The following is a 288,358-nucleotide window of genomic DNA, read 5'->3' as shown; positions in this document are numbered from 1 at the left end:
AGCCAGAGATGTGGAGAGCAAACCTATTGAAGACCTTTTCTGAAGGAAGTTTCCTTCTCTGTCAATAGATGACAGCAAGTTTAATGACAATTAACACACTGGTGGGAGGTACACCTGCAGTTAATCTCAGATCATTTCCTGTGGCCAAACTTGTACACAGCAGCACATTTTCTGCAAGCCACCCGTCCTTACAGTTGAGCATGAGCCAAGTACCAGTAACTACATGTTGATATATGCCGACACTATTTGAGGAAAGGCTACACTCTGGTTGTAATTCATCTCATGTTGACATGAATCAGCCACAAAATTCAACTCTTGAAGCACCGTCTCCTCCTACTCGTTTTTTCTTGCTAATGAGAGGGACATATTGGGTCTGTGTTGATTTCTTGTGGGATCCAGAATTACTTATTTCTCCCAAATTGACCTAAGAACAACAGTAACATTTACTGGGTATATTTCGTCAGTCGAACCACGAGTGCAAGACCACAAACAAAACTAAGTGTTATTGGAAAGCACTGCAGACAAACTATACCCTGTCTCTCAGGTCCTTAAAATCAAGCGCTTACAGTCTCTATACACAGTATGGGTGTGTGTGAGTGCGTTTGGGTGTGGTTGTATGTGTGTGCATTCGAGTGTGGGTCTCTGTCAACCTACAGTGTACATAGTGTCTACCTATGTGTATATGTCACATACACATGTTATGCTGGAAAAATGGAAAAAGCACTTTCTTTCAGCCAGAGAATAATTGGTCTCTAGAGCCGCTATGAGTGGCTCACGCATGTGAGGTAAGAGGGACTGACCTACACAAGCAAATACTAAGTGCCTCTATTATTGATGATCTACACACAGAAAAAAAAATACTGGATTATTTTCAGCCATTGCTAACTTTTCCTGGTGTTAAAAAATGTAACACCCTATCTCATAATTGATGTAATTTCTTAAGTCACTGGAATCTTTTCTAAAACATAAATCCTTGTGATTATGGCTGCTTTCATGTCACAATTAAAGTTTAAGTATGCATTTATATCTTTCCCCAAATTAAAAATTAACAGTACAATGCACAATTCAAATATTTTGACAGTCCTCAATTTGCTTGCTGCAGTATGTGTATTTTATCACTTTATACATACAGTATATTTTCATTGTCGGCCCCTAAGACGCATGTTTTTCTGGTACTTCAGCATTCATCTTGGAAGATTTATAAGAATGTCAATCGTCTCAACTCTTTTTTCCATTAATCCCTCAGTTGCGTTGGAGTTTGGCTGATTACTTTGTCGATGCAGGCCTTGGAAGTAAGATGCAACTTCCCTGGGTGAGCTGCAGCACATGTGATTTACACTATCGATCCGACATCCTGATTAGAATTTTTAATTAATGAAGGAGGCTAATTGCCTAGAGAGAGGAATCCGCCCGACCCTGAACAAGCCTGATGATTTGCGTTGCGGCACTGAGCCTAAGTTAATTGCCAGGCTGATTTGACTCGGCTTGCCAGAGATAATATGCTATGCCACATTTGAGAAATTGACCTCACTCTTTTCCGTTTTAAAGATCATAGGAGCCTATGGCAATGAGGGAGTGAATAACAAGGCGCCCCGTGGTGTGAAGTTACGTACATGTGAATTAGTGCCATAAACAAAGCATAAAACACACACCAGATTTTACCGAGCATGTGTGCCAAATGTAGCCAGTGTTTTTCTTATTTAGGTAATGGAAGTAAGATTCAGAGGGTTGGGAAATGGAAGGGGAGGGGTTGCTTTGCGACAAAGTCTGATACCTTGACAATAATCCTTGCTTTTCCCAGAGCAGGGATAAGGGCCACTAGGGGTATTTCCGAAGCCTAAAGGCCTTCCATTAACTATTAATCTTCTCCTGGAGAGCAGTGGGGGAACTGTGGAGTCACAGCTGCCATCACACTGCTTCTTTATTTATTTTTTTCTTCCCCCCTTCTCCCCCCTGTTCCACTGTTTCCATTGGCAAACAATCCACTGCTATGAGTCGGGCTAATTAATTTTAAATAAAATACATTGGTTATGCATAATTTATTCTTAAAGCCCAGAGCCACCGGTGTTAGACAAATACACAAACTCCATACTGAATTACCAGCCACTTGAGCTGGGAGGAAGAGTGCTGGTCCTTGGCAAGTTATCAATGTCCACCGCTTGCATATTTTTTGTTACAGTTATCCAAACCAAACAAACAATGTTGAATTTCAGTTGAAGAACAAGCATTAAAAGTGGTTGATGTTTTCATAATGGGCAAGTTATATATCGGAGTCAATCGGAGAGAAATTCCTGTATTATATATCTGGTCAAAGGTTATCCACTGTAACTCTAATGCAATGAGTACGGGTGGCCAACAAGCTGGGCTTGAAGTTTAGAAATCTTAAGCTGTGTTCATAAAACTATAGTTAGTGTGAACACATAGCTCTATTGCACACAAACTCTGCTCTCCAGTAGTCATTACCTCTAAGCGGGGTTGCACAACGTGAAAGACAGCCTGTGACCTTGAATCTTGCCAAAATACAGGTTGCTGCTAGAACATTTTAGCATTAGGGGCGAGAGTACAAAAGTAACCCAAACCAAGCCTAAAAACTACCCAACCTCAAACAGCTTAGAACAAATGTAGCAACATATAGAGGTAACCCACCAGGACTATAAAGAACAAGGCAGAAGTTTGGTTTTGGTCAAAGCATATGAGCAAGCAGTGAGGGCAAAGTGACAGAGCACACCAATAATGTTCTTGCTTTGTTGAATTCAGGGCAACAAAATGAATCTAAATGTATCTGTACATTTGGTTGGCAATTGGAGCCGTGTTGTATTTCCATGCATTTAAAAAAAGAAAGTTCTGCTGATACAGACAACAGTTCAGAGTGGGACTGTACAGTCGGCGAGTGGTTTGTGGCCGCCTTTATTCTTCATTTTTACTTTATTTTTTGACAGCATCCTTGTCGTTAGCGATAGCCACATCCCGGGACCTGCAATACCTTTGTATCTGTATAATACAATTTATCAGGCACATGATCTACAGCATTTTCACTCTTGGCTCTTTTTGCTATTCTAGGTTGATTATTCTTATGTGCCTGTGCTCCATTGAAGAGATGGTATTAAGGCCTTAGGGTTTCTGAAAAAACAGAAATCTAAAATATTTTGACCATGGAGTAAAGGATAGTATTTTCCAGTGCAGCTGACAAATGTTTACCAGACAATGAGAAAGTTAATGCAGTTTGGTTTTAAAATATGCTCTGTAAAGGCCACAGGCTTATAAAGCTGTCACTGGCCGTTGTCAGTGCTTTTGTTGGTTTAAGCCTCTGGCTGCCAGTGGTTTTGCCTCAGTTGTACCTGTTGACCTTCTTGAGAAAGCAGCCAAGGACTTTGCTGAGGCTTGTGCCCAGGCTTAGTAGAATATCCCCGAAACATAAGAAACTTCCGCCTCTTTCCCAGCCTTCTCCTCCAGCTATTGGCATCCGAGTTGCACTCTACACAGGGCCGAGATTTATGGCCAACTGGAGCGAGTAGACGGGGAAAGCACTCATTTCAGCAAGGAATAAAAACACTTTTCAGGTGGTTATTGTACAAAAACCAAGAAAAATACAAGACAACTTTTACAGAGCCACAGACCAGACTGCATAAATAGCAGTATACATCACTCAAGTAATAACTACAGCCTTGGCATGTGCTATTTTGGTTAAGCAAATTCTTTTTCATTTCACTTTGAGGTGTCTTTTCTAGCAGCTGTTTTATCTTGCAGACAGGACCACAGCGATCTAACTGATGTCCTATTGTGGACAAGCAAGAGAGGATCAGTTTTTATGAATTGGCCCACCAAAGGACGGAAACAAACTTATGATTCTACATTATGTTGATTTGAGACATGAAGAATGACCATCTTCCAGGGAACTGTGGGCCGAGAAGCAGCTAGACAGACAGAAAAGGAGAAAGGGGCAGCAGGGGAGAAAAATGGAGGAGGATGAAAAAGGAAGAAACATTCCCAAGCTGGCCTGGTTAATTGCACAGGATTGGAAGCAGATGCACAGCCGCAGTGACGTTATCAGAGTAGACCTTGAAAGTCCTTCTGGTTTGAGGGGAAGGGGGTTTGGAAGACTTGAGGAGGACGGCGATAGACAGGAGGGATGACAAAGACAGAAAATAGGGAAGATTGAATGGTGCTGTGGCATGAGAGTAGGCAAAGGAGCAAAGTAACAGATAATGAGGGGCAGGGCTAGTATTTGAGGCTTTGATGGGGGGAAAGAGATAACTACAAGAAAGCACAGACATCAAGGAAATTGACTCAAAGTGGACTAGGTTTCGTTGGCATTGCACAGAACGCAGAGAGAGCAATGTGTTGATTAATATGCATTTTTTATTTATGTGCATTTTCGCCCCATCTCTGAGTTGGTGCATCGAGATATTACCACTCCACATGTCTAGTACATTGTTCCTCGTTAATTAATTAAAATGGCTCCCTAATAATGTCAAAGCAGCAAATTGAGTTGTAACTTTATTACACAATAATTTTCACTGTAGACTCTCTTATACTATGACTATGAAAAACTTGAGTCTTGCTTTAGGAAAGGAACCTTTTTCTTTTTATTTGCCTGGCCTGGGAGAGAAGCCAGAAAATGTAGCTTCAGACAGAGCATGGAATAAAATGAAATTGTGTAATTGAATAAAAAAAATATATACATAAACCCATGCGGGTTGGGCTCCTTAAATGCATAAAATAAGATAAAATGCATTCCACAATAAAAATAAGTTTGTCACTTTTATTTAAATCAGTTTGATAATCCAAGTTACCACTTTCAGACCCATTTCACCATGTAGTGTTTCTTTTGAGTTTAGCTGTAATTTTAAATGAGTTTAATGAATGTCCAGCTGAGCATTCACTAAATGTACTTAAGTTATTGGAATTAACTTTCTCTACCACACACATACAGTCGCATCACACACACAAACACAACTTGACTTCCAAGTTACCTTTTATTTTGACCTTTATCCAGTAAAAGGTTTTTGGTTCAGTTTCTGAGGAAAGCCACCTCCTGTGCCAGGGTTGTGTGATTTGTGATTAGTGGGTGGATCTTAGAGCAACGGGGCCCCAGGGCCCTCACTCTTATAATTACACTCCATCCCTGGGGAGGGACCCTAGAGTGACAGCAATGTAGCTCCCATTTTTACCAGGTCAGATTCGGCGATTGAGCACATCCTGTACCCTGCCAATGGCCCTTTCCTTTTAAAGAGTGATTCCCTAGGACCTTGGGACACAGGGACTAGCTCCACATTACCAGCAGGCACCTGTTCTCCAACCTACTTTAAGGCTGTGAGGCCATCACGTTCAGGCTGTTACTCCTGCTTTTAAATACCATAAAATATTTGAGATTCCTGAGGCATTTTTTTAAGCATTCTTTTCCCAATTCTTAGAGAATAAGACACTACCAAGCCTTTCTTTATCATTTAACAATACAGGCAATGTGTTTCATATTTTACAAGCCAAATGTTTGCTGTTCTGGTGATATGCCTAAACCTGAAACATTCTGTGGAAGCAGGACAAAGGAAATGTAGAGCACAATAAATCTTGCAGAAATGTTAAACAGATGTGTTCAAATTTCTTCAGCACTTGAGGTTTCGGTAATCCATTGGAAAACATACTGTCTCACTGTGGAGGATGTGTAAACAGTGATTACAACTGGAGGTATTATTTATAGATGATAAGATAATGCTTAAGTAACAGTAAAATGATCCCTCAGAACAGCGTTAAATGTTTTACATAAATAGTTCCGGCAATGCAAACTGCCAAGAGGACAAATCTATCCTGAGGTTAAGTTACGCTCTATATCGTTCAAGATCTACTAGATCTGCTACATTTAAACTATATCTTTACATACTTTACAAATAGTTGTTTGCCGCTATATAAATGTTCAGAATGTTAAATACAGCTGCTTTAAGAGTATTGCTAATAAAAGAGTAATGCAGTGTATAAAACCCACACATGGTATGCAAGTCTCCCTTGGCTTCTATTTATATTTGAAGGATCTGTTTTAATTTCAATTTATGTTATATTACACAGCACATCAGCTGGGGTTTGAACTGCATTTTCATTGAAAAATCATTACATTTGGCCCATCTAAGGGGGCGCACGGTAATTGCTACAAAACTGCTCTCAAGTGGAGGTCCTTGGGAGAGAGCCTCTCTTTGTAAGCTGCGTGTTTTTCATGTCAGTTTAATTAATCACAGATATTCAGTTCTTAATCCCTTTCATGTAACAATACAAGGAAATATAAGATATAAGATTGATTTTGGAAAAAGCACTCACTTTAGGTCTAAATGGTCAAACAAAATCAAATTTGACAATTTGACAATTTTCCTATAGAGAAATCTAATTTCCTGTAAATAGGTTCCCTTTACATCTCAACCTTCAGTGTTTAAGTGTTTTTCTCACAAATTGCAAAATGTTTTTATTTATCCCATATTACATTATGTATTGTAGCTGACATATTTGTCATTGGATAAATCAGTAGACTAAATCAGTATCTTAAAAAAATACCAACAGATTCTGCAGTATTACGCAGATGCTGGCAAAGTTAAGAAGCCTTTTGAAAAAAAAAATCTTTAATCAGCTTTCAAAGAAAAACTTTTCTCCCTCAGTCCAACACTATGTACATAAGTTTGAATTGCTGGTACTTGCATCTCACAAGAAAACTTGACAGTGATCAAAGGAACATGAATTGAATTCTTGAGTCTCTGTAGTTGGATGTGTGGAACAAGGGCAAGATCAAGATGTCCTTAACCACAGCATCACACCGCTTCATTTTCCTCAATTAAGATATCTTCTCCCTTTCCTTTTTATTCCTTATCAAGATCAAATGTGTCATTTGTACAGAATGCATTGTCTTTCATTTTTAAGACAGTCTGTGCTACATCTGATACTCTCCTTTTCTTTAAACATTAAACACAAGTGTAAGGCTCCCCTATACTCCGCTGGTCCCAGAAGGGCCTTTTTGACTGTGTGTGCAGCCTGGGAGACAAAGTGTGGCTTCATCGCCATCATTTGTCTCCCGAATGCCCAAGCATGTTGACAACATAGACTTAACCTCAGGAGCTGGTGTCAAGCTGATGCTATTCATTTATGTCCAAGAGGAAGCTTCTTTGTCACTGATAGCAGTAGCTATCTGTCTTCTGTTGACATTCAGAGGCAGGAGCTGCTGATTTGGACAAAGCAGTTCTGGACGACACTTCTTTTATAGATTGTTCATGATGCTACAAACAGTGTATTGACAGCATCATGAATTTAAAAAATAACAACAAAAAGTGTGTCTGTGTGTAAGTACTAGGCTTGGGCAATAAAACAAGATTATGGTTCAATACGATATTGGTTGGCCATGGATAATGGTCCTGACATGTCCTCGATGACGGAATATATTCAATGATAAAACGCCTGTTAGGAATTTTGCGCTACATTCAGTATCTCTCTTTTTCTCTTGCTTTCTCTAAATGCTTCATGCATTAATAACGATTAATAATGAATACAACTAATTAGAATGTCCACCGAATTAATGAAGCTTCAAATTATTCAGTACAGCCCAACGTTGCCCTTACTCCAACATTAAAGATATCCACTCACATTAGCAAAAATAATGCCAATACAGCTATTTGACGACCAAAAAAGGAGAGCCCGAGATCACAAACTAAGTTATTCGTAGGCTGTGTGATAAACAATTCGGGACTGAAGATGGAATCACCACATATCTTTGCTCACACCTTAAAACTCACCATCCAATAGAATACGCAAGTCTGACCAAAACTCCTACCGCTGTGAGCAATCAAACCTCAATCATCTGGGCTTTTGCAAAGGCAACAAAATAAAGCTGATAGTCAACATGGCGAGACAGTACGAATGTGGTTACTACCAAGTTCAAATGATTTATTGATCTCAGCATGGCCTTCTTTTTATTTTTTTACAATCATTATTGTAACATTTTGTCTTGTTTTTCTCAAAGCAATATCATTAGAAGCGGAAAATAAATATTGCCCAACCCTAGTAAGTGTTATTATTATATTAGGAAAGGGATGCTCAGAATATATGTCCCAAGTTTATCATGAAACTTACCCAAAATCAATAGTGGCCTACATTGTATGCTGTATAGAAAAAAATGATAGTTTCAGGACATGTTGTAAGTTACAGCCACAGACACCAATTTTGGAGCGTACAATATTTATATCGATTTTTTAATGTTGGTGCAGGCGGTTTTGCCAACTTTCATTCCACATGAATATGTTTGCTGGGAGGTAAGCAGAACAGAAGGATCCACAGATTACAGTTTCCTTGCAGTTAGTATGCTGAGATGCAAGATGCTTTAAATATTCAAAGGCAGATGCTTGCATTTTAGCCCTTAAGAACAGACTGACTCAAAAATCTTCCAGCCTCTCACTTGGCAGATGTTTAGAGCACTTGATGTTTCATGACTCCACTGTTCAGCAATTGACTGCAGCATATAACCTTATTTTCTCCTCACTATTCAAAGGCCATTTGCAAGGTAACAAAGTAAAGCAGAAATTGAGGTGGTGTATAAATCACTGCATGGGCTTTCAACAATAGAGAAAGAATATATTCTCTAAAGTGTTTTGTGTATTGACTATACACAATATTCTTATAATTGACAAACACTGCATGATTATTATTTTACTTTTATCATTTATATTTCTGTGTGCATTCGTCTCCAATTGTTTCACTGTTGATTTACATTAATCCAGTGTGAAATGGGCAGTGCCCCAGCACAACTCCTGTCAATTACTAATCAGAACCTGCACTAGAGCAGTTTGGATATGGGTGCCTTGTGCAAGAACATCCCGAGCAACTATATATTCTCATAGTGGACTCATAGGACTCCTTCATGTATTTAACCCAGATGTTCCCAGCTGACATTAGAATTTGCACCGGCAATGCTTATGTCTAACTTTTATTCATTAAAGTCTGCTGTTTTCTCTGGTGCAGAATTTGCCTCCAGTATCCCCTCTGCAAACATCACACTGTGCCCGAAATAGTGTTTTTCTCACCAGGGGATTCAAATCTCATCATTAAACTCTTGTATTTATCCTTCACTAAGCTTCTATATACCTTAGTCTTTCATATGAGTTCCCATTGGGTACCAGCAACATCTGTTTCCTCTCTTTACCACTGTTTCCCACCAGACACTCTCTGAACTAGAAGAACTCACCACCTAGAACACATCTCAAACACTCGTTTCTTTTCACGCAGTGAGCCGTTAATCTTGTTGCCCGCATACTTTCACAAACTTGAGCTCACTTTTTAGCTAAAGTGTCTTCATTATGAGGCCTGGGAGAAATCTAGCATCTCTGCCCCATCGCTATTGCCTCTCATACGCTATATTGCGAACTCCGACTGCATGTCGACATCACGTCTCCCTGGCAGAGAATCGGCCTTATTTTTTCCAAACTGGAGAGAAAAAAAAAAGAGAACCTTGGAGTGAAGGAGAGCAAAAACACACGGTAGTAGGTCAGAGGTTGTCTAGGAGTGATGAATGAGCAAATAAATATGTGTCCGGGATCTGGGCCTCATGGAGCAGCATTCCGTTCCACATTCCGCTATTGGAGATCATGCCCACGAAACGGTTCCTATAGTAACATCGCACAAGACTTTGGCAAAGGTTTACCCTGAAATTGGAGCAGTTCTATCGAATATAGGAGGTGAAAATACATGACATGCTCTGCTGTAATTCTATGCTATGTGTATCACACTGTCCAAAAAGCAGTTCACTCCTGTCCTACACAAACCAGAGCTAGCGCGGCGCCTCTTTATGCTCATCTCATGTGTCTCACGGGATTCAGGTTTGACATCTTGTACGCCGTTTGAGTTTCAGTGTACACTTACAGTAGCTATCGGTTATTTGTGGCCTGTTACAGCATGGATGCAGTTTTGCAGCAGCTCATCTGTCATGATATGTTTCTGCTCTGTACAACGTCTCAAATTCCACCTGTTGTCAGATCAACTTTAGGAGATGGCGCCCTCTGTTGAAAACGCTGACACTTATTCATTAATTTATCTACATAAATATTATTGGGATTGAAGAGCTTATCATTCTGGCATGTATTGTAACTCAAGGTGAAATAAAACGACAGCAAATTGTGCTTAAAAAACTGTTATAGACTGTATCCCCATAAGTATTTATGAAGGTAAATATGACCAACGTATGACCAACTGAAACTGCAACAGCAATATGTAATTTGTTCTGTTCATTAGACTAAATTTAGTTGGCATTGTCAACTTGATCAAGACGTTTCAATTCCCCTGCAGGGAAGGGCTAAATACTGCCTTTTTGTTTATTGCATCTTCTATCGCTGCAAATCACACACTCGCACTTAAGGAAGCAACTTACAGCAGGATGGGATACCAAGTAGGAGACCATCTTTAAACATAAAACCCAGGTTAAAGCTGTCATGATGAAAAACACCCACCAAGGTGGCCTTCAGCCCATTACTGAATCCCTATAAGCTCCAGGGAGGCTGTTCAGTAGTTAGCCTTGACCTCTGACCTCCCTGTAGAGGGGGGTCACCCAGGAAGGTAATTTCTCCACTATAGCGCAGTAGAACTAGTACTGCAAAACACAGCAAGCCACACAATTATATTTTCATAGTGTTACCTCCCTTATGACACTGGTTTCAAATGTAGCATCTTTGCCAAGACAGAGATCTGGCAACTCCTGTTGATTACCAGCGTGGAGTCTCTGTACCATTAAACATGCCTGGGTGGACTAAGCTCTTACTCCTGTGCCAGATACCACATGCAGATTAAGAGCTTTGATGGCTTCATCGCCACCCTGCATAATAGATGGGGAGGGGGTATGAGAGCAAGTTCCTCAAGTGGCCACAGCCGGCTTGTTTGCTTATCGGTTTAAGTTCCTTTAACTAATCAGTTGTTGGAAAAAAGCAAAAGGAAAATTTCCTTCTGCCTAGTAAGTGTCCAGTCAATACTAACCTGGCACTAGCTCATCTAGTAAAATCCTGCCAGAGTACCCATGAGTGCTAATGTAGGTGAGGAGGTGCCTAAGGAGGACTGGGCATAAGAACCTGCCAAGAGATTATCGGTTCATCTGAAGCGCTTTACAGATTCATAGAGGTGAGAAAAGTGGGTGGCATCTATCCATGTGGTGAGAAACAGAGACTGTGCAACCAGCCTGTGCAGGCTGTTACAGCGGTCTAGCTACCTCCGAATGACAACTCAGACATCAATGAAGTTTTATATAAGAATACATATTCAATCTGACAATTTTGCAAGAATTTTGATGACATATAAACCTCCTAAGGAGTCATGTCCTTTTGTATTTTGGGCCAAAAAGAAGAAGGCCCAGCTACGCCGCATGTCAAGAAGCCACTTTCGTAAAGGTGCCGAAAAAGGGATCTTGACACTTGAAAGAAATGAAAATTTGAAGTTCAAATAAACTGTGACAGCTCTCAGCAGTTAACTTACTGGAAGAGAAAGCGAGAAATTGAGGAGGATATCCATAACATAGGTCCCTTTGTTGAAATAAGTCTTAAAACCTATTTCTTTTACATATCCAGCCAAGATTACCCCCCAGGATAAACGTTCAAGTCAGCCCATGATGTTTTGCTCTCTGAGGGAAAAGTTTTTTTAAACTAAGTGCAAACTAAGATTTAATTTGCATTTTATAAAATCAACGCCTTCACAAAGTTTCAGAGTCTGTCCAGCATTTTCAGCCATTACAGTCGTAAAACACACACATAATTTCTTCTTTTCAGGGGACTTTCATTATTATATTCAGTCATTTCAACAACACACAAATTTCTGTTCTTTAACGTTAATGTCCATTTCACAGTCAGGGTACATTAGCGATTTGTAAGTAACTCTTACCAAATGCTCATGATGAATTATTGAGAATCACTTACCAGGAATTACTTTGTCAGTTTAGCTGTCACCTTTTCACTCAGTGCATATCTCATATCTGACTGAAGCGCTCCTCAGAGGAATGTTACAACACTTTGCAAACTTCTGCAATGTCAAATGCAGCTCCAATTGAACTTTACAGATGAAGATGCTGTCTAAGATGTTTGATAGATATCATTATTTAAACATGGTGCATGAGAAAATTGCAGAGTCAAACATTTCCACATCAGCAGATTACTCATAACTGATAACGTCAGAGAAAGTTTTTCTATGTTCAGGGAACGGAGTAACCTGAAAGAGGAGGAAAGCAAACTGGAAGGACATGAAAGAATTCCTTTGACTTTCAAATAATTGAGATATATCAAACATGTAGTCCTTTTTTATTTAAGACAGTGCCAGTGCTATGTTAAATAGTCCTCTCACTATCCAGTAAAGCCCTGGCCAGAAATATGATTTGCTTGGAACCCCTTTTCTCTACCCATTCTCTTCAAAAAATATAATCCTGAATGCTTAAATATGCTATCAATTTGTTGCGGGTTAGTTCCAGAATGTGTTTTTGGCAACGTTTTTTGTGGGTGGCAGAAAGACAAGTTAGAGAGAAAAAATGAGGTAAAAACTGAGTATTTCGGTCTTGGACAGCAGAGCAGTAGTTGGGAAGTAGCTACGAGAAGCCGACTCTCCCTCAATAATGAACACGGTCTCTTTTTTTCTTTTGCTGGGGAGCTTTTGTTGCCAATTTGGTGGTGCCTGTGGGAGCCAGTTTTTTTTCCCTCTTCTATTTTTCTTCTCTCCATCTCAAAGTAAAATCACCTGGGATGTAATTAATTAATTAGAATCAGTGTGCCAAGCTGGGGGGGTGGGTGTGCTGGGCACATGTGTTTTACGTGGTGCGCTGTGGTCGATGTGTTCCGGGTGATTGGGATTAATAACAGGGGGCCAATTTGAAGTGGGAATCAGTGCGCTTAATAGACATTGGGGGATGTATGTGGGAAGTGGAGGAGGGCTCAAGGGTGCACAGACCCCCCAACCGCTTGAACAACGGGACCTTTGTAAGGGAGGTACATTACAGTATGCATTTAACTTTAGGACATCAGAACCCAATCGTGGCTGCGGTAATCATACAACTTAATCCAAGGCAGCAGTTTTTATTTTTTTGGATACACTACCTAAATACTAAATAGACTATCACTAGTACTCAGAGGGTGCACAGAATGTGGAGTTCATTATTTCCATTATGAAAAAATGTGGGATCTTTCCCTATATTTGACTGTAAAAAAAGCCACCTGAAACTACTGAATTCTCCATCACCCCCCCTCACCCTTCAAAACCAAAGTGAGAAGAGGTGGAAACTGCTCTGGGCTACAGTACGTTATCAAAATGCTAATACACTTTATCACAGCCCTACTGCAACATGACCTACAAGTTTGGATTTTTCCAAATCCTTTCATAAGAGGATCTTCCCTCCAGGAAGTGATTTGACGCACACCAAACATCTGGTTTAAGACCACTCAATCAATTGCTCTGAAATCCTGAAATTGCTACTCTTGGCTCCGCAATCAGAGCATGTGGTCAGTGGGTTGATGGTACAACGATGTAATAAGCTCTCGCTAAGATCTGGCTTTGACGATGTCACTAGTGTGGAGACATCGATAGGGAAAAAAGTGTTTTCACACTTGGGCCAAATCGAGTTTTTTCTCTGGATCAAAGGACACTTATCCTTAGAGTTCAGTATACATTCATGAAAGCTGCTACCAAACTCTGGTGTGGTCCAGAAAAGAGCTTTTTTATTTTGAGTTTAGGCTTAGCTTCATAAAAACACAGTTTGACAAGACATGTGCACTCTTGGGTGTGTAGTATATACTAAGAACACAGTACAAAATGCACAGCCTGGATTGGTATGAACATTCTATGATAAGAAATGCAGAATGCATCTGAGTTTCTCTCTGTTTACGAAACAGTGTAATGCTTCAGAAAGGATTCTCCTGTGCACAAACTAACCTATGCTAATGACTATTTCTTCCAAACAACTGAAACAAGTTTTTCATACTATGGCTGATGGACTTCCTCTTTGGGAAAATTACTGCAAAGCACAGCATACTCCAAGTGCTCTGTTCATTAAAATCTACAGGTGCACTTTCAAAATAAACGTTGAACTTGTGTTTCTGTTCCCCTTATCTCTCTTAATACGAGGGGAAAAAAGTCGTTTGTGCTGAATTTGCAATGAGTTGAGGGAGGAAATGGCAAATTTATTCTATTCTAGTAAAAGAAAACAGTCCAAAGGCAAAAATGGAAAAAGAATAACACAGAACAGGAATTAAAGCATTCACCACTTTATGATGGCATTGCCCAAATCAGTCACAGTGACAACCTATATATAAACCAAATGGAAATGAAAACACTGAACCAAAGGAAAATTCCTTGTAACCTCCTTCCACCTGGCATTTCATAACGAATGCCCAACGCAACACGTCCGTCGTCCTGACCCAGAGCCTCATATAGGAGCGTTAAGTGTTGCTGTGCTAAAACTTAACCCAGTTAAAATGAATGACAGCGGATCTACGCAACAGTGACTCAGTCCAATGATGGCTACATAGCCTGATTCAGATAAAATAACAGCATTACATTGTCATAAATTTAACAAACACGAGATTCAGGCTCTTAGTGCTGATTGAATCCCACAAAGCAAGCTGTTCCATGTTTTTTGCAGTGAAAATGTAGCAAGACAGCACAACATCAATGGATAGCTCTAAGTAGTCTCGAACATCATCACTTGACATGACATCAGAGAAAATTTCACCCTGCAGTACTGTTGAAAACAACTGTCTATGCCGCTGTGTGCTGACCTCAAACTATCTCGCAACACGTGTTTAAATGTGATCGGAAATATGAGGCCATGGCCGACCAGCTGAAAAAGGGGCCGGTTTTCTGATCGGCTGCCGATTGATCCACTGGTTAGGAGCCACATGTCTTTAGAGAGCAGTCACTGTAACATGTAAAAGTGAAACGTGTATTACTGCTTCACTCTTCTGCTCGCATTTATCTCCCACACATCAACCTTGCTGCCTTAGTAGGAAAGTGAATTTGAAGGGCTCTTCATCTTTACTCTGTGTTGGTATATGCATACAAGAGTCCTAAGCGATTTGCTGTGGATGGCACTTCCTCCCTCTGCTGACATCACTAAGATTTTAATGTGGTGTGCATGAGATTGCTTTAAGGTTGTAAAAGAGATCAAAGCCCAGAAGAGCATATGAACCCGGGCTGCTGTGCATTGTTACCGGTCGAGTGTGGGAAGCATAGAGTCCAGCATAATAGCTCCCCTACAGACATGCCCTGTGATGGATGCATCATAAAACGTCCACACAACCTGCAATAGCTTTTAAACGTTCAAACTATTAGCAATTTAGAGCAAATTCCCATTTGTGTACATAACCATCAGAAACACACTGAAGTACATTTCATCAGAGTAAAAATTCTGTTTACTGTCTTGCTCAAGGACATTTTTGTTGTGCCCTTACCCAGTCACAACGGTTTATGAAATGAGTGCAAACTCTGAAACACGGATGTTGTAGAATGATGCAAAAATGAATAAGCATCTGTTCTCTTCACCACAAAGAGGTTATGGGACAATGGAAAGGTTACATTTAATTGCCACTTTTCTTATCATCATCTATTGTTATAGTTTAATAATGAAATTGCTGTCCAAAACAATCAAAACTTCATTCATCAGAGTTGAGGGCAAACATACTCTCTACCCGGACCATGATATCCTTACCTGCTACATCACTATTTCAACATCAAACTCCATCTTGTTTACATCTACAGTACATTGCATTCAGTTATGTTTCCTTCATGTAATCTATGTGGGTGATGAAATTCCTGTCGTTTTATTTTGCAATACAATATTTGTACTTTAAGACAACTTGCTACACAAGCCAATGAAGGTATACTGAAAGAATAGACATGCTGCTCTTTCTTTTTAATGTTAGTTACAGTCAATAAAGGCCGAACCAGCTTCACAGAAACAATGTCGTTCCTTCATTTTCATAGGTTTACCTCTGCACTGTGACCTGTAGGCTTTAGCCTCTGTATTCATCTTTTTAATCTCTTTTCCTTCCACGCATGCACCGCATATTGTAATTTTGTAATTTTCCAAAAATGTGAGGAAATGTTCAGGGAGTGCAGTAAGCAACAATGTGGGCTCCATGTAACTCTGACAGTTAGACTAGCAGTGGGGGGCAGGGCTCTGCAAAGTGCCAATTGCATGCTACTGTAAAACCACTGGCACAAATTACTTGATTATAATATAGATATGACTTTGCTTTAAATACTCGAGGTCACATTCTGGCAAGTCATCCTGATGTTGCTGTGTAGTGGCTACATGCTATGTTTCCAGGCATGAGAACTGCACCTCTGCAGTGGAAGTGTTTTTGTTTCCTTGCAGCAGAATCTCAAGGGAGATAGTTTGTTTGTTGGAGCTGTAGCACTTGACAGACACAACTGTGAAGAGAAGCAGATTAACCTTCGCAGACCCCCCCAATTCAACACTCACTGTTTGTCTGACTCTCCTTCTGCTTACTTCTCTTTCCTTTCTCCATCATCCTTGCTTTGATTTCTACTGTTTAATTTCTTTCTTTCATTTTGTTTTTTATTTCCACTCCTGCTGTCATCCCAAAGTACCTTCTTCTCGCTCATTGTGCGCGTGCCCCAGTCGATTCCTCGGGTCTCACCCTGTCATACCTCACCACAAATGAGCAGTCTGGATGTGCACCCAGCCAACGAATAAGGAACCCACATGGGAACTCCTGCGCCTTGCACTACAACGCAGTCCTAATTAGCCTAGAAACTACCAACTTCAGTTGAGCGTCTGCACAGCTCGCCTTCCCAATTCCCTGTCCAACACTGTTTGTCTGGATGACTATAGGTTAATTACATCTAGTTCACCCATTGCTCTCTTACCTTCCCTTGTTTTTTTTCCAGAAAAAGTTTATTATTGGTGTGCTTCTGCCGCAAAGTGTCTCTCATGTGCATACACTTTCTGATGGACACAAACCTTGCCTCACATGCGCTGCCTGTCTCACATACTTCAAAGTCAAACTGAGATTCAGTCATTTTAATTGGGTACTTTAGAATCCAGCGTTGCTTTGCTTGTGATATTAAAATTATTAACTAATGACTCAATAGTTAGACTGTGTCATGACAGCTAAAGCCAGATATTGAGAATAAATTAAAATAGACTCCAGGAGTTGGAAGCAGAATTTTGAAAATAATTGTCTTGTGGTCGAACACACAAAAACTAGTCTTGCAGAGTTCAACACTTTCAAGAATAACATCTGAAAAAAGAAAGAGGTCAAAGATATCTACTATCAGCATTAAGGTTTTTTTATTTTCTTAAAAAAACGTGAGGACAATTAAAGTTGTTTTCTTACCCTGCATTGTCAAGCTGGTATAATGTTCTTTGCAAAACAGGGCCTAAAGACCATGAAGCCCATCATACAGAAGGCTATCCTTCCTTCTTTCCTTCCTTTCTTCCTTACGGAAGGGTTCTCTGTGATTTTTTATTGGGAGAAGAGAGAATATGACATTTAAGAGAAATACAGCATCTTCTTCCTCACATTTTGATGACGCTTTAAACGATTAACTATTCTTCTGGTCTTTTCCTGTTGGATTGTGTCCCTTTCTAGCAGAGTCAATATGGTGTCTTATGAAGAATGTATGCATGCAAATACAAATACAAATTCCATCACTGCAGCAGATGTGTAAGAGGCACAGTCGGAGGCACACAAAGGGAGAAGAGAAAAGAGGAGACTGCACTGTGTAACAATGGTTAGCAAACATTGAATGGATGATAAAAAATGTTCATTCCCAATTCAAGCTAATATGGCGGAGTGTCTGTTAATTATCTTTGTATAGAGTCAGGCCACATGGGAGGACCTCTATTGAGTTGAAAGCTTTTTAAATGAGGCATTTAGGATATGCCATAAAGAAGCTATTAACTGATTTGTTCTCTATAATACGGTTTTCCATCCTCGCCAGGAAAGCGTACAACTTGGAAGGTAGAGCATATTATTGGCCACAAAGGTTGGCCTCTCTGTAGTTTAAATAGTTGTGGCTTTGATGGATAGAATTTCTCAACCTTTTCAAAACTAATTTTAATTGTCATGCGTAATTAAGGTAATCTTTAGTGCACATATTGGTGAACGATTTGCATTCCACATTAACACAAACCTGCCGTCTGAGAACTAGCAACGGATGTTTTACTGTATCCATGCAAATGCTCAAAATATCTTCCAGAACATGTTGAATAAACACACACTTACTCTTGTTTCATAGTTGCTCAACAAGGATTCAGTTGAAATTCTTCATTTGTATCTGACAAGATTAAGAGAGAAAGATTCTAACTGGTTATTGTAGGGATGTTGCCCAATGAGAGAAGGGGATGCATGTGGAAAACACAGAAAGTGACTTTTGTCTCACAGAATTTGTGAGAAATTTTGGGAGAATTATGCAAGGTTACTGTTCATTCAGCAGTCTGTGGCTTTCATCGTGTTTGATTCAGCAGGAGCAGCGGAGTTGTGACACTCAATATTTCAGAATGTTACAAGGGAAAACCTCTTGACATGCTTGAAATTTACCAGAAAATGGTATTAAAATGAAATGTGGAGAGTTATGTCCCCCACCAACGTGGCCCAACAAGGCATCTTTTTGAGTTATTGTGTAGCCAGTCCCTTCATTAAGAAGTTATGAGTGTATGGAATTAAGGAGGATGGGAGGGGGGAGAGTGGGCTAACACTCAGGCAGTGTTGGCTATGAGAAAGGCCAGATCGCCTGCCTGGTCATGCATGCATGTTTATATGTACGCATGTTCACAGACATGCATGAAAGAAAGAACAATCTTTCGTCCATGTGAGCCTGCACATCACCTGCTGTGTTTGTGTGTGTTTGTGTGTATTTTAGAGCATATTAGTTATAGATATCATTAAACTGTGAAAGGCTGGAGGTACGGTTTTATGGAACAACAGGCCTTCAGCTGTCAACATTGCTGTCTGACCACCGACACAGCTGCTTAAATGTAGGGAACACCAAACAAACGGTACACTAAAGCCCTGTATGCTACGTGTAGACAAACTATGTGTGTGTGTGTGTGTGTGTGTGTGTGTGTGTGTGTGTGTGTGTGTGTGTGTGTGTGAGAGAGAGTCAAATTAAAAGCCTGTGCACTGATGTACATGCACGTGTGTATGTGAGTAGTCCTTATATATCATTTTGGGTGGTAGTGTTAGCAGCCCCGGTGGTAAGGTTGACGAGGGTTAAACCTAGCTTGTTTGAAACGGGATTAACCCCCCGGCTCTCATGTGGACTCTGTGTGTGAGGGCGGCTCACATTTTGGCCTTCCCCTCACGTTCGCTCCACAAAGAGGCTGAAGGCTGCCAGCGGACAGCTGAAACCTGAGAGGGTTTCCTTGCTCCCCCAAATGTGCTTGGCCAGAACCAGTCTCTGCTTCTTTTTTTTTCTAAGAAACATTCATTCCAGACATGAGCTGAGTTAAGTTTCTAATGCGTCAAGCTTTTTTAGCTGCTTTTCCATCTGAAAGGCATGAATTTATACATATGTGTGTGTGTGTGTAAAGTCTGCAGGGTCTTGTGTTTGAAGAACTGAATGGTATCAAGCTTACGAGAAGCCACACCAGAATTTCAGACATCTCCATGAGGATGTTTTGCTGCCAAGCAAAATGATGGACGAGGCTTATGTCACGTCTGAAAGGTGTGTTCGGGCAACATCATGGTATACCTTTGCAAGTTCTCTCGGGTCACAGTGTGCATGTGGGATATTTCCATTCTTTCCTGCAGTGTGTCTAGTCTAGCAGGTGTTGTTGGCCAGGAAGTAATCCAGGCTATGACAGGCTCTGAGTTATAGAGACTGGCAGAAGGCTGCACTGAGAGAAACAGGATACAGTGTTCTTGAATACAAAGATTGAGTATAATAGCACTTTGACTTGAGTGCAGATTAGTTCATTAGCTTCCTAATAGTTCCTTAAAGACCACATTAGGTAAAAAGGGTAGAAGCATTAAACACTCAAGTTCACAATTTCTGGGCAAACTTTAGGATGGTAAAATTGTTTAAATAGTATTTTATCACCAAGTCACTATTAGAATGTGTTACCACCAAGATAGGGTAAGACAAGTTGGGTTTATGATATCATTGTATTTGAAATAGCATGATTTATAAAGTAACTTTTCACAAAAAGATAAAGTTTCAAAAATGTCAAATTTCATTGCTCTTGCCCTTTAGGTACAATTGTGTTATCCAGACAATCTCATATTCCAGCTATAGTAAATTCCAGTGGATTGAAATATATAGTTATCTAAGACTGATTTGCAATGCTGCAGGTTCGCAGAGTGGCAGGCAGAAAGTCTGTAGAGCATCCAGAAACTGCAGTTTTTCTTTGCATGACACATAAACATGCTAATCTCTATTTGTTCCCTTGTCTTTTTTCATTTCCTCTTGGGTTTGCTTGATACTATAATTTCCCATATGGTGTTGACACAGAGATGCCGCTATGACCACATCCACACAATAGTACATTATTTTCTAAAAAGGACTGTTGACAACTCATGCTTTCTGCTGTTTTTGTTTATGTCATTGATTTTCCTCCATTCTGATCATGATTGCTGTCCGTTTCCTCAGATTCTCTCTCTCTCTCTCTCTCTCTCTCTCTCTCTCTCTCTCCCCCTACCCTCTGCTCCAATTGTGTTCCCTCCCTGCTTCTGCTTGATGTGGTGGAAAAAGGGGGTTGGGGAGTAGGGGGGTTCAGACGGAGTAGAAAACACATAAATAAAGCAAGAAAAGGGAAATAAATGAGAGCAAAGTGATCCCCAAAAGGAAATAAGTGTGTTTACTGTGTTTACGTCTGTGCACAGGCCCATGCATGTTTATGTGCCTACCTGTGCTGTGTTTATCTGTCTGGGATGACAAATTAAGAGAGAAATTCCCTCAAAAGCCTGTTTGACAGTGCTAATGGGAGAGAGATGTCAATGAGATGTTGACTGTGGATTCAGGATGCTGATGGTGTAAACGTCCTCCCCCCTGTCAGGGGATCCTGCAAAAGGAACACAGCCAGCGGACAGAAGCTTCAGAGGGGCACCACAGATCTAGTTTAGATATTTCTTTTCTTTGGAGTACATGCTTCTTGTCTCTTGGGATACAACTGAATAGATTTTGTGAGTTGATTTACACATTGCCTTGTGAGGGTTCTGTCTATGAGCGTTTTTGACCCGTCGGCCAGGCCATCATATTAAACATAAAGCATTGTATCTTTCACAGTCAGTAAAGTCGATGTAATGGAAAACACTGTTTGAGATTTTCTTGAAATATTCACCTAACAGAGATGCCTGGTATGGACGCTGACCAGGTATTTAACCAAAGCAGCATTCCCTCCATGGGCTGTAATATCACTCAGGCCCTGAATCATCTCCACCGTGTTGCTCGAGCTGGACTTGTCATCATATTGTCGCAACTCTGATTGATATTCTTGTGGAAAAGCTGCCAGACAGCTCGGCTGCATTCTGCAGAAGCTTACTGGTATAGTGTGCATAATTCACCATGCTCACTGTAAGCCATCCACTGCACTTCAACATGATTAGCCATGAAAATGTGCTGCACGCATTCTCCAGAGTTTTGGGCACTGTGCATCCCGCAGATTCTCTAGTCGTTTTTTTCTGAATCTTTCCAGAGCCTTTCCCAGGGCTTTACGTTTTTGGGGTCCTCTGCTCAAGGGGAGACAAATACCCAGCTGGAATGTGAAAGATGCTGTATGTGAGGAGAAGAAAATGAGCCTGGAGACATTAATAACTTGCTCCTTGGAACACATAAAGTCATGCTAACACAGTCAAGGCAAGCAGTGTGATGAAGCCTGTTGTGATGACACTGATTCAGAACAGTTAGGGGTAAAATAATCAAATTGAAAATCATTACACTTGTTACAATATATGTACTAGAATTGTTTACATGAAAGGCAGCAAGAACAAGATATTTCACACCTGCTGCATAATGCTATCATACAGCTCTCATAAACACTAACTTGTTCTATACATGATTAAGGCAGCTCACAGTAGGAACACTGTAGCTGAGAAGGAGCCAAAGGGATGAAGTACAAGGATTTTTACTATATTATCTGTCAACTCGTGCCACATTATTGGCAATGTTACACAGCAAGCATGCCAACACTAAGTTGTACTGCCAGGGAGCCTTTATTAGCTTCACTAAATGGATGTGAATCAATATTACAAAGCCTAAAGGCCAAAAAATGAACTTAGCTGAAACTAAACAGACAGTAGACACTATCTCACCCAACAATTCAAGCTAGCGCTCACAGACCAGGTATGCTCCATGTTTTATTGAAACCAGAGGGAGCTGCTTAGTGTGGTCAGTCACAGGTGCAAGGAAATGGCAGCATGGTGCTGGGCCGTGACAACTGTCAAAAGGCGAGATGAAGGCTCAGGCAGCCGTCGCATCAGGAAGGAAATGTACATTTCTTTCCTCTGCCCTTTCAGATGAAGGATGAGCAGGAAAACAGCACACTGGTGATGGCTACAGGGGCAGCCCCTAGTCAACCCCACATCTTCAGCCAGTCACACTTAGTGGACCGTGGCTCTCTCACCCAATCCCTCAGTGTCCCTGAGGAGCCAGTTGACAGCTCCTCCACCAGGCCATGCCGCTATCGAGAGTCAGCAACAGGTGCCACAGGCTTTCTTTGAGTGTGGTTGTTAAGCATTACCCAAGGAACTTCAGCCCGGTGTGTTTCTTTATCCTCTTAGAGAAACATGAATGTGTTGAAGGAGGAAGAAAGAGTAGATGTGAAATGGTTGCTGACAAGAAACTACAATATGACCCTGACATGGTTGCGTTTGGATCTTTGAGATGCCATAGAGCTCATTAACAGTGACACGATGACCTGAGACCTAAATACATGTCCATAAATGGTACTTTTACTATAGTTGTTTGGCTAATCTATTTCAGGGCGGAACATAAAAACAACGTTTTTGGCGATTCAATAAACCTTAAATGCCTGCGCTTTGATGTATGAATGGTTCCCTTGTTATCATTCCTGCATGTGGATGTGTGTCCTGTCTGATCTGGCTGATCTTCCATGAGTAACACCACACATAAAGATGAAAAGGGCACTGTTACTACCACCACATGTTTCTCGACAACCCCCCTTCTGAAAATCTTTTTTGTCTCAGATGGATCTGGACTGAGTAGGTGCAAGTAGCTGCATAAAGTCACTTTTCCATTGAAGAAGGTCTGAGTTGAATTTCAGATATGGCTGGGAAAAATGTTTTAATAAACTATTGTTCTCTTTTAGTTAATTTTGTTTCTGATTTTAAATAATACATGTGCAAATATTGTATATGACTGCTCCTAATACTAGAATGAGAACACTAAAGCTGCATTTCATTGTGTGCTGTGTGCATGTGTGACAATATTGAGAATATATTTTAATTTTTGTTTGTTGTTAGCTTCTAAACCAAATGGAGGACCATCAAATCAAGCTCTTGCACGAGGGAATAAAGGAAACAACCATAAGTTCCATACTTTTAGTGCAAATAAAGTTGCTTTTCAGATTGACGTTAAAATCATGAACCCACTGGACTGGAGAGACCCTAACATCAGTGTCAGGGATTTGTAGTGTAACAAAAACTGGGCTGAACACCAATGCTAGTAAATACCATTAAACTGCCACTGAATGTGGAAACAGTTTACACTTTTTGTTGAAGTAGTAACAAAAGAGATCTGCAAGCCAGAATTTGAAAAATAGATTTATATCTCTCCATCAAAGAATGACTTCTAAACTGCTCTCATTGATGGATTGTACTGGTATCTAACTTAAAGAGCACTCTTATTCAATAAAATGTGCTTTACAGTAGAGAAGCTCACTCTCACCAAGTGGATGTCAAATGATAAATAAGTCAAACTCAGATCACATGCCAGTCACGCTTGCTCAGAAACTTGACGTAGCTTTTAGAAACCACAACAGCTCCACGATTGAGCTACCAGTCATGTCGCTAACAACATGTGCTGTGGAGTTACTGTGGGAAGGTGCCTTGGCGGCTGCAGGCTCTGGTTATTGTTGATGTGTGTGAACGTGTGTGTGCGTCCGTGTATAGCAGAGCTGTGGCCGTTGGCCCACACACGTTGCTGACTTTGCAAACGCCTGTGTCAGGATCAAAAGCCTGGCTACCCGCAGACATACTTGATAGGTGAAGGTCAGCTCACAATGGCTGCCGGACAGATGGACCTCTTTTTCTGTCTTAATGCTGTAAATACTGTGGGGAATAAATGTGTTTTACTTGGCATCGTGTCAGCAGTCTTGTAAAACGAGTTGCAGAACCAGTTTAGTTTATGAGCAGGTTTTTCTTTTCCAAGTCCCTGAATTCTTTATCAGCAGTATCGGTATTGTAGCGAATTTGATTATTAGAGTTTTGATTTTAACTACAAAGTATCTTTCCAGTGTGGCAATTTTATTCAATCTTGTCTTTTTCAATCACTTCTTCTCCACATCGGCACCCTTCAGCACTGGCCGGACACACTTTCTATTGTTATCGTAAGTCCTTGGTTTTGTTTCTTAATGCTTCATTTGAAAAGCAATTAGTTTCTCTCTTGGATTCAATTACCAAAGTGAAAGGCTAGTGCTATCTTGCCTCTGCAATAATAACTAAATAATTGTGTTCACGCACAGCCCCACCCCCAAGCTCGCCTTTGCCGCACTGCTCTTTCAACCAGCATCTGATCCCCCTCCTTTGGCCTTGGCTGCATGCTATGTGAGTTGATTCAAAGTCTGAACGATCGTAACATTCGCCGATGAACAAAACACGACTGTTGGCTCGGTTCGTCTTTTAAAAATCAATGAGGTCGGGAACATATGAAATGGATGGAAATGGACGTTGAGCGTCTTGAAAATGGGCTCCATATTTCCACTGCTGCTGGCACAGCTTGACATGGGTGTCTGCGTGGATGTGTGTCTGTGTGGGCTGAACTATGTGTGTACAAAATTAGTGTACACGTGTGACAGTAAAGGGTCTGAGTTTGTGGTCTTGTGATTATGTGCGAGTGTCTGCGTGTGTGTCAGCAGTCATAATCTGGAAAGCATCACTGCTCACCACCATCGTTGACGATGTGTGTGCACAACACTGGCTCTACCCTGAAATGTTCTCAGACAGCAGTGAATATGCTTGTAATGAGGTTGAAACTGTGGAAAATGTATGTGTTCAGACATTATAATTGTGGGTGCCTTGATTGCTTCACCACCGCAACTCCATCATATATTCAACTTTACCAACATTTGCTGCAATATTATTTTTCTAGGAAAGGTGAGCGGTTATTTTTTTAAATACCAAATAGTTAAATGTCTCCCCAACCTCCATTTTTTTTCACGAAAGCGTATTAAATGCACACTAAAACATTTCATTGCTTCTCTCGCTGTACAAAATAAGAATTAGAGTCAAATTTTTCAGACACAAGGTTGGCAGTCCAAAATGTTTTCGTCTGCATTTGTGTTTTAAAACCTTCTTTTAGAATATTCCACATTTATTCTTTCATAGGTGATGAAAACGCACAGTATTTTATTTGCTCACTTGCAAGGCCATGGACCACCAGCTAAGCTCTGTAAAGTGTAACACACCGTTGTGAACTGCCGCTATTGTGGGTGTTGTGATTATATTTAATTGGCCCTCCCTCAGAAACATTCACACACACACACTTCACACCAGCCCCTCACATGGATTTCATAAGTCTAGTGGGTGCCTCGTGGCTTGCTGACCTCAAAACAGTATTCACTTCCTGTATGGGTTGAAGTCGTCTTGACCAGCGTAAATCACCCTTACCCGAGCTTCCATGCTCTGCTTCTGTCATCGGTCTCCCCCCAAACAATTTCAAAGCTAATTGCTTCCAACATAAACATGCAGTTACCGTATTGATATGTGGTTTGGAGAGTTAGATTATGCACAAGCGTCACTTAAAGCTGCACTTGAACCTGAGAAAATGAGTTTCAACTGGTGGGACTGGGAACGGGAAATACCTTAAATGCTTCTGAATGTGTGCAAGAACACAGAACATCAGCCCACATCTGCTTCATTATAATTATTATGTTATCTGTGATCCGTAAGAATTAGGTCAACAGCGCGGTGGAAATCGAGTAGCGCTGGTTTTATGAATATGCAGATTTTCATGTCACATTTGCATAACCGAACAGCATTCAAAAAAGTTCATGCAAGAAACATCTGTTCATCATTGTGCAAAACACACCTTGAGTGTATTTGGAATTTGAAACGTCAACTTTAACCTTAGAGAAATTGTTTGCAACATTCAGTATTTAGAGATACTGATTGCATTTTAAATTCAAAATGAATAAGAATTGCAAATGTAGTCCATGGTGAATAATGCAATATTGTCTGGAGCGCAATCCCCATGGACTAATATGATGTTGACAAGGGATTGAAAATACAGAAGTACGGCGGGATTACTTCAACGAATTAATGGAACCTCTCTCTAATGTGCCCAGTGCTTATCCTGGCCCTGGAATAATAGTCCAACTCAGTCCTAGCAGCACAAACGTTACATGCCACATCAGCCATGGTGATGATTAACTTATGTAAACAGTTTGGAGTGGCTCAGTGATTCCGCGTTGCTGTGCTGCAAATGTTCGTCTCAAAGATGTGCTGAAACATACGCTGTATGTATTCCCAAGGGACGGGCAAAAATCAACAAGAAAAATCATCAGCGTTGAGGGGTATAAAAGCAAGCATTCGTCTTTATTAAAGTCCCTGGTTTATGTTAGAGCACTTCAATCCTCCTCGGATTGTACTCTGGTCTTGAAAATAAACAGCTGTTGGAAAGGAATAAAACAAGTCCAAAATGAATCACTGGAACGTCCATATATATCTCTCTCTCACACACGCTGCATGCATTTAAATGCTGAGAATAATCCATACTTACACAAACACATACTGTTTGCAGAGAAATTCAGATGTGCCCAGTTTCTTTGTGGATAATGACTAAACTACATTCAGGTTTTTAAGTTGTTTTTTTTCTTTACGTAAAATAAAGTGTACCCACTTTTAGCAACTAAATATAATGACACAGATCTGTTGTGTACAAAGCGTTAAATAAATTATAATTTCTTATTGACAGAGTCTTGATTTTGGATGGAAGTCATTGCGGGTCCACCATTTTATTGAGAACTACAGCACATGGTGCACTGAAACTCCGAAAATGACGAAAACACACACATGCTCACACAACCACACATGTGCAGGCACTCAATAAGTGTTTGATCCTTTGATAAAGAGAGTGAAAAAGATCCCGAAGCCCGTCGTCATTAAATCTGTGTTGGTTTATTTGTGTAAGACACTGGGGCTCAGGAGGAGAGCTAGGGAGAGTCGGGGTGGTCCACAGTCCATTTGTTCACTGTTCGCTCGCTGCTGATCTCTGGAATTCACTCTCTGCACGGCGACGGAAAGGTTGGCGGTTGCACAAAGTGACTACAGAAATTCTGAGCGTATGAGTATAAGTGAGGAAAACTACTTTGTGAGGATAGTGTTGAGTTTGCGGTGTGTTTGTGTGCCCAAAAAGTGCGGTGTATCAAGGAGTCTGTTGATGATATGTCATAGAAGAAACCAGCGTCTCTAAACTTTATAAACCAGTCAGGCAACTAGTTTCTGTGTAGAAGGGGGTGGTAGGGAGGTTGTAAAGCAGCAGGGCTTGTCGGGGGCACACAGGGCACCGTCTCCAGGGCTTACTATGGGGGAACATTTAGAAGCAGCTGTTTTTTTGGCTGCCCTAAATGGAGACGTTGTCCTGAGCGGCGCTGCACTTTGGATTCTTAACCCCCCTTTCCCTTACCAATACTTCCCCAAATCTGCTTCGCTTTCCCTCCCCATGCGCAGCAGAAAGGAGGGAGGAAGGGGGGTGGCCGTCTTAACTGAAGCCATCATCAGCCACTCTCCCTTGCCCCCACATACCGACCTCCCCGCTACCCTTTCCTGCCTGATGTGGCCCTAGACAGGATCTCATCTCGCACAACTGGCCTGGGCTCCCTCTAAAGTGTCAAAGCGGGTCTTAATTTAAAAGCCCCTGGGCCCATTGCAAACTATGCAGCTATGCTTACCACTCAATTATCTTCCTGTCCCTTTTTTCCGCCTCCAAAGCCCCCTCTGAAAACATTTAAGAGCGCTTTGTGGTGGGTCAGCCACGGTTTCAGTTTCCCAGTGCCCTTGTCCTTCAAGACAAAAATACCGAACTTCTGTTGCAAAAGACTTATTTTACAGAGGGGATAGTCTATGTGACAGATCAAGCAATGCTCCTGCTTCCTTGGATGCTAAAGCGATGTCAGTGCTCTTTGACTCCCTGCTTCTCACAGTATTTGAAAGCCCCTCTGGTAGCCATTAGTTTGGTTAAGGATTGCCCCTTTCTCTTTTAATGGTCAGTCTGAAACAAATAATGTGCTTGCCCTCCAGTGTTTGCCGAAAAAAAGCCCTGCGAGACCTTGAGGCTTGGAAACGTTTACGAACACTCAGAACCACAGGAAACATCCAGAGGAAAACGTCCCCTTCTCTCTCCAACTCCACCTCCCCCCCCAATCTCCCCTCCTCTGCTCCTCACCGGCAGTAGATGTGGGACCAGTGAGCTTGAGAAAGGTCAAAGGTGAATGAGAGAGAAGCACAGATGACTCTCCGATGGATTAGCGCTAAGTGAACCAGACTCTCCCACACAATCACGACACCTAAGAGGTCATTTTCACGAGGCATCTAATATCAGTCAGTTTTAGCAATTTTAACCACCAGCCAGAAACATGGCACACTTTTAGCTTAGTCTGAACCAATATACTGTACGAGACAGAAAGCCTCCCACATTTCTGGGAATAGAAATAGATAGTAAAAAGTTTCTATTATTATTATTATTATTATTATAAGAAGTAGCTGGGTTAGCACTGCAAGTTGGACTATGAATATTACATGCAGTTACTAATTCAAACGTCTGAAAAACAGCATCAGTAAATGAGTGAAGCGTTTAGTCGTTGATAAATTACAAATCCTCACGCAGAGGTGGGCGAGCTATCATTAATCTTGACGTACATGTGAAAATAGAGCCAGGTGGCTTAGCACTCTTGAACCTAAATTAACTGTGATCTATCATCTTGAGTATATCTCATTCTTCCAGGAAAAAGGACATGATAAGAGAGAGACTGCTTATCAAAACCCAAACACTGTACTCATTTGTATCTTTTAAAAAATGACCAAGCAAAGGCTTAACTTCCTGATACTTGGATCTCTCTCACGGTGGATAAAACGCTCTCTCTGTGGCCAGCTGTAATGTATGACTCTGACATACTATCTACTGTATTAGCATGAGAAACTATTACTGTTGATACTTTGTGATACCAGGAGAATGTATGTATAAGCCTTAAAGCGCATTGTGAAAAAAAGGCCCTTCTACTCCCTTTACTGTTCCTGTCATCTACATTTGTAGTGCATTATTTCCTGCCATGTCGCATCTCTGTTCACACCATGCAGGTCTTATAATCATTTTATGATGATAATAGACATTTTTGGATGGGGTGAGCAGTTTTCTAGTTCTAAGAACCCCTATCTTTATTGTGTCCACCGCGTTAACAACATCAAACACAAATAACAGCTTGTAGTAAAGCAAATGGAAGAAAACACGGACAAATGTACCAACAGTGAAGACCAGAAGTTAACTAATTTATGAGCGCACACCCACTGAGCCAGAGAACGAACCTAATTAATACAGGTGCTTTCGCAAAAACTATTCAGCTTGTGTTAAGATGACTGCGTCAAGTTATTTTTATATTACAAAAGAGTTTTTATGGAGATCAGTTTAAAGTTATGAAACTTTAAAAGAAAACAAATTCGAATCACCAGTCTTAAGGATATGCCTGCTGTAGTGAAGAAATGCTAATTGGAACCACTCATCTCAGCTACATTTCACAACCGCCTCAAATGGCACACAACCCCTCAGTCACTGCTCGTGCTATCTTATTAATGCCTGGAGATTTTCCAAGCAGCCAAAGTGCATTGTACTTCTTTCTTTCACTACCTGTGCACTGAGAGTTTAATGGCCTTGTACAGAATTATAATCTGCACTAATTCTTCATGTATTGATATAAGAGAGTAGTGCATTCTTCTTTCAGAAGTATTAGAACTGATCTGCACAGCACACAGGGTGCATTCTTCAAATTCGGTAATCTAACATAACAAAACCCAGCTAAATATGTCACTGAGTTTTGTCACTGATACAGTGCACCAACATGGTGATGCACTCCTTTTCTCTGGCAAGGGCTTCAATATACAATTTTTGTCGTTGCTGGTTAATCTGCAGATCATCTTCTCGATTGATTGTTTAGTCGTTAGAATAAGAACAATTGTGAAAATATACCATCACAATTTGTCATACCCAAGATCATCTTGGGTATTGAATGGCAATTTTTCAATCTATGATAATATATGGGAAAGAAAAGCACCAAATTAAATTATTTGAAAAGTTGGTATCAGCAAATGTTTGGCATTTCTTAGAAAAAGAAAAGATGATCAATGTCGATTGACAAATCAATTAATTGACTTTTGCTCTATCTGGGGCACTCAGGTTTTTCTACACACTTTTCTTGTTATGATACTGTCGAAGTGAATTGTTTAGCCTGGAACGTGTTCGTCTTTTGAGCTGTATCAAACAGCGATTTTTGTTTGGTATTCACTTTTCTTTGCCAGGCTTTCCCAGCTTTAAAGTGGACTTCCTGCAGCTTCTTCTCCATTGCTGCCTGAGGAAGAGTACTGACTCGTGACACATTGCAGTGTGTGCATTAAGACAGAATTCTTATACAGCTTTCTAATTTCTCCCTCCTATAGCTGAAAAGAAAACATCAGATCTGTCTGGGACGGGAAAAAAAGGGGGATCAAAACTAGGGCACTTTGAGCTGCAGTGTGAATATTTCCTCAGCTATAGTCCTCCAGCTCCCCCTTTCTCCTGTCGAGCACTTTTCCTCTCTCTCGCTTTTTTCGACACTCTCACTCTTCTCAGACTTCCCCTCTTACACGCCCACTTTTTCTACCTCTCACCCCCCATACTTTTCTTCCTCCTCTCCCAAATCTTTCCCTCCTGTCGCTCTCCACCCGCTTCGCTAATGAGACACACACATACACTAGTATCTCTCTAAAACCAATCCCCCTTTATCTCTTCATCAGGCACTCTTCCCTTTCCTCATTGTTCTCCATCCTGTGTTTTTCTCCCATGTATGTCCTCTCTTAGCTTCTCTCTAAAGCTCTCACATGTGGATTTAATTATTGAAGCTAACGCAGCACATACAGCTAAAGGCTGCAGGGTAGGGTGTCAGGGAATGTTTGATACAAATCATTTGCGTCATCTCATTTTCTCAGCATTTCTCAGCGTTCGGCAAACAAGACAAACTCTGCTCTCCGTTTTCCCCTTACAATACTCTTTTGTATTTTTGTATTCATTTAAGGATGTAATCGAATTCATTAGATGGAGTAGTTTGATCAGAATTGGGCTTGATCAAAACACTGAGTTCAATCAGTGTGGCTTTCGTTTTACACTTTTTTGAAATGATTGTCTGTCAAGAAAATATTTGACAAAATATTAAAATATTTCTTCTTGACAAATTCAGTGAGTGAATAAATCACATTTTAGGGAAGTTTATGTGAATGCAAATCAGGTCGAGTCAGGTAGCGGCATGCTAAAAAATAAGAATCAACTAGTCGTAAATTGTGTGTTGTTCTGAGTTTCTTCACAGTAGTCCAGGTGTGGAATAAGTACTCTCATCCTTTACTTAAAGAAAAGTAACAATAAAACAGTGTGAAAATACTCCATCACAAGTCAATATTCTGCATTAAAATGTTTAAAATGTCTTACTGTAAGTAAAAGCACTCAATAAGCACAATAGTCCCCATTTTAATAACACATTGTTTTAATAATTCAATTCAATTCATTTTGTATAGCCTAGAATCACAATTCACAAATCTGTACACAGTACACATACGACTTCCTCTGTCCCAGCACCCTCACATCAGGCTTGGACTTTGAACCAGGAGACCTTTGTGGTCTTATGAGGACTTGTTGCCACAGAAGGGATTATGCAGTATATAGCTGTGAGGCTATACAACTGTATTGCTCATTAAATGAGTAAACCATTTGGGGGGAAAAAAAGATAATTATGAGCCGATCATTTGCTCTACAGTAGTAACAGAAAGAGAGGGATCCTGGTGATATCTCTAAAGGGAGTTGAGTTGTGCAACTAAGTGTGTTTTAACAGAGCACTCAGGATTCACTTCAATTAAAAGTGAGAAGTGATATAGTGTCCACTTCACTGAAATTACACTAAATGTAATTATCAACACAGCACACATCATCTCATGAAGCAATTAAAACGTGCTTTCAGCTTTCTTCACAGGCAGAGGAATTCAGAAATATCTTTCACAGACAGAAGTTTTCAAAGGTTCAAATCTTCATCTCATCAAATAAAAGGGAAGAAATAATAGACTGTGGAATGAAAGTTCAGAGTTGATCAGAGGTGAAGCATTTGCTGCAGCAGATAAATGAGAAGCAGCAAAATAAGTGTGCACTATTGGAGCGCTTCTCTCTCTCCCTTTCTTTGCTTTTGTTCTTCAGTGGAATCTTTTCTGAAGGGAAGAAAAGCTAATCACTCAGTTTGGGCCATGAGCAGAATTGTTTGCAGGGAGTTTTCCCACACCACAAAATACTGCAAGATGTTTTACATTGTCATCACCTTAGGATGGCACTTCCAAACCCCAATTTATTTTCCATGTGATATTAATTAGGACTACTTGTGCTAATCTCACTTCAAGTAACTGGAATGATTTAAGCCCAAAATGTTGCCCACTTTGACCAAATTCCCCGGACGTCTTGCCAGGAAAGACTGGCTCGCATCTACAGCGCTCTCAAGTCACTATCACACTGTCAACCATGTCCGTCGCCCAGCTGACACATCACATAAAACGTGCTCCTCTTTTCTTCCCTTCATTTCTGCAAATATTGCAAAGAACATTTTTTTTTCATAACAAACATTTCCCTTTGCTTGAAGAAATGATTTGTTTCACTGAAAGGCCTATTTAGGATGCGGGAGTGACGGGGGACCTTTGGGTGATCTGAGCAGGATGTGGTTGGCTGTTCGCTGGCTCAGGTAAGCCATTGAGTCCCATTAGTGCTGATGGTGGAATGATACTTTATTTTTCATGTACCTGACATGGCTGCTAGATGTAAGTCTGTAGCGCTCTTCAACTACAACTCTGACACCAGAGTCAAAGGCATAGCTCAGAGTCTGGAAAACAGCCGCTAATTGGCTGAGTTCACTAGCATTTGTTTCGGATGCATTTCTTACGTCTTCAGGAAGGCAGAAGTGACTTATCTGGTGAAAAGCATGACTTTGTCAGCCTTTGTGTACTTCCAATGCTGAGGGTGAGTCGTCTGGATGAGGACACTAATCCCTTGAGCGTTTGCTTATGCAGGGCAGAGGCCTGCATCACTTCCTGTTAGACCAGTGGACATACTCAGGTTTCAATTTGGGAATCGTGAAAACAACATAAATATAAATGCACATTCACGTAAATTATGATTTGTAAAGAAAAAGAAGTAAAACTACAGTAACAAGACCGGTTAGCCACATAATGATTCATTTCTCAGAGGCAGTTTAGTGTTGTTGTTATTGTTGTTCCTCATACTGGAAACTTGTAAAGTGACAGATAAGTTTTAAGATCAGATACTTAAACTTCCCTCAGATTTTAATTAATTTTGTGTTTATATGGGTGTTTACGCCAGCGTTGAGTCATTGCAGCCACGCTACATCTTGTGGATGTACTCATGCAGATGGAGCTGCTTTCCAGTATTGTCTGGCTCCAAAATTCTCTCAACATGTGCCTTACACATTTTACTTTTTTAATCCAAATGCTGTTGTGTCCTGCACACTATAACTGCACCAAAAGCAATTAGCTCATCTCCACAAGGGAAATAACAACTGGCAAGACTTTAAAGTGCCCTGGTGATATGCAAGCCCTTAAATGCATTGCGTCCCATTTAGGGAAAAAAAAAAGGAGAAAATAATCACCTAAAGATGTGCGTCGAACCAGCGAAACCTTAAAGACTGTCTTCTATTACTGCATTAAGGGAAAAACAGAGGTTAAGATTGAGATGAAAAGAAGGAATATGATGGTGCTGCTCTATGATTGCACAGTCCTCTCGTTTAGTGTGTGCCTGGACGTCATTGGGGCTGGACATGCAGAGATAGCGGATCCAACTGTCAAGTGGGGGACAGAGAGGGGATGAGTGGGATTGATTACACCATAACATCAGATACAACAAACCACTAATCTGATGGTCCATCTGCAGTCGTACATCTTCATCTATCATCCACCCTCCTGTCCATCACCGCCGTGGCTCAGGGGCAGTCCAGGAGCCAGACAGGGTAAACTCCTTTCGGCACATCCATGACTCAGTGCCTGTGCATCAATCAACCTGTCTATCTCCGCATCACTGCCCTACAAACGTGACTGTCGGCTCTTCTATGAAGTAGGTTCTGTTGATGAAGACTTGGATGTCTTGGATGATACGTTAACCTTAAAGACAAGAGATAAGGCAGAACCATTCTGGCTTTCAAGCTGGATCAAATTACGTCCCTGCAAACATATGTTTCCTTCTTTGTGGACATTTTTGGGCTTTTTGCTACTCTGCCAGCATATGCTTTGTATCACAATGTATGTGACCCAATTCATAAGCCGGTATTTTGTCCCATTATCTGGTTTGCTAATTACCTCAATCTTGTCACTTAAATGTAATTATGGACATCACGTTATGTTTTCGATTGAAATACATTTGATACTGTACAGAAGGCTGGGAGGGATCCTTCGGCCTGGCAAAGCTTCCATCGGCGAAAAACAAAAACATACACTAAAAATGGATGGCAGAGTATCTTGTGTTTTTGATCACAACAAGGACAAGGATTTTGACATCTGTATTAAGCAAAAATATAAATATAACAGGCCACATACTGTAACTATGCACCATAAGTGCTGCTAAAAGGTGCATGATGGAAAGCTTGAAGCTTTATCCCCCAAGTGGAAATGAAAACCAGAGTTCTGTGGGGCTGAGTAACGGAGGCTTTATTTCCTTAGCAGATGGCTACTTCTATACCACCAACGTTAATGTGTTCTTGAAAAGGGTTTTGTGGTGGTCAGGGGTGAGGAGGACTTCTAGCTGTTATCGCAAGCTGCAGTGAGACATCATGTGCTTTAAAGACACTGGTCCATCAAATCCTGAGGCAATTACGCTGAGAGTACAAAGGTCAGATAGTAGGGGAGGCACGAATGAGCCTGCCGGATCAGTTTATCGGATGGCCAGAAACCCAGAAACAGCTGAGGAAACTAGTGGCACTTTTCTCAGAAGTCAAGAGAGTTGAGTGTGGCGAGGGGGAGCAAAGGTCACAAATTTGAGTTTTATTTCACATATCTCTTTATCAGGGATCTTTTACATTTTGCAAGCCAACCCAGACAAGTCAGGAGGGTGTGAGAGGATTGGAATAATTTTAAACCTGTACCTGCTGCATTAAGATTAATCAGCAGAGGCTTTTTCAACGACTCCTTTTGTAATATGTATGATTTTTTTTGGGATAGTTTGATGGATACTTTTGTACTTTAGAAAGGTACAAAAAAACACAAAAGAGGACATGCGGTGGTGATACACTTCTGTTGAAATGTGGTTCAGCAAACAGTGAAACGGAATATCACGTTAAGGCTTGCTGACAAATGTCTTCACTGGGTTTAATAATACATGAGTAATGGCTCATAGCAAGAGCAACCCCTCTAAAAAGGCAGTCCCATGAAGGAAATATTTTATGAATGTCAAAGCTCAACTCTGCTTTTGTAGTTACTCACATGCATACAGACGAATAACTCTGGATGTCTTGAAGCTTTGAACCTTCACTACAGGTCACTGAAAGCTTTCATCCATCTCTCTCTGGGTTTATCATCGTTGCCATTTGGTCTTTGCTCATGAGCAGCAAATTTGGGTTCATTGTCAACTGCATAGTTTTGCAGGAGTATGGTGCTACAAGTAAGGTTCAGGAGTTTAACGAGAACGGTCTACAGAGTGCCTTGACTAATAAACTACCAGCTGGTCGCCTTAGGATGGCCGTCACAGACAAAGTCCAAATGGCCTAATGGGGTCCTGCTTTTCATTGGGACAGTGTACGGCACAGTGGAAACGCAGCCAGTGAAACGCTCAAGACCACCACATCACCTGAGCAGCAAGACCCATGACATGTTCCTCTTCAGCATGGCTCATATCTCCTTCATTCATCATCGTAAACAAAAAATGTAAATGTCTATTTTTACAGCGCTAGATTCTTTTGCTCTTCGAACGTGAAAGATGATTCGAAACATGTCATTCTCGTAAAAGCGCTCTGCATCCAACCAAAGTGTACTGCTGTCCCTTTTCAAGATATGATCCTCTCCATCTGTTACCAACTCATTCTGAAAGTCTGTCTTCACCCATTCACTTTGTCTGCAGTTGATAATGCCAGAAGAGAGATCGAGACTCAGAGTCTAAACAAGCTTTGTAAATATCTTGCCAGCACGTAATGCGTGCAATGATCTCCATCTTCTAAATGTGCACATTTATCCTGCTAAAATGGCCAAAAATGCAGCGGCCTGTACTCATTAACAGCAATGTGTGCGAATGCTAAAGGGAAGGAGACTGTGTTTATTTTGACTCAAGCAAAACAATCTCCATCTCCATTCCGTTCTCCTGCCAGATTAATTGGGGTAATTGACTTGTGTTTGTAACACAAGGTAGAGGGCAGACTCCCTGACACCGCCAGCCTGGCAGCCAGGAGCAATTGGAGCGCCACATAGCAGTTGCGATGACGAGACATCGCGGCGAGCACTCTGGGTAATTTAATACAGTTTAGAAGGTTAACGTGTCTGATAAAATCAGTTGTAGCATCGTAGAATTTTTACTTTAGTGCATAACTTTAAAGAACTTGGCATAAAGCACACCAGAGATTGAAAAAAATAAAAAATCTAACATCGTTGCCTTCGTTGCTCAGCTGTGGACATTTTCGTTGGGAAGATATGTCAGCTATGTGGCAGCGTTTGCGTCAATGACTCAGCACTTCCTTTAAAATGATTTCTCTGCAAGAGTGCGATCTATCACCAAAGTGTATGGTTTACAGGACTCCTGATGACATATATGTGACACCCAAGAGAATCCTCAGGCCATTTCTGACTTATGACCTCACCCCTCCGAGTTCTTTCATTGGCTCACACAAGCCCTGACCCCAGCTGCCCGGGCATACTAGCATACACTCCCTAGGAAGTGGAAATTACCTCTTAATACTGTCAATGCTTCAACACTTTCACAAAAGGCTGTGAAGAAAAAACACCTTCACCTCCATTACTCTGCATATTAAGAAGACAAAGAAGTTATGATGGCAGTTGAGAAGGTTTTACCTCACCCAATGGGGCACTTTACCAAACAGAAATTATACAATGTATTAAAATATTAGCTGCAGAACAATGGTGGTAACTCACTGATGGATACGTTATTATTCAAAGCACATTAATACTCCGACTTTAAAAGACTTCAAGCTTGCGTCTGTCATGTTCTGTTATTTCTTTCAATAAATCATTTGCCCATCTGAAGTACCTGATGGCACTCTTCACTGCTCTTAAACTCTCACATTAGAATATGTTGTATGGGAATACACCCTTTGTGGTATTAAGTACATCAGAGCTTGAGTAAAATTTAGAGAAAATGCTTTGAGTAAATCAAGTTCCCTCACTATATCTTCTCTTAGCCATCTGGTAGTTATTGAACGCTGTTTTGAATACTCTGAAAAAGAGCCCATAGCTTTCTCATTTTACAACAAAACAGTGACATTCCCTCATGCTTGCCCCCCCCCTTTCTTTCTGACTGTGTCTTATCCTCTCTCCTTCTGCCTGTCTCTCTCTCACCAGACCAATCAGTTAAGGAGACACATTACTTAACGAGGTAATTGGTCTAATGTCTCTGGGGTACAATGAGAAATTCCATAGTACAGCATGCTATTGTGGTTAGGTTTCATCCCAAAATCACATTATGCTATGAGGCATTGTTGGATGTCATGGATTTTGTCATACACTTTCAGCTTCCTCGCTTTTTGTACTTCTCTCCAAATCAAAAAGAAAGGACAAATGTAGCAATGTCTTGCAAAAGGTGAGTTTATGGCACTATGAATGTCGAGGGTGGCATTTGCCAGCGGGAGCCAATAAAGCATTTTTAACTGGCCGATTTCCATGATTATGAGTAAACTGAAAGCACTAAAATGTGCTGCCATTGAAACAAAATGCTCGTTCAACTGTGAGGGATCCTGATTTCTGGTATGCGACCTTGTGGTTGACACGGAACCACAAAAGTAGTGATTCCTTTCCATTCCTCTACAATGTTCCATCCAGCTCCATTTGTTTTTCATTCGGAGAAACACAACTTTTCACCCTTTTCCTCCTGTAAAAACATGGCATCCCAGAAGGCTTTGCGGGAAGTATCAATCACTGAAATGGTTGTATTGTGATTACCTCAACACACCGTATCAGACCTGCTCTCTAAAAAGAAAACACCGGACACCAGAGTTATGGCACCAGAGATAACACGCTATGGTGTGTACTGTTGCTCAAACTAAAAACCTTATCTGTGACAGGATAGTGAGCATACATATTTGTGCAGCTACAGTATATCCGACATAGCTAGTACACGGCTTTGGGTAGATGAGCGAGGGTAGTGCAGAGGACCATGCCGGCAGATACAGTACCTCTGAATGAAACATGAGCCTTTTTGTCTCAGGAAACACAGAGTGAAAACACTGTCAGTGTGTGAATCAGCCACGGAGCATGTGGGAGAATGAAATCATTGGTTTGGAGAAAGGACTCTTTTTGTTCTAGTAGAGACAATGTTTCCATATATAATGACCTCTTTCTTTTTTTCTCATTAGCAACCACGAAAAGAAAAGAAAAAACTAAGTTTAGGAGACTGCAAAAGCAATTATGATAAATATTGCAACTACTTAGGCTAGTCATATATTTCTTAAAGCTATTTTAATGTTGTAGGATGTAAGAATTTGGACAGACAAGAAAAGGCCTTTTTACAAATCATACCATTAATTTCATGTTATAAGTATAGTCTGCTAAAGTCCTCAATGAGACAGGAACATTGTGATTACAGATGTTAAATAATTGAATTTCTTTCTGATCATGGTGACTCTGGTAACTCCATCGGACTGCTTCTATTAAACTGATGACAGAAAATGAACTCCTATTCTCACAGACTCGTCTGCGAATGGCATGCATGTACAATGAATTAAAGTAAATTGCAGAAAAGTATGTAATCATTCCAACCATTATGGGATGGAGCGAACTCTCCATTACCGGCGGTTTAAGTTGACAACGTATTACATTCTTTTGTTTCAGTCGTTTAAGCAGTAGATTCATTAAGACTAAACCGAGAGGACTTTTTCAGGTGAGCCTGATTAGATTTCAGGCAGACACGTTTATTATGTCCACAACCCAAGTCTACCCTCTGACCCTCAGATCAGAGGATTTCAAAGTAGATCACAATCAGTTATTCTTGTTTGTTGTCGTTCATGGAAAGCAATGGATAACCATAACATTAAAAGAGGGATGAATTGCTCACTAAAAAGTTGAATTCATGAAAAAAAGTGTGGTAATTGAGAAGAAAATAAAGGATTGGAAAATTACATATTCCATTTTGCCAGGGGGAAATATATTATCAGTTTGTCAATCATTATTTTCCTTCTGTGTGTTTAACTCCATTTGTTTTACAAAGTTCGAATTAAGGTTGTCTCAAATCATTGTTCTTTTTCCTTTTAAATGACTAGCTGACATGGTGTGTTTGACAAAGCTGGAATTCCCTCAATAAACAGCAGCAGGTTTATGTACAAAGATAATAATACAACTGCCAAAAATGAAGCTATTACTCGCCATGTTATCTCTTCATCTTTCTGAAACTGTCATGGAGCTAACCACAGAAAACAAAGTCAGATAGGTGTCCATAGAAGTGTAGCTTTTTTTGAGGTATCGCTCCATTCAAGCCAGCTCAGACGTCAGCACTGTTTGTTGTGCTATTTGAGGCAAACGGATGGTACACAACACTACCTGAATCAAATACAAATGATTGGTTGCAAGCACTATTTTTTTCCAATGACAAACATATTTTATTCTTATTCTTTTAGGATCAACAGGTACAAAATCATACTGTGTGCACTGTGCATGTGTCCATAATACTTTTTATTCAATTATTAGAATTTACGAAGTTGATTTAACATGTACATGTTGTATACTGTATGTACATACATAAATTAACTACTGTATACATAATATATTGTATATTCATATTTGTATTGGCTAGTGTTGTACTGACCAAAAGCATCAAAGGGTGTTCTACTAGAGTCTAGCAGAATGTAATAGTTTATTAACTATTCAGAATATTGGCTAGGCTATTGAGAGATGTATACAAATGTAAATAAGGATACAGCACTGTGTGCTGGTACTAACCGAGTCACAGACACCGATCCCAGCCTCGCATTTTATTCTTGTCTCTCCTGCAGCACTGCCATGCATTCCTACCAAACCTTTTAACACTTTGCTATCACCAACTTCCTCATTCTGTCACAAGTTGTCAAGAGAGGGGAGAAAATTAGCTGCAATGAGGGGAATTTCCTGTTGATGTCTCCGATATTTCCCTCTTTTCCCTTTCATGACATGTCTCATCCATTACCATAATAGCAGCGGTCTGCCACAACAAACTAAAATGACCTGTTTCAGTGTCCTAAAGGGTGGAACAAGGACAAAAAGGTTAGGTTTATTTAAACTCAATGGAAATCTTGCTGCTTTACTTGCAAAGAGCAGTTCACATTCATGTCAAATTGTACAACAACAAGTTAACTGCTGACCGGGTACATTTCCCCTCCTAAGTAGAGAGCATTGTTACAGTCTTACAAGTTTCTTCCATTTATACAGCTGTGGATTTACAAGAAAAATACAGGCTACATTAACTCTGTAACAGCTTAATGTAGCACCTAGGAATTCAATCATGATCCCCTGGTTCTCTGTAAATGTCAAGTCACTAACTAGTGAAACTTTGAATTTTCTTTGCTTTAAATGTATCAGAAAAGCGTAGGGTCTCCTGTAGCTATACTGCACATATGTTACACTTGTTCTCCACCTGTGAGTGTGAGGTCCTGCTTAGGGTTAAATCATCAAAAGGATCATTTTGAACCGTTCACAATTTTTTGCTTTAATTTATTTTATTTGAAAAGCATTATTTATTTAAAGGCAGTATTGTACACCAGAGTTTTCAACTGTAGTGGGTCACAATTGCAATTCTATGTATGATAAAGTTTAGACTGAAATATTTACAACAGATACTTTAGGCTTTAAAAGTTCATATAAACCAGACTCATCCATTATTTTATCATGTGCACACTATTGTAATTTATACATTTTTACATCAAGGATACCACCTGTCGTACTTAATGATGACATTTGTGAATCCTAGTTTCAGTGGTCAACTTTAGCAAACACGTGCATGTTCTTGTTTTCACTCGTCTCTTGCCACCTTTCTGGCTCTGTGTCCCTCTGTTTATCTGCCTCCGTCTCCGTCACTTGGTCACAGAGTGACACTGACGGAGGTGACGCCTGCAGTAGCTGAGATACGGCAGAGCTAATGGATTTGTCTCAGGCATCTGAGAGACATCAGTGCTCAGCCTCAGAGGGGATGAAATACAAAGGCAAAGAGTTTAAATGCGTTTCTCTTTCATCTTCATTTGGCCTCAAAAGAGACAAAAAAGAAAAGTGACTGAACAACGTCTCACATCTCACCTCATCTACACCACAGCACCCATCCATCATCTGTGGCAGTCTAAATCCCCATCCTTTCATTCCCCTAAAGGAGGGCAGTTTGTAATGGGGAGGGTTTGTTAAAGAAAAAAATCTATTTTCATTTTGTCTCCAAGGAAAAAGCTTTAAGGCGACTTGCTACATTCCATTTAAAGTACATAATTTATCTAATTTTCTATGAAAACTCAAACAGCCTTTGTGACACATAACCATGTGTTCCATTTAGCCTACATGCACCAAGCTGCTGTTTGAAGTACTGATCCAGCTCAGTGATGAGATTTATAAACACATGACGGCCAACGCACAACCAACGCACAACCTCGGATTCAAGTCAGCTTTCAGAACCAGGGTCACTCACAAGGTGGAGAATAAATGTAGTCTTTCAACTTCTAAAAAAATCTTTAAAAAAATAAATGGACAAAAGTCAATAAACACAGACACAACCCAGACTCTTGGGCACATTTTGCTGCAACTATAGATGTGCTTAAAGACGTCAGATCGGCACATCGGGGGAGGGAGGTGGCCGGTTGAAAACCAGATGCCCAGCAAGTATTTCTACACGTTTTTACAGGGGGTTTATTACGTGCCCATTACTAGACCAACTTCTTGTCTTGAACCGCCATCAAAATCTGCCTCTTGTTTTGTATCATTGCAGTACATTTGTTGTTGTGCTGAGTTCATTGAAGTTCAAATATGTGTTGTAAAGTTGCCAAAACTACAACAAGTGTGCCAAGAGATACAGTATGCTGTATTTGCTCGAGCTATGAACGGTAACATTTCCGTGGTGCCAAGGCTCTACGCATACGAGATGTGTCATAGATTGCCAGACTGGAAATCCTTGAGATTTAAATGTATTCTATCCACTGTAGTACAATATTGAGCCATACGTGACCTTTCATTTCAAAATCAAAGTAGGTCAGCGTGGTTAACTATGTTCTAACACATAAATAAAGTGGATTAGGGTGCCGTTATTGCTTATTGAATAATGAGTTGCACAAGTGTAATGCATTCCTGAGCAGGCATTATTGATTTACTGTTAGTCTCAAATCCATCCATAATTCATATTTAAGCTGCAGGCTCTTCCTTGATAGCTCAGAAAATCCCTTTAAGGCACGAGCAGGGAGACCTCAGGAGACTCGTGAAGCTGTAAGTGAAAACTGAAGCGACAGGAAATGAAAAGGGGAGCGAAGTAGCCAATCACCCAACATTCCTACCAAACGTGTACCAGGGGGTCGCAAGGTTAAAGGTGAGGGGTTTCTGGACGGGGAGCACAGCTGTGTGCCATGAGGGGCACACAAAGACGCCCCAGCGTGACCCCCAAAGTCACAACTTCCACCAGGAGTCACCCATAATAACACATCTGGGCCTGATTCCCCCTAGCAAGCAGGTATCATGGCAGAACAGAGGGCCTCCTTCTCTCTTGTTTGTTTGTCATTTATTAACCTCATCCCAACCTCGCCGTACCCTTCTCATTAGAGCTGTGATTGACAACTCAAAATGCCAAACTCACCCTGAGATCCTTTACCAAATAAGTGCACTGCTAAACCTTTGTTTTCAAAATGAGAAAAAAAATGGATTCAAAGATATAATGATAGGATTTTATATAATTAATTATAAGGATCTATGTTGGGTAACTACTGTTTGTTGGACTATTAAAGTCAGCCTACACTTTAACCTGTAAATGCAGCCTACAAAGTAAAGTCATCTGTCTGTTTGCTTTTGCATTGTCCCTTTCAATGTACTGAATATGTCATCTTGCTCGTACTGCACCACAATGCTGGACTGTGGTATTCATCATCCTGTCGTGACAAATCTGCACCAATGCCACTGAGCAGAAAGATATTGTGTTTGTAGTTGATTCTTGATTATTGCTATAATGTGAAACCGTTACCAATTTGATGAACCAATCAAATCAGCTCTGCGAGAAACGATACAAAAGACTGATAACATCTGACAAGAGATCAAACGCATGATGAATTGCAAGGCTCTCATTTTTCAGATGAGATGCCCTCCGGTCTAATGGCTTTTGACCTCGGGTCACCTCTCGGATTTTGTGTGTTTGCGTGTGTGCATTTTTGAGAAAGGTTGAAGTGTTTTGCTGTGCTGCCTGTGTATTTTTTTTTTTTGCATGTGTCCAAATGTGTGTCTCTGTATGTGTCTGCATGCCTGCATGTGTAACAGATCTGAAGACTTTGGTTTAATCTACCCCCCACCATCACTTCCCTCCGTCCTCATTAAATACACATTTCTCATTTGGCTTGATGGTAGAGTGCCTGTCCAACTCCGGTCCAGGACAAGAAGTAGGGTTTGAGAAAGGTAATGGGATATGCTCTGAGAAGATGCTATAGTCCATCTGCCTGCACCAGTCAAACCAGTATTGGCGTTTTTCCTGCCAGCCCATCAACATTTCAGTTCATTTGCATACATATTCAGGAATAAGCATGTTTCAATATGTATTCTGACACGTATGCAAATGCTTTTACTGTAGGAGCATAAACACATGCACATATTTACGTGGGGGAATGTTTCAGAGTATTTACGTTTTTAGTACATGTGCCGGTATGTAATTGTGTGGGTGTCTCCAGCATCCACCTCCTCAAACCCCGTCTTTTCTCTGGCTGTGAATGCAGAGCAAGCCAGTTTACCAAAGTCACAAATCTGCTTTTCCTCAGTGGCATTACCATGATATGTTTTATTTATCAAACGTTCTGCCATGCATGTTCTCTCACACCACCTGTTAGCGATGCACTCTCCATGCCACTGAATGCAAACGAGACCTTGGCCCTACATGTAATTGAGCAATGCGATGCATCTTCAAAGTACGTGCAGCAGATGTTTCTCATCTCCCGAGACTTTATTTGAGAGGAATGGATAAATAAGACATAGGCGTAGAAATACAGATGGAGGTGGTGGTGCTGAGGAGAGGAAGAAAGGGGAACAGGAAGGAAGGGATGATGCTGATCCTTTCCTGTCAGGCTGGGATAAGAAAGGGCAAGAGGAAACGATGTGACTCACACAATGTGTATGTGTGCGTGTCTTTTTTGTGTGTGTTTGAGAGTGACATAGAGTGAGAAACGGAAAGATCGTGATCGAGTGGTTGTAAATATATGCAACAGGTCCCAAATTACACTGGACTAAACACCCTATATGGATTAGCTTTAAAATGAGGACCTTCAATAGTTGTTATTTTGTCCATGTTCAATTAAACGTTGGAATCTTCTCTCCAACGTGTCTAAAGCAAATTACGATCCCACGGTGCGTAGGTAACGTGAGCCGAAAATTCACTTTGTGTTTGGTTTGACACAGCATAAAGTGTGAGTTATGTCTGATACAAAGTAGCTTGTATAACATGTTGTCTGACCACGAAGGAAGGCTGAAGTGTTTTTACCTGAATAATGGCCACACTCAAAGGCAGAATGAAACTTGTGATTTTCACAGTCTCTCCCGGGAGGCATTCATACATTTTCACTCAATTGTTGACATGGAAAGAGACAGAAATAGATTGTGAAAAGAATAATGAGAGCTAGTGGGAGAACTTCAAATACTCCTTTATTTCTCACCTCGTCACAGCTGGCCTTTGGGGTGAAAAAAAAAAGGGTGTGAATGTTGGATTTTCTTAAAGTTACAGGGATACAGCTCCCTTAATTCCAAAGTCAGAAAAGCGTGGGGGGAGAAGTAACCAAAACTATCAACCATCCGACAAGCAGTTCTGATGAAGCATAGTGGCAGCTTGATTGGAAGATGCTTGACTTGCAGTTTGAATCCAGTGGAGTTTGGTCTGCTCTCAGCTGGAGTTCATATATGAGGGTTACAAAAAGATTGCACAGCTTTGAATAAAGTCTACTGACACAATCTTTCTTGTGGTTTCAATTCATTGACAATGTTGCCCTTCATCACTCAAAACTTGGTCTGCTTTTGTAAATCTAGCCCTTTCTCGATGACCGTATTACATCACAGTATTTTAAAATGAAAAGGGAAACTCAAAACATGATTCTACAAATGTCACTGTGCAGACAATGTAAGGGAACATATCATTCAAAAACAAAAAACAAATGTGTTATCCAAGATATATCCAAATGAGAATAAATATGAGGTATTGACCTACATTGAATATTAATATTTACTTGCAGCAGTTCAGCAGAAGCTAATGCGAGTTGTGTGGCTGCTAATACTTAATGAACGGCGGTACCCTATATACCTAACCATATTCATCACGGTAAAGGTGGTATTGCGAAACCTTGTCGTGGGCGAACAGTGATGATGATGAAACTGGTATACCGTCCCCCCCTACTTTATTACCAGTATCTTAAAAATATTCAATCATAATGGTTTAATTACATCAAGTCAGTTTTGTCCATAGATCATTGCATTTGTTGGCTTATGAACCCCTTAATTCAAAAGTAAGACATTTGTTTCAAGGTTTTGCCCAAGTCTACTTATTTGTCGTGGCAAATGCAAAACTTTTAATGAGTATCTGATAAAGACTGAATAATAATATGTATTTCTGTCTTCTTTTGGGAGTTATGTCTTCAGTATTTACTTTGTTTGATCCAACTTGTGGATCTTATTTTTTTCTGAAGTAAATATCATCGTCTACCCTACGCTTCTCTCTGTTGCTTTGAAGAGATATGAAGGGCACGGTTATTCTGAGTGGTGCGTCTCGACAGCATCTTGGAAACTTGCTGGGTGTATGTCTGTGTGTGTGTGTGTGTGTGTGTGTGTGTGTGGTGTGGGGGGTAAATGAGCAATTATAAGGCCGGTTCACATCTTCTGAGCACGCATGAAGTCAGCAAATTCCTGCCGTCTTCTGCTGCCTCATTAATGTTCAGCCGTGGAGATGGGCACGGACAGAGAGTCTGGGGGTCTCCGTGGTTACCCTGGGTGAGAATCTAATCAATGACATGCTTTCTCTCTGGATGGTGACGAGGTATTAATGAGCTTCCAATGCCAATGAGAGCTAATTATCAGCCTTCTGGAGGTTGAGAAGAGAGAAAAAAAACAAATGGAGGGGAAATTGCAGAAGCAGCCAGAGAGAGTGGTGTTTTTGCACAGATATGCAAAGATCCAAAAATATCATTGCTTCCAGATCGATATTTTCATAAACCCGAGCGGCGGAATGCAAAGAGCAGCCAGCAGGAGTCAAACCGTTGTCAATTAGCTGTCAGCGAAAGTGTGGAAGATCATTAAACTAATGAATACACACTTTTTTCATTTTAAACATGCTGGGAGGTGTTGACACGTCTTCTCCTGTCAACACCCCATTCAACCTCAGGTTAGATGAATGCTGCACATTATGTAAACTCAGAACACTTGCAATCTGTTCTATTAAAACTTTCCTATGAAATATTTTGCATATATTTAAACCTGTTTTATTGTCAGGGTTGTGCTTACTCTGATAGATCAATCAAAAAGTCAATGGTGTAGTATAGATAAATAACGAAGATGACCAAAATGTCCTGCCTACTTTAACAGCAATTTAAAAAGTAACTGGACTGGCTGCCCACAAACTTGTCTCCATTCCTTTGGTCAGCAGAACAGAGCGCAGCGGCACACAGATACATCTTCAATGACACACAACTGGGCCGGTGGAAATTGCTTTCAGTACCGCCATGAAAGTGAATGGAGTCACTTGGCTTTGAACGCAAAGTTTGGGTTAAAGGCATATAAATATAAACATGAAGGAAAGTTTGGAACTGCTCTCTGAGAGGATTAAAGCAATCATTAGCTCACAGTTTTTTTTCTAAGCACTCAGTTCGGTTGGCAATCACACTCCACTAATAAATTAGCCAATTGCACAGTGGTAAGAAGGGTGTGGGATTACCGGTCATTAGTAAGCACTGCAAGCACTTTCTGATGCTGAGACAAAAGCTAAGCCAAACCCCACCCTTAAGCATGTCACTCTAAACAAAGGCTTATAATAATGACTTAACTGACTGATAGTAGGCCAGGCTGAGGCCTTTGTGGCTTCTGACAGCATCCATTCTCTTCATTTAATATAAAAACCACAATCAGAGCAAGACCAAATGCACTTGCGGTCTGTACAATGGTAATGGCTGGCCACATTAAAGCACGCCAACATGGCTGTGGCTGTAGCGCCCGCACTTGTGGGTGTTGGAGGAGGAATCTAGACACACAACAATGCTTTAGATGAGCCTGAAAATGTCCCACAAACCACAGTGATAATACCAAGGGCACCATTGGTCTTTGTCCTTTCATTCTTTAGCACTTTAACCCCTACCCCACAGAGCTGGTTCCATGTGTATGCTATCAGAGTAGGGTGTTTTTGGAAACCGTGTGATAAAACAGCAGAAAGCTCAGCAGCTACACTACTTGTTCTGCAATTCTGACTTAAAGCCAGTTATTTATGGAATACATTGTCAGTGGTTGTGCTTAGCCTGAGAAACCTGAGACTCAGTCATGAAACAATGTGAGAAGCTGGTTACATCAGAGACGGTTTGTGCAGGAGGAGGATGTTTTCAAATCCATCGCGGATAATAAGAGGATTCCACAAATCATAACAAGCATGGGTATGGAGCTTGACAAAGTGACAGAAAAAAAAACAACCAACAGATGTTTGATGAGTGTCGAAGTGAACTCTCAATGCCCTCTAGGTTCCCCTTTCTACTCATTATAGCAGCTTTGTCTGTGTGCTTTTACTCTAGTTTTAAAACTGAAAATGTTTACGACAAGCTTGTGTGCTCTTTTTTTGCAATGATGTGCCTCAAATAGACACTTTCACAATCGGAGGCTGGACCAACAACGGTGCAGAAAAGATACATCGGGTGCATTTAAGATATCATTTGAAAGATTGAGATATTTTCAGAACAGGGAGGCAATTATGTATTTATTAGATGATGTGAAAATCCACTCATTCAAACATCCTGACAACATAATCCCCCCTTCCACTAGCATCCCACAAGTTATAATGAAAAGGGCCTGCCCAGTATTTATCAATTTACAAGTCAAATGACTTAGAAGGAAACCCTTAATTAGACTTGTAGATGCAGTAGCATGATAGCACCTCAATATCCTTTGTAGAACAAACACAAGCTATTTAGAAGAAGCTTTTAACCAAGGGGCCCTACATGGAACATGAGTGCATACCCTCTCCTGAAACCCTAGTGTTTCACTTGCTCACCTTACTTGAACTACATCCCCATTGTTTTATGGGTGCACTTACCTGCACGTAAACAGGCCAAGAGACATTTACTGTCCCCTTTACAGAGTCTTATACCCAGGAAGGGGTCTTTTCTGAGGGGAAAGAAGCTGAATGGTTGCCGTGTCTCCATTTCCCCCCATGGAGCCAGCCTACTGCACTCTCGGGTGGGGTCATGTTCTTAGCAGACAGTACAAGATGTTACTTAATACTCAAAGCCCCACACAACATCACTGGCTCTCAGAAACGAGTGGATAAAGCCAGGACACAGCAGAGCACATTAGCAAAGGCCATAATAAGAATATGTTAATTATTGGTGGAGGTAGAATTTCAAGCATTGCTTTTCATGGCACTTCTCCTTTATTAGGTTCTGGATGAAAATGAGATGACAGATGAAAAAAGGTCACGTGCCCGATCCAAACTCCATCACTCTTTAAAGCCGTCACTGAACTGAACCAGGGGATTATTTCATTTAAATCATATTATGCAAAATGGTGCACATATGAACTAAAAATGTATCCTCATACAACAGTTTATATGATATCTTACAAAAAGTCCTTATCTTACGAATGTCCAACAACACAAGCGACCAGTGCGCCTGCACAAGCCCCTGCAGTGCAGAACCTGTTTAGGCAACAAAACAACTTGTTTAAGTTTCGGAAAAGTTTAAAAACATTTGAGTCGGAATCTGAATTTTATATCGATGTAGCAGTATCTAAAAGTCTCGTATCGATTATCCGACATGTATTGGTTCATCTTTACACCCCTAGAATACACTCATGCACACGTGCAAAGATGAAAGCACACATTGATCCTGGTTCCTGACATTTGGGGAAAACATTTGGACTAAGTAAAGCAGCCGAGTCAGATGACCATGTTATGGTTCCCTGTGGAGTAGAGGCCCCACACGTCCATGTCATAGCAGACAAATCAACATCAGTCCAGCATCGGACCTAAAACTCTGCTAAAACTAAAATACTGTAAATTTAAAAAAAATGCTGTGCTTTATACAGTAATCATGTCAGCCCTCTGGCAAGAAACCCAGATTCAAATAGACAGCCAAATTCATAATTTACTTATTATTTCAAAGTATAAAGTTTATAAAATAGTGAAAGTTTCATTTTTCGGGCTGCCTCATCGATTAGTTGACAAATCGGTCGTCTTAGTCAACTATGATGTCTTAAGTCAAGTCATTTTTTATGCTTTTTTCATGTTGAATGATTTATTTCCAACTTATGAGCACATCTCTGGTAAACATAAGATATAAAGTCAACTAAGAATTGCTTTGGTCGGGAGCAGCCCTAGTTTTGTGTCCATCACTCTCAAAATGTAAGATATAATATGTTTCCTGAGTCTGAAATGTTTACTTTCAACACAGCAGACACATCAGTGGGTTTAGTAAATGTAAGAATTCAGTGGAAAGATTGCAGCAAACTAGACAGACGGAGGCAATGCCGTCTCCCATCATAGAATTCCATCATCATTTTAATCTAGGTACACAACCCTGTTGCCAGAAAAATTGTTGGTATTGTACTTTTTTGCACACCGCGAGATACGTTCAATGTTGACATTTCTGAACCACAAACATTTAATATAAACTTTTCATATCAGCCATGTATTACGTTTGCAAAAAAATGGACAATGACATGTGGTTAACGTTGTGAAATGATCATGGTTCTTGTTCAAATTAATAACATTACAAAGTAATGAACTTAACCACCATAATTAAACAACAGCCCGAATTTCTCACGTAGCGTTAAGTTACAAGCTTAACAATGGTACATTACAAGTGTAAAGTACTTTTTTTTTTTACACAGAACATGAACAGTGGTCTCCTTGGTAAAAGTCCTGTTTGTTTGACCCATTCACCACGCTTTCTACCTGCCTTAATTGGACTTTCTTAATCGTTATACTTGTTATTATACCATGTAATGTTCATAACACATAACTTTATATAATGGTTACTTGATATACTATGTTGCTTGCTCTGCAAGCTCACTGAAATCATCACTTGCTCTGACGGAATCCAACAACGTCCACATTCACTGTATCCGTGGTTTTCAGAAATGTACAATTGCCAACATTTTCCCTTAGAAAATGGACTGAGATGCAGGGATGTTAACTGCTTGAAACCTGTTGCATGCTATGTAATATTTCAGCGGCTGCTGTAGCTATTTACCTTTGTAGTCTGCTGTGTTTAATGTTATTAGCGTTGACTCACTTGTTAATTAAAGACATGTGCACGTTGCCTGTGAACTCTCACTGGATGATTTTAAAAATGGGTGATGATTTTGTTCTTCTTTAATAAGAAGAAACATTGTTCCCACAATAATCCTCTTCTGAAGTATCTTATACTCGGGGTGCTACTTGGAAACGCAATTGAAAGTAAAAGGCTAGACTAGAGTTTCTACAGTTTTTCTTTACAGCCTTTACCAGATGTTAAATATGCTGTTGTATTTTCTCAGTCATACATAATGAGCAGCTAAAACAGACAACAGCACTGTTTTGTTTTCTGTGGTATCAAACACAATATGTTAATTCTGCTATGCTTTGAGCATCTAGAGTCTGTTTACAAAGAACAAATTGCTGATTAGTTCAACACCTGAGCTTTACAGTTTCATTTCAGCAAGGCTGTGTCAAATATTGAAAAGCCCACAGTGAATATGCTCAAAAAACAAAATCATTCTTACCATACCTCTCCTGTATTGTAGTGAATGGGTGATTTGCATGGGTACCTTTGAGGCTTTGTTTAGTTGTATCATGCATTGCCTCATTATTGACCTGTAGCTTATCCATGCTTTAATGCTACACTGGTTACAGAAAGTAAGATGAACATCAGACTGCCTCACTCTCTGCCACTACAGCTTCATCCACTTTCTTACCGGCAAAGCTGTGACCACACGTTATGGCCCACTGACTTATATTGAACTCATATTGAAAGATCTAGACTAGATTAAATAATTGACTGCTTGTTTCTGCATCTGCAGTCTCCTAACTGGATTTACATTTGTTTGTATACAGTATACACAATTTCTTTGTCAGTCTTCACATTGGAAACACAGATAGTAAAGACAGTGTGCCGTTGCTAACTTAAAGTCTTTAGTGCTCAAATACAATCATCATTTATAACATGAATTCCCAATACTTTAAGGTTTCAACACTGACCCACGCATGCTTTTCTCCCCTTTATAAGTGGAAATATATCGTAGTTTCATCCTTCAAATCAGCAATTTTCTAAATGTGGCCACTCAAGACAGGGCCAACAATCACACAGATCTCCTCCATCCCATCATGCCTTGCTACAAATAGAGAATCCCAATTGTTAGAGTCATTACAACTCAGTCATTGTGACCCACATAGGCAACCCATATTTGTAAAGCTTTTCTGCCTCTCCCTCCTTTCTTGTCTGATATGGCCAATGAATTACCTGTCAGCAACTGCTCCTGAATGTTTAGGTTGCTCTGAAAAGGAAGCTAGTTATTGGCTTGACGTTTGTATGTACGTTTCTCTGGGGTCAAAGGTCAGGGTCGGCACCTCTCACTGCATTTGTGTTTAACCACCTTAGTCACATAAATGCATGGGATGGGGGAAAGCTGATAGGGGCATTTGACATGACAGAGTAACGAATAAAAGTCTGAATGTGACCCCTGAACATGGGGTCATAAACACTTTATGCTTTCTGTGCATGTAAGAGAGAGCTGGGGAAAGGATTGGTGGTAACAGTGAAGCGTATGCCTTCCACATGAAAGATTTTTTGTGCTCTTGGGAATAGCCTCGGTCAAGGCCACCTCAATTCTGACTTAAGTCGCTGTGATGAAATGTGTGCTTTTTGAGTGCTTGACTGCCAAGCAGAATCAGGAGGTCTTTGATGAGTTTCCCATTTGTAGCCTTTAACAACATACAATCTTAACACACTCTATGTGTGACCCAGTGCAATGCTTAGACTTGAAGTACAGTATTTATTTCTTCACTGAGAGTGCGTGCTCATAGCATCTCACATGGGAAAATGTTTGTTGAAGTGGATGAATTTGCTGTAAGTCTCCTTAAAACACAGAGCTTGGATTTTCCCGAAAAAGTGAAGTTGAGAAATGAGTCTTACCCGTACGTCATAAAAAAAGTGCATTACTCAGGCATGTAGGCATGCAACCTTGTACTGTAAGCCTTTCCCATGTATAACTATGAGCTTTGATAAGACTAAGCTCAACACTGGAAAAGCAAGATAAGAGCAGCTATAGTTACACAGCATAAAAAAAAGTGTTTTAAAGTCAAAAAGTACAGCAGAAACTAGCCAGACTGCATCTCTGAAACTCCTGAAACAACCTCTAGTGTTGCCAATCAAATAGTAAACTAAAGTAATTCATGAATCAAAAAGATGCTCATACAGAAAATTAGACGCAGAATCACCTTTATCAGCAAAGTATGTTTGCACATGTTTTTTGCATTTCTCTCGAACCAGAAAGACAATAAAGCTGGTGCAAAGGCCCAACAATGACCAGAGGATATTTCCATGTGACTCTTAAAGCACTTTGCAAACAAATCCCCAAAATGAGGAAAAAGGGCAGAAATCAAATCAAGCACTGCACAGGAGAGTTTATAATTGAAGTTAATCACACATCTCCAACTAAGAACAAAGTAGCAACTAAAGTTGCTCTCCCATGCATTAAATTGCTAAACTCAACCTCTACTACCACTTTTTTAAGAAAAGACCCACATTACCAAAATTAATAGAATTTCACTGAATTGAATGTTTTTAGCTTTAAAGCAAAATAAGTCACACTCATGTTCTCCCTGAAACACAAAGACAATGGATGTTGAATGTACCTGTCTTTTAAAAGATACTGTTAAAAAGTCTAAAGTCTTGCATGTTATGCACTTTTCCTGTGCATCACTGCATAAAGTATTGACAAAATCGGGTAAATGCATTGTACTTGATTCAAGTTATTACAATTCAAATTTAGAAGTTAAGAAGTAAAGTCAGTCATACTGTTTTTACTACAAGAAGATAAATGTTTCTCTCTTGAGAAAGTTTAATTACTTTGTGTTGCTGGAATAAAGTAAAGTCTCAACTCTTAGCCTGTTATAGTGAACAGTAATTCATTTGAACAATAATTCATTTGAACAATAATTCATTTGATGGTATTAAAAAACTTTAGATTATTCATCACGTCTATATCTCTTAGCTGTGTAATACAACTACAAAATGGCTGGCTGACTATGCAGACCCATATTTTTAAAATATTCCATAATGGTGAATCTACTTATTACAGTATCAACACTGTCATGGGAGCCATGATTAATGTGTTAGGTTCCAGCCCACTAATCTTTTTTTTTTTTTTTTTCAAATAACATTGACTGGTGTCTGTTCATTAATCATTTATATATCATTTAAGTGGGTGCCACAGAGGCCCCCAGAGAAGCAGGTGCTGCTGGGTAATAACCAAGCTGACTTCCTCGGCCCACACGGAGCTGGAGGACAGTATGAGCTCTCTTTATGTTCCTACAATCATATGATCAAAGCATACGCTGTAACTTCCAGGCGACAGTTAGGTGTTAGTTAACCGAAGTGTGCCTGCGTGTGTGTTTGTGTGTATGTGAGTTGTGTGTTTGTAATCTGAAACATTGCAGAAGCTGAGCCTTGCCCATGCCCGGTCCTTTTCTTAGCTCTATTTCTGTTCTTCTCCCTCTCCGTGTCTCTGTTTTGACAGTAAGTTCTGCAATTACTCGGGCAGCAGTCTGTTGACTGGGACTTTGCCTTCAGCGTTTCGCTAGCCACGGATAACGACTTCAGCACCAAGAGCAAACAAAAACACACCAGAATGCAGTAGTTTGATTTAGTTTACTTTAGCATATTGTGGGGAAGAGAGCAGAATATTTAAATCAATGAATTCTGTGACTAATACAAACTCATTTCTTTTTAAGTGTGTTCATTTTTTTTCTTTTTTTTTACAAATAGTGGGCCTAGCTGTTCAGGTGAATTTAATAGATTAGAACATTTCACATTTTAAATCACATTTGTTAGCCAGCAAACATTTTCTAACTACATTTAGTTTCAGCTATGAGTCACAAGGCACCATCAACTACTGGCTAGCTCAGGTCAACAATAACTAACTGGGCTGTCACACAACAAACACCAATTTTAGAGTGATGTCTAGACAACGTTTTTTTTATGAGATGTTGCACAACTGATAGTTAACTCAGTAAGTTCAATATGTTTTGAGGATGTTTGCATGTCTAAAAACATCTTAAAATGTGTCTTCTAATTATATTAGAGGTACTGGTCATGAATTCAACAACATGACTCATTAATATATTTATGCTAATGTTGTTGTTAAATAACACCATGTCAACCTGTAACTGTACCAACCAAAATATATGTTTCATGATGCACAGAATGGGTTTTGGGACAATGTCAGAGCCTCAGAGCTTAGAGCGTCCTTATACTATTACCTGTCAATCATAGCCCCCCCCCCCCCCCCAACACACACACACACACAACTTGATCACCCACTATACCTGTGACTTCAATTGCCTGCCTTGAAAAGGCAAGGTGTCAAAATATTGATTCCGTTAATGTCGCACTCCAAACTTGACACGCCTGAAAAGTTATGGCCTTAAGGATGAAGGACTAATAAGGAAGCAGTAATCAAAGGGTAGCAGTGATGAAGTGGATGACATTTGGGACTTGTAAGGAGGAAGTCTGCAGGAGGACGTCTACAAGTTCATAAGGATCCAAATGAAGGATAGCCCTCAAAGTCTGGATCAGCAGCGTCATCCATCTCCCTTTATTGATTGCTTCAGCTACAGCTGGCCTTTTAGCTGGAAGATGTCACTTGATATTTCCTGCTTCTGGGACAATAAGTGTCATATATACAAAAGGAAAATCGAGCCAAGTAATGAGAAAAAACTAAAGACAAAATACAAAAGATGTTTTGGTCCTCCCCAAAATGAAAGAACTACAACTAAAAGAGATAATATTTCCATTTTCTCTCCTCATTATTGCCATTCAAGCAGCTCTAACCGCATCAAGTTGCACAAAGAAAGAACAAAAAATTGTTCATTTGGCTGTTGATACCTCTTGCTGCAGTTTGTGTAACCAGCTGTGGATCCTCTTCATCATTATCACTGTCTGAGATGGCCTTGGAACAGCTGAATACCCAAGGTCCAGTGTTCAGAAAGTGGATTAAGTTTCCAAGATTAACCTATTCCCTCTCCTGTCCCCAGAATAGTGTGCAATTAATCACTGCATTCAACACCTTATGGAGGTTAAAATGGAGGATTTCATAGAATTTTGACTCTGTTGGAATAGCGTTTGTCTCTCTTGTAACAAAGCTCCATTCTTTCACTACCGACTGGTGTAACCACAACACTGAAACAACGTTTGCCAGTAAAAGGTGTGCTCTTATCTTCAAGGCATCTGCTGACTAGCCATGTGCGGTGACACGGTCCTTCAAACAAAACAGCAACATATTTAAACATTTACTGGCAGTGGAAAAGGGGGGTGGGGGGGGGCTGGGTTGGGGTGGAAGCCAAACGCTGCAATAGCTGTTTCATGCCAGAATAGTTTCAGGGCGCCAGCGGCTGAATTGGTTTCGGAGTTCATGCATTAGAAACACACTAATGAAAAGATAATCAAAAACACAGGGCTAACTCGGCATGCCAGTGAGGCGACATATACATTTAGAAAAGAGCCGATAAGAGGGAAAAGGAGGCCAGGAGGGCAAGTTGCAGACAAATAATCGTCGAATTGTTGAGGGACACTGAATAATTTAGGCCAGACGGCCCAATTATATAGCACTTGTAATAAAAGACACAGGGCTTACAGGTCAGGAATGGTCTACTATGATTTTCCTGTTGTGGTGTTGGAGGAAGTGAGCCAAAGACTCGTCTGGCTCTGGACCGTCTCAATCTAAGCCTCCGGGCAGGTGTTTTATAGGTAGTGTGCGTTTGGTGTATGCGTGCGTGTCCAACAGTGTGCAGGGTTTTCTTGCACTCTTAGAGTGAGAAAATGAAAGCTAGGTTATTCATTGTCCAGGGCTTAAACATTTCTTATTCACAAACACACACACACACACATTATTTGCAGTTCTTGTTTTTTTGCAGCTACAGTTTCTACAGTTCAAACCAGTGTTTATGCTGGCAGAATAAAGATCTCAGCCCAAACAGAAGAGTTCAGATTTTAAAACAATGAGGGAAAGTGTTATTAGCCTTCTGGTATCATGCAGAGACGTAGGACGTACTGCAATGTCTTTCAAGATGTGACAAGAAAAAGTGAAGCTTCTTTTTCCCAGAATTACAGAACAGACTTCAACTCGAGTACTCTTTCTATTACTGGAATGTGTATACAGCCATTTGAACCCTGCTCAAAACAACCTGCTGTGTGCAAAAATTATTTACTCCTTTTAAATATAGCCGGAGACCTCAATTAAGTCTGCTCGCCACCTTTCTGTTGGGGCTAAATGGATTGACTTCTTCCAACGAATTGCTTCTCCAGCAGTGCGCTGGAGGACAGTCATTGTGAATAGTTGTACGTTTACCCCTTTCCTGGTGTTTCTGGGAAAGCAACAAGCAACCCACATATTTCTTTTGGAGGTTGAATAGATTTTTTTAAGAGCTTCATCTCAAGCCCAGCTTGGTGTGATAGCCACTTCTTTTAAAATTGCCAACGTGAGAAAAAGCGGCTAAATCGGACACTTTTTTCCTTCATTTTTTAAAACAAATAACTAACTCATCACGCCTTATTTCAGTCATTTCAGGCAAATAATTACTTCGTTTGTCAAAGCATATCCACACACTAACAACATATGCCATTTATGAGGGCATGAATACATATAATTGAGCTCACATTTCAGATTGTCTCTATGCCAAGCCTGCGAACCACTGCTGCACTGTTGTTTTAGCAGCTGTTACAGGCAAATCCAACACTGCAGCAAAAGTATTCTTTTCTCCAACAAAGTCAACTATTCTCTTTGCAGCACAGCTTTAGATAAATTATTGCTGGCACTTTATAGAGGAAATGTGCAACTATTACACAGTATGTAGCTTATTTCAATGTCTGCATGTGTCTGAAAATGAAATGGGATAGCTCACAAGCTCAGGGAATCAGGACCACATATTAAACATGCTGCAAAGAAAACTCCAGCCAGTAGAGAGAAAGGAGTGGCATTCTTACTTCTATGGTGGAGTAGCGTGATTCAAAACATAATTTCAATCTGAACCCTACTTTTGGATAACAACCAATCAATACCAGTTAATTCTGAGCAAAAGCTGGTTAATTATCATCGTTCATTATAGAGATACGTATGCATTGCTCTCTGGGCTGCTAGATTTTTCAAATTAAGTCCTAATGCGCCAAGTATGCTGTATCCCCTTCTTTTTCGAAGCACATCTTTTTAATGATATTTGTCAGTCAGTTTGTGATGTCATCTCACGTTGTTTATTTTAACCTCTTACATCAAAGCAACCACAAACTAGAGGCATAGTCATCTTGGCATCAACACTATTTACATCTTGGAAATATGGTTTAATCACTAAAATAGCCAGAAGAAATGTTTCTCTTAAGTACACAGAAAACCCTTAAATACTGTAAATATAGGTATTTCTGCAGACCTAATTTTTCGGACAAACCACTGAGTAGTCAAATGTTTAATAAATGGACTTAGAAATATCTTTAACATGATCCAGGTCAGAAATAACCAGAGCTCTGCTTTAAAGTGGTGAATTTATGTCATATAATGTCATACAGTAAATGTGATTTTTACAATCAGAGCTTTAAAATCACATTGTAAGGACGAGTGGAACTCTAGTTTAACATTATCTTTGGCCAAAACCAGAGAAATACAGACCATCTCTCTGCCACTTTATATTTTTCATATCGATTGGCTTCTTTCTCCCTCTCCCTCTCCTTCCACATCTACAATTCTGATTCCACCTCTGTGCAGTCAAGTGTGTCTATTCCAATATCTGACAGGCCCACTGGACGTGCACAGGTAACCTCTCTGAGCTGCAGAGAGTGACGGATGGCCAACATACCACACTGGTCGGGCTGCTCATGTTTAATTCTGAATGCAACCTTCTTTTTTTTCCCCGTCATCCAGCTTCTCAGCTCAGGTCCCAGTCTGCAGCACCCAGGGGAGCTGGAGAGGGCTGTGGTTCTGAGCAGGGGCCCTCACTGTCCATCACCTTCAACATTTGCCTCAGCGGAACATTCAATTTATTTTATAGCACCACTCCACTTGATAGCACTGACCTCCCAGATCCCTTTGAGAGTAATGAGATGGCTACGTTGATGTCAGTCTCAGTGTTGACTGGAAAGACTAACCACCCAGTGGGGATTTTCAGGAGAGGGGCCTTGCAATAAAAAAAACAGGGAGTAGGGAGAAAAGGGGATTCATTTCACTGGAGTCGTGTTCTGATTACAAAGGAGGCTCTTCTCAACCCCCGCTGTGTCCGATTTTAGCACTGTCCCTTCACTGATGGGCATGTGTGATTGGTTTGTCACGGATTGGGATTCATCATGAAATCTAAATACAAGGAAGGGGTTGCGAAGAGACAGTGAGGGTTTCACATGATGCTCCAGAATTGACTCAAAATGCCACAGCAGAGAGCAGAACTGTCACAGGTCACATTTCAATTTGAAGAGTGCCATGCTGTGTCCAGAACAAGGAAATACATCTTGACTTTGAGCTGCTTCTTAGAAAGCACCCTTTGTCTGTGGGGGGTTTAAGAGTGATCAGCATACATTATCATCCAGTGACCCCAACAGGCTACAGTTCCTGTGCCAACACTGTTAAAACCACATTAAAACCTCCAAATCTGTCTGTCACATCTGCAATACAGTATCATTCCTTTCTCCAGTGCCCATGGTCTTCATTATGACTGTCCATCATGAAACCAATGAGAGATTTGATCAAAGAAACGATTGTCACAATTTGAAGAGGCACAATATTATCTCTCAAAGAGTTCAACAGCAGATTCTAGCATCTTTTCAAAAAAGAAAATGTGGCAGTTGGAGACATTGGTGGACAAAATGAACACTTGCACATCTGCTTTCTCAGGAACAAAATTCAGGAAGTTATATTATTACAAAGGGCTACATAACGTGTTCAATTTAAAATCTCCGCTTCTTTCTAATTCCACCAGCAAGGCCCAGACAACAGATGTAAGAGTAATCATGACGAATCAGCTTGATGCTAATTTTCATTTCGTATTTCCACTCCAGATGTGGCATAACAGACCCAGTCAGACACCAGTAGTGTTGTTTCAGAAGCTTTTCCACTTTTCAAAATGAGAAGAGTAGGAAAAGTACAATATTTTGTACAACACCCATGATGACATGTATCTGATATTATCAGTTGTGTCACTTTGTAATACAGATAGCTGCCCACCATTAGCTTGATATTCATCATCTTTTGTTACTTTTAATTTGGCAGAAGGCCTCATGTGGCACATCAACACTGATGAGGAAACTTAGGTTAAAAGGACTGGGTCAGTATCGTCTCTTTCTACTGAATCCAGAGGCACGGTACACCCCAGAGACACCAGTCAATTAGAGGGCGACCAATTAGGGCATTTGTTATGAATTAATAGAGAAAATATTTTTTTATCTTTAATGCTATCAGGTTGTTTTCTTTTGTTGCCGACGGCACTTAGACAGACAACTCAGCTGTCTCCTGTGAGGGAATCAGGCCAATATAATCACCTGAACATCGACCCATCACTGAGGTCATATATTGAAAATAAATAAAACAAAGTTCCTCAGAATTATACACACCCTTGAGAGGAAACTTTAAAATGATAAATATGAGACTTGTATTAGTTAGAAATGGTTAAATGATGGTGAAGTACCATTTAATTACCTGTCCTACATATACACACGCGCCTAATACTGCAGAAAGATATAAACTCAGTCTTTTAATATGTTGAGATAGATGTAACTGCTCTCTCCCTCTCTTTCCACTCCTCTTTCACTCGCACACCCACAGCTAAATTCCTTCCTGTCCCACTGATTAACTCAAACATTAATCAGACCTTCGTGTGATTGCTATAAACAGAAAAGGTAGTGCATGTGGCCTTGGTGTCAACGTCTCTCCCCGTGTTTATGTGTAAGATGCCCATGCGTCTATCTACACCACCTGCTAATTAGCATCTCACCAGGAGGACGGCGAGGAGGGAAAGTTCGGAGGCAGAAAGAGAAGAAGTGGTTAGTGTGAGAGATACTTGGAACCTGAAAGAGAGGAAGTGAAATAGGAAACTGGAGAGAGGAAATTAAGGCAGTGACAGAGAAAGTAAAAGAGTTCTGCAAGAGGAAGTGGCTGGGAGAGTGGAAGATGGGGAGGAAGAGAAATTTGGCAGAACCAGGAGTCCTTGAAAGTGAGAAACTGAGAGTATGACAGCCGGGGAGGGTGAGGACAGCTGTGTCTTTTTGATGGCACACGCTAACATTTGGATCCTGTCTATCTTGAATGAATACCGTGCATTTTCCTCCTGTGAATTTCCAAATAACTTTCCCTCTTCGACAGCCTCTGGTGAGAAAGGTAGCCTTCCCCAGGGATAGGATAAGAGAGTGACAGTTGGGGTGTTTTTTGGAAGAAAGGAGAAAAATTAAATGACAAACTCAGTTGGTCTGTTGAATCTCAATGATTCTCTTTGGCTCTCTCAAACGTTACTTCTTGACAGCAATGAGTCCCAGGCAGTCCTTCAGCCTTACTGCACAGGAATGCAGAGCAGAAGGACTGATGCAGTCATAAATAGCTCATCCTCTCCTACACTTGTGGCAATTAAACACCATTTGGAGTCTTTCAAGTCGACGCACAAGAGCCAGCAGAATAATCTTCTTTTATCAACGTGATACTGTTTTGGGTCCCCTCACAGTTTCCACAGATGTAGCCCCGGCAGCGTTTGTCCTGATTTTCTGCAGCACGGGCCAGAGCCCGCATGATAGGGATCATGCTCATTGAGACGATTTAATGCTATTTCTCGGGAATTTTTCTCCTCAGATTGATCCCTTTGAACTGGTTAAATTAGCACGGAAACACTATTTTCCACTCCATTCCCCAAAATAAATGAATAAATACATACAACTTGCCCCGTCTGTGGATGATAAAAGCACCATATGGAGGACTGGAAAGATGTCTCAGGGAGAGAAGCCTCCAAATAAGGACTTAGTGTAATGAAGCAAAGGGAAAATCAGGGTTTCCATTATTCATGATTTGATGACTGATAAACACTAAGCACCATCAACAGCAGTTGTGTTGTATTCCTTTTAACATATATTATAATCTTATTTTTTAACATGAAGAACACACATTGGGGTGTGTGCCTTGTCTTTTCACACCCAGTAATTCCCTGTAACCGAGGTGGTCTGGGCGTCTTAACAAAATGTCTGCTGGACCGCCGCAAGGGCTCTGATTTACGTAGATATGCTAATATTATTCCCCACCTTCCAGGCTTCTCCTGTGCTGCCCACTCTTATTATTAGATTAGTTCCTTTCTATTCCCTAAAAACACATTGAAGACGGCATCTGGAAGCCATAGCTGTGGCTACCAAGAGCTTTAAAAACCAGGGCGGGGACTGCAGCAGGGATATTGTCCCGTCGGGGCATTTACGTGGCTTGTAGCGCAGGAAGCTGCCACTGTGGGCAAACTTGAGAACTCAGTGTCTCTTTTGGAAAAAGCTTGGCAGAGTTCACCAGATGTGTTCCAATTTTAACATTTTATTCATTCTTGCCTTTTTGATTAATTCTTTTACCTACCTGATAAAGAAAGCAATAGTAAGTCAATATTAGTTATGTTATCAGACTGTTTTCGTGTGACCTTGCCTTGTGCACTTTTCAAAATCATTACTTTTGATTTAATTGTAATAGACACTTTACCTTGGATGTGCTGTTTACATGGGCTTTATCCCATTTCCTAGTTCTATTATTCAGGTAATTGTTACTGCTGTGAATCTCTTTGTCAACTTGTGTAAAAAAACTCAACATCTTAAGGCTTTTGATCTTTGGACCAAAATAATCGGCGCTCCTTTTTCTTTTCCTGTGGTCCAACTGTCCTCGCTAACGTTGGTTTGGAAAGCAGCCAGTGTATGAGCAGCAAGAGATAAATACGTGTCTTACACATACTTTCCCTAAACGAGCTCTTAAAGCCACAGTGTAAACACACCGTGATCTCCATCCCATGAGTTATACTAATTACAGATAAGGCCGGAGTGGCTCATAGTTAATACCAGGTGGATAAGATGGTTTTATTGGTCCTCACACAGCTTGAATAGCAGTTGAGTAAGCAAAGATGACTAAAGAGCACTGACGTTAGCCAAAATGTATTAGGGGAAGAGTGGAAACAAACATGTACAACATAATGCCATGCAGGTTATTAAGTAGCGTACTGGATAATGTAATCATATTTGAGCTGTTTATTTGCTCAGCTTTGCTTTAATAAACTTAACTGTCATTAGTTCCTGAACAGAGGCAAGTGCAAAAACACGGCAGTAATGAGAGGCTGAGAGGAGGAAAGCCAAAACGAGAAGTTTTCAGGCCTTAAAGTTGGAAAGGAACTTGAGTGCAGACTGTAAGAAAATTGCTCCACCTCGATCAAAGTGGTGAGATAAGCAAGGCAGATTAATACTTAAGGGAGCAGAGCTTAATACTCTACAACCGTGAACAAGTCCATTTCCCGTACACATCAGCCACTCCAGTATTTTGCTCACTAATGGAGTGTTTTCAATGAGTGCAGAAAAAAAAGCTGAGTTTAGTTTATAGTGTGTCAGATTACACACACCCTCCTTTTCTTTTGCCTCAAAACCGACTGCATCAAAGATGTCTGAGACTAAGTGCCAGAAAATGCGCCTCTGCAATGTGCATTGTAGGCAAGGTCTGTTCAGAATTTGCAACTAGAACAAAGAGGATCGATCCATAAGTTGGTGAATGTTAGCAGGCTGAATTGCCCAACAGTCACTCAAATGTAGATTTCTTTTGATCAGCCATAAACATGTCCTGCACATTGAAATCCTATCCCTTGAAACATGTTACTTACAGATTACAGCAAGGCAGGAAACCATTGAAACACTAGTTCGAGTCTGCGTGGTTTTTATACCACAGCCATGTCTGTAAATGCTCAATATGTATAGTGTGTATCTGGTCAAATGAAAAAAAGAAGCAAAAGTCAAGGTCAGTGACTGAACAGTTTGGAATGATAATGCAGAAAATGCCATCAATGGCATCTTTTTGAAAATCACCCATGAAGCTCTTTTGGGATCATAGCATCTGGCTAATTTGCAACACCTCGACATATGGCTGACATCAGTTTGATCCTCACAAAGCCACTGGGTCATCACATATGTGTCGGGGGAACATTATCATCCTGGAAGATGCAGCTCACTACAGGAATGAAATTCACAGACATGAACACGTGTACAGAGAACTCCAGCTCTTCTTTGCACCTTGTTTGTGTCTTTGTAGTGTCGCCAAAATCCTGCAGTCAACTCCAGGTTATCCGCTGTTTTATTGTAACTCAAAGCAATCTCTCATTGAAAATTCCTGTTATTGGTCTTTGTGCAAAAAGTGAAAACATGGAGTTGAAAGCTTCGTAAAGGTGAAAACTTTTGAAAAGGTTTTTCTTAACGAAGCTGAACAGCTGCTATTTCGTTAGCATAAACAAATATGATACAAACTGACCAGCTCTGGGACACATCCACGCTGACTTCTAATGTCATTTGTTTCAACTTTATAATTTATAATATGCCCATTGGCCTTTTAAAGAGCGTCACTTAAACACATTTGTTAAAACTGCTCTATAAACTAGTTCACTTTATATTTACTGTGCCTCAATTTCTTTTCTTGTACTACTATCTGTAGTACCTCAGATCCTACTACTACAGTACTACCAATATAAATGCTATGTGTATTAATATAACATGCAGGTGCTTCCAATATTAGTACCAGCTTGGGTGCTAGCCCTACCATAATTACCAATAAATGCTATTGCATCATTTCTACCACCAATAATACTACTGGTAATCAGTGGGGGAACAACCGGGTCAGTTGTTGCAGGCCCTGGGTCAAGGGGTGCCCAAAAGAGCCAGTATAGCAAATGAAAGCTTTGACACTTGCATTCATAAGTGGAGCGACCGCTAGAAGTGATAAGTTACCTGGTGTCCATGAAACGCAACAGACACATTATTAATGGTTAAAACAAAAAGAAACTGTAAAAAAATGATAATTCTCACTCCACCATGTTCTGAACAGACACAATTAAGATCATCTTGTCCTGAGCACGAGCAAAACACACAGCTGGCCTGCTGGTGGTGTTACTACAACGCTCATTGTTCCTTTGTCTTGAATTTAATGGCTTTTTTAAATGGGTTAGATGCCTTAAGGTCTGTGGTTAACACGACCTTAAGATACCTTAACGTTTGTTTCGATGATTTACAATACGTTTGATACTCCTCTTGTATTTTATTATCGGCAGTAATCCAAAATACAATGAAAAAATCCCATTGGCTTTTTGTTAAGGGAGCCAGTGCAATGCCAACCTTGCACCAGTCTATTGCTTCTGTAACTGCTACTGTTAGGGCTGTGTACCGCATAACAAATTCACTACGTCCTTTAGGCCTACATTATTGTATTTCTTTTTTAATTAATTGTCTATTTTGTTCTACAGCTTATTTGACAAAAAGTTTACCAGCGAACCAGTTTCAGGAAGTTTGTCATGTCTTGTCATTCATCTCTCAGCCTCCTCTTAAAACAACCTTTCTTTCACCCCCTCCTTTCTCTGTTCTCTGTTGTCCCATTAATTCACACTGCAAAGCCGGCAAATTAATGCGTAACATGAGAAAATAAGCGTTTATTGATGTGTCGCTCCATAAAAAAAAATTTGAAGACTGAATGGGCGAATAGGTTCTGAAGGACCGTCTTTAAAGGCTTGTTTGTTGATATTGTGTGCATTCTGCTTGGTTCTTACCAGTTTGCTGAAAAGCAGACACCAGAGAAGTCTTACATACAGCTACATGAAGACTGAGCCATTCTTTTTTAAAGATGATATATACTGCTCTGGCCATGTATGAGAACAATGAAAGCTGTGCACGACGTGAATAGAAACAAAAGCATGCAAGTATTACTAAATATTAATTAAAATGTCTATATATTCACAATCCTCAACAATAGCGGTAAGTAGTTGAAAATTCCAGTTTTGTTTCCTTTGATTGATTGCAGTGTTTGAAGTCAATATTGAAAGCAGGCAACATTTAATTGCACAGGTTTTCATTAAAACAAAATAAGACTAAATACATGTTTGATACACTTGCTAGGAGGAACAATTCCCAGTGTGTTTGTGGAATTAGAAATAGCATGACAGCTAATTATTGTCTTTCCTTTGTAATCCCCTCTTGAATAGTAATTGTGTTGTAAAAAAATAAAGGATACTGGGTTTCCTCGAATTGCATGGTTTGCATCACCGGTGTGCGCTGAGCCAAATGGACTGTGGGATTGATGGTCAGGAAATGAACACACATGCTGAAATCAACCGGCCATTCACCGCTCTCCCACGATTAAAGCTATTCAGTTTCTCTTTTGGAGCGGCGCCTGACGAGTGCTGAGGACTGTCTGCCTGTGCATGTTGAGCTACTGCAGACTGTATGTATGTTTGTGTGTTAGGTGTGTGTGTTACCGCATTCGTGCACAACTCTCCATAAGAACATGAGTGGGCTTGTTAGTGGCGTACATGGCCATACTGGCTCTGAGCGGCTGAGCAGCCCTCATACTCCACTGGGGTGCCCTTGAGTGTTAATGGTCTCCTGCTGGCTTCTGGGCATCCTGTGATTAGCTCTGCACACAGGATGATGAGGTGTGACTGCTAATCCAGTGACACAGACAGCTGCAGCCCAGCTGATAGGCCGCGGCTGACCACCCCTTACCACATTGTTTGGATGTGTGTATGATATTTGCATGAGGATCAGCACACTCTGCTTCTCTGCTTCCAGTACATACAGTAGCACGAATAGCCTCCCAAAGGCATGCGGGCATCAGATCAGAGAACGCTGATATGGGTCATTTTTAGGCCAATTGCATTCGATGTGTTAGGTCTTCTGGTTTGGAGGACTTGTTGACAGAAGCTGACACAGACAAATCAAAAACTCGGCTTCAATGGTTGATACAGTTAAGCTGAATGTGAAAGAAATATGATTATGTCCTGCAGTGATTCCACTGATTAATAAATGCTATTAGTTCTGGGTCATTAGCCTATCCAATACATCCACAGTTGTGTGCATTGCCACTGGGAACTGCCCAGTACAACCATAGCCCTTTACTTGCTCCTTCTGACTGGATATTCCATGTGATACCTTGCTAAAAGGAATCCACAAACCCACTATTCTAATTAATAAAAACCCACCAAAGAACAAATTAGCCTGCAGGACTGAGACCTTTCTCTCCGACAAAGTTTCATCTCATTCGACATTTGCATCTACAAACTCCTTTAACAAGAGGTCTGGAGCAGATCTGAAAAATGAATGTAACATGTACAGGAAAGCAGTGACAGAGCTCTGAAGTCTTGAGTTACTCGTGGTCAAGCTGTAAGGTCTCTGCAGTCCTGGGAGCCATTGTTGTTTTATTTTAGTTGGAACGGCATCCCTGGCTGGGGCTTTAATAACATTAACGCAGTCAGGGTAGCGCATCATTACAGGGTTACAAGACTGGGAGAGAGCGGTGGGAGGGTGGGGGCCTCGAACCTGCCTCAGGAAACACAGTCTAACCTTCTGTCCACAATATTTAACTCGACTCTAACTGTACATTCGCTTCATCTCGACCCCTCCGTTCACATCTCTTTCTGTTCCTTCCTTTCCCGCATCTTCCCTCCTTCCTGAGTTTCCTCTTTCCCTCACCCATGAGACCTAGTGGTGATTTTTAGACAGAGCAACGGACCTCGGGTATGTTTACAGGCAAGATCTCAGGAAGTCAACATCAGATAAGCGGATTCCTTGGATACACAAGACGAGCAGATACATTTCCAGTAAGACGGCTCCACGAAGGATATGGTATAAATGGTATTACCCAGGGAAGGATGTGAGTTGAGAGTTCAAGGGTAATGAATGTACGAGTGTGGGTGTGTGTGCTGTCTGAAATTTAGCACCGTTTCCAAGATGACTGCATCTTTGGAAATTGTCTACACCACCTTTCTAGCGAGAAAGCCAAAGACAAGTTGCCATCAACAAAAACGTACCTTCTTGCCTCACAGCATTACATGTTTTTCTTCCTGTTCCAGATTTCCTAATTGTCCCTTTATGCTCTTGATCATGAAACCATCTTTTGGCCAAATTCTCAACTAGCCGTGGACACCAGCTCCCCTCTTCTTTGTGCTGCATTGCACAAACACAATAGAATGTAGTCTAAATGGATAGCAGGTGTTTCCATACAGTGCTGCTCTTATCCTTTCAAGCTTTACTGTAAAGACAGCGAGGGAAGAGCCTGGCAGGAACATGTATGCTGTGGTTTGTCACAGCCTGTGTTTCCCTACCAAGCTGTGTCCTTAACTTAAAGGAATAGTTTGACTTGTTGGGAAATACACTTAATCTCTTGCTGGCGAAGAGTTCGATGAGAAGTTTGATACCACCCTCTTGTTTATACTGCAAACATGAATTTATGGCCAGCAGCTGGTTAGCTTAGCTTATTGTTGAGACTTCAGGAGGACACAGCTGTAAAAACTATAACACATTTGTCGTTTTGCAGGGGTTCTACACAAGATTAATTCTTGGATCTGAGCAGTTGACAGGCAACCAGCGGAAGTTCCAGCCCCAAAAAAATCAGGGACATAACCACCTGTAAGATTTCGATAAATATTTTTATTCTTCTCAAATTGTAGATATAATGTGATAAGTAATCTTTTAAGGTGCTGGAAGACGGCTTTTGTTACCGTTGCCGGGCTGTGCCTCAAAAGGCTGTGGCCTGCGAAAGCCTAACCAACACAAAAGATATACATGGGGGCCAAGCGTGAAAATGAAAGTTTGGACGGGGAGAGCTAAGCAGCGAAAGCAGATGTTGTGGAACCCTAAAAATGAGAAGGTTATTAAAATCAGAACAAAAGAAAGAAATGCATTCAGATTCCTGTTGATTTTCTGTCACTGGTAATACCTGCTTATTTAGGACAATGTGGGCTGAACAGAGGGAAAATCACTGGGTCAATAAAACAAGGCCGATTGCATTGTTTAGTCTCAGCCATAGGGTCACACATCACCAGCAATGGGAAATGCTGAGAAACAAAGCCAGAAAGACCCTTCTGCACATCTGTCATACTTTCCAAGTTGGTAGCAAGTGGCGGAGAGCTGTTATAATGAGGTTTCTTAAACTTGCTATTTCATGTCCTCGGTTTATCTCTTCTTCCTTGTTTTATCCTGTCTGCCTTTCAAAGTAGCACCGTATGGTTCACTTTATGTGCACTGCTCTAATTTACGGTTTCATTTAATTCATCTCATTTCACGACTCCAAAGTCAAAATCTGAATAATTTAACCAAGCCGGACAACACAAAAGAATGACCACTGACACATCTGTAGATTGTTAATGATTCATTAGTTCTTTATGCATTTCATTTTGTAATCGTTTTAATTAAAATGACCATTTTAATACCATCCTGCTCTATTGGACAGAAAGGAACCGACTTTCTGACCTGAGGGCCTTTTGGTCTTGTAGTAGAGTTTCACACACATGCACTGTTGCACTATAGCCTATTACCTTATATAGTGGTGCACACTGCAGTGGATGATAATTAGGTGCTTTCACTGAGTAATCTGTAGAAGCAGACCAGGATTGTTTCTGATTTTTTGAGCCACCAGAGTTGATGAAGTGGATCATCCTGTGTTGGGACGTTTGATTAAATTCTCGGATGATTTGCGGGATGTTTTGTAGGAATTCAAACAGCTTTGTCAGATCTGTGAGTTCCTAAAGAAATGTATCCTCGACTACAAGATGAATTCCATTCATATCATGTGTGGCCCACCAAAAACCACACACTGCCCTACCCTTCCTCTTGTCAGTTTAAACCTGCAACATGACACATCACATCCTATCTCATGAATGTATTTATTGTTGAAAATGATGGTCCTATATTTGTACAGTCAGCCTTCCACCATCCAACCCTGCACTTTGTCCCAGCCGAACGCTCTGCTTCAGCCTGACCTACGATGAAATGTTGTTCCCTTGTGACCATGATTTCTCACAGTGAAGGAGTGATGAGCCACAGACTAATCCTGCTCCAGAGAACCACAGTCTCATACAAACTCATCATCGCTTTGTTAGCAACTGCGTGGGGGAGATTTGTGTGGTGAGACAACCGGCCGTTTCCTGCTGTGTTCTTCCATCTTATCTCTATTTTCATAGCAAACTCTCCCCTCTAATGCATACTGCTTTGCTTTGTTCTTGTACTCCCTGATTTTGTAGCTTGCACCTTATTAACGTTTGCCTCTCAGGGTCTACATGTAACATGGGTGTTTCTCCCATTCAGCTAACAAAATACCAACTTTGAAACAGAGAAAGAAAACCTTATCTAGTGTACCTTACTTCCCCCAAGGTTTTTTTTTTCTTCCTGGAATTATAAGGGCTTCCAGCTAAATAAATACAAGCTAATTAATGTGCACCTTTTCTTTCACAGGAGGAAAGAAATGGTCTGCCACAACTGATTTGCAAGCTGTTCCATTTTAGGTAATGAAGAGGAAAGCTTCGCAATTGAAGGTTGACTCCTTCAAACGGTTAGCGTGCATGATTAAACTTAAGAAATAGTTAAGACTGCTCCTTTAACCTTTTAAGTCATATTCTATTTTCAGTCTGCTGGCAGAGTCAGACACGCGTGCACACACACACACTCTGCATAATGAAACTTTTAGTTTGGCACGCTCAGCAGCAAACATGTAAATTACACTATTACACGCACAGAACAAAATCAACCAAAAACATGAATTTAATGTTGAATTTACATCTCCTATTAGCTTTTCAGATATTTTATTTTCACACAGGGAAAAGTCTCTATTTGTACCATTTAACAGCATCAAAGTGCTTTTTGTAACAACATCAGTGATGTGAATGGGTTTGCAGAGCAGCTAATATAGTCTAATGTTTTTTTAATGTCAGTGATTTTCTTGACTGGTTTTGACAGCAGTAGCATTGCCTGGAAAGACAGAGGAGAACATCTACACTGTCTTGAGCTGTCTTATGGTGAGAAGCTGAGTTCTAAACATTGACATTGTAGGGCAAATGCACACTGAACATGGTTGAATCCCAGGGAGTGTGAGCTACGTTAATGGACAGTGTTCATCTGCAGACGGCAGGCTCAAAGCCTGCAGTATGTCTATATTTGCTAAGCTCTTGCTCTGTGTGTTTCTTATTCTGAGTTTTTTGAGGTGAGATCGGCATTCTGATGAATGACTTCTAAATCCAAAGGTCCAGCATAAGTGGTCGAGAGATGCCTGTTGGCCATTTCCTGAATAACAAGTTTTATTTCAAAATTGTATCCCGAATACAGGACTGTAGATTGAATAGTATCAGGTAAACAGACATTTTCTCATGTCTCAATAGGGCTCTTTTTTGGGGGGGGATGTTTGAGTATGCATCTCTATCACATACGCAGCTATTTTGCGGTTAAAGCTTAGGTTGCAATGTATTCAACTGCATGTTAAATTTCCAAGTAAAATCCTTATAAATTAAATAAATACGCTTGAAAATAAAGATTGGAACAACCTTAAAGGTCCTGAAAATAATATCATAAGTACTGATTATATAAATATGATTAAATTAATTACATTTTTTTTTTTTAGATTGGACAGGCAATTTTGCTTTTGGATTCTGATGGATTTTTCTGACCAAAGCAATGCATCATTTATTCATAATATACAATGTTCAGAAAAGCGATCCCAGGTTTGGCTGACCCTTCTTTTCCACAACATTTAACATATGTGCTTGGGACTCTCCCACCATTCAAAACCTTCCACAGCTCAGTAAAAACTGAAAATGTGGTCCTGAGGCAGTTATCCGAGTTCCCAGAGCAGATATTCAATTCTTGCAGAGAAACCCAAGTTAAGTTTCCCTCTCTGGAGTGCAGTGTCTCAAAACGTGTTTACAGACACTGTTCCCCTGATGGCCAACGTGCTAACTTTTTACCCCATTCAACAGGGTCCTGGTTTTCATCAAAACTGAGCCTGTCCAGAGACGGGCTTGGAGCAAGTTCGTTTTAGAATTTGAGGGCAGCCAAGGATAAAAAGGCCTACGGTGGTATGGTGTGGAAATATATGTATATGCGTACACAGAGCCCCTGCAGAGGGAAGGAGCTAAGCGATTCATTGCGTGTCTTGGTATGATGTGCTATAAAGACAGGTGGGCGGATAAATCTCTCCTCTACTAATGGAAGACCACAGAAGCGCTGAATGTCCTGTTGGTGGGGTGGGAGTTGGTCGGGTAGGGGGGCTGGAGTGGATGAGTGTGTTGGAGGGAATGCGTCCCAGGGATTAGGTGGACCCCTAAGTCTCTTTAGGAGGCTGAACAAGGCCCAAACCAAATAAAGACTTCAACATTAGTTATATGTCAGAGCTTCTGGTTTCCCCACTTTAACTTCCACTGTGATAGTAAAGCTACAGTGAATAGGAAGGAGTGGAGCATCTTCCTCACTTTGCCGGAGGCTGCTAAACCTTTTAACATTAAAATTACAGTACAAGAATCCTGAAATATGAGCACACATTAAGGTAAAGTAGTTATGACATAGTATTGTAGAGCTGTATTTTCATTTTATAATCATGGTTATGTTGGTGTTTTATGTATTCATCAGTCTCCCTGATGTTATGCACACATAACACACAGGCCTTCAAATATGTGCTTGTTTTTCTTCCTCCTTTGTGGTCATCAAAGAGGTTAGCTAATCACTATTCTGTTTCAACTATGCACAGTATTATTGTATCCGTCGTCCCGTCCAACCTGCATATTCTCTCCAAGGAACTCAAAAAGACACGACTCCACCAGAGAGAAGGCATTTGAAATGAATGCTTTGGTTGTGTCTTCTGTAAGCCAGCTTGAATAAATGACCACATACAGATCCTCATGAATGCATGAGACGCCAGAAACCTTGACTGAGCCGCTAATGGGCCTCGTAGTGTATTCTGGCTGTCCATATTTTAACTAGTTTCTGTCCTTGTGATTCCCTAACAGGGATTGTAAAATATGTTCTCCTGCTCTAAAGAATGACACCTAGCCTTTCGTTATTTTTACAGCCCTCATTTAGATTTTCAACCGTTCTTCTGGTAAGTAACACTGCTGTCATTTTAAAATCCTCCCTGAGTTTGTCAATCCCTTGCGGGGGCAACATCCGGGAAGTATTGCATTTAGATTTTATGGAGTAAAGTTGAGGCTCACATAGTGAACCTGATTTAAGTCCCACTCTTTGGACTACTTTAAAGAAACCTAAACCATGCTTTATTGTTTGTTTGTGGCATATCTTAATAGACCTTCCTGATGCCCCTTTTTCTTGAACTATGCACTGAAGAAACGTACATGTGACAAAGAAATGGTCACTGTGTATTTCATTTCATTGCCATGAGGGATTGCTTGATTTAGTCTTGAGTTCTGTAAGGTATAAAAAGTATCTAAAACATTTGTGGACTGGATGTGATGCAGATTTCAGAAATCCATAATTGAGGCACGTGCCTTTATTCTGAAGACAGAAAGTCTTCTGGGTTGTTTTACTCAGCACCCACAATTCAATGGTGGATTATGCATGAGTGGATGCAATGTGCGTTATGCTCGGTTGCTACCAAACAAACAGAGACATGTCTTTAGGGTTGTATTTTCTCTCTTTACTGACTGAATCTATTATGACTCTACTATCCTTTGTTCTCCCAGCACAAATACAGCACTGCATTATTCTCTCCAATATTGGTTTCACAGTTCTTTCCACTGCTAACAGGAAACCATGATTTTACCCACATGGTCAATTGCTTCCCCCCCCCCCCCCCCCCCCGTTTGTGAAGTAGCAATTCACATTGTTGCAGTTGTAGCCCTTTTTCACATTGCCTCAGTTTCCGTTTTCTTGGTGTTTTGTAGAGAGGCTGGCACTGCGGGGAGTCAATTTAGCATCCTCTGTGATCATTTCCTTCAGTGAAAAAAGTAGTGTTGTGTGACGTGTTAATTGGCCACAAGTCCACGGTCCCTCTGCAGGCATCTAAATGCTTGCACACTGTGGGACCTCTGTATATGGGAAAACAAATGAAAGGGTAGAGGGGTTCTGCACAGCCTGATGACCTAAAGGAAGCCGAGGGAGATGAGGTCATTCTTGTCTGATTTCCAAATAAAACAGAGGACAACAGCCGAGAGAGCAATGATCCATTCGGCCTCACTTAACCACCCACCAGTGTGTCCGATTCACATGAGGACAAGCATATGCTGTCGGTTAACTTCCTAAGGAGCGATGAAAGCGTTTAAGATTGAGAGTCTTGCAAAGTGATGAACCAGTGATCAGAGGAGAATTGTCATCACTCACCAATTTTACAAATGGCTGGTTTCTTTTCAAAGACCCAAAAAAACCTTTTCATCTCATGAAGCTTTACTGAATGCTTCCAAATTATAGTTTTCTGGAAAGTTAAACTAAAGCATACAGAAGGCAGGCAATGTAGCTTACAAACCACCGACTCCAACCTGGTCCATTCTCACAGACATAAAAATCGCAGATGATGAAATTGTTCTTTTGGGGGAAAAGGGAAGGATCAAAATACACCAAGACCGAGCGCTGTGTTTTGTCAAAGTTCTCAATTTGTAATAACATCTGACAAGCACTGAACAAATCCCAGGGATACCGCAAAGATGAGATATCCCTTGAAAGTTATAAAACATCTCGAAATAAAGGAACGCTGCCCCACACCTGACATTCAAACATGTGTTTCCATTACAGAAATGCTCCCCAAGACTGTCATTTGTGAAGCCGCGTGTGTGCCTCACAATACAAACACCTACTATGTAGGAGCAGTTCATTTGTTAGTTAGTATTGATTACTACTACTGTTGGAATATCAATAGACAAAATACCTTCTCTCCTGTGACATCCACTTGTTAAGCTGTGAACTTTAAATGTAGCCGTCAATAAAATCCTTTAAACTTAAGTTCAGCACTGTGAAACCTTCAAAACTTAAAGGTGCTTTATACGAGATTAGGAGCATCTCAATTGCCGCTCAACTGCTCTCAACATGGTGCCAGCTGAGTAAGCGGCTTGCTGCTAACGGTGCTAACGGTGCTAACGGCATCAGCAGTGCAAGCTACAGCGAAAGTGCTGACAGAGCTAACGATGTCTACCGAAGAGGGAACCTGAGGTTGGGTTCTACGATTCCGCGATGAATGATCATGATCAAAATGATAAGGTGTCTTATTATGCCTTATGAGAGCTGTGCAGAGCAGTGGCCGTAAGCTGGCCTTTAGGGAACGCGTACATGCATGAACATGCACTAAAAGCATATGCAAGATCAGATAACCACACACACAGAGGAACAGCAACTTCATTTTCTGCTAAGGTAGACATTACTCCATATCTTTACATAGCAAGTAGTTGTTTGCCGCAATATTACCGAGTCTCGTATATTGCATCTTTCAGGAAGTGTAACCTGCATAAAGATCTCTGTCAGCATGTTTTGCCTACAATCAGAAAGAACCAGTGCTTTTCAGGGGTTGTTTCATGTGTTTGCCTGCTGTTGCTGGCTGAAGAGAAGAGGACACGGGGACATAAAGTGGAAACTCCTCAGGAATGGTGATTACTGGCCACTGAATTGAAACCAGCCAAGGAGAAACCAGATCTGAGACCTGTGAGAAGTATTATGGTAGTTACATTGAATAAAAGCCTCGGCTCACCCCATCACTCCTTTTTTCCCAATGCCTCCCCCGACCAACACTGCACATTAAAGAGGAGATGGATCAGGAGTCTGTAAAACAGAGACATAAGCCTTTGAACCATTAGCGGTGGACAGATTAAAAGGAGGGGATAGAGAAAGAGAAGCTCAGGTAGGAGGGAATGGATTTGGAAAATGAAACGCTTTTTATCACAGAGAGTGACCTGGCTGAAGTAGAGATGCAGGCGGATGGCTACCAGGGGCTGCTAAAGAGAAAACAGTATCCAAGGACTCTCCTCTGTGACTCCCTACCCGCTGACCAATCACAGTCCAGGTGCCTCACTCCTCTGAGCTTGCATTATTAAATTAAAGGCCAAGATGTATACCCCAGTGCCAAAGCAACGGCTTTAGTCAGATTTGGAATCATTTATCCCATCAGAGGGTCGGCCAGTGTGTGGTTTGATTGATAGAGCCAGGGCAGTGGGGGGAATATACGGTTACACACTGCTGTTACAAGCCAGAGCTCCTGCATCTTAAACTCAGCAGTGTACCGCCTTAAAGAGTCCAGACGTAGCAACATTAGCGCAGGTAAACAATTCCCCTGGCAACAATGAACAGAGATGGCAATGGGGATGGAGACATAATAAGTATGCCAGTTAAAGACCGGAATGCAGACTACAGTAGATTGTTACATAATGTACTTTTGGAGTTGTGTAGACAGCAGGGCAGCAGTCTGTGTTATACATCCCCACTACCCCTTTAACAGACCTCCCTTATGCCTCATCTGGCATTTAGATAGTTGCACACATGTTCAAATAATAGCATTAGTGAAACCGATGTTACTACTACTACTGATAAAGTACATGTTGTAAGAATGGAGTTGGAAAGAGTTGCCGCATCAGATTATATTTTTTTACATCCATTTATATCACACCTTGATCCAAAGCGCTTTATAATTTGCCTCTTATTCCCCATTGACACACTTTGTCAAACCTCATATGATATTATCATAAGTCACGATATGATCTTATTGAAAGTTGTAAACATGTTTGCGATAGGCTGAGTATTGCAATAACTTATATTACATTTTTCCACTGCAACATTATACAGTTTTTCAACATCTCTTTTATCTCGTAAGATAATATTTTCGCTGGGATCATCTCACGCAAAATGGGTTTGTCAGTCGAGCACACAGACCAACACTGTGTTGATCTCACGTTCAACATCATGACCACAACAGAAAAAAACATCTAGTAGACTGAAAAAGCAACAAGGTTTCATTTTGTATACAAGACTGATACTTGGCGTCCGTGTATCGATACATTATTCCCAAGCAAAACATTGTGATACAGATTGTACAGATTTTTTTCCTTCACCCCCAGCGAGCTATATGCAAGGCAGTGGCCTCACCATTGGGAGCAATTGGGGTTCAGTTATTGGCGGTGTTGCTTTGTAAGAAACCAGGGATCATGTCTTTCAGTGAGGGATCATGTCTTTCTCACTGCATTAGTGACTCCCTCTGGTTTCCTAGAAATTTGCTAGAAACAGATGTAAATGTTTGGGAATATATGGCTCTGTGTTGGTACATTTCAATCAAAAACAGAAACCTGAAACAGGATCTTAGCACTATGGTGGCAGAAAAACAGGATGCTGGCTATATTACCTGATGTTTCTATTTTCTGAGTTCCTGTAGGGATGCTGCAATAGCTGTGGAAAATCATCAAAGGACCACAGCAACACGTGCATGTGAAGGTGAAGGTTTAAGTTGCCCCCAGGCTTCATTTCAAAATTTTGAACACTTGAAGGCCCATTATTTTCATAAATAGAGGAACCAAAATCCTCAATGAAAGGTGCAGGCACAATTAGATGATTGAAATGGGAGCTGTCTGAATTTGAAACATATGATCTCAAAGAATTTAACTTAATGCTGTTAAGAAACTGTAATGGATCATATTGAGCCATGTTGACTATCTGTAAAGTGTGCGTTGAATTACAGTGGGCCTCTCTGATGCACTCAGTGGCCTCTGCACCTGGTTTCAACGTTGTGACATCACCAGTGGAAATGGGAATGTTTAGATTCTCTCAACTGCATCAGAGAAGTCAATCAATCTTCATCCTTCACGGATATCCACTATCACAACAGCACCTAATCAAGAGATAAAAGGAGACTCCTAATTTGTCCAGATTTTGCGGTAAAAGAAGAAAAAAAAGGGCATGAGGCCGGGGCTGTATGAGAAGAAAATTGCAGATAAAATTAGTGTGGAAAACTGTCATTGAAAATATGGAGAAATATTTGAGGTTTGCCGCAGTGACCAGATGGATATGATGGTTTCACATGACACAGATTTTCAAAGTGCTGGTGGCAATGAGGTTGGGTTTAAACAAGAAAAGAGAAGAAAAAAAAAAAGAAGTCTGTCCCTCAGGAAGTCAAGCACATAATTATGGATAATCTATCATTTCAGATTTTCTGAAGAAATGTAAAATTAGAAATGGACACAAAATGTCACTTTATTGATAAGAGTCTCCATTTGCTCCAGTTTGGTACAGCCTTTGACGCGCCTATGTATGATATTATTAAATGTTGAAAACACGACAAATAAGACCAACTCATTTAAGGTCTATACTATGCACACATTGGGTACTGTAGTATACATGCCATGTATTTATGAGAGTAAGATTAAAAGTTGCTACATGTTGATTGATAGGTCAATATCTGGCAGCAAGCCGATCAGGTCTCCACCTGCTCTGTATCAGCCATAAGATGAAGCAGCTGTGGTGACGGCATGGGGTCGAGGTGACACGTGATATGTGGCATTTCAAGTCATCTTCATGACACACTGCTTGATAAAATAACCAGGTTAAGATGACAAAGAGCTGGTTGTTTAGTCTGATACTGTGTCAAAAAATCAAATTTAAGCACATGAGAAGACGGAGAAAATACATCTTTGTCAACCTTAGGTTGACTTATTCCTTAGTGATGTTTGCAACATTAACATTATCTTTTGTATGGTAATCTACTGGCAGAGTTAGTGTGCGGGTTACCTGCATTAATACCAATTTAGTGAAATTCACAGGGTTTTTATTACTGTATTTTTTATATATTTCATTCAATTATATTACTTGGTCTGCAATGATCCCACAGTATCAATCACATTTCAGCGTGTTTCCTTAGTTTCATCATGCAATATATAACTTTTAACAATAATTTGTATCAACTTTCATTAGATGCTTTTGGAGATGGTTGGTGAATTTTTGGGAAGGCAATTATTCTTCAAACAAGTTTTTCATCTGCAGTTTGTTGATAGCTTCCAGAAAACCAGTAAATATATCAGAGTTTCAGGAAAACATCTGGTGGACACTTGGTGTTCCAACAGTATCCACTTAAAGTACAGGGCTGAAGTAGGATTTTTTTCCCCTTCAGATATCCTGCTCTAATATTTCCGTGGTTTTGACACTGTCCTGTGCTTTCATGGTGGTTGTAGAAGCAGCAGGTTTGTGTCAGGCGATAAGTTGAGCTGTTGGTGTTGACACGGTGACAAAAGAAGCTGGTTGGAACCCCCGTTGGTTTCCTGAAATAATTTATTTTTGGCATTGCAGAGGCCGGTTGAAAGGACTGCAGGTGCAAGCGAGGACTGCATTGTGAAACATCACATCTGTTTCAAAACAACTGTTGTAAGTGCAAAGATGTAAGACGTCGAACAACCTCGATGTGTCAATTATGGATGTGACTTCAAGTCCTGCTTTTTTTGCGTGGAGCCACATTGTTATGTTTCACGGTGAAATGCTACGTTTGATCCCAAACGTCCAAACTAAACTGAGACAAAGACTTTTTCAAGTGCTTTTATTTTCCTAATTTAATGGCGTGCCTCCAAAGAATGAGTGAGACCGGCAGCTTAGCGGGCACCTGACACGCCGCTAAGTGGAGGTTGTAGTAGCATAAAGAGGCCAGCAGAGGGACAGCGGGGAAAAAAACAACACAAAGAGGCAGCGTGTTTCACATCTAACTCTGTGAATTAATGAGTTTTGAGTTTGAATGAAGTGTGTTTTAAAATGAAACTTGAATTTAGAAGGTTTACTGTTTATTATGATTTTCTGTTTACTAAAACTGATTTAGTTTATTTATTAGACTAAACCAGCTAAGACAGAGCTTTACATTCATAGCCACTCGCCGCTTGAGCAACACACGCCTGCACAATTATATCGGCATTTGCTGATTGGAGCAGGGTTGGACATTTTGTAAATATCGCCGAACCCTAATATGCACACCACGTTTCATTTGTGTCCACAAGCTTTCATCAATTCTTTCTATATTCAATCCTAGTAGACGATATCTGGTACCCCAGTTCTCATCTCAGTGACGGCTCAGGCATTGTTCAACAGTTACATGATGCTCTGAAGCCAGTTTTGGTTCTTTTGAATGCTTTTCATTTAAGGTAGAATATCCCAGAGCATGTGGTAGGAACTGGACTGTTTGAAGGCAGATGTAGTTCCTGGCTGCATTCTTTCAACAAAACTACCTCGTGGTGATTGGCCATTATTCTAGAACTGAGAGGCGGGCTGTCCAGAGGGCAACTACACTTGTCTGGAAGCAATCATGAAGTTGGCAGGCTGGCAGCCTTGTCATTTGGAGATGCCTCTCCTGCTGGGTGTGTCTTCTCCGCTAAGGATGAACTCTGACAAAAGAAAATGTTTGACATCGAAAATATAATTATGGAGGCTTCATCACAATCAACTCATAAATGCACATCTAGAAAAAAGAAAAGTGGTAACTTGTCATCAATGTCCTTTATGGATGATGTTTTTTGTTGAGTATTTTTGGTGGAAAGATTCCCCCGTGTTCCTAAAAATGATGTATGATAGAAACTATTTTAATGAAATAACTTAAGAAATATACTGTGGTTGGATAAAAGGATATAGATATTCAATCTTTACAAAAAATATACAATCTATTCAAAACTCAAAGTTCATTGTCCCTTGTGCTTCAGCTATCACCACCACCACATACTAAAAAGCAGATTTAAACTTTGTGGAATATTTACGCAGCCTAGCGATGTGTTGCCCTGTGAAGTCATATTAGGTGACCTTCAACAAGTGACTCCATAATTACAGGCGAGCACGCAAGGTATGCCAAGTGACCTTCCTTCAACTGCGACCAGACCTAAACATCACAGAGGGAAAATAATAATAACAACTGACACGTCTACCTCTGGCGCAGACTGGCAACTGGATCCAGATGGAAGGAGCATATCATTACCGTTTTATTGGGAGATATCTAAACAGAAAGGCACATTCCAGGAACCCGTCACTCTCCTGCAGATTGTTGCTCTTGAAATGAAAAATTAAAGTTGATATTGTTTGTCGGTTCTCTTAGTACTCAGTGAGTGCTCAAGATGGACGCAGGGCAGTGCGGGTAAAGCACTAAGGTGTTGAGAGAAGGGAAAAAAAGAGCAAAGAGCAGGGCTACCCAGGCCGAGGCAGGAGCTTTGGGTTAAGAGAAAAACCAAAATTCACTCAAAGACACACTCCCTCAACGCTCTGCACCTGTGGCCTGCAGGAATACACGGCCAAAGCAAGACCTACAGCGTGCTCGCCCAGCTTCTTTAATTAAAACAGATGACTGGAGGCAGCGCCCCCCCCCCTCCTTCTTCCTCCCTCCTGCTTTGAATTTTGCTGCAAACATCATGCTGACTCATATCTTAGACTTGAGGCAGCGCGTGAATACCCGACAACTCAGTTGGATTTCAGCATTGCCACCCTTTCATCCTTGAAAGCCAAGTCTCCTTCTTTTCAGGTCAAGCTCTCGCTGTGTGCAACCAGGGAGACTTTCAGAAACCCCTCCAGCCCTCCTCCCCCTTTCCTTTCACCCCCTCTGACATCCTGGACCCCCTCTTTGATGGCCTCTGCCTGTATTTCAATCTTGCTTATTTATTTGTATACCTGAGGATGTTTAGTTATGCATATTTCTACCGGTCCGTCCTCGCTGCCGCCTCCGCACACACAGAAAAATATGCACTCAGACACACGCACTTTTGTTTTCTTCCTCAAAGAAATCACCGCAGGGTGCAGACATCCCTTGTCCTCTTCCCAGCGTGTCACAGCCAGTGTTGAGTTGCAGTTTTCATCAGGGAACTGTACAATATACGTGCTGGCACTGAAACCCACCGTTGCGCCCCAGAGTCAGCATTAGCCTGATTAGATCACTGCCGGGGTAGGAGGGTGGTGGTGCGGCTCCAAAAACAAGCGTACCCAAGTTCTGGGAGAGAGGAGACGGTTCCGTGTTTCCCACTTTGATCCGATGTCAGGAAGTATTTGGAGGCCGCTCCTGAAGGAAGCTTGAAGACAAGGCAAGAGAGATGAGAGGAAAGGTGACCTCACCGCCACCTGGCCCCAGGGGCCACAGAGCCTCTGTGCCTGTCAATTTTCTCACATGCATAATATGAATGGGCAGGATGACTATTAATGTTGGGAGTATAAATTTCATAAAGGAAGGATATCCCTGAGTACGAGCAGGAAGTTGGCAGTTAGGTGAAGAAACAAACTTACAGTATAGATACAAATCTAGGAATGCTGCAAGTCTTTAAGTTTCAGTCAAAATTCAAGTCAAAAGCATTTTTAAATGTACAGTATGTCCTTGAGTGCAAGGCTATGGAGGTGTGTGTGATAGAAGAAGCCACATCGGGGTGCACGCATCGTTGTCCTCTATGGCATTTATGTAAATGAGGCAATCTGTAAAGTAAAGCTTTCTAGAAATACAGATTGATGTTTGCTTTCATTAGCAGTACGCATCAGTATGAACATGAAATAAAAATGACAAATACTAAATAGAGAAATTCACAACTCCTTAAAGACATTCTGGAAATATATGAAGTAATATCTCCTCAAAATGGCTGTGTCATTGCTGAGATTTAATTAGTAAAGCCATTATTAGGACACATACATTTTGCACATGTTTTACTATTTTTTTACTCCGCCTGATCCGGTCACAGTTTGCAGATGACGGCACACTATCACGTTAACTCCATGGCATCACAGTTTTAATGTCCTACAGAAGGCATTTTGATGGTGTTTTGGTTCAGTCATTTTAAATGTGTTCTTATTCTTATAGTCAACTAAAAAGCTCCATACGGACTACAGATATGGGTGATAATTGTTTGTGAGTTTGTCACTACGATCATCCCCTTTCACAATATTCATAGTTAATTCCATTATCCATTGTTAATATTAGATTATTGAATAAAGCAGCTTTTTTCTAGCAATTATGTAGCACTGTAGCACCTGTTTATCTCCACCCTGCTGTGGGGTTTGGTTTCATGCTGCACAGCTCACTGAGGATTCCCAACTGCCCTTCATTTATGGCAATTCTCTCCACATAATGTCCACAGGGTGACATCACCTTCATCTATTCATCTATTTTGCCAAAGTAAACGGCACACTTCGGCCCCCGGGGCCTGTTGAGGAAAGAGACAAGGGTGTCCTGAGGAGCAGACAGCATTCTGGCCCTGGGCCCATGTCAATATTCATGCTGGGAACCCTAGACCCAGAATGAAGTGATATCATTGGACTTTTACTTTTTGGGGATTTTTACAGCCCAGCAGGGCCAAACACTATAAATCATAACTTCAGACACATGTAAGGTTTATGACGAATGGATTCACCACCAATTCTGATGAGACTGAGTAAAAATTACAAAAATGTGGTGGTGTTTCTCGTACAAGCTACATTGGCATTTATGAAACCATTTCCAAAAAATATCAAGTTGTTATATTATTTGAATTGAACAATCTTATCTGCTTCCTATGTGGACTTGACTCAATAGCCTTTAAATCTTTTGTCTTTTCATACAGTTTAATGTGTTTGTTTGTTTTTTTAAACCTGCAATTTCCTTTTTGGGATAAAAATTCTAACTGCAGTGTGTGTGCACAAGTCAATATGGCAGACCACAATGGTTCATGAAAGCACTAAAAAAGTGACAGTGCACAGACAAAGCTGAACCGTGGAAATCAAGAAATTGTGCGCTGGACAGAATCCAACAGCTATAAACAGGTTAGACCACACCATACAGAGCGTCCATCTCCATCCCTGCATTCCTCTTCCTCTTTGGCCCGTGGAAATGTGGGGCAAAATCCTTATGCTGATGTTTTTACCTGTTTCAGTAAGACATCTGATGAGTTGCTCTCGCTGCAGAAACTGTCAAACGTTTCTCTGTCTGTTTACAAAACCCACTTCTAACTGGAGGGAAAAAATGTGACTGTTGGTTTAACGTCCAAGAAAAATACTGAAGTTCTGGTTGTTCACGTGCTTTCTGTCCAGTCGATTTTCGGAGAGCTGTAGGCCATGTTGCACTGGGCCTATTAACTTACAGTAACACACCAAGTGAAAAGAGGAAAAACCTGTGAAATAGAAGTACAGGATGGTGTAAACTGATGAAGTGATGGAGGGCTTCATGCTGTTATGAGTCCCCACTTAGGATGTGGCTTTGATTGACAACTATCGAGGCGATCAAGATTTATAGCTGCATGGGATTCTGTGCTGTAGCAGACATCTGGTTTGACCAATGTTCATGGGGCATTGCAGAGCAGTGAAGAACTTTCTGTGAGTCCGAAGATGAAAAGTCAGAAAAGAGAAAGAAGAGTTATGCTGTAGGTTTATCACGTCTGTGTTGGCTGTAAAACTTTTGTAGCTGTAAGCTATATTTTACAGCAGAAAGTTAGAGTCCCACTCAGTCATTAAAGTCCCCCTCCTCTCGAAAATGGGTTTTGCTCATATTGGGTCTTCACTTAGATCGAATGTGTGGCCTTCAATGTGCACAATGATGCTTGTGCAGAGTTTGACACTCAAAGGTGTTTTTACAAAGAGGAATGTTTCTCTGAGCTTACCTTACATCTGCATTTAGCACATTTATCTACGAGCATGATTTGCAACTTCACAGCTTGTTTGGAAGCCAATCCAGGTTTAAGTGAAGTAGGAGACGTCTTGTGTCCAGCAGTTTAACTTTTTTAAATGAACAATATTTGCATATTCATGCAGCCCGTATTTTTTTAATGAGGGAAAAGGAGGAGGTACTATTATTCAAAGCGGAATTTCATGCCTTGTGTCTGGAGGGGATCTTTCAAGGATTAGATAGACATTTAGGGAAAGACGCTTATTTACTTTCTAGTGGAGCGTTATATCAAAAGATTGACAACACTCATACAGTCTGTAGCCGGTTAACTTCACACGAAAGACACATCACACAAAGACTGGAAACAGGGCGTAACAGCTAGCCTGGCTCTGTCCAGTTGTTACAAGATCCTACAATAACAACATAAACACTATCCAAATGACCACACAATAACTACAACACCAAACCTGGAATCAGAGAAAACATGTATAATCTCCAGCAACGTTCCCTGCCTAATTTCTTCTGTCTTGAACTACATTTTCTATTCTAATTCACAGTCTTGGCCCCTCTTTTAAATGCCCTGCCGGGCCCAAGACAGTGCATGTGCACTGTGCACAGGGCACACACACACAAAGGTTCAGGGCCACAGTCCGGTGAGCAGCTTGTTTGCTGAATTGTGATCAGCAGCTACAGGACACATTTACCACCCAATGCGTGTTTCCAGCAACATTTAGGGCCAAGCGTTTGTCTTCATTTGAGCTTTGACTGTTAAATATGCCTTGGGGATGGCCACTTGACCCCAGGAACTATTGTATGCAGCCACAGAAAATGCCTCTTCCTCTTCTCATTTATTGCACCTCTAATGGAGAGAGAGAGCGACGAGGGCGAGCGGTGTGGTTACCAAAAGTGGAGAGGAAGGGGCATTCATATGAATTTTAGATAGAAATGCTCTCTGTGGTCCAGACGGACAGATAGGTACATTTAAGGATGTGTGTGTGTGTGTGTGTGTGTATGTGAGTTGTATACATTATGTCCTAATGATTTTGACACTCTAAAGTAGCCGGTTGATGCTGTCATCACATCTGAGGCAGTTCAAAGATGTCCAACATCAGGTCTACGCAGAAACCTCACATGACAGACTTCAAACCACCCAGTGTGATACAGTGTGCACACAAACACAAATAAATAGAAAAGTAAACACATACTGGCTCACTCTTCTATACACACACACACACGAAACATCATGCTTTCACATCCCAGTACATGTTTACAGTGACTCACATATTACTCAACAGAGCAACCCCACAGTGACACCCCTTCAGGGGATCCACCGTAACCCCGCCTCACCCGCACATCGGCTCACAGGCCCACAGGCGTCACCCGGACATGGCTTCCACTGGCCCCATGCAATCTGTCAGGGGGCCCAGCGATGTCTCACTTATCAATAGGCGAGGCATATTGTTTCAGGGGGCTTCCTCTTTCCTGTAAAGGACAGTCCTGATGGGGGGGGGGGGGGGGGGGGGGGGGGTCACCATGGGGACTATGAAAGGTGTATATGGTTGAACTGAAGAGCTGAACTTTCCCTGCCTGTTAGCGTGTCTTGTGGCAACGTGACAGGAGTTATTTTTTTTCCACTTCAGCACTGCACTGACTTCATCAGATGTTGATTATTTTCTTTCTTTGTTTGCTTTTGTCAATAATAAGCTGTGCATGGTTTGAGTTGTATTGTTTTTTCTCTGCAGTGGAAATAAAGGTGAATGTGCGGTCAGGTTGTGTTTTCCATGGTAAGACATTGAGATGCTCTATAGGAACAGGTAATTAAAATCATCTTGCAGATCTAAAAATTGTCAAGCTTGAGTTTATCAGTAAATTATCGTGGGTTAAAATTATGATTAACGTAATTAGGCATGAAGGGAAAATTAGGAACTTTAATTTGGATAATACCTCCTGAGTCTTGCTAAATTCAGTCTCACATCAGTAATATTTGAGAATTATATTTCCATATGCTGTCAGAAGACTCTCAAAGCTGTGCGAGATATACAAATGGATTATTGTGGAGGTTCACCATCTCAAAAAAGGCCCCGTTCATTCTCTTTCAATCTGTGTAGCTGAACATAGGAGGGGATATTTCTCTCTCTTTGCTGTTGGCACAGACTTGGATTGAGACGACCACTGGGCAAGCAAGGGGTGTTTGCTCAAGTGGAGCCAATTACTCAAAATAAATTGGGTCTTCCTCTCCATTCCCTTCTTTGCTCTTCCTCCCTCTCTACCCCCATCCTCTCATCTCTCTGGTATGGGTTGTCATTTGAAAACCGGGTCAGATCCACGGTGAGTCCCTCCTTCCAAATAAACAGGCTAGTAATGGATGTTTACCCAGAGTACAACAGCCATTATGAGCAAGGAAGTTAAACATCCCTGACAGGCAAAATGGCCGCAGACAAATCACTGTTGCCCTTTCTTGAGGGATTGATTGGAAAAATGCTGATTTTTTCCTAACTGTTACCAGCAGCCGCATACGCTTGTGATGGCTTTTCAAAAGGCATACCAACTGGATGGTGTAAGGATTCAAATCAAAAACCTGTTGTTTGTCTGCAATTACACTACAGAGGGTGCGGATGACCTCGCCTGAGATGGATTTCATCACATTGGTTGCTTGGGAGCCACAGGCTTCAAAAATCGCAAAGTACCCTTTGTACTTCAGGAGAACATCACAGCCCACTTTTCCTCACAAGATCTGGACAGCGTAATGTGGCAATACGGAGGACGCGGAAAATGAAAGTGCATTCATTATGTACCGTAAGGCAAATTTTAATGAGCTTAACGTCATTCTGTGGAGTCATTATAAGATCAAAAATGAAGTCAGAAAATAATTTGAAGTGAAAGGCACTGTTCTGTGACTTAGTGTTTAATTGGAAATGAAGTGGTAGGGTAAACAGAACAATGCATTTGTGGTCATACATGTGTGAAGAATGGACTGCATTAAATCACAGTCTGCTAACTAGGCCATAATGAAACTTAACATAATGGGTGCCAACTGAGTGATTTACCGTCAGGCATGAATTTTTGTCTTTGAAGGTCGGCGTGTGTTAGGAGACTCTACATACTGCACCATGCACTTCAACATAACACTTGGTGTAACAAGCTATTTTTAGAGGCTCGGTGGTTTTGTAAGATCACTCATTTGTCCCCTGCTATATTCACATGTAGTGACATTAGGTGCAGCTTCTCATGTGTGAGGGTTTTGTGTTTTTCTTTCATGCAATAGTTGGTCAGACAAAAAGAGCATTTTTAAGATGTTGGCCTTCAGGACATTGCGATGGCAAGTGTCACTATTTTGTTATATTTCATGACTCAAACTATTAATTGATCGATAAAGAAAATAATGGTCAGAAAAGTGGATAATAAAAATAGCAATTGCGGCCCTTCTCACTGAAGAAACACTGTGAATTATCCTCTTTGATTTAACCTTTAATCTAGAACTGGTTTTGCAAAGGTTAGAAATAAAGAAATAAAAAAATATTATTTCGACTTTTAGCTTATTGTTGTTTTTCTTATAAAATACTGAATAATTGACATGCCAAAGGTTTTGAAAAACATGAAGTATAAGAAATTAGAAATTGAAATAACCCTTATGAGGGCCAAAGAGACCCGCGTAGAGAAGAAAACATAAGGAACGATGCGGAAGATGAACATCTTATAAACAGGGGATTTTGACATTCTAAGATGGCGACAACTTTAAAAACAACAACGTGATGTGAAGCTGGTTGCACTTATAGCCACAGTCATATTCTTTTCAGATGGGGCCAGAGGCACTGCTCTGGGCCTTCGGGTTATTCCTCACAGAGTTGAGCTGTGAGAGAATGTACAATGGGCCGAGGCACATTGTTGTAATTGGCTCGCAACAGAACAGTCTGCTGCTCCTGCGATGTGGGGCTAACTTCAAATGGGTGTTGCCTGAGCTTTGATTTGGCCAATCATAATGGCTCGAATCACAGACTCAGAGGAAAGTTGCACAGTGTTGAGCCATAAACCCTGGCAGAACACCCAACAGGAACATTTCTGTCTCATGCATTTTAATGGTTGACAGGATAATGCAGCGGCATCCGGCGGAAACAACATGGGACATCACTGCATGTGTGAGTGTACAGGCGTCTTGCATGTGTGTTCTCCTGTAGGTTATGCTCGTGCATGTAGCCGCGTACTATATCTCTGTGCAAATCAAAGCGTATACTCTCTATTTCCCTTCAGCTGTCAGAGTGCCAGGCAGCATTCAACACCTGGATCAGCAGGTCTCTCCCTCATGCACATCTACTCTTACACACTCCACTGATCTCCGTCCCCCTGCAGAGGGAGAGGCTACACAGCTGCGAACTTTCCCAAGACTTTGCATACAGTCACATACAGTGTTGAGCTACTGCAACCGATTCCCGGCAAAGTTTCACCACGTCCAACAATCCGCTGATTCTGTGCTCGGGTCTAGAGTTGCATTATATCTGGCTTGTATTGTTTTACTTTACTTTTCATGTTGTATAATGTACAGTGACAGCGTAGACTTTATTCTGTAGGATTAGATTTCTCCACATAGGTTGTTGACAGATGCTCGGTGTCCTGTTGTTGCTGGGTCAGTAGTAAGGCAACACCCTCAGGGCTTGCTTTGTTAATTGTGCCAGTAATCTGTTTAAAGTATACTGCGTGGAAGATGTAGGGAATTATCATTTGGGTATTTGTATTCCTCTCTACAAGCCTTTGTTCAATAATGTGTTCCTGATGTTGGCGTTACAATAAAAGCTGCTTCACTGTGGACTATGTGGCCACAGGATCTGGCAAGGTGTGTGTTTTCAGTTTGGCCTCCTGGTCCCCGGAGAACTGGGCATAAATAATCATAACATCGCACAATTTGTACTTGTTTAGCAAGCTTGGTTTAGTTCAACCTGAGCCCAAAGTCACTGTGAACAATCACCAGGATCCCTACAAACCACTCCAACAACTCCCAAGTGGCCTATTACAATTCTGTATTCAAACATGAAATCCCGTTGGCACCCAATCAAAAGGCTGCTTTCCACCCACATCCCTTGGCACGTACCCTGTGGGTCAATTTTCGGTGGTGTCCTACCACAACACGGCTGTCGTGAAAAAAGACACACATGCAAAACAATCTGTCCCTTGGTAGAAACTGGCAAACCCACTGTGCTTCGGAAGGAAGGGCATTGCCCTGCTTCCTGACTACACGGTGGTGACTTCATCATGTATGCCAGGTGCAATGGTCTGCTGAAGGCCAAGTGAATGGCTGAGATATCAAATATTTCCTGGAAGAGCCCTAGAGGGAGTGGATGACAGCTTCATGCTGAATCTCACACCCAGAGAGACAGAAAATGTGTCTAAGGAAGTCTTGATCACTGATAAATTGTTAACTTTTAATGAATGTGGTCATCATTATGCAGCTGAACCTCCCTTAGAAACCTGGAGTGCTGTGATCTGCTTCCTCACTAACTAAGAGGGGTCTTGCTGTACTGAGTGCAAGGAAAGGCTGGTGACGTCTTGCTGCTTGCAGATAAAGGGCTTCATTGAAAACAGTACAGCTGATCTGTCCTGATGGGATACTGTCATTAAACAGAAGCTTACACTAAACAATGAGTTCAATGTTGTTCCTTCTAAAATCTCCTTCAAAGAATGCAGTGCTAGCCTTCAAATTGAATTATTATACAGCAATCCACATATTAAATGCGGATGTATGGGTGAAAATCATATAAATTAAATTATACCAAAATAAAGGATACAATATTGTGATTGGGTGATATAAAAAAACAAAAACGTGTTATGTGTTATTCCTTATAAAAGTTCTCTGGAGTTTCAGGCAGCAACACAAACTTGTATTGAAACTTGCTTTCTCACTAAGTACCACATTTCTGTTCTAAGCATGCACTTATACTGAAACGTATGTTCATTAGAGAGCATAAGGTCTGCAGTAGCATATCAGGCGAGCCCCTAAAAATAGCCTCTATGCCATCCTCCAGCCCTTTGAGGATCAGAGTCGAGCGAGGCAGCTGAACGGTGCCGGAGTAAAGCCGCGGCCCGTGGACAGATGTTTCTGAGAACAGGTGGCTGGGGTTGTCCCCTGGATTTGCATGGCTATGACAGACACAGCAGACCTCACAGACTTCAAAGGGCAGGAGCATGACTGCTAATGATCTGTGGAGAGAGGAAAGAGGAGTGGCTAGCTAGCGAGTTAGCTTCACAGGCGCCATGCAGACAAGGACTTCCAGTTCAAAGTCCACGGGGAACTTTACTCTGCTACGGAATGTTTGCTATAATGAGGTCATGGTTTCTGCTACTGTTGGAGGGTCATTTGATACTTTAAGATATACAGTAGCATCAAGTCTGCAAAGAATGCAAAAGGTTTGATTTGAAGATAATTAATACAGGCTAATTTACAGTTGTGTTAAATTAAATTGATACTGGCCCACAGCCCAAGAGACTAGAGTACCATTGTTGGTTTGATAAGATTTTTGATCAATACCAGTGACTCAGTAGTTATAGAAGTAGAAGTATATGTGACCCCAGTTTAATCGTCAAACTTGTCTTGATAAGCCTTTAACTTTCAGAAACAAGACATGTATTAATAAGGATCCTGGATAAAACAATACAATTACTCGAGGCTAAATATATGTGAAAATTCTCCACCAGACTTTGAAACTAAGCATGAACTCTTTAAAATCTGACTTGATGAGATTTCTTCTTGCAAGGCAGCAATTAAGTCAGACAAACTGAACGTCTTCGTCTACCCCCTCCCTTTTATCTGTCATATTTTCAGCTTTGATCTCCTCTAACCCCATTCATTAAGCAAATACAACACACTGCCACTTAAAGTTCGCAATGGAGCCCTTAACATTTAATAAATAATGCATTCACCCCGGGAAAATATGAGATGAGCACCAGGCAAAAAGGGTGAACACGTGGTTGGCTCAGACAGCTGGATGTACGCTGAATAGAATAGGAAATAGACACAGTAGTCTAGCATTGGATTAATAGGCGTGATTATGGATGCAGTTGTTTCCTCCTATCAATCTGAGACACAGGGCGGTGAGGGTGAAATGTAACACTGGATAGCAATATTAACACCGCATTTTAAGTAGTATGTTGTCCTGAGAGGGAAGAATGAAAAATGGGAGAAGAATACACTTCATCGGAACTGGTTAAAATGAGACTATTATAACAAGGCCATTTTGTCACATCATTAATCATAGTACTGGTCTGTATTAGGGGAGAATCTTTCCAAAATGTTGGGAAAAAAATCCTCACTGAGTAGAGGATCTCGTACTTTAGATGCTCAGTGTCATCTTACTTACTACCTAAAGTAGCATCTACAGGTTTTTAAATGTAAAATGACCGCAAAGATTAATTTCTATTGGTCACTTGTTTTACGACGATCAGCGAAGTAAAAATACTGTTGTCCGTAGTGTTGTACTGTAGTCTGGTGACTTTGAGAAAAGCATATTTATTGAATGTTTTGTACTTTAATAAACTGTAATAATACTCCAATTCCCTGTAAATTGCTATTTATTATTTATTTAATTGTTTTCTGCGTCACTGAGCATCGGGCAGAATAAGGGAAGAAAATTAACGTGTCCAGAAAGGGACTTAAGGCAGAACTTACTGTATATGGTTTCACATGTTCACCATCAAAGTTTGGAGTGTTAGCATGCTAACATTTGCTAACACTAAACACAAAGTTGAGATCTTTAGTTTTGCAGGTATTGGGTCATAAACCAATGTATTGGACAATAGAAATGATATAAAAGATGACCAGCACTAGACAAAAAGTCACCAGTAGCTTTGTGTCACCAAAACAATTAATCCTGAGGGGATATGAATGTCTGTATTGAATTTTGTGGCAATCAATTTTATAGTTGTTGAGATATTTAACTCGAAACCACACATCTCGTGATGGCTGGAGGAAAAGTCACCAAAGTTCATGAGATTTATCAGACCCAGAATTGTGCTAATTCATGTTGAAAATAAGTGTTTGTTGACCTGCTGGTGGTGCTAGAGGAAAAGTCAGGCGGGAGTCTACAAAATTGCATGACAATCCATCCAATGGTTGCTGAGATACTTCAGTCCGGCCCAAAGTAGTGGACCGACTGACAGACCAACATCGCCATCTATAGAGCCCAGCTGCTAGCATGGGAAAAAAACTCAATGATTGGTGTATGTTTTTTGGCATAAATTGTTCTGATAGAGTAGCTTTATAAAAATACTACTTATTATACAACCAACCTCTCTGTGAATAGTGATTAATACAATAATATACCCCTTCATTTAAACTACATACATACGTATTGTGGCAGGCCAGTTACTCCTGTGTGTGTGTGAATAGACAAACAGTGTCCTCCCATTTCAGTTCTGGGGGCCTTACTGAGGTAATGCGACATGAGTCAGCAGGGGGGCTTTGACTACATCTTGACTTTATTACTCCCCACCCTTAAATCACACAGTGACCTCCTTCTCTTCTGTGCCATGTTCAAATAAACATCAAGAAAAAACTATTATTCCTCCCTCTGTCCACTAATGTTCTCTGGGGTCCCTCCTCATCTTTCTCTCTTTCTGTTTGTTTTCCCTTTCTTCATCCTCTGATGGGAGACACGCCATGACCTGATGGGAGCCATGCCACGACCTTTGCCAACCAAAGCCAAACCTACCACACACACACGTATAGAAACAACTCGGTTTGGTTTGGCAGTGGGATTAAGGTCTGTGTTGACTTTCTGTCCCATGGGAGGTGACTGTGCTGCTGTATATTCATGATCTACCCCTAAAGCCTTTGAATGGAGGCTTAAAAGAGGATTTTGTTTATACTTTGTTTATACTTTGTCCTAAAAGTAGAGATCCTGGACTCGTTCATGTAGAATAAAGAATACTTTACAAACACGAACATGAAATGGCTCTGTCAAATGGCCATACACACTGAGATCTACAGTAAAACCTCAGCAAGGTTTCAATCTCAAGGCGTCAAGAACTCTCTACGAAACTTTGAAAATCCGGTAAATGTTATACTATCCGTACCGCCCTACCACTCACACATGACCAATAAGAAATCCCATTTAGTCGCAAGGAGGCCTTAATAATGTGAGCCTTTGTAAATGGTCATATTTTGGTCCCAGCTCCCTTTCCTCTTGTGTTTTTCGTAATTGGAATATTGTCTCTAGGCTTTCAGTTAAAAAGGACCCTCCGAGGTAATCTCCACCATCTTGCCGAAATGTAAACAAAGCCAAGTCTCTCATGAGAAGCCGCCAACTCTGAGTGGTTCGTCCCCTGTAATAACATATTTTATTAAAGCAGGGTGAAAACAATTAGGGGTGTGTGAGTTCTGCATTCTGCATCTGCTGAGGGAGGGCCTCTGACTGTGGCACAAGCAGTATTGCCTAATAACGAAATGGGGGGACACCTTAAGGGACGGCGGAGTAATTCATTTAGAAGTTATATGGGCCAAAACTCCCCCGAAATTGCTGTCTAACTCCCTTTTACTGAGAGGACGAATGTCAAATGCTCCTGAAGTCTATCCAGAAAAATGCATCTGAACACAGCGACAAACAACTATTTGCGATGTAAAGAAATGGTAATGTCTACGTGAGCAGAGAATGAAGTCATTCAATCCTCTGTGTGTGTTGTTATCAGAGCTTCTCCTTGCTTTGTGTGTTTCGCTTGCTGCGCATGCTTGTTGTGCTTGTGACGCTGCCTTTCACTGAGCTCATATGGCGGTAACGGACAATAATGCTGTCCCGACCGACAGCGTTGTCGTGGAAGCGTAGTACCCACCCTCCGATTCCCCCTCGGGTAAACACTGTTTGCTCCGTCAGCACTTTTGCCATAGTTTGCACACTGTTAGCCCTGTTAGCACCGTTAGCTATAAGCCGTCGGCTCGAACTTATACTTATAGAGAGTCGTTGAGAGGCAATTGAAATGCTTAAAATCCGGGATCTTGCACCTTTTAGGAAGTCCAACAGACTAGGAAGAGAATAAGTATAAGAATTGTTTTTGACAAGGTGTTTCCTTCAGCAATTCTGTATAAGTATATTTTTTAGTGAGTGGAAGTTTACCATTCATTAAAAAAATCAATTCTTCTAGGTCTTGCTATGCAAAAAACAAAACTGAAATTGTAAGTTGAGGAAGGATTTCCTGCCTCATATCCTATAGAAAGCTATTAAAATACAACCGGATCAGTACAGCTGAATTAACTGGTAGTAAGATAATGTTCCAGCCTCAGAAATTAAATCACTTTGTATTGATTTCAATAAATCTTCAATTAAAAAAAAAAACATCAAGCTTTGTTTATCATTATCCCTTCACCTTCTACCTCTGTGGGACACTGATGTGTTCCCTCAAAGTGGGTTTTTGAGCTGATTCTCTGTAGCTTCACTACCTCACCGCGAGGTGCGGCTGCAAAAAGCATCTCAATCTAATTAATAAAATCCCAAGACCGTAGACTCGCAGCCATAGAGACATTCATCCACTCCCACTCAAAGTAGTTCCACCACAGGGATGCACTACAGTTGCAATTTCTGCCTGTGTGAGGCTGCTGCAGCCACTGGCTTTCATAGAGAACTTTGTGAGACTCATCAGATATTCTGTTTGTTTTGCTAGCAGGGATTTAAATGAGATTCCTGGAATAATTTTAAGATAGATGTAATACCTTTAAACTGAAGCTCATACACATGAGATGCCTTTCGAAAAGATTATGTTGTATAGGTATGCAGATAAAATCATAATTTGTTGCAACATACAATTTATTTACCCTTCAGTTCTCTGCATATTCCATCCAAACTGGGGAGCAAACAAAGACAATTTTGGCTCACGCAAAGGTTTTTCTATCAACCGACTCATTTGCATTCTGCAAGCCCATACATTTCACAAACTCGATTTCATCTTCATTTTACACCAGACTGGGAATGTTTTTCCAGGCACAGTGCGATTTGAATAACTATTGACATACTAAAAATATCTCTGAATCCAAATGTGGCGTTTTAAATGCATGAAGAATAAGTGGGATCAATTGGAAAGAGAGGGAGAAGTATTTGCATGCAAATAAATCTCTCTGTGGACATTACTATCCTCAGAGTAACTGACTGGGAGGCACGTGGACTTTCTAAACACTATATTGATTAAAAAGCTTAATGAGGAAAATTAACAAGTTAATTTTTGTCAAGAATTAAAGCTGAAATGTGTTTTTTACATGTCAACTTCAGCTTCATGTGCCATTTTCCATGAAATCTAGACAGACTTGGACAGCATCGGACATAATATGTTCAAATGAACATTTTAAAAAGAGCATCCCCGTTTCACATGCAAGTTTGACATTGCTGCATTGCTTATTGAGTTGATGTCAACGACTGCATCTTTTTAACGCAACACAGCTCTCCAGCTCATTGCTTTGAGTGTGATCAAACAATGGAGAACAAAACAAAATGACCAGAGGGAATGAAAGGGATATGTTTGAAGTGCGAGGCCTATCTCAACACATCTGACCATGGAAACGTTATCAAATTTGTCAAACTTTGAGATGATTATGGCTTGTCTAATTCGAATGGACGGACAGATGGCGGGGTGCAGCGGCCTGTGAAATCCAAGCCCTCTTTAAAAGTCGACTGGTTTTAAGCTCTTCGGAGTAAATATGAAAACCCAACCCGCTCTGTAAAGCGAACATGCCTCCTCTCATTCCCAGTTGTGCACCGTGACACATGTCAAGCTTTCGGGCTCCATTAGTTACAATAAACTGTAAAATAACCTTTAATTAATACACCTTTTGAAAAACTATGGAGTTACCAGTCTGAATAAAAAGGTGCCGGAATTCCTGCCGGTGCAGATCATTTCAGGATGGAGGTTTTCGAAAAGGGAACATACGAGTGAGAAAGAGGGAGACCCTTCTTTGTCTCTGGTTTGAATCAAAGGCTTAGGGAAATATGTCTTGATAGAAGTAAACCGTTCTCAATTGGAAACATGTGACTCTCGGAGTGGCACGGTGTTCTGAGGAGCCGAGAGCTACCCTCTTTACTCGTGAGAGTAACAAAATTTGCAAGGTGCCTCTTTTTGTTTGTATTACAAATGGCCCCGCGTAGGTTGAGGGGTCAAAGCGATAATAACACATGTAAACACACCTCTCCTCCTGAGCAGGACTTTTGGAGAGCCTCCAGCTTGACCCTTCTGTTTCTGGCAGGTAAATGTTTGCAATGCATCAACATACAGGAGTAGATGCGTGAGTAGAGCTCTGCACACTGCAGTGTTTATTGGGTCCAGTCTTTCAAACAAAGAAAAGCTGAGGCAAAATAATTGTACATAGTACATTCTCACGGGCCCACATGTGCAAGCACGCACGCACACCCACACACACACACACACAAAAAACAGCTCTCTAATTAATAGCTCCTCTACCTCCTGAGTCTGTGAGGCAAGTCCACCCTAATCCCTTGGCACTTAGTTCAGAGTAATCAGCGCACAGCAAAGTCTGCTTTAGGAACACTAATTAGCATCATTGATTTTCTCCTCAGACTGACATGCAAATAGCCCAAAAAGAAGTCACTTTTTTCAGAGCCCTGTACCAGTCAAAAAATGACTGTACTTCATTGTTTTAGCTGTGCCAGCTCAGATAGACACGCTCTTGAAATGTGGGCTGAAAACAGAAAAAGAGAATGTTTCATTGAGTGTGACAGGGCATAATTAAAGCTTGTGTTTGCTGACAAATTAGCATATGGTGTTGATTGATAATCATAAAATCCAAGTACTTCCACAAATAAAAACAAACAAACTCCAAGGCATTTTGAACATGTGGCATTTACAAAGACCATAATTTGCAGTGTTTACGGGGGGGGGGTATTGGCTAATGTTGCAAAAATTATCTTAAAGCGCAACTGGCTAAAAGTATGTTTACACTGATACACTAATTAACTTATCTCTCTGATGATTACTTAGCCAGTCAGTTTAACAACTTCTCTCTCTGGTAAACTGCAAAGCCTGCAGCTCAAAACAAGCAAGCGTGTGAGGTAACTTCAATAAGAATTGCCAGTGTCCACATGCCGCTGGGAGAAGTAAATTGCAAGTAATGGACTCTGAGAGAGCTGAGATGTTTATCAGACTAAATGAACGGAACCACACTGGAGGGATGCGGGCCGCTGTATGTGACAACATGCCAGACAGAGTCCGGATTCGAAATGATGGCTGCCATGAATTTATGTATTAATAGTTGGAGTGAAACTATGGCTTATCATTTGGGGCAATCTTTTTCAATACACTCCAAATGTATGTCAGTCGAGCATGCTCCTCTCATTCGTCCCTGCTGCTCTCACTGTGAAAACAGATCCTCTTAAAAAAAACACACTACACATGACAAGCACTACTAAGTTATTGTTTCCTATCATTCAAAACAACGACGGGATTGTGCTATTTTTGTGCTTAGTTGCTACTGGCCATGTCCAAAAAGTGGAATCAAAGTGACCGCAATCATCCCTCGCCTTCTTAACAAGAGCGGGTGAGGAAACCACTGGCTTGACTTAACCAAAACCCTCCACTGGCAAATCCATAAAGGGAAGGAAGAACAAGGAATTAGGGAGATTTTCTGTCTTCCAAACACACAAGTCAGATGCCAATTTATCGCTCTTCTCTTATTCTCTCTCTCTCTCTCTCTCTCTCGGTTTCTTAGTTTCCCCTCCCTCCCTCTTTCTTTCAATTCCTTTCCTCCTCTTATAATTTTTCTCGTTCCCTCTCTCTTACTCTGCGTGATTGCATCCATATGCTCTCCAGGGATAGATGGGGTCAACACCCTACTTACTCACGCCACAGTGAGGCACTGACACTTGTGAGAAAACCCTTGCTCAGACTCACACGCACACACACACACACAGAGAAATGCACACGTGCACTACCAGTGTGATTGTCTCCATGCAGCTGGCCCAGACTGTGTAGCTTCAGTGCTTAGCAGAGAGGATGGGCTCTGAGATTTCCATGCCAATGCTTAATTCCGCATCATGAACGTATGGAGTATGTTACCCTGCAGTGATCCACCACCTCCTCCTGATACATTTAGGATTGGCCCCTCAGAAGATCTGGCATCAATTAAGTGGCGCTCGGAGGAACTGGGCTTGACGGGGCCCAGTGGATCCTTCTGCCTTCAATCCCCTCTTTTGTTCAGCAAAGCCAGGAGAGGTCATAAATTTGAACATGAAGACAGCGCGCAAATTGCAGTCACACTTGCGAGCTAAGGGAATCAAGGCCAGGAGAGGGAGAAGGAATTAGGCTGCCCTCCACCAGTGGTCCAAATCCGTTCCTCTTTCCATCTCAGGAAACACAGCACACATATGCAACCAGCACGTTGTTAACCACACGGCTGTGGCTGTCTGCCCAGTACGCAGAGCAAAGAAGCAGAGGAACACACCTACAACCAAACACGCAAAGGCAAGCAGAAGAAGCACGCATATTTTGATCCAACAAGGAAACATCGTTGCCGTAAACACAAGCAGTTCAGACAGTTCACTATCCACATACTGTGGTGTTTTTTCATGTTTATTTCTGTGTTGCTCCTTCTGTGCTCACTCAATGTCCCTGCTTTTATTTAACACACACACACAGACACACACATACACACAAACATGATTGAAGGACATCGATAAAATCTGCTATAATGAACCCCTGCCCTAGACCTTGGCAGTGACCTTTGGGAATCCGATTTACTCTGCCACATCTCTTATCATACCTCTGCTGTCAATCATAAATTATGGATATAGGACAATGGATGATGCATCTACCAAGACCTCCACTGACACTGTGTATATTCAGCCACCCACTCCACTCCTGTTTATCTGCATGTTGGAAGAAAGACGAGAACCCTTGTATGAAATTGCATGATCATGGCAGTGACATATTGCTGGGGAATTAGCTTTAAAGGTAAATGGGAATAAGACTGTTTTAATTCCATGTTTAAAAAAAATTTAGAAGATTACAGTCTATGCTCACAACAGATATTTATTCTTCCATAATGGCTGCAATCCACTTCCAGTAGATGTATGCTCTGATAATGTTCACGCTTGCTCACTGGCACACCTAAATGGAGCAGAGCCATCACTGAGAGGCGCACAGGTGGCTTACAGGTTGAATTCTCGCTCACTTGTGCAGGACAATGTTCCATTTCCTCTACCTTTTGCGTGGTCATGCATGTTCATAGGTGGAACACCCTGCAAGGGATCACTACGCTAGTGAATCCTACTGATTAACTTGGGTATTTCCAGTGTTAGGATCTGAGGGGAACAGAGTGAGCCTTCAGCGTGTTACACCCTCCCAGTGAAGCTGCCATGCTGGCAGGGGAAAGGAAGCGGCTGGCAACACCATGTGTTATGGAGGTAGCACATGTTACATTTTAGCTCTGTCTACACTCGCCGCAGGCCAACTTGACATGAACCACAGTGCAGGGGAAATAGTCATCTCAAATTAGGAGAACATGGGTAAAAACGAATGCCTTCTGTCCAGTTATTGGTTGCAGGTGCTTTTTCTGCAGGTAAAATGTAAAGTAGTTGTTGATCACAGGTAATATGCTGCTAAATATGCTCTTTATTGACGTTTCATAGAAGACAATGTACACAATCTGTTTTCTATCATGTTCTGGAAGCTTACATTCTACAATCATTATTATTTTGCAATTAAGAAGACTTAAAGCTACCGATATATACCAATAGATTTATAGTTTAGTAACTTTAAAGTGAGTATATAGTGATTATGTAAGTGCTTTATCTGGTAAATGGTAAATGGACCTGTACTTGTAGAGCGTTTTTCTAGTCTTCCGACCACTCAAAGCTCTTTAACACTTCATGTCGTTCACCCATTGACACCCATTCATACACTGATGGCAGGGGCTACCATGCAATCACCTGCACATCAGAACTTATGATCAACATTCATACCCATTCATACAGTGAAATGTCTTGCCCAAGGAGAGTCAGGGATTGAACCACCGATCCTTTGATGGATGCCCCGCTCTACCACTGAGCCATAGTTTTAATCTAGATCAAAATAATACAACACTGCAACACATATAATCAAGGAAATACAGATGAATTCAAATTAAATATAAAACAGATTAGGGATGTTAATTTTTTCAGTATTTTTCTGATCGATAGTGGACCCAAATTTACCGACAGGATTAGTGCCGCATGCTGGGGTGCTGGGGTTGAAATTACTAAAAATATAAAACATCCAGCTGCACAGATAACCAATGCACAGGTTAAATCCATCATTTAATGCCAGCAGCAGTGTATGCTGTGTTTCTTTAACCGTTTAACTGGTCAAACAGTTAAAATACTTATTGTCGGTTAACTGTTAAATGGTTAATTATAAACAACCCTATAACAGATATTATAACTACAAAAAACTTTGGGTGTTCATTAATGAAAATTTGTACTGTTGTATTATTCCACATAACTTGTCAGCAGTTAGTTTTTGAAGTTTAAAAGTAACACTCAAAGCAGACCACTAGACACAATATCAACCTTTCAAATCATTATATCGTAGAACCGTGATGAGATGTATTGATGCTGTGGCTCTCTTCTGAACTTTGTTGTGCATCAACTATCGATAGTTTTTATGATTTATTAGTTTTGTGTTACTTGCAGTAAACGCAGTATACTGTTTTGGCAATGCCCTCTCTCTCATATTTAATGATTTCAGAATAAGATATAAAAATATAAAAGCAAATGATTCAAAGTTGTGTTTCGACAATGTATTATATTCACTTATCCAAAAGGTTATATTGCCTCATTGTATCACAATGTATTCAGTAGATATTAATGAAGATATACAATTTGCATTATGGGTATTATTCCAGTACTTCTGAAGAACCACGTGCAACCCAACGGAGCAATACTTTTTATCTGGAGTGGTGGTTTGCACAAGGGATCGAAGGGTTAAACTTATTTTTTCCAGGGGCAATTCAGTGGCTCGCTACCTCGACCCCAAAACTGTGGTCACGAGATCACAGAGGGAGCTTTCAGATTAGCACGTCATCCGTTTTGAAAAATAAGTAGGTTGTTCTGCACTCTTAATCCTGTGAGAGAAAGACCTCAATCAAGCCCATGACCTTGCAAACCACAGACTTAACAGAGAACTTTGATTTGTCAACGGTGACCACAACAAAGCTGGCCACACTGCTGGCTGTCAAGGCCGAGGCGGCTGCTGTCTTACACGTCATGCGGGTCATGTGACACCGAGGTCACAGGGGATTTAAGATGTTTTCATGGGCTTCAAGTAGTAATAACAGAAACTTTTACATTGGTGGGATTACTAGGGTTATACATTTCCTTACTAGGGTATTCCCACCAATTAATTGACCACTATATAAAATGGTTATGCAGTTAGCTTTGGCAGGAGAGGCTCTCCCGTTTGAGTGCGCTCTCAAGAATTCAAGCAGCGACCAGAGCCAAATCCCCTTAAATACTGACACAAACATTGACAATAAATGAAATCAACAATATGAAATGCCATATAAAAGATGAAGTTAGGGTGGTGGAGGGAGCAACGATGGCATGAGTATAATCAGCAGAGCAACTGTAACAAGTGTCAGGATACATAATGTCCACCTTGTACACCTGTGTTATTATCATTGGACGTTATATAGCTACCATTATGAAACAAACAGCCAATCAGCCAATACATGCCTGACTTTTGAGCTCTGCGAACCAAACACATTAGCAATAAGCAGGAGTTCAGTTATGCATTTCCTTAACATATGAACAACCTTATACCAAGTTTGAATAAAGCATTCCGCTATGATCAGCAAAAGAGCATGCTTGAGCTAAACCCACCAACTTCAAACTGCCAGGGGAGAATACGTCCACACAGTCATTTTGGGCGTTAGCAGCAAGGCAAGCACATGCAAGACAACACCACAACAACTTAGTTCAACAGTATGCAGCTTGCTCATAGGCATTGCCAAGCAGACCTGTACTAGCCAAAACATGCAGTGTCATTGGCAATGAAGGAAAGCACAATCAGCACAGCAGCAGGTAGTGAACAGGTCCGTGGCAGAGAGTTTGCGGTCCAACAGCAAACACAGGATAACTCAGCTCCTCTCGTGGCTCATCTGAAGTGATGGATTTCTGACAACCAGTGAATCACTTAATCGCGTAGTCCAAAACTAAAAAGCAAGGACTGTGGCAGTTCAGCTGTGGCAGCAAATGGCGCTGGCGTGAGCACAATTATCAGAGTAACGTCGATAAGAGTCAATATATAATATCCGCTCTGTACACCTGCATGCATATGAATGGACGTTGCTCGTCAGTTGTGGTGAGCCACTCATTGTTAGGCACACTGAAAACAGTTGATGCCAATCAACCAATACAAGTGCAACTTGGATGCTCTGCCTGAGCTAACTATGATTCATTTATACGTATTTAATCTATTATCAATAATATAATTCTTGTTTCATACTGTAGTAGGCTATATGTTATCAATTGGTTATTACCCTTTGCTTTTGTACATATTTAAGACCAAATGCAGAAGAGAAAACGTATCTCACTGCTTGGTATAACTATAAATTACGTCATTTTAAAAAGGATTTTATTCACTCCTCAGCCATAATGTTTCAATAGAATTTGTGAGTTGCCGGTTTATGACCTGAAGATATCCATAAACACCATATTCCACACACATTTCTATCAGTGAACCTGTCTACATGCTTAAATCTTTCTTTCTGTTTAGGAGCACAAGTCATTAGTCCGTGATCAGCTCTGGGAAGTCAGTGCAACAACAGCAGAACAAACGTTCAGTGAAGCTAAAAACCCTGGAGATAATTGTTATTTTATTGCTGATATTCTGCATTTGCTGTCGGCTCATTCAGTGTGGTGGTTTTGGATGTGTTTCTCTCAGCCTCAGGCTACATGCAGTTTCATGGTAGTTGGTTCATCAATATGAGTGGCAGGTGTTGGGGAGGGAACTTGACCAACTGGAGTAGAAGAGTTAGCACACTTTGCCACTTCAAGGAAATTATTGCTTAACATTTTTAAATAAAGATGAAGAAAATGAAACTTTTTTGGTAAATGGACTTGCATTTATATAGCGCCGTTCTATTCTTCTGAGCGCTGTACACCATATGTCAACATTCACACGCACGTTCAGACACTGATGGCAGAGGCTGCCATTTAAGGTGCCAACCTCTCAGTCAGGATCTTAACTAAATATAATCTTATCTTGGGGTTCAGTGTACACTTCGACCTTGGGACACTTCCGCCGCTTTTGCCATCTAAGGAAGTAAAGGGTTGGTTGGAAAGTGAAACTGAAAGCACCCTCTCTGGTCCCCCTGCTCTTGTAAAACCCCTTGATAAACAAAGGGAGAAGTAGTCATTTTCCCACATGTGTGAGGCCCACCACATCTTTCGTCCGACAGCATGTTGAAAGCACAGGCCAAAGTGCAGTTTTGTTTGTTGTTTCATAACCTACTCATGCTTTATTGGTGTTGACTTAAAGGCTCCAACATCCACTGTATGACACTGATGGTCAGAGGTTGAGAGCAGCGGTGAACGGCATTCCTTTTATAATGTACCATTGACCGTATGAAATGTAAGGCCACAGGCTGAACAGCATGCTTCGCACACACTTTCATTTAACAAAATCCAGACCAATTTTTACAGCATATCAATGTAAAAAAAGGTCAAGGGAAGATGTTAAATGTCCAAAATAAATGTAGGAGTATAATAATTGAATGAGGTCATACGTTGATGTGAAGCATTTTTAAATCAGGCTGTTGACTTGCAACATTTGTCAAGCACATCCTCCATATCAGACTTTTACAGTAAAACAACTGAATCATCTTTGTTAAGAAATAATGGGCAACCCTTTACCGGCATGAACTTGAATAGAAAACACATACACACACACACACACACATATACCTTCTTTCCAGCTCTGCACAAGACTGATGGAAACCATAACATGGCGCTGAAGTCCTCTGGGGGATTGAGGAACGCCACACACTAACACGGCTCCAGTTACCCTGTAACCAAAGACACAAAACTGGGGAGACAGAGAGACTCACACAGCGAGAGACACAGAGGGAGAGAAAGAGAGAGCGAGCATGTGTCCGGAGGTAGTGAGAGTGACACCACACGCCAGCATGTGGAGCTAGATCAAATACTTTATTTGCAAATAACTGTCAACATTTATTTCAACCGCCTTACGGTACCAGATGGACAGGATTTAGACCATCATGACATGTCCCAAAGTATCTTATGAAACAGTGAAGTCTATGAAATGTATTTATAGGTAATGTATCACCATTTTTGACATCTATACAGGCTTAAGTGGGAATTCAAGTTGTACCACTAAACAAAACAAAGTCCTCCCACTCCATTAACCCTCAAGCGTAATACCCCCCTGCGCTTTATGCTGTAGTGATGGTACAGTAGCCTGGGTGTGCCTATCAGGGGAGTGAATATATGTAAAATTGCTGCTATTCTAAAGAGTTGGCTTGCATCAACACTGAGAAAATGGACAGTGGCTATCCCAGTTGAGCCCTGATTTGAAGTGCATCATATATTGATTGTATGTGTTGCATCAGGATTAGTAAGCGACATGAATATGCATATTTTGCAGTTGATAATTTTAACATTGTCATATAGAAAAAAATTGAGATTTGACACCAATCGTAGCAGTACTTCACTAGTAATTTCATGGTGCCTTAACTTTCTGACAGACACTGTATTGGCTTTAATGAAAAAAGATGTGTTTCGTCTGGTAGCTTCCAATATATCTGACAATTATTTGTACGTAACTTGATCCGAGTCTGCATGCCTGGAGAATCTAAATGTGAATTGCTCTGAGACAAACACTAATAAGAAAAATGAGCATCTTGGATATCGAGTTTATTTAAGAAACATGCATCATCAGGGGAGCTATTTGGAGAGAGAAGAAAAGACAGGGTTGAAAATAAAGATTTGAAGCACATCTTCATTAGGTGAGGTAAGACTCTGGGAATGTGTGAGAGGAATATGAAGAGAGAGCAAAAGAGTCAAGGAGTGAGAGAAGTTAATAAAGTAGATCAAATCTGCTTCACTTATTAATCAACATGCATGCCAAGAGCAAGAAAAAGCATCGTCCGGATTCTCTTCAAGTGCTGGATAAATCCCTAGTATTAGTACACCTTGTATTTAGTTACATTATCTCACTGTTTGTTAATAGGTGGTCAGGAAGGAAGAAGGACAAACACCAGAGGGAGAAGCAAAGAGCAAATGAGGCCGACACAGTCTAATGGTGATTGGCTAAGCCCGCGGAGCACAAACAACACAGCAGAATAGAATACTCTGCCCGTGAACCCGTAGCATTTTTATCTTTCTAATGAAATGACCCCTTTTAACCTCCTCATAACATTTGAAAAGGTTGGGTAAAAGTTAGAGAAGAAGAAGCACGTAATTCTTACAGCCAAGGACAAAACAAATCAACACTTTCAGTTAGAAGATATCGGGCCACTGCTCTAACAATACATATGACACTGTTCCTTCCTACTAACAACAGCTAAATTCCTGCAAAAGTCAATGTGGTCATGAACATCCACATGTCTTATTCCAGTATCCTTGAGCAAGACACCAAGGCCCTAATTCACCGTGGATTATTATGCAGCAGCTGAATGCCTTAAATGGGAATGTTTGTATGATCGAAGGCCACCATTTTCTTTCTTGCAGCTTCTTCTTTAACATGTAAACACAAACAAGACTGTGTGTTTCCCAGACTTCCCACCTCCGACCCCTCCATTTTTACGCCAGGGACCACTGCTCCCTAGTGATGACGCCATGCTCCTGCTTCTGCTCGACTCTGAGTTACGTTCATTGATATGACATGCTTATGACGGGCTCCAACACCGTCAAGGAAGCTGAGGAAATGCAGAGCCAATGAGTCCCAAGTTTCCTTCTGGGAGCTAGCTTGGGGTCTGGTGTCTGTTTGAACTCCATGGCCCCCTGGCTTTTGGAGCCCTCCAAAATGTTAGTATACAGGAGTGCAAAGGGCTTATCCCCACAGGTTTTCACAGACCGGGAGTTGAGTGTGAATAGGGCAGTTTGCATAATGCACTTAAAAAATAAATCCCTAAATCTCAGAAATGTTCAATTTAACTTTTTCTGAAAGATAAGACAACTAGGATTGTTACAGGAAACACATTAATGGCACCATTATTACAAAATACAGTTGTTCTGCTTTGTATAAAATCACTTATTTTGGAAAATGGATACTTCATGCACATGTACGTTTTTATTTGACAATCAACACTGTGATTATATGTTGAACACATGGCTTCATCTCAGTATATAGCCTTTCACAGTAACGCCAGAAACAGACAAGCTTTGGCACTGGCAATATATTTCAGGATGAACTTTTCAGACTTCCATCTATTTAGACAGAATAATCAATTTGAACCATCTGCCTGGCGCCTTCACCTATTTTCCAACAGCCTATCGAAATGCAAATTGTGCAGGCGGATTAAAGTAAAAGTACATTCCCAACTAATAAGCCAGCATGAGCCCCTTTGACTAGAGGTTTGTATTGCTGGTATGAGTTGCTAAGAGATAGTTGCTCTCTCATTTTAGGGGTCACAAATGTAATGCTCCTAATTTGGGTGGGAGAGCGCATCCATGTAATTACAATAATCTTGTGCTTTCCAGAGTTAAATGGAGATGTTGCGTCATGGACTTAACATGCAGAATAGCAAAGAGAGAAGTGGGGTATGTACAAATTCAAGCATATAGAATAAAGATAGTTGGTGGATTTTCTACAAAAGTAATTGTGTTACACACGTGTATTGCTGATGTGTATTTGCAATTAATTCCAGCTCAGGAGTGTAATTGTTATCAGCTGTGCATTATGTGCATCCACATGTGCATCATTTAACTTTCAGCACCAAGTATTTACAGTTTGGCAAAAACCATTGACAAACATAACCGGAGGCCTCATCAAGCTGATTGCCAAATAATACATTCCACAGGCCTACGGAGACCTGCTCATCTTCCTCAAACGTTTTCTACTCAAATTCACATCCCTAACATGTTTTCACTGCTCCAGACCAAATACAAAAACAGAGTTCTACCGTGGGCCATTGTGAATATCATTTGCATTTTAAGCATCAGCTCTTATCCAAAGCAGCGATCAGTAAGAGGGCACGCAGGGATTCACAGATTGCTTCGACATGTAATACGGTCTACTAGAATTTTGTAACGTCAGAATACTCTTCCTAATCACGCCACAGCTCAAGATCTGCAGTGTGCGTTTATCCACAATGAAGGGACCACATGGAGGATAATAGAAGCATACAGTTGTCTGATACTGAGTCATAAAGTTTTCGGGACATGTTTATATTTGTTTTCCCTGACATCCCAACAACTTAACTCCAAATCCGGTCATGCTCAGACATTTTTTTTGTCGGGGGACAGATAAACAGATTACTGTAAGTTTTCCAATGCATTTATTTGTCCTGGGAGGACGCTTTCATAAAACTATTATACTCCAGATTTCTGGGGGGTTCTTTTTTACCATCATTCTACAGTCAGAATTTGACAGGAAAGGGGGAAAGAGATAGGACGACATGCAGCAAAGAGGTCGGATTCGAAGCCGGGCTGCTGCATTCAGTAAAACCAATGACGATTACTCAGCAAGTCAACTACAATTCTAACGTTATTTAAAATGTGCCACTTGCAAACAGGTACCGATACAAAAGTGTCTTTAACGTTCCACCTTCAAATTTCAATAAACAACATTCAGAACCATTATCTCACAAACAACAAATGTTTATCTCTACATAACATATAAGCTAGTTGAAAGCCATACTGTTGTGTAGGAGCCTTCCATTTAAATATATTCTCATTAGAGAAATAGACCTTACTGATGCATATGTGACAGAGCTAAAGTTCAAAACTTCAAAGGAGCCAGTGAAGATAGCGGACTCGCTTGAAATAATTGCTTTTTAGTTGTGAACTACACATCTGAATGCAGTCAAGTTGAAATACTTTGGGTTAAAAAGGTTATCCTGAGCAGCAAAGATCATGTTTAGCATCTTTTTCCTCAATTTTAATGGGCCCACTTCCTACAGTGGGCAATTTAAGATAGGTGTCACAATCAAATAGCTGAGTAATCTTCCCACCATCTTCTTTGTTCACTAGCAGTAGTAACCAAAAGCTGCCAGTGTTGTAAATGATGGTTTACATGATCAGTACATTCTCAACAACTGAATATAGTATTCTATGTATGTATGGGTTGTCAAAACATTGTATACCGTAGCCTATCGCTAGTATGTGCTTGTAATTTTTACCAGCAGTGTTAGACACTTAAAGCAACCCCAGCGAATTAGCTTTTATTATAGTACTGGTCATAGTGTCAAATGCTTTATGGTTCCTGTTGGCAATGTTGTTTCTGAATTATATTTGAGCTTGCAGTAAGAGGCACCTCAAGGCACCTCTCGTCTGGGTGGTAAAAACTGACCTGACAGGCAGCAGCTCTTACTGGAACAATCTTTTTTAGCCAATGATAGTAGCCAACAATATCAAATCACTTGAAGAATAGACTAAGGACGTTTATTATTTGTCAGACTCTCTTGGTGACAGCAGTGACTGGTGTTGGTGTATGTACCTTTTTCATACAAGAGAAAGATGGAACCGGTGTCAACAGAGACGTGAAACACAATATAATATTATATGTTACATATATGTTACAATATGTGTTTTGCAATAGAATAGAAAATTCTGATATATAGGGTAACTGTGGCTAGTTCAACTTTTGTTATTGTTTGTCAGTTGGCAGAACTAATATGGCCTTTGTTTCAAATATTCCTTCCCACTAAATGAATAGCTTGACTTTTGGGAAGTTCTCTGTCTTACCAAGGCTTAGATGACAAGATTGATACCACTTTCATTTCTGTGCGGAAGTATGGAGCTGGAGCCAGGAGCACATTACTGTAGCTTAGCATAAAAACTGGCAACAGGGGAAAACAACTAGCCTGGCTCCATCCAAGGCAGAAGTATATGCATAATAACACTTCATATCTAATCTGTCAACACAATACAGTATACAATATATTCACACAATGCCTACAATCAGCTAGTCTGTGCTTATTTTATGAATTTTATTTTAGATTCCCACAAGGAATAAACGTGTTTTTTTTTTATGGGATGGTCCCCCCCCCCACACACCCCACTACCATTGAAGTGTCAATTGTCCCTGTATGACCACCGGTGTCACAGCAGGTTGCCACAGGACCTAAAAGATTTGGCCAGAGCTTTGCCTGTGAGTAATTACTCTCCTCTATCTAGGGAACCTCAGAGAAGACATGCATCACTCATTTACTAAAGAAGAAAAAAAATCTAAATGGCTTACAATGGCACCCAGGAGCAGTGTGCAATTAATTGATAAACGCCAGGACGTGATGTCCCGTCAGATAGTATGGAAGTGCTGCAAAAGAGTGCACTGGGGCATGAATCAAAGACTGAAAAATGCATTAAGAGAAAGTTAGTGAAATGCCATTAACCTACCAAAGCCCTCAACTGATAGTGGAGGGCAATAGCATGAGTTTTAAATTGCACCAACCCCTCGAGATTATGGCAAAGTCTGTAAGTCTTCCATGAAAGGCTGCAAACCCATTTTGATTGCCTCTGACACAGGCACATGAAGTTCCATCAGCAAGACTTTGAATCTGAAAACCATCATTAGGGATGCGGTAAATGTGTTTTGACCGAGTGATTATTGTATATACACATGTGCTGATTTATAATCAGATTGAAATTTAAGGGGAAAATATCATACTTTGCTTTGGTTGGTCGTACTGTAAATACTGCGTGCATGCCAGGATGACTACATGTTTCCCATAATAACGTTAGTATTAGTCTCTTCCCAAAGGGCACCATCAATAAAGTTAGGGGTTGAATTCCTTTTCTAGGCGGTGGAACACAAATCAACAGACTTGGCAAAGACTAGAAGCGCTCCCTTTATACAGGAATTTGGTGCACACACAAAAACGTATGTTTAAAAAAGTACTCATCCTCCCACAAATAAACACATACAAAGAGACTCACCTCCCTCCTCGTATTGCTGTGGAGATTCCCCTGGTCTTGATTAATCTCCATCTTGTGTTTGGGTCTCAACAGGCAGGTTGCCCACTCCACATCTGGAAGCTCTAGCACAGCCATCTCCAGACACACACACAGACACACTCTAAAAAGCTGCTGCCGCCAACACACAAATCCCCCAAAAGCTCTCTCCCACCATACACCTTCCGAACATTTGCTACCTTTGTTTTCTCCTCTGTAACCAATTATTACTGGGGTTCAAACTTTCTTTAGATGTTTATTTATTAAGTCCTTTTTCTCCTGAAACTATCTATTGGAATTCATTGAGGCAGCGTGTGTCTAATATATTGCAGAGTCTAGTATATTAAGATGGTATTGATGATTCCTTTGTTAAAGATAGGGCATAGTCTAAATGAAAGGCAAGGCAAGTTTATTTGTATAGCACATTTCAACAACAAGGCAATTCAAAGCGCTTCACATAAAACCATTAAAAACATCAAAACATAAGGAAAAAGAAAATGAGATTTAAAAACAATTAAGAACATTGATTGAAACATTAAAAACAGTCATTAAAACACGAAAAAGCAGTGTAAGAAATAAAATACAGTAGTATAGTAAAATGCAGAAATTGATTCGAATCCTTGAATCTGGTCCAATTAAAGGGAGCAGCAAACAGAAAAGTCTTCAATCTTGAAGTATAAATGTATGTATGTATTAAATGTATTATAATTGTATTATAAAGTGCTGGAACACCTTATATTCCTTGTTGTCTGGTATATTTTTGTTTCCAGTGAATAAGTGACTACAGTAGACACTGTGATGGTCTACGGAAGTATTTTCAGCTGCTTATTTAGAGTTTTATGATAGAAAATTGTCATTTATCTCGAACATCAACACAAAATGGCAGGTTTTGGTGTCAGAGTCTGATATGGACAGAGCTTTTTTTTGTGGAGCTGCCACTCACAACAACAACAATCACACAGGAAGGATCCATTGTAGCACAGAAAAAGAAAACAAACTGACAGGCTACAGTGACACAGCCATAATTACTTGACATGTCAGCGTGTTTACCTTCGACCACACCTTTGGACCAGATTACCAGGGGTTGTGGAAGTCATTCTGGGAAATATGTTTGCACAATTCATGAGTCTATTATGAAAGCGTTGTTCACTGATACTGCAGTATTTATATTCAGTTGACCTGTGCATAAATGCAACTATTCAATTGTTATCATTGAAACATGCTGCATATTTAAGCGTGTAGATGCAATAATGACAAACAAAACTTTGGAAAAGCTAACATTTGCTTATTATTCTTACATCCTTAAAAAAATTCAACCACAAAAATGAGGAAAGACATATAGGCAAGGTAATCAGACAGTGGTTTTAGTAGTTTAAAAAGTGTCTTCCATCCATTGTGCTTGGGTATAAAGACATTGACTATGGTGAAAGGCAAATGCTATGCAAACATCTTTGTATTAGCTTAGTTTATATTTTTCATATTGAATTGATAATGTACAATTATCTATCATCCATTTCTGTAACAATGCAAAATAAAATACTTTACTGCTGTAGTACTTTGTAGAAGCCTTGTGCCGACTCTAAACACATGTAACATTCATGGTTAGATGCCCAACCCTGAGAGACCTTGTATCCAAAGCTAAGACAATAACTTTCCCTGAAAGCAATGTCCTCAATGCAATAAATCATAGTGTAAACGCAGCCAGTAGTCTCGTAGCAGTGTTTCAACACCACACTGTATTTACGGATTGGACCTTTAAGGAGTTAACAGGAATCTGTCTGAACTGAATATATACAGTATGTGGTGTGTAGGTCTGCCAGGAACAGGCTTACTCCTCTATTCTTCATAAATGAAAGCCAAGTGAACTCAGATAGACTGTAGGAGATGAGTGTGTGCTGAATGAAATCAGAGTATGCAGTGAAATAAAGCAAGAGTGGACATTCTTATATTGGAGCACTTGCTTTTAAAACACTTTCAAAACCACACTACTGCCCTTGTTTACTTTCAGACGATGTGGAATTTAATCAATTGCCATGGCTTTGGCTGTGAGGACTGGCAGTATACATGAGACGTTTACAGGTATTGTGGAGGTTTGCTCACATATGTGGTACTTGTCTGAAAGATAGTGAACATTTAGTGAGCACTTTTAATCGATTTAAAACCTAAAATCAGACAATTGATCAAAAGTTTCCATTATTAAATAAGAATGAAGAATTTGAGGATTTATTGATAAAAACAGAATGCGTGTGTTGCAATCCTATGAGTTGTAATGGGGCAAATAAAATATTAAAGAAAACAAGAAATATTGTAATGTGCTCAGTGTTTTAACATCTAAACATCTGTGCTGGCCATTATTTTGAATAAGGATGTGTCTTTTGTTTCAATAGTCTGCTTCATTTTGAATTGTCCCTCTTTGAATGTTCATATGACATCCCAGAGTAAGAGAGCGAATGTGTGACACAATGGTTCAGAGACTGGCCTGTTCTGGCTGCTCCACTTTGACCTTTCTTGTGAGACAGGCCACCTTTCATTCCCAGACACTTCGTTAAGTCAACTTCCTCTCTCCCCTCAGACCAGATTGTTATTGTAAAGTGTCACTCGGTACTGTCAGAGACAGAAAAGATTGTTCTGTTACGGCATGTGTGTGTGTCTGTGCATGCCTGCTTTTAATGTGTGTGGGGGGGTGTTTGTGTGTGTGTGTGTGTGGGTGTGTGTGTGTGTGTGTGTGTGTGTGTGTGTGTGTATGTGTCCCAGTGTCCCACATTCTGTTCATATATATTTCCAGCTGGTTTGTAAGAAATTTTGTTCTGCAGTGTGTATAAGTGTGTTTGTGTGGCTGTATAAGGCGCCTGTTTGAATCTTAGCTGTGACATGACACTGCCACTCAGTGGACTGATGCCAGAATGCAACATGAATAGATTGATGCCTTCTCCACTGAAACTCATCACAACTCAACATGCTTATAAACGTCTGTTACAAATACGTACTGCTTTGTAAATTGTGTCAAGTAAACTATATGGCAAGGAACAGTAATAACACTGATTCACAGCTTACATTGACCTGCAATAGATTGATACATTTTTGTTAAATGCTCTATTGATGCGCATTGAAAAAAAATGTAACATGTCATATCTTGTCTGTTTAAACCATATAAAACTGATGTGCAAGAAGACGTAAAAGGGGAGTTGTGCAGGACAGCACATTCTCACGCAAATGCATTAAATACTGCTGCTTGGTCAGTGCTTCTAAGCTTCAAGTTACAACGCTCTACGTGTCCCTCTAGCGACAGCTTTACACGAGTGACGGCATATCAACACGCTAAACGTGTGTCAGATGCCGAGGGGCACTGGCCAAGCTGCGTTGTTGGATGCGCTGGGCGTGAGAGCGGGTTGTGCGGGGCAATGTTTAGGCCGGGTCACAATGACCAGCGCAGGCTCCAGGTGCCAGTATTCATATTTCGTTAGCTTCACAAAGAGCCGAGGCTACCTGTTTCCAATCTTCAGCGAAGTTGCTGCTGGGGATAGTTTCACATCGACAAATATGTGTATGTTCAAAATGTCAAACTATTCCTTTAATTTAACTACTAATCATTGTTTTTAAATAAAAGAAACAGACATGAACACTGTGTTTTTTCGAATACCTAGCCTATACATTAATCTATTTTTGCTGTTTAAATTAACTGGGCTCTTTTAAGACAGAGGATATCTGGTGTCGTTACAGCAGTGGAATTTTGATAACACTCCACTTATCACAAAGTGCTGCAGCTATTATCAGAGCATGACACCACCGAGGACATTTTTTTGAAGATAGTTGCCACTGCTGAGTAAACTTGGCTTTGAACTTTTGAGCATGCTTTTCACCATGAATTCCCCCTGATTTGTCCCCTGGGTGCTTGGGGTGGAGAAGGTTATGAGAGCGGACGGATTTGTGGACAAATGAAGGTGATGACACAGACGGACCGAGCGAGCGCGAGAGACAGTCGGAGAGAGGGGAAACAATGTAGTAAAAGAGATGACAATGACGATAAAGTGAAATTGGAGATCAAGCCAACAGATGGTGGAGCAAAGAATGTGACCTGCCAAGTTACTTGTGGTACTCCAGGCACGGATAGACGGATACATACAGTCGGGAGATAAAAAAAAGGGAGGGAGAGTGGAAATGACAGATGCTCAGCGGGGAAGAGCAATGGAGAGGGGGCGGGGGGGGGGGGGGGGGGGGGGGGGGGAGTGACAGAGAGAGCTTAAGGGGGTGATATCTGTGAAATCAAAATATTAGAGTGAATGGAGATAGAGGGCGATGGTGAAAACGAGCGAGGAATTAAGAGAGGGAGTTCAGGAGAACCAGGCGCTGCAGTGAAAGAGGGACGCAAGAGAGCAGGGGAGAGGCCACAGCTTGCCTTCCTCCAATTCAGATGTGGAACAATAGCTGCCTATCAGTCTGTCAGCACCTAAAGGCGCAGAGGGAGTGAAAAGGTAGGAGTGACACGGCCCTAGCGTCAATGAGCTATTGTCTGTGCATGAGTCTCCAGCAAACCAAATCTCACTTGGTTTCCTATTAAAAGTTCTAACACTATGAGTAACGGCTGGAACTCGGCGAGACTGTTCTCTCTTAAAGCCTGTAAACAGAGAGATTGTGCAGATGCATGTAAACTGTGCGTTTGTTGCAACGTGACAGAGGCCCACACAGTGCAATGCATTTTTTAAGAGTTATTACAGATGCACACACAAAAGCAGCCACATCCACATAAATATTGAACAATGATGTCCTTTAATGATTTCCATTACCTTCCTCCAAGCAAAGGCTCTGTTTCTATTTCAACTTTTATCGTTTTTTGACAACATGCATTAAACAACTGAGAGTGGAGGATTGGAATGCAATGCACTGTTAACATACACAATTGGACGTGATGCACAAAGGAAATCAGTGTTCCCTGCACCAGTCACAGATACAAACCAAGATTCATAAACTGCATACTGTACATATAACATCTATGTGATATACTGTATAGTTATCTCCACAGAAACCGGTGGATTATGCTGGTAAAGCATAACTTCTCACTGCCTGTTGACTGTTGTTGATCCAACTTTTGACCTAATTGAGGAAGGAAACATGGCTGTAGTAGACTACACAATGAAATTAGAATCCCAAAGGGAACATCTAATGGTCACAGGGACTGATCCATTTATAAAAAGGCCACACGTCCGAGCAGCCAATCCAGCTAACCCTACCTATTCACTTCTTTTAATTTGGTAAACATAACATTGTGACCCAAACCTACTTACTGTAATTCTATTTTAATCTACTCTACTAAAGGACTGTACGGTCAGATGACTCTTTTAGTAAAGCATGCCAAATGTCATCAATTGTTGTGTGTGCATGTGCATAGTTTGCTGTTTCTTTAAGGAGAAACCATCTGAATTAATGATCTCTATTTGCAACCGCGAAGTACAATGTTGATAGATCGTGTCTCTCCTTACATTGTTATACATTTGAGACTTACAAACAGTGAACATATTTAAACAAAAGTTACACCAGAGCTGTGATCTTATAGAAACATCTCAAAGGATGAGCCAATTTGTTGTGTTTTAACATACAATAATGCTGCTGCTTTCCATTTAGAAAGTAATCTTTTCATGTCTTGTATGTGAAATGCCTTGGAATGCCAGTCACACAGCTTATTGACTATATTCAGCAAAGTATGTAGTCTTTCTGCTTGTGTTAAATGAGATGGCTGGATTCTTGAGCTTGTGAACCTCTGCTGTATGAACTCAATGTGAACTATATTTATTTCCTCAAAGTAAGCTTTGACAGCTACGAAGTCTCATGTGAGTTAATGGTTAAATCAGTGGAATTGATCAACAACCCAATCAAAGTACCACAGATGTATTTTCATCATTTGGATCTTTGATGGCTGTATAAATCTTACTTATTTCAGCTTTAAGCTGTTCTTGTTACAATATCCTGTTTCATATATTTTCTTTTTCTCAGTGCAGAAGACTGGTGGATGGTAGCTGGAGGAAATGCATATATTTGCATTGGAAACATTTGTGGTCTATCAAATTAACCACAAACATTCAGGTAATTGCAGTTAACTTACAACATATTGAGAATGAAGGCGCAATTCTCAACGCAGACCCTCTTGTAGTTTCATCAGTGACTGGATGAATACACTCCCCAAGTCATTTTGACAAGGTAATCATTCTGGTATTAATGAAGGCAAGCCTTTAGTTTATTTGACTTCAACCCACAACATGTAAAAACATGGCTTTTCTGTGACCTGTTAATATGGTACAGTTATTAGTTTGGCTTTAGCCCAATTTTGCATGCACCCACTCAGTTAATTTCTACACGTAGATCTGCTCTTGGTGTGTTGCTGTGTTCAAAGGCAGGATCAATGTGGTTCTGGTTAGGAGGGAAAACTGGGAGACAAAAAAGCAAGAGGAAAGAGAGCTGCCTATGTAAATGTTCTCTTGAATCAACATGTTGGAGCACATTTTCCCCGACGATTTTGGCGCACAGAACTATAAACAGTTTAAAATATATATCTGAAAACGATAAAGGAGCTTTTTGGGGTTTATCAGTCGTGTGTGAGCGTGAAGAGTTGAGTGAGAAGAGTGCTTGCTAAGTATGTTTATGATGTGTATATGTATGTAAATGTCTATATGTGTGTTGTAATGGAAATGCAATTTGGAAGACTAAAGAATATAGGCATATGTTTGTTTGCCATGCAGCCATGCGTCTACTAGGGGTGTGGTGGTGGGGGAGGGGAGGGGTAAGTGACGGCGGTTTCTTGGGCGTCTTTTTAGGACTTGTGTGTATAAATATCCATGAAAAGCCACATTTAGAGAGCCAGCCAACCAGCTAACCAACCGGCCAACCAGTCACACAGTGCCAGACATTCCACAACCCTCATTCCCCCATACATTTCCTCTATTTTCTCCCTTACAAGTAACAGTAACTCACTTTGATTCCATTTTAGTTAACTTGTTATCTGCCCTGTTTTACAAGCAAATGGGAAATATTACAAGCTCTAGTTGCTGGGTCTCCATTACTTATGCTCTTTGAAGTGCATGTTTTCTCAAAAAACAACATCCTTCTCACAGAATCATAAAATCTTCTTTTTACTTGAACAAATTAATTCCCCTGCAGATCAACATATTCCAAATAATATTATTTTCGGTATTCTTAGGTTGTTGTTTTTGTTATTGGAAATCAACACTTTTATTTAAATTAGCAAGCCACGCTATACTACCTGACAGCTACAGGGAAATGTAGTTAATAGTGTCACGGTATGCGGGCCCACTACTTCCCACACTGGCTACTGTCCGTCAGATCCACTGTGTGGAGGATCAGAACATTTCTGACTTTGACGCCCCACAGTGGTGGTTATCAAAAATACAGTTGCAGACAGCAATACATGCCAATACACCTCTCTCCCCTTTGGATCCAACTCAAGGACAATGACAATTAAGTCCTGAAAGCAACACATGTAGTGACTAATTTATTTACTTAAAAAGATGAAATTACGTTTAATAAATTAATTATGGATTTACCAAGTGATGGTGTAATGCAATCTTCATAAAGTAAATACATTGTACTTTGTAAAGGGTACATATATGTTGAACAGAATAGACCATATAATAGAAAAACAGAAGTAGATACATTTGCATACACGTTTCTGTAGTTCACTGGTGTAAAATCTGCTTGCAGCCCACATTCTCATATTTTGAGTTAGAGAGCAGACCAAGCACACAAGTCAGTCAACTGTTCTGCTGTGCCCTGCGGACTTTCCATCTCCACATTCTCCGCTATCTGACTGACATGCTGTGGAGCAGGAAGTGTATGGTGTGCGTTCAAGAGCAACGATGGTTTTCACGGTCACAGACCACTGCACAGGACCCTATAAATGTCATTCTGCCTGGTGAGAGGAGGGGACGAAGCTGGATCACCCCATCGATAATGTGTTCCACAGCTGCTGCACTGTAACCACCTGCAGGTTTAAATCAAATTTCCCCATTCCTTACCCGAACAGTGGTATCAGCGACAGATTGGACTGCAAATGTCTGGTCTGGCCCTCAAAACCCAACATGCCCTCACGCTCACAGTGTGTTCCAGTAAGTTGGGGATGTTTGGGAGTGGGGAAAGGAATGCCTTGTGTTGGGGTTACTTCCAAGGCTCAGAAGGAGTACAGTTCAAAACCACATCGGTGTCGCACAACCATCTTGTGGAGCGCCTGATCCTGGTTAGTGTTGGACATAATTACAGCTAGCAGCAATCGCACAGAACAGGAAACCTCAGTGAGATAACCCGGCATAGTGCTGGTATTGGAGGAATTGGGGTTTTCCTTTGGAGACTTCAAGGGTAGATCGTGTTTCTGTTTGAAGAGCAACACAGCGGGTGGAGGGAAATCAGAACTCCTATATCTGATTTATGGCCACTTTGAATCTGTTTGGCATGGACAAGCAATTAGGGGCTTCAGGCATCATGATAGTCGAAGTAGTTGAGAATATCCAGAGTATTTTAATCTGCTTTATCAAAAGAAATATGCTTTGAGATCAATTATTTTTCTAAATAAACTGAGTGACATTGTGCAGTGACATAGTGGTTGAAATTGGCTGGTAGAGCTAACAAAGACATGTCAGACTAGTTGCCCAGAAAGCTTCACTCATGTGTGCATACATGCATCTGCTACTAGTGTGTCTTTATGTTTATTTATCTACAACTCAGCCTGCCGCTGAGCATTAAACCGCAGCGATAATAATCAGAGGTGCTAATGGCTACTGATAGTACACAGTTCTTTTAGCACCCTGCTCCTACCCACACAAAAACAAACACATCAAGAAACAGGCACACACACACCAAGTCTGGCAGGGCTAATCCAAACAGCAGGGCTTCTCACTATAGGCTTCCTCAGGTGATGCCGGTGTCTGTGGCCTGCTGCCCCGAGGGCACCAGCCCATCATTCTGCCTGCAGGGCCTGACCGGACCTCTAAGCCCCGAGGGCAGACGCTCCTCTCCTCCATACCCAACTATCGGCCTCTCTCTGCTGCATTATTGATGAGATCTTCTGCCTTGCGGAGCTCTCTGATAGCCTTTGCACTACGGATGGATCCTACTGTAGCAGAGTGTGCAGCTCGAAAAAAAAGTAGGAATACAGTAGTAGTGGAGGGATGTATATGCAGAATGTATGGATGGATAGACGGATGGACAAACAAGCAAGTCTGATTGAGAATGCATGATTGTTCTTTGGCTTCTGCGCTCTGCCTAGGAGGCCATTAGTGTAGAAAGTGTCCGTAAAGTGTAAAATCAGACTTTGGGTCATGGATGGAAAAATGTTGATATGCAGACTGACTCATTTTCTAACTCCACTCATTTGGACTCAAAGACTTAAAGAGAACCTAAGCTCAATATCACCATCATAGCCAGTGCATTCTTCTGGAGTGTACAGGTACTTTAAGTTGGTCTGGGAAAGTGTACTTGTGAATGCACTGTACTGTGTGGGAAGATGACAAGTAATGGTCTTTTCTGAGAGAAAGTAAGCTTCCAACCAAAAAAACTGCAACCCTGGGAGCCTTTAACTGGCAGGGATGCCATAAACCCTCCTGTTTAAAAGCCATAAATCAACGAGAGTAGACTGTACTTTTCAAATAAATACCGGATTCGGGAGAAGGGGGAGCAGGATGGGGGGATAAGGGGTTGGATTTGGGCAGTTAAGTGCTGGCAGAGGATTGGGACTGTGATGACATCATGGTAGGGAGTTTATTAAGAACCACCCACACAATGATAGTTGTTTGTTACACCAATCATGTGACCTTGTTGAACACTAAATGCTCAAGCTAACTGCAACTAGTTGAATGTGTACATACTCTAGTCAACAGCATGCACTTGTATAAAAGGTATTAAATGGTAGCCTTTGATAAACTCTACAGGTTACCATTTATTAAGTGTCAAAACTTGGATTTTACACCATTTTTTCCTAGTGATCTGAGTTTTAGGAGGAGTTGGTCCTTGTCAGGGGGCAGCTTTATACATTGCTTACTGGCTAGTACAAAGCATTGTATAGTACCAATGATATGTGTGTACTTTTAAATAGGAAAGCATAACACAATGTTAGTAATTTGAAACAGCTTTTTAAGTGTGCGTTGCTGGTTACCCGGCTGTCTTCGATCCCAAAATCATTCAACTATTGGATTCCATTCTTTTTGCAATATTGTGTTTGAGGTTGGATTTGTTTGTTATCAGCTGTATTTTTCTTTATAATAGTGTATTTTCTACTGCCTCGGGCTGCATACATCTTGGGTTTCAGATAAAAAAAACTACTCCATTCCTTTCTCTGGTGTCATATTGATACATAAAGTATAAATCTACTGGTACCAAGTTTTGTTTTGTGTATTGACACTACATCAATATTATCAATACTAAATACAAAAAAAATGGATGGTCTCATTTGAGATCACGTTCTGGGCATCTTCTCTGTGTAAGCTCTTTGTTTCTCTGCTGCTTGTGTATGTAGCTGTGTAGTGATTATCTTGTTACTTCTCCTTTTGATTCACACAACAATTTAGTCATTAGCATGAAATAGTAAAAAGAAACACTCAGTGGCAATGAAAATGTATTCAAACGCGTATTAATATTGCATTAAACTCATCACATTATTCGCTTTTAAGTATCAATATTGGTAACTAATAAGCCCTGCATGGAATTACTTGTCATCAGATCCGAACCAAATGTTGGGGTACGGCCCCTACTTCTCGTGCTATGAACCCTGCAATATTAAAACTCCATAGGTGGACAGTAGTTATGTATGTGACCAATTGCCAACTCAATCAAGCACGAAGAGTGTTAAGCAAAGAAAGGAACTCCGAATTACTTTACCTAATTTACTAAATATATTTGACCTTTTTTACATTTTATAACAATTCATTTCAGGGCATTTGGTCTCTTTGCCTATCTTGATTTCGGAGCAATCCCTACTTGATATATATTAGTATAAGTATGAGTCGAAATGATTACCTTTATGCTTTATTTAAAATCCTAACTGTCTGGATGAGGGAATGCGCAGACTCTTCGCAAAAGTCTTCGCTCTAGAGCCCACTACACTCTCAGATTTCCATAACAAGCAGTATTACAGAGGTTTCCCTTTTGAAATGAGTAATAGCTTATCAGTTAAGATCAGAGGTAAATGGGCAGCAAGCAGAAGAAGCAAAATAAAGAAGAAGCAAATCAGAAAGAACATGAGAGAAAAACAAAAGAAACGTCAGGGAGGAGGATTAAATACCAGAAGAAGAGGAAATAAAAGTAAGAAGACAAGAGAGACTCTTACTGTAATACATTCCTTTGTTGTTTTGCTTCTTACAGTCTGTGAGATTATGTTAAAATGATGACAGCAGCAGAACTTGTGCTCGGCAACAAATGAACACATGAATAAACACAAACCTGATTTAAAGGAAAAGGGAGAGGATTTCTCCTGGGCAGCAAGCACATGTTTGCATACTCCAGTTAGCTTCAGCCAAGCCCAACTAATGCTGTCTGTCTTTCGGATTCCCTCTCTGTTTGTGGGCAGAGAGCCTGGAGACTTGAGCTGTCAGGGCCTTGCCTGAGACGCCAGGCTCTCTCACCCACCCGCAATTTCCCTGGCTCTCTCCATCCCCTCCACCTCCACCAGAACCCCTTCCTCTGCCTCAGCATCCCCAGTCAGCAGGCCAGCACAGCTCCTCCAACCGCTGTTTTGACAAGTGCGTTAGACATAATGTCACAAGGAACCCCCTGGCCCGCCAAAAATGCTAACTAGCCATAACACTAATTAGCGGGAGAATGGGGTTGGAAATGGTAGCTTGAACAGTGAGTGGTGCTGGTTGTGGCCATTGTGGGGGGAGACTTGGACCCCATCCTGATTGACTGATGGAAACGAGGCCGAAAAGAGAGAGGGGAAGGTAGATCGAGGTCCAGAGTAGAATTCCAGAGACTCGATTACCCGGATTCAGGGACGTCAGGGTGAACAGCAGGGCTTTTAGGGGGTGGGTTGAGTTTTGCGTGGTCCATCCCTGGTGTGTTCCCCTCCCACTATATCTCCGATACCATCAGTGTCAGCGGGGTTACGTTTCCCACAGGCATTTAATGGTTTCATTGCCCTTTTTAACAATTTACAAGACAAGTAAAGTCCTTTTTCTTGTTACTCAGAGGTTTCTTTTTTCCTGTGGGTGTTGACTCAGTAAGACCTTTTGGCAAAAATGTTAGAGCTGCCAAAGAAGATGGATACAGTCTTAACATTATCAAATCGTATGCATATTGTTGATAAATTACCATTTGTTTATGTCAGTTGGATGGCTTTTAGTCCCACAGATGGTAAAAGTATTATTGTCAGATGTTTAAAGAGAGAAATTAGGTTAAATACACCAAGAATCATGCAAATCATACTTTTTTCCTGTATGGTACGTTCAAAAAGCAGCGAATCTGTCCAGCTCTTACATAACTTAAAGAAAAACAGCAATTGTATTGTACTTACTTATATAAAACATGTGGGTAGAAGAGGAGTCAAGGAGAGCGTCCTTCAATTGCTTTTAGAACAGCAAACACATGCAGTAATGACAGTCTGCTTGGCCCCTCTCAGCCACATGAGGAGGACAGTGGAACGACTGACCCCGTCTCTAAGCAGTTAAATGATGTCTTCAAGCTCTCAAAAAGCCATGTGGCTTGCCAGCAGAATGTTCCCCTCCAAAGTCATCTTCATGAGCACACTGAGCTATTTGCTTGGATGTGCTCGGTGCAGTGACTGAGGGAATGGAGACAGGGGACACTGCAGTCAATGAACTTATATTTGTCTCATAATGTGCCAAAAATAAACCAAAATTTGAAAATATATTAAATAGCTGTAAAAATACATACAGATCAATGAATTCCAACGCCATATTTACAAACAAAAGACTTTGCATCCAACATTTCACAAACCTCAGTCGTAGTCATGGTTTCTTGTAACACTTTATTCATCAAATTCAACTTCATAGAGAAAACGTGATCGTGCCAGGAATATGATGTGTTTAATGTTCAAAGCTGTGGGAGATTTCTTCTTGTGGGAGTTATTTTGTTAAATATCATGGAACCTCTCTACCCGAGTTTATTGGTATTGGCAACAGTTTTTTTTTCCAAAATGAGCCACAGCTCCATCCTGGTAGTCATCCAATGGGTTCTTCGGTGTCTCTTCCTGACCGTGAATTTTGAATATCAGAACCTTGACATAAACTGTTGCAATCAAAGGCGCCTGAGCCATTTGTGAATGGAGTAGAAACAGTGTTGGTTTTGGTTGGAGAATAAAAAGACACTGGAGAGCTGATTCACCATTAACTGAGATTGGGTCATTAATCAAACATGAATACACTTATACATTCTGTACTCACAGGAACACATTGACATACATTATTACCCATCTAAAGCTCATGTTACTTTTCTCCCACACATTAATTATGTTACTCTGCAAACTATGATGGAGGCCATCTAGTTTCTGTAGTTAAACAATGAGATTTTTTTTTTAAATGCAGAAACTAATATGAGACCACATTTTCGTGCACTGATGTGGAGCATTGAAGCAAAAGATGTTCTTATTCTCAGTATAGCCATTCCCTCAATCCCTGGGATGGAGTCTTTGCTGTAGAAAAGCAAAAATATGGTGATTTAGAAATGATGGGCTTTGACATAAATAACATTTTCAAAACAGGAACACGCTTTTTATTACGAGCTTTGGTAAGCAGAGTAAGAATGTGTTTGGCAAGGCTGAGTGAAACCCTGAAACACCCGTCACCACCACCTATCAACATGCACTCATGCAACATCCAAGAATGAATGCATAAAGGCAAATATATTTTATCAAGCAAGTGATATCAAGCTCATGTGTGATGTTCTTGGACTTTGGACTATAACCCAAGATGGTATGCTGAATGCTGATTACTTATCAGTGTTATTTGTGCATTTATCAAGGGTTTCAACTGAGTGGTAAACTAAGGTTCATCGCTCCCTGTATCAGTTTACAACGTGATGTGAAATGGAAAACTGATGATATTGATGCTGTGAGTCCGGGTTCTTTTTTTTTCTTATCCTTGAGAGAAAATAATATTTTACTAAAGCAATGCATACATACAGTATTACTTTTTCTATCACTAACAAGTTAAATGAGATACAATACATAAACAATACAATAAAATCATAAACCTCTAGAGTACCAGCAAGGTGTAAAGCAGTTGTGACTTGACTTCACTGATGTTGTTGTCGCTAATTGATTATGTAGTCGTGCATGCAAACGGGCTGAAGCTTAGAGGCATACTAGAAATCACAAATTAGTGTTGAACAAAATATAAACTGTATCTTGTATATATATATATATATATATATTGTAAATGTCTACAAGTTAGCTAGCCCTTGAAAATGGCATTGTTAAATTGCTGTTATTTTTTACATTTTTTTAAAGAGCCAGTCCACTACTGTCTCTTTCTCAACACATGAAAGTTTATTTTTATTTTATTTTTTATTTTTAAGTCATTTTTGTGTCTTATTTTCCAGGAAACAGCTGCCCCATGAACCTGCTCCATAAAGACGTTTGGGGGAAAATGTAAAAGGAGAGAGGCTGGATGAAAACCACTGAAAGCTGAGTTTCTCTGGAATTATACAGTTAGTCAGAGTCTGAATGGCCACACGAACAAACACAACGACATGGCCAATGCATCCGTTTCTAGTTAGCTTACAGCTAACTTATGTTAACGCCTTTGACTGTTTGGGGCAAATAAACAAACGACCCAGCGGTCAAATTCCACCCGAATAATATTAATAAAATAATGAAATTGTGATAATAAACACAATGCTCACAATATGCATGAGATTGCACTGTTTGAGAAACAAATTTATTTATAACAAAGCTGATAACAGCTAAATGGCCTATGTGTGCCATCACTTGTTTCGTGCTGCATACTTATGTAAGTAACTTTACAGACTTCATACATGATTCTGTTGATATATTTTCTCTTGCTTGAATATGGTTTGTTAATATAATCAATTTCTATGTGTGTAACATGTTCAGCATCAATTTTAAAGGAGGTCTAGCATAAGATCCGTCAGGAAGGCTATTCGTTTACATGCTTAGGCCTGTAGTTTAATCCTCATACATCTGCCATTCAGTCCCCTCACGCATGCTCGCTCATAATTTCCTATCTGTCATTGTTTAGGACTGTCAATCATCATTTTGCGCACAACAATGATTTTTTTGCGATTAATCACGATAACAAATTGTAATCGTTGCCCAGCACTAGTTTAAATGTAGATTTTCTAATCTCTCCTCAGAGGCTATTGACATAAACAAAAACGTCAGTCATGGGGGTTGCTGCTCCATAGAATCACAAGAGAGGTACAACTACTGCAGAGTCTCTGACAAACCGCTTTCCTAATTTTAAGCTACCACTGGCCAGCCCAGCACATTTTTTGAGGTCATGTCTTCCACAACGCGGACTGCAGGCATCACTTCCTTTTGAGCTGAGAAACAACTCACCATTTGGTTTTCTCTGTAATTTGGGCCACATGAGAATGCAACTGAAGGATCAAACCTATGGCCAAGGGTCATCCCCACAGTGCCTTATTAGTGGGAAAAGATCAATAGTGCAACAAAGAAAATCTTTAGTGTCAGTAAAAGAAACTCAAAAAGAGGCTCGGAGTGTGGAGCAAAGTTACATCACTGGACAGATTTAAAGCATTAAGACTGGATTATTTATCAAGGAATGCAAGGTGTCTCTCAATACATCATCTGGTCTGAGTGTGGACCAATAAGCCATTCCCAGCAAACCAAAAGTAAATTGCCTCTAAATGGGTCCAGCCTCTCATTCACAGGGTGTCAAATGCCGTTGTTTTGACATGCTCTATGGCAACTGATAACGACGCATAAGGCATCCTTTAGCGTTCATATGAGATGCACTGGGCTTTCAAGTAACTACATAGTAAACACATCTGCGTCATGATTAGAGGCTCAAAGAAAATACTCAAGGAGTTTGATGACGTTTAAAAAACACAAAGGTTGGGTGGGAAGGATGGTCAAACAAACAGATCTTGCATCCAAAAGACCACCGTTTGTGTACAGTGTGATTTATGAGGCATAAATGACGTTCATTCCCACAGTTCTCTCCTCCTCGGTCTATCAGCAGACGCTGAATAGAGAATCTTTTAAACATTTGATGCAAAAACTTTTTTGATTTTATGAGTACCACAACACAAAGAGAGCCAGAAAGTTTAGACGAGTTCAAGATCATTTATAATGCATTTTTAACTGTTAAATTACCAGACACAATCTTAAGTGTCCTGAGGCGGTAAATTATATACATCTCAGAAAAGGCCAGCTCACAAGATAACATGGAAGGAGTCTGAAAGGAAGACCGGGGCCGGATTCGGAAGGGATACAGGGTTGGTCTGAGAAACAGAAAAGAATCTCGGGAACAAACAAAGTCAGAAGTAGAAACAGGCAATGACTTAAAAACAGAAATGGGTTCCAAGTGAGCTTGAAACATTTTAATCTTAAGACTTCGATGGAGAGTGTGGTTACTGACAACAGAAATAGGGGACTTAATGCTGACATCGAGACCCAACTAGTACTGCAAAAGGGAGTTCAGATGTCAAATAAACTGGGTTACAGTGGGCAGGAAGATAAGCAAATACACTCCTAGATAAGCAGGCAGTGTACGTAGTATATATTTCTACTTACCTATTATATATTTCGACTCAGTATATTGTATTCATGCATAATTTTGCCCTGAACTTTGTTGAACTTCACCGTGTCTCTGTTGTGCAAAAGAAGAGTTCTCCCTTGCCTGTTCACAAAGATAACTAACTGTGTTGTATGAGAATGTTCCAGCACCAAGGCCTTCGGGCCGCTTCTTTTGGTTGCTGGCCGTTTGTTTTTGATTGTTGTTCCCATCAGTCTGAGACCAAAATGTCTGTAACATTGACCATCGGCCCCCACCTTTGCTCACTGTGTATAAAGAAAGCGCGTCCACTTTTTTTCTTGGTTCCTCCTCACTGAGACTGTACGCATTCTGTTGTGATGATTGAACCTTTTCTGCGCAGAAAATAAATGCACAATAGAGAACCTCTGGTTTTTGGTATTCTTTATTTCAGCATCAAAAGATTTTTCCACCACAGTAGGTAAGACATTAGCAACAGGTAATCCTGCTAAACCAAGTACTAGCAGGAAACAGGAATTGGTTTGAATCTGGCCCCTATATACTGGGATTACATGTATTGTTTGACAATTTACATCATTCACAAAAATGTACCATTGGACTTATTTGCATTATTTGTCTTTTATTACAGAGAAACCATTAGTGGCGATATGAGTACATTTACATTTCTTCCTAATTGCTTTGATTTGGGAAGGAGCAGCAAACGCCAACAACCCACCTGAAATTAAAATGTTTTTAAATGATCATGTATCTGTGGGGTATCTTTGGGAATTTGACAGTCTTGGACTAGTGCAGCTTTACAGACTTTTTTTTCTGGCAGCGGCTCTGGCTCAGTGCGTTGGGCGGGATTTAATCACAAGGATGAGCCACACTCAATCCCCAAGTCCTCCTTTCTGCATATCGGCATCTACTTAAGTGATATATTGAACTCTACGTTGCACTCCAGGCGCTTTACAGCAGTCCACTGCTCCTAAAATACTGAATGGGTTACATGCAGAGATCGATTCAAATAAAGTTGAAACGTTTTTTATGTTATCTTCTACTTTTGTCGAGGTGAACTCTTGACTCTTGACATGACGTTATCTAGCTCCATGTGTGTTCACTTATTGTAAAAGAAAACAAGTTAAAATAATACAATATCAAATATCTTGCTTTGACGGACACCATTTGTAGTTTAGAGGGTGATGTGGAGCCAAGGTTGACTCATCTGGGCTACAGTTTGCAGGATAGCCTCTCGGGTACGCAGTGTTTTCTGATGTTGGCTGAACAGCAAAGTGATGGAGGCCAACAATAGACCTCAGAGGGATTTTGCATCATGTAGATGGGTGTGAAGGGTCATCAGGGGTCATGCATATCCCTTCACTACTTCCCTGTGATTCACAGTTTAAATATCCGCACCTCCCACTCACTTCTTTTTCACCTCATCTTTTGCCATATTTTCCCCACAGGGGGGCGGATTATTTCCATCTCTGTCTCCAGTGCCATTTACTCTCAGACTATCTGTAAACACATGCACACATATGTGTCGACAGTTTCACACAGCCGAACATAACTGAATCACAACAAGACTCACGTGTCCTGGGTGGAGATTCCTTAGATCCTCAAATCGTTACAGAAAATAATCTAAATATTATGTTCTCTATTATGAGGGCTGAAAAACTAATGAACAAGAACAAAAATTAAATCTTGCCAACAGCTGGGAAACAAATCAACCCAGTCACCTCAATTTCTCCACTCGAAGAGTGAGGAGATTTAGCAGAATTACTGGAAATTACATGTTGAATTAAAAGGCCATTTTATCTGAAAGCAGAGGGCCCGTGACAGAGACAAGCTATTATACAGAGCTGGCAAAAGCTCTCTGTTGGCTTGACTGCTCCTGCCATCCTGCACAATTTCACATTACTTTATTGTTTCAGTAGAAAAGCTTTTTCCCCCTCAGCTTTTCTCTTACTCTCAACTTTTCTTTTAATGGATGTCACTTGTCTGAAGGGAGCGAGATAAACACACTTTCAGCTATGGGATTTGAAAAAGGGGGAAGACACTGGCTTTTTTTTTTCTCCCCCAGAACTTTTTGGATTAGAGTTGTTAACTCTTCTATTTTCACAGAATGATTATTAATTCCAGTTTCTCTACAACGAATCTCCCAATGAAGCTCTCGGGCTGCCGTCCAAAATGACAGTCTGTACATCTAACTGTCCACCCTGCACTCGTGCAGTAGTCACACACACACACAAAAACTGACTCCATCATACTGTGCATGCTGACCCATCTGCACTGACAGTGAGCCATATTCATACACACTCATACTACACATGCTGACCCACCCACACAGCCACCCACCATACCTACACACGCACACACACACACACACACACACACACTTTATGTTGAGCACGATGCTTGACTTGTGCAATCTCATCTCATTTTGCAGTCAATTATGAGTTCACCGAATAACAAAGTGTGTTTACATTCACTCTGATGCAGTCATAACCTCAGTAAGGTGATACGAAGATTAAGCGTCATGTCAACACCTTAAACAAGTTAGATTGTGTTTAAGATGACTAGATAAAGAGCTAGGCTTTTTTGAAATACGTTTGATTATTTAATTTGGCTGCCGTGTGTTGTTTTGATTCTGCATACTCAACGCATAAAGGTGGTGCGTTTAATAAAAAACACGGAATGGCTCGAGCTGGAGGAAAAGTAAAGGTTGCTTTTTGTGGTGACAGAGAAACAGCTGTTACAACACAACAGCAACATAATAGAGCTCAAATTCACAAATTAGACCAACAAACACCAACAAAGTCCCCTTCATTTCTTTATGTACTGTATTATTAGCCTGCTGGCCTGCATACACTCTCAAACTTACACTGGAAGTACTTGTGGAAAGTAACCAAAAACATGTTCTCAATTTATTCACTTCTACTCCACTACATTTCAGAAGAAAATATTAAACTTTTAACTACATTTGAGAGTTAGTTACCCAAATAACTTTTTGCAGGTTAAGATTTTATATACAAAACATACATTCATCCTTCAAAATACAATAATTTGTCATGGACTGTTGCGCCCAATAGTTAGTTATTCACCTATTATTCTTAAAATCTATACAACTTATATAATGCTTCTGCACATTTTCTTCAATAAAAATCCAAGACATTTACTTGTGACACAGTCAATTTGCACTGTAGTGTTGTGACACGGGGATTCTCAATGCACAAGACCCAGAATAAAATGGAGCCAGAGACTACTATACCGAAAATATAGATTTTATTGACAATGCGTGGATTGGAAGACTATGGATTGGAAGACTTGTCTCTACTCAACAAGTGAGTTTCAATAGAAGGCCTAAATGCAGGTCATAATAAAGGAGGGATGGGCTGAATTATACAATAAATACATAAAGCAAATCAATAAATGAACACGCAAAGAAAATAAACAATGTGGGGCTAAACTGCACCATCAGGGAGGTCAGTGTATATCTGCAGTGTGATCTGCAGTACAACTCTGCACAAGCAGAAATGTAGCGAGTTAAGGCTTCTCTCCTCTTACATAGTCTGGCTAAAACCGCCTAATACAAGCTGGTTAATGACCTGAAATTCTGAAGGGTCCAGGCTGGACCGTCTTTCACTTTCCAACTTTCTCTCTCTCTCTCTCCTGTCCTACTTTTGCCCTTGTATGTATCGGATGTGTGTCTCTTCCAATCTCCCATTTTCTAAACATTTTGGATGCGTCCAGCTTTGGGTCACTGCCCGTGGCACTCGAACATGTTAGCTTGAGCTGTGCTATGCATAGTGTCAGCGTCAGACAGAGAGAAAAATTCGTAGTGCTTGGAGGGAAATGTAAGCAGCCCCTCACTGTACAGGGTGTGTTTGTCTGCAGCAAAGTTCGCTTACACTCTGCCCTTAACCACTGATCTCTGACCAAATAACTTGGAAAAAAGAGACAGTTAATGAGGGAAGGAGCGAACAGAATCTGGCCAGTTTTCAACAAAGAAAGTAATAAATAACATTTTGTCATTGAGCCTTGCCTGAAAATGTGCTGTAGATGCATCTAAGATATCTTGATGAAAATCAAGTCTGATGCTTCTCTGAATGTGATGTCTGGAGAACACTTGTGCATCACTGCAGCATGGTGAGAAGTTAAACTGTCAGAGGCCAGAAAAAAATATGTTCCGCTTTTGTTAATTAAGTTGTTTTAGAACAATAAAGTACAAACTTGAAAATGAATAGTTCTAAATATTTTGTAATAATAAATATTTCTTTATTCCCATTCTTTTTCAAAGGGCTGTTGGCTTTTTATCAGCAAGAACCTCCCCAAGAATCAGAAAATGTCTCTTGATGTCAGATCTTAGTCAATAATGTTATCAAAAATGTCTATAAGTTTGTATTACTGCAGTCTGGAGTACCACAGTGCCGCAGTAAGAGTTGAATTTTCTATGACATATGGAGTTGACAAGAGTTGACTGGAGAGTTGTGTCCACTAAATGGCTGTGGGGCATGTGGGGGTGTTTGAAACTATCCTGAAGTGCAATACTTTTTATACTTTGAGTTGAGCTATATATTTGCTGTGTGGGTGGATCAGGTTCACAACACCAACAAGTCAGACGGTGTCAAGATTGTGAATCACAGAAAAAGTTGAGAGTATAAAGTTCCCAGTTATATCATTGGAAACTATTGTATATTGTATGTTTTACCTTCCTGTTGGATGAATGATAAGTTGTTGCTGAAGATGTTTTTTGTCATGAAATTGTTTAATTTTAAATACTGTTGTGGTAATTTTTCCTTTTTTCTCATGTTTGGTAGTGAATGTGAGGACAGTGATAGACGAGAAAACATGAATTGTTTCCAACTTGTGTAGTGCTGAAAAGCTCCAAATTGGCTCCAGCAACCCTGTTTGCTACAGTAGTTTCTATCCATCCTGCTTTTTGCCATAGCATGTGAGTGAATTGTGTGATCTCATGGCATAAAAGTCATATGAAATCAATATGTTTTAACTAATTCGTAAATGAAAACACCCATCTGTAGTATATTTAAATCTTTAAAGATCTTCTGTTCTTCCAGAATGTTGCTCATATTTCGAGATTATATGTATTTCTTACTTTCGTAATAATTCTGGTAGTCATGTTTCTCAGTGGAATCAGACACCTTCCTCTGCCTCAGACACACACACGCACACATTACTTCCTACTTTGCCTCCGTATTCACCCTGTGACTCAGTCGTCTCAGTAATTCCAGTCCGTCCAATCGATTAGCCACCCCTCTCTCAGTGCCTCCCTAATGTCGGAGCTCTGAGAACCCACCGTGCTTCCCACCTGTTCCGTGCAGATAGGCCGCCATGACGCGTCTTACAGCGAATGCAGTGATGTCCACTGAAAAGCAATGTGATAATAAGCAGAACGTTTTTTAATGAAGTCACGTTAATGGCTTTCTTTTGCTCTCCCATTGGTGAGTTTTGAAGGTCTGATGGGGAACAGTTCATGATAGAAGGCTGAGGCTAGCGTCTGTCTGTAAATACCAGCAACTCTGAAACAAACGGATAAGACTGAGCCACTGAGCTACCGCAACAGCTTACTAATTGAGGCCTGTGTCTCCTCCTTTACTTTTACCAATTGTGAGGAGCCTCCCTTTTGATTATGCATGATTTTAGTGGCTGGATGCTGTTGTGATTAAGCCTCTGTTAGAAAGTGGTCACACTTTAGAGGTGACTTTTGGAGCTTTCTTGTGAATAGAAATGACGGTACTAAGTTGAAAGAGAATAGAGCATTTCTCAATACTGAGAAGATAAAGAAAATCATTTGTAATATATAATAATTTGTTTGTTGCTTGAGGGTAATAATCAGCATCTAAGTAAGCAAAGCTATTCAATGAATGGTATTTAACTGCATGCACAAAATGCTACTATAATTAAGTAATGGACACATTCTTTGTGTAAGACCTGGTAGTTCAAGACCTTGCCAAACTGCCAATTAACATAACAGATGAGAAACATCTTTGTTAACACAGAGAGAGAAAAAGACCCATTAGCCTTGTATCAAACCCTGATCTTGGCTACTATAGATAGTCTGGGCATAAAGCTAATATGCATTACACAAGAGTCTGTCAGGGATCCATGAAGTGAATTAGTCCTAACAGGTCGGCTTGGCAGCTGCGAAGGCCTGGCAAGACAGCCAAGAGCTGTGCGTCTGATGTATCTGAAGATGGAGACGAGTGGAACAGTGGAACTTTGGTCGGTGCTGCGTATATTTGGCATGTCTAGAATCGCAGCCTAAGGATAAGAATTATTATTGGTCGTCATGTTAATCTGTTATCAAATATACAATTTACTGTAAGCTAGAATGAATTAAACGGCAGTAAAGTTTAGAAGAGCAATCTATCGTTAACTGTATGGTTCATGCCATCTGACAACAGAAACAGAAAACTACATCATGACATTGTTTGCATTAAACACAGAACAAGTGATCACAGCTAAAAGAAAGACAAACAATTGGCAGCAGGAGCCACATAAACATTAGTCGTAACAGCAGAGGCAAGGCTCCATTCCAAAAATGAGGACGTTTGCAAGTATATGCTGTATATAGGTGAACTTGCTTTACAGCTGTTGCCTTTGTTTTCTGTCATTATCGTCAGTATCTCACTGTACTGCACTTTGACTTTTGTCTGAAAATCACAGACAGAATATTTACATATATGATATGTAAAATAAAGAAACAACAAATCCTTCAGGAGGCCCGACAATGGGTGCAGCACATTTGTACAATAAATTCTGACTTTAAAAGCTTTCGGATTGGTGGTCTTTGGAGTGTCAATCACATTTTTGGTATTTAAAAAAAAAGGTGCAGTGTATACCCAGCTGTCTGTTTTGAAATGCCAAGAGGATTAATGGCACTGATAAGTGGGATTGGTGTATTACGCTAAGTCCTTTGAGTATGCCATTTCTGTTTCGGCTATAATTTATGGAACATGGATTTAAAGTATAACAAAGAGAAAAGGCGAGAGAGAGGACTGTGACTTAAGGAAAACTGTGCAACGGTTCAGATGCCTCTTTGGGCTCGCTCTGCTCAAATGCTGGTAAACTGCAGTGAAACAGACGGAGAACAAACGTGAACACAGGCAGACATTCACAGACGCACACTGTGACTTTTTCTGCATGACTGGAGGTACATATTGCGAGTTGCAGCGGGGGCAGAGGGCAGATGGTGCCTTTGAGGTGGGAGGTTGAAATGTAGAAATGTTGAAAGGTAGACGAGGTGTGTGCGTGTGTGTTCACATAAGGCTCTGACTAAGGGCATATTTTCACACGTTTGAAGAGGTTTGCCTTAGCTCACAAGCTTTCCATACACAACAATTGTTCTAATGTCAACAGAGGATACTGTATGAAGTCCCTACATATACCTCACAGGACTGAGGGAATGATTGAAGTTTGCCCAAATTAGGATTCAAAGGTTTTTTAAGCTGAATGTGACCCTGAAAGACTCATTCAGAAGAAGGGCATGTGGGATAAATGAGATGATGTCTCCATCTAGTGTTCATCTAGTGATCAGTGTTTTAGCACCACAGCTTTCTGAAAGTCAACAGCAAATGTTCAAAGAGAAGTCAGTTGTTGTGTGTTATCATTATCATCAGTTTGTTGAATACCCAGTTTGTGCCTGGAAAGTAATAATTCAGACATTTCATTTAAATGTGGGAGCAAACAGCAATGGCATGCAGTCTACATACTATTTGTTCTTTTTTTATGCAAAATGAATTTTTGTATATGTTTTTAAGGTGGAAAACTGTTTATTTGGCCAATTTGTGTTTAAGTCCATCTTAAATAATGTCCACAGTCTAATAACAGAAGGTGGATACAAAAACAGGAAGATTTTTAGTTTACTATAGCGTCATAACTCTGCACGGTCTGGTTTAGAACTTGAAAGATCATGTAAAACTATTTAATAATGGAAAAAATAATTGCTGGAGTTTTCTCTTGGACAATTCACACTGGGCAGAGCTGGTGATGTTGGTTTTATAAAATCATTGCTAGTATAACTAATAAATTAAATTATTTAAACAATCAGAATAGTTTCCAATTAATTTTATGGCAATCAACTAATCAATTCAACTACACTATATTTTCATATGTTTCATAGGCCAAAATCTTCACTTCAAGCTGTCAGATAAATGTATTGAAGAAAGAAAGAGAAATATTCTCCTGTGAAATTAACGCGAGAAGAAAATACTCAAGTATTCCAAATTTTCTTTTGCCCTACCCTGATCTTTCCAGCATTCCTTACTTATTGTTTGTTGCTGCCTGCCTGAAACTGGATCAACGATTTTTTAATTACACTTTACATGCCGTTTCATGCTGTGCCTTTGGGTTTTTGTTGTTCTGCGTAGCCAGCATTGCAACAAACTTTATTCAATTCTATTCATTTTGTATAGCCCAAAATCACAAATTTGCCTCAGAGGGCTTTGCAATCTGTACACGCGTGTCATCCTTTGTCCCAGGACTCTCACATCGGTACAGGAAAAACTCCCCCAAAAAACCCTTTGACAGCGAGAAAAATAGGAAGAAACCTTAGAGAGAGCAACAGAGGAGGGATCCCTCTGGACAGAAGTGCAATAGATGTCATGTGTACAGAATGAACATCATAACAGAGTGACAACACATTAAATGCATATGAGAGCACTTGAGAACATTATTTTCTATTTAGATGTCATAATGCATTAGGGTACCAAATATTATGATCAATATTCGTTGTAGCGGGTGTTAGAAAATTCATCAACTAAATGAGAATATTTGAGTTTTTAATGGGTTTTATTTTCCAGTAATTTAACAGATATGTGCACTTACCCATTGTCCGTCTCTCAGCAGATAATGTGAAGAAGTGAAGGGGAAAGGGAGTCATACAAGCCTCGAACAAGCTTGAACAGGTTTATCATGTATCTTATTGGCATCAGTCAAACAGGCTCAAACCAGTTTACACCTGTGTCACCGGCGGAAACAAACAAATCAGGAAATTTCCTGATAAAGGCTAAAAACATATAATTTGGTTTACAGAATATCTTAACTTTAAATCCAAGTTCCCTGCTGTGAAAAATCGTGAAACAATGAGGTTTGACAGAGACCACTGTTGTCTGCAGTGAAGTAGTATCTGATACTTTATGAAACTGGCAAGACGGCAGCCAGAATGGACTAAATCCTACGAGAGGTAAAATAATAACATACCTGTGAAAATCTGGAGATAATTTACTTTGTAATACCATCAATTGTCATTATCATAGCGTCAGTGGAACAACTGTAGGAGCCTCACGCAACATAACCAGTTTCCTCCCTACTGTGAAGACATGTCCTCAATACAGGTGAAGCATTACGACTACTATTTATGACATACTGTATCGAGAAGCTTTGGGAAAGGGTTCTTTGAAGATGCAATTCTGTTAAATTCATTACTTTATTTCAAGGGTCACATTTTTCAAAAGCTTTCTGCAATGTATTATATTTTTTAAATCCAGCCCTTATTGTACTTGAAGAGAGAAGAACATAAATGTATTATTAGAGTATGTATTATTTATAAATCATCCAGCTCAATTTGAAATCTGACAATAAATATTGTTGGGATATTATTCAATTGAACGTTCTTTATTTGATTTGACAGTCAGTTGTTGCCTACATACAGACTGACTACTTCAATATATGTGGCACTAAATCATAGCACAAATCAGACATTATTGTGATGTTCCAGACCTTTGCATGAGGAAATTCTCTCTAATTGGACATCGCTGAATTTTAATTGAATACCCCTGGAATGGAGAGATAGGCTTTGGGTGTGGCGTGTCTTTGACATTTTTGGTGGATACCGCAACAGTGCTTTGAACATTTTTGAATGGCTTTCCTCACACATTTCTCACAATTTGTCCCTAAATTGAGCTGCACTCTGAAACCATGCCTTCTCCACCTGCTCCTTTCCGAGCTCCCAGAGTTGACGGAGAGTGTGGACGCCCCTCCTGGATGAAATCAGCAGATACTCCGCATTTTCCGGATGCAAAGTCACAGAGTAACGAGCTAAAACCAATGACTGGCACAAGCGGGACAGCACAAGCACGTAGAGGCAATCTTTCTCTGTCTCATTGAGGGGAAGGACACTTTCCCAGCCAGCGAGGACAGGTCCACCCACCTCTATAGGTTTAGGGTGCTCCGTCATCATGTACATGATGGCGATGGCTAGCTCATGGATGTAGTAGCCACTGTTCATGTCCCCGAAGTCGAGGACGCCAGAAATCCTGTGGCCGTCACTCTCATCAGGTTGTACAAGCACATTGAGGTCATTGAAGTCACCATGGTTAATGCCTTAGAAAAAGAAGAGATACAATGTTGTTAATGGGAACCAACATGTTATCACTCATGTATTCAGTGACATCCGATCCCTTCTGTCAGTATACAAGGTGCTAATGAGTTGTGTCAAGGGAAGTGAGCAGAAGAGTGTTTACCAGCTCCCTTATTCCAATGTTTAAAGTAACTATCATACTCACACCTGCGGAAATTGGAGCGTTTAGGGATCACAGAGGTCTTGTACTGATGAATGACCGACTTCACAACCTCTTCAAGAGGATCTCCCTCTAATACATTGATGTATGCTTCCAGGAGGGGAACATTGGACAGACTCCATATGAACTTCTCTCTCTGCAGCGTGCCAAGATGAGGGTGCTCCATCTGGAAAAAAAACAATAATAATACAGAGAAGCGTCATGCTTAATGAGCAGTGAGGGGCTGGTGCCTTATTATATAGATTATCTGAATTAGATTCCAAAATAACACAAACATGAGCAACAATGAAGTAGCATAACTGTGGTTGTTAAATTCATGACAAAAGAACTCCAATTCAAAACATAACCAGTAGTGGCAGATGTTGTCACTCAAGACAGTTTTAGAAAATAATCTTGTAGTTTTGTCTTGAGACAATAAACTTGCATATAGTGCAGCACTTTGTTGTCATAATAATTGATGGTATTAAAAAACTAAATAAATGATGTAAGAGTTTCACAGGTATGTTACTATTTTACCTCTTGTAGGATTTGGTCCATTCTGGCTGCCGTCTTGCCAGTTTCATAAAGTAACTGTGGCGTTAAAGGAACCTTGGAAATAGTGGTTCCAGGCAAATAAGTCAGCAGCCTCACCATGTACTTCTGACAGCCATAGCCACAATCTGCCAAAGGTAAAGACAGGATTAGTGTTACGATCGTTCCCATCGCTCTCAATCCTCCTAAAGCAGGTAGGTTTGCGGCATGGCATGTTAGCGTACCTCCTAGAGCATAGCTAAACCTGCTAAAGAATTTATCTCAGGGCCGATTCCAACTACTCAGCATGTACGTACACACACGCTCACAGACATACAGACAGATGATGTATAACATGGAGAATCCTGTAGATTTATTGTTGTCAAATGTTAAATTGAATTCAGACTTACAGGTCTCTTTATGAACATTAGGAATATGGTTGTTGCAATTCCATGTTTGATTTAATAATGTAGGCAGTTAAATGCATGCAGCTGCAGTGAGTACTGAAAATGTTATACTGTATAATATCTTGTTGCACTCTTTGGCTTTGATTGAGGGAGACACATTGTACCCTCATATGTGGGTGTGCTGGAGCTTTAGTCCGTTTGATGGAAAATAAGAAATTAGCCCCAGCCTGAGCAGTCAAATGTATATTTAATGGTATTAAAATCTCATTAAAAAAAACTCATCTAGAGCATGTGGGAAGGAAGTCGTAAGAGAAGTAGCATAATATGTACCTGCAGTAAACAACTATACTTAGCTGCTTCTTCTACTTCTGGTATTTAATCTGGTGTTAAGCCTTCAGTGTTAGCATGCATACATCCTTGATTGAGCTTACTTCTAAGGTCTGACCTGTGGGACTGGTCTCATACCTGCTTCTTCCAGGCTCATGAGCTGTCCTGAAGCAGTGGGCAGGGCTGTTTGAGCAGGAAGTCCATTCTGGTGCAGGAAGGACATGGCGTACGTCTGCATCTCAATCAGGGAGGAGTTCTTACTGTCCTCCGAGTTCATTATCTTCAGGACGTACTCGCCACCCTCGATGGGCGCCACGTAGAAGTTCTGGTCATCGTAGCTCGGCAGAGAGCGGATTTCTGATGCCGTCAGCCTGAAGAGTCTCTTCACCATCTCAACCACCTGAGCGTGGCTGAAGTTGGGCTTGACATGCTCTGCTGACATTATTGCTGAATGAAAACAACATGCTGTCACAAAAATAGGATTTTGTTGCAGACATTTACAAAACAAATGCATCATAGTAACCCATCGTAAATTTATAATAATTTGAAACACATAATTTAGTATGAAATTGCCAAAGGGTGCATTACGGCATGCTGCATGCCTCGGTAGAAATCAAATTAAATATTTTTGCCACTATGTGATTTTTTTAATATATGAAGTTACATTTTGAATGTTAAATAGAAACTGTGACATACGGAGTCTGAATAAATAGCAAATTAGTTGTAAGAGTTAATCCGTGAGTATTGCTGTTTTAACACGGTTAAGCCTTTTCCTGTGTTATTGTCGCATTGAATGAACACTTGCAATGCAATTTATTAAGGATCAGTTATTCATTATTTAGGCAATTTGTTTATTTATTTAATGTAGCTCTTCTTAAATTGATCGGTGGAGCAAACGCGTTTAAAAACTTTTACTTTGAAGGCGAGCTTTCTGTTTCCGGGTCTAGACTTCCTCGAATCAATTTTCATTATTAAAGTTAGATGACGCAACAAGCACATGTTTGTGTGCGAGGAATTGTATTGCGCCTGTTCGTTCAATGCGACAATAATACAGGCAAAGGGTTAACCAGTTAGGCAGCATCAGTAGGCCAATGAAATTAGGCAATATCCCTAAAATGACATTGTTCATTACACAACGTGAACAATGGCAGATAAATTATGCACGGACCCTAGCCAACGTTACATTAAATAAGAGCCATAGCGGCTGATAACAAGAGACTCGCAAGTCGGTAAATCTACCTCACGTTGAGTGGGAGAACAGGAGAACAAGTAGTAAAAAGTAGCGAAGCGTCACGCCCAGTCCTTACTGACTGTTATCGACGCTTACGTCTCACTTTTATCATGGAAAAAATAGCTACATCCGGTGGGATTTTTAAAAAATGTACACAGTAACGCACATGTGTTTTTTCTTCGCAAACGTCGTTATTACATTGTAAAACCATTGGCTAGTAAGAATTAAAATGATGAGGATTTTGACAATACATTTAAATTTAAACATTATTTATTCTAGTAGGCAACAGTTTTAACTGAACTAACTGTGAAATTTAGTTTTGTAACTTACAAAATACATCCTAAATCATTTATTATTCTAATTTATAATCTGAATCTCTCTCAAACTCCTCTGAGGCTGTGGATATTGTCCTGAACACAGTCTCAATTTTTACTTAAAAGGGTTTATGAGTAAGAAATACTTCATTTGTAAATCAGTACATGACTGACCTACCCTTAATTGAGGATCATCATACAGTATGTTATAAAAAACATTAACGTTTTCACGTCATTTTTCTGATTCTCATCTTGCACAGTGTCTAGTACCTGAACTGTAAGCTTACTCCTTTCCTGGTACGTTTCTTTGATGTGATATAAAAGGTGTATTATTTTTTTTAATCATAAATATATCCTGTATAGTGGACTGTGGTGATACACTAAAAACAATGCATTGACTGTTATTCAGAAATGTTGGTTTGTTGGGTCTCACCTGTCTGGTTAAGTTCATTCGTTTATTGTGTGCTTATCACTTTAACAAATGTCAATCATTTGTGTTCGAGTTACCAGCTGGGATGATGACATTTTCACCACACATTAATAAAAACTCCAACATGCAGAGGGTTGTGAACGGCAACTTCAAAATGCACTTCCTAAAGTTTAAAGTTAGTGTTAAAAAACAAAAGGGATGTAGATCAAACTAGCATTGGGTTCTTTAGATGCACACAGCTAAGCAAAAAAACAACAAAGTGTAAGGACATGTGTTTCTTCATATCTGTTTTCTGTTGTTTTTTTTGTTTTGTTTTTCAAATAAATACAAACAACACATTTTCTAATATTTACTTATTATAATAGTAAGTGAGGCATTTGATAACAGATATTCAGTATTTTAAAAGGACTTGCTATACAGGACTGTCTCAGAAAATTAGAATATTGTGATAAAGTTCTTTATTTTGTGTAATGCAATTAAAAAAACAAAAATGTCATGCATTCTGGATTCATTACAAATCAACTGAAATATTGCAAGCCTTTTATTCTTTTAATATTGCTGATTATGGCTTACAGCTTAAGAAAACTCAAATATCCTATCTCTAAATATTAGAATATCATGAAAAAGTATACTAGTAGGGTATTCAACTAATCACTTGAATCGTCTAATTAACTCGAAACACCTGCAAGGGTTTCCTGAGCCTTGAAAAACACTCAGCTTGGTTCAGTAAACTAAATCACACGTATGGGGATTATCACAATATTCTAATTTTCTGAGACAGTCCTGTACATGGGCCTGGAACCTGGCCTGACCTGGAATGCCAACCAATGAAGCAGTTTTAAGCTCACAAAGAGCAAATTAGCAAGACAGAAGTAACTTGGACAGGTGCTTGTCACATGTCACATGGCTTCAATCAGTGAAGCCATGTGATCCTGTGACAATGACGACTGGCAGTATTCTCCAAAGAAAAATTAGCTTGTTGACAAAAGACAAAAGGACAAACTGATCTAAACAAGGCGCATCAGTTTGCTCAGGCCAGCCAAACCGTGACATTTCCACTTAAAAATCCTATCCAATCGAACTAGAAACATGCAACCCAATCGTCTTTTGCATGTTTCTAGTTTATGTCTCAGTAGTTCCATCTTGCCACTAACTATAAAGCAAGGACTCTGTATATCTGTCTGCTTTGTCGAGTTTGGTGCAATTTGGAGACATGACACATTAACTATGAATAAACTTTGAATTAACAAGCAAACAGCGCTCTGTGTAGCAGCAGGGTGGGTCCAGAGTCCAGCATGTCAACCAAACAATGAGCTGAAGGAAAAAGCTCCATGGAGCAAAGTGGACACTGCAAGTGACAACTTTTACTCTATACATAGTCATTTGACCCATTGTTAATATGAACATATTTATTGCAGCAGCTTTCAATATAGACAGCTCATGCTTTGTGAGGTTCAGTTCACCGTCATTGTCCCGCTAGGTTTGATTAGGTTTGCAGCCACGTTTCACCAAGCAGTCAACTTAATTAACAACAAAACACAACAATACAAATCAGACAGTACAAGATCTCGTTTGAAGAACTTCTCACCAGTAAGAGATGATAGCTTATGATGAGTGAGTTCAGCACACCAATGGCTGCTGGAACAAAGAAAACCTTTAATCTCTTAGTCATTATTGCAGACATGTAGAAACGGTGTAGAATGGTGTAGAATGGTGGCACCATGGAAGGTGCCACCATCCATCAGGGCTAGTTGACCATTCACACACCGATGGCACAGCCTTCGGGAGCAATTTGGGGTTAAGCGTCTTGCCCGAGTTCACGAACATGGACTAAAGGAGCCGGGGATCGAAGCGGCGACATTCTACCTCTGAGCCACAGCCGCCCAGTAAAGAAGGGGAGGCATACAACAACCTTGAGGAGAACCAGGAGTGTGCATTTGCATTGATGTTGAGTGCTTTCCAGTGATTGAAATGTCTTATCCCAGCTCCTATGGTGCTGCTTACATGTGCAGCTGAAGCCTGAAGTGGACACAAAGGAGTCGGCAGTCATCTTAGACACCTGTCACAAAGCACGCACAAAGCTGACAGGAGAGGCAAAGAAAATATGTCAGCTGGTCAACTAATACTGGAGAAGCTATTAGAAGCGTATTATTGGCTGTCTAGCAGCAACATGTGGATGCAGTCTATCATAGCTACTGTAAAGTGGTGGATTCCATGGTACTGCATGCCACAGAGCAACTCTTTATTAAAAAGTATATTTACAACTAAAAGACTCAACGAGAAGAACTCAAACTTGGGGGGAAAAATGGAAAGTTAAAGAATTAGTTAGTCTTCAGGGATATCCCCAATACAGGAAGTTAAGATGATAGGACTGACTCCTGTGGGCAATATGCAGCTGATCATGTCCATACAGCAATAAACATGGCCTTATGGCAGGGCATGAATTGTAAGCATTTATTGATTTTGATTTCACATTGTGCTCTAAATTTTATCCTAAAAGTTGTCATTTTGAGTATACGGGTATGTAATTGCAACCTTTTCTGGAAAGTATTTTTGGTTCATTTATCGTCAAAGCAACAATGACAGAACCATGAAATTGCTACTAAACAACAACAAAGATAAACAGATGTTGATATTGGTGTATACAATTTATTGTTTATGTCTATCAGAGCTGCAGCATCATTCTTGATAAAGGTTAAGTGTACTCAGCTGTCCGCTGGATTTTGGAGCTCACTTATCGTTATGAACCCACAGAGAATTATTACTCGGCCCCAGACCTGACGGCAGACGTGAATCCGTGGGCGGGCATTTGATTTCCGTAAGCGGGCCCATTGTAAACAAAACGGATGTCGCGCAAGAGTATTGATCAGGCAGATTATACAATTATCAGCAACATCCTCCCTATATATACGTAGCATATGTGTCTGAATTTTCACTGATCTGGGAAAAAACATAGACAGTTCATACATACTGCAGCCTAACGATCGGAATGCAGCATTTTTATGGTGTGCAGCCAAGATATGGCCATGATGTCGGACCAGCGATGCAAGTAAACATGACATAGACATTGGGGCTGAGCCGGCTGTAGGGGATTTTTGATAAAGAAGTTCTATTTTGATGCTGTTTGTGCACTCTGGCACGTCTCAATCATTTGAAAAATGTGAAATGTGTGAGCTACCTGAAAAAAACTTTTCAGATTATTTATAAATTGTGATGTAAAAAATGTGTACCATGGCGGTGCCGTCCAAAGTACTGAAAGACAGGGAGATTAATTGACAGACAGACACAGCCTGCTTGCTTTTCGTAGTTGTAAGTAGAATTTTCAGCCCTATATTATAAGGGAAGAGACAGGGAAAGTGAATGGGACAGTCAACAACAGAGACAGAGAGAGACTTGCAAACATCTCTTTCAGCGTTTTTTTAGTTCTACGCGCCTCCCCCTGCGGATTTTGACAGTTAGTATCTTTCTTAAATAAAAAATTAAGCGCACTATCTTAGTAGGCTTTGCTTTGGTTTACAGTGTATAGAGCACGGGATCAAACACCGCAAGCTCCTGACTCTATGGTGGTGTACGGCAGCTCTGTGGGCGGGCAAGGCCCCTGGGGGCCTGCTCAGCCCCCTTCAGCTCTTAAGAGCAATTTGGCATCAGCTTATTGTTTTGATTTTACTCTTTGATTTTACTCACAGCAACACTACAGTATTTTCAGAGAGCTGCAGTGAAAATGTTGTTATAATTTTACTGCAGACCTGCCCAGCACCAAACGGCTGACAAAGTCAGCGCTAATATGTCAGAGTCAGCATGTTACGCTGGGGCATACAAATATATTGCTGTAATAGAGCTTAGAATCTAAAATAGGGAGGGAAACATCACCTGCATTCCCTTGTAAACAACAGGTCCTCACAGGGGGATAAGGGGAAACATTAAAATGCATTGTGTTTGTAGCCTCCATCTGCCATCCTGCTCATATTTATGATATGGCCTTTAGCTTGTCCGGTCATGACACAATCTGCCCTCACTTATGACTTAAGACAATCCCACGAGCTTCACGTGTCTGACATGGTAGCTGTGAAACAGACACTGTTGACAGTCAGCATTAGAACTGTACATGAATATCCACGCCCATATCCATATCCAATAACGTTGACATGCCAAAATATATATTGCTATTTACCAATCAAGGCAGGGAATAAGAAGACTGCTGCTTCTGAACACTGATGTAAACAATGCTTAATTTGAAAAACTGAGAAATGTGGTTTTGCAAATGTTTTATAAAATGTATTGAACATGTTTTTTAGACCTTAAAGGACCAGTGTTGAGAATTGAGTGGCATTTAGAGGTAAGGTTGCATATTGCTATCAACTGAATACACCCTTGTGTGTTGAGTCTTGGATCAGCTGAATGGATCTGAATGGAAATGGCCTGAGAAAGTGGGCTGCATGATAAAGAACGTGTCTCCTTTGTAGGCTGAATAAAACTTGCTGATGGTATTCCATGTTGAAAGTGTAGGTGGGCTGCCAGTTAGTGTTGGCTTTAATCAGAGGGTCGGCGGGTCGATCGCCGCCTCTGGCTCCACTAAATTGTGCCTACGGCGTATGAATGTGATAGAATCTGAATTGTAAGTTGCTTTGGATAAAAGCGTCTGCTTAATGACTGTAATGTAATGCAGCAAGAGTGGCTAGATTAACACGAAGCTTTGTTCATGTTCATTCATGGTCTACAGAGAATGAAGCCTGTGACATTTTTGTTTTGTGTGAAACGTCTACTTGATGAATTGCCCTGGTACAGACATCCATTGTGCCCTCATAATGATTTTGGTGATCCCCTGACTTTCCATCTACATCATCAGGTCAACATTTTACTTTGTCCAATACTTGGATTGTGATCAAATACCTGCAAACCTTGTTTTTATTGGTTGTTAGTGAATATTGGCACGCTAACACGCTAAACTGAGATGATGAACATGGTAAACCTTAAACCTCAGCATGCCGATGTTAGCATACAGCTTAATCCACTGCATTAGTGATGCTTCACAGAGACGCTAGCATGTGCTGTGTAGTCAATTAACTCTCAATTTACCTGAGAAAGAAAGAAAGAAAGAAAGAACTATGTTTATTTGTTGACATGTCCCACCCTGTTGTCAATTGTATTGCTCCATTATTTGGAGAACTACAGTAAAACAAATAAGTCATTGACATCAACAATTGCTCTCTGTGGCTTTAACTTAAGCTTTAGGAAAGGCTCATCTCATGGTATACCGTAGAAACCTAAAAACAGTGCATAGCAAGCATTAAGGTTGGTGGAGTCATTTGAGAAATATGCAAAGATTGCTACTTGCCATCCATCTAATTTTCCTGCGTAGTTAAAGTTCAAGCTTGACAGCACAAGGCTCTACTGTGCTCTCATGATTGACAGAGGCTGTAGAACTTTACCTACAAATACTGGCCCAGAGCAAAACATTATCAGGTACATCATGTTTTGTGTCACATCCTTATGCTTTTACCAACAACTATGATTAATACTATTACTAATAATAATGGTGGTGGTTACAATTTGATAATAAGGTCACTTATAAGCATTATCATCATTACTAAAAGGAAAAGAACTGCTGTAAACTAAAAGTGTTTTTTATGTTTATATTTGAGGTGTTTTAATTAGCTGCCATATTCACAAAATAAGTTTCATAAGAAATCATTTGGAGTAAAGACATTGTTTTACCTTACTGAGTGGACAGTCTATTTATTTACACTATAAGTAGCACTTTCCTATACACAATGACTCGTAAAAAGGTCCCTAATATTCTCATCTGATGGGTCTTTTTAATGGAATTCACAGGCATACAAACATACACACATATAAAGCATGTGTACAGTTGCTTTTGGTGATTGTTTATCAAAACATCATGCAGCGTTAAAATACCATATCCATGCATGAGTATTTATTTTTATTTTTTTTAATGGTACACATTCCTCATAATAGACATATTGAATTAGGACATTTGAGTTCAAATATTCACTGAAAGTCTAACCTGTATAGTATCGAGTGAAATTACTGTTTTCCTGCTGCTTTTTTCTCCACGATAGTTTTGAAACAGAGTAGCGAGCAACCCACAAGTTATAAAAGTGCATGAGAGACTAAACGGAGACATTGAAGTTAAGTCAATGAACACCTTCAATCAACCAATTCTAGTTACTACATGTGGTCATTGATAATATGAACTGATATACTGTTGTGATTACAGTCAAAATAATAGCCACCCTTGGGGGAAAATAGGACAGTTTATCAGGGGATGCTATGTCTCATCATCTGTAAAACAAAGTGAGGACATGAAGTACTTCGTGATTTATTCATTAACTAGCATGTACCACTATTTGTGGAATCTAAGGTATAGTTCTGATTCATGTGTATAGTGTTTTTGCCTTTTAAAACCCCCATTGTGTGAATCTTTTTAATGCAACTTTAAATACACTTGACAGACACATCAGCTGTTGAGATTGGTTTTAAAGCTTCTAACCTCCGGGCATCTCAGCCAGCCGTTTGGTGAAACAATGTCAGAAATAATGTGTTTCATTGAAAGGACAAACTGTCAAACTGTCACGACGCTAGATGAACCCTCAGTGCCCAAAGCAATCAGTCAATTCAGCTCTGTCATACACTTAGTGCTGCACTGCATGAGTGAATTTGGTATTGTCCTCAGTAAGTATGCAGAAACTTCAATGTCAGGATTAAAATGCACCTGTAGTTGAAGGTCATTAATTAGAAGTAAGCAGCAGCGTTGGCAGTTCATTCAATGGAATTTATGATCACGACTTCATTTTTGTTGTTACTATGAGCAATACAAGCTCCACTTTGGCATATTCTTCTATAATCTAGCTCAATTGGTGGCATTATCCAAAAAGATATTCATAGTACATCACTGTCAATTTACCTTGTAACTTTTGTTATGAAAATGTGTTTGTGTGTGTGTGTGTGTGGGGGGGGGGGGGGGGTGAAAGGTTAGTGTGATCACTTATTAACATGTATCATTCTTATCAGGTCAAGGTAAACATCTGCTGTGCAGAGATTTATCATTCATGAAAAACAAAAGGGCAATCTGATACCTGCACAACCTATTAAATAATTAATTCTTAGTTCATGAAACATGCCCGGTAACAAAATGACTTTCCAATTTCAAAGGCTCTATGAGGCTGTGTGATTACTGGAATAGATTTGAAGCATGAAAACATGTTGCCTCAGCCTATGCTCTATTGGTGGAGAAGAATACATTTAGTTGCAATTATGTCTAAATTAGATTATTTTATAGCACACAGAATGTAGAAAAATCCCATACAAATCAAATCAAATTCATTGATCAGGACACAGCTTAAAGCGTACATGTTCAGGTGTCTCAGATTTTTAGTTTGAATGTAATTTTCATCACAAACCCCAACAAATCGAACCATTGATCAATCGACACTGTTGCACATTTTGGGTTCCAGCACCAACATAAACGAGTCAGCTACAGTGTGACAAAGCAGCACAAGAAAGAATGGATAAAGTGGAAAATGAATCTCCAGTGCAGAACGCCACAGCTGAGGCTCTCTAAAAGCATTGATCAGAAGTAACTGGGGAAAAGGTGACAGAGCTTCTAATTACAACGATTCAGGTGCAATGAGGATAATCTGTATATTTTTTCCTGTCTGGTAACAAAGAGTAAATTGACTGTCAAAAATAACATAGAAGCAGATTACAAGCAGTTCAGATCGTAAGATTCGAAGCTCAATAATCGTCCATGATTTTCATCATTTTGCTCTCAGCAGTAAAGGAGTGTCATCTCAGCATGAAAGGCAGACAACTCTTGGCAGGACCATTTTGACATTACATGTAATTTATACAAGTAAGTGTGGCTAGAGTTATAAATTAAGGTTGGAATGGGTGGTATTGAAAGGGTCGCAGTGAGGGAGAATGACAGAGAGAGAAAGCGTGTGTTCGTGTGTGTGTGTGTGTGTGTGTGTGTGTGTGTGTGTGTGTGTGTGTGTGTGTGTGTGTGTGTGTGTGAGAGTGTGTGTGTGTGAGTGAGGCTCGAGAGAGCGACAGATCAGGAGGAGAGTAGACTGAGAGCAGCACATTGTTCACACTTCATCAAGACATCGGTCTGTGTTTACACAAGGGAATAACAACAAGGGAACACATTAGAGGTAAGAAGATTTGCGCTCTTTGGAAAGCTATTCATTATGGGTGTAGGAATAAGAAAATGTAATGTATATACTATTATCCACTATAAACATCACTTCATGATTGAGTGCCTCAAAAATGCAAAAGACCCTGGTGGGTATCATCATATAATTGGTCGATGCATTGGTTTGTAATTCAAAGCTTTTCAATTTCAATGCAACGGTTGTTTTTTAAATAATAAATATCACATATTAAAAATACACTTATCCTTTCATGATGATAAGCTAATATACTAAGATGAGCATGTAGTGCTCACTGTTTATAGTAACATTTTATTATAATATTTTGTTCATAAATGACTTACTAAATGTATGTTTTGTATCAGGGACAGTGCACATTATTGGACATTTCAGTTAATTTCCGGTACTCTAATATTTGTGCGTGGAACCGACAAAATAAAATGTGCTTAGGTTAGAACACTGAGGCTATAATTTAATTTGTGTTGAATCTGTCATCGATTACCAAAGTGGTGTCTGTCTGATAAAGCCCCTGCCAAGATCAGCATAGCAGGATTATAGGGGGAAGTCATCCCTGAAATATTATTATAATAAAGAACAATGAGAAAAAAATGCATCTCTGTTAAAATAAATTATGGATTCTGCCTGTCTGTATGCAATCTTACTCAGTGTCGTGGTGGCTCATTCAGACAAAATTCATAGTCCCTAACCATTAGTGCATATCTAAATCATTATATATATAAAAATGGATGAATAATGTACATCTAAATACATTCTTAATCATTTACTTACACTTTATAAATGATCGTATTAATCATCTACAACTCCTTAATAATTGGTTTGTAATATATATAATACTTCATTTACAAATGGGGAATCCATCATTTATAAAGTATGAAAACACAATCATGAAACACACAATAGACGAGTTTATTAATGAAGAAAAAAACATTTATAACTGTTGTTATGAATAGCATACTAATGAGTATTAATGTAAGAACAATGCTTTGTAAATGAGGAATTAAGTGTTTACTCATACTTAACTAATGCTTCATAATGTGTAGTTATTATAAAGTGTTACCAGACTGGGTTTCCTCCTGATTTCAACTTTGTAAGTACACCAAATATTAATAAATAAGTATATTTGTACAAAGAAAAAGAAAATGACAGTGAAGCACATCACTGGAATCATAATTATGAAAAGGGAGCATGAATATCAAATTAAGTCATTAACGGTGCAGTGCGCTCATACAGAACAGATGGCAGAGATGGATATTTCCTCAGTATATCATGTGAGGGGGTTAACAGTTGTAGGCTAGATATGCATTTGAATCCAATGAAAGCAGCTTTCATGGATGCTGCTATGTTTTGTATTTAAGCCAGTGCCAAAGCTGTTTCTAGTCACTGGATTCATTGGCGTACTGCACTGTTTATAATGAGCTGTATACTCTAGGGCGGACTTGAAGTGACAGAACCACTTTCAAAGTCCTGTTTTCTGCTGCATCCACTGCAAATGATAGTTAACTGCAGCCCAGTCGCACACTAAACTGATAGCATTTAAAACTTGAACGGTGCACTCAGTAGAGTGCAGTCTCTGCCCCCTACTGTCCGGGGGCTGGTTGAGAATAGTGAGTGAGGCCTCAGCAGGCAGTCAATGGCAGTGTAAAACAGGCATAAAACAGTGCAACTGCGAGACGTCCTTGAGCATGCATCAATAACTAGCCACCCAAAATATGTTGCAGTTTACTGCACCAGAGTGCAAGATTAGCTGGGAACAGACACAGAGATGGCATGATCCTCCTGGCAGAGATATTTACAAAATTGTTAGATAAGTAAGATGTGTTTAGCATAAAAAAAAGTAGAGTAAGTGAGACGTAGCTCATGAGAATGATATGATGTGTCATCCATAAATAATTTCAAGTCACTGCTGATCATGCAGGAGATACATATATCATTTTTAAAAGCACACTATGTTTTTCTTTGAAATATGCACTGGACCGGGTGCTAATATGCTCTTACATCCTCCACCCCAAGCTTGTCTCTGAGTTTTCCGTATGCAGAAAATGCTAATATATATATATATGTTAAATGTTCAGCCTCCTGGAGCTAAGGAAAGCTAAGTAAACCGTCTATTGATAAAAGAAGTAATCCATTGCGCAGTAGTGGCTGCACTCTAAAGCCACATGTTAATGGTTTATTGTATGCAACTCAATGTGACGCAATGGATGTGCCTCCACTGTAATGCATGCCATACCACTGATTGTGTTTAAAACTCACGGAGACACAAAATGCATCCTGGTAAAATACATAATTCAGTAACTCTATGCCTGAGACAGAAAGACCTCTGACTGATATATGTGAATGTGTGGAAAAAATCATGATTGTGTTTTCCTGCTTATCATCAACAGTCATTCATTAAACTGTCAGTAAAGCCTTTTCCTGTCTTTCTCATCATCCCGCTCTCACTTGGACCTCAAAGTCAGTAATTAACATTCAGCTAATTGACCAGTTTCCTTCCTTCTGACAGACGCCGAAGAAGTTCCTCTCTAGGCATAATCAGATGTCCTGTATATTATAAACTTACAAACCATAATTTAAAAAAATCCTTTACATGCAAACAGTTATTTAATGATGGAATTATCAACATGACAGATGTTTTTAACTTCATATGAAGCCGTTCACGCTGGAATATAATTATTACTAAATTAGATTCCTTCTACTAGAACTTCAAAAGCCTCCAAACATTTAACAATCAATGAGTCACTGATTTCTGACCTGTGTTCCTTTGAATAGCAGGTACAGTACATCTCAAGGATATACTGCTGAGAATCTGTTCATTTATCCCTGCAACTATAATGCACAAGCAGTGGCGCATAACATTCCCCTGACTCCCACCTCTGAAAAAGCTAGTGTTCCTTTATACACTTCGATTTTTGTACAGATTTCACCCATTTCCCAAAATGTTGTACTAATGTTGTGTTAATGTGTGAAACTGTGTTGCTCATTCAATTTGGATAAATACAAAACTGATAAATAATGAATATGAAGAAAAATAATTTGGCTCCTAAGCAGGATGTGACTCAAGGTAAATAACACTATTGCACCTACCATCATGGGCCACTTCAATCAAGTGACTCGGTGCCCCCACCACAGCTACTCTCCACCCACTGACCTTTAAACGGTCGTGGTTTTGCAGACAATCATATAAGAACTTTTATTGCAGTCTTCATAAGTACACTTGCTCCAAAGCCTTTCCCTGCCACTTCCCTGTCCTTTTGAAACGTTTCCACGTATTGGACAGTTCAAAGAAATGCAATAAGAAGTGAAATTATTAATTTATTAATATTCCATATTTGTCATTGTCAATGAATCCCATCAAAAGACCAATCCTGACAATACATTGATCCTGTGTATATGAAGTATGATATACAATACAGTAGCTAATTTCTCTGAGTCAAAGTCCTCTACTACAAAACAACGCATCAATGAGCAACACTATAGCATTAAGGGACATGTTCCTATATTACCATAAAGATGGGCAATGTGGTAGTATATACTTCCCAGTTGTGTAACAATAGTAATAATAACATGTGCTATTTACTCCTGCTTGTGTAATGTTTATTAAAAACTACAGTGCCCAGCTGTTGTAGGAAATTACCAACCCCTTTTTAAAAATCGATATATTCGTGGTCCGTTTTAAATGTACATTAACTGATGCTGGGTTTTTTGCCACTTGTGGGCCATGCTGTTAACACACATTGACATAGTGCAACATCACAATTCATTTGAGTGAATGTAAGTCCAATATTCATTCTTCTTTCAGAGGAAAATATCTAGCTCTTTAGCAACTAAATGCTCCACAATGTTCACCAGCTAGTTGCTGACTCTGTCTGTCTGCTGATTGGTGTCAAGGAGGTAGTGGCTCACAGTGGGTTTTTAGAGCTTCTTTGATGAAAACAGTGGACTACTGCAGTTGGAAAAGGTTCTAAATAGAATGGAGACACGAAACCAGAACAGTACATGTGTGGGCTGTAAAAACAAAAAGAGTTGAAAGACTATCTCTGAGTTTTTCTCTACAAATTACCTCTTTTCTTTAAGGGCTTAAAGGGCAGCAAACAGATGGCAATTCAAGCTTATTCAATCACTCAGTCGTCTGCTCACTGTCGGAAGTCAATTCAAAATAAATTGGAAGAAACAACAGTCAGAGCTAATCTAATTCAGAGGTTTGTAAAATGGTCAGCAAACTTAAGATCAAGTTGTGAAACAACTCCTGCCTTAATTGTGCTGACACATGCATTTGCAATATCGATAAATCTTTGATTGCTGTTTAACCATGGTCATTACCTTTACCTTTATTCTAACGACAATTTGCCATGACACGCAATTTCATATTGATGTCCGTTTCATCTTTCTTTCCTCAGATAGCGGGTCTGATTACTTCAGCAGGATGTCAGCTTTCAACTGCTCTTTTGATCTAAAGGCTGAAAACGGTGGTTGGCTATGTCCTCCAGGGGAAAAGTGTGTCAATCTGACCTCTGGCGTGAACGTGAGCCACGTTGATCTGGTTGCTGCATGTCTGACAGAAGAAGAGTACCTGGAGAACAATCTGGGGCCCCGTCGATCACCTGTGTTCCTTCCCATCTGCCTCAACTACCTGGTCATCTTCCTGGTAGGTGTGGTGGGGAATGTGCTGACGTGCACTGTCATTGCACGCAACAAAGTGATGTGGACACCAACAAACTACTACTTGTTCAGCTTGGGGGTGTCAGACCTACTGGTGCTGCTGCTTGGCATGCCATTAGAGCTGTATGAGCTGTGGCAGAACTACCCCTTCATCCTGGGGAATGGCGGCTGCTACTTTAAAACGTTCATATTCGAGACGGTATGTTTTGCGTCTATCCTCAACGTGACAGCGCTGAGTATCGAGCGTTACATCGCTGTGGTGCACCCGCTACGCGCAAAGTACGTTGTGACGCGCACCCATGCCAAGCGGGTCATCCTTACGGTGTGGGGCGTGTCGGTGTTGTGTGCTTTGCCGAACACAAGTCTGCATGGAATCGCTTTCCTTCACAGTAGCTCCAGCGGTTCTTCGGGGAACATCACCGTGGAGATCCCAGACTCAGCAATCTGTGGGCTGGTGAAACCACGCTGGATGTACAACCTGACCATCCAGGTGACCACCTTGCTATTTTTCATACTGCCCATGCTCACTATCAGCGCTCTCTACATGCTCATTGGGTTGCAGCTGAAGCAGGAGAAGATGCACCAGTTGGAGGCGAAGAAGGACTTTGGACAGGACAGCTTCTGTAACGTCCGAACACACCAGCAGAAGGCCCGTCGCCGGCAAGTCACTAAAATGCTATGTAAGTATCAAACAAGTACACATGATAGAAATATAAACTTGATGTGTAAATCTGTTCAAACTTAATTTGTAAACCCCGCCCTCCGTAATCCATGTGCACAGATTCGAAAACTGTGTCCTCAGATTCTTTACATGATATAGAATAAAGCATGATTCAGCAACAGCATGGCCTATTTCCTGCCACAAATGTCAATATAAACTGATTTCAGAGATGTTGATAGATTTTCCACATGTCCAAAACAGCTGCCATGATTCTCCTGTCTTACAAACTAGAAAACAAGAGCAATGACCAAATATGTGGTGTGTTTGCCCAATTAGGCATAGGGGAGCAATCACGCATGAAGAGATAAGACATTTATGTGGAGTGTGGCCGTGAAAAAAGTAACTCCCTCTATGGATTTGTGATCTTGTAATTGCAAAAATAAATGCTATTTCAACCACATCTCACATTAGTCCAATACTACAAATATTACAATGTAAACGACATTTTACAAATAAGATATCCATAACTGTAACATGCCTTGTTCAAATAAAAATCAAACCTTGACAAACTAACCTTAATAATGAAAATGCATCAACATTTGCTTGTTGGGGACGATTGCTGAAGTTGGCATTTAGCCCGAACCAGCTGCAACAATTAAGATGGTACAGTGAACTAGTACAACTTTGAAAGGAGCTTACAGGGAGCAGTGCACAGTTTAGGCCTTGACATTTTTCAACATCACTGCAATCTGTCGCAAAATATAACACAAAATAAATTCCATTGGCACTGTGAGGTTTTCCTCCTTGAATCTTTATGCATCATTTTTATTCTGCTTTTGGTTTCTGTGTTTTATCTTGTAGTCAAGATTTTTTTATGAGGACCACTCCAAAACCAGGAAGGGTGTTAAGGAAGAGTATTGGGGGAAAAAACAATTTTATAAAACACAGATTTCAAAGAATCATTTTCAGATTTATGAACCCAAAGGTGAATTAAACCCTGATGTATAGGACCAAATCAAAGGCTGTGCACCCAAAACAGACATTCTCTGCTGACACACTGACAATTGAGAGCAGAGAGAGCATGTTAGATACATCAATCATTGTACCACTATTAACATCATGTCTCCCATTGTCTCTTGCTGTTTCTCCAGTTGTTTTAGTGGTGGTGTTCGGGATCTGCTGGGCCCCGTTTCACACTGACCGCCTCATGTGGAGTTTCATTAATCACTGGACTGACTACCAAATGAAAATCTTCCAGTATGTGCACATCATCTCCGGAGTGTTTTTCTACCTTAGCTCAGCAGCCAACCCAATACTGTACAACCTCATGTCCACGCGTTTTAGAGAAATGTTCAAGGAGGTCATGTGCAATCGGCCTCACCTCATCGGTCCCAGAAAGCACTCACTCAGTGTCACCCGGGGGACACTCCGCAGCACCCTGAGTGATGTGCCGCTCAGCAATGGCGCCGCTGTTGTTGAAGCAGAGGCAGAAGATAGGGAAATGAGGATGAAAGAGGAAACCTGTTTTTCGTGTTAAAAACAACTCAAAGGGTCTTTGAAGGGGGAGATATTGTTTGTAGGATGGTTCCATTCTGAGCCACTGGCTCCGTCAACTGTCATCAATATCCACTGCAGGTGCATCAGCTAACCTTAAATAGTCTGCGTGGAAGAACTGCAGAAAAAGCTGAGCTGTCAGTATGCAGTGTTTTTACTTATAAAGTAAGTGCTGATATGCTACTTTTGGAAACTTTATAATTAATTCAGCAAATCACATATTTTTGCAAACATGCCTAGGCAGCTTAGATTCAGCCCCATGCCCCCAGAAATGATGCAGGAATGTACACTTGAATGTCATCTTAAGCAGGGACAACATCCAATGTACAATGTCTGAAGCCATTGTAATGAAAACAGATGGAAATTTGAAAATATGTTTAAATGATGACAAGTTTACAAGAATCCTGGCATTTATAATTTGAAAAAAACAGGTGGACCAATAGTTACAAAGGTTGGTCCAAGCCAGAAAGAGGATGAAAATGTAAATATACTTGTGTTATAACGCAGTAAGGATATGTCAAAACGCAATGGTGTAAAGTAACAATAAACTGAAGTTTCTGGGTAAACTAGAGAGTATGAACGGGTAAATAAAGAATGAGGATTATAAAAAAGTTGAAAAGATCATCATGCAAAAGTGAATGTTATTTTATTCCTGATACTGCTACTGTAATCGTCCATGATGTAAGAGTTAGGCCACACTGTATGTGCAGTAATTATTATATCACATCATTTGTAATATATATTTCAAAGAATACTTGCATTGTTCTGTATTTGCTGTATACTATATTTGTTCAGATAACAAAAATGCTTGTTCGCCCTGTGCACTGTTTACACTAGTGTTTGTGTGTTAAAGTAAATTCTGCTGTCTTAACGCTTTATATTGTTCTAAGTGTACTTTGTGTTACTTTGAAAAGATTTTGAGTTGAAATTGTTTGTAATATGAAACTATGATTTTTGTTTTCAATGCACAAAAAATACATATGCTTGTTTTCATTAGCTAAGAATGTTTAGCATTTGTCCAGATTGCAATGATTTCTGTATGATTAAAAGTGCTTTGAAACAATATGTTGGACTAGGCTTTCAGGCACACTCGTAGTACTGTAGTGGCACATTATCTGACAGCTACTGTATGTCTGCTAAACCAACCATTAAAACGTTATGCCAAAAGGTCCGTCCTCCTCAGTGTATTTATTTACAGTTCCAAGTCCCTCTGTCCTTTACTAGACTGTATGGGTATTACTCTCCTCCAACCACAGGCAAGCATTTGCCTACTGAAGATCTGCGTAAGTGTAGACCGGGCAAAGAGCACAGCCACCAGCCTGCCCGGCCTCCCAAGATTCAACGGCAACAGCAGTGGGATTTCTGCCCAAATTTGGGTGTGTTGGGAGCTGACATCTTCCCAGCCTAACAGCTCAGACCCACTGTTTCAGACCATAGCATCAGCTAAATAACTCTGCTGCAGGGAGTTGCAATGGCCACAGGGCCGTGTAATGTCTCCAGCCACTGTAGATTCTCCCCATGTGTGGCTTGGACTCACCGCGCTTCCGAGGAAGGACAATCTCCTATAAGCCCCCATCACCATGGAAGGGCCCTTCGGATTGATATCATTGGTGGATGAACCCTCTAAATTGGCGTAATATTGTCAGTAAGCACACCTCACCTTGTATAGAGGCTTTGAATAACATATCTATTCCCTGTGGCCGCTGTTGCTATGTTACCATGGATTGGCACGCACAGACTGCTCACCAGGGAGTTCACAGACCTCCGCAACAATGGCAGACAGCGGTGTATACTGCTTTATATACTGTGGGTCCGCATGTATTCGGATAGGCACGTCTTGATTGATCGGAGGATTACCCATAGAGTCCAGTAGAACACCATCGCCTTTGTTCAGATCTATTGTAGCATGAGCCCATGCTCCAACAAGACGAGTGAAGCCACTTAGCAACTTCTAGAGGCTAAATGGTGTCACACCCCACGATAGAAAGTTAAATAACATGAAAGGTTCAGAGAGTCAACCATGAAACCATTATAAGGGTAACATGAACGTACACAGCTAACTGCAGACCAGCTCTGGACCAACAATTTGGACAGCAAGGAGACAGAGAGACAAAACTAATAAATCACTTCATAAAATGTATACAAATAAATATACCATGAATAAATGTCTTGAGCTCTAATGCTAACGTATCAGTACAATGATTCGGGTTATTCAATTATTAAGAAGTTTTGCATTCTTCACAATCACAACATCAGATGATTTTACTTTGCTGGTCTGCAATCTGATTTATCAACATGAATCAAAACACATTTACCCCAGCATGTAATATATATTTGAGTGATGGTATAATTTGTAATAGCTTGTTGCACAATAATAAGCACGTCATGCAAAACATTACTGTGTTTAAGAGTGTAACCAACCAATTGAGTCTCCGTTGTGACTGTGTTTTACATGAAGGAATGTTGTATTAGCACACATTTTGAATGGCCACACTCAGACAATTAAGATGTGTTACATCGTATTTTTTGAACACATAATAAAAACAGAGATACCAACACATTCTGAACAGTCACCATGACTGTTATAACCAGCTGATCCCGGCACTGTGCGTGAGAACTTATTTGCTCTGTATGTAAATGTTTGTCAGATTGCTGTAAAACAAAAGTGTCTGATATTCACTTTCACTTTCCAACTTTTAATCAAGAGTTTACTTTGCTTTACTTTGTGATGTTGTAACATCTCACAACTCTGCAAGTAAATTGGACCGGTAGGAAGGCAGAAACAAAAGAAAACATAAAATCTTTCAGAGCCTGAAGGCAGTACAAGGTAGTTTTAGCTACTGTTAATACGTAATCTGCACTTCAGGCGGAATATAATGGCTGCACCTGCACAAAGCACATCTTGTTCTATAGTGCTTTGTTAGATCAAGGACATTATCACCATCACCACCAGTACTATTTGCTGTGCTCCGTGCTTATTTAAAAAGGGCTCATTCACCTACCCACACAGATTTAATCTTCCACTGTGGGGGATTCGTATAGCTCATTCATAGCTGTCACAGTTTTATTGCAAATGCAATGCGGTGTGCAAAGTCGTTTTATGTGGTAATTCTTTGGGGATAAATACATTTTTTAGTCTCATAACTTGTGTGGTTTTCTGTCCTAACAGCTGGTTGATTTTATTCAACATGGTGGTCAAGGTTAAAATGACATTAGTAGTCTATTATTGGCTTATACTGAAGGAATTCTCTAAATTCCAAACCTTGATAATTACGTTTTTATCTGTAATGTTTGTTAGATATAACAATATTTAGTTTTTACGAGGCTCCCTGAAGTGATGTCTGTATGTCGAATAGTAAAACTAGTCAAATCTACAATAAGTTGTAATTTACAGCTAATTGTGATCTGCCAGACCAATTCAGAAACATATCATTTCACACAGCATCTTCATGTTTGTGAAATATGACACAGTTTGGAACAGAAACATAGCTCTTGTAGTTCTTTGGCTTCATCAAAGTGCAATCAGGAAGATTTTTCTGCGATGAATACATAGGCCCTACAGTGAAATGTCTAACAGTGATAAACCCACCATGTTTTTGTGGACTGCAGATGATGGAGAAAATCAGAGTGGAGAGGTTGATGCTGGTCTGCAGGCCTGATGTCGAGTGATTCTCTCTAAATGGTGTAAACCCAGATAAAGCACTCTGAACCAGAAAATAAGTGCCTGCAGCATGGCCTTGGGGTCTTTTGTGACTGTGACAATTGCCAACAAACACTCTCTATGAATATAGACCACTTCAATCCCATTTTATACTATTGTATTGTCATTTGAGTGAACAGGAGATTGCTAAGAGCATGAACCTGCTGCTATATACTGTACTATAAGGCATCTTTAGGAGCCTACTCTACATAAATAGGATGTACGGGATGAATAATAAACATAGTGCTTACCACAATCCTTTAGTGTAGTTTTAAGTCATACTCTAAGATGAAACCCCAAGGAGTAAAGACTTGAATCGTGCCAGCTGCTTGAAACCCTTGGACCAGTTGCCAAGAAAGATGAAGCATCACTAAACCTCTGGGTGCAATATTGGGTAACACTGAAATACTCCTCTTCTAAATAATAGCCAATGGAAATGACAGCCAACTCTACCCTGAGCGGGAGGTGAAGATCAGGAAAATAAGGCCTCATCAATGCACAGGCACAACTCTCAACAGCATCCATCAGTGGACTGTGAATGCAGACACACAGCCTTCACTTGGACCCATCTGGAGGAGCACAGACAAAAGCTTTACTCTGTCTTGTGAAGAATATTAACCTCAGCTAAATGAAACAAGCCTGTTGATCTTGTCTGAGTTCTCAAATGAAAACTAGGTGGAGAATATTTCCATTTCAACTAAGATGGCACTCAGTTGGTGGCAGTAATTGGGGGAAAAAGACTGAGGCATGTGAAGGGCACGCTGAAGCTAAGGGGTCACGACAATGTCTGGCATCATACAACTGTGTAGAACTCTTTGAATAATGCATGAAACGAGTCAATTTGTTCTGTCCTACTTTCAACATTTCAGGTGAAATGTGCTGTCCCTCAACATGGTCTGTGTGTCTTGTCAAAGTGTTCAACGCGACACAGCCGACTCCTTATGTCTATAAGGAGTAAGAGTCTCTTTGTGCAGGGCAGCACTTGACCTAGCATTGGAGTAACTAGTGCAGCAACGACGATGTGATTCATTACACCCACAAACAGAGCTAATTGTGTTTGGTGGAAAGCTTGTGCGTCAGAGGTATGGCTCTCAGGAATTAGACCCAATTCATCTGTAGAGGTAGGTGATAATTCTGATTCTGTACCACTTGGACATCAAATGCACTCAAACAATGTGGATTTCTCCTGATTATAATTTCTCTTGATCTCTGATTATTCAGAGTGGATGCATTGCACGGCTTTATAAAGATCCCATTGGTCATATTATTGTATAGCTAATAATCTTTATCTAACTCAATTGTAGTTTGTCAGAGATCTGCAGCTACACTAAGATATAAATAAAACATAATCCAACGAGTGTATGCATCCAGGAATGCAAGGTACTACATGATCTTCAGCAGCTTTTGTTCACATTTCAAGTATTATTAAAGGATTTTTCTTTCATCATCAACTGCCTTGCAACCCAAGAGCACTACTCCAAATACTGGAGAGCTCCCTGGTGCTCTATTGTAATGGCAAAAATATATATCAATATGAGATGTTTAGAAACATTTTACGGCTTAGAAGAACAGAGTTAGAGACATTTAGCTTTGTCCAAACATGGTTTAGGACCAGGCCAGGTACTAAGTGTTACTTCAGAGGGCCATAATTACAGACACAGGAAGGAGAGAAAGGGTTCACACTGGGGGTTCTTCCTATTCTGGGGATGTTTAGGTTCACGTAAATGTATCTGGCAATGAGATCATGGGAAAATGATCTGAGAGACTGAGAAGCCAGCGTAAGACATCCTTGATTTATCTCAAGGCGGAGACTGTGTTTTGTTTTAGGATAAAGAGTGTGAAGATTTGAACGTATGTTGACGAATGCTTCCAACACACTGCGTGAAGAGTTGTGTTGAGTATTTTCCCTCTTGCAACTTTGAATGAGTTGAAGACTTGTATTATTTGGATTTGCGAATAACACTCTCTTCTCCCGACACTATGTACACTTTGTGGCTCTTGTCTCTGGGTGCTGACAGTCATCACACGATGTTGCTCTAAAACCAGATAACGTCTCAAATGATCTCAAAGGTGAAGGCATGCTCTGTCCCCTGCGCCCTCCAAAGGTCAATCAATAACAACAGCATGCCTCCTAACATTATGCTCTGAGAGAATGGTAAGTGAATTGTCATACAATCCTGCAAAGCAAAGCTTTTCACCTTTGTCTGCTTGTTTCACTTCAAAGGCCACCACTGGCAACCTGGACACACCAACAAGGTGATCAACAAATTAGCAATGGTTCACAATCTACAATCAGTAAAAGATTGAGTGGCAATTCAAGGGATGAGTTTTCCAGACTTCATTTTAGAATGCCCCCTTCCCTATACTTCCTACCCCCCGACTTCTAGCGCTCGGGCATCCCCCCGTCTTTGTGCATCTCAATCAACCCTGTTCAACCCTGTTCAAAAATGTCCTAAAAATGCTGGCAAGATTATTTTTAAATACTGGAAAAAAGAGTGCTTTATAAGGACTAAAGAGAGAACAAACTTCAACCAATTATTATTTTTCACCTATTAAGCCTCCCTAATTATGCTAACCGCCAGTTCATAATAGCCGGCCTAATAATAATGCAATCACTGCATTGACTACATTCATGCAAATCCTGCAGTCCGGTAATTGAAGCTGATTTATAAATAGATCTACTGAGAAGTATTGTAATTATCATTGCACTGAGACAGCCATAGACACTGTTATACTAACTACATGTTGCCCATTTAAACTATACTTTTGATGAGACGTGACAGAGAATGAAACAAAGCTCAAAGTGTCTCGTTTTTCAAGACTTCCACCAAGGAAATCAGAAATCAGTTTTTGTTACCTCCACTTTTACAGTTTTATTTACTCATCTAAACTATGTCCTCTTATTCTGCAGCAGCAAAATACAGTTAAGAGAAACTTTCAGTTGATCAAATGTTGGTTGTGTTCTCTATGTGTTATGGTGCACCCACAATAATATGCTTTATGACTAGTAATGAGTAACGTCAGAAACCTTGGCCCTAGGTCATGCCTCTCAGGCTACATGAGGCTGCCACTGATTGCACACAGCTGGGGAGGACACCTGCAGGTGTTGGGGCTGAACAACCACCTCTACTTACTTTGCAACTTTGAAATAGTTGCAAATCCTCAAAAGGAGTGGCAGCTATGTAAAAAGAATGAAAATTGTGCAGCCGAGCCAAAGATCCATGTTCATGAATTAAAGAATGCGTACCTGTTAATTTAAAACACATCCTCCTAGAGCCGGAGGAAAGACCATTTAATATGTTCTCAATATGTTTTACTGAATTTGATCAGGCCGACAAATCTTGCTTTGTCGTGCCATGATATGGAGGTTTATCCGTCAACAGTTTATACTAAACCCGACATCAACTTCAATAATGCAAATACCAGCAGATGGTTAATATTGTCATTCTTTTTTAATGTTTTTTCACATTAAACATGAAAAGCAAGAAATTACTAGATTTTTTTATATAAAAACAAAAAAATGGGCATTTGAAAGTGTATAGAGAGCAATTATTACAAAGCTTCAAATACTGTCCCTGAGTAAATAAGCCAAGGCATTGCATTCCATAACTATATATTTACTGTCACTTTACACACAGAATAGTTATGACAACATCATAAACTGCTCTGGAGAAGGTGAGATTGGAAAATAAATGTTGTTTTTTACAGGGATGTCCGTCTGATTTTTGTCCAGTTGTTGTATTTCATCTTATTTGGAAGAGCATGCACCTCAAGCCCCTTAAGAGGAACTATTTGTCAAAGTGGTCAACCTTCAAAATGACTCAAACATTGAAATCAAAATTGAAAAGAAACTGAAGAGAATGAACATGAAAAAAATGTTTTAGTTCGAGACTTTTGAGTGTACGAAAATGGGAATAGCAAAATATTTTTTGGATTTTAATTAGATTTCTTGAAGGCAATTTAAATCCATTATACTTCATATTAATTGAGGATAATCAGGAGGGTGTTTTTATCAATAATTTGGGGGAAATACTCTGAATATGGGTTTGCAGCAGTTGATAATATTTTGTATGAAACTATCACTTATTACTACAACTTACTGAATACTAAAAAAATGAATATTTGAGGAGGAATGGCCAAAACATTTGTATGATGAGCTTCTGGTTCATTCTCAACACAGCTGTGTTTACAATCAGAAATAGAAAGGTAAAAACCTACTTTGGCACGAATGTAATCTGAGTACGAGTCATTTGACTAATTGATTCAGCTAAGCATGATCACTTCGACTGCTCACTTCTGTCTAATTAGTCTCTATAAATAGTCTGAAAGGCATCCAGTTTTCCAGCTCGGGCCTGGTTTGTTGAAAGGAAGAGACCTAAGAGTAATGTTTAAAAAAGTAAATCCTAAAATTGAAGACAGACATCTCAATTTTACCAAGAAAGTACAGTGGGAAATTGTTGGGAAACGTTTTACTGTTGGACACAATTATCTTTGACAGACACAAAACTAGTAATATTTGCAAATACTGTAGTTAAATAAAGAAAAAAAAGTTAAAATAACTTTTTACTGCCATATGCTAACATGTTCAGTCAATATCTTGTATTTTATTTTTTTTAAAGCAACATAGGAATGTTAAAACCTAGAAGTTGTGCATGCAATTATCGGAAATGTGCTTTGATGTCACTCACTGAAAAAAAATCGAAATAGCGTAAACAAGAAAAACACTAAAGATAGAAAAGTGGATGTATCAATAAAAACAAAAAGTGATGAAACAGACTTAAATCTCAACGCACATGAAGCAGCGCACCTAAACATGTGACTGCAGCTTCTGCTCCACTTGAGAGAGAAGAGAACATGTTGGGCAGATAAAAACATCAGATCTGTGCTGAGCGGTGAGCATATTCTCCCCGGCATTTTCTAAGCAGTTAAAACTTGGCTTTACTAAATTTAAATGAGCAGCTGCATGTGAAAAGAAAAAAACAAATATCCAGTATACTTACAGTAGTTGGCCAGCGGTAATGATCTGTCATAATGTTGATTATTAGAGACAAATACTGACCTTTACTGTAGCTGCTGTGCTAAGTCAAGCACCCAAAGCGTACAAAAATACACTGTGCTGCATCAACAGCATTGCAGTAATCAAGCAGGTCTGCTGAATACACAATTAAATGTGCCGGGAAATACTGGTGGAGACGTTTTTAATCTGGTAACCCTTCAAACTAAACAGCTGATCCCTTTTCAAAGAGGCCTCAGTCTTCAATAACCATCTGGCCAAGTCAGGAAATCCTTCATCTTAAAATCCCGACAGTATCAACACAGATATCCATCACTTCTACACTGGATGTCATCTGTCTTGATCTCAAGATGCAGCAACTACATACAGTTACTTCAGATCAACGCACCGTGGGCCTGAAGTGCTGGAGGTGAGCGGTCTCCTTTGGATGCTCGCCTCACAACTTTTCATCTGGGAGATTTCCGTCATCCATCGTTATGTCCTCAGTAGTGATAGCTTCCGAAAACTGCCACCATACAGAACAAGCTGTCCTGTACCCAAAGGCAAAACACATTTAACTGATTAAAATAAGTTAGTATTGAGGAGTCTGTTTTCCCCCCTAACATCTGAATGAACAGACCAAAAGGCACCTACGTTCAGGAAAATATCTTCTGCATAGTTGTCTGCGTCAGCATCCCATAAACACCTTAAAGACATCCTGGTAAAACACATGAGAAGGTCAAGCATTCATTTTTGAAGGTCTGAACTATTTCATGAAAAACATTGTACAATGTAATGCAATCCAAAAGGACGAGCCCTTTAATCATAAAATACATTTATTGTGGACTGTGAGTCAGAAGGAACTTCCAACTCCATGGTATTTTTGGGAGTGGGCGGAATATTAGAAACACCTTTCAGTATAAATCAATCTAATAAAACATTGTGGCTCATTGTTATTTTTCCTGAAATATCTTCTTAATACACGGAATTAAGAATTCTAGTGTCACTCAGTTGACACCATTACTGCTGTAAAACACAGTGAAATCTACAAATTCAAGCAAAATGTGTATGACCGCAGTAATAAAAAAAAAATGTTGCTACAGTAAGGGTTCCCACACAACTTTTCCATAACATTTTAACACATTACCATAATTTTATTGAAGTAGTTTAAATATCCTGTTGCGAACATAGGGCGCAATTATGAGGCTCTTACTCCAGTGTGCTCCTTATCCCATTGCTAGGTTGAGCATTGGCTTAAGTTGTCTTGCAGCTATACCGATGCTTGCCATGCTGGTGAAAGCATTACGTTATCTGGCCTGGCTGTATCATGCATTAATGAAGTCAGTTGGGTGGCCTTTTGGTCGTCTCAATGCTTTTTCCCTTCAGCATGGCTGACCAGAGCCGCTTCCTCCATGTTGCCAACGTCAAAACGTTTTGGTGCAGAGCCTACACCGAGCAGGACGAGGGTCTGCCTCTCAATTGACACATATATTATATCTGTCATTCAAAAGCCATACTTAATTAAACATGCACTTCCCGGGCATTTGAGGTTAAGCTAACTGCTAACGCTTGCTAACGTTACTCGTTAATTAGACATTCCCGCTGCCAACTAGCTACATACACAAACGTATATCACATGATAATACTGACATTTCACGCAGCACGAACATATTTTAAACAATTGACAAAACAACGTGGATTAAAAAAAAATCGAACCTTTTCCAAAACGTTCTGTTAATTTCAAACCATTCCCAGGACAGGAAAACAGTTGTTCTAATTTCCAAACTTTTCCAGGAGTTTCATGGCTGTGGGAACCCTGTACAATAACACTGAAAGAGATTCTGATAAATATAGTTGCCTCATCGCATTGCTGGTCTTTTGTGCTGTCCATAAAGTGCACAATAAATATAACACACATCCGCTAAGTTGGTGAAATGTTTTTGTCCATCACTGAAGTGTTGATGGTAAGAATGACCAAAGTCAGAGTCTTCCCATGTATTAGTTTTACAAATTTCTACGTTTTGTTCCCCACTACCAAATGATGACTTACTTGACTCCTTGTCCGCGTTGTTCTCCAATCACCACTTGCACGACCAGCTTATATTTGTCAATCCCTGAACCTGTTGAAGAAGAGAACTGAGCTGTAATAGTTTTTCAGTAATAATGCAACATTTTTGCAGGGACGATACAGGAATGGTTATTAATATGCTACATTTACTGTGTAGCATTTACTTAAGTAAAACATTGTATCTAGTAGGACTATCTTTGATGGGAGACTTTCTATTGTTGACTATACTTGTAATGACAATAATTTACTTTTACGCTGTTTTATTCAGCTTAAATCTTCTGGCTTTATTTTTCCTTCTGTTCACTTTGTCCTTGTTTCCTTCTCTAAAGGATTCAGAGTGGTTCTGTACTGCCTGCCACATCAATCAAAAGTAATACTTTGTTTCATAATTGGCAGAACAACCTTTAGTTTGTTGCCATGATGTCATTAACAAAAATGTACAACAGTACTTGGATACTCTTCTTCTGAGTTATAATCGGAGATGGAAAAAGCATCACTCACTCTTCACTTTGTCCTTAATGCATTCTCCCAGTGAACGGCACAGCTCCGGGACTTCTTCTTGGTCGTACTGCATCCCTGACAGTCGCTCCCTCAAAATTTCACGAATGCACTCCTTCACAATGGCTGGCTTAAACCTGGGAGGTTAAACAGTATGCAACAGAGCAGGAAATGAAGTTCAATCAGCCTCCACAGGTCACAGTGGCCACAACATGATCAGTCTCTCTCTCTCTCTCTCTCTCTGTGTGTGGGTCACTGAGCTGCAGAGGTCTCATAATCAATTCTGATACATTTGTATTATCTGTCAACACATTTGAGTAATGTGTTTTTAAATTGAGTCCTCCCCCTTAACCCGATGAACAGTGAAGCAGACAAGAGCATACTTACCAACGTTGGGCTGATGACTGGAGACATTTGTCACACTTTTAGTCAAATTGTGAACAGTTGATTTGACTGACAAATGTTCGTTAGCTAGCTTTACTAGCGCCACAGTAACTCTAACTATCGACTAACGTTATCCACTTAGCCAATCTTAAGGGTTGGCATAGCTAGGTTAACGCTAGTTAACGTAGGCGTTACACTAGAAAACACCGAGGTAAGCGGTTAAATAGTGGCTAACTTAGCTTACAAAACACATCGTTAGCAATGAACTAGCTGGCTAAAAGCTAACCACCTGTAATACCAACTGTAAGACGTTGACCAACGTACTTGTACTGATGGTGAGGTCGTATGAGGTATGTATCGGACCCCTCCATCGCAAATAAAGAAGGCAGACAGTTGCTAACTAGCTAATCTTTGCAAAGTTTCATCCGTAACCATAGCGACGTATTTTCCAAGTTTCCGGTTTCAAAATAAGAGTACGACAAATACATTTGTACTGTGTCTTATTTTGAAATATGCTAGAAGTTTTTTCACATAGTTCTTTCCAATCGTCTGTCAGTTGGAGTCCTGTTATCCTTGTTCACACTTTTCTTTCTCAGGCAAGGAAAGCCTTTGATATCATTGTCTTCTAAAATGGCACTATTATCGCCATCACTTCCTCTTTACTCCCACATGGACTGGTATCAGCTCAGGGTTGGTATCAAAAGAGGCAATACGGTGGAGGCAATTTTCTGCGGTCTCCCATCGTGATTTCTGAACTTCCAAGGCCTCATCAACTACAGACAAATTAGAACGTATCTAATTTGCCTTCATTCACCCGAGAAAAACGGAACAAAGGTGCTATGATTTCAGGAGCAAATCAAGACCTTTCTGGATTTAAAGATCAGTCTACAGCTCTGATGGATAGCACTCTCCTCATCCTCTCCATGCTCCACATTATCCCATCTTTTCTTGCTTTGTCGAGGATAAGGTCTGATTTAAATCACACAAAATTAAATGGAAAATGTAAGGCATTTTCCACACTATACTGTATAAAATGCACAGTTCAGTATTGATCGTCATTGTCTACAGACGAGGTACGAATTACAAATGGCAGAAATTGAGTTACTCCCTGTTGTAACATTAAACCTGCAAATGAGGTTAAATGAGCAATTAGATGTTAATGTTTTTATTGATTTGTTACAATGAGCCGCTGACAAGTGCCTACATGAATAGCTCTCATTGAAGAGATTAGAGGTTTACTGTTTAATGTTAAGCACCTTACTCTTGTCGTTCCTACACAGATTATTAATGTTAAATCAGGAAAAAATCAGCGAGGGCGGCCATGATATTGGCATCATATAAACACTTTTAATCTGTTGTTTAATGATGAATTTTCATACAGCACAGAAGTTAAAATTAGACTTAAAGTTGAAATTGAACCATGCACAGGAAAGATGGGTAGGAATGTTTGACATGCTACTGTCTCTATAGGGAAATGATGATGATGACAGCAGATCAACAGTATGTACAATTACTTCTGTAAAATTAGCACATCTATTTGAATAAAAATGTAGTAAATATAAGTATGTTTTCATCTCGTGCAAGACAGAAGACATGAACATCCCAGTCAACAAAATTGTTATTCTCCATTCCAGTCATAGACCCGGAACTTAATAAAACCAAGTTTCCACTTTTAAATTTAATTTTCCTCAAGCCCTCTTGGTAGAGTCACAGTACTTTTAAGTTTCATTTTCCTCAAACTGTCTATTGGTAGAGTCACAGTACTTTTAAGTTTTATTTTCCTCAAACTGTCTATTGGTAAAGTCACAGTACTTTTAAGTTTCATTATCCTCAAACTGTCTATTGGTAGAGTCACAGTACTTTTAAGTTTCATTTTCCTCGAACTCTATTTTTAGAGTCATTGTCTCTCAACCAAGGCATGATGTCATTCTCACAAGTTGTTTGTATACTGTGCAGATCAGCTGTCAGTGTTTTGTCTCTTTCTCAGCCAGCAGCACCCCTGGCACCGGCAGGATGGCACAGCCGGAGTGGACACGTCTCTTCCAGGTAGCAGCAAAGAATCTTAAACCAGGAGACTCCTGGAGTCTGGAGTTTGATGAAAACCTTGTGAATAACTGCCATAAACCGGGCTGGAAGAAGTGTATCGTGAGCACCAGTGCAAGGTCAGTGTGTTTAACTACCGTTAAATACTGTAGGTGGCACATTTATGTATGGTTAAAAATATATATAGTTGGATGCATTAGGTTTATTAAGGTTTTTCTCTATGTACATGCACTAGGTTATCTCAAAAAGTGGTCTCCACAATGTAAACCATTACTTTTTAGGGTAATAAGTTGGCTTTGGTTAATGTTAGGGTTAAGGATATAGCTCTTAAGTTCATGCCATGCCCAGTATGATTTACATTGACAGAAGAAATAATGTCAGTGGTGGACTTTGAGATGAGGCCAAAGAAGCATAGGTGTTGACAAAATGTACGTGACAGAACAAAGATTCTGGTTTTATTATGTAAACAGGAAGGAGATGATGTCAAGTGTCTCTCTCCTCCTATTTTACCTTTTGCACTGGCTTCAGTCAAACAAAATTATTTAGCAAGATAGTCAATGATTAGGATCGTCCCAATTACATTTAAACCCAATTATATAATTTCTTCTCCCAGAGCATCGCTGCTTCCAAATGTTTCTGTAGCTAAACCTTGAGTTTCCGGTGTAACTTTGGTTCGTTGTCATTTTGTTAAAGGGCCTCTTGTCTTTTTCAAGGTACAAATGCACCGAGTGTGGAAGACGCTGGTCTTCTAACAAAGTGAAGGTTGCCTGCCACATGCGCCTGTCCTACAGGCAGGGCGTCGCCAAGGTGAGGCCCTTCCGTCAGAACTGCAAGGTGTGCAGCGAAGCTCCAATGGAGAAGCCCAGCATCACCTCAGAGAACATCGGGATCCTCCTGAAGAATGTTGTGGAGAAAATAAGAATAAAATGCTACAACGAAGACCTGGGCAAAGAGATCAAGCCTTTCAGAAGAGTTGAAGGTCAAAGTCCCCATGAGCCTGCTCATTGTGAGGCCTGTATGCAGGGTGTTTGTCCAAGGAGTCGGCCTTTTTAATAATATGTGTGTGTGTGTGTGTGTGTGAGGGAGAGAGAGAGAGAGAGAGAGAGTGAGAGTGTGTTTCAAGCTGTAGAGAGTTTTACTGATGTTATATGCCTAAGCTCATATTGAATAAGCATCAGTTGTATAAGACTTCCCCTCCTGTCATTCTGTTACATTGTGCTGCTTCTATCATTTTCATATGATAATCAAGTGCATATAAGCTTTCATATTTACTCCTGGTGGTATCTTCTTGTTTTTAATTGTCTTTAACATATTCATTTGTCGGCTCAAAAGCATTAAACCAGCCTTCTTACCAACACAAATGTAATAGATAAATAAATGTGTATGCATACAATTAACTACACGTATTTGTGATTTGTAGCGTGGGTGTTTTTTATTTTCAAATATATTATTTATTATTTGTACAGAGGAATCACTACGGTAAACTGAACTGTGAACAGTTGAACACCTGAATATTAGAAGTACTATTTGGACATGTGCTGGTAAGAATTTTAAATGATATTACCATGGAATAGACTGTATATAATCAGGATATTACATACAGGGCATACATACAGTAAAGACATGGAAGCGTTTCACCAGCAGGTGGCACTGTTGCATGAATACAGCAAGAAAACATTTCAGTTTCATTTCTCTTGCATTCCTTCCCTGGTGAGTGAGTGCTCTGAAGATTCGATGAAACACAGAGGCAGCGGTCGTATTTCAGTTAATCTACACTAATCACATTTATTTTGTGAGTGATACAGTAGTGAATCAAAAGTTAACTCTCAGTGATAATCATAAGACATCCTAACTACACAAACACACAAATATGTTACTTTTTCGTCACATGGGGGTACCCTTCTCTTCATTTCAGTGTATAAATAGGCTACCCAGAAATTCGACCGTCTACTAGTATATGCTTAACATCTGACTCATCAAAACAAACTTGTAATTTCCCTTTCAATTCCCAGTACAAACCTAGACCTGCAACTTAAAGAACCCAGGTTTACACTTTGAAGTTCCATTGTCCCTTAATTAATATACTGTTGTTTGTTATGTTTATACTGTCCAAATGTTGTTGAAATGGAACCATGCACAGGAGAAGGAGGTCGAAATGTTTGACAAGCTCCATCTATTTCCATAGAAATATGGTAAATATTAGCATATTTTCTCATCTTCTGCAAGACAGAAGACATAGAACACCCGAGCCTAAGATTCCCCACTCCAGTATTATTTACAAAACTAGACTCGAAACTTAAGGAAACAAGGTTGCTACTTTTAAGTTTCATTTTTGACAAACTCTCTATTGGTAGAGTCAGAGTATCTTTCATTTTCATTTCCTTGAAACTCTCTATTGGTAGCGTCACAGTACTTTTAAGTTTCATTTTCCTTGAATTCTCTATTTGCAGAGTCATAGTCTCTCAACCAAGGCGTCATTCTCACAAGTTGCTTGTATACTGTGCAGATCAGCTGTCAGTGTTTTGTCTCTTCTTCTTCAGCCACCAGCACTACTAAAGGATGGCACTGTCAGAGTGGACACCTATCTTCAGGATGAAAGCAGATATGTTTAAAGAAGGCGACTCCTGGCGTCTGCAGTTTGATGAAACTCTTGTGCCTGACAGCCCGAACTCAGGCTGGGAGCAGTACATTCGAAACACAAGTGCCAGGTCAGTGTGTTGGACTACTTTTAATTAGTGTAGTGTTGTCATGTGTATGTACAGTATGGTATATCTTAAGTTAAAATAAATGATAGTTTAGGGGGCATATTTGGTTTATTTTGTGTATGTGTATATATACACAAACACATACTTGTAATACTGAAGTAATGTCAACAAAAATATGTCTCATTTGGGGACCAAAACTGGTGCACAATGTATATCTCTAAATGTTAGGGTAAGAATAAGGGTCAAGTCAAGGTAATGGAAATGAATGTTAATACTCATGCTATGTCCAGTGTTATATTGAGGGAAGAAATAATCTGGTAACACTTGAACGGCAGAGAAAGAGTATCATTTTGTTAAAGGGCCAGTTTTAACTTGGGTCATCTGTCATTTTTAAGGTTCCAATGCTCTGAGTGTGGAAGAACCTGGCCTTCCAACCGGGTGATGGTGGTCTTCCACATGCACCTGTCAAACGGGCAGGGCATTGTCAAAGTGAGGCCCTTCCGTCAGAACTGCAAGGAGTGCAGCGAAGCCCCAATGGAAAGGCCCAGCATCACCCCAGAGAACATCGACATCCTCCTGGAGAATCTGGTGGAGAAGATAAGAATAAAATGCTACCATGAAAACCTGGGCAAAGTAAACAGGCCCTTTGTAAGCCAGGAAGTCAAAAGTCCCCACGAGCCTGATCATTGTGAGGCCTGTAGGGAAGGCATCTGTACCAGGGATTGAGCTTGTGTTGCTATTAAGATAGCCTTTTTGTTAATTTAACTCATATAAACCACTCATAAATTATATAATACAATACTAATTGTATATATAATATTTCATTGTATTGTGCCTCATATTTATCAATAATCATTTGCATGTGAACTTTTGGATTTAATCTTGTTGGTAGTCAGTGGTCTTTAAAATATTAATATATCTGCTACAAAGCATTAAACAAGCCTTATCATCAGAAATGTGATGGACAAATAAAGCGTGTACAAACAATAATCTAAATGTACTTGTGATTTGTACAGAGGTATTTTTTTTGTCACTAAATGAGAGGAAGGAGGCCTGTCAATGAATTCCGACATTGAAAGTATGTATAAAGGAGTCCCTGAGGTAAACTGATCTGTAAACAGTACAATACTTAAATATCAAATATTATATTTGGACATGAGCAGGTGAAATGTAGAAAAGGGGATATTATGCATACAGTAGGTTTATTCTTTGTGTATGCATGTCGCTGCTAGGTGGTAACGTGTCTATGGCACACAGGAAATGATGTACTACATTCCTAACAGAAGAAATGAAGAGAGAGTGTCCCCCACACTTCATTCACAGGAGATGCACAGAGGTGGTGCCTGTACGTGACGGACAGGAACACCACTGCAATAAAGTTTCAACAAATTAAGCAGTGTCCTTCATAACAGCTCCAATTTCAATGTATGAGGCTTAAAATGACTATTTCTGCACATTTGTAATCAACACCATTGCAGAAGCATTGCGTGTTGGGGCAAAGTTGTATAACCTGGTTCATTTTGACTGACAACTTTAATATAAAATGAAAACTAGTTGGTTGGCAGGAGGTTTAGGGGGACACCAGAGGACACATGTTTCTCACAGGCCACCCACTGTTTATTTGCATTGGGCCAGCAGGTGTGACACTGATGCCACTGTGGTCAGTCTTCACCTTCTGCAAGTCACACATTCTGGTAGAATACATTAACTTTGGATTATCTTTGTTTTGTATGAAACCACCGACAGGGAAAGTAGCTGCCGTGCAGAGTTTTCCATTTCCCACTTCATTTGCCAGGGGTTTGTCCACATCACGCTTGGTTTACCCTGGCACTATGTATATCTTGGCCACCGAGGCTGAATTTAGTCTTTCAAGAGTGAGTTTGCCAGGTAAGTGGAGAGTATGCCTTTGCTGTCTGACAATGGTTATTTATGGACCGGCAACTCTCCTGTTCATACAATTGACAACTAAAAGCACATTTTCCAATAAAGCAGTGTGATTACCAATCTGTGTATTCTCCAGACGCGATACTGAAGAAACGGCTTTAATCAGACGACTGTAGGAAGATTTGACTCTTGCCATCATGACACCAAAGGTAAAGTATCTTCTCCTGGTGCATATTCTGTATGTAGTGATGTGTTATTTCAGAGGCTAAATACAGCATCAGTCATAATGCATCTTTTCTGTAACTGATAACCTTTTCCTAAACAATCCATAATTAATAGTTTTAATGTTTGTTTAAATTAATTTTTGTAACTGTGTTATTCTAGTGCCTCCCTCCATCAGTCATGCCCACTGTGGTCATCATTCTCATTCTTATGCCAGGTAAGCTTTTTGTTCAGCACAATATCGAGTATTAGGCATGCTTATATCAAAAGTGGTTTGCAATGAAGATAAGCAACAAGGTTATAAAAAATTAAATAGCTTAGGAGAATGTGCACTGCACGACCAATTATACAACGTAAAATGTAACAACTACTTGAAGACTTACATTTCTTTGTATTCTGCATTAAATTGGAAATAAGTTAATAGAAATCCCAATGATTACTGGTAACTAATGTTGAGACAACCTCCTTATTTTTCAATCCGTTTTGTTCGTTGCAGGTGTGCTGTTTTGTTGAAAATAAGCCAAAGCATGTTTACGGCTTAACTTTCTCATTTTTAAATCTTCCCTTCAGCTGTGTGCAGTGTCATCAAGGTCAACTGCTCTCAGCCGAACCAACCCGCCCTGCTGCAAGCTCTGCGTCCAGTCTTCAACCTGAGCTCCATACGACCCGTCATGAACATGAAAACCAGCACCAACGTCACCACATTCTTCACCATGTACGGGATACTAGGAGTGGTATGTTTCAGCTCTCAGTAGATACAAATAAGTAGCATTATACTGTATACTGAGTAACCCACTCCATTATGTTTCTGGGCTCCACTGAGACTTCCTTGAGGATTAAGTTGGTCCCCAAAAAACACATTAGAAACACGGTCACTGTTTTTGTGTCTTAAAGCAGGTTTTCTTGTCTTCCAGGATGAAAAGGCTCAACTCTTGCTCACTTACCTTTGGCAACATAATGTACGTACTGCAATCATCCATGTTCATATTTCTCAGTCAGTGATGTAGAAATAATTGTGGGATGATTTTGGGGTGAATGATGTGATTATTACTTATACGATACCGGCTCTGTGCACTGACAGCAGCTTTGTGGTTTTAGTGGTGGATGAACGAGTTTGTCAGCTGGGACCCAATCAACTGCGGCACCGACAGGATTTCTCTTCCCAGAACCCTGTTTTGGGGGCCAGATATTGTTATCAATGAATTGTGAGTATATATCTTATGTAAAACTAAACCATATTAGAGATGCAAAGTTTTTTAAATTGTTAAATAATTTCCCAAACCGGCTGGGCACAGTAGTTGTTACCAAATGTTACTGGAGTAAATTTTTTATTTCTAACTATTTGTATCCGCGCATTAATACACATTTAGTGGTCTAGAGTATTTCCGGAAGCAGCACAATGTATTTGGGATTAACTCAAAATACACTACAGTGCACTTGTTTGCTGTAATTAAGGAAAATGTCACACAACCGAGTGACTCATTCATGTGTTTTCATGTTGTGGCGAAACATGCAATATTTGTTAGATGGATGAATTCATTATTTTTATTTTTTCATTTTGTAAATTAAAAGAATTAAAGGTGCCATGGTGTCACTTGGCCAATGTTTCACTTATAACTCCTCTGCTTGTTTCTGTCTTGCAGTATGGATGAAAACACAGCCCCCACTGTCCCATACGTGTACCTGCATAGCGATGGTCGGGTGCACGATTCTAAACCACTCAGAGTTGTCAGCTCCTGTAACCTCGATATCTACACCTTTCCCTTCGATGTACAGAACTGCACTATGACTTTCAACTCCTACTTGCACTATGGTAAGGCACTTCCCCAAATGTCTTGTTTCCCGTCTTTATAGACTTTTGTATGCTGTCTTGGAAAAACATAAATATAAATGTAATGGTCAGCAAGTCATCTTTGTCCCTATTGTGAGCAGTAAAGCATGTTTAACTGTAATGGTGTAAACTTCTATTTTGGGACTCCAAAGTGTGCTTTTTTCCAATTAAATGGCCACTTACAAAGGGAAAAAAAACTCTTAAATAATGTTGTTGTGAAGGAATTTAAAGTTAAACTGTAACAAGACTATTATGCAATGTGTGCTGCACCATGGCATCTGCTGTTTTAGAGTATTTGAAAATGGATTGATCTGATGATTATTGAAAATGTGGGAGGGAGGAATATCTATCTATCACTTTTCATTAGAAGTTTACAGTGATAAGCTTGTGACAGACAACACATTTTAATAAGATATAAATAATATATATTCATTTAGTTAAACTATGAATTCCTATATTTATGTAGTGGATATGTAATGTGAGCTTGACTTTACAGGATATTATAATTCTCTATTCCTCCTATTCCCAGCGAGTGACATAAAGATTTCCCTGGGGAGGGATGCAGTTAACATTACAAAGATCTCCAAGAGGGTGATGACCACCATGGGGGAGTGGGAGCTGCTGGATATCACCTCCAATCATCACCGCGAAGAAGTTTATAATGATTACATTGATGAGCTTATATTTCATGTAGGTTGGTTGTCTGTAAATTGCAAGTATTGCACCTTAAATTGCATTTGAGTCTCAGATTATAAGAGTATTGGGTTTGAAACAAGCAAACCAACTTACCTCTACAGATCAGAGTGAGGCGCCGGGCCACCCTCTATGTGGTGAACCTCCTGATCCCCAGCTGCTTCCTCATCACAGTGGACCTCTTCAGCTTCCTGCTGCCTCCCCAGAATGTGGACCGTTCCTCCTTCAAGATGACACTGATCCTGGGCTACACCGTCTTCCTGCTCATCATGAACGACCTGCTGCCCATCACTGGAAACACCATACCTCTCATCAGTGAGTGTAATTCAGACTCAGCAAAGGTTCTCTGTATTTACTGAAACCTGTTACATCTCTAACTTGCTTTTAGATGTATTTGTTGCCTTCTGCTGTTGCTCTAGTTGTTACTTAGAAGCATCATTCATCTGTCGAATCAGTAGATGAGCTGCTGCAGGTGGAGTGTAGACTGACAGCTTATGGTCAAAAACAATGATATAATGATGATGCACCTTCTCATCACATATTACATATATCACATATTAGCACAGCCAATATATACTGCATGAGTTTAAAACAAAATGCTCGTTTGCTGAAAAGCTAGTATCCCTCATTCATTCCACCTGTTCAGTTAAAGTTACTACGACGTACTTTCATTTTGTGTTTATTTTGGCAGATGTGTTCTTCTCTATCTGCCTGGCTCTGATGGTGGCCAGTCTACTGGAGACTATCCTCATCACCAACCTGCTGTGCGGCTCGGCTGACTTCTCTCCCGTCCCTCGCTGGATCCAAGTGCTTGTTCTGCAAATTCTGGGCCGTCTTGTTTGCATGCCTCGGAAAACTAAAAAACCAAGAGATTCAGGTACAGAATATGACTTTATATACAGTGCAAAGTAAATCCGATGGATCAGCATGATTGTTTATATGCATTCACCTTTGTAGGAGTAGACGTAATAATATATTTTTTTAATTTAAACTTTTTCCCCTTGAAAACTAGAGATGAAACCCAACGTTGTGGTGGCGCAGCAAAAACCTGATGATCGGCGTTCTGAGATGGGGCCAGTGGTGGAGGACAAGTCCCTTCAGGAGCTGAGGAGCTTGGGCAAGAACCTCCAGGCCATCCGCCTCCAGGTGGAGAAGCTGGGTGGAAGCCAGGGCTCGGAGGACTGGATCCAGGTGGGTTTCATCATAGACCGCCTGCTGTTCGGCCTCTACATCCTCTTCATATCAGTCAGCTTCGTTACCATCATCATTATGTGGGTGAACTCGTACAGTCAGTAGACAACTGCTGTCTGTTTTGAGCGGCTCCATTTATGTAGCAAGTAACTTAAACGTATGTTGAATTTGATCAATACATAATCATTTTGTTGTTTAGATTGGAGCCAAGACATTTTTACATACTCTAAAGTTATTGTTTTATTAATAATAGCAAATGGTCTTATTATTTAATTAACTCTAATCAGCCGTAGAAGCCTTCTGTGTTATATTGTGCCATTCTAAAATGGAGGAAAACATTGTATACAAAATAAAATTACTTGAAAAGATTCTTTCAGTTTTGGACTGACATTCATTTCAAATATAATAATCATGTTCGAATAGTTTTCCTTTTTATTCATTCATTTTAACGTCAATTTTTTATTCTATATTCTATTGTAGAATCATATTACACAAACCAAAACTTTAAAATTATGAAATAAGTAAAAATTAAAAATCAAGGTGACAAACATTCCTCTAGTCACACAGAGTGAACAAATCCTTCACTGCACTAAAAAGGGTAAACTACATGGCCAAAAGTACGTGGACTAGGGATGCACTGATCCAACCTTTTCAGTCGTGATACCAATACCTGGGCTTTGGGTATTGGCCAATACCAAGTACCGATCCGATACCAGTGTTAAATGAATAAGCTGTCTGCTTTACTGTGTGGACGTGACTGGGATCATTCTTCTGTGTGTAAGGCAACATCAGGCTTGGCTTAAAAAGTGCTTTGCTAACTTTGTCAAAAAGAAAATAGAACAACTAAATACACAGACATAAATGTACTGAATTGTTATTTATTCAATTAATGATGTCAGATAACGAATCAAGCTTTTTGAATCGGTTCATCTTTAATGTGGACATTCAATCACAAGATTTTGAAACATTGCTGCGTTACTGAGGTCAGGCTGATGCTGCGCGATGAGGCTTGACTCAGTCATCCTAAAGGTTTGGGAAGGTTGAGGTTAGTGTTTGCCAAAAAGCAAGATGCACATTGTTGTCTAAATTATCATTGAATGTTGTTCCATCAGCATGTCCCTTAAAACCAAGAAGCCTAACCCAACATACATCTCCAAACTTTTGGCAATATAGTGTATCCTGTATTCAAACTACGTGTAGTTATTAAAGTAGCCTGAATATCTTGCATGTAACTTTATCTGAATATGCAGAACTCCCCAAGATGTAAGCAGGAGGGTTAAATCATTTATGTAAACAGCATTAATGTTGGCAACCTTTAAAAAAGTCACACTTTCCCTTTTGGATCTTAAAAAAATGAAACTCTATTTCTGGATATTTTCTGATGGTTTCCTACTTTTGGGACTTCGATTCAGGGCTTTTCTGGCTTGCCACATTTGGAATCAACTAACCTTTAGATTTAGGTATTTAAATGCACTTACTGTACATTAACAAGGACAATTATAGTTTTGCCGTATACTTTGTCTGTATTTGCCACCTAAAATGTATGTAGACAACTTTACAGGACAGCCATAAACACCAGACCCAATGTTAATGTTTTTAGTGCTGCCCGCGGAAAGTCAAGCCTGCTAAGGTTCTATTCATCTTCATCATCTCTGTGCTCATGCATGGTAAGTACAGCTCCCACTGTATGATGCAGTGATATATGTCGTAGAGGAAGTGAAAAGTTTTAAATTCATTGAGTTATTGTGATGGTTTAGCGAGGCCACTATGTACAATCAAGTCAAGAGAAAATATATTTGTTCATATATGTTGAACATTATTACTCATTTTATCAGTAGATGATTTAATGTCCTTCCAATTAAAGGAGAGATATTTGTATTAAAAAGGCACTTGTTTTATCCACAAAGTGAAGTTACAAACTAATTTGTGAGCATTCATTTATTAATTAAAAAAGAAAAAACATCAGTTATGTTCTTTGTCCAGGTTACTTATGTTACTATACAATTTGTTTGTTTTTTTAAATTCATGCAGTTGGGAAATACCATTACTTTCTGCTAGTTGGTGCAGCTAATCTACGCAACAATCATAACTGCGATTCATTTATTCCTCCGTAGCTCCTTGCAATTCTGTCATGCTGAATTGCTCTCAACCAAACCCGCCTTCCCTGCTGGAAGCTCTCCAACCTGTCTTGAACCTCAGCTCCATTCGACCTGTCATGCATGAATCAACCCGCACCACCGTCAGCATTGACTTCATCCTTTTTAGCATTTTGGGGGTGGTAAGAGACCATACATTACCCTAAAACCAACTCACTACTACGCCATGTTCCATAGCTTCTCAGTGTAAAAGCCTTCTTAGATTAAACTATGAATAACTGATTTTTAAACTGATTTTCTTTCTAAGTTCAACAACTTTACTGTGGTTATACCAGCCAACAAGACAATTTCATGTAATCTTTGTCAGTATCTATAATGTCTTTCAATGAAAGAAAATGTCGGTAAAGAAGGAATGCATAGGAATGAATGTTGGGCTTTTTTTTTCAGGATGAAAAGGCCCAAGTCCTGAAAACATATATATGGCAAGAGTTAGTAAGTACTCTCTTTAAAATCACCTTCTCAGTTACCAGCAAGAATAAAATTGTTCACCTCTTTCCACGCTTGAGAATTGGAAAAACATGGAAGTTGTCAGTTTGGATCTTAGATCTAGTTTTTGGGCAGATTTTACTGCATACCAGCAACAAAACATTAGATACTACATGATGTTATCGACCAAAAAAACTTGGTAGAAAATGTTTACAGTCAAAAAGAATGAAGACAATAATGTTGATAGCTGTAGTTTTATACTCAATGTAGTTTGTGTTGCATCTGTCTGATTCATGCTGCAGAAATGGAGGAATGAGTTTGTCAGGTGGGACCCAGAACAGTGCGGTACATCACGGATTACAATTCCAAGGAAACTGCTCTGGGTTCCCGATATCGTCATAAATGAATTGTAAGTACCATCACGGTGCAGCCGTATTTGTGGGTTGACTTTACACACATCAGTGGCCTGACCTTGATTGACCGCCACATCAGAGCTGTACTTATAAATACTTCTTTCTGTCAGAAAAGCATTGTTTAAATTGAAATGCAGTGTTTTAGCGCAGAGCCAAAACCAATTGGGTCTTCTTTTAAGACAAAACACAAACGTCGTGAACTTATGTTTAACTTAAAACTTGCTGTACTTATGTTTGTGTATTTTACAAACATAGCTATTCGTATTTGTACACAGAAAGTAGATATTACCAATCATCTTTACTGGCTTCTATTTGTTTTCGTCCTGTAGTATGGAGAAGAACTCCGCTCCATTTGTCCCATACACTTATCTGTATTCTAACGGCTTGGTGATTGATGGTCACCCTGTCAGAGTGATCAGCTCCTGCAGGCTCGACATCTACACGTTTCCATTTGACATCCAGAACTGCAGTTTAACCTTCAACTCCTACATACACTATGGTGAGTAGAAACAGATCTACACAATACCTGAGATGTACAGATTGATGTGTTTTTTTAATCGTTTTAATACACCTCTGTCAATTGAATGATCCAGATAGACATTTTTGTTACTAATGGCATTATAAGGATGAAATCTCACCAAAGCATTGACTATTATATTTTGATTTCAGCACCTTCTCTGCGGCTAGACCTCTCATCAAATGTATCACATATATTAAAACGCTCTAAAGAAGTGATGAAAACTATGGGCGAGTGGGAACTAATTGGACTCACAGTGAAGACATCCCTACTACCAACTACGAATGAAGGAATGTACCAAGAGATGCGCTTCTTTGTAAGGAAATATTGTAGACTGTAACCTTATTGTATGCTACACAACACAAAAGAGAAGGAGGTGCAGGATTGAAAAGTATTTTGGGAGGTCTTTTAGTCTACGTCACCAAATATTTTACTACAGGAAGTGTATAATGTAGAATATAACAATGAAAATATGAATCCATCACAGGGAATATTAACAGTTACCCTACTGAGGATGCATGACCATCATCATACAACATACGTTTTTGACACAGTAAAGTCTTGTATGCTGTGTTAAAATGTAAAATGTGTAAATGTGTCTGTGTTCTGGGATGTATTGTTTTAACTTTCGCTTGCTAGATGTTCTTAATTGTGATGATTTTGTATCCGCATAATTTTATCAAAAATGTTATATATTTATTCAAATACAACAAAACTTCTTAGAGCCATCTTTTCAGGCAGTGTAAAATTGAGTAAAACAGCTAAACATGTAATTAGTTCTGTTCTGTACAAATCTAAGAAGTCTGGTTTACCAGCTGCTGTGTATTTTTCGGCACCGCTACAGGTGTCAGTGAAGCGCCGGGCCACCCTCTATGTGGTGAACCTGCTGATCCCCAGCTGCTTCCTCATCACAGTGGACCTCTTCAGCTTCCTGCTGCCTCCTCAGAATGTGGATCGGTCCTCCTTTAAGATGACCCTCATCCTGGGCTACACCGTCTTCCTGCTCATCATGAACGACCTGCTGCCGGTCACTGGAAACACCATACCTCTCATAAGTCAGTTGACAATACCCTCCACTACTGCGAAAGTCACTTGAAGCCAAAAATTCAAAAATTCAATGATGCAGCTGTTTTCAGTAACATTTCTGTGAACTACCTGGCTAGCATCAAACACCAGTCAGACAAAGTTAGCCACTAGCTAGTGATAACGGTGAAGCATTTAACAGCTAAAGATAATATCATATATATAACAGAATATAAAGTAATTAATATCTCACTGGAAACAAATATAAAATGATTTTCTGAATACAGACTTCAGTTGGTATCAGTCATTCCTCCTGTCCTCTGCCCTCCGTCTTCCGTCCACCAAGTTGCTTTGTCTCAGCCGGCAGATGCAGTTTTTAAAAAAAGCTTTTGGCCGATGGTGTGTGCTGTGCTTATGTAAACATAGCAGCAGTGGATGAGACTGCAAAAAGAGCAGATTGAATTAGGTTTCACTTTTGTTATGTCCATGGTTGTTGCACAGATGCATTGATAAAGTATCCGCTTTTTACTCGCAAACATTTTATTGCACGTACAGTAACAAGCGTAGTTTCCATCAACTCGATTAATCTTGACTTCAGCAGTTTATCTGCTCGCTGTCTGTGTTTGTTTGTGTCTATGTGAGTGAGTCGTGGGAGGATCTCTGCCCAACAGAAAAAGCAGAGCAAATGCGTGCTGCAGCGTGATAATAAAATGCCACCAAAACATTTTAAAGTACTAATAAAAAGCACCAGTAACATCGGGGCTTATCAATACTACGGACTTTAATTATTTAGCACCGGCGCCAGCTTATAATATCGGATTACAGTGCAAGATGGCGGACTCCGTGGAAGAGGACCCGCTCCCTCGGAAGATAGAAATTGCTTTTTCTAAGCCAGTAAAAACACTACGATTCTTAGTTTCATTTAATGATACACCGATTAAAACATAGTTATTAATATTATATTCAATATCTGCCAATAAACCCCCCTAAATGTTACACACTCTTCCTTTAAATTCATCAGAAAGACAGAAACATGGCTCTAAATGAATGCTAAAGCTACGACGTATCTGTCTGATGAGTAAAAAGAAACTGCCACATTTGCCATATCAACTTAAACGGTGATAATGCTGTATGTCAATGGCCTTTAATGCTTGAAGTTTTCGGCATGGATTTATCTTGTTAATTTGTCTGTTAAGCGGGTATGTGAAAAAAAAAGAAAAAATTCTAAAAAGCACATTATTATAATTATTATTATTACTATTATCCCAGACGTGTTCCTGTGTCTGTGCCTGGCTCTTATGGCGGCTAGTCTACTGGAGACTATCCTCATCACAAACCTGCTGTGCGGCTCCGCTCACTACTCTCCAGTCCCTCGTTGGATCAGAGTGTTTGTTCTTCACATCCTGGGCCGCCTGGTACGGCTTCCTCCCAAGCCCAGAGATCGAGAGGACACAGTCATCCGAAATCCTGCTGCACAAGGTAGTCTGTGAGATTTGGAATGTGAAACTATGCAAGTCCTTACGTCAATATAAACAGTCCCAGTTGCCATCACCGCCCTCTTCTTATCCTCTACAACAGAAATGAAAGTCTCTTCTCTGGTGGCAGAGGACGGCGAGGTTTCACAACAGAAAGGGCCGCTGGATAAGGAGCTGGTCTGGCAGGAGCTGAGGAGCCTAGGCAGCGACCTCCAAGCCATCTGCCTTCAGGTGAAGCAGCGGCTAGGGGAAAGCCAGAGCTCGGAAGAGTGGATCCAGGTGGGATTCATTATAGACCGCCTGCTTTTCTGCCTCTACATCCTCTTCATATCAGTCAGCTTCATTACCATCATCATCATCTGGATGCAGTCAAACAACACATCCTGATGTTGCTTTCGAGTTTGTTTGTTTTTTCGTATTTGTTAACAGGCTTTCTCATAGTCATTGTCAATTACTACTATTACTACTAACTGCTGCAAGAATTGTGAAGGTTGGTCGAGTTGTTGCATTTGAAAGTTATTATGTTAGGGTACATCTCTCCGCTGAACTGTCCCTCTTTCACAATTCAATTTGATGTTTTGTGTTATTTAACCGTTTAACAGTTACGTTTTAGGGCACTGACGCTCTAAAATAAACATCTAGAGAGATTTTGTAACTCCTGTTGACTTTTCTCCAGCATTGTCAGTCACGCAACACATAATTGCATACTTGTACAAACAATTCGAACTACAGTCATCACTCTACCCTGGAGGATTATTGTAAAGAGGACAAAATGTATGTGTCTTACAAGTTCTTCTATTTGCCACTTTTCCTGAGTTGATGTACAGGGCCTCGTTTCCCAGAAGCATATAAAGGCTCGGATGATTGTGAGATCCGTTTTTTCCCTCTTAAGCCTGGTGTTTCCTAAAAGCATCTTAACTGGAAATACTGTTGATGACAAAGATGATCATAGTTTAGCAAGTGTCTCGTACCTAGAGTGGAAATCACTTAACTTATTGGGAAACGGGACCTAGGACAATACGTCTCTGTAATGTGAAGCATTAAAACACAAAACTGTTCCAGTTCCTTCTTTGCATTCATTTCCATATTGACATGTAACGTTACTATGGAAGCCCATTCCCAGCAGCATAAAAAAAAAAAAAAGAAATCCACCCAAAAAAAAAAGAAAGATTATGTTGTTTTTTTTATTTTATTTTATTTAACCGGAAAAAAAGTAAAAAAAAAAAAAAAAAAAAAAAAAAAAAGGTTTTTATGTTTTTTATTTTATTTTATTTAACCGAAAAAAAAAATTAAAAACATGTTTTATACTTAAAACTTATGTATAATTCATACTTTTCATCTTATTCTGAAAACCGGATGTTCGTCTGAAGAAACCGGATGTTGTCTCACGTTAATCTTTCCGCTAACTTTCAAAATCCTTCGCTCGCTCCCGATCTGTACCGTTTGAATGCGTTTACCGTGAATTTCAGCATATAGGTGCACTAAAATTTAAGTGTCTGCTGAGTTGACCACGGAGATCTGAGTGTCTGCTGACTTTACCGCAGCGATGTCCAGTAGTCTCCATTCCTCCACCGTCAGTGAGCAACGGACTTTCAAAAAAAAAAAACGCGCTATAAAATAATTGTTGGTGTTAGTTTATTAATGCGTTAACGCGATAATAACGTGTTAACTTGCCCAGCACTAATAATAATACGAATGAGTTTGCAAATATACTGTAATTAGTGTTACTATTAGTGTAATAATTTAAAAAAATAAAATAAAAAACGTCATAATCTTTTTTAAAAATTTTTTTTGGGTGGATTTCTTTTTTTTTTTTATGCTGGCGGAATGGGCTTCCATATGTTACACCTCAATTGTGCCTGCTATTGTAAAAAAAACAATAATTTTGAGAGTAATCTTTGGGATTAGGGATGTCACAATATGGAATTTTGATATCCCGATTATTATCAGAGGAAATATCCACTTCCACTTCTTATATATAGTCTATGATCAGGACGCCATCTATATCGTAGCTTCTTCAATTCCTACAGTTATGAAAAAGTGAGTTATATAAACCTGGTTACGATTAAACAGGTTAATCCCAACATCCCTAATTACGCTCTGATAAATTAGTGAATATTATTGCAGAGCAGAGTCACGATTCACACTGAAAAGTTTAAAAACAGTCAATTACACGCTGGGGAGAATTTCATGCATTGCCTCTATGTTTCGCCCAGCATACATTAAATAATTAATTTGTATAGTTTTCTCTTGACCTCTGTATTGAGTGAGATGTAAATGTGAGTAATGATTTAGGCTCATTGCTTATTTGTGCATTTATAATATTTGTTAAGGATGTGCAAACTGCTAAGATAAACAGATCTAACAACTGAAACCAACTCTAATGAAATGAAGAACATCGTTCACATTTTAATGACATGTACTCCCTTGTTTGGTTTGTTTATTTCAGTTGTAAACACTGTTATTATGACAAACAAGACATGCATGCAAGTAATTCAAATGTAAATCTGTAAGTAGAGTAGATCCATTTAGAAACAAGATTCACCATTTCTTTAGACACTTGGAATTTTGCTTTTAAATTGATGAGACAAGTTATGAAGGTGTCTTTTCATCCTTTCATCATTCCTGCTTCACGGTAAGAAAGAAAGAATATTGACCAACTACAAAATGAGTTGAATAAATAGATAATCTGTTAAAAGTTGGCTGATAAAACTACACAATAGTAGCATTTAATAGTGTAATGAGTTGCCTCAAATTTCAAATGGATCAATGTGTGTATCGTGTAGCTGATATGAAGCATGTTGTTTAACAGTGAATTAAGTCTTACCCCATTCTGTACCGATTACAAACAAAGATCTGCCTTTGAGCAAATATTAAGAAAAGTATGTATTTATTTGGTCTATCTCATCAATTTAACTCTTATCTTTTTTCGTATTTTAAAGATTTTTGAACTTCTTGTAATGCTGCTCAATAAATACTATTTGTATACATACAAGAATAATTAAAGTAATTTTACGGTAAGTAAAAAAATCAGATAAGAGTATCGATTAGGAACCGAACCGATCGAAGCAGAATAGAAAAGAGTGCTAGTGTTGATAAAATCCTAACAATACCCCCCCCCCCCCCCCCCCCCCCCCCCGCCCCTGAGGCTCTGAAACCAAATACCTGCTTGCTTTTTTTCAAAAAGATCTTTAAAGTCGTCCTAACTTTTCTCTTGCATTGTCAGTTAAACAATAACGATCAGCATGTTTCAACAAACTATCTGACTCTCAATCCCCTTGAGGTTTCTAGTAACTGGAACGACACTGTTCATGCGTCTTTGAGGTTTTCCTATTTGCCTTCCTAAAGCCATAAGCAGGTGAAGCGCAGGCCTGAGGTCTCATTTACAAAACAGTGCGTAGGATCCACACGGAATGTTTGCGTATATACAAATGAGGAAATATACGTAGGCCGGAAAAGTGTTATGATTTATAAAACCTTGCGTATGCCTGCCAGTGCACAATTTCCTTTAATAAATCCCAAATCAACTTATTATTCAGTTTTTCTTATGGTGACGTTGGCCTGCAATATGATTAGTGAGGATAGTGAGGATATGGAGCCTTTGTATGAGAACTGACACACTGGCTTCATTTCCAGACTTTGCTAATTTTCACAATCCATGTGTAGACGTGGTGAAATTGTGATATTACATCAAAAATATGTTATTCTACATGTCTCATTTAAAATGTAGCCGCAAGTAAACAGTTAAAACCGACCAGATCTTGTAAAAAATTAGGCAAGTAATACAGACCAAAGTGGATATTTACATGTTCCAACAAACCATTTAACTATGATCCATCTACCCTGGAAGTTAGGAACTGGAACAACACTGGTCATGTATTCACAAAGTTCTCCTATTTGCTTTTATTCCTAAGGCTAAAAGCAAATGACGTCCTGTACTTCTCACCTAGACACAAGTTAAACCGACTCCTGAGATCAATTTCAAAACATCATCAGCAGACATCCTGCTTTGGTTGTATTTACTTTGAAAAACAAGACATGACACAAGTCATTTAGAAGAAAAAGGTGTGAGTTGAGACTCAATTTAGCCAATGAGAAACCAGACACACCGACTGTTCAGCCGGTTGACGTTGTCCTTATAAATTGATGGGACATGTTATGGAAGTAGTTGAGCTGACACAGACAAGATGACACAGATGACAGCCCCGCTGATTTTCATCTGTTTTTCACTGATTCAAGGTAAGGAAGAAAAAATATTGACCATCTACTAGATTAGCAAATGCAATTAAACCAAAAGTGTGACATCCTAAAAGTCTGTGGGAAGTGTTATATTACAAATTAAACAGCTTTTCACAAAGTAAAGCTGAGAGAACAGCCATGCCGCTCTGTCATGCTGTATGTAGGTACAATGGTGCTTTGAGCTCAATGCTTATGTCAGCATGTTAGCATGCTGACGTTTACCATGTTTAGAATCTTAGTTTAGTGTGTTAGGATACCAATACTCACCAACAAGCACTAAACACAAAGAGCAACAGCATGTTACTGGTTTGCAAGTACATGGACAGAGACCACATTAAAGTGGGCATACGCGAGGCTGATGGTGTTGAAAATGGATCAATGCATGTACTGTGAAGTTGATATGAAGCATTTTATTAAACACAAGTAGTCTTTCCCCATTTTGTAAAGCATACAAATAAGTGAGTTAATACAAATAAAAAGAATAACCTTGAACGTAAATCAATTTAAAATGTTTATTCAACGTCACTTTATTCTGGAAGGATATATTGCAAAATAGAAATGATGAAAATAAAAACATTATTCAAAAAGGGTTATTGAAGCTGAAGGCTGAACGTTTTTACTTAATTCAAAATAACATTACAGTAAAATGTAGAATTTAAAGTATTTGCTTTTTGAAATTGCGCTGAGAGGCAGACGATGTTGTGCACATAATGAAATGTATTTGTATTTATGAAGTACGCTCGAGCATTTCCTTGCTTTTTTATATAATGTATTATTATTATTATATCCTTTAATGTTTTCTCATTTATTTAAGTTGCTAGGCCTGCTAATACTTTTGTTATTAAATAATTTATTATAGAATTGTCAATCCATTTAATAAATATATACATATTTATTTTCTCGTGAATTCAGATTCCGTATTTATTTCTCTTTTTGAACTCAGGTTTTGTTGCAGCATTGAACTGCACCAGCCCAACTCCTGCATCCTTGTTTGATGCACTCGAGAAGGAACTATTTTCCAGAAAACTACTGCGACCTGTAAAAAGCTTTTCAGATACATTGAACATATCTATTGATATGACTGTGTTGGGAATTTTAGGAGTGGTGAGTCCATGAGCTGCCCATCTATTCATGCTTTCACATACACATGCATAACTTTTTCAACCAAGTATATTGCAACTGAAGTTTATTCATTATTAATAATCATAAATTTGTCTCATCCCTAGGATGAACAAGCCCAGTCCTTGACAACATTCTTATGGCAAGTCCTGGTAAGTTTTCAAAGCACCGACCAAACATGAAGAAATTAAATCTTTTTAAAACAAAAACAGTTGTCATGAATTGGAAAATGAGCTACAGAGACCAGACCAGAGATTTTAACATGGGAGTCTATGGGGATTGACTCACTTTTGGATCCAGCCTCAGGTGGCCATTTGAGGAACTGCAGCTTTTGGCACTTCCCTGTTGGCTTCATTTCTCAGCACCGGAGGTTGCTGCTTGGGAACAAGTTTCAGACTTTGGTTACGCTGTAAATATTTGTTAGTAGTCGACTATGAGTATATTGCTGATCTTAGTCTTTCCGTGGGATTTGTTGACAATAATAAATAAATAAAAACATCACCAGACTGTGGTTGTTCTAAGCTGTACATCACAAAGGTGTCGTTGTGTTTAATGTAGGAGTGGGACATCGAGGGACTGAGCTGGGATGAGAAGGAATGTGGAACTAAAAGAGTCTCTGTCCCCCGAGAAAAACTTTGGGTCCCAGACGTCCATATCGCAGAGTTGTAAGTAGAAAGGATGTTAAATAGTCTGTAAAATTGTTAATTCATTAAAAAACAAAAGGAATCACCATCAATAGCACTTTTGTGCAGCTTTGTGTACAGCACAGTGGTTTATCTTTTACGCTAGTTTTGATCTATTTGCCACCATTTTAGAACAGGGCTGAATCAAGAACTGTGCCCAGTTTATAATGTTTAGTGATTAAACAATTATTAGTTACAGAAACCAAGAAAAAGAGTCAGCTGAGTAGAACATGAACCCTGTCCTTTTAAAGTATGCATGTCCAATAAAAGTTGTTTTTATTCTATTTTTTTTTTTTCCAGCATGGACGAGGACACCTCCCCCCAAACTCCCTACGTCTACTTATACAACACAGGTCGTGTGTATGACGATAAGCCCGTCCGAGTGGTCAGCTCCTGCCGATTAGTCATCTACACTTTCCCCTTCGATATCCAAAACTGCACGCTGACCTTTGGGTCATATCTACACTTTGGTAAGTCTGCGTAAAAAAACAGTAACAAAAGCAAAATCTTTTTTTTGGGGGCCGAAAAGCGCTCGCAGAGTGCTGGGAAGCATTTCATCCCAGGGCAAAAAAGCAATCCATGTGCAGCCTCATACACTCTGTCCTCATCGGGAACAGTTGGACACAGGCCCAAGGCTCTGCCCATTTGCACCACAAGCGACACTTCACACAGACCGGGTGGCTAATATGGTCAATTTTTCCTCAAATTGTATTCCAGCTGAAGAGATCCGAATGATTCAAAGCACCACAGCTGCAGAGGTCCTGAAGGAGTCCAGACAAGTGATACAGACAGAAGGGGAGTGGGAGCTTTTTGATATCAAAGCAGCTGAAACTACCCTGGAGATAGATGTTGGAAGCTACTCGGAGGTCAAATACTATGTAAGCTATTTATGCAATTTCATTTTATTCTGTATTTGGTATTCACGTGATATCGGAATTCAATATCACTGTTAAATCAGCTGCGATGCCTTGAAGAAACTGTGAGTAGAATATCTGAACTATCTAAACAATGTCTGCATTTTGTCAGTATTTCTTTCCTTTCAATGGTCAGGAACAATGTACATTTAAATAGCTTTTTATTTTTTAAAACAGCCACAGATTGAGTCATTGATTGATTGATCGTTTCTCTTCCCAAGATCATTCTGAGACGGCGGCCGCTCCTCTATGTGGTGAACCTGCTGATCCCCAGCTGCTTCCTCATCACAGTGGACCTCTTCAGCTTCCTGCTGCCTCCTGATAGTGTGGACCGGTCCTCCTTTAAGATGACCCTCATCCTGGGCTACACCGTCTTCCTGCTCATCATGAACGACCTGCTGCCTGTCACTGGGGAGACAACACCTCTCATCAGTGAGTGACACCTCTGATATAAGCAGATTTAAATATCAAGTTCGACATTTTAAATGTTAATCAGTTGCCCATCCTTGATGAATAAAGTTTGCAGGACAAATATCTCTTTATTTCTTAACCATTCCTTTTTTTTCGTTTCCTGCAGATGTTTTCTTCTGCATCAGTCTCGCTCTGATGGTGGCCAGCCTGTTGGAGACCGTGCTCATCACTAATATCCAGTACAGCTCCAGCAAGTACAGTGCGGTGCCTCACTGGATCAGTGTCGTTGTGTTACGATATCTAGCTGTTGTCGTGTGTCTCCCTCCGAAGAAGAAGAGCAACCGCATCACAGTCTCCCTTCATCCACCTGCTACAGGTATAATAACATTATTAGGACCCGAGCACCGACAACAATATATATATATACACATATATACATACATATATACATTACAATGTAATACAATGTAAAACATATGTGTATATATATGTATGTACATACATATATATACACATATGTTTTTACATACAAATACACATATACATACATAAATACACACACGTACTGTATATATATATATATTAGGGGTGTAACAAAATGTGTACTGGTATTGAACCGCTTGGTACAAGACATTCGGTTCCCCATGCGCCATCCTTACGGTGCCCCTGTGACCCAAACAGCTTTTCATGTCTACTACTTCCAGTTTTACCCAGACAATATAAGAAGTGCACCAGCTACAAAACTATGAAATGGAAACAGTGCTTGATGCAGCAGCTCTATTATAAACCAAGAAGACTACTACAAAAACATAATACTTATATATATATAATTCTTTTTTTTTACATATCTAGCAATGAATACCAGCATCATTCCTACAAGAGATCTTCAGAGCGTCTCTGGTGATAAACTTCCAGTGAAACCCCCTCTGGACCTGACCCTGGACGAACTGAGGAGGCTGAGCAGAGATCTCACGGCCATCCGCCTCCAGATGGACAAACACTTCCAGGGGAGCAAAAGCTCGCATGAATGGCAAATGGTCGGGACAGTCATTGACCGTCTGCTGTTCGGCGTGTACATTGTCTTCATCTCCGCCAGCTTCATCACCATCATATGCATCTGGATCTTGAATAACGTGTACATAGTTTGATCTCACAATTATATTGATCATCAGCATCATTTGTAAATAATAGAAACATGTTGAAGTATTTCTTGTTTGTTTGTTATGAAAGACGTATATAAATACTCCGGTCTGTCATAATTTAGCATCGGTGCTGAGAACCTATCCAACAGAACTATATTTTGATGTACATTACTGGCTGGTCTTTTCTGCTCTATAGGTATCCTAGCTAATATATTGAATATGAAGATATGGAATTATGAAAATATAGCCACGTGTAACTTTATCTTTAAATGACTTTATTAGCCATATGACGTCATTCAGTCTGCGGCACCCACACATCATTTCCATTCTGCTCCATTGGGTCCTCCAGCAAGTGTTTAAACGCAGTAAGACTTCACTGTACTGCTGCTGTGCTGGCGTGCACCACTTAAAAGAATGAAAATCTAACTTGATAAGAGAATGTGCACACCTGTTCAGAAGCATCGAGCCATGCATGTGCACATTAAGGAGACGCTGATGCTGATGTGGTGGATTGAAGCCATGTTGTAGAAATCGAACAACCGACACTTGCAGTCAGCTGCGGAGCGCAAAAGCCGTTGATGTTTTTCACATCGGATTTAGAAATCCAAGATCACATCAAAACATAATTAAGGAATTGCAGAACGGAGCTTCAGTTTTGGATAATCTTCTAATGTGCATATATAACCATGTATGATTTTATATTAGCATAGAGGTTGGCTGGAATGTTTTAGTTGCAAGTGATATGTTACATCCCACCAACACACTGAGTTATAACCACCTTTCCCTACTCTTTTTAATGTGCTCAACATTTGTAGTCAAGCAACCAGTATTTGCATGTTTCAACAAACCATTTAATGTGTACAAATAACTTTAAGTCCTTATTCAGTTTCATTGTATGCTGAGGTGTGTGGTTAAGATACTTGCATGCACACTTCCAAATTAAACTGACTTAACAAGTGAAATTGACATTTAAACAATATCGTGAAGTGACTCAATTAGTTAGTTACTTAAATTTAGCGACGCAGTTGCTTGGACAAACAAGACATGCATGCAAATAATTCAGACGAGAAAGACGAGTTATGCTGACTGAGAGCAAGAGACACCATTTGTTTGTTATGTAGGTGGATGAGCTGACACAAACAAGATGACAGAGGTAAAGGCAGCCGGGCTCATCTTTATCGTTTTTTCACTGCTTCATGGTAAGGAAGAAATTATTTTGGTTATCTACTAAATAATACATAATAAAACAAGCGAGAAATGTATTTTCTCACTCTGCATTGAGACATCACTGAGCAAGAGAAAAGCTACTGTCTCAAATATTTGAAAAATACATAGTAGAGTTTTATAGTATGATGATTGCCGCCTTGAATTTTAAACCTATTGTATGTGTGACTGGATATGAGTTGTATAAGGTTGTGGCACATTCATAAATACATTATGAACTTCTAACGTTTGTGGAAAAGCAGTGGAAAACAATCTCAAGTTTTAAGAATGTAAGTAAAATCACAAACTAAAATCTTATCAGAAAGACTAAAACCCAGTAAGATGTGTTGCAGAAAAAATAAACAGCTTTCCATAAACCATAAACCACTGAGTTCCCATAGTATGTATTCTGAGACAATACAACATATGTCAAAAGTCCAGGCCAGCAGAGAAGGCTTTGCAGGCCCTGACGGCCCGCCACTGGTGCATACCATATGTGTGGATATAAGTTTTGAAAAAGAATCAATGTATGCACCATGAAGCTGATATAAAGCTTCTTTTTTTAACAGTTTGTGAAGTCTTACCCCATTCTGTATAGCATACAAAGAAACATCTGCTTTTGAGCAAATACAGATAAAAGAAAAACACCTTTTTTTTTGGTCTATCTCATTAATTTACAAATCTTATTTCTCTTTTTGAACTCAGGTTTTGTTGCAGCATTGAACTGCACCAGCCCAACTCCTGAATCCTTGTTTGGTGCACTTGAGAGGGAACTATTTCCTAGAAAACTACTGCGACCTGTAAAAAGCTTTTCAACAATAATGAACGTATCCATCGCTATGACTGTGGTGGGAATTTTAGGAGTGGTGAGTCCATGAGCTGCCCATCTATTCATGCTTCCACATACACATGCATAACTTGTTCAACCAAGTATACTGTAACTGAAGTGTATTCATTATTAATAATCCTAAATATGTCTCATCAGGATGAAAAAGCCCAGGCCTTGACAACATTCTTATGGCAAGTCCTGGTAAGTTTACAGAGCACCGACAAAACATGAATTTGCAGACTAAATGCATTAATTAATATATGTAACGATGACAAATAAATTGGCACAAAGCAGAAGGAGAGTGATTGCTTTAAACTCCGCTATCAGAATAAATACGTTTAATATAAAAAAAACAGATTTAACTCACATTTAACTCTTAGAACAGGAAAAAAACAGATTGCTAATGAAGTAATTTAGTGTCAGTTGTTGTTCCTAAGTTATTGACTAATATAGTTCTACAGTGGCACAATGTTGTGTTATTACCTCTATAACAGAATCCGGAACTTCCGTTTTAATTTTGTCTCTCTATGGCAGAGAGGAAACTATTTGGGGCTTTGGCTACAAAGAAAATATTTGTTAGTAGGATGCATACAATTTTGTTTGTGGTCTTTTCAAGGAATTTGTAAACCAAAAAATACATACAATACCACCAAACGTATCCTTTCAATCAAAGTATGTAGTGAGACAGTTAAAATGATTGTCGTTGTGTTTAATGTAGGAGTGGGAAATCGAGGGACTGAGCTGGGATGAGAAGGAATGTGGAACTAAAAGAGTCTCTGTCCCTCGAGAAAACATTTGGATCCCAGACGTCCATATCGCAGAGTTGTAAGTAAAAAGGATGTTCAGTAGTCCGTAAAATTACTCATTCATTAGAATCCAAAAGGAACAACACTATCAATAATAAACATCAGCGCTACTTACAGCTCTACGCCATCCCACGCGATTCGATTCGTATGTGAGGGGGCAAAACAACGTTGTTTGCTTTTAAGAAAACATAGGAATAGTTCTACATTCGCTGGTCGAACAATCAACTTTTTTTGATCCCTATGGAGGAGCGCAGAACTTGCTCTGTACTCCTCCAACCTCAACCTGCAGAAGACAGAATCCCCGTATTTTTGAGAGGAAGAGAAGGCCGCCATTTTTCTTTTTAATTTTGAGACTTAATTCATAGTTTGGTTATTGGTCCCTGATCTCAGAGTGGTGCCCCGCTATTATTAATATTTGTTAATAATCTTATTGATAGTAATAATTTATTAATGTCAATAATTTAGCTCTCATACTTGCTGATAACAAACACGCTCCTGCCAGATCCCAACACGTTTATGCTTCTTTTGATTATGATGCCACCATCTTTAGAAATATTGCAAACAGCAAAAACAAGAGCTGTGCCCAGGTTTAAATATTTGGTGGTTTAATTACTTATTAGTAATACAAACCAAGGAAAAGAGTCAGCTAGGTGAAACATGAACCCTATCTTTTAAAGTACATGCAATTAAAAGGTTTTTCTATTTTATTTTTTTCCAGCATGGACGAGGACACCTCTCCCCAAACTCCCTACGTCTACTTATACAACACAGGTCATGTGTATGACGATAAGCCCATCCGGGTGGTCAGCTCCTGCCAATTAGTCATCTACACTTTCCCCTTCGATATCCAAAACTGCACGCTGACCTTTGGATCATATCTACACTTTGGTAAGCCTGCGTAAAATCAACAACAACAACAACAGAAAGGGTGCTTTTCAATATGCTAATGTTTGTGTCCTTGATTCCTTTCCTCGCCTCCTCTCCTCGCTTCTTTGTCCTGCCCAATAGAGATGCGAGCATTTGAGGAAAGGAAGAGACGCAAGGAGAGAGGAGTCGAGGCAAAAGGCACATAACAAAATGAGACAACCTTGGGAGCTGTCATTTTAAAGAGACAGCATCTGTCCATTGTTTTGTTATACTGCTGTATTTTATCATCTCTGTCAGATGAGTCATACCTTTGTTCATGACAACTTATATATTTACTATTAATTCAATTCACAACATGGCATATTGTGAAAACAATGTTCGGATGTCAGTGATTGAGAAAAACGCCAGCTTTACCTTCTGCGAGATTGCGTGTTATAGTCTGTATCATTGTAGTCAACGAAAAAAAGCTCAGAGAGTCAAACCCGCTACAATATCAGCTGTGTGTCTCACCTCTTTTGTGTTGCGGGTGCCGAAAGGACTTCTACAAAGGAATCACTAGTGTTTCTCCGCTCTCAGCTCTCCGCTCTCTTTCCCCCCTTGTCTCCTAGAGGTGCATTGGAGGATTGGAAGATCCTCCCCGACGGCAAAGAGGGGACGATTTTCGTCTAAATCGAGGATGCAAGTACGCATAAGTTATCATAGCATATTGAAAAGCACCCAAAACTTTCCTTACATTTTATTCCAGCTGGAGAGATCAAAGTGATTCAAAGCATCACAGTTGCAGAGGTCCTGGAGGAGTCCAGACAAGTGATACAGACAGAAGGGGAGTGGGAGCTTTTTGATATCGAAGCAGCTCAAACTACCCTGGAGATAGATGATGGAAGCTACTCGGAGGTCAAATACTATGTAAGCTATTTTTGCAATTTTATTTTACTCTGTGGTCACACAATATATATTCTTCTCTTGAACATCATTGTTCATCATACAAATAGAGGATATTGTTTTTGTGGATCACCTGCCATAATGAAAGCATGCAAACAGAGAACAAAGGCTGACCTATGATGGATCTCTGGGGAATGCCAAAGATCTAAGGGGACACCAAAACATAAGAAATTATGATAGAAGAAGTTGTATGTGGACTGGAGGATGAGGTCAATATTCTTGGCTACAGTCTCATTTAAAAATGGTATAAAGACGATATTGTAAAGTCTCACTAAAACCTTCAGGCTTTGTACTTGTGTCTCATCCTAAGATCATTCTGAGACGTAGGCCAACCCTCTATGTGGTGAACCTGCTGATCCCCAGCTGCTTCCTCATCACAGTGGACCTCTTCAGCTTCATGCTGCCTCCTGATAGTGTGGACCGGTCCTCCTTTAAGATGACCCTCATCCTGGGCTACACCGTCTTCCTGATCATCATGAACGACCTGCTGCCTGTCACTGGGGAGACAACACCTCTTATCAGTGAGTGATACCTCTGATATAAGCAGATTTAAATATCAAGTTCGACATTTTAAATGTTAATCAGTTGCCCATCCTTGATGAATAAAGTTTGCAGGACAAATATCTCTTTATTTCTTAACCATTCCTTTTTTTTTGTTTCCTGCAGATGTTTTCTTCTGCATCAGTCTCGCTCTGATGGTGGCCAGCCTGTTGGAGACCGTGCTCATCACTAATATCCAGTACAGCTCCAGACAGTACAGTGCGGTGCCTCACTGGATCAGTGTCGTTGTGTTACGATATCTAGCTGTTGTCGTTTGTCTCCCTCCGAAGAAGAAGAAGAGCAACCGCATCACAGTCTCCCTTCATCCACCTGCGACAGGTATAGTTTGGTATTGTTTGAATATAAATCATTTGTGAACATTGACAGTTAGCTGGAGATGGTTTTTTCAACCAACTCCAGGTGTGTTTAAATGATGTGTAACTACGCACTTCTTTTCCCACACACTAACTGTTAAATATAAAGGAATGGGAAAAGAATGGTCGGTGTGAATGTGCGTACCTCACACATACTTCAGACCAGGTGTGCACACGACTTTAGCTGAGATAACCGGGTGATATGATGATAAAGGAATTTAATACAAGTTGCGAGATGGGTAACCTTGTTTTTAGGTTGTATGCCAATTTCACTGATTTAATTATTATCTTCAAAAGCTGCATAGCATTCTGAAAATACTTGTAATTTAATTTAATTGTGAATCCACACAGAGTTTTAAGAATCTGGACCCAGGAGTTTCAAAGTCAGTATTAGCTGACAGCTGCAGCTGCAGAATTCACTCTCATCTAGAAATGAGAGGTCTGCTTCAGTTTGAAGACCCATTGTTTTAGAATGCTTTGAATGTAAATCTACCACCATTATAATTGTTGTGCTGCAGTTCAGTAATGAATTGGACTTCTTGACAGGCACAGCAACAATACATAAGAGGGTCATTGCTTGATAGTAGTATAGGGAATGTCTTTGAATCAACTGCTCAATTTAAACCCATATTTTTCAGCCAATTTTACATTTGCTATTACATATCATATAATGAACTTAGATCATTTACTTTTATTTCTTGCTCCATTTTAAGGCAGGATGTCTAGTTGGTGATTTAATATTTATTTGTATTTTATTTATTTAGCATTACCAGTACCTGGCTTTAACCAAAAAAAAACAAAAAACAATGTGACACACCATCACACTATTAATTTGCTCTTTTTTTCTTTTTTTTAGTAAATACCATCATTATTTCTACAAGAGATCTTCAGAGCGACTCTGGTGATACACCTGCAGTGAAACCCCCTCTGGACCCGACCCTGGACGAACTGAGGAGGCTGAGCAGAGATCTCACCGCCATCCGCCTCCAGATGGAGAAACACTTCCAGGGGAGCAAAAGCTCGAATGAATGGCAAATGGTCGGGACAGTCATTGACCGTCTGCTGTTCGGCGTGTACATTGTCTTCATCTCCGCCAGCTTCATCACCATCATATGCATCTGGAGTAACGTGATGGGAGTGTAATCACACAATAATCACACAATTATATTGACCATCAGCAAAAGTTTGATCGGTTTGCAGCTTACAGTTAGAAAATAATAACAACATGTGGTATTTCTGGATTCAAATTTTAACTTTTTACTGCAGAAGAAACAAAATGAAATGTAGAAATTTGCCTCAGAAATAACTCCCCCGCCCCAATTCGGTCCAGTTCAATCTGGAGGTGCATCTTGTGTTGTTAAGTCAGAATGGCCGTCTTGTTGTTCTTTGCAGGTTTAGTTTACGAACTATTTTTAAATATTAGCATTTATTGATTTAAAATAAGATGGACAATTCTCCTGCTGTCATCATGCATTAGGCATATAAGCAATGAGGGCAGTGGATTTTGTCATCCATTGCTTACGATTGCTTGATTGCTTGATTGCTTGACTGATTGACAGACAGCCAAGAAAAATAACTCAACGTACTACCCTCAGACATAGAAACGAATCAAGATTCTTCAACTGGATATGTTCAAATATTAACAAGGTACCAGTAAATGGGAGAACTTCCAAAGGAAGGTGCGCAGGAAACGCATCCTTATCAGAGTCCTGAACCACCTCAACTGGTTTCTTTCATCACCACTCGGAGCTCCCTCTTTTCTCACTACCCAAAGCTTGTGACCGTAGGTGAGGGTTGGAACGTAGATTGACTGGTAAATTGAGAGCTTTGATTTCAGGCTCATCTCCATCTTCACCACATCAATACGGTACAACAGCCACATTACTGCCGGCACTACATCAATCTGCTTGTCGATCTCACACTCGCCCACTATACGTTTCACACTTTTGTGATTAGTGACTCTTAAATGCTTCAAACGCACCCAGAAATGTTGTGTATTCCCTTTAAATCTCATACAAGGATCTGTTTAGCTACGCATAGCCCAGTTTAACGCCAAGTAATAAATACTATATGTGACATCTGGCAACAGAGGGAGGAGGACTCAGAATCAGGTACAGGTTCATTGACTGGCAGGGAATGAGCGGCAACAGGTGAGCAGGTGAATAAGAGAGTCATGTGACCGGGACAGGTGGGAGTGAGAATGCGACTGATCGGAGGGAAAGAGAGGCAGGATGGGAAAAGCAGAACTGAGGCCGACTTTGTGAAAGCATGTCGGCTGATGATTACTAAGTCACAGGATTCTAAAATAGCATAAAACTAAAATAGGCACGTGGTTCGACACCACAGCGGCCGGAGAAGGGAACAGATTGTAACTCCCATCGGTGGAGGTGTTGAAAAATAAAATGGTTGAGTGCTTACCGGAGGTGTGGAACAACAAGTTGTGTGCTGGATGTTTATGATCCATCTGCACATACCAACATTTTGTGTGTTTTTCTTTACTGTTCATTTATATATTTATATAATTGAATCATCCTCATGTGTACTTATTTGCAATATGAAAATTACTTATTTTACTTGAGTTTTTTAAACGTATCCACAATTTTTAAAGTTACTGGGGCAACTAAATATGTATATATATATATATATATATATATATATACCCACCTGGAAGTCGTGTTCTGTGTTTGTTTGAAGAGGTATTGTCCGCATGTGATCGCATTAGTGTGTGCCCGTGAGTACTTACAATACTCACGTTATGGGGACTCATTTAACATTTACGTATAAAGCTGGTTCCTACAAAGTAAACCAAATTTCAGTGATTTATCTTTTTGGGGGGTTTTTTCGTTTAAGGTAATGGTTTTTGTTTTGGGCTACGGTTAAGCATGTAGTGGTTGTGGTTAAGTCTCCAGAGAATTAATGTTAGTCATTTCAATGTCCTGCTAAGTGGCAAAAACAAGTGTCTGTGCATTTACCCTGCCAGTCGGAGCTCTCTTTGCTTTACACCTTCTTACATCGTTGGTTGTGGAGGACAGTTAGTCCATCAGAAACACCGAGCATGAGTCCGTCTCAGAGGAGGATCAGCATCATCTCAGGTTTACTCTTAATGTCAGGTAACGATAACCTTTTATTCCCTACTTGATTGTTTCGCGTTTTATTTTACAGACTGACTCATGTTTAGCTCTGAAACTTAAACGTTCCTCTTTCAGTGAATAACAAGCAATACTGTTATTATTAAAGTAATAATATTTGAAAGTTGATCCTGCCTGTTTCAAGTTTAAATGATCCCATCTCTACTGTTCTGCATGGACAAATTTGAATTGTTTGCATATGAGAATGTATAAATGGAGACAAAACATTAATGTGTCATTTATTTTTCCACTTTATTTCACATTATATAAGAATGGTTTCACAAATTTGAGTCGTTACATTATGATTGAAGAACATCTTCTAGTAATTAAAGGATGTCATTGTGAACGCATTTGTCCGACAATCATCATTACGCAAAGTAATGTTAGGATATTGATACAATGATAATTCAAAACTAACTTTCTGGTCCGGGTCAGTGTCTCTATGTTGCAGTAAACTGTCCTGTAAAGAAGGCCACAGTGGTCCAACCTATGAGTCCATGCAGGCTGTGTTTGACCTAAAACCCTTCAGGCCAGCAGTGAACCTCAGCAATCCCACCATAGCGAACATCTCCTTCACCCTGTATGCTGTTCTGGGGGTGGTGAGTTTGTCAGTTGGCGATCTAAGAAAAATACTAAGAGCATCAAAAACCGGATTAAAGACGTTTTGAGGGAATAGCAGACATATATTTATATATCAGGCGATCAGCTTCACATGAGGTTAACCTGTTGCCTACTGTATTTCAGAATGAGAAAACACAAATACTCACTACTTTCTTGTGGCTGAGGCAGGTACGTTGCATGGAAAGACATAATACACTTTCAATAAATGTAATGTGATCTGATTCATCATCACGTGCAGAGATTGTATGTAAACACAGATATCTGATTAATTCACTGCAGTACTGGCACCATGAGTTCCTGGTTTGGGACCCTGATGAGTGTGACGGCGTCACCAGGATTTCTCTCCCTGTGGAGAAGCTCTGGTCTCCAGACATCATAGTTTATGAGTTGTAAGTTATCCAGTTGGTTGCTTTTTCATATTTTGTATGGATCACTGACATTATAGTACACACTAACTAAACAACTCATTACAAAGTAGTTAGTACGGATACAGATGTCCAGGACCGACCACACACACACATACACACAAAACATGTCTGACAATACAGTATGCGAAGCTGAGAGAGCCGAAAAGTTGTGAAAGTGATTTTAATTCATATTTTTGTTTCCCTTTGGGACTCACTTAAATACCCGAAACTTTAATCTGTTTCTATTTATTTATTTTACTGCCTGGACTCCTACAACCCTCCCAGTGTGGATGACGATGTTTCCCAAGCGTGCCCTTACGTCTACGTCAACCACACAGGTCACATCCGCTGGGACAGGATGCTTCGGCTCGTCTCAGCCTGCAACCTGGAGATCTTCAGTTTTCCTTTCGACATGCAGAATTGCTCATTTACATTTGGCTCCTACATGCATACTAGTAAGAAGAGGCTTCTTAACATTTACGCAATCAAAAAGTACTCCAGTCATTGGCTACACTTCGACAAATAAAACATAAACCTACTAGTGGGTCAGGAAATGCAACTGCTATCTGTTTCACTTTTAGAGTCTTTTGCTGGGAATAAAGTAAATATAAAAGTAAAAAGAGAACAAAAACATAAATCATTATGTAATTAATTAGTTATTACATTTAGCTAACTTACTTATTTAGACTGGGCTATCGAACTGTCTGACTAGTTTTCCCTCTCGTTGTGTTTTTCACTTTCACAGTAAGGGATGTGAGGCTCAGTCCAGCTTTGACCTTTCAGGAGATGTCTCGAAACTCAAAGCGTTACCTGGAAGCCAGTGGGGAGTGGGAACTGGTGAACCTAATGGGAGAGACCTCCATCCTCCAGTTTGGGATCGACGAATGGGACATTATCACCTTCTGGGTGAGGAGAGTTTAACTGAGTTTACTACTCTCATGTGAGCAAATATAACAGCTGTAAATAAAACGTAAGCTACCGTTTTGGCTCACTCACACTGCTCTCATAGCGTTGTTGCCACTTCAGGCAGGCGTTTCCTGCAAAAAGGTCTAAAATGATATATGTTGTTGTGTTATTTTATGTTCCATGAAGGTTGGCCTACACACAGTAAAAGGTGATGAGACTTTTCAAAATGACTCTTGTTCACTATAGGTGGTCATAAAGCGGCGGCCGGTGCTCTACGTGGTCAATCTGCTGATCCCCAGCTCCTTCCTCATGCTCATCGACATCCTGTCCTTCTACCTGCCCCCCCATAGCGTTGACCGCGCCTCCTTCAAGATGACTCTCATCCTGGGCTACACCGTCTTCCTGCTCATCATGAACGACCTGCTGCCCAGCACAGCAAACGGCACGCCCATCATAGGTCAGAGGCATTGACATGTAAATGTGGATGATTGTGGGAGATAAATTGCATAGGACATACAGAGTCGTATACATCAAACCTGTTTAATCTTGTTGTGTCAATACACAGGCATGCAATCAAAGGGTTCTTTGCTTTAGTTTAGAGGGATGAAAAGAAATCACTGAGTCAATGGAACGGACCAACAGCTCTGTCAACTTTCTGCAGATGTATTCTGGCTGTCTTCTGCTGCTGCAGAAAGATGTTTTACACGTGCCTTTAATGTGTATCCTTCGATCTGTCAATCTGTCCTTCAATCTAGGTATCTATTTCTCTGTGTGTCTGGCCCTCATGGTCATCAGCCTGTTGGAGACGGTCATCATTACCAATGTCCTCCACCACAACTCCATGAAATATAAAGAGGTTCCAAACTGGGTGAGGGTGGTCGTGCTCAAACACATAGCCAACCTCATCTGTTACCGATGGCCGGAGGACGTCCAGCCCCCCACTACGCCGCAGAAGGATGAACCGGAAATACCAAATGTCGATTCGGGGTTGTGGATCATCCAACCAGCCAGCCAGACACCTGCCCAGGACCCAACCAGCAGCAGAGGTAATCAAACTCACTACTACTGTGCCATTACTTTTGCCAACTGGAGCTGCTTACAACAGTGAATCACAGTCATCTTAAGGTTAACAAGTTATGGTTGTTGAACCTTAACTTCAGGCAGCAACACAATCGCTGAAAACTGTGATCCCTCCTATCACCAGGTGCAGCTGCTCTGCCTGAACTGCAACAGATCTGTCAATACCTGGGAGACCTTCATGCCCACCTCACCTCAATGCACAAGGAGAGCGAGCTGCTGGACCAGTGGTGCCACGTAGGATACGTCCTGGACTTCCTGCTCTTCCGCATCTATCTGATGCTCATCTCCTGTTACGCGCTGGTCATCATCTCCATGTGGTGCATCTGGATCAGCCAGTCCTAATCTGTATAACTAGAAGGCAAAACAGAGCCTTGGCCAACCTTTATCAGTTATTCTTTCTGTAATGTTGGTTTTCTGTATTTCATTTTGCAGTACTGCTTAGTTTTGTGTCCTGCAGTTATTCAGCTCCTTCTTAAAGGGTGCATTCTATTAAAGTGAATGAAGCAGACATGGCAAGGCCCACTATAATCTTTCATATCTGTATTGTTTCACCTTTGACTGAAAATGCTTCCACACAAATATAAAAACAACACGTTATGTGATATTGAGCGATATCTTTTTATCTAAATGTGCATATCTGTTTTCCTTGTTATTGGGCTCCAAACAGATCATGGCTCTGTCCAGCGGCTGCATTTAGCTCAAATAAATGAAAAAAAGTATACGCTTTCTGAGGAAATATACAAATTACTGATGATTCTGACACGCCGGGTCATAACCTGTCAGAATGGCAAGTCATAAAAGAGGAGCCGGCGGTGCCTTTCATCTCAATGTCGGCACCAATGTGAGTTCTGTGACATAATGAACATTCTTACTTTTTTTGTGTTTCTTGTTGTCGATGTGAATGACATAAACTGACGGGAAATTGACATGTACCCAAAATGTTGACGAGCAATGCCTTTCTGTTGAAACAGCCTAGAGGCAAACTGGCACAGCCACCAGCCAAGTGCATACTGTTGTGCTTCAACCGACACGAATATAATGCAAACTAATATAAATCCAAATGAAGATGATTCAGAAACCTGTTGTACTATCCAAACATTGATTATGCAAACACAGCAATCAAATAAGTGGTTCTCTGCAAGCAACTGGGTATACCCCAAAGGATTATAGTTAGCGTGCTGCAGTTAACTGTACTCTAGAGTCAATATTAGCCTCTGGAGGAGGTTACACATTTCATTTTTGATTATACATAAATAGATGTTGCTCTGGCAGATCATCTCAATCTCATGGAGGAGACTGCTGACTGTTTTTGTTTCATAATCTGAGGCACTTAATAAAAGTGATAAAGGCTTAACTGAGACTGAAAATGACAGATGTGAAGCCCACGGAGCTCATCTTCATCTGTTTCATGCTGCTTCACGGTAAGACAATTTGACTATCCACAAAGTATGCAAAAAAGATAAAAGCTGAACAGTTGTAAGTTTGCAGTTACAGGGGTACATCAGTTACTTCTGGTCCTGTACAGTGGGAACCTCATTCAAACACATAATAATGACAAAGATTTATTTCAAATGTACCGTCTGGTTTGATGTTCATGAAACATGAAACACAAGAAAACTAATATTATTTGTTGGTTTCCTTAAAATATATAATACACAGTTGACTAAATTAGTTTATAACGGCTATATATGGCACATTAATAAATACTATTTCAGTCATCAACTGTATAAAACATTCATTTTATATTTCCAGCTTTTATTTTCCAAAAAAAAATCGGGGAATCAGGCATAATTCTGACGTAAACAACAGTGCTACCTATCTAGTCAATAAAGCAACCGTTATCAATTAAATTAAAATTCTAAATAAATATATCTTATTAAATATGTTTATGGCTTTCTTATTGAGAGTAGTGAGATGACAGGAAATGAGGGACAAAGAGATGCTGCAAAGGTAATCCGTAATTAATTTGTCATATACTTATAGGCTTATAGACTCAGACCAGTTTTTTTTTTTTTTTTTTTTTTTTTTTTTAACCTTTATTTAACCAGGAGAGTCCCATTGAGATTAAAAATCTCTTTTTCAAGAGAGACCTGGCCAAGACCGGCAGCAGCATCAGAGACACATAGTTACAGACAGACAACACAAAACAAGACAAGTTAAAAGAAAGTAAAAGTTAAGAGAGTAATGTAAACCGTTATAAACCATTAATGAGAACAACATGTGTGTTGTCAGATTGTGGGGGAAAAAACTCTCTCAAGTCTGTCTGACACTGACGGGGCTCATAATTATTAATAATTATGAGCCCCGTCAGTGTCAGACAGACATACAAATGTGACTAAAGGTATCCAAGTGTTCAGATGTATTCAGAGGCAGTTTAGTGACTGAAGCCCTTAAATCTGTGTTTTTAGTAATTCAATTTGATCCCATTATCTCTGGGTCATGTCTTAATTATCATGTTATAATCCATTTTAAGAAGGCGAGATGAGTCTATGTGGTGGCCATGATTGCTTATCCTGAAGCCGTGTTTCTGGATGTGCCCTGAAAATACCATCCAGCCACGAACAATCAAATGCACCCACTCTGGGCTTTGGGCATTTATCTTGCATTAAAGATTTAGTTTTTTCATGATAATTAGCTTGTTATCACGAGAAAACAACATGATAATTCACTTGTGATCTCAAGATACCAGGGTTAAAAAGCTATTGTAACCACAGCCAATCTTGACTTCCCTGCTGTACAGCAGATAAAGATCCGTAGTGCCTCTGTAAACATACAAAAAATGGGACTTACTTACATACTTCCATGTGGCCCTACATGAGTTATTTCACAACTTTTGTTTTCTACTTTCTCTTCACATCCAGGTTTTGTAGCAACATTGAATTGCACAAGCCCAACTCCTGAATCTTTGTTTGCTGCATTTGAGCAGAATTTATTCCCTAAAAAACTACTGCGACCTGTGAAAAGCTTTTCAAGTCCAATTAACCTAACCGTTGGTATCACTGTGGTGGGAATTCTAGGAGTGGTGAGTCTACACAGACTTGTTCATAGTCATTAATTCAAATTCATAATTAATCTGTATTACTCAAATGTATTCAAAACATGTGTTTCATCCACAGGATGAAAGATCCCAAACGATGACAACAGTCTTATGGCAAGTTATAGTAAGTTCTCAGAAGACTAACTAAAGGTCTTTGTCCACGTAAATCCACTATGTGCAGATTTACGTGAATACATCATCTTTAAAATTATGAGAATTGCATTCGTTTTTGTTTGTAGAAAAATAAGCTAATTCCAGCGGTAGGAGGTGCGTCTTTTTATATTCCCACTGGAGGGCGCCAAAGAAATTTGCTGTTGAATTTTGTTGACTTATTTGAAATGACTAAACTGGACTTAAATTAACCTTAAACTGAAGTTAACTTACTTGTTATTGTTAGTTAGCTTGTGACTAAATAAAAATGTCATGTATTTTTTTGCCCTAAAATTGGGTGTTTTGGATGAAACGTCATACTTTATGTAGTGACACAGCTGAAATGAATGGCACTTTCTAAGCTGTGCATCACATCGGTGTTGTTCTGTTTACTGTAGGAGTGGGATATTGTGGACCTGAGCTGGGATGAGGAGGAATGTGGCGCTACAGTGGTCTCTGTCCCTCGTGAAAAGCTTTGGGTCCCAGATGTCCATATCGCAGAGTTGTAAGTTAAAAGGCTGTTCAGTAGCCTGTGAGCTTTTTCATATTATTGTCCAAATCAGAGAAATCAATCGTTGACGTTGTAAACCTGATCGGTAAACCTCCATGCAGGTATACAGTGTTTGAGTTGTTTGGTACTATGGAGTCTAAGGGAATCTACTTAATGCCCCTTTTTTTTAAAAAAAAGCTAAAACTATGACTTTTTTTGGTATAAACAGACCAACTCATTTTAGTTAAAGCCAGTACAAGGAACTTTCATTTTGTGTTGTGATTTTGTGGACTAAAGTGGTAGTGTTTCCCAGCACCAGCACCGTAGAAAACCTCTCATTTTACTGCAGCATGCGTCCGACAGCTTCTGTTTCCTTAATACAAATATGAATAAATATTGAAAAATTGACAGGCAATAAAAACCGCAAGCTGTCAACGTATTTCTCTCTTGGATTCATTTATTAATTCTTAATTCCAAAGAGTTTTCTTTTCTATTTCAGCATGGAAGAGGACACCTCTCCCAAAACTCCCTACGTCTACTTATACAACACAGGTCACGTGTATGACGATAAGCCCGTCCGAGTGGTCAGCTCCTGCCGATTAGTAATCTACACTTTCCCCTTCGATATCCAAAACTGCTCGCTGACCTTTGGATCATATCTACACTTTGGTAAGCCTGCTGAAATATAAATATATGCTTTAAGTGTTGGCCAATAAATGTGTGTGTGACACAAGGTTACACTTAGCCTCAGTTTTTCTGTTGTCCCACATTCACATCATTTGACAATGTCAGCTTTGAAAAGCCCTTTTGAATGTGCAATTAATTGTGTTATTCAAGCTAACGACATAAGGATGATTCAAGGCACCACGTCTGAAGAGATACTGGAGGAGTCCCAAGATGTGTTGGAGACCAACGGGGAGTGGGAGCTCATAGGTATCAGTGTAGCTCCTTATACCCTGCTATTAGATGAGGGAAGCTACTCTGAGATCATATACTATGTAAGCACTTTTTTTGCAATATATTTATTGTTTTTTCAGTTTGCAAATCGCATCAAATTGTGAAGTGAAAAACAGCAACCCATATTACTATCCTTGGTCTGATTAGGATACATTTTACGTTGTGCTTGCGATATATATATATATATACGTCGACAATTCTTAACTCTTTGCTTTGTAAGTGTGAGGACATAAAGCTCCTCGTTTGAATATATTTGAAAAATAAATCAGAATTTTTCCGTACTTTATCTTCTTTGTACACAACCTGCACTTTCCTTAACCCTTGTAATTGAATAGTTGACTTGGGACAGTAGATAAAAAGTGAAATATCTAAATAATCAAAACATTTAGTGTGTCTGTTTTTATTTTGTGTCTTGTCAGAATTATCTGAAATGGTAGCGCACACAATATTAGTGATGGTATAGCGTAGCATGCAATAGAAAAGAGCCTCAACCTGCTGAGCCCAGGATGAGTGGCCTGGCTGTCTGTCCACACATGGTTTTGTTGTTTGCCAACTATCATAACAGTTATACTAACAATTAATACAAACAAGTATTCAGTGGTGATTTGTAAAATGACATGCACATCACTCTAAGAGATGTCAGCAATTCAGAAAAAAATCCTATAAGACAAGAAACCTAAAGTGAATCATTTGGCATCCAAAGAGACGAAGATAAATGCTCAAAGTGTGACTAAAATGTTGAGGCGTTGTGCCCGTGTGTCTCTTCCCAAGATCATTCTGAGACGGCGGCCGCTCCTCTATGTGGTGAACCTCCTGATCCCCAGCTGCTTCCTCATCACAGTGGACCTCTTCAGCTTCCTGCTGCCTCCTGATAGTGTGGACCGGTCCTCCTTTAAGATGACCCTCATCCTGGGCTACTCCGTCTTCCTGCTCATCATGAACGACCTGCTGCCTGTCCCTGGGGATACAACACCTCTCATCAGTGAGTGACACCTCTGATATTGTGACCTACTTTATTCCAAATAATAATAAGGTCAAAGGATCATGAAATTCACTGCTGCACATGTGCTTTTAAAGCAAAGAGCTGTGTTTACCGCATGCACACACACAGTTTAGGATTTGGATGTCTCTGTTGGCTGAGGAGGAAAAAAGGATGTAGGAAAGCGTGTGTGCTGTCTTATACTGTGGGTTCCGCACGTATTTGTATAGTCACGTCTTGATTGGCCGGCTACGGTTATTGCAAATTTTCAGTGGGCGAATGCATGTTCGTGATTGGAGGAGAGTATTACCCAAAGAGTCCAGTGTCCCTGTGTTGAAAATCTATGGAGACAAAAAAAAAGTTAACCATTTAGAATCTAATTTGAGGCCCAGAATCTCTTTTCTGGTTATGGTCTGGTTCTTACAGTATTAAAGAAACACCTGCATGCAGATGATCAGAAACCCAGACCCTGTAAGAATGATGTACAAGGAGATGCGTTAGGTCTCTCAGGATATTTCCCAAATAAGATCATAACCTTATGACTGAGGACGTTTAAAAGGTTACTGGCATGCTTGTAAAACATACAGTACCTAATGAAGAAGTGTGCTGAATCCTCGCTGTATTTGTTGGTTTTGTTTCTTGCAGACGTTTTCTTCTCCACCAGTCTCGCTCTCATGGTGGCCAGCCTGTTGGAGACCTTGTGCGTCACGAATATCCAGTACAGCTCCAGACAGTACAGTGCGGTGCCTCACTGGATCGATGTCCTCGTGCTACGATATCTAGCTGTTGTAGTTTGTCTCCCTCGAAAGAAAAACAGCAACCGAACCAGTTTTTTCTCCAACCCCTATACTACAGGTATATCATTATTATTCATTGGCATCAACTATGAAAGGCACGAGAAAGGCAATTGATTTAGTTCGACACCGTTTGCAGGGAGTTGGTGGTGAAATCCTTTGAAGCCCCAGGTGACATTTAATGGATTCAATAATTTATATGACTATGTTAAATTATATTCTTTTGTTTTTGACAGAAGCAGCACAGAATTCCAGCATCACCAACATCTCAGCAGTTCATCTTCAGCGTGTCTCTGGTGATACACCTCCAGCGAAACCCCAACCGACCCCTCTGAACCCGGCCCTGGAGGAACTGAGGAAACTAAGCAGAGATCTCTCGGCCATCCGCCTTCAGACGGACAAACACTTCACAGGGAGCACCACCGTGGAGGAATGGCAAATGGTCGGGGCAGTCATCGACCGTCTGCTGTTTGGCTTGTACATCGTCTTCATCGCTATCAGTTTCATCACCATCATATGCATCTGGATCCTGAACAACTCGACCGCAGCATGATTTAACTAGAGGGTTGAAAGCGTGATTGAGGAAATTCAGTAGCCTGAGATGAGGCCCACGTTGATTAACTTTGTTAGGGAATACAATGAGATTTACTGGATCTTGGAAATCGTTGGTAGAGTTGTATTTATCAGAGTAACTGCTGTTGAGATCATTTGACGTTGTGACTACAAAGAATTTGAACGTTTTTTTAACTCCTGCTTGTGCCATCTCTCAGTGGCATTGCTGAAATGATTCCATCTTGCAGTTAACACAGATGGGGTTTTCTTTAAACACGCCTTAATTTCTTCACATACATTGACTGCAATTTGTCAAACTTACTCAACCGAAAATGGTGATGAAAGTTGCCAAACCCAGTCTGCTACCATACATTGGTGCTTTGAGCAAAACGCTAAGGTCAGCATGCAAACATGCTCATAATGGCAATGCTGACATGCTGATGTTTTACAGGTTATTTTCACCATCTTAGTTTAGCATGTTAGCACTCAACACCAAGTACAGCGGAGTCTGATGGAAACGTCTTTATTAGTTTAGCAGTTATTTGGTCATGAATGAAAATTGTGACCTGACGATGAAGAGTTAAGGATTCACCAAATCAACACTTCATCCAAAGTTAAGGCCACTCATTGTCACAAACACCAGAAGCAGACTTTACCATGAGGCCAGATAGTCAACCTGGGCCTGGGATCCCCAACTTACAGACCACCAAACAGCTATAGATTTATTAGGATGTTTAGATAAGAATAGTATTTAACAATGTTACTATTCAAACTCAAAGTACCACAGAAAAACTTACAAAAGGCCCCCAAAGCACATACAAATATGCAAATAACAATGCACTACTTACTGAGTACTTCTTCTTCAGTGGAAAACCGTGCAGTCCTACATTCCTAATGTGGCCAGTTATCCAAATATACAGTATATCCAAATAACGTCTGTTTGGAAATTTAGCAGCGATCGTTTTCAGAGATGTGAGAGCCACTACAGGCTGTCACTTTGCATATTTCAGAGAAAGCATAATCAACGGTCTGCAGCGAAAATCATACATAAAATCTGATTAATACAACATAAGTTAAGACAAAGAAAGTAACTAAAATGATCTCCGCCTTCACCTGCAACATCAAAGTGATGTGCACGTGAATGCAGCAATAATCATAATCCAATGATATAATATACACTTTTCAGAAATGGACTATTCTCCATAATTAGTACTTTAAGTACATTTGGATGCTTATACTTCTGTATTTTATACTTCTGCATGACGTGTAACAGTAATTATCCGCCGTGTTATTGCTACTTATACTATATCTGAGTACTTCCTTTATCACTGTGCTTAATAAAGATCATTGATGATATTAATAATTATAATACTGCAAGTTTTTTTTTGGGGGGGGGGGGGTTCTTGGGAAAACTTGATCAGTTTCTATCTGTACAGTAGATTGTACTAAACAGCGCATCATAATGAAGTGAACTGTCTGCTAAAGTAGAGTGAAGGAAGTCAATGTTCAGTTTAGTGCTAAAATGATTGGTCAATTAATCTGCAATAGTTTGTCATTTGAGACGGCAGAATTACCACCTCACATCTGTCCAACGTCATGTTGTCGTTTACATGTCTGTCCAAAATGTCATCACTTTTCCATTTGATCCTATTAGACATTCTTGTGGACTTGTCATAATGACCATATGAATTCTTGAGTTATGGCCCAAAACGTGTTTTGTGAGGTCACAGTGACCGTTGACCACCAAATTCTAATTGGCTCAACCATTAATGCTGGTGAACACAACTCATTTGAAGAAATTCGGTCAACGCGTCCCTGTTGCATTCACCAGAATGGTACGGACGTGAGGTCACACCAAAATGTTATCAGTTAATCTGACGTTGGCACCAGGCCGTCCTGAAATATCAAGTTCAAGAGAATGGACCGGGCCGACGGGCACCCCGGCACAAAAATGCCAAATATCGTGTTGAGAAAGTCACATTAGGCTCTGAAAATAAATAATTATTATAGTTAGTGGCAGCACTACTTCATTTTAGACTTTTTTTTTTTTATCAGCACAGAAAAACAACAACAACCCTCATCAACAGTCTGGCCAGTCTTTTATTGTCAATTACAGAACAAAGACAAATTAACACAAATAATAATTATATTAACAACAATTAACATTATTTATAACCGACACTTTAATCTGTAGTGCACTTTAAACCTTTGAACGCCTCCACGTTAAAGGCAGTCTGCTGAGTTAAGGAGGCTTTTCAGTGGAGTCGCATCATTAAAGAGCTCAGTGTTTCCTCTGAAAAGGAGCCTGAAGACACGGGTGCAGTTCATCTCTTCAATGCTGGGCTGTGGGGGCTTAGGGACATGAATACCACACATATTGCTTTAGGTTCTCATGAGGGCGTGTTGACCTCGTGAGGGATTGTTCACACAAAGCAAAGCCTGCAGAAGACGGTATGTACTCTGGAGACTAATCCGTTAAGGAGGTTGGTACACATACAATTGGGGTCTCAAATGTGTCTGAGGGGTCACCGGACGATTTAAAGTGCAGGAAATAACAAAAGAAAAATCAAAACATTTGTTTAGTAAAACACTTTTCCACAATTTCTGCTTTGTACCTGTGAAATACTGGAATACTTTTAATCTTTGGGGCCTCTAGATATCACTCAAATAAAACAATCTGAGAAAGAAAACATGCGGTTTGGTTCGATTAGTGAGCTTTAGAAGTGCTGACGGGCATGTTTCTTTTATAAACAAGGCTTGAGCTGGTTCCCCCCCGTTTCAAGTCTTTAAGCTAAGCTAAGCTAACCAGCTGCTGGCCCCAGTTACTTACTTGCCTGACATAGTTTACAAAACTTAAACATATTATTTTAAGGGCCAATTAGGTTGGGAACCACTGTGCTAGACTAAGATCTGTTGGACAAAAGACCCAATTAAATATGAAGAATTTCAGTCCAAGAGGTGATTAATGCATTTAGATAATTATGTTGCAGCAAGTTAAGAGTATGACGTATTAAATTGTGGCTCTGTTATTTTGAACCCCTTCAGAATGTACTGCATTCAAGGTTCATGTTCTTAAAACGAACATCACCTAAAGAGTGATGTCCCAACCTGCCTCCCCAACAACAGACGAACGGACGGATCAGTGCAATTAACTCGACTCTATTATTCCAAAACCAGCGACGTTAGAAACAAGTGCTGATTAGGCTGGTGCAAACCTTTTGTGCATGACTGCATATACAGCAGGTAGACATGTGCACGCACACACACACACACACATTCTTATTCACACAGCTTATTCTAATAAACTCACTCACTCACTCAAGCAGCACAAAAATGGAGCTTTTGCAGTTTCATATATTTGCAACACTGGCTGAAACTCAGAAGTCCAGTCCTTCTATAAACTCAGCTTTCCAATGGAACTCCACTAGCTCTGCCAGTCTTAGTTCATTGGTCCCAGAGGCACATAAGCGTGGCTAAAGAGCTTAATACGGGACAGTAGGCGCGGAGGAAAGAAAGGATTAACACCTTCAAACAATAATAAAAACTATAAAAAAAAAAGGGGCAGCATTGCTCAAATACAGTATGTGCACTGAAAAATCAGTCAAAACATAAAAAGAGATTTAAACTTTTTACTTGCTATTTGATTTAAAAAAACTAATAGATCCTGCCATTTCAGGTCACACAAACAAACTTCAGCTAAGCCAGTAGCCAATAAAATATCCAAAGATGAAGCCGTTGCCAAAAGCTGCAATTGAAGGAAGGAGGAATATCAAACCTGGGTACAATAGAGCAAACACTTGTTTTTATGATCTAGTTAAATCCCAAATATAGTAGATTTACCACAATGGAAACGTTTAGTGAATATCAGGTCCTTTTCACACATGTAGGTGGAACTGGCCGGCATAAAATATATTCCTGTAAGTCAGAAGGGTTTTGTCTTTTACACTTGTGTCTTTTTCCGATACTTTAACTTCTTATGTGCAACAAAATGTGTTTAAATACAATTTTTTGAATGAAAGATTAAGCATGAGCCAATCTCAAGTTAAAGAAAAAATGTTAAGAGAATTTTTGAAAGAAATCTCGGTTATAACGTTGCGAAGCCTGAGCAATTTCTCTTTAAAAGTCACAACATTTTCATGGAAAAAAAATCGACTCCTACTCATAAATTACGCCGACACAAAAAGCTACCACTACTCACAGAGTAAAGTGCATGTGTGAAAGGGGACCGGCTTACACCAAATGTATCTGAACATCAACAGTAGCCACACAACTGATGCACTGATGTAGTAAAACCGGCATCTCTTGAGATTAAAACATTGCTTTGCAGTATTGTCCCCCCCAGGTGTGAGAGGACTGGAACAGAAAGAGGTGGTCAGTCACTACAATCATGGTCGCATTGTGCTTTTCTTTAGTCTCAAGAGTGTCTTCCGTTACCGGCACTAGGGCCCACCTCCCTCGTCCTCTTGTTCCTCCATGTTTTTGCGAGCCATCCTCTCTCTCCGCTCTGCCAGCCGCTGACACCGAGGGCAGTCTTTGCCGGTCCGGAAGCAGCTGCTGTGGTAACACGCATGGCACTCTGTTATTAAAAAAAAAAAAAAAAGGAGGAGAGATCATCACAAAACACAGGAGTCAGAGATGTTAACACTTCAAAAAACATTTACATCTTCACAAAAAGGGTGAGAACAGGTTTCACAGAGAGCGGCTCCCGACCAAACAATGCTGCCGTGTCCACAGGCGTGAACCGGTTGAACCAGTCTGCTAAAAACAAAAGTGAGCTGTGACGCATTGACACAACAGCCAATCGCAATCGGAGGCAGGGTGAGATGGGGAGTATAAAAGACGCAGACGGGCAAGGCAGTGCGGCAGAAGGGAGGAGGAGACAAGCAGGTGAGCCTGCTGACATCCTGGGGGACTCGCGCCACACCCTCAACCTGTTCATACACATCCTAATACTCCGAGAGAGGCCACCAGAGCGCTTTGAAACTCTTCAATGTCTTAACAGGTCAGCGTGACTGCAATGATTCAACTGGCATCCATTTTTAGTTTCTATGTTTGCAAAAAGAAATGGAATGAAAGTGAATAAAATGACAGGCAACTCAACTTAAAAAGTGGCGTTTATTTCATGAAGATGAAGCTTAAATAATATCAACTTAAAGAATAAATTACAAATTAATTCAGAGACATTCTTCCTTCAACAAACATCTAAATGATAACATGGCTTAACAACAACAACAACAACAACAACAACAGGCAGCGTTTCCTATATTGAAACGAAATAAATAGAGATGAATGAATCAGTGAAATCAGCTGAAGTACCGGTCGGCTGGGATGAAACTATGACTCTTCCGCCGGCTCAAATGTGTAACAGACCAAACTGAATTTCACGACCAACGCGAACGTTTGTGAGTGATCCACCACTTTGGGGTCATTTGCCGTCCGTCCCTGTGGCCAAGACCGAAGCAGTACGGAGCTCAGAGCCAAAGACCGGAAACTGAACCGGGACCGACGACAGCTGCGGTATCAGCCGTCAGGCGTTACACACAAACATCTCTGCAATCAAAGACAAAGACATCCGCCACCAAATAGCTGCCGAATCCGACCCAAAGCAGAGAAATACCAACACCACTGTAGTGCAAAGAACTTGGTGCAAAATGAAAGCAGAAGCAGGATAAATAATAAAAAGATAAAACATGTTAGTGGGTGGTAGTTGTGCAGAAGGTATCTGACATCTACAGACTACAAAGGCTCTGTAAACCTAACAAGACGTTGACTTGAAATGATTCTAATGAGTTAACTAATCCTGAAGCCCTCGGTTAACTGTTATCAAGCAGTCATTAATATCTGGACAAATACAATGCACTGTTTACTCCAGCAGATCAAATAATAACCTGCCAGCAGCTTAGTGAACTGGAACGTGGCTCATTCAGGGAGAAGGCATTGAACTACTGCATCTCTTAGCTTAACGTTGCTCTTACTTTTGTCCTCCACTGCTCTCAACACAACAATCTGCATCACTTATCTCTTCCATTTCTCCACTTGCAACCTTGCTCTCTTTTTCGGTCCCTTTCCTACTCTTCCGGCCTCCGGCTTCTCTCCTAGCATTGCGAGTTTTTCTCCCCCTCCAGTTAGTCCGCGTTATGAAGGCCGGCTCTTGTTGGCCTTCCTCCTCAGAATCCATCTTGCTTTTTGCGTTACTCTCCTCACTTCTAGCCTTCTCTCCTTTGCTCTTCCCTCTGGAGAAAACAGCAAACAGCTGACGAGGATTTAACAATTTCAGTAGCGTAAATTTCTCCTCGTTTTCTGCACCAGATATTTCCCTTTCAGCTGCGTCCGTTTGGCCTTTGTCTGAAATGTCCTCCCTGCTGCCTTTTACTTCGTCCTCAGATCCAGCTTCTTTCTCCAAAACTCGTTTTTTAGACTCCTCCTCTTTCCGTTCCTCCTCCATCTCTCTTTTGGAGAAACCCTTACTCGCTAACCCTGATAAAAGTGCTTTCCTCTCTTGTCCTGCTTCATCTAGACTCTCCATGCTGCTGCATGTTTCGCTGTCACCGCCTCGTCTGTCTTCTTTTGAGACGTTCTTTAGTCTGTCTGTGGGAAGAACTTTTAATAAGCTGTTTGCATGACCATCTCCCCTTTCCTTACTCTTTTCCCTCTCTTTGCTATACTCCTCCCCATTTCCTCCCCCTCCATCACCCTTCATCTCTTCCTCCCTCTCTGACTCTGTCCCTCCCGTCGGCTCTTCCTCGTTGCTTTTACTCGTGGAGAAAGCTTTCACCAGTCTTCCAGGAGCGAAAGCTTGAAATATTCCCCCCCCTCCCCGTCTCTCTCCTGCTGGCTCACCCCTTTCCTCTTGCACCCTACTCTTCGCCCCGTGATCCACACCTTGCTCTAAGCCTCCCTCCCCTCCCTCCCCCTCCCTCCTGTCTTTGGAGAGGGCCCTTGCCAGCCTACGAGGTTTGGAGATCTTCCAGTCTCTCCAGGTAAGTGGAACGGAGCGGGGCCGGGGGAGGGGGGCTCTCGAGCCGCCCAGGCCCGCCGCCAGCAGCGAGGGCTCACCTTCGCAGCGCTGGCACTTGTTCAGCTGGAAGGGGAAGACGATGTCTTTGTCGTTGCTGCAGAACTCGCACACGAAGCCCTTTGCCTGACACAGCTGGGGTCGGTCGGAGCAACCGTGACAGAGAGAGCAGACATTTGATTAAGCTGGGCATCTCTTTGTTATTTGATGACATTATAACAGTTATAAAAAAAAAAATAAACTGGATTAACTCTCCACGTTAGAGGAGAAGTTACAAGGGGATCTTACCACACAGCCAGCTACGTGCATGGTACCAAGTTTAAGCAGCTCTTTCATGCGGGGAGCCAGTTCCCCGTTACGCACAGCGGTGAGGTCACTGAGGGAGAAGAGATGAAGGTCCTCGGTCAGATGACCTGGCAGGCTGTCGAACTGGTCCAGCACCCTGAGGGACACACACACACACACACACACACACACACACACACACACACACACACACACACACACACACACACACACACACACACACACACACACACACACACACACACACACACACACACACACACACACACACACACACACACACACACACACGATGTCCGTCTTTGCAGGGAGAATAATTATGTTTTGAAATGATTGTGAAACTAAAGAACTTGTACAGGCATAGACGACTTACTCTTTAGCAAAGCGACAGGTCTTGAAGAGATTTTTCATGTGAAACAGCTGCACTCTCAAAACCTAAACAAAAACAACTGGTTACTTAAACATACACTGACAGAAACACACCGTTTAATACATGGTGGAAGGAGCGAGAAGGCCAGGTTCAGTTTACAATAACAGCATCTGTGTTGACAAAGTGTTTAATAATCAGCTGACTGAGGCGGGGAAGCATCACATTTCTCCTCTCTCTCTATTTCCCAGGAGGTATAAGCTGCATTGACACACGTGAATAAACAACTCTGTCGTTTTATCTCTAGGTAGAGGTTTTAATGTGTATTCTTGCTCTTTCAGCCCAGTCCTGCCGAATGAAGCACATAAAGATGTGACTTTTCAGTATCACCGACTTACAGTTTGAGGTCGAGGACATAAATGGCTCCATTCGTTCTGGTGTATTTCAAGCAGTCACAAGTTCACTGTCTTACAATTACGATACTTCATGCTCAGTGAACGACACATTTAGGTTCACAGTGACGTTTTAAACAAAGCTGAAACTGGTTATGATGTTGGGCTCCCACTAGTTACTGGTGAGAGAAAAAACTAAATAAAGAGAATTTCAGCAAAAACAGACAATTTGCCTGATGCCTAAATTCTCCGTGCTCACCCTGACTGCCTCCAGAGCTTTGACCTTCTTGTACAGGCCACTGTTGATGTCATTGGGGTTGAATAGCGGGTCTCCGGCGATCTTGCTCAGCAGGTCCCGGGCAAAGTTGCTGACGTAGTACTTGCTGAAGTCCCACTTCCTCAGCACTCGGCCGGGGACCACCGCCTGGGCGTTCTCATGGCAGCACTGGCAGAAGTAACGGCCGAGGTATTCACAGTAACGCAGTCGCTTGATGTAATCTGGAGCGTGGACGGACAGCAGAGACACAAGTGGGTAGAGGTAAGAATATGGAAGGATACTGTGTCTGCATAGCATTTCTATATATAAAAAGGGAACCACCATAGCGAAATATCAAATGTTAAGCCAGCTGATCACATTGGAAAACAAGTGTTAAAGTTGCACTTGTGAAATAAAATAAAAAACAAGAACTGAAGCTGTAAATAGATATGTATTGTTACGATACGTTTGTTTAATAGAAACATGTCCAAATGCATGTTAAAGCTTACATGCCTTGCAACAAGTATTTACCTGGGTCGATTCGGGTACCACAGCCAGCGCAGCGGTAGTTCTGTTTCGCCACAACTATCTTCCTCCTGACACGGAAAGAAAACGTGTAAGTAACATAAATTCTGCAGGTGTCATGTGAAGGATGGCAACAACAAATGAATGGCAGATTAAAACAGAAATGAATGAGCAATAAATTGGTAAAGACAGGTAAAACCTGGTGAGGGACTCACTTGGGGGCGGAGTGAATGTTGAAGATGATCTGCGGTCGGGGCGGCGCCCACTCCAGGTTACCTCGAACCCGAATCCTCAGCTTGTAGATGTCTGCGTGTTCACCATCATCAGGCGAGATCGGCAGAGAGTCGGGGATGGGCAGCAGCTAGGAGAGAGAGCAAAGTATTTTTAACTATACTCATTATTGGCGTGTCGTGCGACATGTGTGGAGCTATAAAAGCAAGGTGTTGTACCTTCTGTGGAGCGTCGTGTTCTGGGACCAGCCATTCGAGCTCAGAGGCCGCAGGAAGTTGCATGCCCTCAAATTGCCTGAGTAAACCCATGGCTACTGACTCAGCAGAGTTAGAGTGGAGGAAGGACGGAGAGCTGAAAATACACAAAAAAGGACCGAATATATTTCTAAAGTGTAACAATTATAATACATCGGTTTTCAAGTTTCTCGCTATTCCACAGACATGACATAAAATCCCCACTAAGGTTCATATCATCGTTACAATTGTGTAACTGTGATTGATTAAATTAGCTTCAACGGTGTTCAAGAATTAAGATTGTGAAAAACGATTATTCTGCATTATCAAGAGGAAGAAGGGAAATAGGAAGCGTGTGACTTACATAGACTCTGAGCTGAGAAAAGACCTGCTGCTGGAGCTCACGCTGCGCTTAATGTCTGCATCTGGAAGACAATAAGACAACAGTTAAATAGAAGAGATTTGACCACTAAGGAGCAGTTTCACATTTTATTTACACAGATTTGTAGAATTGGAAATAACGGTCAGATGATGGCTGAATTTGCCTGCAGTTGTTAATTTCTCCCCATGGCACTATTTGCTACTGCTACGCAGTGTTTAATGTTTAGAAAATAAATAATTTAAGAGAGATGCGATTAGACACACAAAAATAAGATGCGGAAAGTAAAAGTCCATAAAAACATCACATCTCTGATGACAAGCATGTTTTAAAAAGGTAATTTAGCAGGTAGCATGCAGGAAAGCCAGAGAGACGCAAAAGGTGGAGCATTGTTGCTACATATACACAAACAACACGAAGGCAAAGACATTAAGCACAACGGCTTTGGAAGAACAAAGAGGTGCCTGCATGGATTCTTGTGTGACTGTAGAGGCTAATTTCTATCAGAAGAGTGCTCACTAAATCAAATATTAAGATAATTATGACCAATTTTCTCAATGTCAATATTGCGCTTCCAGAGGATATTCACACACACACGAACATTTTTAAGAGAAATGGTGAATAATGTGGTTATGACAAACCGAAGAGGTAGAGCTTGTTTTCATGGAAATGTGTGGTTTTCTATTAACTACACTTCTCATAGGATACAGACAATGACGGCGTATTTTCTGTTACAGTACTAATCAAAGTGTGTTATCATCTCATCACACACGTGGATTCTGAATAGGTTTAAGGATTTTGGTTGTATTCAGGGTAAGAGGATTTTGGTTAAGGGATGCAATGAAGTGTAAATCACTGAGATTATTTGGATTGAAACAGACTAATACAAACAGAAGGATGTAGCACTTAATGCTGACCAGCAAAACATTACACTGTTATCAATATCACAACTAACCGGCGCAAAAATCTGTTGTATGAGCCTTCACAAGAGAACCAATTAATATCGGGCTGACTTCAAACTTTAAAACATGGTGGAAGGATGTGAATGTGACAGAAAATGATCACACCTCATATTCACCGGAGTCGGATTGGAGCTCATGAATGATGGGATGGATGAAGAAGTGAATAATCCCTGTAGTTACAGACGCCACAGAATGCCAATTGTTCACTCCCTCGTCTCCTCCCATGAGCCTCCCTTAACCGGTACAGGCACATTTGTCTACCAAAGCCCTGGAGCACTGAACAACAAGCACCAACACATAGAGCCAAGCACACTATTCAGAGGTGAGGAGGCCGCTGGCTCCACTCCAAATGAGTACAATGTTACTTCCAACTTTCAAAATCAGAAGAATAGAGCAACTGAACACTCCTTTTGGTCATCGCCAACACAAAATGTAAAGTTAGCAGAAATGATGTGAAAACAGTTTAGTACATTTTAGGATTTGTACTGCAAACTGAAAGTGGTGCGTTCATGGATTTACTAAAAAAAGAATGATGTATATCCATCTCATCAGTATGCTGAAAAAAGTAGTTTGGGTAATTTATAGGTTGATTCCTTAAGTGTCTTTAACTTACTGAAGGTTGTGTCCATTGAAATATTTGAACAGAATCAATCGGTATGATTAAAATAAGACTATAAAGTGTAAATGGTTAAAGTGCCCTCCAGTTTAACAGGAAGGATTGAATTGTCAGTTTGGAGTGGAGCCATCAGCTTCCTCTCAGAGGAGCCCCCCCCGCCACAGTAAACTGTCTGTACTGTAGCTGTGGAGCCTCGCCCAGCCGTCCAGCCTGCAGATACCTGAGAAGAGGGAGGCGAGTGACAGGGAGAGGCCGTTCTGAGACACCGCCAGCAGGGACTGACCCTCACAGCCATCTGAGAGACAGAAACTAACACTCAGCACGACCGTCACCACAAGCACAAACATTTCTTCTTCTTTTTTTTTTTTTTTTAAAACACCCCACATGTGGAAGTCATGCAGTACCACAGCTCCACCATACAGCACACTTTGTATGCTCAAACCACAGTGCTGAGAGATGCAGTCAAACAATACATGAAGTACGTGCACGCATGAAATCCCACAACCCGGGTTAACAGCATCGAAGCAATGCGTGCTCTTGATCCTCCTGAATGTAAGTGATTAGTTTCTTGCGGTTACTATTTGTCACACAAAACAGCAATTTAAATCGAATCAATTTATTCAGAGGAAGATGTTGAAGTGTGGCGAACAACGACTGGAATACGCCGGAAGCTTTTACAGACCAAACGCACCGTATCAAATGATCATGACTCGCATGACCGTAACGTCTGTAAAAATAGTAACGCTAAGAAAAATCATTTTACAGACTTCCATTCTGTGACTTTTGCACTCAGACTTCCATGTGTATGGTCCATGTGACACGCCCGGTTAGCAACATGAAGCAAGTGTGGTGATTAGGTTATGAATTATGACTAGAACAGAAAGTCATCCAAGCAGACAAATGATGAATTCTTCAGTCTTAGAACACATTTAAATACATTAACAATGCTTAAAAGTAATACGTAAAAAGATGCTGAACTGACAATCATAAGCCTGGATGGAAGGAGTTTGTTCACACTGATTAGCAATAGTGACGCTCAAAAACAAAGACCGTTAGTCTTTCGTGGTGTTGCCCCGTTCCCTCTCTCTACCTCGTAGTTCGCACTCCTCCACCTCCTCAGCTGAGCCGGAGTCAGAAAGGCCCTGGTAGGAGTCCTGAGAGCTCCTCCTGGAGCCTCCGCTGTCAGTGGAGTGGAAAGCTGCAGGAGAGGAAGGAGACCAGAGATTAAACAAAGAGGGATACAGAAATACAGGACAGAAATCACATCTGTACCAAATGACACTGTCATGCAGTGAGACTAATTTTAAATTTGGATGCTTTTGCAAGAACACCACTGAGCCCAGGATGAGCCAGATGAAGAGAAATATCAAACAAATCTCATTGTATTCGTTTTAACTAAAGGATCTTACAATACATAAAACTGCCAAACACTGAAACAAATAAACCTGAGCGGATGTAAATGTCGCATTATGAAATCTGTGATAATAACAACAATAAAAAATAAGTTTGTAGCTTTACATAAAAATATCCAGTTTGAAGTTAAACTGCATTGTTCCAAACACAATAAATACATTTTGTTCAAGACGTAATTCCAGCCCATCTTGTTAGGTACACCCACACAACAATGATTTTGTTAAATTAACTTCCAATATGATTACGAATGGACGAGCTGGCTCTTTCATTAGGTTAGAGCGCAACATTTCAGTGGCCAAAGACTGACCTGATAAACCTTAAATCAGAACGAGTGGGATGGAGAAGAATCTCACTTTGCCAGTAAGCATTGCAGCTGTGACGTCCCAATGTTAAAAAAATGACCTGAACAGACACTGGGATCCTGAATCAGGTTTGAAATCTTTGTTGTGGCACTTTTTGAATTGTGTTAAAAAAAAAAAAATTGTATCAGTGTAGCTAACGGCACATGTATGACAAACCGAAATCAAAGCCAGCCCGGCGCTATTAAGTCCAAGTTAGGAGGTAGTTAGTTGCCAAAGTTTTAACTAATTAAACATAAATTACTTCGACAGTTAAACATTCATTTGACTAATCAATTTGAGGAAGTGGCGCTTGAGGAAGAGCTACTTCCTCAAATTGATTTCTTCCTCTTGAGGATTATTAAAGAACAAAGTATTTGTAACAAAGAAGCAACAAACGTAGCATTTTCAACTAAAGTCTAGTAACTAAAAGCACGTTCACCACTAAGAGACCGTGAAATGGTAGATGATCAACTGAGGATTGTGTCCAGACTGTGTCCATCGTGTGATTAAACCGCTCCTCGCTACTCATGTTGCCTTACTGTGCTGGACGTTTGCGCAGGGCGGCAGGCGGCTGCGTCGGATCAGCTGCCTGCGCAGGCGGATCTTCTGTTTGAGCTGCTGAATCTCACAGTCGCTGTCTCCCTCCTCCTCGCCCCCCTCCTGCTGACGCCGCAGGTTGTACTTCATCAGCTCGATGGCGGCAATAAGGGACTCCGAAATGCTGAAATGAGCATTTTCCTACAGAGCAAAGAGAAAATGATGAATCCATCAGAGGAGACGAGACATTTCTGACATGCAACATAGTAAGTTAAACACTGCACTGTATCACAGATTTGGCAGAATTTTAGCACAGAGTTGCTGCATTTGTAAAAGTGTATATAATCAAAGTTTAGATTGGTGATTGACTAACTGATCAATCAGCACCAACACCAGTCAGAGTTCGTCATGTGTGTTAAAAATGGACCCCAACCTTCTCAAGATCAGCACAGCTGCCAAAGTCCTGCTCCGACAGGTAGCTGATGAGGCTCTGACCCTCCGACGGCTTCCTGAACATCCCATCGGGAACACTGTTGTGCTGGGACCCGTCTGAAGAGACCAAAACATGAACAAAGAAAGCAATGTGTTTCCTGCACTTGAGTGTGTGTTTCTGATGGATTCTCAATGTATCAAAAGCACCTGGTAAAAACTAAAGAAAATAAAAAAGCTTTAAGCTTGCCAAAAGCAAACTGCATGCTGTCAGAGTATTTTATTGTCTTATTATCTACCCCATAAAATCACAATTACACACACACACACACACACACACACACACACACACACACACACACACGACCTTCCTGCTCGGGTCCAGAGTGTCACATTTATGGATGACTCACTTGCTACATTCAGAAACATGTCATGTCAGCTTTCCTCTTCAACTTCCTTCCCTGTTTAAGTTTGCAGTGGACTTTCTCTGGCTCAAATCTTCCTTTAAAAAAAAATCTAACAATCACAGGATAAGAGCAAAGCCCTTGTTAAGTGCAAAAGAACTGTAAAAGCAGAAAACTCACGAGACTCCATGTAGAGGGACCCGGGCGAGCTGACATCTTTGCACGGGGGTGAGAAAGGGCTGTAGCTCTTTATACAGCAGTCATCCTCTGCCGATTCTGAGAGACAAACAGAACATGTTACGTGACTTTTTTTCACCCAAATAAAACACAGAATTCTTTGAGATGGATGGGAACATGCGTCAACATTCATAGATTAAAAGTCGTTTTTTCTGTCAAACAATCAGTAAAATCTATGGAGATGGCTCACTTTTATTGCATGCAGAAACAAAAACATGACTGCTGACCTTTGACAGTGTAATGACTTGAATATGGGATGTACAGATTCACAAAAAATAATTTGAGTGACACAGAAAGAAAGAAATAAATAAATAAATAAATAAATAAATAAATAAATCTTCCATGATACTTTCAACACAACACTGATCGGTTATGACAAATGTGTGCATGAACATAAACACAACACTGAAAGGGGTCATTCATGGCCTCTTCACATCATTTTGACCCGAGTAACAGTTAAAAGAAAAACAACATCAAAGACACAAAGCACGTATTAGGAGCTGAAGGAAAGACTTGAAATGAGTGGGATGGAAAGAGTTCCTCAGCATGCAGAGTAAAAGGAAAGAGGGGTATAGTGATGGAGCACAGTGGAACTGCACTGCCAACCTGCTACCGGATCTTCTATTATTATGGTGATTTTTCGGGGGCCCCCTCCTTCGCACAAACAGTAAAAGAAAGGAAGAGAGAGAGAGAGAGAAATAGAGCAGAAGGAGAGAAAGTTACCTCAAGCCAAGAAGGGGAAACGGTGAGCAACGAGAATAGAGATGTTAATTCGGAAACGTTTAGAACCCTCAGACAGGAAGTGTGCACATTCTGAGAAAACATGCGGCCTCGCCACATCTTACAGAGCTAAAAATACAGCAAATAGAGCATTCAGGTACACCCCCCCCATCTGAATCTCACATACGTTTTGTACAAACATTGAGCAAAAAAAGGAATTGTTAATCAGATGCGTTTCCATCACCTGCAGGAAACTGAAACCTCGCTGTATAATAATAGAGTTGTGCCGGTAGAAGAAGATCTCGGGGATCGATGATGTTCAGAGTGCTGATGCCTCGGTTTCCCATTAATGTATTACAGGACAAATGAGGGGCTGTATTTCCTGCCACCGTACTTTATAATGTTTTTATTTCGATTCAACCTTCAACTAACACACTAATAGATGGAAGGTAGCCCAGCTATTGTCACACGAGTTACGTTTTCTTACCGTTCCTGAGTTTCTGATTGACCCCCGTGTCAGAAAACGAGCGGGCGTGTCCTTTGGGCGCCCGGCCCGGCCCCCTCTGGCCCTCTGAGAACGACGAGCGTCTGGGTGGGGGCGGAGCTAGGGCACTCCGTTGCAGGGACTGGTCCTGGGTGACGCCCTGCTCGCTGCTGTGGGTGGAGCTTCGGGAGTCACAGCGGCTGCGCTGCCCCAGGTTACCGATAGCCAGGTACTCCGGACCGTCGTCATAGTCGCCCTCACCAGAGTCCCCGGCCTCAGGCTGGAGGGAGGTGGACGACGGGGCCTCCGTGAGCGAGATACAAGGGGCCGAGGCGGGGCCGGGAGGGGGCGTCACACCCCGCTCACTCACCCCCCGTCTGGACACGCACACCCAGGGAGCTCCCAGGCTGCTGGCTGCAGAGGTAGTGTCTGCAACAGAGCAGGTAGATAACGTGAGATGGATGGAGACACCGTGTCACCGGCCTGCTTCTGTTTCTTCCCTTTCAAAGCTTACAGATTGATTGAAACCAATTAAAGTAAACATTATACTAAAACACTAATTAGCTAAATCATTTTAGTGAGCACAGCCAGAGATTTTGAGGCTGTACCAACACGTTTTTGAATAATTGACCTCGTCCACAAACAATCAGGCCTCTGTGTGTCTAAGTCAGTCCGTCTATTCACATACAAACTGTAGTGCATTCATTGTGCCATTCCCCACTCCCACCCACAATTACCCTGTATACAGTATATACCGATTGCAGAATAGTGACCTTATTTTTCATTTGCTTCACTCAATATTCAACTACAAAATCCTTCTCTTACATCGAGACCGATGCAAGAAGTCTCGTCATAGACGACACCCTTTGCTGAGATCTGACCATAAATTTGACACATTAGTAGCATAACATGAACAAATCCACAAACCCCTTTAACAAAACTCCACTTGTCACTCTTTCCTCACTTGTGCTGTTGCTGTTTTGGGATCCGACTCCCGTAGTGTTCCCAGAGTTGTGGCTGGTGGCGACTGCTTCTCTGAGGGAGCAGTTGGAGGTGGTGAGTCTGCGATTCAGAGATTCTCCTCTGGGAGCCGAGTCAGCGTTCATCCAAACACCACCGGCCCCGGGCAACACACACAGGCTCTGGCTCTTCAACAGGCCCAGACATGGTGGGCCCTTCAGAGGGGACAGCTGGAGGGTGAAAAGGGAGCGATACAAAATGTAAGGCCTTGTCCGAAATGTCCTCCTTAAAGTTGCCTTAGCTTTTGACTGGCCATCTACACCATCAAAGATTAACAACAAAATGAAAATGGACGAGATAAATGCAGCACAGTGGACAGACTTGAAGTGATTTCACAAGACCCACCCCGAAAGTGTCTACTTGGGCCAGCAGTTTGGGGTTATTCTGCTCCACAGCTTCCAGACACTGGAACATGGCGGTAACATGGGGCTCGCTCAGCAGAAAGGCATCATCTGGAAGGTAGAGACAGAGGGACGGAGAGAAGGACAGAGAAACAAAGAGAGGTAAGGAGATAAGATAATAACAGAGATTATTTATTAGTGAAGTGAAGACAGAAAAAGAAAAGTGAAAGAGAGAAGAGAGGAAGTGATACAAAAGAACAGGAACAGAAATGAACAGAATTCATTTTAGCTGCTTCATACTTTAGTTTACACTTCACACCAATGTCGTCTATATTAAACGGGACTATCTATTTGACCCTTGCAACTCACCATTAAAGTACTTTCGTGTATGCCCCAGATGCCGGAGCAGAGGCCGCAGCTGAGCCGACAGCAAGTGAACCTGTAAGCTGTGAAGGAGCCAGCGCTCTGCCTTGTAGCTCTCACCAGCACTCTGCATCCCGCTGCTCAGCACCGGCTCCAGGTGACTGAACTGTGGCGGGAGGGAGGAAGAGAGAAATGTGAAACGGGAGCATATTGTGAGGGGGGAGGTAGAGTGATATGACAATCACTATTTTACTGAATATAAGAAACGCATTTTTAATTGTTTCGAAGAAACCAGTATCATGGGATCTTATACTATTTACACCAAACATAATGCGGTTTGTTTACAGTTGGTATGATACTCCATCTATTTACTGTTGCACACTTGACAGAGGAGACTGTACTCCACAACAAAGAACATGCAATCCAGGAAGTGTTGTGACTCTGTCAGGTATTCACTTTCCATGAAACTAAAAACTTGGCGGGCAGGCTGGCTCTCAAAGTCACCACCTATTGCCACTGTACAAAAGCTACACAATGCATCAGCTGAATGAGGGTCAGTTTCCTGCTACAGTGGCCGGTGGAGCAAACAAACAAAAGTGATAACAGTGAATAAAATGCATAGGCACGTCATTTGTTGTGTGTGTGAATATCAATTACAGAACTGAGAATACCAGCCCTTTCTTGCAGCAAATGTGGAACCTGAAAAGTTCATTATCTTATAACCTAATCTTTCTGGGAACATAATGAAAACTGTACTGTGAGGTAAGTTCACAGTCTCCATATAAATACCAGCGTACATGTTGCTGGCGGGATTCATACCTGTTCAACGTGCGAGGCGAGGTGAGGGCTGATGTAGCGAACACACCACACAAACGGCCAGTAGTCTCTCTGCTTGTAGTACACCTGCAACACAAAACCAGCGTGGCCACGTTACAGCTTGGATAAACACAAGACGCCATTATGGAGGGAGTGATAGTGAACCGCTCTCCCCTGTATTCCAGGAAGTGAACTGATAAGGACAAGTAATAGTTCTCTAATAATGTAAATACTTGCCAAAAATATAAGAAAAAGTACCCTCTACATTGGTAAAGCATGTGACAAAAACCTACAACATCCATTCCTGACAAGCTGTGGGTGTGTGAGAAACGTACTCTCTGATGAATAGAAGGGTGACATTTACTGGTGGTAGTGTAACTTAAGTTTGAATTACTTCCTTATCTCGGTTGTCAGTGGCATTTGTCTTAACAGCTGCAATCAAAGTGTATCACAGGTGTAACATGGGTAATCTGGAAATATTGAGCACACTGGTACTGCAGTTTGTTGTCTGATGGTGTGGTATTGTGGAGTTATGGGTCACACCTTGAAACAATTGCTCCTCCATGTTCAAACACAAGCCTTTATTGCAGATTTTCAGGCCAAAGCTAAATCTGTCAGAGCTGGCTGGAAGTGATCGGTGATCTGTTCACAACAAATAAAAACTAAACGGGAGCGTGGCATCGGTCAGACCTCCGGAGTTCTGACCTGCTCATTCTTCAGCCCATGGCTCAGGATGTTGTTCATGTCCTTGTGAAGCCGCTGCAAGCCGCCATAACGGGACCAGACGTTGGGATTGTTGGTGGACAGGAGACCCTCCACTGTGGTCTTCAGGCTGGACAGTAGCTTCCAGTGCTCTTTCCTGGAAGAGAAACGGGGCAGTGGGAAGGAGTGAGAAAGGGTGAAGGAGGAAGTTTAGGAATGAGGAAGGAGGTAAAGAAGTGCTGGTGTTAGCAGTGCTGTGGCCTTAATCATCACTCGCATGAACAAAAACACTTTTCCCAAAACTAAAATGTGAGTCTTCAGCAGTTTAATCATGATAACTTGGTGACTAAGGGTGCTGACTATGAATGAATGTAAGAACAATATCCTCACATCCTAGCCAAATAGACAGATTAGACAGACAAAAATCATATTATAAATAGACCTTCTCCCTCCCTATAAACAAAATGTTTACAAAAATCCAGTTAAGATAAAAACATATCAGGTCACATTCCCTAAGAGCCATAAACACTGGCTCATGTCCAGGACATCCTCTTTTTCCCCTTCAGTCAGCAGTCTAACTAACTAACTGCAGCTGCAGGACAAATAAATCTGCTGTCAGAAGACACCAAGACTTGAGGGCGTTCTTTGAGGAGAGGATAATTTAACATTTAATCTTCTACTTATACATTACACTATACTTTAGTTAGTGGAGGATGCGTGAATGCATTTAGGCAATGCAGTCAGTGCAGCCTCACTGACTAACCCACAATTGAGGATCATCTTATTTTCATTATCGTCAACATCAGGTGGTTGCAGAAGCTGTTGAAAAGTCAAAGGCTATAAAAACCCTATGAATAGCACATTTATGAACACAGCGAGAGCAGCAGCAGCATCACGAGTTCAGCTACCGAGCTAACTAATCAAATCATGTAACATAGAAAGAGGAAGACTGATAGTTAGGGAACATTCTCCACACACTGAAGAGCATTGTGTACTTATGCAGTGTGTGTGTGTGTGTGTGTGTGTGTGTGTGTGTGTGTGTGTGTGTGTGTGTGTGTGTGCGTGTGCGTGTGCGTGTGCGTGTGCGTGCGCGTGTGCGTGTGTCCATGCTTGCCTGCACTGCCTATAGAAGACAGTGAGCATCCCTCTCTACAGCCATCAAAGGACTCATAACTCAAGCTAGTTGAAGACCTTCAAGACAGATTAGTTTATACCTTCAATTCTTAAACAAACAAAGGTGATTTAGAAGTTGTCAAGGCCCTGCTCATTATCATCCGTGTACCTATAACGCCCTAACAAGGCAGGAATGTCTCTACTACTGAAAGTATAAATGTGCATTGTTCAGACTGAAAGGTCATTTTAGCGTCTCTTGCACACTCGAAAGAACATGAGGGAACGTGTGCAACATTTCCTGTTAAACTCTTCCAGCACTCGTGCTGTCAAGAAATGAGAATGTGTTGTTTATGTCAACTTGTGTAAAAAAATAAAATACATGTTTTGCGCAGTTGGCAGAAAAAGAGGGAAGTTGTGCAGCTTTTCCGGTTAAACAAACTCTTCCAGTAATCGTGCGTTCATAGAATGCGGATAATGAATTAATCATGTCAGCTTGTTTGAAAAAAAAAAACAAGCATGTAGCTAAATTTGCCAACATTTTAAACACAAAATATTTCTTTTTAATTTGCAGTGTGTTCATATCTTGCACAATAACACAAGCGACTATCATTAGCTTCTGTCAAACTTAATTTGACAGCTAGCGTTAGCTGTAACCACAACCTAGCTTGGCGATAGCTAACGTTTAGCACTGTTAACAACACGGTATTAGCGGTTAGCCAACATGTGCAAACAAATTTCTCAAATAAGTCAATCAGTTGATCAATCATGTTGACAAGCCTCACAGTTAGCTCGTGCTGTTTGCTCAACAAGTTGTCCAACTCTGACATGTCAGGTTAGCCTAGCTTAGCCGCTAGCACTCCAGCTTCAGCAAGTTAGTTAATCCGCCAGTGAATTAGCTAGCTGGCTACTTAGCTATCCAACATGGTAACAATGGTTCAGTTCATGACTGGCCGACATTGGTGAATTAGCAACTTGGTTCTCAGTGGTACAGTTTATAGTTTTGTCATCTATATATAACCACGGTCACTGTTAGCAAGTAACCAGCCCAGCCCAGGCTGTCACTCACCGGCGCTCCTCCGCCTCTCCCTCCGCCGATATCTCCATGTCATCCGGAAGGAATCGAGTGCCGTAAAAAGCTGCCAGCTTTCCCCGATTACTCCCAATGTCTTCTTTCGTGCAACAGATGTCCCCGCAGTAGTAGTAGGGTAGCTTTAGGTAATCACACGGACTTCCCGTCCTCCGCCATCTCTGCCCCGCCTGTCCGAGCTGTGAATCAAAACAGTGAAGGCCGCATGACCCGCTATCATCAGCAAGTGGGCGGTGATGTCCTCTGCTCTGCCCACTTTTTAACGATAATCATGCTTTTACGCTACAAGACCATAGTTCATTTTCCTCCGTTGTTTTGGGGCAGTGTACCAACGTGTTGCCACTGCGTCTGCAGGACTTTCAATATGTAAGCATACGGATTAAACGCTCAGAAGTGGCTGGTAGAAGAAAAGAGCTTTCTAGAAACACATGGCTGCTCAACGGAGTTAACCTGAGTCATCACCGCCACCTGTTGTACGTACATGCAACTGACTGCTGCCCCCTGTTTGAACTCACACGTCTTTGTATTCTACAGTATAACATAATAATGGTTAATTGATTACATGCATTCTCTCGTTCCCTTCTGTTCACAGGCTGTATATTTAACATTGTCATTACAAACTCATGTTGTTCAGCAAAACATTTGAAGAGATAATAAAGTTTCCAAATATGTCTTTAATTTAGGAGAGAGGGGTATAACATTATCCTAAAATACGATAAGCCTTTACTGACCCCCAGAGGTGGAAATTCAGACAGACATAACTACAGATAAATAGAGAAAGCAAACGAGTTGTAGCCTATAAAGGTCTTTTGAAAAATAAACTATACAAAAGCAATTTATAACAAAACTAGCAGAGTCAGCTCATTTAGTATATGTAAACACTGTATACCAAACTAATATATAATATGATATGATTAAGTAATGATATGTAGTGTTTGTCTATGTAAAAATAGAACATTGTCACAAACATTGTGTACCTTCAGTGAAGAGCTGGAACAAGAACATGCATGTTATACCATCATACAGAGAATAAAATCATTTTTTCACTACTAGGAGAAATACTGTCAGGCAAAGAGTAGGGTATTGACATTTACCTAAACTTAAAATGAAATCAATGCAACTTTAGGTTGACTTCGTGGACATACACTTGATATAAAGTAGCCTACAAAAAGTAAAGTGAAGTGCAGGTGTTACTACATGAATGATGGCTGTGTTAGATTCAGACGCCAGTCAGCAGTGGTAGTGAGCCATCATGCACAAAGCTATGGAAGCCCATTCCTTCAGCAAAAAAAAAAAAAGGTAACAAAAAAGATTTCAATTTTTTTTTGCTGGCTGAAAAAAATTTCAAAAATAACTGATTCTTTTATAGTTATTTTTTTACTTTTTTTTCAGCAGAAAAAAAGAAATAAAAAAGAAATGCACCAACACTTTTGGTGCATCCATCTGTAACCATAACACTGGATGTTTGCAGTTGCTATATAGAGTCGAAATTATGAGATAGAAAGTCAAAATTATGACATACTTTAACATTACGTTACCCTACATTTGACATATAAATGGATTGTGAGTACATTGAAGACTTCTTTAAACGTGGCTTGACAACATATGAAATACTTCAATTGCTTGATGTTTCACATGGATTGTACTGAGCAAACGCACCCTTGAATAGAATTTTAAGCAAGAAGCAGCTCTGGAGTACAAAGAATAAAACCAATGTGGCTCAGGTGGCGACCTTCAATAAACAGCAACTGGAAACATCTGTTTTTTTTATTGTATTTTTTTTGCTGGCAGAAAAAAAGTAAAAATAAAAAAATAATAATAAGCATTTTTTTGGGTGGATTTCTTTTTTTCCTTTTTTATTAGTTAACTTTTTTTACTTTTTTTTGCTGTCGAGAATGGGCTTCCATACAAATCCCCACCTTTTTTTTAAAGATAATCATCATACCCACATGATGGCACCACAGTCTTGCATTTTCTGTTAATTCCATGAGTCAGCTTTATCACTTGGTGGCAGTGGCAAGTCAAGAGAGCTACACTGTGAAACAGTAAATCTCATTCCCAATCATAGCTGGGTGTGGTGGCGGATGACTGAATGGTGAGTAATTGTCATTGCAACACACACACACACACTGTGACATTATTTGACAGTTGCAATACTTTTGGTGATGCTGAGACAAGATAACTATCACTAGTGAACATGTTGCCAAGAAGATATTATGACTAAACATATGTATTCTCTGAAAATATGTTAAATCCCTTATGAGTGCAGCTGTAGTGCAATCGTATGAATTTCAACTTGTGATGAGTTTTTAAAATGCAATACTAAAATCCTTATAGCAAGTTGATAATGTCTTTATCTGGATGGTTTCGCTACTATAAATACCTGTGTAAGAAGTATTCAGATAATTTACTTTAGTAAAAATCAGTAATATCACAATGTACAAATACTTGTTACAAATAAAAATCCTGCATTTAAAATGTTACTAAAGTAATGTAAAGAAATATTGTCATCAAGTAACAAAAAGTACTGATTATGCAGAATGGCCCTTTATTATAATGTACTGCATTTTTGTTATTGATGTATTATCATGTATTGGGCCGGTGGATGTTTGCACATGCGTTTCAATATAAAGCTAATTCACTTCAAATCTGGGAAGGTAACAACAGTATCTATCTCTCGTCTTGAAGTACTGAAAACTTCATAATTGTACTTAATAATTGTGGATAATACACACAATATATTCCTGTGAACGTATTTGATACAGTAGTGAGGACATGTCAGGACAAGTTGATAATGATGTAACCCTTCATTCAAGGTTGACTGAATTTACTGACGTGTATTTGCTCACAGTGACGTGGAAAACACTCCCTGTTCTTACCACAACTCTGTGTGAGCCGCTGTGACTCAGAGCTGTAACCGGCTGTGGCATGAACACCCATAATTGAGTAAGAGTTATCCCGCTGACACAGAGCCCGGTTGAACCAGTCTGTGTTTGCAACAATGTGCCGGTTGTTTGTTCGTTAATGTTATATCTTCATGGAATCAGAAAATTGCTGACGTGGTTTTTTTCCCTATGCAACAAGAAAGTCTAAACTGCATTCAGAGGGTTTAGCAGACGTGTCGCATATCCAACACAGAGAAATAAGAGTGGGGTAGAAAACACACAGAGAAGACTTTATTTGGTCTAAATGATGATGATTCATGTCCTACAAATCAATTGGTTTCACATTTTTCCGATGTGTCTTTTGTTCATGTTACACAACACAATGCTTCATCAATCCCAGACAGTGTCATGTTCAACTGAGAGAGAAAGTTTTCTAGATTTTTGATTGAAACACAAAAACACAAAATCTAAGGAGATGCTGAAATCAAGTCAGACACGGAGAAAAAAACAGTAGGGCCATTACACCTTTCTCTGAATCTACTGATCAGATCATTTGTAATTTAGTAAACTCTAAAGGGGGAATTGGATTCACATGGCGGTAGGCGTAAACGTAGAAGCCAGTGTTTCATGGAAGCTGGTGTTTTCTCCTGCGAAGTGCAAATAAGTGCAACTCTCAGATGACCCAAATTTCTTCTATTTTTATTCCCTTTTTTTTATTTTAAAGCAAGTTTTTAGCAGGTAAAAATGTTCAAGGTATTCAAGGTAGGAGTGTGAACTGATGCAGGTTATAAAGACAGGGGCCACTAGAGAGAAAGAAAGCATACTTTAAAGGGTCAGTAAGTCAGGCTTTGCTTGAAAGAAGGTGACAGGATTGCGACTCAGTTACTTGGAAAATTCCACATATGTCTTCCTTCCTTTTTGCACGCTCTCTGTTTTGAAACAAAACTCCCATCTGACCAAACAGGCCACCTTAATACAAAGGAACAAACGGTGGGAATGAATAAGGTCATCCATATTGTTGCATTTTATTCTGGTCGAAAATCAAAGATTATTTCATTCTTTTAACATGTTATTCCTTGTGATCATTAACTGAAGCCACTTTATACGCACCTTTATCTTCACCACTGCAGAGCTGGATAAAGAGATTTAGAACAATTATAAGGATGCAGCACATCCGTGGTGAAACTCAACACCTGGCAGATGTAGATGACTTATGAGAGGACGCATTTCCTCTTTGCTGATAAGCAAGTATGACATTCACAGTTTGATTTAGGACGTGACAAACGTGTCAGTCATTGGCACACACAACACTAGTCAATAGCTAGAAAGAGAAAAGACCATCAGCAAAGACTACATTAGGGATGAATAACTCATTATTCCTTGCTTGATTTAGAAAGAATTCAAACAATATTCTGAATTGAAATCTTTCCGTAGTGAAATTGACATCAGCTGTCAGTGGTTGTCAGCTATGATGTAGGACATCAAGTTACAGACCAGCGTTGTTTAGACAATTACCACCTTTCTGAACAAGTATGAAGTGATCGTTTATGCCTGACATGACAAGTAGGTGATGAGTAACGAACAATGTCCGGATTTAGTCTCTGTACCAGGTGTCAGCTTTTCTTCTTCCTTCAGAACGGTTTTATCAGGTCCTTCCAGCGAACACACGTGGAAAAAGTACCTTCCACCGAAACCGATCAGATTCCAAAGATTTGTTCCTGGTTCTCTGGAAACTGATCCGATTACAGAGAACCTGTTGTTCCAAGGAACGGTGGGAAGAGCATTGGATCTGTTTCCATGATTGTGACTGAGAAATGATGTGGTCAGAGCTGGCTGCAAACCTAATTACTGAGTCAGTCATGAATATATATAAAAGAAAACAGAACTAGAGATGTTCTCATCATAGACGTGTTGTATTTTTGGTGCCATTTTGAACATTATGGACAGTTTATAGCTTTCTGCTAAAGATGTCATGCAAAGTTTGTAAAAAATGTAACGACCACCAAATTGATTTGTGATTTTAGAGGTGTGAATAAGTTCAATTTATGCAAATTTTCCCACGAGCACGTGCACACGCATTGGTGGTACCGATATACTACGAACATTCTCTTTGATCTCCGACAGACAATGGTCTCTTTTACAATGGATTAACGTTAACATTAACATTAATTAACATTCTCCCGTTTTATCACAATGGGTCAAATCTGTTCTGCTCTTCATGCACATGGAGACTTCAGGCTTTATTTCACTCCTACGAAATCAAGGACACTTTTCTGTCTCTACATGAGAGACGAAGCAGTGCAAAATCCAAAACAAGGACTTAGTGGACTTCTGAGGGAATGAGAGGATGGAGCATTCACTGAAGACATTTTGACAAGGCGGAAGGAAAAACACAGATGTAAAGAATAAAATGAAAGATTTATTAATTTAGCTGCTTCGGTTTCAGGGTCCTTCCTGGTACAGTGCATTCAAGTAACACCTTTGCTTTTCCTACAACAAGTGCAAAATATATCTGCCTATTGTGATAAACTTTAGTATTTTTTTATTCTGGATAACATATCCTCATTGACATGTTTGTATTTATAAAACTGTTAACTTCATTGTTTAAAAAAAAAAAAGATCTATTCTGATTTAATGAATATGTTCATGTAAAAAAAGAGAAAATATTTTAAATTAAAGGAAAATGTTCAGTATTTTGTAGTTTGTTTCATATTCTTAAAAGCAATTACCAATAGATTACTAAAAGTAAGTGAGTGGTTTTCCTGGTGGGGGAATAAAGAAATAAAAAGCATGAAGACATTCTCTTAATAAAACAGTAATTTATTTTTGACTGAAAACTAAAATTGTCTGAACAGCACATTACAAGGGCATTGTTAAGATATTTTCTCCAAGGCTCAGTGATCACTTTCATACAGTACACTTGGCATGTACACGGCATCTCCTTCAAATGAAAGAACAGAAAAGAATACTCTAAAGAAAGAAGGAAAGAAAATCAAAGAGTCAAAGATGACTGATTGTACAGTTACCAAGCATTTTGGTTTGGTTCCAAGCCACAGAGAAAGAAACCGAATCGACCCGACGACAGCAGGCGACGGCACAGGAGGCACAAAAGACGCGACACGTACAGGACATCCCATAATATGCTCTCACACACTCACACACGCACGCACGCACGCACGCACGCACGCACGCACGCACGCACACACACACACACACACACACACACACACACACACACACACACACACACACACACACACACACACACACACACACACACACACACACACACACACACACACACACACACACACACACACACACACACACACACACACACACACACACACACACACACACACAATTGACTGGGTTCCAGCTTTTTAAAGTGTGAAATGTTTAATAGTTTCCATTGTCTTGTTTGTCGGCGTATATTTTTTTTTGTGTAAGCAAAGTGTTGGTACACTACAATCGAAATCTAGATGCTGCATTCAGTAAATACATTAAAATCCGCAACGTAGCAAAACCTTTTTCTCTGCATATGAAAGTCGACACAGCATTGACGTGAAAAGGAAGAAGGCGGCTCCTTCTCCGACGTATATTTTGTGCACGACACAAACACCTCGCCATTCTTTTTCTTTTGTATTCTCACCCTCAACGACTCGACCCTCTCCGCCCGTTGTTCCCGTTCTCTTTCACAATCATTCACAGACGGACAACTCGACACAAAATAAGAGTGCTGGATAAAAACATGAGGTAAGAAAGTGGTTCGATTATAGATCATGCAGAACATGCAAAACAGCAACAAACAAAAAAAAAAAAACACATAGGGAAGGAGAAAGTAGGGGAAAACATAGTTGTGTGCATTGAAATGAAAAAAAAAGAAAAAAAAAGACTTACACAGCTTTGCGTCTTTGGTTATAAAGTAGGTCGAACCATTTTCACAGCTTTTCATCCCCCAGACCAAACCCCTTAATTCATTTCTGTATTTTGTTTCGACTAAGAAAGTCTAGAAAAAAAAAAAAAAGAGTAAATTAATAGATTTCTTTATGGAAACATCCCATCACATCTTAACAGGTGTTCCTCCTGTACAAACCCTCCTTTCTCTGGATACTTTACAAAATATACATTCAACCTGGATTTCACCCAAATGTAAGCTCGGCTTTAGTGTTAGCACTATTTCATGAGAAGAACATTTTCGGTTATGGAACTTATTGCCTACTTTATTGAGATCTAGTTGCTGCGATGAGACAACCAAATGTAATACCTGACAGTTTCTAAAATACCAAAAAGACCAAAGAGAAAAGGTTTTTTTATCTTTTTTTTGTTAATAAGTATATCCATGACATTGTTCATTTACATTATGAAAATAGCAGCCCTGAAATAAATAAATGCAAATACTAAAACTGAACAAAAGAAAAAAAGTATTATGATTCATGTCAAAGTACGGTGGCTCTGAGAAAACAACACAAGCTTTTTGTTGCAGCATATAACGAAGCCGAGGCTCTCGACTCGCTCCACTCAAGCCGAGGCACCCGCCGGCTTCCTGCTCCTCTCTAGTGGGGGACGAATCCTCTCCCCCACCTCTCCCACGGCTCCCTGGCCTCTTCCAGCCCTGGAGCGATGTGGGGGTCAGGGGGGGGGGATACTGGGAGGAGGGACCCTGCCGGATGTCAGGGTTGCACCACCCCTCTTCCACCACTTGTTGCCCCAACAAATCGAGCTCCAGCGAGCCCTTCGACATCGTCCTCCTGCACAAGAACATGCAGTTTGTCCTCGGTGTGCACCGGCTCCCCCCCCTGCCGACCGCGGGGACAGAATAAGACTTTTTCGAGGGGTGGTAAATGTCTTAATAATGTGAAGCCCGGCGACGAGCGCACATTGAAAGCATGGCTCTTGGTAGCAAACGAAGATGTCGCTGTTGTGGATTTCCTCAAATGGAGCACGTTGAACGCAGAGTCGAGCCTTTTTGCTTTATGAAGCTAAGGGGACGGTAGCAGTTGTCTTTACTGACGGGATCTTCCACTCCTGTCCATGGGAAGTGTGTGTTTGAGCGTGTGTATTTGCGGGGGAAGGGGAACGAGGATCACGCCGAGGTGATGTTGGGCTGATGGGGGACGCTCTGACTCCCCTCGTGGTGAGCCATGGGGCCGTTGTTGTTGTTGTTGTTTGCGACGTGTTGCTGCGGAGGCGTGCTGCTGCCCTGGTGGAGCTGACTGGACACCTGGCCCAGCTGATCCGTGTTGGCCAGCGACTTCAGCACGGCGTTCTCGCGCTCCAACACAGAGTTCCTCTCGTACAGCTCCTTGATCTGCTCCTTCAACACCTCCACCTCCTCGCGAACAGCATACATCAGGTGGCTCTTCACCAAGTCCTGAAACAGAAGAAATGGGGAAACTAAAATTAGAAGGCAAATTACAGCAGATTCCACCCTCAAACAAAAAGGAACGAATGCAAGCACTGACGCCTCATTGCCGTGGGGGGGGGCGCAACTGCATTTTTAAGGAGGTCACCTGTCAATCAAACTGTGGAGGCTACACCGTTTGTATCTCTTTAACATCTGTGGGGGAAAACTCACCATTGCTTGCTCGATCTTGTTATCGATGGCGACGACACTGGCACCGGATGCACTGTGGAGACAAAAGAAGAAGAAAGCGTTACCACGAGATGCCAATCTCACGTCTACCACACACGTCAGACTGATATCCGCTGTTTCACATTCAGCAACAGACAAAATCTGTTCCATGTCGAAGATGACATCAGCAGGTCACTGGTGCATGAGAAGTAAACAAAACACATTCTGATTAGTAGATTAACGGTCAAAAATGTAAGAAACTCCATCATATTTTAGTGCGCTTGACTTGGAGACACTTTTGTGACGAAACTTAACCAGCTGTAAATCTCCATTAAGACAAGCAGATGTGACGTGTCTTTCACCAGTAAAACCAGATGTCCACCTTCAACGTGATACTATGACGCCTGCGTCGCGTGTGACTCGCATTCTGATCAAACACACGTGGACACAGAATGAAATAAGTGGCACAGCAGTTCTCCAATCTTTAAAACATTAAAAGCGCTGCTTCATCAACACATTTCCACTCAAATCCTTCCGTGCAGAACCAGCAGCAGGAGCCCTGATAACAAAATACCTCGCAGCGGTGATATCAGCTTGTATCTATACGCCTGACTCCACCACAGTGAAAACAGGAGTTACGTTCCGGGTGCGGTTGGTGTCGCCATCAGCGATCCGTTTTCATTTGTCATTGTAAACTTCATTGTTCTCCACTCCCTGTTTAAAATAACAACGCATGTTGTGTGCTGGCGACGCGTGAAGCCTCCACGCCCGCGTCTCTGTGCGTCCCGCGTTGTAAACACGTTTCCAAATCCCTCCAGAAGCAGCGCAACATTTTGGGTTTCTGCCCCCTCCCCCCTCCTCTAAAGGAAAGAAAGGAAAGAAAACACGTCTCCCGCTTCACACGTGAAACTCGAACAACTTACTGAACCAAGCCAAAGACCCGCGTGCATTAAAGATGCCCACGGTTAAAGAGTGGTCCTCCTCTTTGCGGATCTTTATCCGTAAACGTTTTCTTGCACACAATCGCCGACCTGCTCGCATGTGGATGCAAAAACAAAAAAGGACCGAAGCGTCCTCGAGCCGCTAGACGGAGCTCTGACCACGAGTCCGGGATGTGAAGGGGAACTGTGTGCACATTAGGATGTTTGGAAGAAGTTCAGTGAGGAAACACTTTACCCGGGTTACACTAATGTGGAGACAACACGTTTCCTGGAGCGAGACATCCTAAATCCACACAGAGTCATGGAGGGTTAAAGCAAGGTACGCTAAATACCAACTGTGCCTTTTATATTAAATAATTCAGTCTTTAGAAACATATATTCCGAGTGCGTAAAGTTGATGAGGATACAGAGAAAGTCTTCAACAATATGAACCAACCTCACTAAGGACATGCATTTAAAATATTACAATATAAAAAGATTCACTACACGGTGACCAACAACATGACGAGCGAGCTCCAGCGCGTGAGGGTCAGCACGTACGTAGTACAAACAGCTGAGAGACAAAAACACGTCAGACACGCAGGACACAGCGCGAGAGCAGACACGCGGATTGGATTTCAATCACGTCCACTGTGACACGAAAGACTTATCTGGACATGGCCGAGTTAAATGCCTTCAGTCCAAAGGCATGTGTGTGTGTGTGTGTGTGTGGAAGTCGGGTTTCAGATTAAACTGTATCACTAATGCACACGACCCAACACATGTGGATCCTATAGGACACGCGGGCAACAAACATGTGTAGAGTATACCCCCAAATATCACACCAAGCACATATGAAGGTCAACTAATCCGATAGTAGAACACACATGGCAGACTGTGTATAAAGTGCTGTACCTGGCACAACGTGCTCTGTAAGTCATCAGACGTCCCGGTGGTGACGTTACCGGTGAGCAGGGCAGCCTGTAGCTCATTTTGCAGCGCATTCTTTCTGATTCTCCTTAAAGTTTCTGCCGTAAGCTTCTTCTTTTACTCCACTAAGTGTTGACACGCGAGTGTGTCTTGTTTGCATGGGACGGGAGAGTGTGTGTTAAATCCACGGCTCGGTCACATGGCGAAAAAACTGAAAGGGGGCGGGGTTCATCCTCTCCATACACGCGCACGCGCTCTCTCTCTACTGACTCACTTCTGGATTCTTTGACAAATTACATTATTCACTTCGACCCCCTGAGGCTGAGGACACCTTATTCAAAATAAATAAATAAATGAACTTTTTTTTTTTTTTTAAAAGCAAGAAAAGTCGATTGAGATAGTTCATGTTTTCATAAGCTGTTTATGATAGAAGCTAACATTTTACTAACAGTTTCTATAGGTCCCATTGACATTAAGCACCACAGCAGATCGTGCCGGCTCCACTGGATTCGCGAGCTTGGCATTGTAGTTGAATTTGAAATGCAGAGCAGCGTTCCCATATGCAAGGCAAATCAGACTTCCTCGTTGAATGGGCTGGAGGTAGTGCTGATGGGATGACGGAGTCACACTTGATGTGACGAAAGCAAAAAAGGTAAAAGAGCTTTGAACTGGGCATCTACACATCTGGGACAACGAGGGAGAAGAATGTCCACGAGCGTTGGCAGGAATGTGTTTTTAATAAAGAAGATCTGGCCTAAAAGGAGCAACAACAAAAAAAAAATAATAATCTGTTGTCATTCAGCGTCCAAGGAAAACAAAGCAGACTGGACGTTTTATTCAAGGAAGACATGTGGCGCTTTATATAAGGACCGCTTGCCGTGTTCACCTCAACATGGGCCTTCTTCCAGACTGCAGCGGAGCACCCCCCCCCCCCCCCCAAACAAAGTCTCCAGGACCACGAGGCAGCACATTCCAACTTTGGACACCTCCGGCCTCGAGGCCCATCTGTGTCAGAGCCACCATCACGCTGTGACAACACACAGTCGAGCTCTTCACTGAGGAGCAGTTATCCAAACGGTCCAGTTTCTGCATCGATGCGGACTAAAGTGAGCTTTTTTTTCCCCCATCACCGGCTTATCTCCTGTACCTGCTCACACACACCGGAAGCAGCAGGAAGGTGTGAACTTTATGCCTTCAATGTAAATATTACTTTATGTCACCTATCTATCAAATCTAATGTGTTCTCCATTAAAGCACAGATGCAGCGGCACACGTCACTGTCACAAAGCATCCCGACACTCTCTGTGGGGGGGGGGGGGTCAGCTGAACAAATTAGGCCTCAGCCTAATGTGATCCCCCCCCTTGGTAAGCGTATTTCAAAACAATAGCTGGATGGTGGGGGCTGTAACAACAGAGGGGTCCTCTCACTGTCGTTCTCTTTCCAATGCTTGCTTTCTTTGTTTTTGGAGATGCAGTTCAGCTGCTTCGCCAGACGAGGTCGGCAGAGGCTCCAGTTAGTTCAGTGAAAATGAACAGAGCAGCTTCAGGCAAGAGCGGTTTAGTCATGACTTTCCTAAATGATCACAACGGATTCATTGTTGTGGCATAAATCAACCAGAAGCTGTCGTTATTTCTGTAATGAGACAAACTCGTCGTAGCCCTGTCCCCTGTGCATGAGTGGTAACTTTTGGTAATCTCACTCAGCGGTGTCGGACTAATGCTATAAATGAACATGGTTCAGAGAACTGAAAGTGGCTCCTCTTACTGAAAAGGTCACAACTGTAGGATCCTGAACCCTCTCACATACTGATCACCCTCTCTGATGACAAAGGGCTCAGGAAAGTTTTCTCTACAGGTGAGAGACCATCACGTTCACCTATCAGATAAACTAGATCACAGCAGCACACACATCAAGTTCATCTCAATACGTTTCTAAAAACTTGAAGTCCTTCAAAGTGCTCAGGGGAAAAAAGAGATCAATCGTTCTCTTGTGCAGTGGGTGTGAGTAAAACTCAAATTTGCATTGCGAAATGTGAGAAACTAGAAACCTAAAAAGGACATCAACATGCTTGTCATGATCCAATTTAATGACCTGAAACCCGAGTAAGACAAGAAAGCAATACAGGAGGGATACTTGGTATTTGGTGAAGCACACTTGAAATGCCCCGTGACGTCTTAAATTTGCATATTGCACTGAAATAGTTACAAAGGACCTTCAAGCAACGGTGACTATTGGAGGATCGTGGATGTATGTAAATATGCGCCTGTGGACATTTTCTCGGATGGCGCATTGTTGGGACTTGTCGTTTTGAACGGTGAGTTCATACCGCAGATTCAAACAGAGTGAACTGTACACTGAGTAATACTGACTAATCAATGAGTCGACTCAACATTTCTTACGCTTGAGATTGAAAAAAAACTACATGTTTTAGATAAGACGGGAGTCTACGTGCTACAGTACATGTTCATGAAAACTGGTCAACCAGATGAAGATCGTGGAACACAATCAAACGGCTCTTAAATAAACCTTGTGAATGACACTGCTTTCTCAATTTTTCACACCGTTAATAGTATTATTTCATCATACCATGAATATCTTCTTTTTTTTTTAATCTTTAAAAATGGACACAAGATCAGGGCGTACATTGTTTGCAGTGTACAATGTGTGAGATTGTATCTTTCACGTGTACAGTAGTGGTGAGTAAAGCTATTGTTAAACCTGAAAGCCAACGTGCTTGTCAGGATGCAAATGAACGACCCCGAGTATAACAAGCAAGAAACAAGTTACACGAAACGTGATTTAAGTACTTTAAGTACTGGAAATTCTCCATGAAGACGGAAAACAAAGAATCCTGAGTCTCACCACTTCTGTCCGTGTTGCACTGGAATGCTTCAAACAATGGTGACAATTGCAGGATGTTCAAAGTTAATATGTGCCTCTGAACATTTTTCAGATGCTGGATTGTTGGGATGTGTCGTCTACACGAAGGTGTTCCAGACTGACACAATGGAGGCTAAACTAAATAAGACAGACCTACACAGAGCCCTTGTCTGGAGATCGGGGGGTGTTTACAAGCTTCCTTGTAAACACGCCGAAGGAACTGTCCCACGTGGATCCGTGCCTGTTACATAATCCCCAGACTTGGGCAAAAACATCTCACTCTGCATGTGTCCCTATGTGACGTACCGAGAGCCCACCGGCCCGTCTTCCCTTAAGACACGGACACCGCTAGCAGACCACTTGGTGGATGAACCGGACGCCAGGGAGCATGAGAACGAATCGAGGCCCTGGGGGACCGAATACAAACAAGATCTGTATTCACGAGACAGCGGATCATCGTTAATTTAAACGGCTTATGGAGCTGCCGAGCCAGCCGTAAGCTTAGTTTATACTCGCCTTAGTGAAGCCTGAGGTTAGTTTATGGCTTTTTCCGGTTACACCTACAGTCTACGGGCACGTCTAGGGGTTAAAGTTGTCTTTTTGATTGTTCACAGTTCATTTGGTTTGTACGCCCTCTGGCGTTTCGGAGAACAATGCAGCGCATAGAGTGTAAACACCTCCGTACTGCGTTGTCTGACGATGCGTAAACAAAGCTTTACAGCTGACGAGATGCTAAAGAGCCACAGTGTAACGGGTCACTGCCTCAAACCAGATCTTCAGGCCGCACCATGCGCCTCCATACCATGTTTTACGACTTTTTCCCCTTCGCCTCCCTGAGTGATTTGGGATTGTGCCACTTGTTTGGCTCAACGTGGATTAGGACCTCGCTGGAATGTGTTAAAAGTAATAATGTTACTCCGGAGGCTTTAATGGGAAAATCCTGGCACCTCAGTGTTAACGAGCCTCTGTATTCAGCAGAGCATTTATCACGGGATCAAGGACTTAGCCTCATTCGGTCTTCCTCTCTGAAGTGCAGCGTTTGGGTCACACTAATGTCATTAGGCAAAAACACCGGGCCTGATGAATGTCTCAGCTGTTGTATTTCACTCTGGCTTCTGTCTGGCTTTCACACAACTTCAGCGTCAATCGTACGACACGGGGAAGATACGGCTTGAAAGTTAGAAACGGGGTTGTGTGGCCAGGAGGAAACATTTAAATCGAGTCGGAGGTCAAATGCAAAACCCGCTCGGCGCTTATCAGGTCTGCGTTTGACCATGTGTGGTCCAGAGGAGGGGTTTAACGGCCAACAGTGGACGCCTATGGTTATATTAGGCATCTCCCAGGCGTGAATGCCTCTTATTGACCGAGTGTGAAGCAAGACGATGCTAAAAAAGAGGAGTGTGTGCTCAGCAGACCTTTCCCGTATAAATAAAAAAGGTCAGAACGTCAGCAACGTTTCTAAAGATAACGCTGACAGGATGAAAACCTTCATACAGTGTCGTCTTTGAGACGAGGCCTCTGTTACGCAAGCGGGAGAAAATTCTTTGATGGTTTACGATTGCCATCCATCAATTCCTCCCTGCATCTAAAAAGAAAGGCCTCCTTAAGCTTGAGATCAGAGTTCTGCACAATGTCAAGTCTTGTCACGTCCATCAAGGCACCGAAGTTAGGGATGTCGCTGGAGGGGGGGGGGGCTCAGTAATCCGTTCAAAATGATGTACTTACCGGTTGTATGTGCTTTTAAGAAAGACCCTGAAATGTAATTAGGCTAGGTTCTCTGAGGATACGCCCCACGGCCTGTTAGCAACTACAAAGTGTGTTTTGGGGGTTTGTTGTTAATTTGTATCGAGGGACGATGACTACAATAGAGTCAGTGCCAAGACAAAAAAAGGCCCATTTGGTTTGAAAATCCATAAACGGATGTTGAATAAACTAGTGATATTTTCTTTAAAAAAGTGCCAAAGACATTCACTTGAGCGGTTCTTTCCTTTTGGCATATCATGAGTGAAACGGCAGCTTTCCCACGTTTCAGCTTTCCTCCTCGTCGTCTCAATAATGCGATGTTTGTCTCTGTGTCATAAACAGTGGCAGCATACCTGGTCTGGATCAAATAACTCTCCGGGGCACCGAGCGTGGGGCCACTAATCAAGTGTGCTCAGTTGGAAGATAAATCTGCCTTTTCTTTATTGTCCATAATCATAAAGTTGATCATTGTGGGGCTGAGGGCAGTAAAAGAGCTGCTGCCGCTTTAGTCGGGACCAACCACGGCCTCACAATGTTTCCATTCAGCACACCAACAAATTGCTTTCCTGGAATGTTTACAAATGAAACTTGTAATTCAGTTCGGCTAAAATAAATTAATCTGGGTCGCTTGTCGGGCTGTTAATAAGAGGAGATTCAGGTGAGCTGTATACGATCAAATGAGGGTCAATCATATGTTGAGCTTGGGAAACCGACCAACCCGTGTGTGTGTGTGTGTGTGTGTGTGTGTGTGTGGGGGGGGGGGGGGGGGGGGGGGGGGGGGACACCGCATGGGAAGTTAAACAGTGGGAATGGGAAGAAAAAAATTGCAATAAAATAAATTGTGTGCACAATTACATCAGGTTGCCATGTTACTCTTAATTAACTGATTACATGTTTGGTCAATAAATAGTAAGTAGTGAAATATGTCATAATATCAAGTTTTCCATCATCAGAGACAGGAAACCAGAAAATAAACACATTTAAGCAGCTGGAACAGAGATGTTTGACATCTTTTTTAGATAAAAAGACTATTGATTTATAAAGATAATTAATCAAAATCGATTTTTATTTTACAATGTTTCTATGTACAGATTTGTTCCTCAGTATTTATGTGACCTCACTCTATGTCATTTCTTTAGACATTCTAAATTTGTACACAACTAAATCATTCCACACATTTACAAACCTGAGAAACTGAGATTTTGTAAATGGACTTCTCATGCAGTCTTTGAAATTCATTTTGAACATTATTAGCAAGATAAACCTTTATTTGAGCCCATAGTGCTGCAGCAAGCAGAACTGTAAAAAAAATGAACGGGTAAGCATATTTTGATGATAACTAATAGTAGAAACTTGCACAACACACCACAACTGGTTGTGAAGAAAGTACAAGTGATGAGAGGGCACCGTTCCCCGCTGAGGTTTTACATTTTTCACAAAGCAATCATTTCCAGGAATGCTTCTTCATGCCCCCCAAACTATTTATGTGCAACCCCCCCCCCCCACCCCATCACCCCATCTTCACTCTCAACAAGTCCAACCTTGCAGGAAAGCAAGCTCGGGACAAAGGGGGGTGGAATGAGAAGACTCCTTCAGCTTTACCTGTGGTTCGCTGAAAGGTTTTGAATAAAGCCGCGTCGTTAGTCACAGTGCCCACGGGCAAACTGGATGGGGGGGAACTCAACCACAGACGTTAAATCTTTTGCCAGCCGCGACGCTACACACTCGCTCAACCACTATTGTTGAGCGACATCCACATCTGGTTTGAAGAGGAATATGGTCGTGTGGATGTTGGTACACGCCCATCCTGGACTCGTGACAGTTGCAGCTCTTTTGTCCCACTAATGGCCGAGGATATTCACATGCCTCTCACCATGCAGGGGTGTGTATTCATTCAAATACATATCACTAATCTTTCTTTGATCACAACTGGGAAATTGGAAACAAAAACAGAACTGTACTGCTTGTCTCAATAAAAAAGCCGAATGGCACTGTAACAAAAAAACAATTTAACCACGTTAGCATCCGTCCACTCAGCGTTTTTATATTTCAAGCACTACCAAAAATAAAATCATAGAATTAATTCTGATGAGAGATCAGTTTTAACGACCACGGACTACTAAAATAAATGTAGCCGATTGAATCCTCTAGCTAGAAGAGACGTCACGGACAAATTTCAAATCAAAGTCGACGTGACTAATTTCCTGCAAATGTCCTGAAGAGTCCCAGCGTCCTGGGAGCCAGACTTTCAACAACTTGCCTCGGAGATACTTGATCAGGCAGTGCGATATAGTTTCAGGACTTAACAAGCCAACCGCATGTTCCCCATAAATATGCAGCGCCTTTGACTCCAAAGTTTGTTTGCCGCCGTTTGTTGGCAGCCAATTAAAGATCCGTGGCAGAGAGTCAAGATCTCAAACAGTCTCCGTGAGCCACAGCACATGGGAACAAGAAGTGCTTGTGACTAATGTAAACTGACATTGACACATTTACTCCCAAATCAAAACCAACTGGTGTTCACTTTCCTATAGTAGCGACGTTACTCGACAGGTACTCACATGTTTTTAAGTTGATTAACAATCCAGCGATGACTGCCACATTTTAATTACTCCACAGAATGTTCTGTATCATATGCAAATATTTCTGCACTCTATTTGATAGCAAAAGGATGTGAAGTCCACAAAGACCATAGACTCATGAACTTGTGTCAGACGGGTCATTTAACTCACATGTACGAATGCTTTTTGTCTGCAAATTTTAAACTTCTTTAGACCCAGAAGTAATAAAGTGATTGCGGCAGCATTTTCTCAGTATTGTTATCTTTGCACAGCAGGGACTGTCCGTCCCTGCCTGGATAAACTCTATATCAAAGAGCAATTGAGTTATTACTTATTTCCATTACTGATTAAACTGACAAGCTTTTTGAAAACCAATGTCTGTGGGTATGTAGTAGGGTTGTTGATGGATTCAGGTCCACATTTTGACATTTTAGAGCAACGGGTGGTAGAACTAGCAAGCGAGTCGCTAACTTATCCAGCTGCTAAGTGGGTAAAATGTAAAAAACGTAAAGCTTTATCGACATGCTCTTTAGGAAAGCACATTGCTCTCGCCAGATAATTAGACATAAATACAAATTCACCGGATGTCGTAATGTTCTGATGACTTAATTTCAAGTCCACAGAAAAGGATTGTGCTGCAAATAAAATGCTACACGAGTTACAGAAACGGAGCGACCGAGTGCGTCCTAGACACCCTGCTCGTGTTATGTATTTCACAAATCTTTCTTAAAAATGATTTCCCAGGTAGAGCGCACTTCAGACCCAACTATGTGGTTTAAATACTCTCTAAGTCTATTCAAACTGTGAGAATACCCTACATCATTTCCTGAAGCTCGTTTGCAAGTGTCACTAATTGACAAATCGTTTCTCCACTAATAGTTTTCCATGAGTCAGTAATCCACCGGCTTCTCTTCAGAGAACATGACGTAATAAAAAACACACAGCCCCCGTCATGTTATCTCATTGTGACGGGCTATTTGCAGCGCTGAGACCCCCCCCCCGGCACATCATAGGAGAGAAACCCGAGCACCGGACCCTCGTGACCGGCAGAATGTAGATGCTCAAAGATGTCACAAGCTGCACCGGGACGCTTCCTCCAGGTCCATGCGTTCACCATGCATTGCACACTCGCAGCTGCTGAAATGTCCAGCTTGACAAGTCATTTAATTCAGTAGTTGGGTCTCAAAATGCCATTTTGTTTTTTTCTTTTTTAACGGCGGGGAGAAAGTAGAGAGAGAGAAACGACGGTTCGTAATAATTAGGTTTCGAACGCAACAATGAAGCTGCTGATAGCAGAGTGTTTTTGGTGATATCTACAATCTTCATGCGATAATCTTTCAGTGAAATATGGCTTTTCACTTGCTTGCTATCTAAAGATTTTCTTTTCTTAAAGACATTTTAAATATAGTGGTTCTTTAACACAAGCCTATCCACCACAAGGGGATATCCTAAAGTTCAAAACTATAATTGTACTTTTTGAAACATTCTTCAAATAAAACATGCAAAGTGAGTGTAAAACATTGTAGGTCTTAAGACTTAATGATATCAGAGTTAAACTTTCAAACAAGTAGAATGATAATGTTCCTCGTTTAAAACTAAAATACAAAACAAATACGACTCCTCTGGACATTGGTGACCGTTAATGACGCGTTTTCCCAAAAAATGACACTTCAAGACTCCATAAACAGCTAAACGAAGAGTCAACATGGACATTTTCTTGGAAGGTGCGCGGGGTTTCAAGGGGTGCAGGATCTGGTTTAGTCAGCCAGTCCAGGCGACACACACACACACACACACACACACACACACACACACACACACACGCTCATACCTATCGTTGACAGGCTTTGACCCTCCTAATCTGCTAGGCCGGAAAGCCTGGTAGAAAGCAGTGGACGGGTTCCTGTATTTTAACGGAGGGGAGGAGGAAACACAGACAAGAGAAACATGAGTAAAGGAAAGGAAACGTGTACTCTGGGAGAGAGAGAGAGAGACTGAATGAGAGGAGAGGATCCTAAACCACACTGAGAGGTCAGGTCATAGGATATGATTACTGCCAAACACATTCATTCCCACCCTGTATCAAGTTCTTGTTAATTGTCATTAGAAATAATAACTGTACGGTGTCACTCTTACAGATTTCCATTTAAATAAATGTCTGAAGTTATCTATCGTTGAATGAGGCAACACCCTGGTGATTAAGCCAATGGCCCACTAACGAACGTATTGCAGTATTTATACACTTGCAGTATTACGAAGTGGGTGTTTGTTGAACGCAAACCGAATATTTCCTGCTGCTGTAAAAAAGGATTTTGCCAAATCAACCAGCACTGAAGTCTCAAGGATTGCCACTTTAATGTGCTAAACCAACATCTGTATGTTTGTTACGACATAAATCTGTCAAACCCAGAACATTTCTTTTTGCTAACAGCCAGGTGTCTGGTGGCGATTTTTTTCAATAACTAGAAATCCAAATGCTTGAATGGACTTCAAATTGGACAAAAGTGTTCATTTACAGTAAACAATGTCAAAGGTCACCGCCGATCAGGGAGGAAGTCATCTATTAACGCTCATGAATTCACTAAAACTCTAACACCACTTGGCCAGACTGATCTGTAGGATAGAAAGTGAACTCTAAACAGGGAGTTTTCCTGAGAGGAGATACGATTACGAACCACATCAAATATTCATCAGCTTTCAGGTAATTGCTAGCACAGGATGTAAATGATATAATCTCAGCCCTGATGACTTTAAAAACAGTCCAGTAAGCTCGACTACAACACTATACAGCAGTATTTTAGGTGAACATTGTCGTACAGTATTAGACTGATAACATCGTATTTTCCTGGCCTGACTGTAAGGGTTGCACTTTGGCTGACACCATTGTTTCAACTTCATCCAGAGTTTACACTTAAAAGAGTCGGGAATTCATATTTCAAAAACAAAACAAAAAGCATGGGTTAACCATCCACTACTGTATTGGTGACTTTCAAGAGTGATTTACAGCCGAGGTTCCATATCTGAGCCCATTACAGATTTATCTGCACCGCACCCCACAAACAGCAGCTCGGGACTTACAAGCTTCCTCGTGCACTGGTGAGGTATTTAGACACCGCTGTGGTTTAAAGAGCTCACAAACAAAGACTCTTCAACTGTGAGCTCGGCTCTCTGAAGGAGCAAGAATTCCTGGTTTTATTGGGACAAGCGGAGTTATCTAAAAAGAGAAGCCGAGAGAAAAGCAGCGAATCAAAATCATGGAAATGGGAGAATTTGAAAAGTTGGGGGGAAACAGGGAGGCGTGGCACATCACCTCAAGTGTGTTTCTCAGTCCTTCATGTAGCACTGTGACTGTCCCCTGGCCGGTTTACTTGTACGAGTCTCTTTAATGCAACAGGTGCCTGGACAGAACAACTGTTCATTAAGATTCATTAGACTGAGCCTAAAGCTCAACACGCAATCATTTACCTGATAAAAGTTACAATTCATCGATTAGTCCGTCAACAGAAAAGGAATCGGCAACTATTATGACAAGTGACTACTTGTTTTAGGGGTTTCTTTTCAAGTAAATATGAAATATGCCAAACGTTTGCTGGTTCCAGCTTTTCAACCGTGAGGATTTGGTGCTTTTCTTTGTGGTTCACGATCGTAAACTGAAGCCTTTTGGAACACTTTTGGACAACACAAGATATTTGTGTAGATTTACCTCGAGCTCCTTTTTTGCTCCCGTCACATTTAACTCTCTGTGGGCTTGATTTATATCGGAATATATCTGTGAAATATATCGGTGCTGCACCTCAAAGGAAACAGCACAGTCATGGTTAGACGCAGAGAGAACTAAACATGTATTTTGTGCAGTATAACACAGAAAACAAAAGGAAACAAGTCTTTGATAGCTTATTTTACAAAAAATGGGGAACAATGGAAGTTTCACTGACTTTTTGTCACGTGACTGTTGGTCTCAGTCGAGTTGATCATGGCTTCCTGGTTGCACTGAGGAGTGCAGAATTTACAGTATCTGGTTAAAGAAAGTTTTATTCAGATTTAATCTTTTTTTTTGTGAGGCTTTGTTTGTTACTTTTTCTGCATTTGACCCGCCGGAAAATCTGACGATACTGACGGAGGTTACAGCTTCTGCCTGTGATTAACGGTGTCGTTTTGGCCTTTTTTTTTATTGCTTTACTTTTCGATCCCGCCGGCAGATTTTGGGGTTTAGCGGGTAGACGTCGTCTTTACACAGCGCACGCTGTCACATCGTGACCTCGCACACGTGGCCTAGTTGAGCTGTCTGAACTCGTTTTGTTGCTGGAAGCAAATATTTAAGCGACTACAGTCAAATGACTTCCTCCATGTGTGAAAAGATAAGAAGCAGAATGCTGTTAGGTGGATATGCAAATTTAACCTTCTCCTTGATCCAGAAACACAAGTATGGTTTGTCAGAGCATTGATTTAGGGAGACTTTGATGTGGACCTGAAGAAATAAAGATCAGTACAATGTCTGCCATCATCAAGCCGGGACGTGTGGCCACAACAATGAAAACTTGCTAGTAAAATGTATATATTATTGATATTGAATGGCATCTTCGACTGAAAGATGCACAGGTTCTATTCAAATGAAAAATGATCATCTTGTGAAAGCTATTATTGCATTACTTATTAAAAGCTGCAACTATTTAAATAACTTTGTCATAATGACTGGGAATCCGTTTAAACGACTACATTCAGATTTTAATAATGTCACAATGTGTGCAGGATTTACTTAGTTCTGTGCACTTTTATGGGTTCTGGGCAGAAGTCTTTGCAGTTAAACGCAACTTTTGCAGTTTAAGTTAAAGAGCGTGACTGCTTACACGTTGAGCAACCATCCCGCAAATAGATGCCAAAAAGATTGGATCTCACTCTCATGTTGGGCGAGTTGCCTGAAGCGAAGTCGTACTATGCTGCCAGATCTAAGAGGCCGTTCCCCGGTCTCATGATGTGCGCTTCACAAGGGATTTAGCAGCCAGGACGTCTGTCAATAGAGAAGCTTCGTTTGTGTCATGACTCTTAATCACACATGAAGAGCCTGTCAAGGTAAACATCAAGAGCTATTTGCAGCCAATTTACGATACAAACATTTGATTAGCGACGGCCAATGTCCCCCCCCCCCCCCCCCGAGCAGAAAATGGTCACTCAAATCCTATTCTGTTACATGTTATGTAACAACAACGACATAACCACGATGCTCCGGTTTCAGCAGGAACAGCAACAGCATGGCCACAAATCCCTGTGCTGCGACAGGTTAACAATCAAGGCACAACATACACGAGATGAAGACTAGAACCGCGAGCAGGACTTTGCCTGTAAAGCCCACTCGATCCTTAAGCTGCTGAATAAACCCACGGTCCCTCGGGTCACTTGAGGAAAGCCTCCGCTTTCAATGGAACAAATTAAATTCCCGCCCTTTAAAATAACTTAAAAACAAGTCAATAATGTCTTGCAGCACGCCGCAAAAGACAAAAACACGTTGCGCACACTGAGTTGTTTTCCTGAAGTTGTTTTTCCTGGAAACAGCTCTTTGATGTGGCCGAGTGCACACGGAGTCGAGCTGACTATATCCCTCCACTCATGCGACTATATATATCTTTATTCTAATGCCAAGCATTAGGGGGGGGGGTTGAAGCTCCTGAGAGGACGCAAAATAAAATTGTCAGAGGGATGGGATGTGAACCCAGCAGTTGTTGGAGGAGTTCTTCTCATAATGTAGTGATTAGGAGACGCCGTGGGAGAGAGAGAGAGAGCGCGAGAGCGAGAGGAAGAGGCTCGATGTGACCCTCTGCATGGGGCCCAAACACTGCAGTCAGGCAAAGTCCCAGCTGTGCAGCTAACCACCACTGATAACACAAGCCTGCCCACCCTCCTGTGGGGGAGAGAAGAGAGGCATGTCTGGGTATTTATGACTCAACTTCAAAAAACACCTCAGTAAATAAGATCACAGCTCAAGCTTCAGCAAAGACTAGCAAAAAATGTAAAGTCGGTGTAAGACGAGGGAGAATATGTCGCACCAATGTGGGCATTCTCGTAAAGCAGAGGGTGTTAATTTCTGCTCGGTAACACATAATTGTTACCGTTGAGCACAGATGACTCGGTAGAATTCAGGGCTCTGGGTTTCCTCATCGGCCTGGAGCTACAAAGCCGCACTATCTGCTGAAGTTCATCGACTCCGCCGGTTACATAAAGTGTAGAATTGGTTCCTGGAGCGTGACCCCGGCTAAAGTGAAGTTTGCCATAATGGCCCTCGGGTCTGTTTCCGTCTCGGCTCGTCGGCTACTGTGTGAGAACACTGGCCCGTCACTCTCCGGTGACATGCCGGTGTTCTTCCCAGCTGTATTGCTGGTTGGACTGTGCATTCACATCTCTGTGCAGATTAAGCACTAGCAGATTCCTCAGACAACATACCGTTCACTGGGTGTGTCTTTTGACAGTACGTTGACCGCACACACTGAAGAAAGGCCCGCACCGGTCATAATTCCCTCTTTAACATCTGTTTTATATTGCTGGGAAAATATCTCCATCATCAACTTTATTCAAGTTTCTCACGAAAAACTAAATGTTGTAAGATATCATTTGAACGCCTCATGACAGCGTTATTTACCCTCAATTACCCTCTGGTCTAAGCTTGACTGAAAACGGAAATATAAGACGGTCATTGTCAATCGGCTGCCACTGGTTCAGTGAGTCTGTAACTGTGACATCGGGAGGAAAACACATCTTGGAAACATCTATGCTCTTCTCTAAAAAGGTGCCGTACATGAATGTTTTACGAATATAGTTAAATCTTTAGCTTTTTTGCCATCTTATCAAATATTACATTTCGAATGAGACCTATGTTTCAGTGTCATTGGTGACCTCTTAATCCCTTGAGTTGAACATCCCAGGCACTGTCCCACTGTCACACATGTTTGTTGTAATCCTACTTCAACGATAAAATGCCAACGCTCCCTCCCTGTGTTTGCTGAGCCGCATTCATTAACAGCACAGGAATATTTTCCATTGTTCGGTGCGGAGTCTTGTCCCGACGAGGCGGCGATGGTAGCGAAGCGGCAGAGCAGAGTGCTGAACGTAGGAATCAGAAACATGGTCGATAGAGTAAATATTCAATTGATATGTATGGTGAGAAACCATACACATCAATTAAAAAGTCAGGTTGACTCCACGGGGTTTTAAGTGCACTTCTTCTGTGAACACGTCGACAAGTTAGACGTAGAGGCTGACTCAGATGAAGAGCACTGAGGCACGAGCGTGTGAAAGTTCAGAATGAAGCAGTCATCACACCTCACTGTCGTGCTAACCAGCAGGTCAACATGCCTGACGGTGGTCGTTATAGGGCTAAAAAAAGGCCGACAGTGTCGATTAGATTATCAAATGAAAAGCTTCAAAAGGATGAAAGGCCTCCGCTTATCGAGATGACTATTCGAGTCAGCGTTTTTGCGAAAGAAATGAAGTGACCGGTAGTCTGATTCATGACACTATATGTTCGACAAAAGGGTTGTGAAAAGACTTATCTCCAAAGTGGTATCAGTTACACAATAAACATTAAAACATAATCCCATAATTACAGAAAGGTGTTTTATGGAACACAGGACGACTTCATTCACTCGTGACAAATCAAACCCGATCCAGTGATAAGCTGAAGTACCATCTGTTCGGCAAATAAACCGTTATCAGTCGATCCAGCCGCAATGACTCACGTCCCGTTTCCTTGTAACAAAAAAATAAAAATCTCATCATTGTAAGACAGTGGAGGAGGTGGTGGTGGTGGGGGGATGGGGGGGGGGGGGGGAAGAGTGGTTCACTGCTGACGAGAGGAGACGCTCGAGACGACAGAGGAAGTTGACAGAATACGAAAGTGGACATCAAAGCAAAGAAGGAAACGTAGGTTCTTGCAAAAATAAACTGCGCCTTTCTCAGCCGAAGACAGAAAAAACTAAAAAGTAGCGAAGAGGTTTTTCATTGGCTGCCTCGATGTTAGATTAAACCGAACAGTCATGACCTCAGTTGGCCTTCAGAGCAGGTTGTGCTGCTGATTGATAAGAGATTTACTATTAATATGACTCTATTAGAATACAGATATAACAAAAAGTGGTATCAGTTCACCGTTTCAGTCATTTTTCAAGGAAATGTGATTTGCTGCTTTCTTTGTGATAGATTTTGTGATTGTTTCAAGACAAAGAAATGAGTTTTTGCCTTCAGTAATCGGTAAACATCACCTTGAGCTGTAAGACGTGATGGAAATCTCTCACAATGTTATAGAACAAACAAACAATCAAAAAAATAATTGCAAGATTACTTAACTTGTCCCTTAACTTATTACAACTGCCCATTTCACATCTTAGACCAATATATTGAATCTCTTCAAGGGATCCTTATAATTGCTCATGCAATTGTTCTTATGTTAAAACTGTATTTAGACCTAAACTCTCAAATGTTCAGCCTCAGAGAACAGTAAAACAATCTATTCGTCCTCACTTCTCAGTTGAGTAAAATGTTCATTGGAGAAATGCGGCATTCAGTAAGAACTGAATTAAAGGATCATCTTCTGTGTGTGGACTTGAATACCCAGAGACAATCAGTTTTAGGAAGAAGTTTGGGACGGACTGGGGAGAGAGAGAAAAAAACACTCAGTGAGTGAATGGCAAATGAAAAAGACAATGTAGAAACAAAAAAGCTCCCAGAGCCTGGAGACGCCGAACATGGCCACCCCCTGAAATCTCTCATTCAGCCTTTCTTCAAAACTTGGAGCCTCTCTTCAACGCTCTCAGCCAATCCCACACTGTCATACCATGACACACACACACACACACACACACACACACACACACACACACACACACACACACACACACACACACACACACACACACACACACACACACACACACACACACACACACACACACACACACACACACACACACACACACAGAACAGATGAACAGTCACAAGCACCAGTGAGCCAGATCAGTAGACGACACCCATTGAAAGCGAGCGGGGAGCACAGAGAGAGAGAGAGAGAGAGGACGGATGACTCAAATGCAGCTGCCTGCCATGCTTTCCACACATCCTCATTACTCACTATTCAGTCATGTCGGAGCTCCGTGGGGCCGCGGGCTCTGAAACGCTGTTGTTCAGCCCCTCGCTTCCCACTCGAGGAGACTGAGTGGCTGAGACACACATCTCCACATTAAACCTCTTTCTCCATACCTACAGACTAAGCTCTGATCTGGGGTCGGCCTTAAAAAGCATTCCTCTGCAAAAATCACTTCATTTACCCTCCCAAACGATTAGCATTTCCTTTCTTCTCCCCCGTCTTTATTGCTCTGAAACATACGTTTCCCCGCTGTACTTTCAGATGTATTATTGCTCATCATTAGCATGAGACAAACTCTGAGAGGAGAGCAGTTCTGCCCAGTGATTGTTCTCACTCTTTCACTTCCTCAATTTTGCACGAGAATATCTGACTTTACTGTAAACCAACAGGGTTAGAGACACCAGCATCGGAAATACATCAGATGAATTCTGAGGACACTCTGAAGGGTGTCGTGTTGAACACACTTATCGCCAGACAATTCAAACTGATTCAGGTCCATCGACACATCAACGGTCATGGTGTGCACCATGCTGCAGTCACAAGAAACAGCAAGAGGGAGAGCTATCGGCTACAGGTGCTTCGTTTTAGATGAACTTCAACTTTCAACAAGGTTTTCATGGTGATCATTAAGGCTGCGACTAAACATTCGTTGTATTATGGTTTACTGTTTTGTCTTTAATACGTCAGAAAATAAAAACTGCCCATCACAAATTTCTCAAACAACAGGATGATGTCTTCAGATTGTTGGTTTTTGTGGATCAAAAGTTCAAAACCCCGCCATGAAATTGAGTTTACCATCACATATGAGCAGGAAAAGCAGCAACGGCTAACATCTGAGACGCTGGAACTGCGGGATGTTTGACGTTTACGTGTGAAAAAAGGACTTAAACTATAAACTGATTATACATTTTTGATCCAGGCAGACACACGGCTGACAACCTCGCAAATAAACTAATTGGTGCAGTGGAGACTTGTGGGGAAATTGGCTGGAAATTGGCTGCATGTGTTTAAGACTTTGGCTGCCAACTCTCCCACACGGAGGAATGTTGCGTGTTTTGTGAACATCTTAGTCCTGTAGCTAGCCTTGGCTAACTTGTTATGCTTAGAATAAAATCTTTATTTTTGTGAAAAGGTCTAATTTGTGTTAAACGGATCTAAGAGCAACATTAAGACTGGTTTAACACTTCAGACCAGTCTAGAATCTCCCATGGTCAGTAACCCTAAACTGTATGAAAAGTTCGTCATTAAGCTTCTGAAAACGCAGACGTCACCAATATTTGCTAACATCAAAAGTTGCGACACATACAGCGGAGCATTACTCAACCTCTCAGCTCAGCGTCGCCCACTCTACTCCGTGTTCAAAGTACAGACCGGGTAACAAGGACAAATGACTTGGTGCTTACTTAACATGTTGCAAACACTCAAAAGAGGAGTCTAACCTGTTCTGTACTGAGACCATGTTGGAAAAAAAACAAAAAAACACCATAACAGTTTGCACACCATCCTCGTTCCTGGAATAGCCTGCGGCCGATTCAACGGCTTCCAGGACAAAGTGAGTTAGTTCTGGTGGGCCACCAGCAGCGTGGCTGTTTACTTGCTTTGGCAGGTCCACTCTAATTGGAAGTGATCCCCTGACCACATCTTGCTGAGATAACAGGGCGGGTCCTGCTGTGCTAACTTATTCAACCACTTTGCCTCTTCATCTGATCTTTGAAACTTTAGAAACGTATAACAAACCTGACATGTTTCAAAATCAAAACACACTTCACCGTACCGTGAACTCTCTCTCAGATGTAAAAGCAGAGAGAAGAGAGTTTTGTGTGTGTGTGTGAACTGATCTTTCTCTCCGGGTTGATTCAACTAGAAAAGACAATTATGTGAACGGGGTAGCAAAAAATTGCAGCAGTTTAGAAGCAGAGAGCGAGAGTGTTAAGACCTCAGTTAGGGAGTGACAAAAAAAAAACAAGAGGCAGAGAGCCAGAACAGACAGGAGGCAGGGCCGGCGGTCCAGCCCAAAAAACAGAGCTGGTGCAGACCCGTCTGCTCAGCCCGGGGCATCCCACAATCACAGCCATTCAGGGATCCTGGAATGTATCCCCTGGAAGTTCAGGCAGGTCAGCTATCTGTGGAAAATAAGCTGCTCCCTTGTTTCCAGGCACCAAACTACAACCCCCAACACACACACACACACACACACACACACACACACACACACACGCCCCATCCCAAAACTGACTCTCCATCCCACCCTGTCCTCACTCCCTCCCTCCCCCCCTTTGTGTTTAACTGCCAAGAGATAAAAATGGAAGGATGGTAAGTACAAGCACCGAACACGTGTGTATTCAGACTAACCAAACGTTTGGCAATTTGCCGTCACTCAACTCTCTGCAATGAAAAACAAGAGCTTAAACTTTAAAGTCATGAGGATAAAACTCTGTTCATCGCCCCAGCATTCAACCCTAATGCTTGTTCAACTGAACAAAAAGGACACACTGCAAGTGTCTCTTCACATAATGACTCTCCGGCGGTCCAACCATTGTTTTCCAAACTGCAGGAGCCCCAGTTGGTGCCGGGACGACTCACACTTTCCACCAAGTTGAACTCGCACACGCACATGCACATGCACATGCACAGCAGCCGACCTTTCAGAACGCTTCCACTCGGATTACAACTTTATGTGACATTCGATGTGTTGCGAGGACAAATTAATCTTGTGGTTATTTGAGTTTCCACAACAGCGTGATGACTTCATTTGTTGGCCATCAGACTTGTTGAGGTTTGTAAACTTGGCAGCTGGTTTACTTCCCTTTTGTTGGGACAGAGTTCATCGGCCTGTTTGCCGATACGAGCGGCAGTCTTTTAATCTGGCAGAAACAAAATAACATGAATACATTTCTTGTGACTAGATGACACTGACGAGGACCAATGACCTCCCATCAGGCTCTTGTATTTCACACTCTTCAACAGCCAAAAGCAGACTGTGGCTGAACTAGGTCTCTCAAGTGTGAATGTGTAGGCTACATGGGTCAGGGTGATGTTTAAAAGCAGACTTCTCATCACCCGCGGAAGATGTTCACTTGCTCCAACATCACTTCAGACTGTATTTTTCTTCGCTGCTACAATTAAGACACCGCTGTTCTTCAGCCTGATGAATGTAATGTGTGATGGATGTATCTGTCCTCAGGGGCAGGCAGCTTTATCTCTTTACTTGAGAGAGACGCAGCACGCTGACCAGGCGCTAACCATCGCACGCTGAGGGGAAATCATTCTAATCTCGCAACTCCACACCCACAACGCTTTGTTCCACTTCTGCGATGGACTCTATAACTCAAAACAGAACCACACAATGAAACTTGGAAGAGGTTCCTCTGACGAGACTTTGTAAATCTGTGTCCCGTTAGATTGGTTTTCCAAGAAATATGTTTTTTTTGGTCCTCGCAGAGATATATCAGTAAACAAGGAATTTGAATTACAACTGAAGTTTGGTGTAAAGTGATCAACAAGCAAAACCATCCACAAAGTTTTGGCCATATCCAGTTTTGGTGTCAACTTGCTGCCATGCGGTTTAACTTATCTTTCTGAAACATGGTTACAGAGTGCACCACTGGCTATGTAGCAATTTTGTTGCAAATCGGACGACACAAAAAAACTGGAACCTAAATTACAGCAGCCCTGTGTGGGACCCTATTTCACACAGCATTTTCTTTTTTAAACTTATGACAAGTGTGCGGTTTCAAGTATCTAAAATGTACAATCTCGTGGAAAAATGAGGAAATGTGCAGAGAAGAAGAAGAAGAAGATTTAAACCCATCACAGGTCAGCAACAAAGCAACAGTTTGTTGAACTGATGCGTTAACAGGGACTCGTCAGAGCCACAGCAGAGGGCAGACGTCGTCCCGCTGATTCGGTCGGGCCGTGTCATCGCTGCCACGGACACAGATAGCTTACGTTTGCCTGCCATCAGTACAGTTGTGTGTTTGTGCGCCCGTCTGTCTGTCCTCTCTACCTCCCTGTTAGTCCTGTCTTGTCCTGCTGCCAGCATCACCATAGAGACACAGACAGCCACTGATGTCACTCCTCTCTCTTTCTCACACACACACACACACACACACACACACACACACACACACACACACACACACACACACACACACACACACACACACACACACACACAGAGGAATGACTAGGAAACGGGCACTGACACACGTTTTTGCCCTCAGCACACAATCAACCCATGTGTAATGCTGCTAAAGTCTGTCAGTAAACAATGATTTGCCTCAAGAATAAGAAAGAAAAAGGCCTCAACCTCCTAAAGCACACACACAAACGCCGCCTCCTCTAGCTGTACCTTTCACAATGACCACTGAAGAACAGAACAGAGCACACGGAGGTATGAATCAAATAAATTCAGGATAGACAATGCACGTGTGTGTGTGTGTGTGTGTTCTCTGCTTGCAATGCCAAAGAGTGGCAACACTTCAGCTAAAGCTGTGTGACGGACATCTGACGGACCCTTCAAATAGCTACAGTGTTTACATTAGAAGAGTGAAGTACCGTTGGTATTTACAAGGTATAAAGGTGGGAGGCTGGGATCGCTGCCCCCAGGGCAACTTGACTAACGGTCTCTCCTAGACAGACAGGAGAAGAAAAAAGCAGCTACATTTGGGGAGTTATTCCCTTCTCAGCTCCTGCGTCTGTTGTAACTTCTCCACATGCTTGTTAACGTCCCCTTAACACAAACAGTCTGTATGGTTGAATGGAGGCTTGAGGGAGGAGGATGTGGGTTTTGGGAAGAGGCAAGTTACTACAATGTTTTGTGTGTTGCCTATCATTGACAAAGACAGAAGATATACAGAATATCCCGTCTCTGCCCGCTTATATTGGCTCACTACACCTCTGATACCTCCTTCCTCTCAATGTACAACTTCACACTTAGACATGGAATTAAAAAAGAAGCGCTTTGTTTCACTGATCCTTAAGTACAACCAATCATATTATAGCTAGTGTGCCTTATTTTGGCACTGGTGAAGGGAGAGGCGCTCTCCACAGCTTGGTGTATGAACACAGTGCAGAAGAATGCAACAAGGATGTTTAATATGAGGGGAAAGCTTCCAGATACACACTTACTACCTCCAACAATGTATCAGTGCTGCTCCAGGTTATGGTCGCTCATAGATTCGGGCAAAGTGAGAAATACTATAATGTCCACATCTGAACAAAAAAAAAAAAAAAGCGGAATCATTTCACATATTTGTATTATACCCTCTTACCTGTCCTCATCCACATCCATTGTAATATGGATGCCAAACAGGCTGTTGACAGCAGGACTGGGCAGGTTGAGGCCCCTGCCGATGAAAGGCTTTACACCGTCTTTCCCTGCCACCACAATGGACCGGTTATCTTCTGTCTGGTAACTGAAGATGGAGGGAAGGCCCATTGTTGCTCCTCCGTGGGCTCCGTGGGGCATGACAAGTCCTCCCATGCCCGACGTCAGACTTTGCACTCCTGGAGGGGTGTTGGTGGTAGTGGGCACTGTGGCAGGTGCGTTCTGGACACCGCTGTGGGAGGTGGTGGAAGGTGCAGGGGCTGCGCCTAACCCTACTGAAGGCTGAGTCTGGCCCGCATGCTGCTGTTGGCCACTTCCTGGGAGGATGGGTGCCATGGCTGATGTACTCCCTACTTGCAGCAGGAGACCCTGGGCTGAGGCTGCCTCTCCACCAAGCCCTTGGGCTCCTGGACCAGCAGGGGTGATTAGAGGCGATGGTACCTGGCTAGTTGAAGGCCCCACGGGGAGAGCAGACATGGGAAAGTTCTGAGTGCTTGAGACAAAGTGCTGTTGACTATAGTCCGGCTGACCAGTTGAGAGGCCAGCAGGATGAGTAGAATAGGCAAACTGCTGGGCCTGCGTGGGAGGAGGCATAACGGTCTTCTGATGCACGGCACCGGGGTGCACACCATTGAGGCTGTTCGAGAGGAAGTTCTGAGGAGCAACAGGCTGCATATTGACCTGAGCCTGTGGTGGTTGCTGCGATGCTGTAGTTGTATACCCCGAGGGCTGGAAGGCACTTGCTCCGCTCCCTACCTGAGGAGCCAAGCTGTAGCCTTGCTGCAGAGGCTCTGAAGGGTGAGGGTGGGCGGGGTGGTGCACGGTGGAGTAGCCACTGTCCGTGGTGTTCTCCAAAGTCTGTGCAGAAAAAGCACTGCTAGTGACCATAGAGTTACTGGCGGGCCCGAGCCCACTGTCCCGGTCTACACTGTGGTCGAGGATCACAGTTGGCTTTATGCTATCCACAGTTCGATTGACATTTGAATCAGAATCTCTCTCGTAGAACTCAGTGCACGTCCACCTGCCCCGTCTGAAGGGTTCTCCAGTGCCATGGTCAAGTTTAATCACCCTGAAACGGGAAATGCAGCTGCTGTTCACGGGAGCTGTGTGAGCTACACTGGTGGAAATAGTGGCAGCGGGGACTGTATTGGTGACTGACGGATGGGTGGCTGAGCTCGGGACAAAGGGTTGAGCTGTAGCTGGCACATGCCCTCCTAAATGATGTGGAGTGGCACGACCAGTGCCTAGACTTTTATAAGAGAGTCCCCCGTTTACAGGGGCCGTGGTGGGCGGCTGAGCCTCCTGAGGCTCCCCGACGTTGTTTAAGGTCTCCTCGGAAGAACTCCGCTCACATGCACCTAGGTCGGCCCGACCGACGTCAAATATTTCCGACGACACGTCCTCGGTCCGGGACTCGTCCGGATCGTCGAGGCTTTCGGTGTCGTCAGTGATGCTGCTGGCCGCCACCTGAGCCTGCGTTACGCTCGTGATCTGGAAGCAACTTTTCTTCTTCGCCGGCATTTTCGACATGTTGACTACCTGCGTAAAGTCTGTCTTCTTCCAGATGAAACAAAGTGCCGGACTTAATGTCCTGCGAAAGTAATTCACAGCCGAGGGATGTGACACAGACACGTACAATCACAGGACATTTCCATTCCGTACCTCTTCCTCCCTCTTGTCGGAGAAAAGTGTCACAACCGAAGCCAGACCCCTAAAAACTCCCGAAACGGTGCGCGGTGTCCGGTCACAGCACGCGGGTGACTGGTGCTCCTATTCCGGCCTCTCTCTGACACCCGGTCGGCCTTCCCCGTGTCCCGACAGCGGAGTTGCAAACAGGCCCTTGTCAAAGTTCTTGTTCAGCTGCTGCCACCGGTACTTTAGTCTGAGGCGGGCCCGGTCTCAGACCACTCTTCTCTCTCAGCTCTCTGTATTTATCACCGACTAGCTAAGTTAGCTGATGTTAGCTAGTTCCCCCTACCTCGGCACCAGCATGGGAGAAATCATGATGTAAACAAATCCATTATCTTTCCAAAAAAAGAGTATATAATCCAGCGGTAGACGGAGAAAACGTCTCAAAGTCTGTGAAGTTTTGCTTCTCGTCGTGTGGACAGCTCACTTTTGGCAGCTGCTCGTAGCAGCTAGCTGACAGATAACCACTTTACCACAGTGGCAGAAAGCTAACGAGGAGCTAACTCCTGCCTGCCGCTCTCCGGACCCAACCACTCGACAAGATGGCAAGAGCGAAGTGCATCCTGGGTATTGAGGTCAAACTAGTTTTCTGTTATCTCAAAAAATAAATATATACAAATCAACAAAGCCACAGAAGAGTGTCTTATGGTCCGCCCATGACGTTGTTGCGGCTGTATTTAATTTTAAAATAACTTAGTTAGTATTACGTGAATACATTTTCTCTAAACTATCGCTGTCGTGACGTCACTTCCGGTTAACGTCCCACCCGGTAGAAGCAGGAAAGAGTTCGCCAGCAGTCGGCAGATGTTAGTTATTGGCTGATGTAGGTTTTATAATTTGGAGATTATACATTCAGATAACCTCATTAATTAAAAATACAGTTTAACAAGTATGCATTTGTATTTACTGTTGCTTATGATCCAGTCATAATCTGAAACAATTTATATTTAAATGGATCATAGAACGTCTGATCTCGCCTGACAGAAGCAACTTTGCGTTTTTTGGAAATTTTTTCAATCAACTAAGTCATAATCCTAATGCTTACTAGGCATAATTTTGCTTAATGAAGGTGACATTCATAAATGCACTATTTACAGGTGTGCGTGTGTGTGACTGTGAGATTAATAATAGTGTGTGTATGCTATCATTTTGGTCACTGTGCACATGTGTATATGTTACACAAAACAAACAACATACAGACACTCAAGAAGGTAGATAAGAATTAAAACGAAAAACATACATTATATAATAAACTGAACTGAGAATGAAACTGAACCAAACTAAAACTAAAATAATGCACCAAATCATATGAAATAGAGGAAATCATCTCGTGTTGCCATTGCTGGAAGAAAGTCTGATGTATAAACTTGTCAAGGCATGAAAATGAATCATTTATTAGCCATAGCAAAGCAGTCTCAACTCACTCCTCTTGTGTGAAAGTCAATTTTCAACTGATTGTTAGACACCAGCAGACCTCTCGCTCTTTCAATATAAAGATGATCTGAAAAGACTGAAACAACAAAAGAGTTGATCACATGTAAATTCAAGATTTTTAAAACATTGGTTCATTGGTACATTGCCATATCGAACCAGTTATTAATATAGACAGGAAGTATTTTTCTGTTTGCCGGTGTTCATATCCAGTCATGTCAAGCAGGAAATGCCACTATGGTGACCCCTAAGGGTAAAGCACAAAACAAAACACATTCAATCATCAAATGGAATACACTGTTTGATATTTTCAGCATTTATTAATCATTTGGACAGTCTTGTCCTCCAGTTTTAACAAAGATTATTGTACGTGTTATCTCATTAGACATAGACATAGATATTAAATATGTTCCTAAGATACAAATTTGTTCTTTAGAAACAGTTATAATCTACAGTTCCATACACCCCCATATATCTGCTTTGACTCGGTCCGAAGACTGAAGCTAATCTTACTTTGGAAGAATAAAAAACAAGATTTACCATCACACTATATTTATATTTTTCCAGATCCTGAAGGAACAATTATCAACGTGTAAAACTAAGGCCCGAACTGCAGCACACACACTAAAGCAGGACAGAACTATTCACAATTTGGACAGAAATGACAGATGTTTGAAATAAGGAGGTTTGGGCCTGTAAAACACCTCTTATTAGGATATTGTAATGTATCCTTAATGACCAGGTCATATAAAAATGCGCACCTTTATTCATACTGTATGACCACGATTACTCATATGTGACTTCGGCAGCTCTCGTAACATGTCGTGAATGACGCACCGAGGTTTAAATAATTTTTACTCCTTTTGGAAAAGAGGATATTTATTTTTTTAAATAGCACCTTTAGTCCCTAAAGTAACTTGTTTACCTTATTTGACCCACACTATATTAATTACTTTATTCCCTGATGGTGACTCATTAGCAATGAACTGGTGATAGGGGTTATTGCTAAAATAAAGACCATTGAAGGCTTGTGATAGACAGTAGGACAATTTGTCACAAGATCAACACATGACACAAAGAAAAATAAACGAGTCATGACTTTGCCTTATGTTTGAGGGACATCAATTCTGATCGTGGTCAAGAAGTTTTTTCTTTCTTTAATTGCTTTCTCCAAAAAGTATTGGAGGAATATTTTCTGATTAGTAATTTTCTGATGAGCCAAAAAACAAGTGATTAGTTTTTGTTGCAGATCTCGATTCAACCACAGATCAGGACTTTTATGAAAAGTTTCAATGGGGGACATACTGGTGGTCTTGGGGGTTTAAGACCATGTAATCTCACAGTCCTCAGTTAAAGTTAACATGCAACACCTTCCATCCTTTGACCCTCATGAGAAAGTGTCAATATTAGGTTTTGTGTATCGCTCAAGGACAGACTCAAACATGTGACCTCGCTACCTCATCTCTTAAACCAAATAGGTCATCTTCCCATTCTGTCTGTCTTCATTCACTGCATTCTGTTTGCTCTTAAAAAAACGCAAACTGTGTAAGAAATGGCAATACAAAACTAACTGTAGTGTTTTCATTAACTTTCTACACGGTTTATGAACCGAGAGGTAGAAAATAGCTCTGCCGTATTATTATTGCCCTGATACGACTGACTAATCATTGAATTACAGTTACATAATTTCCGGTTGCCGACTCACAAGGTCTGTCTGAGGAAAACAATTTCATGCAGTGCTCAGATAAGACAGAGGAGACGGAAAACAAGTCAATCTAGATCTGGGTTAACACAGTAATAAAATACACAATTTCATTTGTATTCCTGTTGCATTTCATAGGGGGTGGAAAAACGAATAAAATGTTTATTACGCAAACAAATAGAAGTAAGATTACTTGTGTGGAAAGCTATAAGGCTCTTTTGAAGACTGTGGCTTTATGATCGAAAGCATTTATTTATCAGTTTGTCTAAAAAAGTACCACAGTGTGAAAAAGCTACTGCATTACAGCATGCTTTAAATAAGCATGAAACATTAATTCTTACTCCTCTCTTATGCACCTGGATATAACTCCTGAAAACAATGTTGCAACATCAGCTCCAGCAAGACCTATAAACTTAGACGCCCTTCTTTAGTAGCGGGCTGTGCGTGGGCTTTCCCAGCCCCAGCCAAAGTGTTTGTGTAGCTGGATGTGTTTATTTGCTCTGGTCTGAGGGCGAAGACTAACAGGCTGTGCTGCGGCGCGTCACAGTCCAGCATGCTGGGTCCACTTTCAGTGTACCACCGCTGTAACAAGACAGGCGTTGTACCGCTTTATTTTGGGGCCCGGGGTCCTGGCCAGCGGTCACTCTCAGCAGCCCAACCTGGGAAACCTATGGCTTTAGCAAAGCAGCATGGGGCCGGAGAGTGCACAATCAACAAACAGACTGACCAAACATCACTCAGCACTTGCTAAAAAAAGGGGTTCCCCAGAGAAAAGGGCACAAGGGGTTGGTTCAGGGCAACTTGACCATCCTGAAACGGAATGATGAAATAAGCACATGAACATTGTGCATGGTTTCAGGTTTATTGGGCTCCTTTTTCCAGAGAAACATAAATTGGCTTGTTAGTTTTTGACCTGAACTATTTACTTCCCTGTATCTGACTGCTAATAACAGTAAGTGTTAGCCTCCTTTTATCTCCAAATATTCAAGACTCGCAGTACAAGCTTCGAGTTAAAGTCTGGTGTAGTTTTGGAGATCAATGGGTGTATTTTTTCTGTTGAGCTATGAATGTTCCTCCTGTTATTTTGCACTACCTCATGAATTCCCTCAGAATAAACCTGTTGGGGATTCATAGTTCAGTTATTACACAATAACCTGAGATTACATAATACTGTATGTGAGTAATGTACAGTAATGTGCATAGGGTCTGTCTGTCTGGAGGAAAAGAGCCTCCAAAGACCGGTGCAACACAGACATGAAAATATGCGAGACCAGGCAAATTTATTAAACAGATACTATTAATAATTAGACAAAACAACCGTGGAAAATCAGTAATCAGTGATGTCAGCATGTGTGGATGTGTGGAAAGGTCTAAAACAAACACAACAGCAGCCATGTCAGCCAAGGAAGAAACCGTCAATGTTCAGGTGGAGAGACTTTAAAGCTGGAACCACGCCAGGCTCAGGTGAGGCTCATCAGCTGATGACCAACATCCAGAAAAGAGCCAGCAAATGAAAAACAGACTCCTTGTGGAAAGGAAGGGTCGTAACAATATGGTGTTGCAGTTTTATAACACGTGTGTATATTAACTGACAGATACTCACAGAGGAACATAAGATCACCAAAGAAATCGTATTTCCCTTTGGGAAACTACCAGTGAATACGCCTAGGTCATCTGGCAAGTAAGACAGATGAGAAGTTGTGATCGTGCCGTCAAGATGTCAATCATTTCTGATACAGCTGCTTGTGTAACATGCATTCCTTCTAAGTGCCTTCAAAGACAGGCTCATACACTTAACTTTATTACATTACATGTCGGCATCACAAGGGAAACTGGTAAGAAGGAAAAGGAGTGGAGCTGTTGAAAGTAGAAAAGTAAAGGCATTTAATGGCACAAAGAACATAGAAATGGCTTGTGCAGCTACTCTAAAGTTTGATGCTCTTCCTCAGAGAGAGAGTTTTAAGTTGCTACCGAGCTAAGTACACTGAAAGCTGAAATGGTCAACAATACAGGCCCAACGTCTTATCATAAGAGCAACAACATTGCTGTACAATTGGAAATGTGTTTAAATTCCCTAATCACCAAATATCACAAGCTACCAAAAAAACAAGGAGTACAAAGTTCAGGGACTTGGAGTCTTAAAAGCCTTACAACACAAGAAATAATGCCAATTACCCTGAAAACCGAGGTAAAATAAGCACAGAGAGAGTGAAATAACATTCCTGGTGGAACAGATTTTGAGCTGTTATCCCCAATTAAACAAGTTCTGATTCATTGTTAAAAACTGCAGACAAAAACAATAGAAATCTCCCCCAATTTAAGCACTTGGCCTAAAAGATTATCTCTCTTCAGACAGTTTGAGTGACATCAAGTGAGTGTTTGTGTGTGTGTTTGTGCGTGCGTGTGTGTGTGAGAGAGAAAAAGAGACCGTTTCTAAGCATAGAAACAATAATGTATGCTTACACGCCCACATATAACAGAAAGTGTATATTTACACAACGTGTGCCAAAATATTTCCAAAGGAAATCTAAAATCCACTAGAACTGGTTACACTTTCAATTTCTGCCATTTGTTGTTGAGACTACATGACGCAATGCAGGTGCCTGGACAGAGAGAGATTATAAAGAGGCATCTGGGAGGAAAAATGTAAATGTTTTCAGTGGAAAATGGGCAGTGATTTACTCCCACTCTGCCTCCATGCTCATGGTTACATGGTTATCCTGATTATTCAGCAAAATCATATTTTACTCGACTTGTTTGGACAGAAAGATCTTGTTCCCAGGAAATAATTTTTATTTTTTGAGTTTATTGTTTTACTTAGTTGGTATTCTTTACTGTTTAATATTTGTATTACTGCTGCTCTTGTTTGTTACTATGTATCTTGTGTGCACTGTCCACTTTGCTGCTGTGATCCTGTAAATTTCCCCACTGCGGGACTAATAAAGGATTATTTTATCTTATCTTAAATCACCATTCAATTGGCAGCTTGCACGTTGACTACTGGTTGTTTTTCATATTTCATATCAGCATTCTTTACACACACATAGGTAAGGTACATAGTAGGCTATTTGATTGCACCAGGAGCGTCTGCTCCGCGATCTGCGACCTGCCCCATCGGGAGCGTTTCAGAAGCGGAGTGCTCGCGAGCGCCACCCGCGAAAATCGCGAGATCCCGCGATAATCTGTAACAACTACGATTTACAAAGAGAACAAACACATATTTCCCTGTTTTTTGAGAATTGTTCAAACTTAGCTATTTAATCTTCAATGTTTGCGGTCAAAGCAAAATATAAGAAGAAGAAGAGGAAGAAGAGAAGTGTACAAGAAGAGTAACGGAACTACAAACATAAACCCGACCCGTGGGCTCTCGCACGCCCCCTTCATTGAGGCAGAGGTAGGCTACTGTTTGCCTCCCCTCTGTGCTTCTTCACTGCGGTTTCTGTCAGATCAGCGACACTAAATATGTTCTACACAGTGGCGGCTGGCCAATAGAGGGCCCGGCCCCACCTTGAGCCACACACTTCGCATGTACTGCTTCCCCTTCGCGCTAGTCTGCTGTCTAATTGTGAGGTCAGGTTGATCTGATATCAGCTCTGTCACCAGCAGTTTCTCCGCCAAAGTTCTCCTCTCAAACGGGTCTTGGAGGAGCAGTGCTCGCGCTGGCGCACGCGCTCGCCTGTGGAGACTAGTCCGGACGGGAACGCGCAGTTTGGGCAGAATTAAGCTGAATCTATTTGAGGACGCTGATTGGCTAAATTGTATGTCACTCATTTATATCTTTAATCAGAATTAAAGCATCATTGGCTAAACTGCTTCATAGACCCGCCTCTTTTGGGCAGTTTCTCCAGCGCCCCAGCCGGCTGAGACGTGCACACGCGGAGATGACGTGCAGACAGGCGGAGAGGGCGTGCAGGAAAAGCATTTACCGCAGATATCATATTTTACACATTTTACTGGATGATTACATATTTCAAAAACACAAATATTGACAGTTTGTATAGTTTATTTTTTTTTAGAGGGACAGACAGACAGAGAGAAAGAGAGAGAGAGAGAGAGACAGGCAGACAGACAGACAGAGAGAGAGAGAGAGAGAGAGAGAGAGAGAGAGACAGATAGACAGACAGACATAAAATAGATAAATAAATAAAAATTAAAAAAATGTACATTTTTACATCACGTGTTTTAAAATGGTGTTAGTTGTTGCAGATGGTGAGGGGGGCCTTGTCTTGTGATGTCCTCCACTGCTTGGTGGACATGGTGTGAGGCCGCTGTCTTTGAACGTGAAAGCACTACCTCTGATGAGCATGGTCTGAGGCGGCTGTGGCTGCGGCTGTGGCCTGATCTGGGTGGGCGGAAAGCGTACATGCTCTGATGTTTGCTTCGTCACTTGCTTGCCTGGCAAGTTGTTTGGTGGACATGGTGTGAGGCCGCTGTCTTTGAACGTGATAGCGCTACCTCTGATGAACATGGTCTGAGGCAGCTGTGGCCTGATCTGGGTGGGCGGAAAGCGTACATGCTCTGATGTTTGCTTCGTCACTTGCTTGCCTGGCAAGTTGTTTGGTGGACATGGTGTGAGGCCGCTGTCTTTGAACGTTTCTCCCTGCCGAAACTTGAGCACACGTACATATTTGGACGTCATTTGATGTAATGTGTGGGGAGAACTTTGTTTAAGGTCAGTGCCACCTCTGATGAGCGGGGTCTGAGGCGGTTGAGGCTTGATCTGGGTCTGATGATGTGTGACCTGAACCCTATCAAGGTTGGGTGGAAAGCGTACATGCTCTGATGTTTGCTTCGTCTCCTGTTTGCCTGGCAAGGTGTTTGGTGGACATGGTGTGAGGCCGCTGTCTTTGAACGTGCCTCCCTGCAGAATCTTGAACACTCGTTCATATTTGGACGTCATTTGATGTAATGTGTGGGGAGAACTTCGTTTAAGGTCAGTGCCACCACTGATGAGCGGGGTCTGAGGCGGTTGAGGCTTGATCTGGGTGGGTGGAAAGCGTAGATGCTCTGATGTTTGCTTCATCTCCTGTTTGCCTGACAAGGTGTTTGGTGGACATGGTGTGACGACGCTGTCTTTGATCGTGCCTCCCTTCAGAATCTTGAGCACACGTCCATATGTGGACGTCATTTCATTTAATGTCCGAGCACTTTGTTTAAGGTCAGTGCCACCTCTGATGAGCGGGGTCCGAGGCGGTTGAGGCTTGATCTGGGTGGGTGGAAAGCGTAGATGCTCTGATGTTTGCTTCGTCGCCTGCTTGCCTGGCAAGATGTTTGGTGGAAATAGTTTGTCTTTGAGTTTTTTAAGTTGGTTGCGTTTCTTGTCAATTTTGTCATAGAGATAGTCATAGTTTGTGCTTGGTAATGGGCACTGGGGCAGTAATGACGTTTCGACGATTGGCTTTGTATCGTCTGTTGTCAATGTTGGGACTGATTCTACTACCTCCTCCTCCTTCTTCTTCCCATAGTTGAACTCTGAATCAGTCCATTTGTCTTTCCCAAAGACGCCTATGTGGGAGCCTGTGTTGTGCCATAGGTGGAGGTAGCGGTCCAGGCCCGCAGTAATGATCCTTTTACAACTGTAGTCACACTGAACACTCACCACATCTGTAAGGTGACATTGCCAGGAGAGCAATAGAGGAGGTTGAGCCAATGACACGCACCACCCATTTCTATCCTCAAATGGCCCATTCTTTGTCTTGATTCTGAACCCAAAATGTGCAATGTCCCACTGACAAAACTTGCCAGTACTATCCCCAGTCATTAATATCTGTTCTTCGAAGTCAGTCGACATGGTGGTAATGACGGCACCTTCCTTATCTACTGCCCTGAACTTTCCTATCAAACCTCCGGGGATGTCCACAGCCCAGGCAGATATGTAGCCATTTGCAGAAGTCAGCAGTGTGGCTATGTCATCGCTGACCATCCTATTCTTCAGACACAAAACAAGATTGTCTTTCTTGTTTCCAGTCTGAGGTTTTTGGAAATTCCATTCAATATTCCGTCTCCCTTTCTGTTTTTTGGGCATTGTGAATGTTCGAGGGCTCTTACTTTCATTCATCCAGCCGACAGCCTCGTTATTGACAGTATCCCACATAACAATATTTCCATTGCTTGAGGCAGCAATTAGTGTGTTTCCATGAACATCCATTGAGGAAATGTCCTTTAAATAACGGTTGCTAAAAGTCGTGTTGTCGACGCCGTCCACATCCAGGTCATGAATGACGTTGGAGTTCCTTTCCGACACATACACTCTATCTTTCCAGCAGACAATACCTGTCACCACCTTTGGCAAGATAACTGGAAGAACGGAAAGTAATGCTCCGTTGTTAAAGTTCCAGAATTTCAATTTCCTATCCTGAGAAACTGTGATTAGTTTGTGCTGCTGTTCATCAAATGCAATGGCAGTGTGCCCCACATACTTATTTGAAGTAACCTTGAACCGTGTGGCGATCTGTCCTGTTTTTACGTTCCACACGGTCACCACACCATCTTGGCAAACAGAGACGACCTGTTTGTAATGGCTGTGATAGAGAGCACAGCACAGGGGCTTCTCATGGGATGTTAATGCATTTTGAAAAACATCTGTGCCTCTTCCAAGATAGGATCCTATTTTGGTGTTAGCCAGGACTAACTCATTGTTGTATGTGTTATAACACATACTGGCAATGGAGCCATTTTCCATGCCTTTAACCTGGAAGCTTTGCAAATCCAGTAAATCTTCGGACCACACACGAACATGCTTGTCCTTAGATAAAGTGACGAAAGCTTTATCTTTGCGATTTAGGATAATGTGGGTGATGGGTTTGGCATGTCCCTCTATTGACCGTTTGCATGACATTGTGTTGTGGAGATACCACTCACGCAGTATGCCATCTGCACCACCCGTCACCAGATTCTCAGTGAAAGTGGAGTATTCAACACAGGAGAAAAACTCTTTATCTGGAGGGCTCTTAAAGACGGTCTTATGGAAGTTAGTTTTGTCTATCTCGGGTAGGCTAACAAGGACCATTGTCTTGGACGATCTACCGCAGATGGCCAATGATTCAATTGTTGGAAAGTATTTGATCTGATTGCAGATGTCTTCGAACATGTGGATTTTAACATATCGATAGTTTCTAGAGCGTACATCTAACAGTTTTGAAAGACAATAATCGCGAGGAGCCCGCATAAAGATTCTATCTTCTGATATCCTTTCGCCGAAGAGGCCATTTTCCTTTATGTCGTAGGAGATCAACACATACAAATAACCTTTTTCATCCCCAAAAGATAGCACTCCTTTAGTGTCCTTGGACCCGTAGTTTATGACCCTCACTGTGTCGTCCTCTACAAATAAACTGTATTGGGCTCCGAGGGAAGAGTCCTCGGAAGAGTAGAATAATATTTCATTTTCAGAAGTGGAGATAGCCACCTGTTTGAGTTCTTTCATGTACGCCATGCCAGTTACATTCGTTATGTTATCATGCGAGTATGGAAGCCTGTTTATTTTTCTTGTGACTTGTATTTGAGATGTAGTGTGAAATCTGTCAGACATGTAGGTCAACATAGCATTCGAGCTGATGGACATGTATTGACCTCTCTGGTAAGTCCTGATGGGTTTTGTTTGAACAGCAGATTCACATTCAGGTTTCTCTTCTTCGTCAGGACAGAATAGCACTTGAACAATTCTTCTCTCTTGTTTCAAATGTGTCACTTTGATATCTTTGGGAAAGATTGTATCGAAGCCTTTTGAAACGTCATTCCTACAAACCAGGAAATCCAGCAACTCACCAAAGTCCACACTTTCATGACAGTTTGTGTCAATCTTATGGAACAAGCGATTGAGTTCTTCTCTATTTTCTGTACCGAAGATATGCTTCAGTCCGTGACAAAATTCCTCTATGTCCAGTCCTCCACCTCCATCAAGTTCAGCCTGCTTAAATAGCTCCTTGATCTCAGGAATCTGTGCAGCAGTAAACATTGGTTTAGGGTTAGATGCCATTTTTATGGCGTCTATCGCCACATCGTATACACTCTGTCTTCTCATTATTTCTTCGATAGAACCAATTAACCAGTTTTGTAGTGGAGAGAAGTCTGTTGAAATGAGGTCCTGAATGAAGTCCTCTGGGTTATAGTGTGTGAAATCAAAGCCAGAATATCAGGTTTACCGTGACGTCATTCCGATGACGAGCCAACGTCAAGCTGACGTCATATAGTGCCAACACGCATGCGCAGTTCCATGCGCATGCGCTTGTGCTTACACCCTGTTAACTGGGTCCCTGGTTAAACCGTAACACTGGCTATGCTTAAAGACGAGATAGAGGAAAGTCCGCACTGTGCCGATATTACGAGAGAAACCCACAACATGATGGACCTCGTCCCCATGATACGAAGGGGAGCGATTTTTCAACTCAATTGAAAGACTTTCCTGCTATGGCGGTGGCTATAACGTTAAGCAACTATTGTCCTCCAGACATCCTTCTACTCAAGAAAACAAATGAAAGCATTGAAAGTATTGAGGCATACAACTGTTTTGTCAGCAGTTGTGAGCACAACCTCGGCTCCAAGGTGCTTTTACAATAGCGCTCGTTTGGTTTTCGCCAGGGTGAGTGGCTTTTCTTTTACTGTCCTGTGAATTAACGTTAGGTACACTGCAACAAACAATCCACGCTTACACGTTACGGTAGTTTACTTTACGTCGCAGCTAGAGGTGGCGCTGGGATGACATGAGACAGGTTACTAAGAAAGAGACAAAAATCAAAGCAAGTACTGTCTACAGATCATTATACTACATCTTTAAGCTGGAATTCATCCATTTTCCTCTTAAGTGAATGTGACCCCCCAGAACAGTAATGAAGGTACAATTATTCATTCATAAGCTCATGAAAACAATCATCTTTTATGTTGTCTGAAGTAATCAAATTCAACACTGGAGGCTGTGTCATGTGACTTGAATCATCTGTTTACCACTAAAAATACTTGTATTGTCAATAAATCTACCAGTTACATTTTCATTGATAGGAAAGAATGTCCAATCAGAAGTTACAGGAGCCTTTCGTTATTTCTAAACTTAGTTCCTTAATCTGACTGACAGACAACAACAACAAAAAAACAGTATTCAATGGGTATGACACAAACATAAATGTTACATAAATGTAATCTTGAACTATTTGCCACGGTGAGGTCATGGCTCTAAAGATGGCTATGTCGGTCGCTCCAGCACTTTGGTCCAGACTGAAATACCTCAACAAAACAATTGGATGCACTTTTCATCTCGTACCACCATCAGGACAAATTTGGTTTATGACAAACTATCTGCTGACATTTCCCTCAATATCTACTGTTGTACTGTTAGCATGGTAACAGCTCCAGAGAGATGGTGAACGTGGTACGCATTATATATGCTAAACATGTTAGCCATGTCATTGTGAGCATGTTAGTGTGCAGACGTTAGCGTTTACCTCAAAGCACTGCTGCGTCTATAGTACAGCCTCAGAGCTGCTAGCATGCAAGCGTCTTACTTGCTAACTTAAAAGTATTCCTTATGAAATGAATATTCTTATATTGTAGAGTGTAGTGAATCAGAACATTTTCCTCCAAAAGCTCCTACACAGCTTTACAAAAAAACACGAAAACAATTTATACTTACTCATATATTTGGAAAAGAAGATTGAAAAGAGAACATAAAGCTCCCAAAGTCCAACAAACAGTTTAATGAGACTACACACAATTAACTTTCTGGTCTGTTGACATTGGTTTCTCTAATACAAAAGTCATTTTGCTGCCACTATTCATCCTCATTTGTGCAGCGGCAGACTGTTGTGTCAGTTCTCTCAGAGTACAAATATTTTAAATTTGCTTCAATACTTTCGACTGACTTGAATTTGCAAGCAGCCATAGCAACAATGTTTGTGAAAACAGGACGGAAAGCAAAGTTTACATTCAAGCTCATGTTGATCAACTGCTCATAAAAGTGCCTATAGTTACAGATCAGTGGATCAGCACCACCCAGTGACTCAGAGTCGTGCCTTGAGCAAAATGCACACAATGTTTTTACAAGCTAGATTTAAAAGTGAGATATATGTAGACATATTTAACCATTGCCCTGCAGCAGTAGCATTACACAGCATTGAAGTAAAGAGCAGTATGGAGAGCCGAGAGCAAATACCTCAGCTTAAAAGCATAGATGTGACCTTTGAATGACTACATTCAACTGGGCGACTGTGGCTGAGTGGAGAGCAGGGCTGTCTTTCAATCGTTGGTTGGTGGTTCAAACCCTGGCTCCGGCACCACTGGTTGCATGTCGATGTGTCCTTGAGCAAGACACTTAACCCCGAAAATTGCTCCCATAGCTGTGTCTACGGTATAATAGCATCTGAATTGTAAGTCGCTTTGGATAAAAGCGTCAGCTAAATGACTAATACATGGTGATTCAAAAAAAGTACACCCTTATAATCAATAATTATTGATTACACCTTAAGGGTGTGAGACCACATTATAATGAAGCACAGACCTAAAACCGCAAAATGTAATGAAATCTATGTCAAAATAACATCCTCGCACTGTTATCTAGTTGCCTTTCCCCTCCTCCCTTCGTTTTCAGTTTAACTCCCGCCTATGACCTTTGACCTGACAGACATAATTTCCCCAACTGTTTATAGCAGGTGTGCTTCTATCTTTTAATCTTCTCGTTGTATTCCAAATCCTGAGTAAATCATTTTCATAATTGGCAGGCTTGATTATTGTGTCTTGTGGGGCCGTCAGGAGGCTTAATATGGGGCGAGAGGTGGGTGTCAAAGTGTCCCAACGACAGTGGACATGAACTATTGGGACAAGTGCTGTAGGTCCATGTGGTCAGTGTGCAGAGGGAGCAGACTGGGTTTGAGACTTTTTTATTGAAGTATGAAATGAACCGCTTATTCTGTTCAGGTCCATGGAGAGGCTGAAGCCGATCCCAGCTGACAATTGGGCGAGGGCAGGCTATGACAGGTCTGACACAGAGAGACAGACAACCATTCATGCTCACATACACACCTACGGGCAATTTAGCGTCCTCAATCAACCTAAGTTGATGAGTCTTTGGACTGTGGGAGGAACCCGGAGAACCCGGAGAGAACCCACGCTGACACGGAAAGAACATGCAAACTCCACACAGAAGGGACGCCCAGCCCGGGAATTGAAGCCCTCTTGAAGCCACCACGCCACCGTGCAGCAAAACATCCTCAGTAACTGTTGAATTATGTCTTCTTCTTCTTCTTCTTAGACAATGTTTCACATGTGATAATTCTTTCTTCCTGTCATGAAACTCAGCATTAATAATTTGACTGCAAGTCAATAGTTTTATGAATCTGTGAAACAATTCTAACTTTGGTCTAACTCCTGTTTATGATGTCTCAACTAAATTGTAATCACTATCATTTAATTTGTTGTCCAATACTGCTTTCACAGTTTCACAATTTCTTCCATTAAAAACTTCAAAGGCGATAGCTGTGCAACATTAATGATGGCAAACATTTTTTGCCGCTTGAGACTAAAAATCAGCAAATATTGTCCTGTGCTGCCTTGTTTTTGACAGTTGTCTCTTGTGAGCCCTTCAACTTTATTTGGAGCTTAGTCACTGAAGAGCCCCTATTAGGAGTAAGATGCAGCGTTTGAAGTCGTAGCCTTATTCATAAGTCTACATTTGAAATGACATTGTTTTGTTTTTTTAATCCATTCTTGCTTTCACATTAAGCCCCTAAAATGTTTAAAATATAAATAGCATTCTCAAAATCATCTAAATGATATTGTGGAAGTAGCTGGAAACATCTGAGAAAAAAACTGTAGCGTGTTATTGTTTGCAGATAGGAAGCAAGTAGACGTGGTGTTTTTTGGCAAATGAATACACCTTTAAATATATGTGAATGCAAAATTTTAGAATATTGTCAGTTTATGAAGAATACGTCTTTTAACTTTCTTGAATAGACTTTGGATGCCAGTATTGAAACCTGAACAGTATTCTGATAATGCAGTCCCACATTTTGACTGCTACCAGTATAATTCCACTAGTTTGTTGCCCCGTAACACTGTATCAGTTTAAGTGCAGCTTACTGTTATTAAAGGTCTGAATAATGTTCCCAGTCGCCGCTTAAATAAGCTGTGTATGTGAATGAATTTGAACAGATGAATTCAACCGAATGTGGTGTGATACTGTGTCACGGTGCTGCAGGAGCAGGACAGGCATCCATCCCATCAGTTATCTTTAACCACTTATCCTGTTTAGGGCCGCGGGAGGACAGGCATGAAGGACCCAAATGCAGATGCAGGGACTGCCAGATTCACCGAAGTTATTTAATGGCACAAAAGGTCTAATGATAGCAACAGGCAGGCCGATACAGCTGGCAGACACAGGCAAACGAAAACTCCTGACAGCAACGAAAGATTACACAAACAAAGTGACCAAAAGACAAGGGGAGCACAGAGACTAAATACATAAGGCAGGGGACAGGTGACCGCAGGGCTGACAATCAACCACGGACTGCATATAAGAAGCAACAGGTGAAACGCATAAGGGAAGGGCAGACGATCACACACATGGGGAAGCAGAAGTTATGTACTTATTTAGTAAAAAAAACTTCAGAACTTAAATAAAAATTCCTTTACAGAGACACCGTTTGCTGCAAAGTGCAGTTCAAGTCAATGCATGTCTTTTCAGATGTTTAAATCAACTTACTTTCCCAGCCTACATTCATGTTATTGGCTCCTGAAGGATCCTTTGATATTAACTGACATGATCTGCCTTTTAGCGTTTTCCTTTTCTTTTTTACCTTTCTAGCCTGAGGATGATTTGTTTGTGTTGACCTGCCAAGTGTTTCCTAACCAGTGGCTCTAGTGCACCATCTGTGTCACACTGTGCACATGACTCCAGCACATAAATCAAAGCTGCAGTTTAACAGTCACGGCCACAAGGTGTCGTCACTTAGCAGAAAAACAGTACTGCAGATACTGCAGATGCTTTACTATTTATCCATCCATCCATCCATCCATCCATTCTTCAGCTTTCAAGATAATAAGATATATATATAGTAGTCTATAGTTTAGCAGTTCAATATTATTATTATTATCATTATTATTTATACTATTATTATTATTATGACAGACAGCTGCAGAAAACCAAACTTCTTAACCAATGCAAACATACACACACACAAAGTGTTACATTCCAGTGGTACTTTGCATTTATTATTCATTTGATTTGCAAACAACAGAATGCTGTTTTAGAAAGACATTTGTTGTGGCTTTGAGACATGTGTGTGGGGTGTGTGCACACACACTGAGTGTTACATATGTGACCTGTGACAACGTGTCCATATCAGTGGGTGTATTTGTCAAAGGTTGAACTAGGTGTGGACTCACACCTTTCGAGGGGAGTTCATCATTGACGTATGCATGTATGTGTATGTATATCTATGTTTACTGCAGGACTAATCAAATGGGCAGTAAAATAAACAAAACAAATGCAAGTCAGTGGCGCCTCTCAATTTGGCCTCGAGGATTTTTTTGTTCCCACTAATGAACAGGTTTTTATTTTTTACTTTTACAGAAAACCCAGTTAAGAGCATCTCTAATCTGATTCGAATGAAAAGTTCACTTTTCCCTTGATCACTTATTGAGTTTGACATTAAATGCTTGGTTGCCACTGTATATGGTGGATGCTTTTATTCTAACTGCAACACCATGACAGGGAATTCATCTGTGTTCTTTTACAGTCACATGGGGGGAGTTAAAAGTGTGAAAAGTGTCATCAAGTGAGGAGATTTTAACGTTTTGTTCTATGATATCAAATCCATCAGTAAATATCTTGTGCTTTTTTTATGCTTTTACGTGTCTTACAGAAGGCTTACAAGTGCTAACAAGTGGCTAAATGAGAGTACACAATGGCATCAATTAAAATCATGATAAAAAAAACATTATTAAGTAGACATTCAGTAAAGCAGTGAAACTGATCAGACCATGAAAATGTCAGAGTGAGACTCACTTCATCCTTGATTCCCTATGAATCCTGACTATTCATTTGTGCAGAACAGTGGGCCTTTATCTCCAGTCTGTACATGATCATACCACAAGAGTATGAAGGACGGGACAGTATAGCTTGTAGATCTGCAGAACAACAACTCTGTGCTTCCTGACTGGCCAAAAAACGTTTATTCCTGTTAAATGTATTTATAAATTGGATTATGATGGGTCTTCTCGACATGCTTTTGAGAATTAAAGTGCATAAATGACAAATTAAATCAGAGGATCTCCTTTGTTGTTGTTTTTTTAGTGTAACTGACCTTCTTTAAGAAAAACAAAATGTGGGCGTTGAATGATCCACAAGCATTCCTCGAGCATTTATTATGGTGAGAGCAAAAGAAAAAGGAGGTTTACAAACCAAAAGGAGGAACAGGAAACAACAAGGCAGGCCGAGTTTCATACCAGGGAAGCTGAAAGTGCAGTTACAACACATTTCAGGGCACAAATCCTTAAAGCGATGCGTTTTATGGATTTATTGCTTAGATGTTTTAAGGGTGCAGGTCAACATTTCTCAAGATCAGTGTATGACAAATTTGTTGTGATACGTTCAGCATTGTGATGCAAATAAATAAGACAAAGAAGGAGATAATTTGTCTCTATTTCTTAAGTCTGTTTGATTTTATTTCTTCTTCTGAGGTCTTCTGACCGCATCATCGCTGTTCAAATCCATACTAACCCACTGCCCTCGGTAATGCTTGTTTTTTCTGTGTGTGTATGGTGACTCAGTGTCGTGTGATTTTGCATTGCCACATTTTACATGTCTATATGAGAAAAATTAATGTGTGTGTGTGTGTGTGTGTGTGTGTGTGTGTGTGTACTTTTCACAGTTAATTTGCATGTGTGAGTGTGACAGCCACGCGCTGCAGTGGTGATTTATGGGGTTGTTGATCCATTCCACAGATGGGGGGGGGGGGGGGGGGGGGGGGGGGGGGGGGGGGGGGGGTGGCAGGCCTCTGAAAAGATTGCCTCATTGCATGTCACGCTGTTTCTAGCATACATACTGACCCTGCTGGCCGTGCAGATGGACCACCTTTGATCTCCCATGTTGACCTTTACTGGAGCCAGGCAAGCTGATCGTCACGTGTTTCATCCCAAGTTGCTGTAAACAAGAGATATGTTATCAAATGATAATGGTATTTTTTTGGGGCAATGTTGAGTAAATGTGCTTCATTCACATTCTTGAAGGGACACTCATGAAACTGTCCATGACAACTCATCTGTCTGCTTTCCACTGCATCTCTCAGATGGTCAGGGTGTGTGCATCCTTTACCCCCCTTCCCCCCCCAATTCTTGGCTACTATTGATTTCCTCTGTGTGTGACAGACCTGAGGCCTGGTGAGTAGAGAGGAGACATTTTCTAGGAACAGAGCAGCGCCAGCTCACCATCTTCCCTACCTGCTGCTGCTCAATATTTAATGCCCTGCTTAGCCACTCCAGGGAGGAGTGAAAATGGAAAGCTCGGTTACTTTTAAATCATGGTCGTTGTGTTGAGATTTCTTTCACTCACGGCGATGAAGCTCTCGCAACCTGTGAGGAAAATGTGATTTGAGCTTCAATATCGAGAACGGGACGTGTCATTGACTGGAAATTATTTATTTATTGATGTGTCTCAGCACATCGACCTTTGAGCGCGTTCATCCATGTGAGTTAAAAATAGGTCTACCTCTTCTACTGCTACACAAGACAAAGAGTGAACTAGGCTCATGAATAAATAATTTTGTCCAATTGAGGTGAAAGAATGGCCTGAATTGTGTTCAGACTATACAAGACAAAGCAGAGCCTCCTGCTGAGTCATGAAGGACTTCAAACACTGCCAGGCAGCTGTGGCTCTGACCTTTCACCTCTTTCCTGTTGGTTGTTTGTCATATTGATCAACTACGAATAAAAGCTTGTTCTACTCTTGTACTTATTTCAGTGTAAACTTAGCGATATACTATACCCTCTGTTAGCTGAACCAGGGATACATGTTATTCGCTGGCAAGGGCCTCACACTGCTTTAAACTAACACGATCGGTGAGATATAATGGGATTCTACAGATATCTTTATTTTTTTTATTTTTTTAACTAATAATATAAACATTTGAAACTATTATGAGGAATACATCTTTGGATTTTATATATAATTTTTTGTTGTCCCAAAATCTCATACAAAGACCAAAACCACGGATGAACTTATTAAGATATTGATAATGACTGTGTAGCCAAACTCTCACATAGTCAGTACGTGACCGGTTGTTGTTGTCGAAAAACAAAAAAATGTAGCCACACTGTTGACACGGTGACATGGTGACACAGGTGACACATTCCTTCATTGCGATAAGCATGGGAGTTTATTTTATTTTTTCAAGGTTCTTTTTTGGCATTTTTCGCCTTTATATGAGAGAGAGAGAGAGAGAGAGAGAGAGAGAGAGAGAGAGAGAGAGGGGTATGACAAACAACATGAGCTGTAACCACTCGGGTATCGAGCCGCACATTTGTGTTTATTTTGGGTCAATCCCACTGTCTGTAAACACTCGATAGAGTACAAAATTATATTAATCAGATAACTGAAAATAGTCGACCAACAACTGCACAGTTTCCTCCTATGTGACTAACATTTGTTAAAAGTTCTTAAAAACAATGACAACATATAAATGCAAAACAAAATGCTTGAGTTACGCAACTTATGATTTACAATTGAGCTTAGTGGTTTTAAAACTGATGGGGTCAGAAATGTAACACCCTGAGAAGAGCAAACTATTTGTTTGCCGAACTACTCTGCATGCAGCTACAGACTGTGGAATGAGAAGTATGGATCGCCTTGTGTCGTGGTGTCGCAAGCCATAAAAGCACACAATGCTGGCTGTCAGCAGCTTGAGTGCAAAAGTACTGGTGCCTTTTTACTTTTACTTCATTAGAAATATATGTATGTTATGGAAAGCCCATTTCCACCACTGTGATGAAAAGAATAAAGATCCTGTCAGTCATTATAATGAGAAACTTTCTAAAAATAATGACTTAGTTCCTCAAAATTATGACTTAGCATCTTATAATTATGACTTAGCATCCTATAATAATGACTTAGTACCTCATAAGATACTAAGTCATCATTTTGAGAAAGTTTCTCATTATAATGACTTACAGGATCTTTATTTTTTTCATTGCAGTGGGGGAAATGGGCTTCCATAGTAGAGGCAAGGTAGATGGAAAAAATAACAATGTGTTAAGTTGTAAATCCGTTGCAGGCACATGGTATATACATCTGCCTGCTGAGCTGACAGGAAGCCACAGTCCCAGAGTCAGAGTGTGCACTATACTGATCGATTCTCTTTAACAGAGAAAAGCACAAGGTATTGTTTTTTTTTTATCACTTAACAGTACATTGAAATATGCTCAAACTTATATGCATGGAAAAATATGGACACCATAAAACCATTTGAGGAAGCCTTGCAGGAAAACCGGAGAGTTTCAACTTGCTCTGCCTATCTGTGTTATCCAGTTGTTATGATGACAATACACGATGCTAATGGCCTTGCTCAAAACCAAGCCTTTGCTGAAGCAAACAAGTTGGCTCCTTTCTGTATCTCCATGACTCATGTGCAGCCGGAGTGATATTATTTTGACGGAGCACAAGTGCAAAACAGAGGTGGCCATGGAAACTGACTATCCAATGAGAGAATAGGACATGGGTGTGTCAGACAAGTCCCGCTCTCTTCCTTCTGCCTGGTCAATTAATAACTTTTTTTTTCTGCACTCAGTCTTCCCGGGGAGGGAGAGAAGGGAAAGAATTCACTGGAAGTTTCTATATAAAGATAAAACTGTCACATGACGTAGGGCTTCAAAAAGACTGATGAAGGAAGCTGTGTATGTGGTGCATGTAAATAACTAACAAGCACAACCCCTGAAGTATGTCTGTGAAACATGAACTGAGCTCAGTGACGTTAAGTCATCTCACTTGCAGTAGTTGTCTAGTTTCTCACTTACATTTCTTTTTACATCAGTCTGAATGCAAATGATTGATTTGATATCACTCGTTGTGCGTCATGCAGTTGGGAGTCAGGTTTATCTGAGCGGTGAAAGTCGCTCTCCATTCACTCCTTAACTGTGGTTGATTTGAACAAGGTGCCTTTGCTCGTGTACACCTGCTCAACAGAAGTGGCTCCCAGGTGTGAACTTGTGCTACTAATGGTGAAACGGTTGAAAAAAAGTGATCAAAAGTCACACAGTGATGCAGCATTTCAGATATACAAACTATTAAACATTTCAGTCTTTTCTTTTCAGTTCAAATCTGCAGGGTTTACAGTCTGTCTGTGTGTTCTACTACTTTCACAGTTAGTGCGCACAGATGAGAGGGGAAAGGGTAGGATTGTTTATTTAAAGGTTTTATTGTTTTATGTTTCAGCACTTGTTTGATGTCTCAGTGTAGTTACTGTATGTGATGTGCTGGTTTCGGTTTTGTTCTTTTTATGTGAGCTCACCAAAGCAAAAACTATGCTGAAAGGGTGATAAAATATAGAATTTTTAATAAGGTTAAC

At 40.8% G+C, this 288,358-nt stretch overlaps 12 protein-coding genes across 16 annotated transcripts; 8 read left to right on the top strand and 4 right to left on the bottom strand.

Moving 5' to 3' along the window:
- Positions 1-136,965: 136,965 nt before the first annotated feature.
- On the bottom strand, positions 136,966-140,642 carry hykk.2 (hydroxylysine kinase, tandem duplicate 2). Of its 2 annotated transcripts, none has more exons than XM_079157270.1 (5): positions 140,561-140,642; positions 139,460-139,768; positions 138,594-138,736; positions 138,063-138,243; positions 136,966-137,880 (listed from the first exon to the last, which is right to left on the bottom strand). In XM_079157270.1, exons 2-5 carry the CDS (start codon positions 139,761-139,763, stop codon positions 137,438-137,440), a joined length of 1,071 nt encoding a protein of 356 aa, XP_079013396.1. In that variant the 5' UTR covers positions 139,764-139,768; positions 140,561-140,642; the 3' UTR covers positions 136,966-137,437. The 2 variants fall into 2 exon arrangements, with proteins under 2 accessions (XP_079013396.1, XP_079013397.1); XM_079157271.1 differs by having other exon boundaries at positions 139,460-139,786; positions 140,561-140,618.
- Positions 140,643-153,911: 13,269 nt separating this feature from the next.
- nmur1a (neuromedin U receptor 1a) lies at positions 153,912-156,345 on the top strand (the record flags this gene model as incomplete). Its single annotated transcript, XM_079158119.1, has 2 exons — positions 153,912-154,827; positions 155,960-156,345. 2 exons carry the CDS (start codon positions 153,912-153,914, stop codon positions 156,343-156,345), a joined length of 1,302 nt encoding a protein of 433 aa, XP_079014245.1.
- An 8,866-nt stretch (positions 156,346-165,211) lies between these two features.
- On the bottom strand, positions 165,212-168,421 carry dynlt2b (dynein light chain Tctex-type 2B). Its single transcript, XM_079158254.1, has 5 exons — positions 168,330-168,421; positions 167,625-167,758; positions 167,106-167,175; positions 165,710-165,773; positions 165,212-165,606 (listed from the first exon to the last, which is right to left on the bottom strand). The coding sequence occupies exons 1-5, from the start codon at positions 168,374-168,376 to the stop codon at positions 165,559-165,561; spliced, it is 363 nt and encodes a 120-aa protein (XP_079014380.1). The 5' UTR covers positions 168,377-168,421; the 3' UTR covers positions 165,212-165,558.
- Positions 168,422-169,933: 1,512 nt separating this feature from the next.
- Positions 169,934-171,439, top strand: LOC306695107 (receptor-transporting protein 3-like). The gene is made up of 2 exons (XM_079158252.1): positions 169,934-170,167; positions 170,762-171,439. Exons 1-2 carry the CDS (start codon positions 170,019-170,021, stop codon positions 171,099-171,101), a joined length of 489 nt encoding a protein of 162 aa, XP_079014378.1. The 5' UTR covers positions 169,934-170,018; the 3' UTR covers positions 171,102-171,439.
- A 1,059-nt stretch (positions 171,440-172,498) lies between these two features.
- LOC306695108 (receptor-transporting protein 2-like) lies at positions 172,499-173,737 on the top strand. Its single transcript, XM_079158253.1, has 2 exons — positions 172,499-172,756; positions 173,149-173,737. The coding sequence occupies exons 1-2, from the start codon at positions 172,608-172,610 to the stop codon at positions 173,477-173,479; spliced, it is 480 nt and encodes a 159-aa protein (XP_079014379.1). The 5' UTR covers positions 172,499-172,607; the 3' UTR covers positions 173,480-173,737.
- A 1,097-nt stretch (positions 173,738-174,834) lies between these two features.
- On the top strand, positions 174,835-184,971 carry LOC306694860 (5-hydroxytryptamine receptor 3C-like; the record flags this gene model as incomplete). The annotated part of the gene is made up of 14 exons (XM_079157900.1): positions 174,835-174,846; positions 175,022-175,076; positions 175,430-175,593; positions 175,774-175,818; positions 175,958-176,064; positions 176,503-176,672; positions 177,220-177,380; positions 177,488-177,698; positions 178,075-178,260; positions 178,396-178,654; positions 181,899-182,068; positions 182,902-183,141; positions 184,379-184,588; positions 184,688-184,971. 14 exons carry the CDS (start codon positions 174,835-174,837, stop codon positions 184,969-184,971), a joined length of 2,274 nt encoding a protein of 757 aa, XP_079014026.1.
- Positions 184,972-188,771: 3,800 nt separating this feature from the next.
- Positions 188,772-193,098, top strand: LOC306694859 (5-hydroxytryptamine receptor 3A-like; the record flags this gene model as incomplete). The annotated part of the gene is made up of 9 exons (XM_079157899.1): positions 188,772-188,823; positions 189,767-189,927; positions 190,050-190,094; positions 190,501-190,607; positions 190,926-191,095; positions 191,343-191,503; positions 191,761-191,971; positions 192,117-192,326; positions 192,866-193,098. The coding sequence occupies 9 exons, from the start codon at positions 188,772-188,774 to the stop codon at positions 193,096-193,098; spliced, it is 1,350 nt and encodes a 449-aa protein (XP_079014025.1).
- Positions 193,099-195,134: 2,036 nt separating this feature from the next.
- On the top strand, positions 195,135-199,796 carry LOC306694858 (5-hydroxytryptamine receptor 3A-like; the record flags this gene model as incomplete). The annotated part of the gene is made up of 8 exons (XM_079157898.1): positions 195,135-195,161; positions 195,281-195,325; positions 195,843-195,949; positions 196,649-196,818; positions 197,543-197,703; positions 198,050-198,260; positions 198,406-198,618; positions 199,510-199,796. 8 exons carry the CDS (start codon positions 195,135-195,137, stop codon positions 199,794-199,796), a joined length of 1,221 nt encoding a protein of 406 aa, XP_079014024.1.
- Positions 199,797-201,708: 1,912 nt separating this feature from the next.
- LOC306694585 (5-hydroxytryptamine receptor 3A) lies at positions 201,709-205,137 on the top strand (the record flags this gene model as incomplete). The annotated part of the gene is made up of 9 exons (XM_079157492.1): positions 201,709-201,763; positions 202,217-202,380; positions 202,526-202,570; positions 202,682-202,791; positions 203,095-203,264; positions 203,555-203,715; positions 203,962-204,172; positions 204,471-204,761; positions 204,920-205,137. The coding sequence occupies 9 exons, from the start codon at positions 201,709-201,711 to the stop codon at positions 205,135-205,137; spliced, it is 1,425 nt and encodes a 474-aa protein (XP_079013618.1).
- Positions 205,138-208,395: 3,258 nt separating this feature from the next.
- Positions 208,396-211,755, top strand: LOC306694857 (5-hydroxytryptamine receptor 3A-like; the record flags this gene model as incomplete). The annotated part of the gene is made up of 6 exons (XM_079157897.1): positions 208,396-208,487; positions 208,972-209,141; positions 209,310-209,470; positions 210,201-210,411; positions 211,054-211,263; positions 211,439-211,755. Exons 2-6 carry the CDS (start codon positions 208,973-208,975, stop codon positions 211,753-211,755), a joined length of 1,068 nt encoding a protein of 355 aa, XP_079014023.1. The 5' UTR covers positions 208,396-208,487; position 208,972.
- A 2,081-nt stretch (positions 211,756-213,836) lies between these two features.
- Positions 213,837-233,221, bottom strand: rubcn (rubicon autophagy regulator). 4 transcript variants are annotated; one of them, XM_079158027.1, is made up of 21 exons: positions 233,023-233,221; positions 230,847-231,000; positions 230,145-230,228; positions 229,332-229,491; positions 228,967-229,073; positions 228,566-228,791; positions 227,605-228,030; positions 226,341-226,436; positions 225,761-225,876; positions 225,330-225,528; positions 224,127-224,234; positions 223,257-223,331; positions 221,444-221,504; positions 221,065-221,197; positions 220,831-220,976; positions 220,622-220,686; positions 220,094-220,332; positions 219,449-219,510; positions 219,058-219,211; positions 218,811-218,904; positions 213,837-216,330 (listed from the first exon to the last, which is right to left on the bottom strand). In XM_079158027.1, the coding sequence occupies exons 1-21, from the start codon at positions 233,058-233,060 to the stop codon at positions 216,194-216,196; spliced, it is 2,880 nt and encodes a 959-aa protein (XP_079014153.1). In that variant the 5' UTR covers positions 233,061-233,221; the 3' UTR covers positions 213,837-216,193. The 4 variants fall into 4 exon arrangements, with proteins under 4 accessions (XP_079014153.1, XP_079014154.1, XP_079014151.1 ...); XM_079158028.1 differs by lacking the exon at positions 223,257-223,331; XM_079158025.1 differs by lacking the exon at positions 213,837-216,330 and having other exon boundaries at positions 216,345-218,904.
- A 5,517-nt stretch (positions 233,222-238,738) lies between these two features.
- On the bottom strand, positions 238,739-267,178 carry tsc22d2 (TSC22 domain family 2). The gene is made up of 3 exons (XM_079158311.1): positions 264,936-267,178; positions 241,507-241,558; positions 238,739-241,302 (listed from the first exon to the last, which is right to left on the bottom strand). The coding sequence occupies exons 1-3, from the start codon at positions 266,519-266,521 to the stop codon at positions 241,015-241,017; spliced, it is 1,926 nt and encodes a 641-aa protein (XP_079014437.1). The 5' UTR covers positions 266,522-267,178; the 3' UTR covers positions 238,739-241,014.
- Positions 267,179-288,358: the final 21,180 nt, after the last annotated feature.

The sequence above is a fragment of the Pholis gunnellus genome, assembly GCF_910591455.1.
Source record: "Pholis gunnellus genome assembly, chromosome: 4".
NCBI classification, from domain to species: Eukaryota; Metazoa; Chordata; class Actinopteri; order Perciformes; family Pholidae; genus Pholis; species Pholis gunnellus.
This window is presented reverse-complemented; position numbering and strand designations above follow the sequence as displayed.

Coding starts and splice junctions, on each gene's coding strand:
- hykk.2 (XM_079157270.1), bottom strand. CDS start 139,763: ATGTCAGCAGAGCATGTCAAGCCCAACTTCAGCCACGCTCAGGTGGTT. Junction 138,244..138,593: donor TGGACCAAATCCTACAAGAG/GTAAAATAGTAA, acceptor TTTTTTTTCCAG/ATGGAGCACCCTCATCTTGG. Junction 137,881..138,062: donor ACGCTCCAATTTCCGCAGGT/GTGAGTATGATA, acceptor TCTTTTTCTAAG/GCATTAACCATGGTGACTTC.
- dynlt2b (XM_079158254.1), bottom strand. CDS start 168,376: ATGGAGGGGTCCGATACATACCTCATACGACCTCACCATCAGTACAA. Junction 167,759..168,329: donor CGACCTCACCATCAGTACAA/GTACGTTGGTCA, acceptor TTAACCTCCCAG/GTTTAAGCCAGCCATTGTGA. Junction 167,176..167,624: donor CATTAAGGACAAAGTGAAGA/GTGAGTGATGCT, acceptor CTTCTTCAACAG/GTTCAGGGATTGACAAATAT.
- LOC306695107 (XM_079158252.1), top strand. CDS start 170,019: ATGGCACAGCCGGAGTGGACACGTCTCTTCCAGGTAGCAGCAAAGAAT. Junction 170,168..170,761: donor ATCGTGAGCACCAGTGCAAG/GTCAGTGTGTTT, acceptor GTCTTTTTCAAG/GTACAAATGCACCGAGTGTG.
- LOC306695108 (XM_079158253.1), top strand. CDS start 172,608: ATGGCACTGTCAGAGTGGACACCTATCTTCAGGATGAAAGCAGATATG. Junction 172,757..173,148: donor ATTCGAAACACAAGTGCCAG/GTCAGTGTGTTG, acceptor GTCATTTTTAAG/GTTCCAATGCTCTGAGTGTG.
- rubcn (XM_079158025.1), bottom strand. CDS start 233,060: ATGGAGATATCGGCGGAGGGAGAGGCGGAGGAGCGCCG. Junction 221,198..221,443: donor TTTCTCAGCTCAGAGTCTAT/GTAAGTCACACG, acceptor GTGTATTTTCAG/CTCTCCGTCCTTCCTCCACT. Junction 220,333..220,621: donor TGGTACCCGAATCGACCCAG/GTAAATACTTGT, acceptor TCCACGCTCCAG/ATTACATCAAGCGACTGCGT.
- tsc22d2 (XM_079158311.1), bottom strand. CDS start 266,521: ATGTCGAAAATGCCGGCGAAGAAGAAAAGTTGCTTCCAGATCACGAGC. Junction 241,559..264,935: donor ATGGATGTGGATGAGGACAG/GTAAGAGGGTAT, acceptor TTGTCTCCACAG/TGCATCCGGTGCCAGTGTCG. Junction 241,303..241,506: donor ACAAGATCGAGCAAGCAATG/GTGAGTTTTCCC, acceptor CTTCTGTTTCAG/GACTTGGTGAAGAGCCACCT.